Here is a 268,816-nt window from a genome sequence, read left to right as displayed (position 1 = left end):
TAGGCTAGACACCACATTTGTATACCCAACACATCTGTCATCCAAACGTTTAGATTTGTGGGCACCAGTCACACTATATATTGATACTAGTGCTAAATGCTCCACTCTCCCTACACCTCTACAACAAGAAGTTACTAAACTTCCATGACTTCCTTTATGTTATTGTACAGTTCTATTTATACTTCAAGATGTATTATAATTTTCTGTAGTACGTGTATCATTCTATTCTTTCATATCACTGTAACATATGATATGGTTATATTGATTGTATACGAAATACTTGATTGACTGTTTTATATCCCTGATATTTATTTACTCCAACTGATATATTCTACGTAATCTTCTTACTTTCATTGTTCTTATATTTTATACATTATTGCAATTATTTATCCTAATAAACTCATTTTTGAACTTAAAAAAAAGAATAAAAAAGCATTATTCTGAATAAAACGGATGCCTTTTGGACTGAGTAATGCCCTAGATATACTTGTTGTTGTCAACATATATTTGCTTAATAATGTAACAAAATCAAAGAATTTGAACAAAATGAACACCTTGTAAATGAGGGTTTACAAAGATCACTGGACATTGGGCATGGAAGCCCGCTTGAAGAAATAATGAGCACTGCTCTTAAAAGAAAAGCTGCAGGGACCGTAGAAGGCAGTAAGAGCCTCAGCAGTGATGGGTTAAATGCTGCTCAAAGACCTGTATCTTTATTTTTAAATGTCTTTATTGATTTTAGGAAGAAGCAAGAAATAAATCAGCAACATACAAATCTATAACTCCACAAGAGAGGGGCATACGCAGAAATAACCAATATAAAACAACTTCCAAACCCCCCTGCCCCATGGACCCTACCCCCGTCTTCCATCCCCCGGTTGGGAATCTGATAGAGTGAATCAATCACAGCTGCAATATATGATGTTGTCAATGGGGATTTGGTCAGTCGTAGGAGCCGTCTGTACCTGGTAAATGTAAGTTCACAAAATTCTGTGGTAAGAATTGATAACAGCAGTTTCCAAAGGTGGTGAAAGGAAGTCCCTTGGTTGGAAAGTGAGAGAGATATATGTTCCATACCCAGGATGTACCATATGCGATGTATCCTATTTATAGAGTGGGGGGTCACTAGGAGCTGATTACATAGGGAGTCACTGTTCCTTGTAGAGGATGAAAGAGGAAGAAACTTTTTTTATTGTGCTACTCTATCTGTGGGGGACAGTGTGTCCTCATCATATTGCCCTCACACACCCCGAAGGATGCCATGCTTCATCATTTGGGCTTTGCTCCTCGTTAGGCCGGCGCTGCAATGCCCTACGGGTCCCCCGAAGGGTTGCTTTATCGGATATCTTTTGATGAGAAGCGGTTTGGGTGCGTGGGAGTAAGTGGCAGTGAAGTCTAAAGTGGTGTGTTAAAAATGACTGGAGGGAGAGTGGGTACTATTTATTAGGGTGTTCCCTCCGTCATTGTTAAAACAAAATCATTTTAATTATTCACATCAGTGTTATCATACATGCACTTATGCCAACCTATAGCAATAATACTCACGCTAAGGGTAATGCGCACCATGCCCTCAAATGGATGATATGGACAACCTATCATGGCAAAATATTAACCATACTATACTTTTGTCCTACACTTTCTCTCTTTTCAGAAACTCTACTCCCTTCTACAAACTTGGTGGCACTGGTTAGTTCAGGCCGCCACTGATACTAAAATTGACCTTCCTTTGGTCCTGAAGAACTTTGGATCTCCTTCTGAGGCCACATTTAGCGCGAAACATTTTGACCGTTATATATGTCCATTAGAGACATATACCCAGCTATAGAGGGTCATAATACCCTCTAGAGCAGCACTACACACTTTGTTTTAACAATGACAGAGGGATCACCCTAATACAGTTGTTCCCAAACAGTGCGCCGCGGCACCCCGGTGCGCCGTCATGAGTAGCCAGGGGCGCCGCGCTCACGTTAGGAATATGAAGTGTATTGCAGCTGCAGCGCAAAATACGTGCCACCTGCATAATCCGGGAACAATGGTTTTGCTGAATATCGGCCCCTTTGGCTTCGCCATCTCTTTCATGTCGCTCCCATGAATAAAAGATTAGTAGTCTGTGGCAATGTGCAGGCATTTTTCCCTCTTGCTCGTTGTCCATTGCTATGTAATGTCTCTCACCATAGGTGTGATTCCCCCAGCACAGCTGTCTGCAGTGAATGGAGCCCCCGTTTGGACAGGTGATGCGCTGTGTCAGAGGAGCCCTTTGTGGCTGTGTGCTTTTTTTTTTTTTTTTTTAAACCTTTATTTGGAGATAAACAGGTTCAAGGGGAGTGTACATACAAAACAAACAGTCACATATGGCCATTACAGTGGTACGTCAGAGCCAAGGAAAAACAAAATTAAAAAAAAGATACCAGGAGATACAAGGAAGTACAGGGCATGGCACCAGGCAATACAAGGAGCAATAGCGAAATGTACAGTAGAGGTTATAATACTATGATCCAGCATGGGCAGGCGAGCCAATAAGACAATGCAGTATGAACACATTACATTAGCGGAGAGTACATGAGACAGAGGCGACTCAAACATGAGGAACATAGGAAATAAAGGGGTCGCACAGGGATACAGTCTGAATAACCAGTAATACACCAGTCGTGAGGGAGGCTACAACCCCACAATATCTCGCAGAAAATGGAGACAGGCAGCCCCTCCCCCAATATCGGAAGAAAAGCAGTCGTTGTGTAAAATCCCAGCCTGTCATGTTGTTATCAACCTATCCCCTCGCGGTCCCCAGGTTCAGAATCAGAGTCCCGCGCAGCCCTGGCCAGGAGGTACACCTGGAGCGGACTCCAAAAGTCCTTTGGTCTGCATCGAACAGGCATCAAGTCAGAATAGATATTGTATTGATCCTGACAGTATATGAGGTCAGTCACCCAGTCCTGAAAGCGCGGCACCCTACCACGACCCCAGCAACAAGCCACCCTACGCCTAGCCAGCAGCAGGGCCACATCAACAAATCTACGGTGAGAGGCAGGTACGTCCTTAGAGAAGCCAAGCAACATCACTAAGGGGTCAAACGCCACCCCATCCTCCGCCATAACCTGCAGAGCGTCATGAACCTGAGTCCAGTACTCCAATACCCCCGCACAGCTCCAAGCCAAATGCAAAAAGTCAGCGCCTTCCGCCCGACACCTAGCACACCTGTCATCCTCCGCCAAATGGAACCGTAGTTTCCTCGCCGGGGTATAATAGTACCTCTGAACAAACTTATAATGGATGATTTTAAGGCGACAACTAGAAGAAACATTGGCCGTGAGCCCGCAACAGTATGTCCACTGCTCGTCTGTAATAGGAGCACCCAATTCGGCATCCCACTGCTCGCGCACCCGATTGGCCGGGACCGATCGCTGTCGGCGAATAGCCCCGTATAATTTCGACACCAGGTGGCGCCCATCTGAAACCAGCAGCACGTGGAGGGGAAGGGTAACCCCAGGCTCCGAAGGGTAGTCCGGTAGCAGAGCACGCATGCCCTGCCGCAGGCGGACAAAGTAGAACAGGTCTAGAGGGGAGCAAGCAGCCGCACCGAAGAAATGAGCCTGCGTACGGAAGGCACCTTCATGAAACAAGTCGCCCCAAGTGAGGACACCCAGCCGCTTGCACAGTCGCTGAAACGCCGTTTCCAACAACAGCGACAAATCCGGATGATAAGCCAGAGGCAAGGCCGGCGAGTAAAGAAAGGAAACACCCAGCAAGTGAGCCACCCGCTTCCAAGCATCCACCGTGCACGTCACCGTCGTGCGAGGCGTTTCCACATCGGACACCTTGCCCAAAACCATCCCCTCAAGTGGGAGCGGGTGGGCGACCCAATGCTCAGCAGCAATCTGGGGCATGAACGGCGTGGGGCGCATCCAGTGATAAGCATAATGCGCCTGAGCGCTGAGATAATAAAGTTCAAAATCAGGGACGTCGAATCCGCCATCAGCATAGGGCAACGTAAGGGTGGCCCAGGCCACCCGTGGCTGCTTGCCCCCCCAGAACAGCCGCAGGAGCTCGGAGCGGAGTCTACGAAAAAAATAAGCACCAGGATGATATGGGAGGTTTTGAAAGAGATAAAGAAAGCGGGGCAGAACGACCATCTTGATAAGAGACGCCCTACCGGCCATGGAGAGAGGCAAAGACATCCACCTGGTGACATCATCCGCCAGTTTAGTAATGGCCACACCATAGTTAAGCCGAACCGCGTCTTCCCTGTTCAAAGATATGACAATACCGAGATATCGCAACTCCGAGTCGCACCATTCCAGAGGGTAGTCAAGGGGAAACCTAGCCACCGCAGCAGTGAGGGGGAAAAATTGAGATTTCCGCCAGTTAATATGAACCCCGGAGACACCTCCAAAAGCGACCAGCTCCCGCAAGAGCGAATTAAGGTTGTTCACAGGGTCCTTGACATAGAGTGTGACATCATCGGCGTATAAAGAAATGCCTACCTGTCGCTGAAGACAATTAAAGGCGCTCTGCTGATGAAACTGACGAATCCTACAAGCTAGCGGCTCAATGGCGATAGCAAACAAGAGGGGTGAGAGGGGGCAACCCTGTCGGGTCCCTCTCGTGAGAGGGAACGAGGGGGATAGCACCCCATTCACTACTACCCTCGCCATCGGATCAGTATATAAAAGCTTAACCCAAGAGATAAAAATCCTGGGGAAGCCCATCCGACAAAGAACATCAATAAGGTAGCCCCACTCAACAGAGTCAAACGCCTTAGTGGCATCCAGAAAAATAGCGGCAACCGGGACAGCGGGATCAATGGTCGACACAAGCGAAAACAAAGTGCGGAGATTTTGAGAGGTAGCACGGCCGGGCACAAAGCCCGACTGATCAGGCAACACGAGAACGGGCATGAGTTCGGCTAGTCTCACCGCCAAGACCTTCGCGAGAATTTTAACATCGCAGTTGAGCAATGAGAGGGGCCTGTAGGAGCCCACATCCAGCGGATCCTTGCCTGGCTTGAGCAGCGACGTTATGGCGACCTCCCGCATGGAGCCCGGTAGACGTCCCTCCTCCAGAGACTCCTCAAACACCTCACGGAGCACAGGGGCCATGGTGTCCACATAACACTTGTAAAATTCTGCAGGAAGGCCATCTAGCCCGGCGGCCTTCCCATTAGAAAGAGACATGATGGCATTCCTGACCTCCTCCACCTCTAGGGGCCTGCCTAAGAACTCCCGATGACCATCCGATAACCAACAGAGCGCCAACTCATCGAGGAAGCCGCCGTATCGAGTCTCTCCCGTCTGCTGTGTCGTGTAAAGGTGTGCATAGTGATCAATAAAAGTGCGCTGAATCTCCGAAGTGTCTCGACAGCGAGTGCCATCCGGAGTCACCAATTCCAACACGTCCGACCCATGCCTTGGATGCCTAGTAAGCGCAGCAAGGACCTTACCGGGCCGTTCCCCCTCGCAGTAACGCCTCGACGTCCAGTACTTCCCCCTATGCTGAGCCTCTCGAGCAGCCTCCTCCTCATACTCTGAGAGCTTAGTGCGGAACTGTGACAGAAGAGCGGGGTCCGAATCAACCTGCATCCTGCGCTCCAGGTCTCGCAAATCAGCCTCCAATCTCTCGAGGGTCCGAACAATCAGACGGAGTACTCCACAACTTTTAGAAATAGTGGCACCCCGGATCGTAACCTTGAATGCCTCCCAAATGACCTCAATGCTGTCCACAGAGCCCTTGTTCCTAGGGAAGAACGCCTCCACCTCCACACCGAGTTCCTCCTTGAACACAGGGTCAAGTAAAGCAGTCGGAAACAAACGCCAAGGTGGGCGCGGCCTATGCAGCCCGGGGACGGATAAAACAACCTTCACCGGACAGTGATCAGAATACGTCCGAGCCAGATGCGTAGCCTCCCGTAGGCCAGCCATCAACCCTCTAGAGAGAAACACATAGTCCAGTCTCGCCCATGAGCGAGCATGCGTGGTGTAATGAGTGCCCTCCTTGGTGGCAGGGTGGGTGAACCTCCAGCTGTCAACCATCCCAGCCTCCTCCACTATCCCCCGCAACACTTCTCTAGCTTGTACATTGTACTGAGGGCTACCCTCCGATCTATCCAACTGGGCCTGAAGTGCAAGATTAAAGTCACCCCCCCACACAATGTGAGTAGCATCCACAGCAAGGACATGACCCCATAGAGTGACAAAAAAGTTTGGCGTATCAACATTAGGAGCATAGCAATTAACAAACAGTACAGTGTTCTGCCCAAGCCGACCCCACAGCAGCACATAGCGCCCCTCAGGGTCCCCCACAGAACCAAGTTCCTGAAATGCGAGCGATCTTTTTACAAGGATGACAACCCCACGACCATAAGAAGAATAGGAAGCAAACCCCCTGGCCGCAGCCCACCTCCCACCAAAAGTGGGGGAGGGAGCGGGGCGCAGATGCGTCTCCTGGAGAAAAGCAACATGAATAGCATGCCTGTCCAAATACTGGACCACACTACGACACTTCCTGGCATCATTAAGGCCCCGTACATTCCAGGACAAAAATCGAGATCTGGTCCACAACCACAGTCGATATCACCCAGATTCAGGGCCCCACGGGACCCAATCGACAAATATAAGGCATCCAACTACCAGAAACAGCCAGCAATATGTCCACGCCCCAGGGCACGGACAGGCCACCACATGCACTCCACACATTTCCCAGTCATCTCCAAAACATCCAAACAATAACACAACAACTCCCCCCCAACCAACCCATCCATGCAGCAAGCACTCAGGACAGACTGCGCGCAGCACGCCGCCAAGCCATCCCACACGGCCCACACCTCGCACACATGTTACGCTTGCAGAGTGCGCCCCGTCACGTGGCAGCCTAAAATGGCGGCCGCCGCATTCGGGCCCAAAATGGACGGGAACACGGTCCCCAGGACCAGTCCCGCCAGATAGAAAAGTGGAACAGCCTGGAAAGCGGGCGCCACAACATTTCCGTGCACTCAAACAACAGCAGCAGCTCCCATAGCGAACCAGAAGTTCCGGGCAAACAGACATGGACAGCTTCATTCCCACCCCATCCACCCACCTGACACCACCCCAACTATCAGGCCACGCATACCCCCCCCCCCCCCGTTCCCCAACACACATCCAGTCAACCAACAGAGGACTAGAATCCAAACCAACGGTAAACATGGGGCACACCCTCCGGGGAACCTTCCAGAGGTGCACGATGCCACTCCCTCACGCCACGCCAGTGTCCGCGCCAACAAGTATCAGGCGGCCCCAGGCACAGCGCGGGGGGGTGGGTGCCCAGAGCGCGACACCAAGAACACCATCCTGCGGTGCCATACCGACCCCTCAAAAAACGAGTAGCGAAACACACTCATTCAACACAGCACAGACATGACCCACGCATCAGCAAAAAACAACAACGGACGATAGCTAGGCCGCAAAACGGAGAAGGAAGACAGCAGGACTCATTACAAAAGATACACGTCCACAGTACTCCAAAAAATGGGAAGAAGATAGATAAGGTCCAAAGTCACCAGAATCAGGCGACCTCCTCCTCTGCCGCCGAATGTTCACCCTCCGGATCTCGATCGTCACCCCGATCCGCAGCAGCTCGCTCGCGCTGGAGGCGCTTCGCAAAGTCCTCAGCATGCTGTGGGTTGGTGAAGAAATGTTGTTTAGCCTGATGCGTCACTCTAAGTTTAGCCGGATAAAGCAAGGCGTAGTCCACTTGGAGGTCTCGAAGCTTCCTCTTCACCCCCAAGAACTTCCGACGCTGGTCCTGCACCATCGGCGTGAAGTCGGGGTACATGGTGAAAGACACCCCTTCGAAGGAGAGAGCCCTGTTAGTGCGGGCAGCCTGAAGAGCAGCGTCTCGATCACGATAATTCAATAGGCGCGCTATGATGGGACGCGGTGCAGCCCCAGAGGCCGGGCGAGGTCCCAAAGTCCGATGCGCTCTCTCAACAATGAACTGGGACGAGAAAACTTCCGTCCCAATGGCGCCCACCAGTAGCCTCTCCACATAAGTCTCCATTTTGCCCACATTCGTGGACTCCGGGACACCTACAATGCGCACGTTGTTGCGCCTACTCCTCGCTTCCAACTCTTTGTTCTTAGCGGCAATGACACGCAAGATATTGTCCATTCTCGCCAGTTGGGTGGTATGGGTGGCCGCCGTGTCATCGTGGTCCGAAATGCGCTGTTCCGCCGCCGTCAAGCGCTCCTCATGCACGTCCAATTTCTGAACGACCGCATCCATGCGCGACGATATCTTGTCCACTTTGTCCACTATAGTGGCGAACCCCTGCCTCATCTCCTGCATCATTTGGGCAAAGTCCGGTGGTGGTGGGTGCGGGACACTCTCAGCGACAGTCGGGGGGGGGGGACCGCGAAGTTCCAGCTTCCTGGAGCAAACGCGTCCCACGCCTGGCCCCTCCAGAGTCAAAGGACAATTTGGATTGTTTAGTGTCCGGCTTCCCCATATCGGTGGTGCGGTGGGGGATCGAGGCAAATAGGAGTCAGGATAGAGGTCGGACAAGGGACCCGGCCAAGTAGAAAGCAGCTCGAATCGTGGGGGCACGAGCAGGCCAGCACGCCCCGCCACTCCCAACGACGAGAAATGGCCGTCTTCACCTCCAGCCCAAGGGGGCAAACTCTCAGAATCAAAGTAGAAGATCCGTTGCGACTCCGTAAGCAATGGTAGCTGGGCAGGCAGATGGGATAGCCGATAGATAAGTCCGCCAACAAGGAAGAGCCAAGCGTCTCGCCCGACCAGCGAGCAGGCCTGGCGGAGAAGGGCGGAGCTAGGCCTATACCCCACGTGCAGAGCCCCGGACTGGCACGAACAGTGACGCCAGGCAAGAGGGCATCAGACCTCCAGAGCGCGAGTCGGAGAAACTTGGGATCCACATAACTTCAGCCAGCAACCTTCAAACGGCTCAGGAGTTGGACCGTGGGTGGACAGCCGATATCCCAACCGATCTGTGGGGTCAGTTCAGGGCGCAGCGATGGTAATCAGGATACCTGGGCGGATAATAGCTCCGGGCAGCGGGAGCCTCACGACAGTGCGGCCATTCCGCAGTGCGCCCTCTAGCGCCCCCGTGGCTGTGTGCTTTGGAAAAGGAGCCAGCGCGCCTCCATTTTAAATTACACGAAATCTTAAATCTGAAAAATCCTACCACTACTAACACGTGGATTTACTCAGGCAGGCTGGTGTAATACTTCTGCAAGAAGTATATGAGCTCTGAGCGGGCCCCTGCCAGCCCCCGAATCCAGCGAATACAAGGCAATATAAACAAGGGGGAAATACCAGCGCGCCCCACGCTAACCTCGATGTGGCAATAACAGCGCCAAAAATACAGTTATTGACACCTTTTCAAAAATGATGTGAAAAGCTTATTATTGTGTTGTGTTACTAGCGGGGTAGAGTGGTTATAATGCTAGTAAATCCAACACACCTTCGACGCGCTGTCTCAATAGGTTGCCCTGAACATTATTTCCTGCATGTATTCAGCATGTTGTCTTGCTGCGTTGTACTGCACCAAATATTAATAAATCTGGACCCCAGAGGTTCTCACACAAAGTCAGAACTTCTAAAATAGTGTGCCCTGGCTTTGCAAAACTAGGAGGAAATAGTGGACAAACCGATTATAGCGTGATATTCGTACATGTAAATTGTGCAATTAGCGTGAATTAATGATCCTTTTGTCACTACTTAAGGATTTGTGTAACAGGGTGTAATTCGAGTACAAACTTCAGGCTAGGCACCTCTGGCTCTCCCTTACGATACAATGGGTTGATAAACAGGGTGCATACTCAAGCATGGCCAATGACAACACCAGCTTGTGTTTGTTAGTAAATCCAGCACTGCACGTTTTTAAACCTTTATGCAACACAGTGCTGCAGATTTTGATCCACGGCTTGGTTGTGTGATTGTTAGTGAATCTGGGCTCAGGTTTGCCTGAGATCCTACAGTATTAAAGATATAGCCCTTTAAAGATCAGAATACCCTCAGAAGCAGCTGGAATAAAGATGATTTGAGAACTCTAACTTTATTGTTTCTTTGGTGCCACTAGCAGAATTACCAGAGCTGTTGGGACAACCTCTGCTATCGTTTGACACAATGGCACAGCTATGCAATATCACAGCTTGAATCCAGAATGCTTGCCATAGATTCTCTATGCCTGCAGGTGTGCTTGAAGAGGGAAGTAGAAGTCAGCATCCTACTAGAAGGACCAGTGGGATATGTGTTATTCTGAACTGTCTTCATTCACCATCCCGGTAAAGTCACACATGATGGTGCCAGCAAGGCTGCATCTTGTTCAGCGAGATTGAGGGTGTTTGGCTTTGTGATTTATCAACAATCACCATAGTGTGTCCAGCGAAACACAAAGCAATATGCAGAGGATGGGCAGTTTAATGGGTATTGGCAGGTTAGAGAGTTAGGAGATGTTAGGGGTGGCCAAAGGTGAGGATCTGTGTTGGGAACACAAGCTTTTGGAATCTGAAGCTAATCCCCAATCCTCCAACCACAGAGAGGCACCTGATCACAAGCATGGTTTAGTGTTTGCGTGACTGGGGAGACAGAAAAATGTTTATTAATGTGGTCGCTGCCCATGACATTGTCAGCGAATATCTCTTGTTAGACCGGATTCTGTTTTATTTTTCATCTAATCACAGTGTGCAATAAATTCAATGCTGACATTTTTTTCTCTAAGAAGGAACTGGCATGGGAGGGATTCCCGTTCAGTAGAACAGGAGTACAGCAGTGATACACAAGTCAAGAAGCCCGACTGTAAAAAGGCGGGCTCCACTGAGCTCGTTAAAGCTGCCAGAGAGAAGGCCTTGGCTTCTTATGCCTGATTTCTTTAACAAGCTCCGTGGAGCCCGCCTTTTAACACTAAAACTAATGCAGGTGATATGGGTGTAAACGGAGGTTGGCCAGAAGATCGACATGGCATTTATCATTCATTATTAATGAAATGTAGCAAAAACACAGGGGAAACAGGCATTCTCATGGAGTGCTTTTAAATAAATAAATAAAACATCCTCAAAGCAAACACTTGTGGTATGTTAAAAAGAGCCAAAGAGATGGTAAACAGGCTATGTTTGACTGGGACAAAGACTAGATGTGCAGCGCTGTATTTTCAGCATTTGCATGTCTTTATGTGTGAATGGTAGTGTTTCTGTGTGTGCTCTCGTGTGTTTGCTTCGATGACTTGGATGTGCTACACAGCTTGTCTCTGGTCTGCTCTATTTGCAGCATTGGTGCATGCAGGCATGTGTGAGCTCTGTTATGTGTGCTCTATTGGCATGTTTGTGCTCGTTTTAAATTTGCTGCACATGCCCATGGTTTACTTTCATTGCATCACAATTACTTTAAGGAAGCCAACAGGAAGTACTCCAGAGGTTGTGCTTATAGTGCCGGCACACGCACATCGGTAAAAAAATGGTGGGGAGCCACGGCTAACTGCCAGTTAGGTCAAGGGAGCCACGGGCCAAAAAAGTTTGGGAACCACTGCCCTAATAAATAGTACCCACTCTCCCTCCAGTCATTTTTAAACACACCCCTTTAGACTTCACTGCTACTTACTCCCACGCACCCAAACGGCTTCTCATCAAAAGATATCCGATAAAAAGACCCTTCGGGGATCCGTAGGGCATTGCAGCGCTGGCCCAATGAGGAGTAAAGCCCAAATGATGAAGTGTGAAATCCTTCGGTGGTGTGTGAGGGCATTATGATGAGGTTCTGTCCATCATTGCACGTAGACAGGTCGATAGGCGGTATATCTTGGTTCTCCGCCTTAGGTAGATACGTGACAGCATCATCATTGGGTTTCTTTCATGCTTCCTCCACCTGGTGGGATCCACTGGTTAATTCAGTAGTGACAATACTCATTTCCACAATTTTTTCTAGGTCCTGACAAAAGCCCTCCAACCCTTAGGGGCATACGAAGGGGCTGAAACATGTCAACCACCCACCTGGACTAATGAGTGCAGTTGATTTATTGAATGTCCAACCATGAACAACACTGTTTTTATATTTTTCCCATGCTCCGAACTGAATGAAATGATAGCTAAGGTGGGATTAGGACTCTTTTTTAGAAATTCACTCTACAGTCTGATCACTACTGAAATAACCAGTGGTTCCTTCCAGGCGGAAGAAGCATGAAAGAACCCAATGATGATGCGGTCACGTATCTGACTAAGGCGGAGAACCAAGATATACTGCCCATCGACCGGTCTACGTGAATGAGGGTTTTTTAAGCAATGATGGACAGAACCACATGAACACTGGTAGCAGGTATAAGTGATCCATCCCCCATTGATTTTGGATAACTATTAGGAACCTGAATGGACCATGGCTTCTTCTATCTCCCCCCACGATTGATTTTAACACAACAGTAGGCATTATGATGAGGGCACACTGTCCCCCACAGATAGAGTAGCACACGAAAAAAAGTTTTTTCCTCTAACATCCTCTACAAGGAACAGTGACTCCCTTTGTGTGCCATATGCGATGTAGCCACCACTGATGAGTAGGAATGCGTCCCAACCCAGAGTGGGCCATAATATTCTGGAGGGCCGCTCCCAATGCTAGTTAAATTTGGTGGCCCCTACTTGATTTAAGAGGGCATGTGAGGGCATTGGGCAATTCTAAGAGAATGTAGGCTGGGAAGCTTGGAAGCTGTGTGTCGAGATGGGCGTCTATATCATCAAGTATATGCGACCAGTAGGTAGCAATTGTAGGGCATTCCCATAATACGTTTGTCAGTGTACCAAGGCAGCCGCAGACAAGACCTGCATCTTTACCTTTTCTCAGTATTGCAGCCTAAAGTCTGCATCCTGGATATGGAAAAGAGAGGTTGCTTCTGCTTGTTGGTGCTCAGGTGGGATCTACGTTTTCACTTCATTTTCATCCTCATGATTTCATAACGTCTTGTACTGTAACATCTCCCGGGCTCTAACATGCTACGTTTTTTCAGCCCGGTGGGGCTTCACTGCTTTGTATGTGGCGAGGCAGGCCCTGGGAATGATGCAGGCATGGAAGGGGAGGCCAGGGGAAGAGGCGTCAAGGACATGTTCAGTTTCGATTCTCAATTCTCTGCATGACAATCTTAACACAGAAGTGAATTTAAACACAGCGCTCTTTACACTTTTCGACGTTTTGTCACTTCACCTGGAGAAATGTACACTGCCTGCTCGGAATTGCCGCTGATGTCCAGCACTTGTCAAGACGGCTCTGCATCAAGCACGTCACAGAGTGTGCCAAAATGACAGATCAGGATGTACTCTGCCTGCTCGGAATTGCCGCTGATGTCCAGCACTTGTCAAGACGGCTCTGCATCAAGCACGTCACAGAGTGTGCCAAAATGACAGATCAGGATGTCTGAATAGAGGCAGCCCCGGGAAAAACAGAACAGATAGAAAATTCATTACTCCAAACTACATCAATGCGACTTCTGTCAACATCATGTCAGGCGTATGGAAAAAAACAGAACAGTTCATTTATGATATGAAAGAAAGGGGGCGGAGCCGAGCCGGGCGGGGACGCACCTGCGGCTGGCCTCCAACTTCATCTCCCACCTGGGCTTCCACCTTCTCTCCTGGACTTCTTGTCTTTTGTTCTGTCCTGACCGTCACCCTGCTGCTGTTGTCGGACAGTGTCTCTGGACTCTAGCCCTCCTCCCACTCCCCCATCCTTAACCCTTTTCCCCGTGGATGATCCTCAAATGTTTCTTCCCTTTGCTTCATCTCCCACCTGGGCTCCCACCCTTAGAGTGTTTCCAGTCATATCCCTCCTGTGCAGATAGAAGATAACTCTAATGACTAGTATCCTATGTGACTCTTAGATTGTACCCATGTGTATCCCCTCCCTGTGTTTAGAGTTATAGCTGTAACGACTAGTCGCCTGTGTGACTGTTGGAATATAGCCAGATGTATCCCTTCCCCCGTGTGAAGAGATAACCCTACTCACTAGAACAAAAGAAATGCGCTCCTGAAATGTGTAACGTAACTGACTCTATGTAAAGTGCTTTGATAACATGTAACGGAACGGGTGCTATGTAAAGCGCTGTGATAACCTAATCGGTTCAAGTTCCTGAAATGTGTAACGTAACTGATGATATGTAAACTGCTGTGATAACATGTAACGGAACTGATGCTATGTAAAGCGCTCTGATAACCTAATCGGTTCAAGTTCGCGCTATAGAAAACTCTAAAAAATAAAATAAATAAATAAACACTGTAAGTAGCAAATACTATTAGACAGTTTGCAGCTATGTAATGTATCTTTCTCGGAAGGATGAACGGCTCATTGGGGCTTCAAACTCTTGATCTTCTTTTCTGAAATCCTGGGTGATCCCCTCATAAATCTCCATGTCATTGGCCCATCAGCTGTCCCGACTTGGGGTTCTTCCAGCAACCTGAAGCATGAATGTGTTTTTTGGTATCAGGATCCTTGTATTTATCTAGGTTGTTTCATCCTCACTTAATACAGATGGTCACTTTATCAAGACTGCAGTGTACAGAATTCTGATCATTAGTGCTAAGAGTTTTAATGAAGTAGACCTGGCTCCACACAGAGGCTGCTTCAGAGGAATAGCATTAAATCATAACTGTTTGCCGAGCGCCAGAAGCAGCAATCAGGTTTATTTTGGGGTCAGCTTGAAGTTAAGAGTGATTCACTCTAGGGAGTGGTTCCCTTCATGCGGAAGAAGCTTGAAAGAACCCAATGATGATGCGGTCAAGTATCTGACTAAGGCGAAGAACCAAGATATACTGCCCATCAACCGGTCTACGTGAATGAGGGTTTTTTAAGCAATGATGGACAGAACCACATGAACCATGGTAGCAGGTATAAGTGATCCATCCCCCATTGATTTTGGATAACTATTAGGAACCTGAATGGACCATGGCTTCTTCTACCTCCCCCCACCATTGATTTTAACACAACAATAGGAATTATGATGAGGGCACACTGTCCCCCACAGATAGAGTAGCACACGAAAAAAAGTTTTTTCCTCTTTCATCCTCTAAAAGGAACAGTGACTACCTTTGTGTACCATATGCGATGTAGCCACCACTGATGAGTAGGAAGGCGTCCCGACCCAGAGTGGGCCATAATATTCTGGAGGGCCGCTCCCAATGCTAGATACATTTGGTGGCCCCTACTTGATTTAAGAGGGCATGTGAGGGCATTCGGCAATTCTAAGAGAATGTAGGCTGGGAAGCATGGAAGCTGTGTGTCGAGATGGGCGTCTATATCATCAAGTATATGCGACCAGTAGGTAGCAATTGTAGGGCATTCCCATAATACGTTTGCCAGTGTACCAAGGCAGCCGCAGACAAGACCTGCATCTTTACCTTTTCTCAGCATTGCAGCCTAAAGTCTGCATCCTGGATATGGAAAAGAGAGGTTGCTTCTGCTTGTTGGTGCTCAGGTGGGATCTACGTTTTCTTTTCTTTTTTTTAAAAAACCTTTATTGCAGCATTCATAAAGTACAAGTATGGGCCTACAACCGCAGGAGCCAGCCGCTAAACAAAAGTAAAAGCCGATTTATCATGATACAACACAGCTCCTCAGCCGACAACCCTGAGGTCCAGCAGCGATTCAGGATAGATCTTGTATTAGAACGTGTTGATAGATCACAGGAAATAATAAAGGTTTTATTTTATATTATTTAAATGAGCGGATCAGGTGCCATACAATCTAAAAATAGGATACGGGGGACAGGCCAAGAAAGCAGGATATGCATATAGAAACAACCATTCGTGGGACTCTGGCGTTAATGCTTATGAATCAGAATAAACAACAAAACAATATACATTTTCGTGAACGCCAGTTCTCAGGGCCTGCCCACCCAGAAGTTCGACTAACGTAAGAAGCATGGGCACTAAATTCCAAATCACAATGAGATCAGAATAAAGCACAAACTATACTGATCCTAAAGGAATAAAGGGAAGGGAGAGAAAGGCCATAGAAAATAAAAAAGGCAAAATAAGAAACCCCCCCTCCAACCCCCCACCCTGCATCCCTGCCGATGGCTATAGACAACCCCACTAGCAGCGTGCCTGTCACCCCATTAACCTAAACCCTAAAGGAAGGAAGAAGAAGAATGGAGGAGGGCATAGTCGTACGATGTTCCCGGCCCCTTAGCCACCCCCGCCAAAAACAGACACCCCTTGTCGCAAAAGACGGATGTAGAGCTACTCTTTCAAAAGACAATAGGGGGCACTGTGATACACCGCCCAGCCTCTTTAATCAAACAGTTACAGTTCAAGCGTCTATAACAGTAGTTCCAAACCATCCCGATTCAATTGGCTTAACCTTGACCCTTTCGAACCAGCACACGAACCCTCCCCAGCGAGACCCATGAGCACACAAACAAGTCATAGATGAGAGGGAAGTCATCGAAAGTCAATCCATTACCACCTGTAGCTAGTAACTCCACGAGAACTTCAAGCGCAGAAAGTACGACTCTCCTAGCTGAACTGTCCCGATGTTTCTTGCCCCGGGATCGTAAAATCTCCAAAAAAGGAAGAGACGACCACAAGATGAGAGAAGAGTCTACAACACAGGTTTCCGGGGGGGGGGGAACGCCATTCGATACCTCCAATGTCAATGGTGATGAAAGGTACTGTGATACACTCACAGCCTCGGGGACACCATCTTCCAGAGCGCCATACGTTGGTTTCGATATTCGCTTCAATACTCGTTCCCTCACGGGGTCCACACACAAAGTCAAAATGGCCGTGGCTTGAATGGCTGTAGATTGCTGGTTCAACCGTGGGGCAGGGTCCGCTACCTCGAGCAGAATCCCAGTTAGGCATGCATCCATTTTAGTCAATAACACATCCACTTGCGAGTGAAACGCCCAAAGTTCTGCCAATATTGACCTCAGCGTTAGCCCAGACGCCGTTCGATCCATGGTATCAACTTCGGTACCAGTCACAATCAACTCCCCGGGTAAATCTGGCATTTTCGCTGGGAACGAACAGGATCACAAAAGGGCAAGCGTGGACGGCGACCCGTCGTTATCCACAGCCGCGTTAACCCGGCGTAACACCGCAGGCCTGGGTCCCGACCCGCCGAACCCCGGCAGGAATCTATACCGGGTCCGCGGGATGGGGATCCCCACCCACAGTCAGCAACAGCAGGTCACCTCTCTCTCAACGCTGGGCAAAGAAAATAATCGCCACCAAATTCGGGTGTAGACGAAGTCTCCACTACGATTGACCGGACCCCCCAGGGTCCCTCAGCCGATGTTGTTGCACTGCAGCCTGGCCTTGCAGATACTCGGGCCCCGGCTTCACCGCTGGAACAGGCCACGATCTTCAACTCGGTGTAAGTTCGTGAAATCAGCCGATAAAAATTTGAGGATTTCACCATCGGAATGAGGAACACTTCATCCAAGCAGAGGCTGGGCGTAAGATCTGGATATTGTACAGGATCTTGTAGCGGAATACGGAGGTCGGCGGAGCCGGGAACCTAAGCAGCCATCTTGTTTGCCGTCGTAGCTCCTCCTGGGGATCTACGTTTTCACTTCATTTTCAGCCTCTTGATTTCATAACGTCTTGTACTGTAACATCTCTCAGGCTCTAACATGCTAAGTTTATTCAGCCCGGTGGGGCTTCACTGCTTTGTATGTGGCGAGGCAGGCCCTGGGAATGATGCAGGCATGGAGGGGGAGGCCAGGGGAAGAGGCCTGAAGGACATGTTCAGTTTTGATTCTCAGTTCTCTGCATGACAATCTTAACACAGAAGTGAATTTAAACACTGTAAGTAGCAAATACTATTAGGCAGTTTGCAGCTATGTAATGTATCTTTCTCTGAAGGATGAACGGCTGATTGGGGCTTCAAACTCTTGATCTTCTTTTCTGAAATCCTGGGTGATCCCCTCCTAAATCTCCATGTCATTGACCCATCAGCTGTCCGGACTTGGGGCTCTTCCAGCAACCTGCAGCATGAATGTGTTTTTTCCTTCAGAGGAACAGCATTAAATCATAACTGTTTGCCGAGCGCCAGAAGTAGCAATCAGGGATTATTTTGGGGTCAGCTTGAAGTTAGGAGTGATCCACTCTAGGGTTAGTACTTGCCTTCCAGATGAGTTGTAGCTACTGCGTCGTTTCTTTCAGTAATGAAATTGTGTTAAATGAGAAGTCTCTAAATTCCTTGCATTTATCGTATGATTTAACTGGATGAGATTCACAAGAAAGACTAGAAAAGATGTTTGGGTGTATCCAATAAGGCTTTATTGAAGCTAACTTCATATCTGCAAAATCATTTCAAGGAGCCATAAAGCCTTTTTGCTCTAAAGCTCTACAGTTGTTGCAAGGAGTTCCTTAGGCTTCATCCCTGAGACCCACTCGTTTCTGGCTGGACCAAAGCCTAACCTATGATGACCAAATTAATACGCTGTCAGCTATGTGTTTTAGGACATTGAGATATCAGTATAAGGTGTTTTGGCATCTATCCCCGTCAGCTTAGAAAACTGTGGTCTAGGCCATGGTAACCTCTCAACTGGACAACAGTAATGCACTCTACTTCAACCTCTCTCAGACTCCACTTAGACGTTTACAGAGGATTCACAACTCGTCATCACGTCTGTTATTGAAAATTCCCAGGCTCTCGTCCATTAGGATAGGTCTTAGAGAACTTCACTGGCTGACAATTGACAAGCAAATCCAATTCAAAGCAATGTGCTGCACATATAGGGCTTTTGTCAATGCCAGCATGTGCTATCTTCAAACGCGAATAAAACCTAATATCCCTTCAAGATCCCTGTGATCTTTTGACACGGATTCACAAGACAAGAATAGGGGACTGCTCCTTTAAATATGTTGCCTCTAAGATTTGAAACAGCAGGTGGCTTGGTCGGCAGAAAAGTCCTTCTGAAGCAGTCTATAGAAAACCGCTGAAACATGGCTCTTCAACTAATCCGCCTCGTGTAGCAACCAGTGTATCTAGGGAGCACTCGGAACAGAATCCCAGCACTGGGACGTTTCATTGGAAAGCAGCCATGCACTGTACAAATCATAAACAAATATTCAGGGAAATGCGGACCTTAGTGTGTCAATATTTAATTTTGTCATTGATCATGTTCATCTTGTAATCCTTCTTTGCTACTTTTAAGGCTGGGAGAGTCCATGAGTTTTTTCTGATCTCCGCTTAATTTTGTGGTTTAGTAGTTCCTCTGTTCTGGACAACACATCAGAAAACCAGCAGTTATAGTTATTTGACAAAAACTTTCTTAATGTAGTGGGTGCTTTTGTAAACAGCATTATTATTTTTAACAAATGCTGCCTTCACATCACCACTTGCATTGGAGGTCATTTTCTTAAATGCTTGACCATGATTTATTGTTACGGTGACACCAAAATATTCAATCTTGTTATCTTGGAAACTGCGCATTCTAGGATGATGGTTCAAATGGTCTCAATTTCAGCAAGACTGGCCACACACAAGGGAAAACAACCCCAAATATAGAGTTTAAGGGAGAAACCCCTTTGTTCATCATAGACTGATAGACATAAGATACAGATATTCCAGGAAGTCTCAAGTTTCAAATTATGGTTCCAGGCCCTATTCTGCCCCTCCCAGTCCATACCAGCTGTAGGCAAGTGTACCAGGGAGTAGGTTGAGAAGGCTGTGCAGGGTCATCCACAAGCACCACACTTCACTGTCTCCAGTGCATCCAAACCGGTTCTTGATGTGAGGATCCTTAGATAGAGCTGGTTCATCAGAGGTCATGGCTCCAAGGCAGGCTCTCCAGGATGTCCACACTTTTCTCAGTTGTTACTGGAATGAGCTACCTTTTTATTGCACGTTTCCAGCAATGACCAACTCCTCAATACTTGAGCCTCACAGCAGAGCATTTCCAGTGGCCTCAGATCGTTAAGCAGTGCTGAAACTATGCTTCTCGAACCTCTTGCATTTGAAGAGAAAAGCACAATGCTTCTTGGGCACTGCAACCAGAATCTGGAACTTGCCATCCCCAGGTTTATGTTCTACCGCCTGGCTCTCTACATTCAAGACTGACTTGAAAATGTTGCTTTTTCAAAGAGACAACAGCTAGTCCCAAGTTCTCCTCCTCTGAGAACTCCTTCCCCTGTTGTATTCTATATACCTCTCTAGCCAGCCTCCCTTGGCTGTTAACTTTCATCTTTATCTTTCATCTGTTCCAATGCCTCCTACACTACTTTTTCTTCTGTGTTGCGGTCATAAGTACGTCACAAGTCATCTCATGTTCCTTTGTAATCTCTGACATCTTCATCGATTGGGGGCTTCCCGCTATCTTCTTTCATGACATTCTTTGTTTATTGTTGAAAATGTGCACTGTTATCGTATTCATCATCACAGTTCTTTTATTTTGTGTGTCAATGTAATTGCTTAAGTTAGCTCCTTTTTCCATTTTACTATGTCTTTGTATAGTGCTTTAACACCACCAGGCAAAGTCCACGCTATTTGAAATAGCATACATAAATAATTATAGATTTTTTTTAAACCAGATTTTATTGATTTTCAAAGTATTTGCATCACATATCTTACACATTAGTGTCAGTCATATATCCTTGTCTTCATGCAAGTTGGTTCTCTTAACAGTAACTTAAACTATACCATCCCTCTCCAGTCCCCCCATTTGAGTTGCACTCGATGGTCCTCTATTCAGGTAGTATTTGCACGACTCAGGCTTCTTCGTGTTCCCTGCCGCTACGGCTCCTCCTATAGCAGGGTGGGTGCCCACAGCCAGCCCATCCTCTATTCTGTCTGGCCTTGTTCTTTCCCTCTCCTGATAGGCGTGGCGGGATGTGAGGTTTCTACCCTCTCCTCTGAATGTCCATTGCTTAATAGCTCCCCTACTAGTCGTTCCCACGCTCTTGCCTTATCTATGTTACCTGTGCCTCGTCTCGCCTCTATAATTAATCTATGGATGTCACTGTAAGGTGTAAGCCACATGGTAGCATTCACAACATTACCTTCCCTTAAGCCACCCTCCCTTACTGGTAATGCTGCTAAAACACACCCTGTCTATGCATCACATAGAGCACTCTGAAATTATTTTCCATTCCTTCTGTGTCAAAGTCTTTGTTTCTGTGGCCCAAACAACGATACATAAGCACACATTTTTTGTATCTTCTAAATTGCTTTACAATTCCTATAAATCAGTACCAGGGTGCAAGGAAAACAAGCTTTGAAAATGCAGTAGGTCTCGCCTTTGATTAAGTCAAAGCCATTTGCTTTGCTAATGGTATTGTATAGCAAAGCAAATGGCTTTGACTTAATGAAAGGCGAGACCTATTGCATTTTGAATGCTTGTTTATTTTCCTGCTGTGCTGTTATAAGGCTGTTTTAAAGTGCTAAGTGAGGGAGGAGCGAATTAAGGGGGAATGGTGCGTGGTGTTTCAAGCTGCTTGCATAACACTTACTCAAAACTACAGGCAAATCGAAGCGCTGAGGGTAGGGGGGGCATGGAAGATGTCGACATTAATCAGAATTTCCAATTCTGGAGCTTCAAAGCACAGAGTGTGAAAAAACTGGGATGGTTGGTCATTTCTATGGGCGCTTCAAAGCGCCACGATGTCGGAAGGAAGGCGCTGGGGCACCCAAGGGTGTCGAAATTCAGAGGAAGTCGACTAATCAGGCTTCACTCAATGCATTGCCATTACATAGAATGTACGCATTGTTTCATAAAAATCTCAGTACAAAAGTGCATAGACAATATATAAAAACTAATCGCTTGTCTTAAGGAGCTTAAATCGAAGGCAAAGAAGATTTTTTTTTAAAGTTCTTCAATCCTGGCATTCTCCTAGATACTCCCGGATTTTTTTAAGCGCGCCCGCACTTAGTGTATACCGCTCCATCCACTGTTTTACTTGGCCCATGTTTATCCACGATTCTAAGGTCCGGGGATACATTTCCAACCCTTGCAGAAAAAATGACTTAGCAACCAACGATCCAATGAAGAAGTATCGTTGTTGTCTTAATTTTAAATGATGGTGGTCGAAATTCTGAACAAGGCCCCTTGTAGGTCCGGCTCTACCTGGACTTTAAGTTTTGCAGTAATTGTGGTGAAGGTCTTGCCCCAGAAATTACGCCACCTCGTGGAATCCCACATCGAAAGCATAGCGCTGGAAATATTTGATGCAAGCAATAAAATAAAGCCTATTGGGAAAATATAACAAATAAAACATTCTTTTTAAGTTCGCTCATCGGACAGCTTTATAGGCCATTAGATTATAACAACTCCCAGAAGCGAGTCAATTTTTGAGCCATTGCGGCAGCTCTGTGCGAAATAAAAAGTGCAGGTACCAGTGGCCCAATCCTATAAGCTGAAGTCAGCTAAAGTTATCATGTTGCCCGTTTGACGCATTAGCGGTCCTTTCCCTCTTTTTCAATGCGATTCCGGGGGAGGCAGGCAGACTCATGTTCCATCTGCTCACTGCCTCTACCCAAGCAAGAGGTCGATCACACAACACTGGGTTGAAAAGCAAGGCATTGTTCACCTCACTTCACATGCACCTTGTGTATCCTACCTGCCCCAGGCCACACAGCCTTCGAAGCCAAATAGCGATTTGCAAGGAAATTAAATTCAATCAACATACACAAACGTTTCCTGCATAACAAGGAACAGTTGGTCCGTGGAGAGATCGGTTCCCGATCCACCTTAACCCAATTAAGGGTTGTTGTTTTCATTCCCGGTTCCCCCTCCACGCATAAATAAATTGTTTACTCCGCCTCACGCTGGGAGTGTTAAGATTCATGGGCACCGGATTCCGTTTCGTTTCCTAATAGACTGGAGCACCTACAATGTTAAGGAGTGAGTGTTGTTGGCAGGAAAGAGTAAGGGGGACTATGGAATCCGTGGCTGCGAGTTAATGCCACCGCCATGCGGGTGGTCCCTGGGACTCCAAGAGGAAATCTTTTCCGAGAGGCTCGCAGCGGTTTATGCTTTAACGAATTATTAAAAGGTGACGTGCGCTTTTAATGGGAATGATTACCAGAATCACATCATTTCCCGGTAACTGGGGCTGGCTATTAATCCCCGGTAAGACCCACAGAGGACGCAATGCCACAGGATCCTCTGTGGCCATTTTCTTTACAGCAGAAAACGGTGATGGTTGTGCTGGGGTCCGGGGAAGGGTCTAATAGTTCAACATCTGGTTGCAATCTTTGTATGAAGGTAGCGGAGCTAATTACCGACTTTATCACCCCATCCCCCCATGCCTGCCACAATTGGTTCTGGGGTTCCCCGGTACCCCTGATTTAATCGTCCAGACCCACGTGAGTATGCACTGCCCCATTTAAAAAACGATGTGAGGCTGTCATAGAAGACAGCACCCCTCTTCTGTGAGCAAGTGCACACTGCGAGTGAACGCCCCCTACAGTTAATAAAGTTGAGGTGGGAGGCACTTGGTGTTCTTTAAGCATTACAGATTTAGCCAACACCATGAGGGAGCGCTTTCGGTTTCAGGGTGGGGCCCGCGGGTCCCTCGCGGAGCGTGGCCTGCACTGTATGAAAAATGTACAGGGATAAATGTATCACCGCCCCACAACAGAACAAGCGCTCGCCATCTGTTTTCATTCAGCTGCTTGTTTACAGGGCTGAGTGAAAACAGACGGCTGGCCCCCATAAAGATAAGAAATTGCTTTGTGACAGCAACAAAGCATGCGACCCAGTCCGGATTGGAGGTGAAAGGGCGTCAACCAAAAACTCTCATTTCCAATGGCAGACCCCCGTTTAGCATAAACGGTGTCGCAAGCCAATGGAAATGAGGGATGGGGCTTCGAGTCCCTTTCTGAAAACCCCTCATTCACAAAATCTCTCTCCGAGCGAGAAGCGCTTTGTGCTGCAGTGCCAGGCGAGACCAAAAAACAGGATTGGATGAACAACTCAAAGCAATTTCAATTTGTCTGTGTCCTCCATTACAAAAGTAAATTTAATAAGCCAGGCTGAAGATCGCTCAGTGAATTAGATTGTTGCCGCTGACATATTTTGCCAAATGCAGGTTACAGGTAAAAACACACAAGCAAGGCCAACTAAGCTCTTCATCCTTCCAGATCTGAAACTAGGGTGCTGTTTCACTGCATGAAAGTTAAACTTGTTAGCTGCAGTGCATAGAAACAACATGAAAGGCTATATAAAAACAAAAGTATTAGCTATTGTACTACTGTGTTATTGGCATTTATGTAGACTGGGCTTTGGTATAATCATGTAAGCACTTCCAGCAAGGGGGGAGACCTTAATCAACGATTTCAATCGGAGACTGAAGTATGATTTACTAAGTGATGATGAGTTAGGCACACTACATTGTGTTGTACTGCAGCATTTATACAGCATTTGCTAACAATGTTCCCTCTAATTAATTCTTCCTCTATAAGGCAGCGGAATGCTTTTGTGTACACTTTTCCTGGCTGTGAGCGCAACCGAGTATTATAAAGTGCAACTATATCGGTGAACCAGCTACTGCTTAAAAGTAGATTTAGAGGAAGGGGGGGGCCCCCCTTTCGAACCCTCCTTTACCATATACCCTAGTTTACACTTTCCTAAAGTGTGCATTTTATAGCATATTTTCCTAATGATATTGACTTAAATGTGTTAGGTTTAGATACTGTTAAGACTGACTAGTATTCAATCACAGACACTGTACATATCACTCTTATGGAACAAAAACAATCCGAGAAGTCTGGAGTATTCCTCGTTTTTCATATGTAAAGAAATACACTTTGCTTCTAGACAGAAAAAAATGAGAACTATGCCCATGTGAAAAGATGCCACAACAAATATATCAACCAGCCAAAAAATTAAGAATCTTGGAACTAGGAACAGGATATAGACTAGCAGCAAGAAAGACTGGGCTAACCTTATTCTACTTGAGTTTTGTTGTCTAAAGATTTTGCTAAAATATGGTTTCTTCTTCTCTTTGCTTTTTTTTTAGTTTAGTGGTATTTAGTCTTCAGATGCGAGGTTTAGAAGCATGTTTTAGGTCTTGTTTAATTTTTTTATAAACTTTAGAGAATCAGGAAATATCAAAATCATATTTGATATTTTGGCTACGTTTCATTCTTTCACAGATAGGTATAATGGCTGATTTCATAGGAATCTTTCCCAATATGTATCATCTCATTTTCCCACACAGTGAATGGGTAAAAACTCTTGCTACATCAGCCCCCTTTTCTAGTGAGTCAATATTAATAGTAGGTGAACTGCAAAGCACCTCAGGCTTTAAACATTCAATGCAAGGTTTAGTGACAGGGATATGTGAAAAGAGTGTTGTCACCAAGCATCTGGGATAGTGGGGAAAAGTTGACAACAGACTTTTGGAAAACATGGAATGCAGTGTCACTTGGAATTCTGCTTCAAAAAGTTCTAACCAAGTTCAACAAAGATTGGAGCAATATTGTTTGTATTTGCAGTGGTTTAGCTATTTATATAAAAAGGTTGTGTGATGACCTGTTAAAATCGATACCTGAGCTGAAGTGCTTCCCTGTAAGGGATCCTTGCCACTTCTAGATTGTATGTTGAAAGCATCTTTACAATCATCAGAGTTAATGAAGGATGCTATTGACTTTTTAGTCTATTCTGGTGCACTGTTTTGTTATGTACAGGAACTAAAATGCGAATATTTCTAATATTGTACTTTGTGTGGCATCAAAGAAAGTGTCATCCCAACTGTGTGACTTAGCTGGTGATTCTCAGTCCTAGAGGCTGTGAATTCTATATTATCCATGTGGCGACCGTTTACAGAATTTCTGCTGAGTGATGATGTCAAAGGCAAGAAATTAGAGGATCTTTGGTCGCACTTTGATAGTGATGTGAAAAAAAGTACACTCCACTGCATTCATAGATGTTTCAGGAAACCCAGACTGCTGTAGTGGACATAAAAAAACTAGAGTCTAAAAACACCCTTGTCTACCAAGTGTTCAGCAGAATTGGTGTAGATGTGAAGTATCTCTTTGAGAGTAGGCTGGGTGACACTTTTAGTGACTTTGGCACTGCAACATGTTCCATGTTAGAGTGCTAGCCACTTGGTAAGCAAATAAATGTTGAGGAGCTATTCACGAACTTTTATTTTACAATGTATGAGAAATGGCTTGCAATGATGCATTGAAATGTTCCTTCACCAACCATGGCATTTGAAGTGAATGAAGCCTCAATGTGGTACTCTGCACAAGTTCTAGATTCCTCCATAAAGGGGGATTTTCTCAGGAGTTTCAAAAGTGCTGCTTCATTTTTGACCGCTTCAGTAACTCTGAGGGCACATACGCCCAGTTCAATGCATATGTTGCAGAACTTGTCCCAGAGGATCGCAATCTTCAGGTGCACCAGTACTGGCATGGAAAGCTATGTCATTGGCCAGAGTAAGCATATTGTGTAGAGGCTGGTTTGGCGTTGCCCTCAAGTGCCTGTGTTGAGAGGGCCTTTTCACAGATCAAAGTTTACATGGGAAGGAAAGAGCGAGTGCGTATGACCAAAGATAAATTGAAGAAATACTGTAAAGTGTACTACAATGAGTTTGATTTCTAAAATGTATTTGGACCTCATATACACTGTACATACACTATGAATGTACCATGCACTAGCAGTGCAGAAAGCAAGCAATAATAAAAGCAAAACGTTCCATGAACACCAGAAAACCTGTTTCTGTTGTTTTTAATGGCTCAAAAATGTGTAACCGCTGATAACCACTGTTTTTGTAAGGTACTGAAATCACCTAAAACACTGAAAAACCCTACCAGAATTTACAAAGAATAGAAACTGAAAACAGGAAAGCCTACATATATGGTGGGCCTGAAAACTGAGGCCACAGGCAGTGCTTAATTTTAGTTGGCGGTTGCAGGTGGGGCCCACTTGCACTTATTTTTGGACACCATCACTTATAGTTCCTCATCAGAATTTGTCCCAGAACATTAGAGAGAAAAACACATACGGGGGGACGAAGAGAAAGACAGAAAGAACGTGACAAAGGAAGAAAGAAGGGGGGAAAACGTACATGCATGCGCTTGTTTGAGGGGCAGGGAGGGGCAGGTGATGTGTTGAGGATGCCGGGGGAATCGAAACTACCCAGTTTTGGTATTCAACACCACAACCTTCTTCAGCGCTGCAGTTTCTGAGCAAAGGTTTAGGCCCTGGCACTTATTATTTTACCTGTTAATCACGTGGCACGCCTTTGAGGGAGCTAAGAGCAGTGTACATGTTGAGGAGCTGCCAATCCCTGCCTACTTTCGCCTCTCTCTTTTGGGTCACGACTTATTTTCAGGAAAAACAGAAGTGGTCAAAAATTAAAAGCGTTTACTTTTTCTTTATAAATATTGCAAATAGATTTAGATTTAAAAAATGTGAAATTGTTCGGTTCACAAAGGAATGCAGCTGGCACCCTGCGCAACACTGCACTCTCTCGACAGCTGGAGGCCATGGGAGTGAATATTTACAGAAAAGGTGGGACATGCACCAGCCGCTGGCCAATTGCGTGCTTTAATTTTTGAAAGTCACACGCAAAGGCCAATACAATGTGTGGAAAATCTAAAGCCACACACACGAGTTTTCAGAAAGTCTGAAGTGATTCTAAGAGGCCCTCTTCTAGAGCAGCGCATGCACGCTGCGCTAGGATCAACCTAAAAAAACTGTCTTGAAGGCAGCATTTCACAGTTCATTAGCTGTGCTGCAGCATCATCACTGCTTACAAATACAAGCTGTTTTGAGACACTTCTTTTATGCACAGTGACTGGGTAGCAGACACCCACAGGCCCAGTCTCCATGCACAGAAAAACTGCTTGTTAGTTGGTGGTAGAAATAAACATTATCATAGTCCCCTGGACCTAAAAACCTACCGTATCAGTAGATAACATTGTATCGAATTGACTCTGCATGCCTTCTTTACTTCTTAGCAGAGAGCAAGGAGTCGTCATTTCAAAGGTTTCACCTAAGCATATTATGGCAGTCAGAGTTCGCGGAGGTGCACGCTGCATCACACTCACTGCGCAGAGGGAAAACACTTTTTGCGCACCCGCTCAAGCGCATAACTTAGAGGGAACCATGCTTACTACCTATGTATGGGACACTGAAGAGCTTTCCTACATGGGCAGCAAGCTATGCTATGTAGCATGGTTGGAATGATAGTCTTTGATTTGTGATCCCATGGTGGAAGTATTTCCATGTCGTCAATGAAACCCACGGTGGGACAGTTCTTGTGTTTGGTGGCTGATGCAGTGTGAGATAGGCAAGCAGTTAATGGTTTCAGCTTTGAGCATCTCTGCAGGTCCCTTTATAGTATTATAATACCACACTTAGGATCCAAGGGAGACACTTCCACAAGAGAATGTACCACTCCCTATCTTTACATGAAACGCACTGAAGATACGCTTTACTTAGGTCGGGGGTATTGTGTTAGAAATAAGGGAAAGGGATCCTTTATAAGGTTGAGACCCTCATTCACCCAAGGGTGACATGCTTCATCATTGGGCTCCCTCCTCACATTGGGCTGCAAGGTCCCAGATGTGGGCTACAACTCTCCACCTAATGTAGTGGGTGGAGTGGAGCTGAGGTGTTTTGAAAGGGGGATGCCTCAGAGCAGTGTAAGTGAGTGAGGGGCAGAGTGCAAAAACAGAATATGTGAAAGGTTAAAAAGATCTCAAGGGCTCAATTTCTTTATTCAGTAGTGTATTTGGAAAGGGTTAAAAAATGAGAGGACTAAAGCTACAGAACAAATATATTCCCTTGGTGGTCAACATGTCTCTGCCTATGCTGGACTCCAACCGGAGTTCTTAGGCATTCTTCAAGACCAAATTTCAGTACAAGTCACTATGCAAATAACACAAAAATATAAACAAGATGGCTATACTGGCCGTAATCATGTGCAGTCACTAGAATAATGGGTACTTAATACACCATCTCCATCTGTTTGAGGAGATACACTTAACCTCTCTACAGCCACAAGACCCCATTCCTCCAACCTATTGCTGCCTACATTAATCTTCCCCAGTCCACTGTCCCACTCTTTCACCTCGTTCAACTTAAGTACTGAAATCTTAACGGCACAGATCACAGTGGTAAAAAAACTTTATATCACAAAGGCCAGAGGCTACCTTGTTTTCAGGCAGTATTATTACAAGCAGGCTGAGGCACTGATGTGGTCATTTGCAATCATTATGGCATCCAAGATTTGCATTTGTGAAAACAGCTGGAAAGCTGCTGTGATGCTTATATCCTATTCTAAGGACAGTAAGAATATGAGACTAAAAGTGTTTCTACCCCACGTCAACACACCCTCTTTGGCTACCTTAAAGTGTGTATGGGTATCATCCAATAACACATTGGCTCGCTGCACATATTTAACTTTCAAAGCAGAAAATGAAGCAAACACATCAGAGTACCAGATGCCAAGGAAAAGAGGAAGTCAACTGGCTCAGACAATCGTGCAAGCAAGTTCAGAAATATGTTTTATTCAAAGTCTACAATCGTGATACTTGATTAGTAGGTACATTTCTCATCGAATTGGCTCACAAGCAGGAGAGATTACAGCTAACTATGCAGGATGGAATTCCAGCATCAATTGTCCACTCCCTCCAGCTTAGGTTTGGAGAGGTAGGTTTTGGGTGACTCCTTGGTGTGCGCCCATGGCAGTGGGTGAAACCAATATGTTTCTGTGTCTCTTTTCAGCTTTTTGTTGACCTGATCCCTTTGACCTCGGGTTATTGGGATTTCCTTCTCTCGGCCATCTCTGCCAGCTGCCTCTGCCGGGCCTCCTCCACCTCCAGACGCTTCACCTCATACTTCTCACGTGCCTTCATCCGAAGCTCCTCCACATCAGTCAGAAATCGATGTCTGTTGTAAACCAGAAAAAAATAGAAACTCAGACATATTCCACAAAAGCTCGTCCTCCAGTTTCGTACTAAGAGGAATCAATTCCAGCCCTGCAGTAGCTGTTTGTTTAAGGAACTTCCACTACCAACAAACTGCATTTACCATACCTAAAGAAAAAGAGATGGGTGGAAAGCTTTAAATATTCTTGGCTTTTGTTACTTTGGGCACATTCCATTTCACAGATTCTGTGTTTCATTGTACCAATACAGTCAGTGACCATGCAAATGGAATTCAATCTTTGCTTTGCATAAACAGTGACAATCCAGCAGCCACCTGTTTGTACCTGTCAACCCTGTGAAGGCATGCAAGGCTGGTTGTTTATCTTGGCTTGAAAGTATCTCGGCACCAAATGAATTCCAAATGAAATTGAGAGTCAGAGAGTTTGTGCGGCAAGTAATGGAGATAATTATGTGCTCTACAAGTTGAGAACAATATGACAGGCTTTTGTAGACCAGAAGAAACAATGACAAAAGCTGACACTAATTTGAAACTTTGCTACATTTAGGATCTCCCGGGTTAACCGGAGAAAAGGCATTAAAAGAGGCGCATTAATTCTAGAAAATTTTAAGCGAGTACTTATGCAGATAGAGACTTCAAAATACGTATTCACTACTACCTGTAAGCTACCAGTTACAGCTCCAGTGGACTAAACACCTGAAGGATCTATCGTGTATCACTTAAAATATCGGTACTATCACTCTTTGAAAACAGTACATGTTGGTCTTGGAGGGTTTTCTTTATTATACAGTCGGGCTGACTTGAAAAATCAGAACATGATGTCATTAATACATTATTCTGGTGCCTTTGGACACCAACAATGGGTGACACACAATCTAGATATAAAAAAAGCTAAGCAACAACACATTCCATGGTCTTATTACTCAGAGATTTCATGCTGGATCAAAGCGCATGAAGGTGGAAAAGACTAATAGACAGGAAATAAAGGATAATGTTGAATCAATCAATTAATCAGGGCTGGTAAAGCACAACTACTCACCTGTGATGATCTCAAGGTGCTGGAGGGGAGGGTGTGACTCTTTTGAGTGCTGGGGTCACCCGAAAAGTCAGGTCTTGAGCTCCTTCCAGAACTGGGGTAATGTGGGAGACTGCCATAGGCAGAGGAGGAGGGTATTCCAGGCTTTGGCTGCGAGGTAGGAGAATCCTTATCCTCCCATTCTGGTCTTGCGGATCCGTGGGATGGTGGCCAGTGAGAGCTGGGATCATCAGAGGTGTCTTTTGGGTATGTGGAAGGAGAGGCAGCTGTTTAGGTATGCACGTCCGGTGTTGTGAAGGGCCTGGGTGAGGAGTTTGAAGTTTATTCTTCTTTCAACTGGTAGCCAGAGGAGATCGCAGAGGTGTTGGGTGATGTGTCTGTGATGGGGTATGTTGAGGATCAGTCTGGCTGTGGTGTTCTGGACAATCTGGAGTTTGTGAAGGAGTTTTTTGTTGATTCTGGCATAGTGAGTGTTACCTTAATCCAGTCTGCTGCTGATGAGTGTGTGTGTGAGAGTTTTTCTGGATTCAGTTGGGATCCATCTGAATGCCTTTCAAAGCATACGGAGGAGTCGAGGAGACAGCGTTGATCTGGCGGTTTATTGTGAGCAATGAGTCCAGTATGATGCTGAAGTTTCGTGCATGGTCCGTATGGAGTGCAGGGGATTTCCGAGGGTAGAGGGCCACCGGGAGTCATTCCATGCGGAGGGGGTGGAGTCAAGGATGAGGTCTTCCGTCATTTCTGAGTTGAGTTTCAGACAGCTGTTCTTCATCCAGGTGGCGATGGCTTTCATCCCTTCTTGGAAGTTGTGACTGGTGATGTTGGGTTCGTTGGTGAGGATCAGCTGGGTGTCGTCGGCATATGAGAAGATGTTGAGCCCGTGCTTCCAGACGATAGTTGAAAGGGGGGTCATACAGACGTTGTAGATGGTGGGGCTGAGGGAGAAGCCCTGGGGCACTCCACAGTTGGTTTCTGTCAGTTCCAAGACGTAGGGAGGGAGTCTGACCCGCTGAGTTCTGCTGGTGAGGAAGGAGTGGATCCAGTCGAGAGCCTTGCCGCAGATGCCTGAATCATATAGTCTGGTGGCTAGGGTGTGGTGGGAGACTGTGTCAAATGTAGCCGGGAGGTCTAGGAGGGTGAGGGCTGCGGTTTCACCCTGGTCAAGGAGGAAGCAGATGTCATTGTGGCGGTGAGTCGGGACGGTCTTGGTGCTGCGATTGCTTCAGAATCCGGATTAGGAGATGTCCAGGACATTGTTAGCTTTGATGAAGTTTGCTAGCTGGGTGTTGACGGTCTTTTCAATGAAGGATAGGAAATTGCTGATAAAGAGAGACTGCAAGACAGAATATTCCACTTGGATATGCGGCAAGAATTGAATATTGTTATGATTTCTTTATAAGGGTCAAAAGTTAGAGTTACTGGCATTATAAATGCCAATAGATGGCAATGTTTTTTACCTAGCTATGATGTAGGGTGCAGTGCTATATGTGGCCAAAGGAGGTCCCATGGGAGCACTTTTGGCCACATATAGTATAGCACCCTGCAGAAGATTTGGTAAATCCACTACCAGACTTGCCTAGGACCAAGTGTGTCCTGCCTGAAGCCCTTTAAGAAAATAGTGCTCTGATGCTGTAAATAAAACCATGGGAGTAACAACACATGTAACAAAGGGTGTCCACATTAGAGGTTACAGGAAGAGACAAGGCAATACTAAGGAGGGACTACTAAGCCTAATGACCAATTAAAAGCCACCATTTACAAAGCACAGGTACAGGAACAATTAAAAAGATGAGCAGAAAGTGGATGGGACTTCATGCCCATATCCTGAATACAGGATGTCTCGAAGAGACAGGGCAAGCGCTGCCTAGGCGAGACCAATTAAGCATTTGCAATGCAATAGGTCTTACATTAGTTGGAGTTGTTGGCATTATAAATGAATATTTTTACCTAGCCAGGTTGCAGGCTGCAGTATCATATGTGGCCAATAGAGGTTCCATAGCACTGCACCTTGCAAAGTTTGAGCTATTGGCATTATAAATGCCAATTTTTGTACCTCGCCATGTTGAAGGGTGCAGTACCATGTGTGGCCAAAAGAGGTCCCATGGAGCTTCCTTTGGCCACATATGGTACTGCACCCTGCAGAAAATATGGTAAATTCACCCTACCCAAAATACATTGCATGCAAGACAGTACCATGAGTACATTCAAATAGCTACGTCCATATATACAATTAGTAGCTTTGAAATGTAACAACATTATTATTATTATTATATTAATTCCGGATTTGTTTGTACTCTGTGTGGAGCTGATTAAGGGAAATGTATAGAAGGTCTCATATAAATGTGAGATGTGCTAGTGAGTAAAGGAACCCCTGCCAGTCTTGCCTAGGACCAAGCATGTGGCCTGCCTGAAGCCCTCTTGCCTAGTCTTGCCTAGGACCAAGCATGTGGCCTGCCTGAAGCCCTTTAAGAAAATAGTGTCCAGAGGCTGTAATTAAAACCTAGGAAGTAATAACACATGTAACAGGGGGTATCATCATGGGAGGTTACAAGAAAAGACAAGGTGGTACTAAGGTGGGACTACTATGCCTATTCACCAATGAAAAGCCATCATTTCCAAAGGACAGGGACAGGAGCCAATTAAAAAGATAGGCGGAATACATGAATACAACATGTCTCAAAGACACAACGCAAGCGCTGCCAGGCGAGACCTAAAAAAGAGCCGCTCCATCATATAAATGTATAATGTCGAGGAAAATAAAATAAATGATGGGAGCAAAAATATGTCAATGTCAATTTGAATTTACAAGAAGACAAGACTGAACTTAAAATGTTTTTTTTTTACATGTTAAACATAAACCGTGACACAAATGACAGAAGAAGCTAAAAGGATTAGAATAGAATATCTACATGCCACTAAAGTACAAAAAATATTTTCAGAGAGCACGGCCTCCGAAGGCAAAGGTATCAAAAAAGCATTTTATAATTCTTAAGAAATTAGTGCAGAAAGCCACCAGTTGCAAATCAGGAGTGAAATAGCAAAAGACAAGTTTATCCAAAATCACCTGGGTAATAAAGTTGTTCAACTAGCCTGGTTCTTAACATTTTTCCTATATAGGTTTTGGTTTTATACAAGGACTCTTGGAATGAAAAGAACTGGACAGCCAAGACTGTTTGGTCCTGTTACATCTACATATGTACAACCCTAGGAGTGATTTGGCCTTATAGGATCCCATTACTGCCTGTGTCCCTATGGCACCCCTAGCTAAAACATACCTACCAAAGCATGCCTTGCCACTTAGGTCGAGTCACTGAAAAAGACTTGTCAAATCCTGAGCAGGCTCCATGAGTATAGTAGAAGCTCTCAGTAGCCTTCGATGAACAGGCGTATGTCCTCAGTAGGGTAACGGGAGGCCATTCCTATTAATCAATCAATCAGGGTTGGTAAAGCATAGATAATCACCTGCGAGGGTCTCAAGGTGCTAGGGGACAGGGAGGGCGGCTCCTTTTAGTGCTGCGGTCATCCGAAGAGTCAGGTCTTGAGGTCCTTTCTGAACTGAAGCAGTATAGAGACTTGGTGGAGGTGGAGGGGGAATTGTCGTTCCAGGCCTTGGCTGCAAGGTAGGAGAAGGACTTTCCTCCAGTTCTGGTCTTGTAGATGCGTGGAATGTCGGCCAGCGAGAGGTCAGCTGATCGGAGGTGTCTCTTAGGTGCGTGGAAGGAGAGGCGGTTGTTCAAGTATGCTGGTCAGATGCTGTGGCAGGCCTTGTATGTGTGAGTGAGGAGCTCGAAGGTTGTTCTTCTTTTGAAGGGAAGCCAGTGGAGATTGCAGAGTTGTTAAGTGATGTGGTTGTGACGGGGAATGTCTAGGATCAGTCTGGCTGTGGCATTCTGGACTTTGCCAATTAGTTTCTTGTTGACCCGGCATAGAGATCATTGTCGATCACAAGTACGCTCGAAAGTGTTAAGGACATGACATTATTAGACCTCCTGTGAGTGGGTGTATGCTATTGCTTTTATCCTGGGAGCTGGTACATGTTCTCAGAAAACTCTTGAGGGGGTGCACCCTGATAGGAACCACTTTGGGAAGGGCCCTGTGACATTTCAGGTTTAGGCCAGAATTAAGAAACAGCTGTGATACTGAATTTGCATGCACTGAGTCACCTGGAATATTAGCACATGGCACGTAGACAACTAGGTCTTGTACAACAAGACCAGCAGACTCTGCTGGGAGAGGCCAAACAGCCCTGGCAGACTGCCCAGAGCTGCATTTATCAATGGGGTGACAAGTTGAGTAAAATGCCACACAGTTTATGCCAGAGCGCTCCTTATTCTTCCTCCATACTTCTCATTTATGACCCATAAGACACATTGCTCACAGATCCAAGGGAGCTAGCTTGTATTATTGCCACACATTTCGAAGATCTGTACGCTCAGAGGGGGTTTAAGAACAGGTATCGATAGTAGACTTTGTTAATTCCCTTCCCCTTCGAACTAATTCATCCATAGATGGTTACCTGTTGGGAGGGTATGCTCACCGGGGAGGAGCTTTCGACTGCCTTTGCATGGTTGCGACCCGGGAAAGCTCTGGGACGTAATGAGTTCCCTTGTGAATTCTTCAAAGCCTTGATGCCTAAACTCCAGGAACACATGCTGGGTGTGATCCATTCTGCGGCTGCTGGTGCGGTTTTATCGCCTGATTGGTGACACTGTGAGATTGTAGTGCTCCCCCAAGCCTGGCCTTCCTGTGAGTGAACACTACTCATATCTCCCTAATTCCCTCTTAAATTTGGAGGTGAAGATTTTAGTGAAAGCGCTGGTGAATAGACTAGTGCCATTAATCCCCGACACAGTGCATTTAGATCAGGCTGGCTTTATAACTCATTGTGTCACCTTACATAAAATTCAGTTTCTATAGAACGCTTTGGCGCTAGCCAATGATTGGAGGACCAGCGGCAGTCCTCTTTGCTGATACTGACAATGCATTTAATTCCGTGAGCTGGGAGTACTTGTTTCTACTCCTCCGTCACCTAACTTTTGGCACCAAGTTTTTATCCTACCTTAGACTACTTATAAATGACTGGACAACGATTGTGTTGGTGGCCAGTGCCAGATCAAACTAATTTTCAATACAGTGATGGACGAGGCATGGTTAGCCCCGGTCTCCCCTGATGTTTGTTCTGGCTATGGAACCCCTGGCAGTGTGGGTGAGGATGGACGCTCAGGTGCATGGTTTCGAGTGGGGAGGAAGAACTCTCTGGCAGAACAGCCTTATATGCGGACCATGTTCTCTTCTTCTTAACTGTCCCCAAGACATTGGGGCCCCATATCCTGCAAAGCATCCGTTATTTTTGGTGAAACCTCAGGCCAATACAATAATATGTCGAAATCTACAGTGTTCTTGGCAAGTAGCTGCTCAACACACCTCCCCTGGGAGTCGGGACTGCGAACTGCCCCAGGTGGGTTTATTTATTAATTTATTTAATGCCATTTATAGAGCGCGTACAATTACCCTTAGGCGTCTCGGCGCTGAAATTGCACTGAAGTCTCACCCTAGACAGAAAAAAGCGGAAAAGTGGATTACTGATTAAAAAGCCATGTCTTCAGTTTTTTTCTAAACTGAAGAAGAGTAGAACTAGTTCTTATGTGGATGGGTAGGGTGGGGATGGGGTTCAAGTTCCTGGGTGTCTTCATGTCCTCCGATGCGGCACTGGTGTGGTCACGTAACTTGGAGCCTTATTTTGACTCGCTTGAGAGAGGATGTTCGGGTCTGATTATTTTGCCTCGGCCCCCGACTTTTAGGTTGGCAATTTTTAAAATGGTGCAGTTGCTGTGATTTCTGTACCGGTTACAGAAGTTTCCGTATGACTCTCCCTGGCAATGGTTCCGAAAACTGAATTCCATTCGGGTTACTCCTGGAGAAGAGACTCACACTCCCCCTTATATTGCCCTTAGCAAATGCTTTTTATCAACGTATCGCTGCAGCAGATATTGAGTAACATTACCATGCGTTGCATTACTTTATCATTAATGACTGGTGGTAGGACTTCCAGGGCCTGTCTTTGCGTTCAAGAAGTGGGCAATGGGGACATCCCTTTTGTTTCATATCTATACGACGGAGGCAATATCGGTGTCTTCCTCCAGTGTCTAGAGTGGCCCTGAATCAGTGGAGACATTCCTTCATCAGATGGGATTGAGGGGAGGCTGACTGAGTGGACACCGCTCTGGTGGTGCCGACTGCTGCCACAAGTGGCTGCGTTGGAAGGATTTCGGCAGTGGGACTTCACATGTGTGACATCTTGCCTAGGCCGCATCTTGTTCTGGTCGATTCAGATGAACCCGAAACGCATTCTCCTCCATATCACGGACACAAGGGTGGTAATAGACACAAGTTGCCACTGTACTGTTTCTGGGACTGACTGGTGAAACAGGATATAGCAAAGGAGTGGAAGGCTGCGGCCCCACCATCCCTTGTGGTATGGAAGAAAGGGATGGACCACTGTATGGGGCTGGAGCTGGCAGTGTACAAGCAAGAGGTTGTTCACAGAAACACCACGAGATATGGCAGTTGTGGACAGATTATGGAGGCATTGAGTTCAAACCTGTCCATTCTCGGCGACAAGAGGTGAATGATGCAATTCAGTAGGTTCATGGGATGAGAGGGAGTTGGAAAGGTGCAGGACAACTAATCGGATTATTAGACTTGTTTTGTATTTTATTGCTATAATGTGGGTGGGTGGGGAGGGACATGAGCATGTATTTGATTTTGTTTATGCTTTTTTCTCCCTTATATTTCTTTTCTAGGTCAGCACTCTAGGCCATGTTCAGAATTCAAAAATCAATAAAACATGTAAAAGAAAGAGGCCATTTGCTTCACTCTATAAAGCATGGCTTGATGTGTCAGAAATATCGAAGAAATCATAAGCTCTCTGAACGGGCCTGATTACTTGCTAGGAGTTTAGAAAGGGGAGACCTCTCGGTCACCCCGAACGTATGGCTGGGTGCCCCAATCCCCCGGGAAACCTTTGCGGGCGGGGGGGCGTGTCCCGGCCGGTATGCCCATAGTGGCGTGGTTGGAGCACGCCCCTGCCGCCTAAAAGGGGTTGTCCTAACACCCGCCCGGAAGTCCGTGCACCTCTGGGCGAGATGGGGATGCTGCCCCGCCTTCCCGCTGCAAGATAAAAGGCGCGGGAATCCAGGCAAACGTCCTCTTGTTCCTGTGCTCTGGTGGTGGCCGCCACAAAGATCGCAAAAGAGGTTCGCTTGGGGCGGGTTGCAGGACCGTTCGGTGAACCACCAACGGCCAATTTTGTGTGTTCCCCATTAGGGGTAGTTCCCAAGAAGGAGCCGGGAGAATACAGGCTCATTCATAATTTATCGGCACCAAGGGGGCCTTCCGTTAATGAGGCGATCGATGCAGACATTTGCAGTGTGAGGTATGCATCCTTCGATGACGCAGTGGTAATGTTGAATCGCCTAGGCCCCGGTGCATTGTTAGAGAAATCAGATATTGAATCCGCATTTAGGTTGCTTCCGGTACATCCCCAGGATCAGCACTTGTTGGGTTTTGCATTTCAGGGGAAGTACTACATGGATATGTGCATGCCGATGGGTTGTTCAATTTCGTGTGCCTATTTTGAAATGTTTAGCTCATTTCTGGAGTGGGTATTCTCGAAGGCCTCAGGGCACCAACATGTGATGCATTATCTCGGTGATTTCTTGTTTCTCGGCCCAGCGGACTCTCGGGACTGCGCACGGGCATTGCAGGATTTCTGCGTGCTCATGCGGGGTTTCGGGGTACCGTTGGCGCCAGGTAAGACGGTGGGTCCAACTACCTCCCTGTAGTTTCTGGGTATCGAACTAGACTCCGTGGAGGGTTGCTTCCGTTTGCCGGCAGAGAAGATCGCCAAATTCAGGGCCTCCTTGTTGCAATGTCTCCGGAACGACAAAGTGACACTGCACCAACTACAGCAAACAGTGGGACAGCTTAACTTTGCATTGAGGGTTATACCGATGGCTTGCCCTTTCTCCCGATCGATTGCCCAGGCCATGGTTGGCCTAAAGGAAGGACACCATGGTACGAGGCTGTCGGCAGAGGTTCGCCAGGACATGCTCATTTGGCTGGCATTCTTGGCAGATTTCAACGGCCGAGTAGTCTGGAGCAAAGCCCCGGCCTCGTCAGCAGAATTAGGTTTATGGACCGACTCTGCGGGCAGTGTGGGGTTTGGCGCGATCCTCGGTAACCGATGGTCGGCCCAGAAATGGCTAGCATGGTGGGAAACAAGTGGTTTGACGAGCAACATTGGTTTTCTAGAGCTATTCCCCATCTGGGTAGCGTTGTCGGCCTGGCCAGAGGAGTTCCGAAACCACTCGGTGATATTTTGGTCTGATAACATGACCGTAGTTGAGTGCATTAACCAGCAGGCAGCACGCTGCAAGTGGATATTGCGATTGTTGAAAGAAATTGTGTTGAAATGCTTGAGACTAAATGTGCAATTCAGGGCAAAACATGTGCCAGGAGTACTGAATAATGCAGCTGATGCGCTCTCTCGTTTCAAAATGCAGGCTTTCAGGGATTGTTTACCCTCAGCGGAGCTAGTGGCAGCGCCATTTACCGAAGCATTATGGCAAATTGGCGCCCCGGACTACAAAACCTCGTGGCAGCCAGTTTAGTGCCCAGGTCAAGAAAAGCTTATGAAGGGGCGTTCCGCTCGTACTGCGCCTTTTTGGGCCATACATGGGAGCATAGATGGGGTCAGGAGGGGTCCTTTACCCAATTTTTAGTGGCACTTCATGAGGAGGGCCGGTCGGTGGCAACCGCCAGTCGGTATAAGGCCGCCCTATCGTTTATGGCTCAGCTCCAGGGGATTAGGGACCCAACGGATTCCTTTATAGTCAGAAAGGCGCTGCGCGGCTGGCGGTGCCTAGAGGGTCGCAAAAAGGATACCAGGCACCCGATAGGATTTGACAGATTGACCTCCTTCTTGGCTAAACTAGAAGAGACATGCTCCTCACCTAGTGAGGTTGTCCTATTCCGGGCAGCATTTGCATTGGCGTTCTATGGGGCCCTGCGGGTAAGCAAACTAGTGGCTCCCAACAAAAGGGATACCGAGGGGGGTCTGCGCAGGGACCACACGCAAGTGAGGGGGGATTCCCTGCTGATCACCATAGCCAGGTCAAAGACAGACCGGGAGGCCCAGGGGAATAGCATTGTGTTGCAGCGCGCTCCGGGTAGTCCCTGTTGTCCAGTGAGGCATGTTGAGGCCTACCTAAAACAAAGGTTGACGACGTGGGGGGGGGCCTTGCTGCGACATGCTGACGGCACCCCGTTAACAAAGTTTCAGTTCCAGAGGGTGCTGGCAATCACGATTGCAGCTGCAGGCTTGAACCCGAGTGATTTTGGGACTCATTCATTCAGGATAGGGGCCGCTACAGAAGCAACGGCTGGGGGTCTGCGGGCAGACAATGTTAAACAATTAGGCCGCTGGTCTTCGAATTGTTTCAAACGGTACGTGCGGCTGCACATGTTGTAAGTTACTGAAGAAGTGCACTCACGCTTGTTGTCTTTTGTTTGGATTACAGTTTCACGAGCCTGTGACGCAGGGCGGAAATTGGGACCGGTCCAGTATCAGCTAACCACCACTTCAGGATCAAGGAATGGAAGACGAGTGGTCTGGGTCGTGGGCCACTCATACGTGAGGCGTGCTGCGGACATATTCAAGGCAGGTGATGCGATCCACACATCTGAGGAATATGGTTTCAGGGTGTCCTTCCATGGGAAGGGCGGCCTATGCATTGACCGACTGCAAGGTTTTGTGGAAGAATTGTTAGGGCGGCACAGGTCACCGCCATCAGTAGTCATAGTGCACATTGGGGGCAATGACTTGGTAAGGTTGGGCAGACGAGCTTTAATCGAGCACATACTTTCAGCAGTTAGTTGGTTAGTTAGTTGGTTAGCAAAGACGCAAAGACAATAGCTTGATCACACATAATTTCCGAGGAGGGTATGGAGGGGTGGATTGTCCACGACAGCGTTGAACCATTCGGTAAAGAGGGTCAACAATAAAATGGAGAAATTGCTTCGCTCTGCTCATCTTCAAAGCATACCGCATGGGTGCATCTGGGAGGACCACTGTTATTCAGATGATGGGGTACACCTGTCCAGGGTGGGGAATGACTTGTTGATAGGAGACATGATAGCTTGGCTAGTGGGATTGAGGAGACATGACCTATAGGAGGTGTGGGGGGCCAGATAGTCGGTCAACTATCTGGCCTGTGGCGGTAAGGTCATGATCGGTGAGCAGTGATTTCAAGGTCCCTAGTGGGGGCGCCACCCATTATGGATGGGAGCGCCCGGGGGGAGGCGGCCATTGGCCCCTCCCACGGGGGCGGCACCCATTACGGATGGGATCGCCCAGGGGGAGACGGTCATAGGCCCCTCCCAGGGGGAGACGGCTATATGACCCTCCCACGTATTTCCAGGGGGCCGGATATCCACTCCGGCAGAAGAGAGTGCGGGGAAGGTGGGGGGGGGTCCACGCTGTCCTTCTTACCGATACCCCGCACGGGAACTCGGACGACCTTAAGATGGCGCCGAGTGAAAGGGGACACCATGACAAGCGAAGTTACGGTTGGCTACGAGGGTAAAGCCCTCTGCGCATGCGCCACTCACACGTGAGGGCGGAAATTTGGTGATAGGGATCTGACACCGGTTAAGACCTTGCCGTTGGCCCCTAACGATAGGATGTACAAAATTCGTATGCAATGCATTATCTCATGATGTTAGACTCGGTTAGGAAAATCTTTGTATTAGAGATTTGTTAAGGTTAGCCTGGATACCGGTCTTCATCAAGTGTAATGAAAGTTGAATTTTGTACATGATACATGAAACATTTTTAATTTAAAGTTTTAAATTTTGTTTCATATTTTAATAAATACGGCCGAGGGGGGTCGTGAGGCCCCCCTGCCTTCCAAAAGTTCAAACTGTGTCTGTCTCCTACCATTGGGATTGGTGGTGGAAGGGGTGGCGGGCATCCCGGACCATATGGAAAGGGGAGACCTCTCGGTCACCCCGAACGTATGGCTGGGTGCCCCGATCCCCCGGGAAACCTTTGCGGGCGGGGGGCGTGTCCCGGCCGGTATGCCCGTAGTGGCGTGGTTGGAGCACGCCCCGTCCGCCTAAAAGGGGTTGTCCTAACACCCGCCCGGAAGTCCGTGCACCTCTGGGCAGGATGGGGATGCTGCCCCGCCTTCCCGCTGCAAGATAAAAGGCGCGGGAATCCAGGCAAGCGTCCTCTTGTTCCTGAGCTCTGAAGGCTGCACCACTCGTCGCTCGTGAGCCCTCAAGGGAACAAGCTGCAGTTTTTCGACCCACCCACCAGCCCCTGTTGCAGAAGTTTGGGAGTGAACAAAGTTGTAATTCACAATTTGATTGTAATGGATAAACGTCTTGTTGGAACCGTTGCTCTCATCTTAGATTGATGCCAAGAGTGTGCATGCAACTGAATACTTGCCTATAGGCCTTTTTTCCGTTGTAGAAATGTAATGAACTGTATGTAATAAAAATGTTCTCTGTTACAGGACCTTTTCTCCTTTAGTAGCAATGTTTATAGTTCATTGGATATACCTAGCTGTAATTTAAGATTAAGCATAGGTTTTTCCCCCTAGTAAGTAACTAACTGTCGTATTTATTTAGTCTTCGGTCGGGCGGTAAGGTCATGATCGGTGAGCAGTGATTTCAAGGTCCCTAGTGGGGGCGCCACCCATTATGGATGGGAGCGCCCAGGGGGAGACGGCTATATGCCCCTCCCACGAATTTCCCGGGGGCCGGATATCCGCTCCGGCGGAAGAGAGTGCGGGGAAGGGGGGGGGGGGGGGGGGGAGTCCACGCTGTCCTTCTTACGGATACCCCGCACAGGAACTCGGACGACCTTAAGATGGCGCCGAGTGAAAGGGGGCCCCCATGACAAGGGAAGTTACGGTTGGCTACGAGGGTAAAGCCCTCTGCGCATGCGCCACTCACACGTGAGGGCGGAAATTTGGTGATAGGGATCTGACACCGGTTAAGACCTTGCCGTTGGCCCCTAACGATAGGATGTACAAAATTCGTATGCAATGCATTATCTCATGAAGTTAGACTTGGTTAGGAAAATCTTTGTATTAGAGATTTGTTAAGGTTAGCCTGGATACCTGTCTTCATCAAGTGTAATGAAAGTTAAATTTTGTACATGATACATGAAACGTTTTTAATTTAAAGTTTTAAATTTTGTTTCATATTTTAATAAATACGTCCGGGGGGGTCGTGAGGCCCCCCCTGCCTTCTAAAAGTTCAAACTGCGTCTGTCTCCTACCATTGGGATTGGTGGTGGAAGGGGTGGCGGGCATCCCGGACCATAATGTAGTTCTGCCTCAAAGTGTGATCCATTGGAATTTCATTACCACAGGAAGACAACCCTGTTTTTACTTTTTAAGAAACAACATGTCACTCAAAATTGTATGATTCATACAACAATGTTGTTAGTGTGTGTGACTATTTCTCCAGAATGACGCTTCTTTAAATTGATGCTCTTAGTTTAGTTATCTGCAAAGAACGCTAGAGGAAAACAAGGTTGGACATAAATGAAAAGAGTCACCAAAGAACCACGTTGGATAATTAGATTAGTAAAACTCCTCATGGCATTTAAATCTAGGCAGGGAATACATTCAAGTTTCAACTAACAAGAAGCACTTAGTCATCAAGTAAAAAGAAACACTCCTGTTAGCCTAACATTCACAGATTATGTGTATAATATGGCTAAGAAACGACAAAACGGTGATAACAAACACTAGATAAAATGCCAATTAAAACAGCTGTTCGGGCTCTTCCAACATAGGAAAGACACATGCGAACACGCTTCGTAATTGCAAAGCCACCAATGGTATATCCAGTAAGGGTAGTGAACATACAACTGGGTCTAGCTCAGAGGATATCTTTTCTGATGTGGAGAAGTCTAACGATGGCTAATGGAGTCCATGTCTGAATGTGTTGGGGGTCACACAAATGCAGATGCTCTTAATGCTGGTGATATGTCGATAGGCAACATGGCAGAGGCACATTATTGTGATGCATGCATTCTGATGAACTTTAAGGTCATCTCTATTGGTAATTAGAATGCATTTAAGCCATTGTCCCCAGGTAAAGGAGGAGAAGGAACAGGACTAAAAAGGCTTCCATGAAACATTACAGATGATGAGAAGAATGTCTTGGTGCGGGACATTCATTCATCATGCAGTACCATATCTTTAAGCTACAGGAGACATGGTGCACGGACTCATGTTTTATGATAGGACATTCTACGTCCAACTTCAAGACTATAAAATCCATTTGGGGACGTAATTGGGGCTTCATTACTTGGGTAGTCTTGGCTTCACCATGGATGATCACATCTAAGTAACCCTTCTGTAACCCCTTTGGGTGGTCATATTGTCAACTTGATAACTTTTTATAATAACCATGACAATTAGGACTAGGAGCTTACATAATGGTTGCCTTTATTGGACGTGGACACCTACAGTTAGGCCGCCCTGAATGTGTGAATGAAAATCTTGCTTGGACCTCTCCTGGAAATATACACCTGGCGTTTATTTCTTCCACTAAGCCTTTTTCAAAGTGCACACGTTATCTGATCAGGAGACATAGGGGCATGGAGAATATGAATTGACCAAGATCAAACAATTTGATAGAACCGGAAACCCAATTGTAATGCAGTACGGATTGTTCCAGAGCCTATGAATTTACAATCATATTACATATTGGGGAATAGACAATGAGAGCAGTACAGACCACTCATCCTCCACTGAGCTAATATCCAGTCCACGTTTATTTTTCTTCTTATTTTTTTTACCACTAACTAACCACAAATTGATTCAAAATACTCCCAATCTTGGGCAAAAATTGCAAACAGAGAAATAATTTTAAAAGAGATTGGCCATCAGCACTCAATTTAACCAAATGAGGAGAACGGATTCAAAAAGCATGTCTCCTGGTTCCAGGCTGCGATTCTGATGGAAAGGCCAAACTACCTTTCCTGCGAATGTCACTGAATTGTGGCCCTGCCTGGATTTATAATAATAGAAGCGTTATTATATGCATTAGTTCATCATGAAAGTCATAGAAAATGGGACCACATACACACAGAGTGGAGTCCAAGGAAAAGGAGGGTCATAAAACATGAACAAGAGGGCTGCAAGCAGAATGAAAGTATCCACATTTTAGGACCTAGCCCTGGTCCTCGCAAAGAGGAAGATCACACTGAAATGCAAAGCTGCCGCAAGCCCTCAGGTACATAAATGGAGGGAGGTTGTTGCTCATTCTGCATTTCCGGAAGGAGACGACTTCGGCAGGCAGGCGTGTTATGGGTGTGGAGAGACGGAGGCTTGGACATCGCACGGCAGCTTAACGACTACAAGCGGTTAATAATATCCACCCCAGTGAGGACCAGTGAGCCGCGATACTAGGAAAAGAGTCAAGTGCAGTAAAGGTGGAGGCGCAACGACCTTCGAGGTGTAGATGGTGTGCCCCATTGTCCGGTTAAAGAACAGACAGAACGGATGAGTTACCGTTTTAAATATTTTACCGTGCGAATTTCGAAGGAAGTCGCGAGGGTGCTATAGAGTGAACAATAAGACACTCAGACCCATCCAAACTAGGATGCACACATCAATAAATCCAGAGCAGTGTGAAAAAGACATGAAGTAAGGATTCTCATGTATGAGGCAACCACCCAGTGCCGCAAAATAGGAGAGACTCAATTTTCAGTCTTGAGAATATGGCATATTATTGAAAAAAAGCCATCTAAACGCGTTGACGCCCAAAAATTGCATAATCGAGCAATCAAGCTCATCCTGTGAACAACACGAATTAAGCGAGTCTAGGATTGAGTCTTGAATTATGGTCTTGATGTGCAAACTTTCATGACAAATTGTACTGTCTATGTTTGTCTCTCCCTCTTTTTTTAATCATAAAATTCTTTCATGTTATTGTTTTAATTTAGTTGACACTTTGTGCTTGCAATAATAGGTGTGCAAACACAACAGGTGATGGACCGAATGTGGATCAATGTCACACACTCAACCCAGTCCAAAGATCTGGGCCCAAATCCATCGTTTTTTTGCACTCCACACCACCCTGGGTTAGACAATGGCGATATGCAAATCAGCTCTGACCCTGTGCCCCATGGGAACAGTCCAGTCCGAACTACAAAAGCCATGTCCTTCCCAGAACGGAATCAAGCATCCGAGGACCGGACCGGTTTCGAGGTAACACCTCATCAGCCCGGCTAGCTTGACTCCAGTGGTGTGGAGTGCCTGGGACCCATGTCTGGGCATCCCCAGCGCACTTAGGGCGGAATATGCAAACACAACAGGTGATGGACCGAATGTGGATCAATGTCACACACTCACCCCAGTCCAAAGATCTGGGCCCAAATCCATCGTTTTTTTGCACTCCACACCACCCTGGGTTAGACAATGGCGATATGCAAATCAGCTCTGACCCTGTGCCCCATGGGAACAGTCCAGTCCGAACTACAAAAGCCATGTCCTTCCCAGAACGGAATCAAGCATCCGAGGACCGGACCGGTTTCGAGGTAACACCTCTCATCAGCCCGGCTAGCTTGACTCCAGTGGTGTGGAGTGCCTGGGGCCCACGTCTGGGCATCCCCAGCGCACTTAGGGCGGAATATGCAAACACAACAGGTGATGGACCGAATGTGGATCAATGTCACACACTCACCCCAGTCCAAAGATCTGGGCCCAAATCCATCGTTTTTTTGCACTCCACACCACCCTGGGTTAGACAATGGCGATATGCAAATCAGCTCTGACCCTGTGCCCCATGGGAACAGTCCAGTCCGAACTACAAAAGCCATGTCCTTCCCAGAACGGAATCAAGCATCCGAGGACCGGACCGGTTTCGAGGTAACACCTCTCATCAGCCCGGCTAGCTTGACTCCAGTGGTGTGGAGTGCCTGGGACCCACGTCTGGGCATCCCCAGCGCACTTAGGGCGGAATATGCAAACACAACAGGTGATGGACCGAATGTGGATCAATGTCACACACTCACCCCAGTCCAAAGATCTGGGCCCAAATCCATCGTTTTTTTGCACTCCACACCACCCTGGGTTAGACAATGGCGATATGCAAATCAGCTCTGACCCTGTGCCCCATGGGAACAGTCCAGTCCGAACTACAAAAGCCATGTCCTTCCCAGAACGGAATCAAGCATCCGAGGACCGGACCGGTTTCGAGGTAACACCTCTCATCAGCCCGGCTAGCTTGACTCCAGTGGTGTGGAGTGCCTGGGACCCACGTCTGGGCATCCCCAGCGCACTTAGGGCGGAATATGCAAACACAACAGGTGATGGACCGAATGTGGATCAATGTCACACACTCACCCCAGTCCAAAGATCTGGGCCCAAATCCATCCTTTTTTTGCACTCCACACCACCCTGGGTTAGACAATGGCGATATGCAAATCAGCTCTGACCCTGTGCCCCATGCGAACAGTCCAGTCCGAACTACAAAAGCCATGTCCTTCCCAGAACGGAATCAAGCATCCGAGGACCGGACCGGTTTCGAGGTAACACCTCTCATCAGCCCGGCTAGCTTGACTCCAGTGGTGTGGAGTGCCTGGGACCCACGTCTGGGCATCCCCAGCGCACTTAGGGCGGAATATGCAAACACAACAGGTGATGGACCGAATGTGGATCAATGTCACACACTCACCCCAGTCCAAAGATCTGGGCCCAAATCCATCGTTTTTTTGCACTCCACACCACCCTGGGTTAGACAATGACGATATGCAAATCAGCTCTGACTCTGTGCCCCATGGGAACAGTCCAGTCCGAACTACAAAAGCCATGTCCTTCCCAGAACGGAATCAAGCATCCGAGGACCGGACCGGTTTCGAGGTAACACCTCTCATCAGCCCGGCTAGCTTGACTCCAGTGGTGTGGAGTGCCAGGGACGCACGTCTGGGCATCCCCAGCGCACTTAGGGCGGAATATGCAAACACAACAGGTGATGGACCGAATGTGGATCAATGTCACACACTCACCCCAGTCCAAAGATCTGGGCCAAATCCATCGTTTTTCTGCATCCACACCACCCTGGGTTAGACAATGGCGATATGCAAATCAGCTCTGACCCTGTGCCCCATGGGAACAGTCCAGTCCGAACTACAAAAGCCATGTCCTTCCCAGAACGGAATCAAGCATCCGAGGACCGGACCGGTTTCGAGGTAACACCTCTCATCAGCCCGGCTAGCTTGACTCCAGTGGTGTGGAGTGCCTGGGGCCCACGTCTGGGCATCCCCAGCGCACTTAGGGCGGAATATGCAAACACAACAGGTGATGGACCGAATGTGGATCAATGTCACACACTCACCCCAGTCCAAAGATCTGGGCCCAAATCCATCGTTTTTTTGCACTCCACACCACCCTGGGTTAGACAATGGCGATATGCAAATCAGCTCTGACCCTGTGCCCCATGGGAACAGTCCAGTCCGAACTACAAAAGCCATGTCCTTCCCAGAACGGAATCAAGCATCCGAGGACCGGACCGGTTTCGAGGTAACACCTCTCATCAGCCCGGCTAGCTTGACTCCAGTGGTGTGGAGTGCCTGGGGCCCACGTCTGGGCATCCCCAGCGCACTTAGGGCGGAATATGCAAACACAACAGGTGATGGACCGAATGTGGATCAATGTCACACACTCACCCCAGTCCAAAGATCTGGGCCCAAATCCATCGTTTTTTTGCACTCCACACCACCCTGGGTTAGACAATGGCGATATGCAAATCAGCTCTGACCCTGTGCCCCATGGGAACAGTCCAGTCCGAACTACAAAAGCCATGTCCTTCCCAGAACGGAATCAAGCATCCGAGGACCGGACCGGTTTCGAGGTAACACCTCTCATCAGCCCGGCTAGCTTGACTCCAGTGGTGTGGAGTGCCTGGGACCCACGTCTGGGCATCCCCAGCGCACTTAGGGCGGAATATGCAAACACAACAGGTGATGGACCGAATGTGGATCAATGTCACACACTCACCCCAGTCCAAAGATCTGGGCCCAAATCCATCGTTTTTTTGCACTCCACACCACCCTGGGTTAGACAATGGCGATATGCAAATCAGCTCTGACCCTGTGCCCCATGGGAACAGTCCAGTCCGAACTACAAAAGCCATGTCCTTCCCAGAACGGAATCAAGCATCCGAGGACCGGACCGGTTTCGAGGTAACACCTCTCATCAGCCCGGCTAGCTTGACTCCAGTGGTGTGGAGTGCCTGGGACCCACGTCTGGGCATCCCCAGCGCACTTAGGGCGGAATATGCAAACACAACAGGTGATGGACCGAATGTGGATCAATGTCACACACTCACCCCAGTCCAAAGATCTGGGCCCAAATCCATCCTTTTTTTGCACTCCACACCACCCTGGGTTAGACAATGGCGATATGCAAATCAGCTCTGACCCTGTGCCCCATGCGAACAGTCCAGTCCGAACTACAAAAGCCATGTCCTTCCCAGAACGGAATCAAGCATCCGAGGACCGGACCGGTTTCGAGGTAACACCTCTCATCAGCCCGGCTAGCTTGACTCCAGTGGTGTGGAGTGCCTGGGACCCACGTCTGGGCATCCCCAGCGCACTTAGGGCGGAATATGCAAACACAACAGGTGATGGACCGAATGTGGATCAATGTCACACACTCACCCCAGTCCAAAGATCTGGGCCCAAATCCATCGTTTTTTTGCACTCCACACCACCCTGGGTTAGACAATGGCGATATGCAAATCAGCTCTGACCCTGTGCCCCATGGGAACAGCCCAGTCCGAACTAGAAAAGCCATGTCCTTCCCAGAACGGAATCAAGCATCCGAGGACCGGACCGGTTTCGAGGTAACACCTCTCATCAGCCCGGCTAGCTTGACTCCAGTGGTGTGGAGTGCCTGGGACCCACGTCTGGGCATCCCCAGCGCACTTAGGGCGGAATATGCAAACACAACAGGTGATGGACCGAATGTGGATCAATGTCACACACTCACCCCAGTCCAAAGATCTGGGCCCAAATCCATCGTTTTTTTGCACTCCACACCACCCTGGGTTAGACAATGACGATATGCAAATCAGCTCTGACTCTGTGCCCCATGGGAACAGTCCAGTCCGAACTACAAAAGCCATGTCCTTCCCAGAACGGAATCAAGCATCCGAGGACCGGACCGGTTTCGAGGTAACACCTCTCATCAGCCCGGCTAGCTTGACTCCAGTGGTGTGGAGTGCCAGGGACGCACGTCTGGGCATCCCCAGCGCACTTAGGGCGGAATATGCAAACACAACAGGTGATGGACCGAATGTGGATCAATGTCACACACTCACCCCAGTCCAAAGATCTGGGCCAAATCCATCGTTTTTCTGCATCCACACCACCCTGGGTTAGACAATGGCGATATGCAAATCAGCTCTGACCCTGTGCCCCATGGGAACAGTCCAGTCTGAACTACAAAGGCCATGTCCTTCCCAGAACGGAATCAAGCATCCGAGGACCGGACCGGTTTCGAGGTAACACCTCTCATCAGCCCGGCTAGCTTGACTCCAGTGGTGTGGAGTGCCTGGGACCCACGTCTGGGAAGGACAAGGCTTTTGTAGTTCGGACTGGACTGTTCCCATGGGGCACAGGGTCAGAGCTGATTTGCATATCGCCATTGTCTAACCCAGGGTGGTGTGGAGTGCAAAAAAACGATGGATTTGGGCCCAGATCTTTGGACTGGGGTGAGTGTGTGACATTGATCCACATTCGGTCCATCACCTGTTGTGTTTGCATATTCCGCCCTAAGTGCGCTGGGGATGCCCAGGCGTGGGTCCCAGGCACTCCACACCACTTGGAGTCAAGCTAGCCGGGCTGATGAGAGGTGTTACCTCGAAACCGGTCCGGTCCTCGGATGCTTGATTCTGTTCTGGGAAGGACATGGCTTTTGTAGTTCGGACTGGACTGTTCCCATGGGGCACAGGGTCAGAGCTGATTTGCATATCGCCATTGTCTAACCCAGGGTGGTGTGGAGTGCAAAAAAACGATGGATTTGGGCCCAGATCTTTGGACTGGGGTGAGTGTGTGACATTGATCCACATTCGGTCCATCACCTGTTGTGTTTGCATATTCCGCCCTAAGTGCGCTGGGGATGCCCAGACGTGGGTCCCAGGCACTCCACACCACTTGGAGTCAAGCTAGCCGGGCTGATGAGAGGTGTTACCTCGAAACCGGTCCGGTCCTCGGATGCTTGATTCCGTTCTGGGAAGGACATGGCTTTTGTAGTTCGGACTGGACTGTTCCCATGGGGCACAGGGTCAGAGCTGATTTGCATATCGCCATTGTCTAACCCAGGGTGGTGTGGAGTGCAAAAAAACGATGGATTTGGGCCCAGATCTTTGGACTGGGGTAAGTGTGTGACATTGATCCACATTCGGTCCATCACCTGTTGTATTTGCAATAATAGGTGTAGCATGAGAACTTGTGAATTGTAGAACAATTTTAGATGAACTGTGACTCTGATGATATTGTATAAGATGTTTATGGAATGACAATTTGCTTTTTAATGTGTTATTGGCCTTGTTTTTAATGTACAAATACATTTCAAATATTTTATATATAAAAATGTTTGGTTTACGATTGATTAGCAGTAGTGTCCATTACTAACATTTGGGCTTAATTTCTCAGTAATTTCGCCAAGGGAATTTTCTGATTTCACCGTTGCTCAGTCTGCAACATGCGAAGGTCTTCAATCTTGTGAACTGTGCTAAAGTTCTGTTTTTTTTGCTATGGTTTGTAACAAATACTTTCAGGTTAGCGTTGTCTGGTTTGTTTTTGCTTGAGACGGTCAGTGAACAGTTTGCTAATCCACCTACTTCTAAAGCTAAATTGCCACCACTTTGCCACAAACTAACCCCACGCTCGACCATAATCAGCAGATTGGGGAACACGTCTGGCAATAGCGCCTTGGGCAGATTTTGAACATGGGAAAGGCCTGACAGAATAATGGCCGACATTGTTCAGCTTGGGAGCTTAGGGGAAGTGCAAACATCTGTATAGCTCATGAAGCCGTATTCAGGTGAGGTGTATGAACAGCCCAGAAAAGTAAAGACAATGTGAGTGTATGCGTAAAACAAAATCCAAGATATATAGTACTGTTTACAGTGACTTTCACTACTTTGTTAGAGAATATGGTTTCTGTATTGCCAACATTTTTTTGAAATGCATATCATTTGAGGTGGTTTCCTTTCAAGAGTCATTTACAGATGGCTGCTATCCAGACAGCCCTTGAATAAACGTATTTTGCTCTCAGCAGGTACTAATGGGATTGCCTCCAAACATGACTGCCCAAAACATGGGCATAATCTAGAGTTAGGTTCCTGCACCTGGCTATCATCCGCTACTTTGTGGTAGTTATCAAGGACATACAAATCGCAGGCCTGACCTACAAACTACCTCACCTCGCCAATCAAAAAGCTCAGTGTCACCTTCCACCCCTACCATCTACCAAATGGCAGTGCCCAAGATCTCATCAAAAGTTCTATGCTAATAAAGTCTTAGTGGAATTTCTAATCGTAGTACTGTATCAGTCCTCATTTTTAGGACTTTGATCTCCACCCTCCAGCCACAGAAAGCAAGCAATTCACTTCCACTGTCTGAGAAGCTGTCCTCGTCCATCATTATATGCTAAGGTCAACCAGGGGCATCCAAAATGGATTCCATTGGTTTCAGTAATCATGCATCCACCGAGTCCTACTGCTGCACATGTGCTTATATGCATGTGCACACATGCACAAGGACTCTACAAACTCGCAGAATGTTAGTGCACATTCTACATTTTCACACAACAGCAGAACTTTACATTGATAGGAGTCAGTGGGCAACACTTTCACTGAATAGGATAAAAAGGTTTGGTCAAATATGAGATTCTAAAACATGATATGCTGCCATCGCCATCTTATGTTCTAAACCCAAGATAGAGATAGTTGCCCTTTGTTCACTCAGAGGGTAAGCCTTGTGCACGCCTAGGTCACAGGCACGCTTAGGCCTCTCCACACATGCTAGGTTAGCATGAGATAATTAAGCTCAGTTTCCAGCTGAGTGATATCATTAAACGAACAATCCGTTGAGTGAATCCCATAACAGATCACTAAACACCATCTGAAATCAATCATCTAGAGTGCTAACTATTGGTGATTGTAAGAGATACAGGACTAAGTAAAGAGGCTCTGGTCTGTACACTTGAAGCCCTTTTGTAATGCCCTTACATAGAAGCAGGTGTTATGGAATGATACCGCAGAGACGTGCTCCACAACTCATAATCTCCCTCTGCTACCTAACAAATACCTTCTGGTTAGTCTGGAGGGGCTATGTGTCTCTGCGCTGAGGTCGAGGTAGGAGGGGAACCAACATACCCAAGCATTTTAATTTTAACAAAAAAGTTCCCATGCTTTTTATTTTAAAAAATATTCCTTTACGGTTGGGTTGCCTCAGGTTGAATGGAAGGAGGGTCTATGCTAATGTGAAATGAAAGAGGACCCAACTGAAATAAGAAACAAGTAGTCACTTGAGTGTGCGTGCTACCTCAAATAAAAGTAAATATGTGAACTGGTTATTCAGCAAATGTAGCGGTTGGGTGAGATCCAGTACAAGCTTTAATTGATGGAATCATTTGACGCATGAATGACACACAATTCATCCATGTTGTGCAGATTAAAACATGTGCAAAAGAACAACATATGGTGCATAATCTTCCATGTAGTTGGGGCCAAAAATGCAGAAAAATAACAAAATTGCCAGACGTCCCACGCCAGTTCATCCATATGTTCTGGGTTGAAACTTGTACAAAGAAACCAAGCATGGTGTCTAGTGGCAGCTTGTGACATTTGAAAGTGGTGGGCATAAAAGTTAGGGATGACTTAAGTAGCGAGCAAGCACTGCATTTTCTTTTACTTTCGCCTTATTATTTTGAAGACTGTATAACCCTATGATGGGGGTTCCATCACACTCATTTGCACAAAATCACAATTAAAACAGAAATACGTGACCACTGCCGTGCTCTCTGAAGAGAGGCCAAGTATTGTATCCCTGCTGTAGTTCTTACTTGGTTCTCTATTAATAAGAGTTCAAATCAAATGGTTTACCTCTTTTCATCTTTGACTGAAGCACTAATGAGGTGGTGGACAGAGGCCTGCCATTGTGTACGTGATTGAACACATGAGGTAACTGTACCTGTGTGTCTGGTCCTCTATGCCCCTATTTGTATGTGTGCTTTCTCGTTTATGTGTGCGTGATTCTCTGTGCATGCTGCCAGTGTGTCGTGTGTGTATATGAGTTTCTGTTTGTGAATGTGGCTGTCTTTATGAGTCTGCGTCCTTGAGTGTGCTTTTGTGGCAGTGCATGCATATCTCTCTTTGTATCTGCAGCTTTGCGTCTGAGAGAGACTATTCTAGTGTGTGGAATGAATGGATGTGCATTCATCTGCTGGAGTGTATATATGTGTGCGTGTGTAAAAACGTGTACTTGTGTGTGTGCATGCAAGCCATGTTTCGATTGTCATTTCATTTGTACAGCACTATAGGGCCGATCACTTAACTGCATTTCAGTTTGCAGTGTGGTCCATACAACTAGTACATAGTACACAACATTTCCTTAACTTTCACTATATTAACTGGCCATATGTGGTTCCAGTCACCTGGTGCCGAGAACAAAGGGACAAAGAAATGCACGTCCAAGCGCCTTCTGGCACATTCTTTTAGAGTATGGCTAGTAAGTAATGGCTCCTCTGCATCCAATCTTAACAGAGCTGATGGTGTAGGAAGCAAATGCATGGCCCCTTGAACACCCCTGTGATGTATGCAGCTCTTTCTGCAAAGCACGTCACACCAGCTCAAGTTGGAGTCAGAGAGGAGCTGCTCCTTGAAGGCATTTTGCGAGCTTTGGAGAGGGATACCAAAAGTAGCAATTCCCAATGGGAATTGTCCCCCAGCGCACCGCGTTAAGTGATACCAATAGGTATAATAAAGTTCAAACAGACAAAATGTTGTATTTCATTTGTTCATTAGTTGCAATTTTTCATAACTCATTGCAATGTCACTTATGAATCTTTCAACATTTTAAACTGTGTTAGTATGTAGAGAAGTCTTCTCAAAATGTAGTTCGTTTCATTCTTCTGATTTACAGACCCCTCCCCTGACGAAGGGCTACAACAGCCCGAAATGCATAGGGACTGTTGGTATTGATGTTTAAAAAATGCGGATGTACCTTTCTGATGCTTAAGAAACTTTGCATTCAAAGCAAAATGACAGTGGAGCTACCTTATACTGATTGAAAATTATGAAAAATTGCAACTAATGAACAAATGAAATACAACATTTTGTCTGTTTGAACTTTATTATACCTATTGGTATCACTTAACGCGGTGCGCTGGGGGACAATTCCCATTGGGAATTGCTACTTTTGGTATTCATTTCAACGCTGTGTTGTTCAGACAGCGAAGCCCTAGCTTGCACGCAACAACTTTTCATTTTCCCAAAGTGTTACGTTTAAATTACGGTGCGTGCCTTCTACAATACAAGCTTTGAAGAGGGCCCAGTTCTTCTGATGCAAAGTGGTTCACTCCTGTGAAAGAGTGGAGGGAAGTTCTCAGAGAGGCAAATCGCAAGACAATGTAGACTGTGCACGAGGGCAGTGTTTCAGGAGAAAGCACCACCTACCCCTTATATCAAGTGCCTGTCCGTGAGTGTGCCAACTGTTTTTGCTGCTCTCACCCCCACAAACTTGCAGTCTCATAGTCTCCTAACCTCCTCTCAGTCACAGCCACATAATGGGCTTTCCGCCCCACACACCATGAGGAACACACAGCTATTCAAAATGGCCAGCAGAACAATTATCTTGAATGTGCATGAAAATGTGCCTGGACGTCACAGTATGACCACTGTAAAATACTTTGCTGAAATGTTTTTCAAAATGAGCAGTCACAGGAACACATACACATAAACCCCACAGTAATAGGAGTATGTTTTAGGTACCTCAGGTTGCATAATGCCTGGTGTTAACTGATTGAGTCACTTGAAGAGATATTGTAAGGTGACCTGATGAGCTGTGGAATGTATGCGTTTACTAGACAGCTATAATGCATGTTTGCACTAAGTACAGTATGCATATTACTCATATTTATATTTTGGAAAATCTTAATCCTAAATCTTTTGTGATCTTATACTGTGTGTAATGCAAGTTTAAAATAATGACGCACAAATTCACAGTGCTTTCTGTCATAGACTGGGACCTCATAACACTAAAAACATACGAAATGCTATTTCCCCACTGCACTGCACCAACCAGAGTTCAATTCTGTGGCTCTCTGGTTACTCACACAGTAGTCAGCAGTGACAGCATTAACCAATAGGGGTTTCACAACGTAAAATGGTGCATCTCTCACTGATTAGTTTAACTTGCATTCATTTTTCATTTAAGGTGAGTTTTATATGTCGTTACTTAAAAATTAAAAACCAACAAAATAGTTATAGAATATTTTGTTCTTTTTATCAACCCTTTTATCCCGCTCACTGACTTTGCCCCCATTGGGCTCATGATCACAGTTCCTATACTTTTTTCCATGCACTTCGATCACTGGTCTAATCTCTGACCCGGCCCCTGTGACCAAAGACCCCACCCAATTGTACTTGTGAGCAAAGACTCTGTAGCATATTGAAGTTATACGCACTAGACGTTTGTGATTCTGGGCAGTGCCTGAACAGGAACCACGTGTTATGCAGGGAGATTTTAGGGTGTGGCTATGGGAAGTATGGTATAATGTGCAGTGTGCGAGTGAATGCTGGAGAATAAAGTAATGCTTAACCGCAGCTCCAGTGAGGCGTAATCTTTTTGCATGTTCCAGGGCTGGGGAAGACGCTACAACTGGTGACGAGTAGGGGATATGTGCCAGAGAAAAACAAAACAGCTCTCCCTGAGAGTTTGCAATAGTATGGCAAACTGCTTGTGCGTGCTACGTATGCCCAGATTCAATGCAACAAAGTCAGCGACCAGTACAACTGGAGTAAAAGACCTGCTTTAGCCCATACACAGCAGCAGAAGAAATCGAAGTCCCTGCAGATGAGTATATTCAAAAGCCTGTCAAAACCGCAGGTGAGCTGGACGACAGATACTACACTGTGCTCGTCTGAATGTCATGCGCTAACACAATGGTGGCAGAAAGGAGCAAGAAATGCAATGTAGCTCTGTTCCTGAACCGACCACTGCCTTTTGCCAAGAAGTGAAACATTGTTGCCAGGTGGGCTACATGGGTGGAAACATTTGATGACTTCATAGATGCACTAGAAGAAGATGGCAAGAAGATCATCAAATATTTGAAAAACCTTGCAAGTGATGAAGTGAAAGAAGTGTTAAAAAGGTTTCACAGATTGGTGCAACATTGTACCAAAAGTAAAAGAAGGACTCAAAGCCAAGTTCAATCCAATTCCGAATATCAATTAAGAAAAGTACATCTTCAACCAGGCATGACAACAGGTTGGTGAAACAATGGATAATTTTGATGAGACTCGAAGCACTTATTTAATATTACAAGTTCTGTGACTTCACCATTGAAGAAGCCATGCGGCACAGAATCATCGATGGTTGCCTTTCAGATTCTGTTAGAAGGTGCATGTTGAGAGAACACACACACAATCTAGAGAAAATGCTGATGGCTGCGAGAGAAGAAGAACGAGCACACTGACAAGCTGCTGACATGTAAGCAGGTACAGCACACAATAAATCAGCATTGACCGTGAAAAGCAAGATGAAGCATAAACACAATGAATGTAAGTTAACGTCTTTGGAGAAATTAAAGCTATGCTTCTGTTGGGGGTTTTCTTTTCCCCATGAAGATAAATATCCAGGACAAGTCTACGAAGGATGTGGAAATGAGAACCATTTTAGAAATCTGTGCCGGGCCAAGGAAAAATCAAGTGTGTCATGATGGAAAGAAAAGATTGGCCCGAGAACATTCCAGAATCTCTTGCGCCACGCATACCAAACCAAAAAGCATCATCTGTTATGACTAGTAGAAACCAAGCAAAATCAATTGTTGTCAAGTTTGTCATAAAAAGGTACTTCAACGTTACTATTGAGTGTCAGCGAAGATTGGTGTGCGCTGATGAGATCTACTAAAGGGCAGTGTGTACACGTGGGGTTAGCTGCCTGTAAATAAGATCATAGTTCAAAGAAAACTCACCAAACAAAAGTGACAAAGTTTATTTGGACACTATTCCAAAAGCACACTAAAAGTGAACGGTCACCCAATAACCTTCATCATAGACAGTGGGGCGTTGATTAACATCATGCCGGTGGAAATGTTTAACAGCCTGTACCCGCCTCACTCAGTCAGGCACAAAGTTATATACCTGGGATGCCTCTAAACGAATACAGAGCCAAGGGTTGTTCACAAAGACATGGAGACACAAAAAAGACGTCAATGCAGGCCACAATTCATGTTCTGCAAAGGGCCTCATCTACTGCATGCTTGCTCAGTTTTGCCACCGCTGCCGACATGGGGTTGATATCGCTCAACTGCAACCGCTCTGCTCAGTCTGAAATCATGAGCCGATTTCCGTTGCGATTCCGTGGTATGCGAAAACTCATGATAATGAAAGTGCAGCTTCAGATCAATGAAGACATTTGCCCTGTTGCTCAGCAGCACCGTAGAGTTGCTTTTCATCTAGAAGAAACTGTCGAGAAAAAGTTGGAAACACTTTTAAAATATGACATCATTGAACGCTCACCAGGCCCCACGCCACGAGTTTTGCCCATAGTAGTTTGGGCGGGAGGGAGAGGGAGAGACACCCTGAACCACACATAGCGGGTATGTTCATGCAACTGAATTAAGCCATAGTCTTTTCCCGTCTTGACCTGAATAAAGGATAATATCAACTTGAGCTGGAATAGAACTGCAGTTAGATTACTACTTTTTCCAATTGATGTATGTTTCACTCACATGTCCTCAACAGTTGGGGGATATTTCACAATGGTTGTTTTTCTCTGCAAAAATTGAATAAAGAGATATTTATATATTTTTTTAACTACGACTTTTGAGACTCATGTTGGTTTGTTCAGATATGCGTCAGCCCAAAAGTTATATCCCGAAATAAGAGTTAATATAAACCTGGTGGGGCTGAGGACGATTCTTGCTCAAACAACAGCCACTCGAATGTTCATAGACATATTGTGGCCTATACCAGTTGAAGCCTGTTTGAAACTGAAAGTGCCTCCTCTCAGCCAGATAAGGAAAGTCTAGCTGTGGTGTGGGCCTGCAGACATTGTCAGGCATTCATTAATGGAAATGGTTCACCATCATCATGGATCACCAGGCGTTGCTCACCACCTTTGGAAACTCGAAGGCTAAGATGCCTATGCGATAGTACACAAACCTGGGAAAGATCAAAACACAGCAGATTACTTTTCATGAGTGCCGATACATCTTCACAGTTCAACATCAAGGATGATTGAGGAATATCTCAATATTATTGTGAGGTTCAGCACACCAGCTGCTCTGTCTGTGGAACAGATCATTGCTGCCACCAACACAAAGACATGCCCACCATCAAAGAACTCATTACAATGCAATCATGGAGAAAAAGTATCTGGCCCCTTGCCGAGGACGTTGAATTCCAAGAGTTCTAAAATGTACAGGAAGAGTTAGCAGTTATCCAAGATAGCGTAATCTTAAGAGGCTCAAGAATCATCATACCTGAGAGCCTAAGGCAGCGGGTCATCAAGCTGGCCCGTGAAGGACATTGTAGTATTGTAGCCACCAAAAGAGCCCTAAGAGATGGAGTTTGGTTCCATTGACTAGATGAGCAGGTCGAGAAAGAGCTGAAAGCGTGCCACATTTGCAATTGTTTGTCCTCCAAGGTGACACGGCACCCAATGACCATGTCTGACCTTCCTGCCTATGCCTGTGAGAGAGTTGCAGTTTACTGATAAAACAATGTTTGGAAATTGGGTTTCAGCAAAAATATTTAAAATCTGCAGATCACCGGGTAAAGTGATCTGATTTGGTTTGATCCTATAAGAATCTTTTTTACATCACAGAATTACAAAATTGTGCCTTCATAACTAGTGAAATACATATAAAATGTTTGTGAACAGTTCACTTATTAGCTATTTCAGTGTCAAAGCCTGAAATATTACAGCCTTTCATTTGACATGATTTGCACAGAGTGATTGTCACAAAGTTCACTTTACAAAATCCTAAAACTTCAGTCACTGAAAGAAAAGTAAATGTAAGAAGACAAACTGACTTTTAACCTATGTCTCTAAAAGCTGAGCAAATGTGACAAAATAGCAAGATTTAAAGGCATCTTTATTGCTCATTCATTCTTTGTAAGCAGCAGAACACCTGTTGTCAGCTCGCCAGAACGGGCGAATAAGCTCTAAAAACAGCTTGTCCTGATTCAATCCGTTTCAAAATTGCGAGTGGATTTTTCGAGCCTTGCATCTTTGCTACCTGGGGTATCCCGGAGATCCTGAATCTGAAAATGGTCAGGCCTTTAATAGCAAAGAGTTCAAAGAATTTCTTGTCCGACCCAATGTCAAACACCAAAAGAGTACACCCCTCTGGCCCCAAGCCATGGTGTAGTTGAACGATTCATGGGCACCCTCAAAAGGGTCATTCAATGAGCGTCCATGGAGAGAGAATCAAACTGAACCAAGCTGTGAGAGACTGGCTTATTATATGGTGCTCACTTATGTAAGTGTAGCCCCATGCACTAATACAGCAACCCTAATGGTAATTTTGGTGGTCTTAGACAACCTTAGAAAGCTTTCTAAGTGATAGCTGTGGAGAGCAGCCTTCAGGCTAAGTCAAGAAGGAGTGTAAAGCAGCTAGTTTTTCCAGTACTTAATCTTATCGTATAGGTTAAGTGAAAAAGAACCACACAGTGTAGCTGTAAAAATATGTATTTATTATTCACACTCACGAACACAATGCGTTATCTCCTACCCGGAGATACAACACAATACACACAATATTTTGTCAACCAACACAATTCATAAATAGCACAGAATACACAGTGGTCCCAGGAGGAGACCAAACCATATACTAAAATAGTGGCATGGGAACCACAACCTAAGTTGAGAATGGACCCAGACGACAAAGAAGAATGGGGGACCCAAGGAACCACCCAAGGTGAGTATCTAGGAACCCCACGGAGGTTGTGTGCAGAGTGGGAACACTACTGCATGCTCAGTTATTCAATAGATAAGACACAGTTGTAATTTTAAAGAAGGACCCTTACCAGCGACCTCCGAAGACTCACCACGAGCAAGCAGGGGAGCCCACTTGAGCCAAAGCAGAACCTTGGGACCCACGGGCCGAAGGCACAGGAGTCGCAAGACGAAATCGAGCAGCTCACCAAAGGATGAAGGCCCACAGGGGCAAAGGATGCGATGCAGGTGAAGATCTTGGCTGCAGAAGATGCTTTAGGTTGGTGCTTCTTGGAGCCCGAACATCTCTGGAGGAGAGAGTCAACAAGCCTTGTCAACGGCAAGTTGATGCGGTGCACAGGGGTTTAGTTCCAGCAGTTCCGACGAGGGATACTGGCCTCAAACTCTGTGAGAAGACAGTGCAGGCCTCGAGGGAGTTACAGAACCACCACCAGTGTAGCTGAGCCTTTCGGAGTCCGTGGCAGCCCAGAATTAGCAGACAGGTCAGCTGCGTTGCGTTGCAGTGCCTGCAGATGCAGGGGAGTGACTCCTTGACTCCAAGGGAGATTCCTTTGCACTTCTTGGATTTCCCCAGGCCCTGTGAAGAACCTGTATGGAACACAGGCACAGACTTTGAAGCAGACATGCAGGATGACGAGACCAGAAGCAGCATGAATATTTCCAGTTGTAGTCTAGGTTCCCAACGCGAGGTCCAGAGCGCCCAGATGGTCAAAGTTGAAGTGGTATGTGATCTGAATCTTGTTCCACAATGAATCTAGGGTCCCACCCACAAGGTAAGCCCTTAAGTACCCTAAGGAAAGGGTTTGAACGATTCGGGGGTCCCTCCCAGGGGAGGGGCTGGACAGTGGGAAGATTACTCCCATAGCCTATGTCCAGTTTTGCGCCAGAGAGGGAGCCGATGGCTCTCTGAAATGGAGTATGCATGGAGGACACCACATGTGCCCTTCAAGCAGTCTGAGTGGAGCTGGCAAGAACCCCCACCCTGTCCCAGTACACTAAGTCCTGTCTGGGAGGTGGTCACACCTCCCTGTGACAGGATACCCATTTCCTACCTTGCTCTGCTAGAGCTTGACTCAGTAGCAGTGGGGGCAGTATCGTGCTTCAGGTCGCCAGCAGTAATAGTTTGCTGTCCAGGTCTCGAAGACTTGTACCGGAAGCACCGAGTGCTTCCTTGTTGAGCTTTACAGAGCATGGAATCATATGATTCCAACATGTTTGATACCAAACACGAAAGGGTTTGTTACAGCCAGTTTAGAAACGTTATTCTCGTAATGACACATAGCCACTAAGTATCTTAATGGCTGATGTACTTACAACCCGGGAGAATGGACTATGAAGGTTGTAGGGGTGTCCTGGTCATGCAGGGGCACCCTCACACTTAGAACTGAGCACTTTAACCTTTAGGATTGAAAGACCTGCCTTAGAGGTGGCTTATAGATTTTAAGTGCAGTAACCCAGATATAGGGAATCTTATATCTGTTGTAAGTGGTGTTAGCACCAGCTTACACAGGCTACAAGGGCAAGCCTCTATTCAGAATTTGAGTGGTATCTCATGGGTGGCATAATACATGCTTCAGCCTATGGGAGACCTCTGGTGTACCTATGCCCTGGGTACCTTAGTACCATACACTAGGGACTTATCAGGGTACACCTGTAGGCAATCTGGAGTGTACCCAAGTACTCACCATGTTCAATTCAGGGTAGAATCACAGAGACTGGGGTTCTGATTAACAGGATCCCAGTCAGACTAGTCAGTAAAACATAATGACACCAGCAAAAAGTGTTGGTGACCATGAAAGCAGATCCTACTTTCCTATACATGCCATGTGCCAATCCCTCTGGGCCTAGCGATCAACCCCTCACTCCACAACTAGTGAGAGTCCAGCCATCTTGCTATTTGGGCGAGCCATCAGAACAAAACTACATCAATGGGCCCTGGATCGATCAGTGAATACTGACAAAGTTCGAGACACTGACGCAACTCCAAAAAGACAAATTAAAATGTATGCAGATCGGCGCCACCACGCCCAGGAGACAAGACAGTCTTTGACAAAGTAGACTGAGTAACGGTCAAACTGAGACGAAAGCGGAAAACAAACACATGCTTTGCCGCTGACCCTCTGCAGGCCATAGTGTGCAAGGGACACATGGGGACTGCACATTGTCCTGAAAATGTCATCACTCGGGACACATCACACTTTAAATACCTACCTTGACACTTGTGGACTTCTGGAGCCACAATTGAGGCAATCCCGCCCGCAGGTCCAGCTCAAGAGCATCAGCCCGTGACACCATTGCCCGATCAGGGTGGATCTCGATCACATCGGATCACCAAAACCAGCAGACAAGTGAAAGCGCCTCGCCAACTAATTGAAAAGTGCTTTTTAATGTCTGCCATTTTTTATTTAACAAAGGGGGAGATGTATCATATTGATGTTATATGCACTAGACCATTCTGGTACTGGGGCGGACCCTGAACCGGTACTATGAAATATATGGGGAGGAATTGGGGTGTGATTATGGGAAGTATGATGTAACGCACAGTGCAAGTGCGCATAACACCTCCCCCCCCCCCGTCGTGTGTGTCAGCCCGGGCTGACACAGCTTCGCGGGCGAGCATTTAATTGCAGCCGCACCCGAGTACTTAACAGGTCTTTAAAAGGCCCTTTACTTGAAAATGAGTCGTTTGTTGTGTGTTCACCCCTGTAATAATGTGTGCAGTCTAGTTGTTGGTGGGTGGAGTTAGGGGGGACACAGGAAGAGGAGGAGCAGCGACAGGAAAGGGTTAGTTAGAGGAGTAGGGACGGGGAACAGTACAGAGCTATAATAAAGAGCTCGTGAATAATGAAGATTGTGTAGTGTCGTTATTAGCTACAACCCCTTCTTACAGCCTCTCTGTCTGTGGTTGGAAGAATTAGCCCCCCCCCCCCCCCCCCCGAAATATTTGTCAGCCCCGCCCCCCCCCCCCTCCCTCCCCCCCTCCCCCGAAATTTGGCTCTAGTTGCCCGCCTGGCACAGTGTGCCAGTGAATGATGGAAAACGGAGTAATGATTAACCGCAGGCCTAGGGAAGATTCTACTACAGTCTTTTTTTTAAATAAATCTAAAGCAAATTGCTGTTCTGCGCTTGCAATGTGACTCTCGGACCTACCCTACCTATACTTTACTGGAGAGCTCTTTAACTCCGACTACCCGCTCCGTGAATGCCCCCAATATGTCATTCTGCACACTTACTTATCACAAGCTCCCTTCGCTCGCCCTTCAACTAACTTTCACCCACGACCCCACTGACTCCCGCCTCCGCACCTGTTGACAAAGGCTGTCCCCAGCCCGAGCAGAACAGCCCCAAACAGTAGGGGTTTCCCCAGCCGCTTCCCGCGGGACATCCGAGTCAGCGTCATCCCGAGACGCGGAGGTGGTGATGCTAATAATTCAGACACAGCCGAATCATGGCCCGGAGATCACACCAAGGATCAGGAAGGTTGGGCTCCGAAAATGCGAGTCAGACAGCAAGCCCAAGGTCCCAACAAAAGAAACCCGAAACTGAGCACACCCAAAACATGAAATGAACAGACAAAAGCGAAACTACACTTCATTTCTGCCAGACTCTTCTTCAGCGTTATGTGGGTGGGGTTTGCTTTGATCTGTTTTCCAGAGCCAGTCGTGCTATGCTTTCGATTTGGGTCCACTGAGTCAGGATAGTCTCCTGCGATCCATTCCCCGGCAGTTTTCTGTGACATCGGCCCTGTTTATCACTATCAGAAGGACAAGCACAGAAGGTTCGTGTAAGTAAAGTTCAACTTTTTTTTTAGCCTCAAGTGATTCCAGCCGCAGGACTCCTTTTAAGTGTGATGCAGTCTTCGTTCCTCGCATCCACGGGGACCGTAAACACTTGTCGGTGTTACTGAACGAGCACGGGGATTGATCTCACCCCATTTAAAGGACTTTCAGTGGTTATTCCCAGGGCACGAGTCGGGGTACCACGCGGGTGGACGGCATCCCCCCATTTATTTTCCAGGGTTTTCCAGGGTGGACGCCGTCCACCCTGCTCAATCAAAACGCCGTCCCGCTCCAGACTTTCCTTCGTCCCCGGCCTCGCCTGCTGCCTGCCCGCCTCCTGCCTTCCTGCAATCAAAGGCTGCTAGAAGCGCAAGAGCTTCCCCACCCCGCCAATTGTCACTTTGTATGGGGCTGATTGCCACATACAGAATATCAATGGGCCAGTTTGGGGTGTTACAGCATGTGGTGAGCCGCTTCCTGCGAGTAGCGCCGCCGGCAACATTAACAGCTGGTCAAGGGCATTCCCAAAAATCTCACCAGAAGTATGCTGCTTGCCACAGGGTCAGGAGTCTCTCTCTCTCTTCTTTTGGCATATGTTGAAAGCTAACACGATGTGCAACATTTGAAAATGAACGGAGGGTGTAATGTGTTTCAAATAAAAGTTCGATTATTTTAAGACTGTTTTTTCACACAGTATTGTCTAAAATAAAAAAAATCTGAGCAGCGAAGGCTCTTGCAGGGCTGTTAATCGGTGAGTCGAGTTCCCAAGAGGTATGTTAGTCCCTTCTCTCCAGCCTGCTTGCTCAAATCAGAGGTGAACACCCCGCAACTGGCTGTGCATAAAAGGCAAGAACCACTCGCTTAATTACTGGAAAGGTGAGGAAGCATGCACCACTCCACTGTAACTTTTGGGATTCATAGCCCTTGCACAAGAATCCACAGACACCCCGGAAATGTTTCTTTTGTGACTGCTTTTTTAAACATGTTTGTGCACTTCGGTATATTCAACACAATATTCACCATAATATGATGCAATCGTTTTTCAGTGAACGAGTGTAAAAGTGTTGGGTACCCTAATCTCATGCTGCTGTATCAGCCTTCCATCTTCACTAGATCGATAACATTATGATAATTAATTTGTCTAACAATACATATCAGGTATGACACCTGACAAATGTACATTTCTTATTGTCTTACAGGCTGGATGGGTGAAAGGGTAAATGGTTGGATGGATGAGTGAATGGATGGGTGGGTGGAAGAGTGGATGGATGAGTGAAAGGATGCTTGGGTGAAATGGTACACGGTTGGATGGATGAGTGAGTGAATGGATGGATGAAGGGATGGATGACTGAAAGGATGGATGGAAAGATAGACTATGGATAGGTTTTCAAATAGTTGAAAAGGTTTGGATATGGATGGGCACACAGATGGAAGGACAGAATGAATGGTGAAAGACTGCATGATGGATAAAAGAATTAATAGATGACAAAAGGCCTCACCCTGTTTGCCACGCCTGCCCTAGACAATGGAGGTTCAGTTGAATCATACAAAAGTATTAAAAAAAGGCTCCGATACTCAGCACATCGAAGCGGGGTAGGAGCGGGGTAGGCGCAAATTTGCGTGCACAAATTCAAAGCGCAATTCATGAGTTTATTTCAGTCACTTTGAGAAGAGCCAAAAACTGTGGGAGAAACCATGGGGGGGGGAGAAGGCGACGAGGAAAGGGTTAAAAGAGCAGCAGGCAGGGGAGGGAGGTGCAGGCGGAGGGGGTGGATGGTGCAAGCAGAGAAGGAGATGATGCAGGCTGAGAGGGAGACGGTGCAGCCAGAGGGAGAGATGGTGCAGGCAGGGGATGAGATGGTGCAGGCATGGGATGAGATGGTGCAGGCAGGGGGTGAGACGGTGCAGGCAGAGGGCAGATGTTGCAGGCAGAGGGCAGATGTTGCAGGCAGAGGGGAGATGGTGCAGGCAGAGGGGAGATGGTGCGGACAGAGGGAGAGATGGTGCAGACAGAGGGAGAGATGGTGCAGGCAGAGTGGAAATGGTGCAGGCAGAGTGGAAATGGTGCAGGCAGAGGGAGAGATGGTGCAGGCATGGGATGAGATGGTGCAGGCAGGGGGTGAGATGGTGCAGGCAGAGTGGAAATGGTGCAGGCAGAGTGGAAATGGTGTGGACAGAGGAAGAGATGGTGCAGACAGAGGAAGAGATGGTGCAGACAGAGGGAGAGATGGTGCAGGCAGAGTGGAAATGGTGCAGGCAGAGTGGAAATGGTGCAGGCAGAGTGGAAATGGTGCAGGCAGAGGGAGAGATGGTGCAGGCAGAGGGAGAGCTGGTGCAGGCAGAGGGAGAGCTGGTGCAGGCGGAGTGGGAGGGGGAGATGGTGCAGGCAGAGGGAGAGATGGTGCAGGCAGAGGGAGAGATAGTGCAGGCAGAGGGGAGATGGTGCAGGCAGAGGGGAGATGGTGCAGGCAGAGGGAGAGCTGGTGCAGGCAGAGGGAGAGCTGGTGCAGGCAGAGGGAGAGCTGGTGCAGGCGGAGTGGGAGGGGGAGATGGTGCAGGCAGAGGGAGAGATGGTGCAGGCAGAGTGGAAATGGTGCAGGCAGAGTGGAAATGGTGTGGACAGAGGAAGAGATGGTGCAGACAGAGGGAGAGATGGTGCAGGCAGAGTGGAAATGGTGCAGGCAGAGTGGAAATGGTGCAGGCAGAGGGAGAGATGGTGCAGGCAGCGGGAGAGCTGGTGCAGGCAGAGGGAGAGCTGGCGCAGGCAGAGGGAGAGCTGTTGCAGGCGGAGTGGGAGGGGGAGATGGTGCAGGCAGAGGGAGAGATGGTGCAGGCAGAGGGAGAGATGGTGCAGGCAGAGGGGAGATGGTGCAGGCAGAGGGAGAGCTGGTGCAGGCAGAGGGAGAGCTGGTGCAGGCAGAGGGAGAGCTGGTGCAGGCGGAGTGGGAGGGGGAGATGGTGCAGGCAGAGGGAGAGATGGTGCAGGCGGAGGGAGAGATGGTGCAGGCGGAGGGAGAGATGGTGCAGGCGGAGGGAGAGATGATGCGGACAGAGGGAGAGATGGGAGCCATCCTATTCAACAGATCTCCCTGCCTTGCATTTGTCCTGCTCACACCTGTCATGATGTCACTTCCTGTCGTGACGTCACTTCCTGTCGTGATGTCACTTCTTGTCATGATGTCACTTCCTGTTGTGATGTCACTTCCTGTCGTGATGTCACTTCCTGTGACCACGCCTAACTTGGAGAGTCCCCCCACTTCTTTTTTTAGGACTTGTGCCCTGGTTATTCCTAATCATTTTGTGAGAACATGCTCTTGTCAGAACATGCTCTTGTCTTGCAAACAAACAATGACTACAGTTATATGACCATCCCAATGGATGGCATTGTTGAACTTTTTTTATAACCGTTTAGAAACAATGCAGACGCAAAACACTGTGTAGCCGCTGAAGTAAAACCGTTGAAAGTGTAAGTCTTATTCTAGGCCTTAGTATTCCGTTTTTATAAGTATCGTAATAGATATTGATTCAAATGAACCATGATTATTGCTGGTGAAAGTATAGTAGTCACGCAGCCCTGGTCATGTATCTCACTAGAACTGCATTTAGGGGTGGGCGGAATTTGCGTATTCGCGTTACGCAAATCTCCGCAAAACTGTAAAAAATCTCCACAAATGTTTGCAATGCTTTTTTACTGTTCGCAATCGCTTTTTGCGTGCTCGGGGGGAAATATCGTGCGAACACGCATTTCGAGAACACAAACATGCAAAAATTTCTCAAAGTTCCGGAACGCAGAATTTTGGGCAATTTTGCGTTCTCCGCGGAACGTGAAATTACCCAAATTCCGCGAGCGGAACGGAATTTACCGCCCAGGCCTAATTTATTTGTCTGCTCCGGAACGCGACTTATTGTAGAATTCCACAATTATTAACACTCATGTTAATCTTTAAGTTATTTCAGTCAGGCGTGTTTAGCAGTTTTAGTCTTCTCATGCCATAGGAGGACAAATAAATCAATTATACAGTATTCCACCCGTCTGCTGCCCTCACTGCATAATCTTGGGCTCGTCCTTCTGTCTCTTGAAATTACAGTTTAACATGAGTGCAGGCTTTTTGAGTGACTGCTTGAACTTTGGACTGTCCAGAGAAGTGAAGATCTATGAAAATCAGCCGTAGCTTGACCTAGACCCTGGGTGGGGACTAAATCTTTCTTTCTTTCTTAATAAATTTATCTTAATAAAAGAAGCCTGTGCCAATTGTCAAGAGGCGACAAATGCTGCCTACAGGAGTAGGGAAAAATTCGTTAGTGCCTCCCCCGATTGACGGAGTCAGGTTTTGATGTCAGAAGGGACAAATGTTTCCTCTGGGGGTCACCATCCTAGACCATTTCTGTACTGTGAGAAATTATTAACACACACACACACGTAAAACATAAAATAAGGAAAGCAACTCACTGTTCTCTGTGAAATATGGATTTCATCATCATATTGACAGCTGCCAATCCAATCTGCAGAGTCAGTGTAGATCCTTTAATGCAATAGTGATGTATGGGATCAATTTCTTCAACCCCTTGATGAGCTCTCGTGCTCCTCTATGACCAATGTATTTCAGGTAAGCAAGGGTGTCTCTATTTTTATTTTTATTAAGCAGAATGTTGCCTCCATCTAAGTAGGAGAGGGATATGGCTTGAACTGTCAGTCTCAAGTCTTCTCTTGGTGGAAAATATTTCACTCTTAAGGAGAGGGTCAGAACCAGGCTATTTTGGTATTTTTGTTTTATGTGTTCTTTGAGTGTGAGGTTTAAGTCAAAGGTAAATCTGAGGATTTGGCCTGTTATTGACAGTTTGGCTGTGAAGCCTGTTAGGTTTAACTCAGAGATCCGAGACTAAATCAGAGTATGTTTGGCATCGTTGGCAAACAGGAGGAATTCGATCGTCATGGGGTTTACCATTAGGTAATTTGGTGACAACCAGGATTGGATGCATTTGTGCATGCTTTATCCCTATATGATGTTGGCTGTTGTGATGGATACAATGCCCAAAAATGTAATACCATTATGATTTGAGCTGCTTTTTCATCCTCTTTACTTCACAGTCCTTCTCCTGCCTTCTCTCATTTATTTTACCGAGCAGAGCAGATTATCACTGTCTAACCAAAGAAGCGCACACATAGAGGATAAGAGGGACAAGGCAAGTGAAAAGAATAAAAGAGGAAATATTTACATACCCCAATATATTGCAGCAGTGACCATGCCAGTTATTTATAGGTGTGGATTTACTTGTGATTACAGGTAAATCCTTAGGCATCCTGAGGGTTTGAATTAAACTGAAATGGGTAACAAATTCAAAAGTTGTTCCAAAGAAAGGATCCTCCAAATATGCCTTGCCTGAGTATATGAAAGTAGAATCTGCTTCTTTTGGTTACCCCCACTTTTTGCTTGATGTTACACTGTTTTTGATTAGTCTGACTGGGATTCTGCTAATCCGGACCCCAGTCTATCTGCTTTCTCCCTAAAATGTATTAACATGTACTTAGGTACACTCCATATTGGATTCTGTGGTTCCCTTAGAAGTCCCTAGTATATGGTACCCAGGGCATAGGTACCCCAGAGGTCTCCCATCGGCTGAAGCATATATTATGCCACCCATGAAAGGCCATGCAAAATGGAACTACAGGTCTTCCATTGCAGCCTGTGTAAGCTGGTGCATACACCACTTAAGATAGATCTAGGTTTACTATAGCTATAGGTCACTACAGTTAAAAAATATAAGTCACCCCTATAGCAGGCCTTAACAATCCTAAAGGCAGAGGGGTTGGTCTTACGTGAGAGGGTGCCTCTGCATGAGCAGAGCCCTTGTACAGCCTTCGGAGACCATTCTCCCGGGGTGTCTGTGACACAGCCAGACATCTGGGTAGAGGTGCATTATAACCTCGCGGTAAATGCTATCTCGAAAACGGCTGAAACAAAACATGTCGTGTTTGGTATCCAACACCTTGAAATCATACCTCCACACCACCGGTGTGGGAAGTATGATTCCACCCTTCTGAAGCAAGCTTCGTGGGTCCCTCGTCTTTCCGATACCAGCCTCCTCGACCCCGACAGCACAAAATGGTTGCTGCCGACCAGAGACACATGTCTGCCCTCCTGCTGCTGAGCCAAGCTCGAGCAGGGGAAGGCAGCACAATAGGCATCCTGTCACAGGAAGGTGTGACCACCTCCCAGACAGGAGTTCGGGTATTGGAGCTGGGTGGGTGCACTTTCAAAGTCCCTGAAACTCTGCACGAGGGGCACATAGGACCCTAGATTCGATGTGGACAAGATTCTGAACAAGAAACCACTGACTTTTGACCGTCTTGGCACTTTGGACTTCGACTAGGCCCGACTTCTTCTCCCTCTCTTTCCAAAGCATCGTCTGTGACCGTGCACCACACAGACCTGGACCTGCGGAGCATCAAGGACAACTGAAGTATCTCCCTTGGGGGGAAGGAGTCACTCCCCTGCATTTGCAGGCTCCGTAACGCAGCTGACCGGTCTGCTGATCCTGAGCTCCTGCGGACTCCGAAAGCTCCAGCAACACAAGAGGTGGGTTTCTACATTTCTTGAGGTCGAGCTGCCCTCTCACCAAGTTTGAGGCCAGTATCCCTCGTGGGGACCACGTAACCCGAACCCCTGTGCACATTTGCAAGTGCATATGCTTGTTGGCGTTCCCCAACTTCGTGCATTGGGCTGTCGTTGGTCCCAACCTCTGCGCACATAGGACTTCGGCCTCCTCACACTCTGTGCCTGCAAACTCTAGTTTGGTGAAACTGCTAGAGGTCCCCTCGCAACTCCTGTGCCTTCGGCCTGTGGGCCATTTGAGGGACAATCTTGATTTTCTTGGGCTCCCCTGGTTGCTCCAGGTCTGCCCTGACTCCCCTTGATGTGGTGAGTCCTCTGGCCCTTGCTGGGCCAGACTGTAACCTTTCTTGACCGTCTTCGTGGGTTGCCGTAGCCAAGGCTTGTTGGTGCTCCCGCCGGAAACGACCCCTCAGTACTCGACATCCTTCGTGGGAGAGCTCGTATCCAGCTCCTGCTCATCTCCTGGTCCCTGCAGCTGTAAAGTCATGGTCTCCTTCTTCGCACCTGAAACACCCGACATCGGTGGGCATTTGTCTACTGAGCCCCTGGTCACCCCTGAGTGACCCAGACTCTGTCCTCTTTGCTTTAGGTTCTTTACATCAAGAATTCACCTGCAGATTCCGCGGACACTTTTCTTCTTTCCAGCAGTGACTCTTCTTTGAAGACTCCCATTGAAAACAACTGCGGTTTCCGACGCCACTTCAGCCCTATGCACCCAGCTGGGATAGGTAACTCTGGTACTCTACAACCTTCTATGTTCCAAAGGGTTTCCTCATAATCCACTGGGAAGGGTCCTTAAACTTTTAAAATTGCAACAGCAACTCTCCCATTGAATTATATGTAGCACGCGGTTGTGTTCTCACGCTGCACCCGTCCTCCGTGGGGTCCCTACTCACTCACCTTGGGTGGTTCCTTGGTGTCCCAGCGATTCTACACGTTCTAGACATTGTCTTGACTCGAGTTGAGGTTCTTTTACCACTATTTTAGTATATGGTTTGGTTTCCCAGGGGAGCCCACTGTGTATTAGTGCTACTTACGATTGTTTCTGTGCTACAGTATTTTGTGCTTTGTGTTTATCAGCGTGTAGCAGATACTGTGAGGTATTTACAGTGTTATAATAATAAATATATATTCTTATAACTACTGTGTGGTTCTCCTTTCATTTAACCAATACAATAAGATTGCATTCTGGTAAAACAAGCTGCTTAACATTCCTTCAAGACTAAGCCTGAAGGCTGCTCTCCACAGCTACCACTTGATTAGCATTCTAAGGTTATCTTTGACCTCTTAAATCACCATAAGGGTTGTTTGGACTGGTGCAAGGTGCCCACTTTAAGTAGTGATTCAGAAAAGGGGGTGGTGATGAACAGAGTGTCTGAATTAAGCAGACCACTCTTACCCAGTCCAAAGATCAGGGCTTGATCCATCACCGTTTTTTAGCTCACTGCACCATCCCAGCTCAGAACCCGGCTATATGCAAATTAGTCTGACCCTGGCCCAGTGCATCATGGGAACAGGGCAGACCAAACTACCAAGCCAATTCTTATACTGGGAAGGAAACAAGCTTCCGGGGACCGGTTTCTGGCATTTCAGCCGTCTTCGGCCCGGCTTGCTTGAATCCTGATGGTGCAATGAGCAAGGGACTCACATCTGAGTATACCCTTCCTTTAAGTAGTGGACATCATATACCTGGCCAACTTCTCACATTGGTGTGCAGCGGTTGGCATTCAAGCCTGCATTGTTTTACCAGATAAATCTTTGGATTGATTAACTGAAAACCACTAAGTACTTGGTACATATAATACTAGCTTAGAATAAGTAAGTTCTACTGAACTTAGAGTTGGGTAACTCAAGTGTCTAGCAGACCCTTTCTCCAACCTCCAGAGTTTAGTTCGCACTAGGTTAGGTAGATGCAACACCTCACCACACTCAGTATGTCTTCTAAAGGAGATGCCAGTGGCTCTCTGCCTTCTAGATAGTGACTTTTCATTCCTAGAATTGAAAGCCCTGTGTGCCTCTAGAAAGCTGAAGATGGGAAGAACTGCAAACACCCACCACCTCACAGAGGTCTTACTGCTTGATGATCTTAGGAAGACCCCAGGGTCAAATGAACAGGAGAAATTGGGTGGGACGGGGAATGAGGACAGGTCAGGAGGTGATACGTTCTATGACCAAGACTCAAACCCTGGCCAGGAGGAACAAGATGATCCCCACCTGGACAACTCAGATCTTCAGGAAGATGGTGAAGAAGGCCAAAATGGCCCCCTCTTCACTCCTCCTGGAAGTTTGCAGAGTTTACCAAGGAGATCTCAATCTCCCTCTGCAGAGTCACATCACTCAGGACAGTCTGTAGGGACCACTGTATATTGCACGAGGGACCATTCCTTGGACAGGGAGTACCAACTGCTTGAACTTCAGAAAGCTAGGTTTAGGCTCAGGCAAGAGCAGATGACTCTAGACAAGGAATCCCTCGAAGTCCAGAGAGCTAAAAAGAAATTGGGACTAAAGCTCCATAGTGGCAGCAACAGTGTCCCTAGAGTTAAAGAACGTTCTTTTGACAATAGGAAACTGAGCACGATTGTCCCTCCCTACCATGTTGGGGATGACCTCTATAAATGGATAACTGCTTTAGAGACGGCCTGTAAAGTTCAGAGGGTCCCCTCAAGAGCAATGGGCAGCTATCTTGTGGCTCTCCTTTGCTGACAAAGGTAGGGATAAGCTCCTCACTGTTAGAGAAGAGGATGCTGACATCCACTCAGTTCTGAAGAGTGCTCTCATTGATGGGTTTGGCTTAACCACTGAACACAATAGGATTAAGTTCAGAGACACCCAGAAAGCACTGAATCAGGACTGGGTAGACTTCGTGGATAGTGCTATTAAGGCTCTGGAAGGCTGGTCGCTTGGCAGCGAAGTGAATGATTTCAAGGGATTGTACAATTTGATTATGAGGGAGCAGATCGTTAATACTTGCCAAAATCTGTTGTTGCATCAATACCTGGTTCACTCTGATTTGACTTATCCCCAAGAATTGGGAAAGAAGGCAGATAAGTGGGTCAGAACCAGTGTGAAGCAGAAAAAACAGAACTCTGGTAGTGACCAGAAGAAGCAGGATTCTAAAACTCCAGATAAGGGTGGGGACAAGGGTAAAGATCTACTGTCTTCATTAGAGCCCCCAAAAACCTGCATCTGGGTGGGGGGAGTCACAATCTAACAAAGGAAAAGGCAAGAGAAAACCTTGGTGTTACTTTTATAAGGTAAAGACCTATTGAACAAAATATACTGAGTGTCCAAAAGCCAAGGAAAATCCTCCTACTACCACTGTCCATAAGGCAACTTTGCCCCTTAGTACAAGTACAGGAGGTGGTACAGGGAACAAGGGATTAGTAGGGTTAACCTTGGGCTCTGAGGTGGGTTCTGGCCTCGTCAGAACCGCAGCTCAGGCTCTGCTCGTCTGTGATGGAGGCATGGATATTGCCACCTTAATTGTCAGTCCCAGTAACCTGAACAAAAGCAACAGCCTTTGATTAATGATAAGGAGGCCATGGCATACAGGGACACAGGTGCAAGTGTCACTATGGTGACAAAGGATCTTGTGGACCCTGAACAGATCATACTTGGTGAGATGTACCAAGTGGCCATTGCTAACAATTTCATGACTGATCCTTCCTTGGCAGTTGTGGGAGGGGTAACTGGCACAAAGAAAGTTGTGGTTAGCTCAGACCTTCCAGTGGAAGGCTTATTGGGCAATGATTTGGAGACTTCATCCTAGGCTGAAGTGGAATTAAGGAGTGATGCTGCAATGCTGTGCATCTTTGCAGATGTATTTGCTGTAACTAGGTCACAGGCCAAACTGATGTCTACTGAACAGGCCCTGGATTCTGAAAAAATGGACTGGGTGCCTTCCAAGAGTAAGAGCAGGAGCGGTAAGGGTGCTTCTTCCCCCCAGGCACAGAGAGAGGATCCATCTTTTGAGGGAGGTGATTCCAGTCCCTGTGAAGGAACGGTCTCAGATTAACTGGAACCTGAACAGGTTGAGTTCTTGGGGACAGAAGGCCCTTCCAGGGCAGTGCTGAGCTAGGAGCAGCAAACCTGCTCCTCTCTTGGACCCCTCAGAAAGCAAGCTGCTGCTGCGAGTGTCAGTGGGTCCCACAGGATCTTTTGGAATGAGGGACTTCTTTACTCGGAGGGTAGAGACCCCAAGCCTGGTGCCACCGGGAGGTTAGTCATACCTCTGAAGTTTAGGGGCTTCCTACTCAACTTGGCACATGAAATTCCGTTAGCAGGACACTGAAGTCAAAGTAAGACTTAGGACACGCTTGTCCCTCACTTTCACTGGCCTCACATGTCAGAAGACACCAAGGAGTTTTGTCGCTCCTGTACCACCTGCCAAGCCAGTGGTAAGTCAGGTGGTGTCACAAAGGCCCCCCTAATACCACTATCCGTGGTGGGGTTGCCTTTGAGAGGGTTGGCATTGACATAATTGGTCCCATGAACCCTCCAACTGCATCTGGGCAGAGTTATATTATAGTTGTGGTGGACCATGCCACTGGGTATCCAGATGCTATACCCCTTAGAACCACCACAACGCCTGTGGTGGCCAGGGCCCTCCTGAGAATTTTTTCCAAAGTGGGTTTCCCTAAGGAGGTCTTAACTAGGCCTGGGCGTAGTTCACAGAGTTTTGCTACACGGAACTCCGTGAAGTTACAAAAAAATCTAGACGAAGTTCCACGAGTGGCGGAGTGCAGTGCGACCTGCAGTTTGTGCTGGTATTACTGCCACTCTGGTAGAAATTCTACCCGAGCGTCAGCTCGCAAACTTACTGTACTCAATCACGAGAGGGAAAAAAATTCCACTGGACATCGCGAAGCGGAGTTTTCTGCATTCCGCAAGCTCCGCAGAGTGCAGAAAACTCAGCGAACAGATCGAAGTTCACCGCCCAGGCCTACTCTTAACTGACAGAGGTACATACTATATGTCTAGTTATATCACTGCAATGTGGAAGGAGTGTGGAGTGAATTACAAATTCACCACACCCTATCGCCCGCAATGCAATGGGTTAGTTGAAAGGTTCAACAAAACCCTAAAGGGCATGATCCTCCCAGAAAAGCTTAGGGGAAAATGGGATGTCCTCTTGCCCTGCCTTCTCTTTGCCTACAGAGAGATCCCACAGAACGGGGTTGGCTACAGCCCTTTTGAATTTGTGTTTGGGCATCCAGTTAGGGGACCCTTGTGTTTGGTGAAGGAGGGACGGGAGTTACCTCTCAAACAAGACATAGTGGACTATGTACTTGGTCTCCGCTCCAGGAGAAGAAGGCCAGCAAAAACCTTGAGGCAAGTCAAGAATTGCAAAAAGCTTGGCATGACCAAAAGGCTGTACAGGACAGTAGGTTTTCGTGTTGGAGGTTTTCGTGTTGGAGCCTGTGGCCCCAGCAGCTCTCCAGGACAAGTGGAGTGGACCCCATACCATACTTGAGCAGAAGGGAGAGGTCACCTACCTGGGGAACCTTGGAACTCCCAGAAGCCCCCACAGGGTGCTCTATGTAAACAGGCTCAAACCTTTTATGTGGACAGGGCAGACATGGGCTTGCTCATGGCTACTGACAAGGTACAGGAGGAAGAGAGTGATCCACTCCTGACCTCCTACCACGGAACCCCGATGATGGCTCAGTAGATGGTGTAGCCTTGGCATGCAGCCTCACTGAGCAACAGCAGATTGAATGCAGGAAAGCCTTCAATCAATACAGGCATATGTTTTCTTTGACTCCTAGTCAGACCACTTGGTGTACCCATGAAGTGGACACAGGTGAGAGTCTATCTGTAAAAAATAAGATTTACAGGCAGCCTTACCATGTCAGAGATTGCATCAGGACTGAGGTCCAAAACATGCTGGAATTGGGAGTGATTGAACGCTCGGATAGCCCTTGGGCTAGTCCAGTGGTCCTGGGGCAATCCTCATACCCAGGGTGGTAAGAGAGAAATGAGGTTTTGTGTGGACCACAGGGGGTTCAATGTCGTCACTAGGACTGATGGTCACCTATTCCTAGGACAGATGAACTCATTGACACTTCGGCCTCCCCAAGTTCCTGAGCACATTTGACCTAATTGCTGGAGATTGGCAAATCAGACTAGCTGAGGATGCCAACCCAAAAACAGCATTCTCAACTCCTAGTGGGCATTATTAATTTATTGTGATGCCCTTTGGTTTGAAGAATGCACCTGCCACATTCCAAAAGTTGGTGATCAAAGTCCTGAACTCCTATAGTGTAGAATATTTTGATGCTATAGCTGTTTTTATCTCCACCTGGGAGGATCACCTAGTCCACCTAAAGAATGTTTTGGAGGCTCGGCAGAAAGCAGGTCTCCCTATCAAGGCCACCAAGTGCCAGATAGGGCAGAGTAAGGTTGTGTACCTGGGCTGCCGTGTGGGTGGAGGCCAGGTTCAACCATTGCAGAGCAAAATCCAGACCGTCAATAACTGGGTTGCTCCCACTACTCAGACGCAGGTCAGAGCTTTCTTGAGCCTGACTGTGTACTACAGAAGATTTGTAAAAGGATATGGGTCTATAGTGACTCCCTTGAATGATTTTACATCAAAAAGAATGCCCAACAAAGTTAAGTGGACAGTTAGCTGTCAGAGGGAATTTGATGACCTCAAGCAGGCCATGTGCACTGCTCCCATTCTGCAGAGTCCTGACTATTCCAAACAATTAATTGTCCAAACAGATGCACCCGAGTTGGCGGTAGGGGCTGTGTTGTCACAACCTAATGCAGAGGCTCCGGGTCAACCAGTAGCTTTTATTAGCAGAAGGTTGACTTCCAGAGAGAAATGTTGGTCAGCTATCGAGAGGGAACCTTTACTGTGATTTGGGCTCTGAAGAAGCTGAGGCCCTACTTGTTTGGCATTCACTTCATTGTTCAGGCAGACCATAAGCCCCTCTAATGGCTAAAACAGATGAAGGGTGAAACCCAAAACTTTTGAGGTGGTCCACTTCCCTACAGGGTATGTACTATACAGTGGAAGATAGACCTAGGTGTAACCATGCCAATGCAGATGGACTCTCCAGATATTTCCACTCGAAAATGAAGACTCAACTGGGCAAGGTTCGTCTCATCTCATCACGTGGGGGGCGGAGGGGGGTGTAGGAAAGTAGGATCTGCTTCTTGTAGTTACCCCCACTTTTTGCTTTATGTTACACTGTTTTTGACTAGTCTGACTGGGAACCTGCTAATCAGGACCCCAGTCTATCTGCTTTCTCCCTAAACCACAACTTTCCAAACTTTTGATGTTGGTGACACACTTATTGGAGATGCATCATTTTGGGACACAGTAAGGCAGTGTAGCGAGCGAGCACGAACCACCTAAGGGAGGTTCGGAGGGTTCTAACTCACTCTTTCTGTCTCCTCTCTCTCTCTCTCTCTCCCTCTCCCTCTCCCCCTCCCTCTCCCTCTCCCTCTCTTCCTCCCTCTCGCTCCCTCCCTCTCGCTCCCTCGGTCTCCCTCCCTCTGTTGCCCTCCTCCCTCTGTCTGTCTGTCTCCCTCCCTCTCACTCCCTCGGTCTCCCTCCCTCTGTTGCCCTCCTCCCTCTGTCTGTCTGTCTCCCTCCCTCTGTCTGTCTGTCTCCCTCCCTCTGTCTGTCTGTCTCCCTCCCTCTGTCTGTCTGTCTCCCTCCCTCTGTCTGTCTGTCTGTCTGTCTCCCTCTGTCTGTCTGTCTGTCTCCCTCCCTCCCTCCCTCTGTCTGTCTCCCTCCCTCTGTCTGTCTCCCTCCCTCTGTCTGTCTCCCTCCCTCTGTCTGTCTGTCTCCCTCCCTCTGTCTGTCTGTCTCCCTCTGTCTGTCTGTCTCCCTCCCTCTGTCTGTCTGTCTGTCTCCCTCCCTCTGTCTGTCTGTCTCCCTCCCTCTGTCTGTCTGTCTCCCTCCCTCTGTCTGTCTGTCTCCCTCCCTCTGTCTGTCTGTCTCCCTCCCTCTGTCTGTCTGTCTCCCTCCCTCCCTCTGTCTGTCTGTCTCCCTCCCTCTGTCTGTCTGTCTGTCTCCCTCCCTCTGTCTGTCTGTCTCCCTCCCTCTGTCTGTCTGTCTCCCTCCCTCCCTCTGTCTGTCTCCCTCCCTCTGTCTGTCTCCCTCCCTCTGTCTGTCTGTCTGTCTCCCTCCCTCTGTCTGTCTGTCTGCCTCCCTCTGTCTGTCTGTCTCCCTCCCTCTGTCTGTCTGTCTCCCTCCCTCTGTCTGTCTGTCTCCCTCCCTCTGTCTGTCTGTCTCCCTCCCTCTGTCTGTCTGTCTCCCTCCCTCTGTCTGTCTGTCTCCCGCCCTCTGTCTGTCTGTCTCCCGCCCTCTGTCTGTCTGTCTCCCGCCCTCTGTCTGTCTGTCTCCCGCCCTCTGTCTGTCTGTCTCCCGCCCTCTGTCTGTCTGTCTCCCGCCCTCTGTCTGTCTGTCTCCCGCCCTCTGTCTGTCTGTCTCCCGCCCTCTGTCTGTCTGTCTCCCGCCCTCTGTCTGTCTGTCTCCCGCCCTCTGTCTGTCTGTCTCCCGCCCTCTGTCTGTCTGTCTCCCGCCCTCTGTCTGTCTGTCTCCCGCCCTCTGTCTGTCTGTCTCCCGCCCTCTGTCTGTCTGTCTCCCGCCCTCTGTCTGTCTGTCTCCCGCCCTCTGTCTGTCTGTCTCCCGCCCTCTGTCTGTCTGTCTCCCGCCCTCTGTCTGTCTCCCGCCCTCTGTCTGTCTCCCGCCCTCTGTCTGTCTCCCGCCCTCTGTCTGTCTCCCGCCCTCTGTCTGTCTCCCGCCCTCTGTCTGTCTCCCGCCCTCTGTCTGTCTCCCGCCCTCTGTCTGTCTCCCGCCCTCTGTCTGTCTCCCGCCCTCTGTCTGTCTCCCGCCCTCTGTCTGTCTCCCGCCCTCTGTCTGTCTCCCGCCCTCTGTCTGTCTCCCGCCCTCTGTCTGTCCCCCGCCCTCTGTCTGTCCCCCGCCCTCTGTCTGTCTCCCGCCCTCTGTCTGTCTCCCGCCCTCTGTCTGTCTCCCGCCCTCTGTCTGTCTCCCGCCCTCTGTCTGTCTCCCGCCCTCTGTCTGTCTCCCGCCCTCTGTCTGTCTCCCGCCCTCTGTCTGTCTCCCGCCCTCTGTCTGTCTCCCGCCCTCTGTCTGTCTCCCTCTCTCTCTGTCTCCCTCTCTCTCTGTCTCCCTCTCTCTCTGTCTCCCTCTCTCTCTGTCTCCCTCTCTCTCTGTCTCCCTCTCTCTCTGTCTCCCTCTCTCTCTGTCTCCCTCTCTCTCTGTCTCCCTCTCTCTCTGTCTCCCTCTCTCTCCGTCTCCCTCTGTCTCCCTACCTCTGTCTGTCTCCCTCTCCTTCCTTCTGTCTCCCCCTCACTGTCTCCCTCTACCTCCCTCCCTCAGTCTCCCTCCCTCTCCCTCCCTCTCCCTCTGTCACCTTCTGTCTCCCTCTCTCTCTCTCTCTCTCTCGCCCTCTGTCTTCCTCTCTGTCTCCCTCTCTGGCACTCTGTCTCTGTCTGTCTCAGTCTCTGCCTGTTCCTGTTCCAGTCTCTGCCTCTATCTGTCTGTCTGTCCCTGTCTCTGTCTGTCCCTGTCTCCCTCTCCGTCTGTCCCTGCCTGTCTGCCCCTGTCCCTGTCTCTGCCTCTATTTGTCTCTGTCTGTCCCTGTCTCTGTCTGTCCCTGTCTCTGTCTGTCTCTATCTCTGTCTCCCTCCCTCTCTGTCTCCCTCCCTCTCTGTCTCCCTCCCTCTCTGTCTCCCTCCCTCTCTGTCTCTCTCTCTCTCTCTCTCTCTCTCTCTCTCTCTCGCTGTCTCCCTCTGTCTCACTCTGTCCGTCTCACCCTCTCTCTCTGTCTACCTCTCTCTGTCTCCCTCCTCCCCTCTCTCTCTCCCTCTCCCTCCCTCCCTCTCCTTCCATCCCTCTTGTCTGTCTCCCTCTTGTCTGTCTCCCTCTTGTCTGTCTCCCTCCCTCTGTCGCCCTCCTCCCTCTGTCGCCTTCCTCCCTCTGTCGCCTTCCTCCCTCTGTCGCCTTCCTCCCTCTGTCGCCCTCCTCCCTCTGTCGCCCTCCTCCCTCTGTCGCCCTCCTCCCTCTGTCGCCCTCCTCCCTCTGTCGCCCTCCTCCCTCTGTCGCCCTCCTCCCTCTGTCGCCCTCCTCCCTCTGTCGCCCTCCTCCCTCTGTCGCCCTCCTCCCTCTGTCTGTCTCCCCCCTCTGTCTCCCACTGTCTGTCTCCCTCTGTCTGTCTGTCTCCCTCTGTCTGTCTCCCTCTGTCTGTCTGTCTCCCTCTGTCTGTCTCCCTCTGTCTCCCTCTCTCTCTTTGTCTCCCTCCCTCTGTCTCCCTCGCTCTGTCTCCCTCGCTCTGTCTCCCTCGCTCTGTCTCACGTTATCTGTCTCCCTCTCTCTGTCTCACGTTATCTGTCTCCCTCTCTCTGTCTCCCTCTGTCTATCCCGGACTCTCTCCCCATGTCTCCCTCTGTCTGTCTCCCTCCCTCTGTCTGTCTCCCTCCCTCTGTCTGTCTCCCTCCCTCTGTCTGTCTCCCTCCCTCTGTCTGTCTCCCTCCCTCTGTCTGTCTCCCTCCCTCTGTCTGTCTCCCTCCCTCTGTCTGTCTCCCTCTGTCTGTCTCCCTCTGTCTCCCTCCCTCTGTCTCCCTCCCTCTGTCTCCCTCCCTCTGTCTCCCTCCCTCTGTCTCCCTCCCTCTGTCTCCCTCCCTCTGTCTGTCTCCCTCCCTCTGTCTCCCTCTATTTCCATACCTCTGTCACCCTCCTCCCTCTGTCGCACTCCCTCCTCTGTCTGTCTGCCCCCTCTGTCTGTCTGCCCCCTCTGTCTGTCCCCCCCTCTGTTTGTCTCCCTCTCTTTCCCTGTCTCCCTTTCCCTGTCTCCCTTTCCCTGTCTCCCTTTCCCTGTCTCCCTTTCCCTGTCTCCCTTTCCCTGTCTCCCTTTCCCTGTCTCCCTTTCCCTGTCTCCCTTTCCCTGTCTCCCTTTCTCTGTCTCCCTTTCTCTGTCTCCCTTTCTCACTCTGTCTCACTCTCTCTCTGTCTCCCACGGTTTCCCTCTCCCTCTGTCTCCCTCCCTCTGTCTCCCTCCCTCCCTCTGTCTCCCTCGCTCTGTCTCACTTTATCTGTCTCCCTCTCTCTGTCTCCCTCTGTCTATCCCGGACTCCCTCCCCATGTCTCCCTCTGTCTCACTCTCTCTCTGTCTCCCACGGTTTCCCTCCCTCTGTCTCCCTCCCTCTGTCTCCCTCCCTCTGTCTCCCTCCCTCTGTCTCCCTCCCTCTGTCTCCCTCCCTCTGTCTCCCTCCCTCTGTCTCCCTCCCTCTGTCTCCCTCCCTCTGTCTGTCTCCCTCCCTCTGTCTCCCTCTATTTCCATACCTCTGTCGCCCTCCTCCCTCTGTCGCACTCCCTCCTCCGTCTGTCTGCCCCCTCTGTCTGTCTGCCCCCCCCTCTGTCTGTCCCCCCCTCTGTCTGTCCCCCCCTCTGTCTGTCCCCCCCTCTGTCTGTCCCCCTCTCTTTCCCTGTCTCCCTTTCTCTGTCTCCCTTTCTCTGTCTCCCTTTCTCTGTCTCCCTTTCTCTGTCTCCCTTTCTCTGTCTCCCTTTCTCTGTCTCCCTTTCTCTGTCTCCCTCTCTCTGTCTCCCTGTGTCTCCCTCCCTCTCCCTCTGTCACCTTCTGTCTCCCTCTCTCTCTCTCTCGCCCTCTGTCTTCCTCTCTCTCTCCCTCTCTGGCACTCTGTCTCAGTCTCTGCCTGTTCCTGTTCCAGTCTCTGCCTCTATCTGTCTGTCTGTCCCTGTCTCTGTCTGTCCCTGTCTCCCTCTCCGTCTGTCCCTGCCTGTCTGCCCCTGTCCCTGTCTCTGCCTCTATTTGTCTCTGTCTGTCCCTGTCTCTCTCTATCTCTGTATCCGTCCCTCTCTGTCTCCGTCCCTCTCTGTCTCCGTCCCTCTCTGTCTCCCTCCCTCTCTGTCTCCCTCCCTCTCTGTCTCCCTCCCTCTCTGTCTCTCTCTCTCTCTCTCTCTCTCGCTGTCTCCCTCTGTCTCACTCTGTCCGTCTCACCCTCTCTCTCTGTCTACCTCTCTCTGTCTCCCTCCTCCCCTCTCTCTCCCTCTCCCTCCCTCTCCTTCCATCCCTCTTGTCTGTCTCCCTCCCTCTGTCGCCCTCCTCCCTCTGTCGCCCTCCTCCCTCTGTCGCCCTCCTCCCTCTGTCGCCCTCCTCCCTCTGTCTGTCTCCCCCCTCTGTCTGTCTGCCCCCTCTGAGTCCTTCTGTCTGTCTCCCTCTTCTGTCGCCCTCTCTCTCTTTGTCTCCCTCCCTCTGTCTCCCTCGCTCTGTCTCACTTTATCTGTCTCCCTCTCTCTGTCTCCCTCTCTCTATCCCGGACTCCCTCCCCATGTCTCCCTCTGTCTCACTCTCTCTCTGTCTCCCACGGTTTCCCTCCCTCTGTCTCCCTCCCTCGGTCTCCCTCCCTCTGTCTCCCTCCCTCTGTCTGTCTCCCTCCCTCTGTCTCCCTCTATTTCCATACCTCTGTCGCCCTCCTCCCTCTGTCGCCCTCCTCCCTCTGTCGCACTCCCTCCTCTGTCTGTCTGCCCCCTCTGTCTGTCTGCCCCCTCTGTCTGTCCCCCCCTCTGTTTGTCTCCCTCTCTTTCCCTGTCTCTCTTTCCCTGTCTCTCTTTCCCTGTCTCCCTTTCCCTGTCTCCCTGTCTCCCTTTCCCTGTCTCCCTTTCCCTGTCTCCCTTTCCCTGTCTCCCTTTCTCTGTCTCCCTTTCTCTGTCTCCCTCTCTCTGTCTCCCTCTCTCTGTCTTCCTCTGTCTATCCCGGACTCCCTCCCCCTGTCTCACTCTGTCTCACTCTCTCTCTGTCTCCCACGGTTTCCCTCTCCCTCTGTCTCCCTCCCTCTGTCTCCCTCTGTCTGTCTCCATCCCTCTGTCTCCCTCTATCTGTCTCCCTCCCTTCCTCTGTCTGTCTCCCTCTCGGTCCCTCGGTCTCCGTCCCTCTCTCTGTCTCCTCTTTATGTCTCCCTCTCTCTGTCTCCCTCTCTCTGTCTCCCTCTCTCTGTCTCCCTCTCTCTGTCTCCCTCTCTCTGTCTCCCTCTCTCTGTCTCCCTCTCTCTGTCTCCCTCTCTCTCCCTCTCTCTCTGTCTTCCTCTCTCTCTGTCTTCCTCTCTCTGTCTCCCTCTCTCTCTGTCTTCCTCCCTCAATCTCCCTCTGTCTCCCTCCCTCTCTGCCTGTCACCCTCTGTCACCTTACCCCAGATACCCAGGCAAACACACAGCCGCGCCTGAGTACTTCACAGGTCTTTAAAAGACCATTTACTTGTTAATGAGGCTTTGTTGTGAATCGCCCGGCCCCCATACAGCAGAGTGTCCCAGAGTCCGTGCTGCTGCGGCGGACTCCGAGACACTCTTTCAAAGGAATGCCTCTTAATTAGCAGCAGTTATGTGGTAAGTGCCCTTGATACTGGGGTCATCCCGCGACACACCCACCATTTGCAGGCGACACAGTACTGTGTCGAGACGCACAGTTTGGAAAGCTCTGCCCAAAACTGTTATGCCATGTACTTAGGTACATTCCAGATTGGATACTGGGGCACCCTTGTCAGTCCCTAGTATGTGGTACACATGTACCCAGGGCATAGGTACCCCAGAGGCCTCCCATGGGCCGAAGCATGTATTATTCCACCCATGATAGGCCATGCCAAATGGAATTACAGGTCTGCCATTGCAGCCTGTGTAAGCTGGTGCATACACCACTTACGATAGATATAGGTTTACTATAGCTATAGGTCACTACACGTAAAACCTATAAGTCACCCCTATAACTGGCCTTAACAATCCTGAAGGCAGGGTGCTGGGTTTTATGTGAGAGGGTGACTCTGCATGAGCAGAGCCCCTCTGCAGCCTTTGGATACCATTCTCGTGTGTTGTCTGTGACAAAGCCAGACATGTAGGTAGAGGTGCCTTATAACCTAGCGGTAAATGCTATCATGAAAATGGCTGAAACAAAACCTGTCGTGTTTGGGATCAAACAACTTTGAATCATTCCTCCACACCGGTAACCGGTGTGGTAGTTATGTTTCCGCCCTTCTGAAGTAAGCTTCGTGGGTCCCTGGTCTTCCCGGTACTAGCCTTCGCAACCCGGACAACACAAAATAGTTGCTGCCGACCAGAGAGGCATGTCTGCCCTCCAGCTACTGAGCCAAGCTCGAGCAGGGGCAGGCAGCACAATAGGCATCCTGTCACAGGGAGATGTGACCGCCTCCCAGACAGGAGTTAGTGTATTGGAGCTGGTTGGGTGCACTTCCAAAGTGCCTGAAAGTCTGCACGAGGGGCACATTTGGTGTCACTGTGTATAGTCCAGCTCAAACCAGTTCAGGGAGCCGTTGGCTCCTGCTCTGGCGTGAAACTGGACAAAGGGCACGGGTGTAAATACCCCCCCTGTCCTGACCGTCCCCTAGCAGGATCCCCTGAATCTGTCCAACCCTCTCCCGTGGGTACAAAAGGGCTTTCCTCCTGGTAGGACCCTAGATTCGATGTGGACAAGATTCTGAACAAGAAACCAGTGACCTTTGACCGTCTGGACACTCGGGATTTCGACTGGACCCGACTTCGTCTCCCTCTCCCTTCAAAGCATCATCTGTGCCCGTGCACCATAAGGCTCCGTGCAGGACCTGTGGAGCATTAAGGACAACTGAAGTATCTCCCTTGGGGTGAAGGAGTCACTCCCCTGCATTTGAAAGCACAGTAACGCAACTGACCGGTCTGCTGATCCTGAGATTCTGCAGACTCCGAAGGTTCCAGCAACACAGGAGGTGGGTTTCTATGTTCCTTGAGGTCGAGCTGCCCTCTCACCAAGTTTGAGGCCAGGATCCCTCGTGGGGACCACGTAACCCGAACCCCTGTGCACCGTGTACATTTGCAAGTGCATATGCTTGTTGCCGTCCCCCAACTTCATGCATTGGGCTGTCGATAGCCCCAACCTCTGTGCATATTTTGTACCAAGGACTTCGGCCTCCTCGCACTCTGTTCCCTGCAAGCTGTTGTTTGGTGAAACTGCTAGAGGTTCCCTTGCAACCTCTATGCCTTCGACCTATGGGTCCTTTTGAGGGGAAAATCTTGATTTTTCTTGGGCTCCCCAGGTTTCTCCAGGCCTGCCCTGACTCCCCTTGCTGTGGTAAGTCCTCTGGCCCATGCCGGGCCAGAACATAACCTTTCTTGACCGATATCTTGGGTTGCCGTTGCCAAGGCTTGTTGGTGCTCCCGCTGGACAACGACCCTTCAGCATTTGACATCCTTGGTGGGACAGCTCATATTCGGCTCCTGGTCACCTTCAACGGCTCCTGGTCCCTGCAGCTGTAGAGTCAAGGTCTCCTTCTTCGCACCTGAAGCACCCAACATCGGTAGGCATTCGTCTACTGATCCCCTGGGCACTCCTGAGTGACCCAGACTCAGTCCTCTCTGCTTTCAGGTTCTTTGCGTCAAGAATCCACCTGTGGATTCTACCGGACCCTTTTCTTCTTTCCAGCAGTGGCATTTCTTTGTAGACTCCCACTGAGAACGACAGCAGTTTCTGACGCCATTTCAGCCCTATGCACCCGGCTCCTCTGGGATATGTAACTCTGGTACTTCGGTATCCACAGGTGGAGTGGCTCTCCAACCATCTATGTTCCAAAGGGTTCCCTCGTAATCCACTGGGAAGATACTTAAACTTTAACATTGCAACCCCGGCTCTCCCATTGAATTGTAGGTAGCACGCAGTTGTGTTCTCACACTGCACCCGTCCTCTGTGGGGTTCCTACTCTCTCACCTTGGGTGGTTCCTTGGGGTCCCAGCGATTCTAGACATTGTCTTGACTTAGGTCGTGGTTCTTATACCACTATTTTAGTATATGGTTTGGTCTATCCCTGGAGCCCACTGTGTACTAGTGCTACTTATGATTGTTTTTTTGTTACAGTATTGTGTGCTTTATGTTTATCTGCGTGTAGCAGATACTGTGAGGTATTTAAGGTGTTATAATAATACATATATATTCTTAAAACTACTGTGTGGCTCTCCTTTCATTTAACCAATACAATAAGATTGCATTCTGGTAAAACAAGCTGCTTAACATTCCTTCAAGACTAAGCAAGAAAGCTGCTCTGCACAGCTACCACTTGGAGAGCTTTCTGTGGTTATCTTAGACCTCCTAAATCACCATAGGGGTTGTTTGGACTGGTGCAAGGAGCCCGTTTTAACTCCTTCGACGCTCATGACGAGCTCAGCTCGTCATGCAGTACACCTCTCGTACACTCATGACGAGCTGAGCTCGTCATGAAACATGGAGTAAATGAAAAGTCAGCACAGGGGGGGAATTGCCTTAGCAGCCATGGAGTTAATTAGTGGACATCATATACCAGGCCAACTTCTCACACTGAGGCCCAAAAAATCATTAAGACAGCACTGCTTCAACCTCATTGTGTTCATGCCAGTGTTACTTCTTACTTCATTTCCAGGTACCTCTTTTCAGTCCTTGACTGTTAGAAATTGAGTTTCTGGTTTGCTAGGGTATGCATTGAAGCCAGGCAAAACCTACCACTCAAGTTAGGGCAAATAAGCTAAACACCAAAGATAACATACCATGTGATATCTTGGCACAGGGCAGTCCGGCTTATCTTCAGAGGCAGTTTGTAAAACACAATGAACACACCACAAAAGAGACTCCACACAGGATTATTAAAAATCTATAGTATTATACATAAAACAAGACCAAAACGACATAAAAACTAAAAAGAAGTGATGCGGTAATTTTGGAGACAGTTCTTCCACAAGGCAACCCCTTACTACTCGGGGGACTCCCTCAAGGTCTTACACCATCATGCCCCCTGAAGAGAAGATGCCCCCAAAGTTGTCCTCCCAGGTAAGGGGGCACAAACTGTAGGAATTAGCAGGCTGTCCTCGCTGGATCACCTATGTGCAGAGGAGGGGAATGCAGCTGCCCGCTAACGCGCAGGGCAGCTGCCCAAAACCACAGTGCAACCTCTTCTGTAAATATGGGGCTGCCTGCGAAGGAGCGCGTGGCAGCAGTGTAGCAAGCTGTTGGTGCTGGGCTACTTTAGGCAGTGGTCCTTGATGAACACAACACCACCCGCGTAGGAGCATAGGACGGCCTCACACCCCTTCCAGGGATGCTGGCTCTACTGCATGGCCGGGGGCTACTCTCCTCTTAAGGCCCTCCTGGAAAGCAAGGCAGGTGTCGTTGTCAGGCTCACAAGCTCTGCCCACCAAACATTGGCGGAGTACCTCTGCTCTGGTCTAGTCCCTCCCTGGGTTTGCATGCACCTGCAGCAACTCTCTCTCCCACTAGAGAGGGAAGTGCGGGGGCAACGGGAGGAGAACGGGAGAGCCTTTCTCATCAAGAAAGCACTCAACACATGCTTGACAAGGACTCCTTGCTGATGGAGGTGGAAGCTTTCCGTCAAACTGTCTGGGGTAGCGCTCACCATGTGCTGTTCCTTTTGGGAAGGGATGATGGCTGTACTTGGAGTCCTATGGCCAGAACTGGGCGGGATCACAGAATCTCTTCAGTCCCACAAGGACAGGGGTAGAGGGTACCAACCCACAAGCCCCTGGAGAGCACTGAGGCACCAAACAAGGTCAGCAGGCAGGTAGGCCAGATGCAAAGTGGCAGTCCCTCCTGCAGCCCAGTAATACAGCAGGGAGCAGGCCAACACAGCAAAGCACGTTGTCCCAATGGCAGTCTCTTCTGGCAGTACAGCAGTCCCCTGGTAGTGTGCAGCATGTGGAGCCAGTAGCGTCTGTTTACAATTCCCACGCAGTGTCTAAAATCATGGGGTCAGAGCATCTGAACTTATACTCAAAATTGAGTTTGTTCAAAGGGGAACATCAAAGGTAACCTTTGGAAGTGTGCAACAATCCCTTTCAATCAAACCCTGGCTCCAGACATCAGTAGAGGGTAAATTAGCCCTTGTATGAGGGCAAGACACAACCTATACAAACTGAAGTGTGAACGCCCTCTGCCAGCCCACTAAGACTATTGGTATGCAGGTGTAATCCCTGTAACACCCAGCCCTTCCTGTATTGTGGATGTCTGGAAAGTATGCACCAAGTGTAGCTGTCACCCAGATCAGACGTGGATTGGAGTCAGGCTGCAAAACACAAAGACATAAGCACAGAGAAATGCCCACTTTCTAAAAGTAATTCAGGTAAGGGGGTGGTGATGGACAGAGTATCTGAATTAAACAGAACACTCCTACCCAGTCCAAAGATCAGGGCTTGATCCATCACCGTTTTTTAGCTCACTGCACCATCCCAGCTCAGAACCTGGCTACATGCAAATTAGTCTGTCCCTGGCCCAGTGCATCATGGGAACAGGGCAGACCAAACTACCAAGCCAATTCTTATACTGGAAAGGAAACAAGCTTCCGGGGACCGGTTTCTGGCATTACAGCCGTCTTCGGCCCGGCTTGCTTGAATCCTGATGGTGCAGTGAGCAAGGGACTCACATCTGAGTATACCCTTCCACGCTTATGGTGGACAAAACAATTCACTTTCTAAAAGTGGCATTCCTAAAATAGTAATGTAAAATCCAACTACGCCAGTAAGTAGGATTTATCACTACCATTCTAAACATACCAAACATGGCAATGCCTCTCCTTAATAATATGACCCTAGATAGTGGCCACTCCACCATTCTTGTGCTGTTTGACCTCTCCGCAGCATTCGACGCGATGTCGCACCAGATTATGCTTAGGAGACCGAAGGAGATTGAATTTAGTGGAATTGCCTTACAGTGTATGAACAGCTTCCTGTTCTCCCGCACTCAGACCGTCAATGTAGGACCCTACCGCTGTAAGACAACGGAGCTGACCAAGGGTGTCCCCCAGAGCTCTTATTTGAGCCCGATTTTGTTTAACATCTACATTGCACCCTTGGCCAACCTCATTAGGTCCAGTGGTTTCCTGCGCATTTCCTATGCTGTTGACACCCAGCTTCTTTTCTCCTTCAATAAATCTTCCTCATCAGCTCTGTCCATCTTTTCTGAAGGAAGGACGGGTTTTGCAGACTGGATGAAAATCAATTTTCTACAACTTAATGCAGGAAAAACGGAGATAATGCTTTTTGGAGACGCCCCCCACTTCTCTGGTCCCCGATTGGTGGCCGGTAGCCGTCGGCCCTTCCCTTAACCCCAAAACCCTTGTCAAAAACCTGGGCATTCACTTTGATCTGGACTTATCATTAAAGGAGCATGTTGCCCATACTGCTAGCACTTGCTTCTACGTGTTGGGCCTGCTACGACGAATCTTCCCTCTTGCCAGACTATACTCCGAAAACTCTTGCTCAGACCATGATTGAGTCGTCTTGATTATTGCAACGCTCTCCTGGTCTCTGCGAATGAGTGATCACTTAGCAGGTTACAGGTGGTTCAGAACACTGATGCGCAACTCATCACAAACTCTCCGTCCACAACCCCGTCCCTTCCTTTGCTACAAAACTCCACTGGCTTCCAGTTCTCAAGAGTATCAAGTTCAAGGTTTGTTGCACAGTCTATAAAGCCCTGCACAAAATAGGCCCTTCCTATATTTCTAGTAATATCAAGCCTTATACCCCCTCAAGGACCCTCACTTCACTTCTCCAAGTCCCCAGGGTTAGGAAAGCCAGGCTTGGTGGGAAATCTTTCTCCTACCTCGCTCATCCGTACTGGAACCAGCTGCCCATACACATGAGGCAATGCCCTGATTATCTGCGCTTCAGAAAACTTCTCAAGGCCACCCTGTTCTAATTCTTCCTCAGCTCGCCAGCAGCTTCGTCGGAATCACCCCCTTCGGGGGTGATTCGGGGGCTCCACAAAACCAATAAATAAAATAAATATATCAGGCAATTCCCAATGCTAGCTTACGGGAGGGGTTGGACCACACATCAGTGAGTAGAAAATAGGCTGTTGGTCAGTACCAGGACATGCCACACAATAAAGGCACATGGCCAACCTTTTTCTTACACAGCACCCTGTCCATAGGGCTACCTAGGGTTTACCTCAGGGGTGACCTAAGTATAATAAAAAGGGAGTTTTCCTCCCATTCCACCTCCCACCAGTTCAGGGGTGGTATCCTGAGACTGGTCCTCCAGCCCCGGATGTGTACCCGTAGGCTGGACAGGAGTCGGGGGCAAGTCCTTCCTCCCCCTGCCCTTCCTTCTGGGATTCTGTACCCTCCTTTTGGGAGTGGTACCCCCAGAATCCAGAACTCTCAGGGAGCTCGTGGCAGCCATCTTGCACAATTCACTCACCAGTTCAAGGGTTCTATCCTACAAACTTCCAACCTAGGGTCTGTATCCTTAGGCTAACAGGGGTCAGAGATGAGTTCTTCCTTCCCCTCAAACACCTCCATCTGGGCTTCTGCACCCTTCTCTGTGGAGTGGAACTGCCGGATACCAGAACTGGTGGGACACTGGTATCAGTTGTACCCCCAAGTTCTCCTGATACTATGAGGTCTCCCTCAGTAGATTGTCTCCCGATACAGACTAGACTTCCTTACTGGGGTCCGATCGGGGTACTCTCCAAGCTCTGGGGCTAAGAATAGGGCACCCTGAGACTTTGCCCACCCCCACCTCTCCTCTTACTCTGAGAAGGGACATGGGACCCTTTACCCACCCCACCACACTGGACTAATGTGAACTTCCCTCGGTTGGGAAGAACCCAAGCCACTCCCTTTAGGGTCACTCCCAAGTGACTTTCCAGACACATTGATACTCACCTAGTGGTCTTCCTCCTTTGCAAGATCCCTAGGGTCACAGAATTTACACTTCAACAAGTGTTGGTGTAGCCCTGGAAACCAACAACAGATCATGTGCTCTCTGACTATCAGATTGTACAGCTCTTCATAAGTGTTTACTGGGCTACCCCATACCCATCCTTCCAGTGCTCTGTATAAATCCTCCACATGTTCCTCCCAAGCTTCCTGCTGCCCCTGACCCTCAACCTATACTCTTCAGGTGTGAATCCATACTTTGTTGTAGCAGGGCATCTTTCATGGGGGTGTACCTCTACCTGTCACTACCTTCTAGGGCCAGGAGGGCATCCCTCCCATCCTCTGGAATATAAACCCAGGCCAGTTGTCCAATCCTACTCAGGGATCCTGCACACTTTCAGAGCTCTCTCATACTCCTGCAACCACTGACGTATGCCCTCCCCTCCTTGACGCTAGGCTAAGTTTGTGGGTATCTTAGTGGAATTTTTCACACTGGAATCAATATTGCTGCCACCACTGGACTCTACCTGCAGTGCTGGTAAGCCCAGAACTCTTAAACTATGCTCATGGGCATTTCCTCCAGAGCAAGTTTGTTCCTGGCAAAGGCCCTTTCAGCCTCCACCATCCTCTCCTCAGTTAAGGCTCTTTTAGCCTCTTCCCTTCTCTCTTCTACAGTCATCTGAGACAGCTGTAACCTCAGGCCCCTCTCAGCCTGTCTATCCTTGACTTCCTCAGGTGACTGGGTGTGGAAGGAGACACTGCTCCTGGCACTAGACCCAGTAAAGGACTCCCTATCTATGGGGTCCTCTCCTTCTACTGGCTTCCCTTCACAGTCATTCTTTCCCTCTTCCTCAAACTCTTCATGGTCACTGTCTTCTTGGGGTTTGGATTGGGAACTCTGCCGGCGCATATTTGTGGTTAGGGATTAAATGCCTGCCTCCTGCCCTGTCTGGAGGACACTGCTGCAGCTGGACGCTTGTGCTTCCCCATTCGGCAGAGCTCTTACATGATTTGTGCAGTAATGACTGATGGCTTGGAACACAGAAGCTCTTCATTTGGTGATGTTGGGTCCCAGGAGTGGGAGCACTATTGTTATGTTGTTTTTATTCTTGTCTCATACACTTCCTTTGACCGCTCTCTCGTATCTGCTCCTGCTGTAATAAATGCCATCCCTCCGCTCCATTGGGGCATAGGTGGTACCTCGTTTGCCATCCCTAACTGCCGGGGCTCCTAGATCACCCCATACCATGTTCAAAAGTTTTAGCCTTAATGTCCGAGGCCTTATCTCCCAGTTAAGAGTCTGACACTCCTTTCTGTGCTTAAAGAAGCCAAATGCAATATGTGTCTTATCCAAGAGACTCCTCTCATCCGAAAGTATTGGCACCGCCTGCGTTCCTGGTGGTTTGATCGCAAGTTCTTCACCTCGGGGTCCAGACACATGCTGGAGTGGCGGTCCTCCTGGCCACTCACATTCCAGGTCGAGTTATACAGACGCATACCGAGATCACTGGCCGAATGCTGACCCTCCAACTTGCTTTACCAATATACACACAGTAGCCACGTTATATGCCCTTAATGAACATCAAGAGCCATTCCTATTAGATGCTGTTGGTCGGGTACTGATATCCCCTGACACTGACATCCTGATAGGCAGGGATTTTAACTTGGTGCCAGATACCCTTATGGATAGATCAGCCCAACGTATAGGTTAAATAGGAGCCTTTACTGCGGCGGGACATCAGTGGATGCGGGATGTGGGGCTTGAAGATGTGTGGCGAACTAAGCACCCCGCTGATACAGCATATACCTTTTACTCTGCGGCTCATCAAACATACGCCCGCATTGGCCTCTTCTTGACGTTCCCATGTCTGCCTGCAGCTGTAGTGGTTGTAGACTTGGGAACGGCTGCCCTGTCTGACCACTCTTCTATCTTCATAACTTTATGCACCCCATGCCACCCAACACAGTCTGGTGCTTCTTCAGCACGACACAGTCAGCACAGAGATTGCAACAGCGATTCATGCATTCCTAGATGTCAATGATACCCCAGACACTCCCATTGCCTCACTCTGGGATTCCTTTAAGGCGGTAATAAGAGGTACTTTCAATGCCATATCGGCACAACACTGTAGAGAAAGGACAGCAAAGAGACTTGCACTGGAGGGTCAGGTGAGAGATCTAGAGGAGGAACACAAACACGTGGGCGCCCATCTAGCGAGTTGTCTGCTTACATCAGCACGGAAGGAACTTTTCGCTTTCGACATGGACAAAGCTGAGCAAGCCTTACTGCGCTATAAACGAAAGTTCTACTCCAGGGATAACAAAGCAGAGCATTTGCTCGCCCATTAGTTGCGTGCCAAAGCACTCAAGCAAAGTATACTTGAAATTGAGACACAGCCAGGACACATAGTCTACCAGGATTCTCCGACTGCACAAGAATTTGAGCGCTTCTTTGCCACATTATACACAGTGGAGGCGCTTGATGTGGAAGAAGCTGCCCAGTACATTGCCCCACTCCTGGTAAAACAAATCCCTGATAGGGAGGCTGCAAAGATGGACTCCGATATCCAAATGGCAGAGGTACTGCCGACAATAGCCCAGCTACAATCGAGAAAGGCCCCTGCTCAAGATGGCTACCCTGCTTACTTCTATAAAGCATTTGCACCCCCTACTCTCCCCCCTCCCGACCCACTTATACAACTCTTTTAGCTCTGCAGGGACTCTCACTAAAACCATGAGAGACTCCACTATCACAGTGATCCCCAAACCAGGGGAAAACCTGTGCCTCTTACAGCCCAAGATCTTTGCTGAACGTGGATCCCAAAATATTCTCCAGCATACTGGCGGTCCACCTAGTCCCCTACGTGCATATTAAAACACATGCAAGCCACCCACTTGCATCCTTTTAGCAATGGCTCCTCACACGCAACACTGGCAATTGTATCAGACCAGCCGTGGGGGGGGGGGGTGGGGCCCATGGTAAACAGTGCAGCTGCTTTTGTTCACAGGGGCGATATTGCAAAACTGCCCCCTGGGATGTACTACAAAAATAGGGAGTATTTTGAACTCGGGACCAGTGGAAACGAGGGGAGGTCCGTAGTCTCGTGATGTTCCAAGTACCTTGCGGGTTATCTTGAGAGCGGACAATATAGCACAAAACTTGTAAACATTTAAATGCTCCTAGTGAGTCTGAATATATAGATGATGGGGACATGTCTTTGACATGTATATTCTTCTTTGTTCACGCAGCACCTATCAGTGAAGGGTTGTCGATATTTAAGCAGTCTGACATTAAACATTTAGTGAGGGGAGGCGGCAGGCCCCACTCTGGAGGTATGTATACAACTTTCACCTCTTGTGATAGGAAAGGCCATGGTTATTGTAGAAGCCAGTACATGACAATGCGATTATTTATCATATTTCCTTATAGATCTGATAAACATAACGACTCACAGGAGTTTCCCGTTACAGGAGTTTACGAGTATATGAAAAAAACACCATTGCCCTACACTGCGTATATAAAAGGTGAGGACGATGGCATAACAAAATGGGGAATTCAACCTAAACCAGAACACTGATTCCAAAGCTGGTAGTACATCTAATTGAGTTAATTGTTGGGAAATGACATTCCTAGAAACGTCCTCAAACTCGAGTTAGGGTATGCTCGAAGACGACGGAGGCTATAAAACGTACTTAAAATTTCAAGCTACTGAATGAGGACGCCCTTTTTTTCATCATCCTCCCACAATCACCATAAAGTGAGGAGCAGTGTTTAGATTCATTAACAAGCATTGGAAATGCAATAGGTCTCGCATTAGAAAAGTTGGAGCTATTGGTCTTGTAAATGACAATTATTTTATTTATGTGTTGGTTTTTAAAATAGCTAAATTGATAGCTTTGTCGTTTACAATGCTAATAGTTATAACTTTTGCGAATGTGACACCTATAGCATTTGTTACTGGTATTAAACATACTTTGCCCTGGCTTAAGCAGAGCTTCACATGACAAAAAAAATAAAAGGCCTTTTTGCGCGTCCCAGGCATATCATTTTTTTAAATAGTTTCAATACATCTACATGATTCACAGGCAGCGTGTTCCCAGTTGGCAGAAAGGTATATTTTTACTGTGCCAGCTTTGTTGTGGCTGGCCCGGTCCTTCACTCCTAAGCCTGGCAAGAAAGTGGCGAAGGACGTGGTGGGGAGTGGGGGTGGGAGGACAGGGGGTGAGGGAGGGGGGAGGGAGAGGGGGGCAAGTGTGCTACGGTAGAGAGCGAGAGATATGACCATAATGAGAGGGAACATGAAGGGACAGAAAGCGGGAGATATAAGGGGAGGTAGAGCGAGATGAAATGGCAGCTACAAAGTGAGGAAAAAATATATAATTAAATAGGGACAAAATAGATGGGTAGAAAGGGAGCGAGGTGAGCAGACCGCAACAGAGAGAAATAGAGAAGTTAGCATCGAGAGTGAGGGAGCTATCGAGAGAGAGAGAGAGAGAGAGAGAGAGAGAGAGAGAGAGAGAGAGAAAGTGAGAGAAAAGATAGGGAGAGGGATGACCATTGTGCAGAAAAGAGATGGAAATATAGGGATCAGAGACCCAGAGAGAACAAGAATAAGACCAAAAGAGACAAGACGGAGGGAAGGCAGAGAAGGGGAGGGGGGAGGAGAAATGCGACACGGCGGGCAGGGGAGGGGGCGGAGCGGGGAGAGGGTGTGAAAGCAGCAGGGGCCTGGAGTGCGGCTGAGGGAACTGAAGAAATGCGACACGGCAGGCAGGGGAGGGGGCGGAGCGGGGGTGTGGGAGGAGTGCGCCTGAGGGAAAATACGGAGTGAACTTTGAATAGTTTAGAAAACAAACGTGAGTGAAAAACTTCCACGATAAAGAGGTTTTGATGGAAAAATAGATGCTCAAATCTGCGTTCAACAGCTATTCCAACATAAAACTCCATTGAGGAAAAAGTCTTCCAGAGAAAGATTTTTTACATGTCATAATTGCCATATGCGCAAAGTTGTGCTGCATAGAGAAGGCCCTGATTAATGAGGCAAGAAAAGAGCATCTGAAGCAGCCAACAGCACAGGGATTAGAGTTTATTGGGAGTGGTAAACATCACGAACTATGATGCCCGCACAGCTCACAATTGTGATGCGTGCAGCAATGTAGGTATATAACATGGGAAAATATATTTACCGGGACATGAAGATTTTTTTGCAGTGAGCATTAAAATACATGTTATCTGCAAAATGTGCTGTACCCATTGCACCCCATATATGGCTATCACCTGATGGGTTTTACAAAGTGCGTTCATTATGGCAGCCAACAAAGGGTGCTCGCAATGAGGCCTTAGAAGTGGGTGCTCCTCGGTGAATATGCGCACACTGACAGCGCTCACACGCGCCTTCAGTCTGATTTCTGAGGTGATAACCTAAGAGAAAGGGTAAATTTTGTATTCTGCTGTGCAACAGAAAATAAATAAACTGCAGCCAGACCGTCTACCCGCAAACAGCAGGGAATTACTGGCAGAATGGAGTGTTCGAGCAGCCCCTCGTGAACTCAAGAGAGAGAGAGCGCGCGCGAGAGCGAGACAAAGAGAGAGACAAGCTCCGGAGAACGCTGCCTATAAAGAAAGATTGTAAAATTCAGCTTCCATTTTCGACAGAAACCCATTACGTTTTTTTTCCTTTTTCCCTGGATGACAAATATTTGCCGTCTCTTTCCTCCGGCAGATCGTAATACCTGCCAAACACAAGCTCTTAAAAGAAGGCGAGAAAAATCTATGTATTTTAGAAAAAAACGAAATGCTGCTGCGACCTATTTGTATGGCCGGTGCTTATGGCGTACTTCGCGTCTCTAACTCTGGGAGATTATAGTGTTGGTGCCAAGATGAACGGGCCATGGATCGAGAAATGCATCTTTTAGGGCACACACTGGAAGTCAACGTCAGTACTGCCACGAGGGCGCCTTACTGGTATTAAACATACTTTGCCCTGGCTTAGGCAGAGCTTCACATAACAAAAAAATAAAAGGCCTTTTTGCGCGTCCCAGGCATATCATCTTTTTAAATAGTTTCAATACATCTACATGATTCACAGGCAGCGTGTTCCCAGTTGGCAGAAAGGTATATTTTTACTGTGCCAGCTTTGTTGTGGCTGGCCCGGTCCTTCACTCCTAAGCCTGGCAAGAAAATGGCGAAGGACGTGGTGGGGAGTGGGGGTGGGAGGACAGGGGGTGAGGGAGGGGGAGGGAGAGGGGGGCAAGTGTGCTACGGGAGAGAGCGAGAGATATGACCATAATGAGAGGGAACGACACGGCGGGCAGGGGAGGGGGCGGAGCGGGGAGAGGTGCGACACGGCAGGCAGGGGAGGAGAGTAGGAGGAGGAGGGGGGAGGAGAGTAGGGGAGGCACGGCCTAGCGGCCGTGCAACCAAGAAGTGAGGGGCGGAGCTGGGGGAGGCTGTGAGAGAGAGAGTGGGCAAGGCAGGCGGCTGGGGGCATGTGCACGCGCTTTTAAGCTCAATGCGCATGCGCATTGAGCTTAAATTTCACGGGCACTGCAAGGAATCGCCACGATTCCTTGCAAGTTGGTTAAAGAGTGTTTAAGCCCCCATAGTCTCGCAAGCTCGATGCGCATGCGCATCGACAGGCGAGACCTAAAAATGAAATAGTGTGAATAAGATAATAACATCTTTATCCCGATCCCAGGAGTTTGCTTTTTGAATTAGTAGTGTGGTATGTGAGTGTTGGCCATGGTCAGCTTGTACAAATTATAGGCCCGAGCCCTTTTTTTGACGATGTAAAAATAGACAGTAACTGCAACTATGATATCAGTGGCAGTTTAGAAATGTGTGGGCCGCTGTTTACCTATCCTACAATGAATTAATATTATCAAGTGGAATACTGTTTTAGAAATGTATATTAACATTTGTGTCTCATCATACAGGTTGTTTTTAAATGTTCCGGTCCAAATCAGTCTGCTTGAGAGGCATATACACAGTCTTGAGAAAGATGGTTTTCTAAGCTAGTCCATCGAAACGCGTCAACACATCTTCTTTTATCATAATCTGTGAAGAGACTGAAACCATAGATTACGTATCAACACAGCAGTATCAGGTTCCAGCTCAGATTATTGTGATATCACGGATGTGTATAGTTCGGATGACATATTGTGCTGTCTTTTTGTGTACTCTGTTGTATAGTATTATGTGGACGATTTTTTGAATTTATTTTTTAGACTTTGTGTCATGGATGTTTTAAATGACTTTTAACCTATGAAATGATTTATATTGCCTTGTACTGTTTACCTTGGGTATATGTTTATATTTTCCTTAAGCACATGGTTGATGAGTACTGTTAGATCTTGTGTGATTAGGATGAGTATTTGAATGTATGGGTAGCTACGTGAAATGAGTCTTTAAAGTATAATCCAAAGGAAACCTTCTTTGCGATACAATTGTATTAAACCCTATTCCTTTGGTTCTAAGGGGTTCCTCTCCTTTTCTTTTACATTTCCCTAGTTGTGTCCTGAGCCTGATTTATATCACCCCACCCGCCAGTGGCTGTAGGTAATCAGGGCTGTAATATTGACACTCCGTTTACAAAAATCTTAATAAAATAGAGTTAAACCATAAAAGGGGTGTAGTTGATAGACACCTCCTTCCTGCCCTTGAGCTGCCGTAACAGACTGGTGGGGGTGGAGGAGGGAGTCCTGCATCCCTTGGAGTTAGGAGAGGATGACTGACATCTCTCTAGTGTGCAGAGGCACACAAGAGCTCTGCTTTGCTGTGGTGGGTCATAGGAAGGTCTTGTACTGCTGGAAACAGAGGACTCCTTAAACTCTCCAAGGACCCAGACCTGCTGTTTGGTTAGTAGGGAGCTTAGAACTACTTGGTAGGGTGGCATTTAGGAGTATTCCCTCTCCTAACCGGTGGTATTAGTTGAACACCACTAATCTCCACCCATTGGGTTGGTGCTCATTCGTCAGTGGAAGGCAGTAGTTAGCTCAGTCCAGCCATGGGGTTAATCTGGATTCTGTGTTGTGAGCGGGGAATGTGGTCTTCACCCAGACAGATTGGGGGCAGTGCGATAGAGGAGGCTCAGCCCAGCCCTGGGGGAGCAGGTTCCATCCTAGATGGCACTCATTAGTCACAGCACCAAGCCATAGAAGCACCTACAAAAAATCTTCCTTGATTATTTTTGAAGGGAAAATGTATGATCTGTTCTCTGCTCCTTGTGTATTTGTGCTTTACCGCCGGTTAGGTTTGGAGTCCCAGACGTAGCACTCGCTGAAAAAGCTGCCCTTGATATTTTTGCTTGGCTTGCATCTAAATGAGCCCTTTTATGTATTACTTCCTCTTTCAAATACACTATTTCTTTCTGGCACAAGCTAGATTCTGTATCATGGACTACTACCTTCAGTTGGCAGAAAAACGCAGCTGCTCCAGAGCATCCTTTAAACATAGAATTGCAACAATGTCAGTAGCAAGAGGTAGCTAAAACTTAGCCTGACCTAAACATACAAAGAAAATGCAGAGATGGGCTTTTTGAATGGCTATAACTTTTAATAATGGATATAATAAATTAACATGCCTGCTTGTTGGTTTTATATTTCCTAGATGGTGGCTGCTGCTCGACAGTCTCTTCCCTAGCCCACCTGGAGATGGTGCTTGTGGCAGAGTGAACTAAGAACTTTGAAGCTTATATTCGTCTGCGTTCCTTGCCTGCCCGCTTGAGTGAATTCGGGGAGCCTCATTGACTACAGCCTGCCAGGGGAAAACAGCATCTGGTACTAGAAGCTCTGGATGAAAGCGACACCTCGTAAAGACACTGCCCAGTGAAAGCAGCATCTTGTGATCAACGCCTGGTGGGCGCTGCAGATCGCAGGATGCAGGCGAGGAGGGGGGCAGCTGCGGATTCTGATCGCTTTGAATACCTGCAGACCCTGGTCACTGAGTTCCAGGACACCGACAGCCAAGGTGAGTGAGCAGGCGACTCTAGGTGGAAGAGCCATGGGTAGGCCTTAGAGGAGACGAGTGTTCAATACTTTGGTGACACAGCTGCCGCTGCAAAGGTTCCTGATGACATAATGTTCATCCTGTCTGTTGAACAGCCTCTAGGTGCTTAAACATCAGTCTATGCCCACTCTTAATGCTGTACGTTTATCAAGTAGGCCAGGTCTTTTCCTCTGTGGAGGAAGTCGTTGTAAGGCCTGGTCTATAGAAGGCACAGAAAGTGATACATTTCAAGTTTGGAAACCCAGTACACAAATAGTGATATCCCACTAAAGATGAACTATGAATAAGTTACCTTATGATGACTGATAGCCCATCCTGTGGCTCTCCTGAAGCCAGCTTATAGGTACCAGGCCGTCTAGTGGCCTGACATTTTTCAGATAGAAAATCTGCATATTGTCTGTCCCGCAGCAAAAGCGTTGTTGAAAGGGCGTTAAGAATGGAATAGTCTTAGACCAAGAGTTACGTGTCTATATTGTATTGCATGATAGCTTTTATATAGAGCTTCAAACTGCTGGCAAGGCCACCGGGTGCTCCCATGGCGACCTATTGGCCTGGTTGGTGTAGTTTGATCTACATGTGAGGTGTTGGGTGGGGTGCTTGAGGTTCATAAACATGATGGGGCAGATGTTGCAGCGCTGAAGCGTGACGTGCTGTGGAGAGTGTGAAAAATCTATGCAGCCACGTGCGCCTGACATTTTAAAAGTGGTCAGTATCCTAAGGTAGAGACCATCAGACTGCTTAACATGTGGACAGGTGGAGTCAACCAGAAAGTGTGTAATTTAGAGCACACCCAGGAGTGAAAGAGACTCCACCCCTGGACAGATTGGTAACAGTGAGGGTATATACACCATGCATGAGCCCACCTAGAAGTGGAGTCACAACTACTGGAGGCACTGTTGCTTAACAACTAGGGTAGAAGTTTCCGTATTGAAGGGGCGTGGCACTATAACATACAGAATAAAAGATACAGGTAGTTATATAGGACATCAAACAAGTCTGAGAGATAATGGAGCACTGTGTGCAATTGCACCAAAAGAGAGATATCACAGAAGGCTTTGCATTTCATATGTCAATATGCACGATGCAGGGATAGTGCCAAATTAGTAAAATGATAGCTTACATTAAAACAACATTTGGAACAGGAAAGAATGTTGGTGACGTAACCGAGAGCCATACAGCCTTTCAAAGCCAGGCATACTTCTGACTGCTGCACGGATACACCCCAGTGAACAGCAAAGTGGAAGAGCTATTAAAGTTGGCAACATGGGCTAAAACTATATTGCCTTTAACGGCTAAAATGGCACACATTCTTAGTAGGCTGAAGAAGGCCAGGGTCTGAGTAGGGGTTCATGTTCCAAGCCACTCTCACTATCCCTAGGGCTTCCAGAGGTGGACATGCACCAGTGGGATGAGCCCTAGCTGGCTCAAACCAGAGGCAGACTGGCGGCCTGCTCATGCAAGGGCAGGACAGAAAGCGCCTAGTAGGTTGAAGCCTGACAGAACAAGACTGGCTCTTGCACGCGAGGCTATTACTGTTTTTTAGTTACCAAAGAAACTTGTTCTTTCCAGTTCACATGATGAGGTATAAGCATACCCCCTTAGACAGTTTCCACTTTCATTATTAGTACGTTTTGGAAATTCGTGGTAAACAAATAAAAAATGCAGTGAACTCACCCTACTTCCATTGTTTCAGAATGGAAAGCAGAATGACATATATGTGATTGGGCTAATTTTTGCAATCTTTGTCCAGCCTTTTTCTGAACTACGGATCTTATTGGTGGGGAAAGGTTTTTTGTATGTCACCAGAAGTTAATTTTGATTCCTGTGCCTGGTCCTTTCCCACTCCCCTGCACCTCCATTAACTGTGGTCACCTCTAGCATGAGGATTTTGATTTAAAAAAACTGTGACCATACAGGTGTGGTTTCCTATTCTAGACAACTACTGGATCATCTTTTCTGAATGCAAGCAGTGTGTATTGAATAAAACACATGGACACTTCAGCTCACACCAACCACCTGTGGGAGGAGCATTTGTTTGTCTTAATCATTTAAGTGCACCTCGCTTCCACAATTCTGTGGCACTATGTTAGATCCTGCTGACCTTTCATATTGCAGCGATATCCCCGGCAACCTGTTTTTATTCGCATTTTGAAGTTTAACCCTGACAACTATCATACTACTATGTCCAACTCATCTCTACTTCCCAAACAAATGGTACATTTCCCAGCAAGAAGATAGGTGGCTACAGACTTAAATGCAGCCCAGGCAGCCAATGCACATCAAGCACACAATCTCATAAGCCTTCTCTGCCGTATTTTTCATCACTTCATAAGGAAGCATCAAGCATGTAGTGGCAGCACTCTGACTGCAAGTTACCTCCCACAGCTTCCCTACAGATATTTCCAAGTAGTACCTGTCTGAAAATTCAATCAATCAGGTGTTTGTTAAGCGCGACCACTCACCCGTAAGGGTCTCAAGAAGCTGGGAGGGTGGGGGGGTCGCAGGTTCCAGTCCATCAAGGAGGGGATCAGTCGAAGAGCCACGTTTTGAGGTTTCTTGCGAAGCTGGGGAGCGATGATATCTGTCTGAGGTGGAGCGGAAGATCGTTCCAGGCTACGGCTGCGCGGAAGGAGAAGGAGCGGCCTGCCGATCTGGTCTTTCTGGTGCGGGGGACAACAGCGTAGGAGAGCTGGGCTGAACGTAAGGTCCTTTGGGGTGCGTGGAATTTGAGTCCGCTGTTCAGGTATGCTGGCCTGTGTCGTGGAGGGCCTTGTGAATGTGGGTTAGTATCTTGAACGTGACTCTAGCTTCGATGGGGAGCCAGTGGAGTGTGCGCAGTGTCTGGGAGATAGGAGATGGGAGATGTTGCAGTGTCTTGGCAGGTTGAGGACCAGTCTTGCAGAAGCGTTTTGGATGTTCTGTAGCTTGCGGATGAGGATTTTGTTTATTCCGGCATAGAGTGCGTTGTCATAGTCGAGCCTGCTGGTGACCAGGGCGTGAGTAGCAGTCTTTCTGTGTTCAAGGGGGATCCATTTGAAGGTCTTACGTAGGAGGCAGAGGGTGTGGAAGCAGGACGACGAGACGGAGTTGATCTGGTGGTCCATTTTGAGCTCTGAGTCCAGGATGATTCCCAGGTTGCGTGCGTGGTCCGTGGGTGATGGCGGGTTTCCGAGGGTGGTGAGCCACCAGGTGTCGTTCCAGGTTTCGGGGTTTGGGTCCATGATGAGTACTTCCGTTTTGCTGGTGTTTAGTTGTAGGCAGCTGTTTTTCATCCATTTGGCGACGGCTTCCATGCCTTCTCGAAAGTGATGTCTGGCGGTGTTGAGTTCGTTGGATAGGGAGATGATGAGTTGGGTGTGGTCTGCGTAAGACACAATGTTGAGTCCGTAGGTTTTGACGATGGGGGCGAGCGAAGCCATGTAGATGTTGAAGAGCGTAGGGCTAAAAGAGGACCCCTGGGGGACTCCGCAGGTGGTAAGTGTTGGGTCCGAGAGGAAAGGGGGGAGTCTGACCCGCTGCGTTCTGCCGGAGAGGAAGGAGCGGATCCATTTGAGGGCCTTGTCTTGGATCCCTGGGTCGTGGACTCTGCGTATTAGGGTGCAGTGGGAGACTATGTCGAGCTCCGCTGAGAGGTCAAGGAGAATGAGGGCTGCTGTTTCTCCTTTGTCCAGTAAGGTATGGATGTTGTCTGTTGCGGCGAGGAGGGCGGTTTCCGTACTGTGTTCTTTTTATGAAGCCGGATTAAGAGGAGTCAAGGATGTTGTGCTCTTAGATGAATGTGGCGAGGTGGCTGTTGATGGCTTTCTCGATGACTTGAGCAGGGAGATGGGTCTGTAGTTTTTGAGGTCCGTGGGGTCCTCCGACGGTTTCTTCAGGTGTGGGTGATCTCAGTCTGTTTCCAGTCATCGGGGAACGAGGCGGTTGCCAGGGAACAGTTGATGGTGTGGCAGAGCACGGGTGCGATGGTGTTGGCGGCTCTGTTGAAAATGTGGTGAGGCAGGGGTCCGTGGGGCCCCGAAGTGGATTGACTTCATCATTTTAAGTGTGTCTTTGGTGGTGAGGGCTGTCTAGTTGTCGATCGCTGGCTTCAGGGTGTCTGGGGTGGTTGGTGAGGGTTCAGTGTGTTGGTTGTCTTCGTCAAAGTTGTCATAGATGCTCTTGATTTTGTGGTGGAAAAAGGTGCATAGTTTGTCGCAGAGGTCTTGTGAGGGCGGGATGTCGTTGGGCTCACTGGTGGGTTGGGCGAACTCCTTGATGATGTTGAAGAGTTCTTTGCTGTTGTGTGCATGAGTGGAGATTCTGTCGTCAATCACTTTTTTCCTTGCTTTTCTGATGAGTTGGTGGTGGGCATTGGTGGCGGCTCTGAAGTTGTTGTGGGCTTCTGTGGATTTGGTGTTCCTCCAGGCCTTTTCGAGACTGCGGCAAGTTTGTCTGGACTCTCAAATTTCGGTGGTGAACCCTCTAGCTTTTTTGGCATGGGTTTTGTTGTTTTTCCTGAGGGGGGCTATGGTGTTGACGCTGTCGGAGATCCATCTGTGCAGGGTTTGGGCTGCGGTGTTGGGGTCGTCGTTTTCTGCTATGGTTGGGGTAGATTTGCTGAGTGATGAGGTTAGCTGGTCGTCAGTGATTCTGGTCCAGTTTCTTCGTGGGAGCAGGTGCTGGTGTCTGTAGATGGTGGAAGTTCTGAAGGTGAAGTGGACGCATCGATGGTCAGTCCATGGGAGTTCGGTGGTCTGGCTGAAGGTGATGGAGTTTCCTGTTGTGAAGAGGGGGTTGAGGGTGTGTCCTGCTGAGTGTGTGGGTTCGGTCACGATCTGACAGAGTCCAATGTTGTGGAGGTTGTCCAAGAGGGATGTGGTGCTGTGGTCCAGTTGGTTGTCGAGGTGGAAGTTGAGGTATTCCAGTAAGGTGTAGTTGGTGGACGCGATGGCATGCGGGGAGATGATGTCTGTGATGGAGTTGGCGAAAAGTCAGCGGGGTCCAGAGGGTCGGTAGATGAGGGTTCCTTGGAGTGTGGAGGTAGGGCTGGCCAGTATCTTAAAATGAAGGTGTTCCATCAGGTCTGTGGGCTCGTCTGGGAGTGTGCTCAAGGAGAGGGTTGATTTGTGGACGATGGCGATTCCTCCTCCGGGCGGGTGCAGCAGTCCTTCCTGGAGATCTTGTATCCTTGGGGAATGGTGATGGCGAGTCCCGAGGTGGTGTTTGTCCAGGTTTCGGTAAAAATGCTATGTCTGGGGTGGTGCTGTCGAGGAGGTCCCAGATTTCGGTGGCGTGTTTGTGGAGGGATCGGACGATTAGGGAGGATGCTTTGCAGGGTCTTCGGTTGGGTTGTGTTCCTGCGGGCGGGTTGCGCTGGGTCCGTGGTCTTGGCAGTGCTCAGGTGTGCCGGCAGCGGTGACAGCTGAAGGGTCCGTGGGTGTCGGCTGGTGAGGATAGCTTGCAGTTGTTGTTGCAACCTGGGTTGAGAGCGTGGAGTACAGCTGGGTCGTAGCGGTGGCGGTGTAGAGATCCAGGGTTCCTGGCGCTGGTCGCAGGCGGGCTTGCCTTTGGCGCACCGGCAGCGCGGCTGCTATGCGGCGCCATTAAGTAGGGGTCGGGTTGGGCTGGGCAGCTGGGAGACGGGAGCTGGCAGGGGAGCTGGATTGGGTCGGTCGCACTGGTCGTGCTGGGGGGGGGGGCACTGGGGCAGCAGTGGCAGGGAAAAGGGCCTGAAAAAGGAAAAAGTCAAAAAGAGAGAGAAAAGAGCAAATAAGGCAGCAAAAGTGCAAGAAAGAGTGGAGGAAATACACAGAAGGAGAGTGAAGGGGAGATAGAAGTGAGGGGAAAAAACGAGTGAAAAAGGAGAGAAAAAGCGGAGCGAGAGAATGGAGACAGAGGTCCACTGGACCACCAGGGATGAGGACCAGGTGAAATCTGCGGGTGGAGGAGGGCCTCGAACACCAACACTCGAGAGTGCAGGGGCTCGGCAAAGAACTCACTTAATGGTGGAGCTGCGAGGGATGGAGAGCAATTTCACTGACAATGAGTCAGTGGTCTTGCTCCAAAACTGAGTGGAAACCACCTGATGTCTGCTAGAGAGACCATAGATACTGCCAAAAGCCAGCAGTGTGTGTAAATTTGAATGCAACAAAACTGTATTACAATGGTGACTCTTTTCATACCGCTTTCGGTAGAGTAAAGTTTGTCTTGATTAAGCTTCTCTTTGGACTCTGAAGAGAGTTTGTCCAGCCCACAGTACTTTCTGGGAGGGTGATGCCAGTTCAAGATTTTCACGAACCCTTACAAGGCCCTACACAACCATGGACCATCCTACATCAACCAACGACTGAACTTCCCTCTATCTGCAAGACACATGCGATCCACCTCACTCACATTTGCACCCCCCGCATCCTTTACAGCAACCGGGGACGCTCCTTCTCCTAAAATGCTGCCAAGACCTGGAACACCCTGCCCCTCCATCTCTGCACAGTACCCCCCTGGCGGACTTCAGAATGAAGCTCAAGACCAGGCTCTTCGAAAGAGACAAAGCACCCTAAGTGACCAGATCCCCCCTTAGGGTGACAGTGTTGCACTATACACATGCTGATTGATTGACACTGGATTCAGCAAGAATAGGGCTGGGACCTCCAGTAAAATATAGTGATTACAACTGTAGCCTTCATGGTTACTATCACTATCTGCATATATCAGAGTCACTAACCATAACGTAGTAGAAGTAAAGACCCTGAAAGCTGCCTTGAAACTACCCTAGATTAAAGAATCCTTTATTATACTTGGTTGTTAAGTGTCTAAACTTAACACTGGACTTTTCTCATCAAAAATGCAGTTTTACTTCCCCATTGGATAGATCCACCTGGTTGCTGCATAAGTGACCAGGGATTATTCAGAGACTATTTACATTGCCTGTTCCTATGAAAAATGCAGTGCGTGTGTTCTCTACAGCAAGATACTAATAGCACAACCAATGTTTTTAAACTAGAACAGTGTATAGGATTCTTGAGGTTATGCAAAGTAGAGAGGAAGTTCTGACTGTGACAAGCAGAATACCCATTTCTTCAAAAAGGAAAGAGCTAGAACCCAAAACTTCCCCTCCTGTAACCCCAATATTCAGAAAGTCTTTGAGGTTTTATTTGATTGTTAAAATGTCAGTTTTACTGCCTGCCACTGCATAGGGGACTGAGGGAGCCTCAATGGAGCATCAGTAGCCCAGAGGTCCAGGAAAGGGTATGGCTGGCATGAGAGCATGAAGAGGCCCGAATGTAGGCAAACAATGAGGCTTGGTCCTTGAACATCATTTATATAGAGCATGGTCACTGCACAAACCCATCTTACATGCAAGTAGTCCTGGAACTGGGGCTTTGGGGTGGCATGACACTATATTTGGGCTCAAAGGTTGGATGGGGCTGGCCTTCAACCTGGCTAACTGGGTCCCTGGTCAGAACATTGTTTTGCACAAATCCTGAGTGAGTCTGGGTTCCAGGCATGATCAGAATTGGCCTGGTATGTGAGTGTACGTGGGTCCAGGCCAAGGCTCTGTGGGCCTGATCCATAGCAGGACACAACTGGCATGCAAGCTAAGTAGTCTTGGGGTTTGTAGAAGAGCAAGACTCCTTCTGCACATTGTATCATGTTTTACCAATACCATGTCAATTTCTGATTTACGCTTCTTTGTAATTTAGAGGCTAAAGAGCAAGTCCTGGCAAATTTGGCAAACTTTGCTTATGATCCTCAAAACTATGGACATCTGCGGCAGCTGCAGGTTATCGACCTTTTCTTGGACATGCTTACAGAGGACAGTGAGACACTGGTGGAGTTCGGCATTGGTAAGATCTGTCATGTTATCCTTCCCTTCTAATTGAATGGTGCTCTGCGCAAGAGAAGGCCCATGCTTTTAAGGGAAGCATCCTGCTTACCACTGACATTTCTAGACCTTGCCACACAGCTTTTAGGAGAAAATCTCTTGAGGAAAATATAAAAAATGTAGAGTTGGCTTAGACATCGGCCAATGCTTAGCACTGGTTGGGTTTCTTGTCACTGATTTGCTTTCTTCTTACTCAGTGGTTTTCCTTCATCTTCTTTTGTTTGTCCCTCCCCTGAAGCATAGGCTGGCTGCTATCCCTTTGATAGGCTGACTTCTATCCTTGCACTGCTCCCATTCAGGGGAATGCTTTTTGATGTTGTAGCCTACCGGACAGTGGAGCTGTTTGGTTGCGAAAGACTTCTTGGGGACCTGCTGAAAGCTGACCTAGGAATGCAGTCCACCCACTGCTTATCATTATTGTTTTATTTTGTTATTCTCTGTTTATTGCTTTCTATTTGCTGTCTATTTGTTTTAGCATGTCCAGCTAAGGTTTGGTCCTCCTATGGATCATTGCTTGTTTACCACCTATCTGGCTGGCGGCTTCTATGCCTCTACCAGTGTCTAGTTTTCTGAATGTTTTTCTTCTTTTTTATAAAGCACTCAATGGGAGTGCGTGTGTATTCCAACCGTCTCCCTCATGTTCTTCCCCACCTCCGCTGTGCTCATGTTGCTACATCTGATCTAGTGTGCTTCTCCACCCCCCTGCTTTTTTGGCCTGTGTACGTCTGTGAACTGGGGTGACGAAGTGAACTAAAGAACGATGATGGATTCAACCCAGGTCTGTGACTGGGGGTGAGTGTCTGGAAAATGTCAGCGCTCTGCCATCCTCCTTGTGTTTGCTTTGTTCGCCCTAAATTAGCAGGGAATGCCCAGACGTGGGTCCTTTGCTCACTTTGCCACTGGATTCAAGCTAGCCTGGCTAATGAGGGGTGTTGCCCCAGACCGGTGTCAGGATGCTTGGTTCCGGTACAGGGAAGACCTGGCTTGGCAGTTTGGGCTGGACTGTACCCATGAGAAACAAAGTCAAGACAGATTTGCATTTGGCTTGGTCTGAGCTGGTGTGACGAAGTGAGCTAAAGAACGATGATGGATTCAACCCATATCTGTGACTGGGGTGAGTGTCTGAAAGTTTCAACGCTCTGTCCATCATCTCCTTGTGTTTGCTTTGTTCACCCTAAGTGGGCAGGGTATTCCCTGACGTGGGTCCCTTGTTCACTTTGCCACTGGTTCGAATCTAGCCTGCTGATGAGGGGTGTTCTACCGAAACCGGTCCCAGGATGCTTGTTTCCGGTCCCGGATGGCAGTTCCGACAGGACTGTTTGCATGAGGAACAGGGCCAAGACTGATTGGCGGGGGCGTGGTTTAGCGCAGCAGCGTAATGGCCGCGTTTTGAGAGAGCTCCGCTCTCCCTAGCCGACAACCTCACCATTCGTTGAAATAATCCGGCTCCCGAAGTGGGAAGCTACTGCGACCCTCCCACAGCGTTTCCGAGCTCCGCCGAGCTTGAACAGAGGAAAGCAGGCCGGGAATGATCCTGAGGCCCTCCCGCGACACAAGCATCGGGTTGAAGTGACCGCAGGGGCCTACGCGCTCACACCTGAGGGCAGGCATGCGCGGTTTAATCAACCTTGCGGCCCGGTCTGCGAGCCGCTGGAGATCCTTCCCTCCCGGTGGGGCACGGAGTGACTGCCTCGCTACGGGAACAGTGTCGCACATGGATGAGCCCCTGCTGAGAAACCACTGTATCCTACATGCCACAGCCTGCGGACCATATCCCCCAGGAAGGAGGAGAGAGTAGGTGACGGTGCCAACCACCGCAGGGGGGTCAGACTCTCGCAGCAGACCACTGGGGTGAGTCAGACGCCAAGAGATACCTGCATGTAATGAAACTCGGAGGCAGAAATGCTTCAACAGCTTTAATTCAACTGCAGGGAAATACACAGAAAAGCACAGGCAAGCGCCAGGCAGCACAGCGCCTCAACCTGAGCACAACTCTAACTGAATACCTTGGGCTGGAGACCTACTGACTCCAAACTGCATTCTAAACCTTGCACTGCCCACAAGCCTTTAGAGAAATAATATATACATCAGCATAGTGATAACAATACGGGAGTACGATACAACACAGCACCTGACGCCCGGTGGTGGTGGACCCGTGTGGCAATATTAGAGACTTGAAGTTCGCCAACAACTCACCGGGGAGCATATCCTGAGAGGGACTTGGTGGGGGACCTCGAGGTTGGGCGGCTGCAAACCCTGGAACTGGCGGCAGTGGCAAGTGGCAGGGGGCCAAAAGCGACGCAGCAAAGCAAACTAATAAGTACACCTGCCCCAAGGGCCCGGTGCTGGAGCAGGCAGACCGGACGGATCACACTGGCGGACTGGGGAGCGAAGCCGCTGAGATCTCGCTCAAGAACGTAATGGAGGCAAATGCCGGGGTGCACACATCCATGGAGCAGCGCACGGATGCCATCACAGTGGAGGTGACTTTGATTTGGGCGGACCTTGCCAAAACCCACGAGAAGGTCAAGCAACTCTAAATCATCTCCAATAGTCTAGTGGAGGACGTCGCACAGCTTCAGAACGAGGTTTGGGGTCTCCACGCCTTCAGAAGGTTCGCTGAAGAGAAGCTGGATGATTATGAGGGGCGCTCCAGGAGGAATAATGTGCGCATTATTGGCGTTTCGGAAAGAGTGGAAGGGGATGCGCTGGACCTATTTGTTGAAAACCTAATACTCAATCATCTCAAACCGAGGGGCCTCTCGAAGTTCTTTGTTGTTGAAAGGGCGCACCAAGTCCTGGGGGGCGCCCAAAGCCGGGAGCCCCCCCCACGTCCCATATTGGCGAGACTATTGATCTTTAGAGATTGGGACGTGATACTGCAGAATGCCAGGAATTTGCTGCCTCTTAGGTATGAAAACTCAACGGTGACCTTCTTCCCAGACTTCATGCAGGCAGTGCAGAAGCAACGGAGATCGTTCTTGGCCGTAAAAAAGACCTTGCGAGACCAAGGGATAAAATATGCTTTGCTTTTCCCTGCCAAATTGATAATAGAAGCAAACGGAAAGACGTGATTCTTCGATCGTCAGAAGGCGGTAGCGGATTGGCTGGAGAGATGCCAGGGAGCACAACTCACGTTGAACTGGTAGGAATGTTGCCACTTCTCTCTGCGTTGGACTGGAGGTTTTCTGAACAGCCTTTGGGGCCCTTGTAGACTATATCATTCATGAGTCGGTCAAGGTGGGTGGGGCCGCACTATTGAAATGTACTGGTAGCCACTGACGACTCCGTACCGGTTTTCTGAGACACTGGCGGCCTCCTACTTCGGGACTAGTAAATCATTTTCCTTCCTTTTTTCTCGCTTATCGGGGGGGGTTTGGTTGGGGAGGGTGGGCCTTTTATCCCCACCTTTAATTTGTATTTGTATTTTTTGGGGCGACAGGCACTCTGCGCAGTTAGTTCAATGGGCTGGTTCTCGCCCGAGATGCAGGGAGAGGGTAGTTGGGGAAGGGGTTGGAGGGGTGGGATTGTTCTTTGTTGTGATGTCGGCCTCGCTGATTTCGGTTGACCAGGGTGTATTATCACCTTTTGATTTGGCACTTAGGCATGGATCCACTTCTGTTATTCTACTCTGGGGACAAACTGGGGCAAAGCTTTTACGTTAATAAGCTGGAACGTGAATGGATTGGGAGACCGGGTGAAGTGCACCATAGTCTTGCAGTATATAAAGAGACATTCCCCAGAGCTGGTCCTATTGCAGGAAACGCACCTAGTCGGAAACATGTGTAAATCCCTAAACAGTTGGGGATAAAGGCTCCTGGCACACTCGGGCTTCAGTAGCGGGTCTAGGGGAGTCGGGATTTTGGCCAAACATTCTTTCCCCTTTTCCGTTCAGTCTACACATACAGATAGCTGCGGGAGGTATGTGGCACTCACTTAGCGATAGGAGGGTAGGACATTGACCTTGGTGTCGGTATATGTCCCACCGGGGCTGCAGGCACAAACCTTCACTGACATTGGCACGCTACTCCTCTCCTCCCGAAGGGCTTACTCCTAGTGGGCGAGGACTTTAATGCGGTCTCCTCAGGGGCACTTGACCACGAGCCACCTGTGCCTCAAGGCGTTCTGATAGTTGGCTTCCCGACTTCATTGAGGCTTTTGGCCTTTCAGACGCATGGAGGGCATTCCATACTGAGGAAATGCAGTACACCTTTTTCTCTGGCGCCCACCGTAGCTCCTCTCAAATCGATTATCTACTCCTGCCGGCCTCCCACCTACTCCACCTGCAAGAGGTCTGCCACCTGGCTTGCGGTATCTCTGACCACTCTCCCCTATGGACCAGAATAGTGCTGGGGGATCAACGGATCGACATGGTGGCACCCATCAATCCCTGGTATTTACGACGACCCTCGGTCCGAGCAGACTTGCAAACAGCGATGGACTGTTACTTTCTGGAGAACCTCGGCTCCGTCGACTCTCCTCAGACTCTCTGGGAATCGTTTAAAGCTGTTGTTAGAGGGATGGCTTTCTCACTCATATCTGGAGTCGGGAAAGAAAACACCCAGAAATTCGAGGAAGTAGAGAGGGAGGTTCTGAGCCTAGAGGTGGAAGTTGGGAGGGGGGTTCCCTGGAATCGGCACACCTCCTACGCCTAAAAACAGATGAGTACAAAGCCATTGACACAGAAGGCGCCAAGTCCTGGGGAAGTGAAAGGGACGGTAGGGTATATAAATGGGGAGACAAGGCTGGGAAACTTATTGCCTGGCTGGATAAAAAGGAAAAAGCTAACCGCCTGGTGCCGCAGCTTACCTCCGACTCAGGTGCAATGATTACAGACCCAATCCACATTTCAAGTGAGTTTGCTGCGCACTACTCCAAGGTGTATCGGACATGCACGTTGCTGTCGGAGGCAGACTCGTCCAAACTCCTCCGGGATACCAACCTCCTGGCCCTATCCGAGGATGACCGAAGCTACTTAGAGAGTGATATAACCAATGACGAGGTTGCGCAAGCGATCAGGGCCCTCAAACCGGGGAAGGTGATGGGCCCAACGGATTGTCCATTGAGCTCTAAAAGCTGCGGCCAGACAAACTGGCCCGCACCTGAAAGCCATGTTCAAAGATAGTAGAGAGGCGGGAGAGCTGCCGCCTGACCAGAGGCTGGCGTCTATGGTAGGACAGCAAACCAAAAGACAGTTGTGCCTCTCATAGACCTATCTCTTTATTCAATGCTGAGCCTAAAATACTCGCCAAACTCCTGGCCACCCGACTATCACGAGTTATTAGTTCCCTGGTACACTCAGATCAATCGGGCGTCATGCCGAACCGTAACACGGCGCTGAACTTACGGCGAGTTCATGGAGTGATTGAGCGGGCCACAACAATCCAGGAAAGTGCGGTAATCCTGTCCTTAGATGCATCTATGGCATTCGATACTCTTGAATGGCTTTATCTATTTGCTGTACTTCTCAAGTTGGGATTTGGCCCACAATTTATACCTTTGGTTCGGCTCCTCTACTCTGCTCCTCTCGCGCAAGTGGTGGTTAACAACAAAAGATGTGAACCATTTGCACTCGGTCGAGGCACCAGACAGGGGTGTCCGCTATCGCCCCTTCTTTTCGCCCTGTCTTTGGAGCCCTTGGCGGCTTAGATCCGCAGCGACCTGGCCATACGTGTTATGCGATGATCGGCAGAGTGGGAGGATCGTATCTCACTCTACGCTGACGACATCCTCCTCTATTTGACCTCGCCTGCAAAGTCCCTCCGATGTGTTTTTAGATATCTTCACATCCTTTGGTAGGTACTCGGGCTATTCTATAAATTGGAATAAATCTCTTTTATACACCCTATCGGGCGTGACCCCGTCTCTCCCCAGTGAGTGTCTGATACAGGTAGTGTTGGATGGATTCCGCTATTTAGGGAGTTTTATAACCACAGACCCAGGGCTACGCTATGAATAGAACTTGCTCCACCCGCTGCAGCATCTGCGATGCGACGCCGCACACTGGAGAGAGCTCCCTCTCTCGCTGCTTGGCCGAGCAGCGCTTTTTAAGATGATGTCCCTGCCCCGCTTCCTCTATGCACTGCAAAACTACCCTGTTCCGGTCCCAGCGCGATATTTCAAACAGATCGAAGAGCTCCAGAGACAACTACTTTGGGACGGCAGACCAAGAATAGCGCTTTCCAAACTAACCCTCAACTGGTATGATGGAGGCATCAGCCTCCCAGACATTAAGAAATATTACTGGGCGGCCCATCTCGCGGCCATCAACCAGGGTACGTATCGTGCTCCAGGTGACCCAGGTTATGCCATGGACAGATGGCTGCTACCGGGTGGGACGTACAATAGAGCCTTGTATGCTAATCCCAGGAAACTTCTCCTTACTGGGCCCACGTCCCATTCGGTCCAAGTGTGGCACGCAGTCAACAAAAGCCTGGGTTGGAATCGGAGACTTTTCCTAGCAACACCCCTGTGGGACTCAGAGCTACTTGGCAATCTGCATGGCACCAAGGGATTTGATAAATGGGACCTCATAAGTATATCCCGGGGTGGGCGACCTCTGGAGAAAGGGTAAAATGCTCAGTTTCAGCCAGTTAAAACGGCAATACGAACTAGCAGACTCTGAATTTTTCCGATACTTAAATCCGCATGCGTTAACCACCGCAATCACTGGGGACTCCCCCCTCCCTGACTCCTCCCCCCGGAGGATAGGATATTGGATGGGCTGTCGCCACAGAAGGCAATCTCATTGACCTACAAAAAATCGGTGAACAACGTGTCGGATCCTCTGGCCAAGCTGCGGGCTTCGTGGAAGGCGGATGGTCTCCTGTTGGATGATGAGGAGTGGAGGGAAGCAGTGGCCTCCCCCGAGAAGTCGCGATCTCTGTGCGACTCCATTTGGTACAGTTGAAAATCCTTTCCAGTGTATACATCACAAGACCGCAGATGGTCTGCATGGGGCGGGGCGACGGCACACACTGCAGCCGAGGCTGTGGACAAGTGTCCACATTTATGCACATCCTTTGGGAGTGCAAGAAAATTCAACGGTATTGGAGGGGGATACATGGGATCATGAGTGAGGTTTTGCACAAGTCTCTTAAATGTCTGGGAACCCACTGATCTGGGAGGGGCGGAGAGGCTGTGGGTCACACTGGGAGCTGCGGTGGCCCAAAGAGACATAGCTCAATTATGGGGAGGACTGGTACCCCCTACTGTTGTAACATAGAAGCAAAACATCGACTGGTGCATGTTCCGTGAGAAAACGGTCTATGTCGCAAGATGGTGCCCCCAAAAATGGTCCAGAGTCTGGGCTAAATGGAACGCCTATGGAGGAGAGATTTGTGTTGCGCCAACTGGTCCCCTTGACAATGTAACCCTGTCACCTTGAATATCTGATCCATCACAAATATTGCTTACTGTATTTGTTCTGTATCCCCTGTGTAAAAATGTACATAATCATGCCAAATCTTAACTATTGATGATTTGCCGACTGTTTGTCTGTTTATTAAAATCAATAAAAAGATGGCAAAAAAAAGACTGATTTGCATATGTCTGGGTCTGAACTGGGGTGGTGAAGTCAGCTCAAGAATGATGATGGATTCATCCCAGATCTGTGACTGTAGAGAGCGTCTACAGAATGTTTCAGCGCTCTGTCCATCTTCTCCTTGTGTTTACTTCTCCCACCGTTCTCCTAGCCCCATGTTGCACTCGCTCCCCTCCTTTTGCTTCCCTCCCTGCTCTCCTCTCTCCTTTTGCTTTCCCAGCCCTCCACAGATATAGATATGAGTGCATGTTGCCCTTGTGCTACAGCACAGAAGTGTGTTACAAACATGCTTTGTGTAGGCTAATGGAAATAGAAGACTATGTGTTCTAAAAGGAAACAGAAGAAATGAGACAATTACATCTGAAGTTAGAGAGCTTGCTATCCACGGGTCATATCTTCCAAGCAGTGGCACAATCGCAGTTTGATTTGGCTATTTCATTGGAACCGTGTGCAGGAGCCCCAGCATAGCATTTGTGTCACCACCAAAAGCTCCTGTCCTGCATCTGTCACAATCAGAAACACAGATACCAAGAATGCCTGCAGGTAAGGAATACCCTGTCCCAGAATTTATAAGCCTGGTATATGTCACAGTTAAAAGTGTACACAATTTATTTAAAAGTAGGCTTAATGTATACCAAATCCTGGGATTTCTGCAAAGTATAAATAATGAACTCGTGTCTATGAGTTCATGTTTCTGGTACTCTCAAATGAGTTTTGTTTTTATTTTGTCGGACTCCAAAAGAGTGGTACAAAAATTGTATTCTCCGCAATTTAAGGGCCACGCCATCACATACTGCGCCCTGGGGAGGCATTAGGGAAGGGTTCTTGCAGAGGAGACTGGGATGGGTGACATGGAGGGGACACCTAAATACTTCAATAATAATTATCTCTGCTGAAGAAGACTTACAGACTGGAAATGCCAGAAATAAAAGATGCAACCATTTTCATACTGTGAGTTTCTACTGTAAACGAAAGAGCCACAAAACTAACATGTGTACACGACTGCTACGACTTGTAAGTTGACAGGAGGGCTCATTGATGTTTGGTAAACTTAGTTTACCACGCATGCGATACAATGCATGCCATTACAACATTCCCAGCACTTGTGGGACGCCAGCTTTAGCAATGGAGACCACTTTTTTGTTTGTATTTACAGTGCCCAATGCAAGCTTTCACTTCCAAAATGCATTGTTTTGTCGTGTCTTTTATTTCCTGGGGGATATCAATGGAAGGCTGTGGGGGATGCAGCAGAGGGTATGGCTTTCTGCACACAACTGCCATCTCGCAAATGAAGTTAAGTTGCAGTATCCACGTCCAGGTGCAATTTTAGCTATGGCGGACGCTTTTTTGTTTGTTTGTATTTGCCGCGCGCTATGCGCGCTTTCATAGTGCCAATATCGGCAAACACTCACCCTCCCCCATACAGCATTCTCCTAGAGCAATAACCAGGCAAAACACCTTTTTTTTGTGGAGAAAATTGCTGCAGGTTATAAATATGCCAACATTGGTGGGTCATCTTGCGGGCGATCCCAAGGCAGGCAGCCCCTCGCCTCCTGCCACCTGATGAGCCAAATTACACTGTGTTGAGAAACAGGGAGGTCCCACTGGTTAACCACAAAGGTGGTTAGAGTTATTCTGTAGGTGCCCAGAATCTTGTTTTTTAGCAATACCAATCACACAAAAATATGTTACAAAACGTTTTACACAACTTATTCAGCTAGACATAGGCCAACCATTGTAGAGAAGCTATCAAATACCATTTATACCTATAAGGCACACATATTACTAATCTTTGGTCAAAGTTAGAAAAAAACAGGAAAAATGTTTTTAGAAAAATATATCATTTGTGTGTTTATTCAAGATAACAAAATTATCGCAATGGTAACAATTAGTTAAAAAAATCATACATTTACAAAAACAATTCCTGTTTTTGTAAATGTGTTTGGTCTGCAAAACAAAAATATCTGTAAACACAAAAAAGTAATTGTGTGTTTCTTTTTAGAACTTGGTCCTGAAGAAGGTTTTAACTGTTTCTTCAAAACCGAAACGCCGCGTCGACCCCCGTTCTTGCGAATATTTTTTACTTCATATTGTATAAATTGTTTTTGTCTATAGCTATGATCCTATATGTTTTTAATTGATATACTGTATGATTTTTTTTAACTAATTGTTACCATTGCGATAATTTTGTAATCTTGAATAAACACACAAATGATATATTTTTCTAAAAACATTTTTCCTGTTTTTTTCTAACTTTGACCAAAGATTAGTAATATGTGTGCCTTATAGGTATAAATGGTATTTGATAGCTTCTCTACAATGGTTGGCCTATGTCTAGCTGAATAAGTTGCGTAAAACGTTTTGTAAGATATTTGTGTGTGATTGGTATTGCTAAAAAACAAGATTCTAGGCACCTACAGAATAACTCTAACCACCTTTGTGGTTAACCAGTGGGACCTCCCTGTTTCTCAACATTACTCCCCTGTCCCAGATCTGACAGATAAGGGGGCCTCCTTTACTTTTTACAATCCAAATTACACTGTGGCCTTCCCCAACGGTGTGTGCCATAATATGGGGGAGGGGAAGACCCCTCCCACCGGTGGGCCACCAGCCCACCCCTTTGCTTACGCCCCATAAGGGAGCGGAGCCTGCCAGGCAACCCTGGTTGCTCAGGTCCACAACCGCCCATAGGACTAACAAGGTGCCGTTGCTCCTCAAGGTCCCACGCAAGGACCTCCCTATGGATATTTGGCCTTTGCACCCTTGTTGTGCTTCTGCAGATGGTACCCGTATGTACCTTACAGCCTCTGGATCGCCCTGCAACTCCGCCTGCAACACTAAAGAATACATTAGACAAACCCCCTCGCCCCTACACACACCCTGCTTGAATGCCAGGTATGCGGTAGGGAGGGAAAACGGTGTCGGGTTTGTGGGCAAAGAGGGTGCCCAGAGGGCGGGGAGAGGTATATGTACCTCATCCCCCGCTGCCACTCTCCCCAGAAGTGACGCGGCACACCTGGACCCCTGAGGGTCCTAAACACTGGGAGGATGTCTCCTGTGCCTCTTGTGGCACTAAATAGGCTGCCCTTTTAGTGAGTCTCCTTCGTGGACCCCGGGCAGCCTACATAGTGCCAATATCGGCAAACACTCCCCCTCCACCCCCCATACAGCATTCTCCTAGAGCAATAACCAGACAAGACACCTTTTTTGTGGAGAAAATTGCTGCAGGTTTGATAGAATTACAAATATGCCAACATTGGTGGGTTATTTTACAGGCGATCCCAAGGCAGGCAGCTCCTCGACGCCTGCCACCTGATGAGCCAAATTACACTGTGGCCTTCCCCAACGGTGTGTGCCATATTTTGGGGAGGTGAAGACCCCTCCCACCGGTGGGCCACCTGCACACCCCTTTGCTCATGCCCCATAATTAGGCGGAGCCTACCAGGCAACCCCGGGTTGCTCAGGTCCACAACCGCCCGTAGGACTAACGGGGCGCCCTCGCTCCCCCAGGGTCCCACATGAGAACCTCCCTGTGGATATTTGGCCTTTGCTCCCTTGTTGTGCTTCTGCAGATGATACCCGTACGTACCTTACAGCCTCTGGATCGCCCTGTAACTCAGCCACAGCTCTTCACTTGATTGTGCACCCTGCCATACACGCTGGGGCGTTCTCAGACCACCATATCTCACAGGTCCCCAGCTGGTTGCTAAACTTACACTTGGTGACCGTCAATGCTTGAAGCAGTGACCTTCTCCCCAGAGATGCCATATTATTCCCTGTGCTGGTGTATGACCAGCACATTAGGAGGAGGAATACCCCCCTCCTTCCGTCATTACCCCCTCCCCCTCCCCCCTCCCATGACTGCTGCAGCTTCTACAGCAAGCAGGTCCAAGGCATGCCTTGGTATCCTAGCCAAAATGTCTACTGTGTTCAGAGAATTTACGCATGGCGCAAAGCTTCCTGGCCTCCCTTGACCGGGCTCCTTGCTTCACTAAGCAAGGGGTTGTCCTTGACCCCTATCTCACATGTCTCTCAATAGTTGCTATCTTATGCATGGAGGACTTCATTTCTTTCAGCAGTGCCTTACTACCCAAGGAAGACAACTCCTTGCTTCTTAAATGTATGTCCCACTGTTAGAAGTGGAGACAACCCCCCAACCCATACCCCCCCCCCCCTCCGACCCCCCCCACCGGTCTGTGCCACAGCTATCTTCAGCAAGCTGCTCCAGCGCTAGCCCAGGCCCCCAAACCGAATTAACTCAGTGGTGGAAACAACACCTGTCTCCGATTCCTGCATTCCGCCCCTTGTGCCACCCTGAAGACGCACGAAAGGCCATATACCCAACCATAGATCCTGGCAAAATAAAGAAATGCTGGGCTGCTTAACACCCTTAATTGAGCACTGCACACCTCTCTATACACTTCAGATTGCCCTAAGCCTATTTACCTACATCCTGTTTGCTCGAGCCTCTCTCCAGATCCAGCAAACTGTCCATGCCACCTCTGGACAAGGGTAGGCCTCTTTACCTACATTCAGCTGATACCCGAGCCTCTCCCCGGTCCAGCAAACAAGTCCAAACCCACTTCTAGCAATATTTATATTTGTAAATTCCTGCCCTTTGGGAATGCCAAATGTTCTTTAATACTTGTGGCCCATTTGTGCTTTAACCCGTAGTTTCCCCAATCTTTGGACCATAGTACACGTGTTGGTTGACAACTTCCACCCTGCATGGCTGCTTGCAAAGGCTATAAGGCGGGAGAATTTACACATGTTTTTTATTGTTACTCCACCCAATGTTACTCGATATATCGACCTCAGAAGGATGAAATGCTAAGTGTACCTACCAGGATCTGAACCTGTGACCAAGAGGTCGAACACAAGCCCCTTTCAGTTCTGCCGCTTCACAAGTCTGTGAACTTGTATCCCACGGCCGATTTCTGGCACCTTAGCGCCTACTTTGACATACCGGAGTTAGACACCCACATCTAACAGGCCTGCCAACCGGCTACCCTCCAAATTGCAGTCCCAATGCTAGCTGACAACTCCCAAGGAAAATGTGCTTAACTGAAGCAACTGGTAACATGCAATCCAATTTGATCAGGGGACATAGAGTAAACCTAGGAGTAAAGTACCCTCACCCTCTTAACTATGACTGCCAAATGTGCTCTGGTAGTTGTCCATATTAGTGCTCCATCCCCTCCATTTCAGCACTATCAAGGCAATCTGCAACCATTTGGGAACGGCACACTCACGCCCCAGCTGACAGAAAGTGCCTATTCGTGTGTAGCCCCTAACCTTATGTTTTTTACTGACGCCCTATAAGCCCGCCAGGCTATTTCTATAGTGCGCCCCCAGGTACCCCTACCTGCTGCCCTACTGTGCCCCTTGGGTTCAAACCAGTAAACTGGTATCATGGCTCAGGGGGACCTGTGCTTGCTGCTGCCCTTGATGCTACTCGACTTGGCGACCATGTGAGGAAGAGGGGTTTGAGAGGACCTACTTGGCTGGGAGGCAGCTGCAGGCTTAGACTCTGGCAGTCCCTCACTGTGCGCTCCTATTCCCACCCACAGTAAGTCTCAACTGGGAAGCCTCTGCCTATTTGCAAACTTAGAGAAAACCCGTTAATCCACCCCATTCCGTTACCTCTCCAGTTATCATGCAGAGTGTGTGCGCGTCTCTCGAAACCAAAAGACCATATATATGCTGGTGGCTGTCCCCACTAGCTACGTGCCTGCCCCTTTCTGATGCAATTCGGGGCATGGGCCCCGAGCCATGGATGTCTTGATCATGAAAACCTAATAAGGCACACAATGAACCATAGACATACCTAATGTCTCTGAGGTGAAGCCATCAGCTGACCCCAGACCGGCCAGACGCCAGAAACGTAGGATGCCAGAAGCAGCCCACTGGGTTACAAAGGACCATCAGTTCTCCAAAAACAGCCCATTGGAGGTAAACCAAGCAGACTAAAATCTGCTTCCACCTGGCCTTCCTGAAACCTCTGCATCCCACTTCCGGATTATGATCGATGAGCTTCATAATTGCCGGCTTTTCCTGCTAAGTGTGCCCAGTTCGTACCCTGCATTTCTTTTACTTTCTGTTCTCTCTCTGACTGTCAACTGAAAGTATATTTGTAAGCACCCCTCCGAATGCTAAAACAACTAAAATGCAAGCATAACTTGTCGGGAGACATTCAACCTCTGGCTTGAAGCGCAGCAAGCGTCGCAAGTCAAATACTGAGTTGAGAAACCCTTTATTTAACTTGAACCGAGATGCCCCGGTACCTACTACAAGGAAAGTGTGGTGCCTCCCACAGCTGGTAACTTTTTGTATAACCTGAGACCCACTCTGTTTAAGCAGTTCACCCCTGTAAAACCCAGTCACGATACTCCTGCGAGTGTCCTATCTGTGTCTCTTCAAACTCGTTCCGAATAGCCCTGGCTCCTTCTGATAATTAATGGCCATCTGTTTCTCAGAACCTAAACCTCCCTATTCTGCCAATTCACGTCTCAAATTGAATTCAATTCAACTCACGCGTCCCGCGAGCCTACGTTCACCTGGCACCTTTCCCTTCCCATTCTATCCTTCTTGCGTGAATATGGGGGTAATTGTTTGTATTTTTTTCTGTTGCGATAACACTTGTATTTACTACCATACTATGCGCTGCTACATGTTTCCACTGGTCTCTTTACTGTGCCTACTGTGCCTTATGTACTCCGAAGTCTAAGTGAGAGTACACAGACCTCCTGTAAATCGCGTGCACCAGCAGCGCCATGGGTTGCCCTCTCTACTTGGAAGGGGGTGAGCAATGCATCCGGAGCATGCAACCCTTCCCACAATATGGCGCAGCCAAGCTGAAATATAGATGACTCTGACCACACTAGATCATTAATCATATGTTGATCAGGTTACTGATACCTGCCTCCAACGTCCTTCTTATAGCTTAGGGAGACCGAACCAGGCCAAATCTCTGTGCAAATTGCAGCTGTATCACCATAATGATTCAGAAAAGGGGGTGGTGATGGACAGAGCATCTGAATTAAACAGAATACTCATACCCAGTCAACAGATCAGGGCTTGATCCATCACCGTTTTTTAGCTCACTGCACCATCCCAGCTCAGAACCTGGCTACATGCAAATTAGTCTGTCCCTGGCCCAGTGCATCATGGGAACAGGGCAGACCAAACTACCAAGCCAATTCTTATACTGGAAAGGAAACAAGCTTCCGGGGACCGGTTTCTGGCATTACAGCCGTCTTCGGCCCGGCTTGCTTGAATCCTGATGGTGCAGTGAGCAAGGGACTCACATCTGAGCATACCCTTCCACGCTTATGGTGGACAAAACGATTCAGAAAGGGGGGTGGTGATGGACAGAGCATCTGAATTAAACAGAATACTCGTACCCAGTCAACAGATCAGGGCTTGATCCATCACCGTTTTTTAGCTCACTGCACCATCCCAGCTCAGAACCTGGCTACATGCAAATTAGTCTATCCCTGGCCCAGTGCATTGTGGGAACAGGGCAGACCAAACTACCAAGCCAATACTTTTACTGGAAAGGAAACAAGCTTCCGGGGACCGGTTTCTGGCATTACAGCCGTCTTCGGCCCGGCTTGCTTGAATCCTGATGGTGCAGTGAGCAAGGGACGCACATCTGAGCATACCTTTCCACGCTTATGGTGGACAAAACGATTCAGAGAAGGGGGTGGTGATGGACAGAGCATCTGAATTAAACAGAATACTCTTACCCAGTCAACAGATCAGGGCTTGATCCATCACCGTTTTTTAGCTCACTGCACCATCCCAGCTCAGAACCTGGCTACATGCAAATTAGTCTGTCCCTGGCCCAGTGCATCATGGGAACAGGGCAGACCAAACTGCCAAGCCAATTCTTATACTGGAAAGGAAACAAGCTTCCGGGGACCGGTTTCTGGCATTTCAGCCGTCTTCGGCCCGGCTTGCTTGAATCCTGATGGTGCAGTGAGCAAGGGACTCACATCTGAGCATACCCTTCCACGCTTATGGTGGAAAAACGATTCAGAAAAAGGGGTGGTGATTGACAGAGCATCTGAATTAAACAGAATACTCGTACCCAGTCAACAGATCAGGGCTTGATCCATCACCGTTTTTTAGCTCACTGCACCATCCCAGCTCAGAACCTGGCTACATGCAAATTAGTCTGTCCCTGGCCCAGTGCATCATGGGAACAGGGCAGACCAAACTACCAAGCCAATTCTTATACTGGAAAGGAAACAAGCTTCCGGGGACCGGTTTCTGGCATTACAGCCGTCTTCGGCCCGGCTTGCTTGAATCCTGATGGTGCAGTGAGCAAGGGACTCGCATCTGAGCATACCCTTCCACGCTTATGGTGGACAAAACGATTCAGAAAAGGGGGTGGTGATGGACAGAGCATCTGAATTAAACAGAATACTCGTACCCAGTCAACAGATCAGGGCTTGATCCATCACCGTTTTTTAGCTCACTGCACCATCCCAGCTCAGAACCTGGCTACATGCAAATTAGTCTGTCCCTGGCCCAGTGCATCATGGGAACAGGGCAGACCAAACTACCAAGCCAATTCCTATACTGGAAAGAAAACAAGCTTCCGGGGACCGGTTTCTGGCATTACAGCCGTCTTCGGCCCGGCTTGCTTGAATCCTGATGGTGCAGTGAGCAAGGGACTCACATCTGAGCATACCCTTCCACGCTTATGGTGGACAAAACGATTCAGAAAAGGGGGTGGTGATGGACGGAAGCTTGTTTTCTTTCCAGTAAAAGAATTGGCTTGGTAGTTTGGTCTGCCCTGTTCCCATGATGCACTGGGCCAGGGACAGACTAATTTGCATGTAGCCAGGTTCTTAGCTGGGATGGTGCAGTGAGCTAAAAAACGGTGATGGATCAAGCCCTGATCTGTTGACTGGGTACGAGTGTTCTGCTTAATTCAGATGCTCTGTCCATCACCACCCCCTTTTTCTGAATGGTATCACCATAATGCCAATGGCCCTGAGCATAAGAAACTGGTGATGCTGTGATACAACTTATGTAAATGTGGGCAGTGTTACACCCGTCAGTTCATATTTCAAGCACATGTGTTCTTACAGATCGAAGCAAAGTATCAATAACAATAACTGGCCACACAGGATCCATGGACAGACCCTAGCTGTCTCTGCGGTGGGGAGTTTGGGAACAACAGACAGTCCTTAGCAAGAGACTAGGATGCCGTTAAACATCAATCCAGGGATAGTGACTTGTGTTTTCAACAATGTAACACTGCAGCTAAGGTCCGCCCAACCTATCCCTCCAGCAAGCCTGGAGGTAGTGGGTAATTCTGCAGGACTCATGCTATGTTTATGTTCTCCCTAAGTATGCCCCTAATTCAAATGCTGAGTACTGCAGAGGCCCTGCCAATGAAAGGCTTCGCACACTTAAACATTGGTGGCAGACTCCCCCAGCTGTCTGCTACTACTATGCCAATTCCCTACCAGGAAAGATGGCTGCCAATTGACAGCCTTTCCTAATATCAATGACGCACTTGCGCATCAGCCAAGGACTAATTTGTCTATAGAGACAGCGTTCTTACACCCTGATTCATTCTAGCAAAGGCAGTTCCCTAGAGTGCCACAGTGTGCTAGACAAAGTGTGCCACTACATCCTAACATTAACTTCGCTTGAAAGCCATGCTTTAAAACAGATCCCACTAATAATATTGATGAGGATACCGCAGTTCACCCCCCCAAAACATTTACATAAGCTATGACACAACAAGCAAAGCGAAGTCTACGGGTTGATTGATAGTGCTAGACGTATAAGGTTTGCAGCTGCAACTTCTTCGTGTCATTGGTCTATGTTCCCGCAGACCTTAATATTATTCCTGCATATATTACTTTTATCAGCCCTGTGCAACACAAACCTTCTATAAAGTTATGCTGAAATACTGTAAACTGAATTGAGAGGCATGGGCAAAATGAATAATGCGGCAGTGCCACCCGGTGGCCAACAGCAGGAGTCCGGAGAGAAGAGTTAGCTTTCCAACAACACGCGTTATGAGGCAACACATCCATTTCAACTGCGAACCGCAACTTGAAGCGCAGCCAAGGCTTGACTTGACCTCCATGTGACGGCAGGGGCCTAGCTATGTAAAGACCAGTTTGGAAATAGCACAAAAGCGTGAAAAAATGACAAGGCTGCTTCAAATTAGAAAACAAATCAGGATTTCATGTGAAAGACTGCTTGTTGTTCTACCTGTAGGCGTTGACAAATCTGGATTTTACAGCCAAGGAGTTATAGTGATTCAAAGACGTTTGCCCAAGATCACACCAGTAGTGTATGCTAGGCCTCAGCCCAGGATTCTGGTCAATCACCCTGCCATTCACACAGAAGTTGCCTTCTGTCTCTACATGTACAATAAAGTTGAGAAAGCAGGTGGGGGGGCACCTCGCGTGAAGCAGGTCCTCGGCATACAAACTGCACACCACAGGCGTTCCACACGCCCCACTGCCGTGCCTTGCACCCCCACACCAGGAGACCTGGCGACCATATAACGTGCAGCATTCACAATCATGCATATTGACACCTCTGAGATGCAAAGGGACACACCTAACTACACCTATGTTGGTGGGCCCCAATTCCCACCCTCCTGGTCCTATGTGCAGCTCCCGAGGTACAGCGCTAGGCACAGCCCCAGTCCTCTAGTGCTGAGGGCTAAGTTTGGATCAGTCAGATGGACTTAAACAGGGCTCGTGGTGGCTGTGCTGATGTCACCGCACTGATAAACGCGTGCTAGATAACATCAGATCATTTTGTCCCTCCCCACGCGCTACAAGTCATTCCAGCAGCGGTCGGCAGCTGCTACACGTTACACAATACTTACTGCTCCTACCTCAAGATGAGCACTTGTCCTTGAAAACATGCTACTCCATTCATTAGCTCCCGTGATACATCCAAATAAGCGCCCAAAGCAATAAGCGCTGCGGACAGCCTCGCGACCAGCTGCCAGAACGCCAGCTTATATCTTTGCTCAACACATGAGAACAATTCAGCCTACAGGCACCAGTGGATAACCCGCCTGCCTAACAGATCGTATAAAGCATCACAATAGCCCGGGCAACAAGCACGCGGCTCTCACTGCTCCCCGCCCCAACGCTGACTGCAGACACCACTCATGTAATTGCCCCAGAGAGCCCCGGGCTCCCCATCTACTCCCACCTGTGTGCAACGCGGGCCGGTTGTGCAAGTTTCCACCTCGTGCCAGTCAGTACACGCGCAGGTTCTACATTGCAACATCTCACGGCCAGTGTGCACTCACACCATGGTACCCTAATCCAGTTGTAACCACCACTGCCCTGGAAACAAGCACTGCAGCTCCGACACATTAAATGGTCACACCCAGGCCCAAGTCACGGAGACGAGGCCCTTGCAGTGGAGATCTTAGCGGCGCCCGTTGCCCCCGATGCGACTGACCGCCTTAACAATGCCGACGAGGGGCACGCTGCCCTCGCCTCTTGCTCGCTAGCAACAAGAAAAGCTGGCTCACTCCATGGGACCCGATTCTAATGCCTTTGGTTTGGAGTACCGCTGATGGGCAACAGCGAGGGCTCAAAGCTTACCCGCTCACGGGCCAGGTATATACCAGTCTCCCCATGTTGGCAGCCCGCGCTCGACCCATTGGGCCCCGCTAAGCCATCGCACACCCATCTCCTAACTGGCAGACAGGATTAACATGATGTACGGTTGATACCATTATCGCGGCGAGGGAGTAGCTGGGAATAAATTTAACACCCATTCGAAAGACAGCCTAAATGAGCACAGTGAAATTGACTCATTCTTTCCATGAGACGTGCCAGCCGATCAGAACACGTGAGCCGCAACTGCCTAACAACAAGCATTTACAATGTAATGGTTTTGCCTTTGTTAAAGTTAGAGCTATTGGCATTGCTCTTGACATTATTTTTATTTGTGTTTTTTTAAAAACATAAATAAATGGCATTGTCATTTACAATGCAACTAGCTTTATCTCTCGCAAATGACACACACAAACACCCACAGAGAGCCCCCCCACACACACACACACAGAGCCCCCCACACACACAGAGCCCCCCACACACACACCCACACAGAGCTCCCCCCCACACACACCCACACAGAGCCCTCCACACACACCCACACAGAGCCCCCCCACACACTACGACCCCCCCACACACTGCAAGCCCTACACACTGCGACCCCCATTTCAATAGATGTGTGATGCTTACCTGGTACTAAATTGGTCCCTGCATGGCTGAAAGGTTGAAATGGTGTAGGAGGCAAGGGGACAAATGTGAGCATGGAGAGAAAGGAGTATAAGTTTGAGATTAGTGACTAGGTGAAAATAAAATCAGGAAGGACACAGGGTGGTCTTTCCAAATTAGATGGTCTATTTCAGGTAGAAAATGTCAGTAGGTTATTTGTGTTCTTGAGGGGGGATAGGTCCAACCGGCACCATAATCGGACTTTTATTGTTTATACCCATTCACAACAGGCAACTAGACAGGATGGCCGTCTCAGAGCCCAATCAGCAGTGAAGCAACAAGGTCCCTAAACCTCCGTAAAAGCATGTCTAACACTGAGGGGCCCTCCTCAACACACACAGGGCTTGATAGAACTTAATTAGTTCCATACTGACAATTATTGCCAGACCAAAAATGTGTTTAAAACCGTAACATACACACTTGATATCTAGGAGAGCTGACTGTGTAGCACTGCAGACCCCAATTTTACCCCCATTTTTGCCTGCACACCCTAAAAACGACCACATACAACATGTATACACTTTACGCGTTTAATAGCAGTTGACTAGGAAGTTCAGAAAGCTTTTTACAAGCGAGTAGTCCGCCTGCTCACGTTTTTTCTGGGTTTTCCGCTGCTCGAGTTCGCATTTTTAACATGAAAAGCAAAAGGAAAAACACAAACAGACTCGATGGGCTACTCAACATATCTAATAATATACAACCGGATATTTGCGTGTCTAAAGTTCAAAAATGGGTTTTGGCAACTTCCAACTGAGCGTTGAAGGGACTGACTGAGAAATGTGTGTCTCCGAGGCAGGGTGACAGTGTAAACAAGTATTTACAATGCAATGGTCTCGGCAATATTAAAGGTAGAGCTATTGGCATTGGTCATGACATTTTTTTTGGGGTGTTTTTTTAAAAAAATCATAAATAAATGGCATTGTCATTTACATTGCCAATAGCGTAATCGTTAAATAAATGGCCTTGTCATTTACATTGCCAATAGCGTAATCGTTAAATAAATGGCCTTGTCATTTACAATGCCAATAGCTTAATCGCTCGCAAATGCATGACCTATTGCATTTTACACCCACACAGAGCCACACACACATAGAGTCACACTCTGAATCTGCACTCTGAATCTGCACTCTGAATCTGCACTCTGAATCTGCCTCTGCAGTCTGAATCTGCCTCTGCAGTCTGAATCTGCCTCTGCAGTCTGAATCTGCACTCTGAATCTTCTTCGTTACTAAAGTCAACAACGTATAGATGAGTTTAGAAAATACTGGTTATATTTAAACAAACACATCCCAATAAGTGCGCACGTCGCAGTTTATGAAATTAGAATTTCAATATTCAGTCAAATAAATGCACCAACCTCCATAAGGCGCTATGTGGAGCCATGTTTTCTGGTCTCTAGTAAACAAAGGCATCGTGTTGTGGTCCAACCCTCGGCTTATGTCGATTATTTTATAATTGACCTATTTTTTTATAATGTTACACTCCCGACCTCCATACGGTGCTGTATTAAAAGCCATGTTTTTGGGTTCAGACGAGACGCTCCGGCTCTGGTGTGAAATTATAATTATAAATATTCAGTAATGTCAATTTTCGGTAAAATATAAGCACACCAATCTCGTAAGGCGCTTTAAAAGTATGTGTTTGCTCCTGTATACACACGCATCAGACAGTTACAAAGGGGCTGATGGGTATTCTAGGAGTAGGTTATCCTTGTCTTTTGGAATCCCATTGCTCAGCCATTTTGGATTGCCACTCCTCATTAAATAGCCACGCTGCATCCACAGCACACCACTAACCGGCCATTCTGTATCTCTCAACGCTCCATTAAATGACCAGCCTGTGTCAACCACATCAACCGGTCATTCGGAATGCACTGTACACATTACAATCCCCTTACCTCCTCCTCTGTGCACCCCATTCTGCAATGCCTTACCCAGCATCTAGTTCACCTGCCCTTACACCTCACCCTGCAGCCCTTCCGTTGTCCATCTGTAATGCACCCCTTCCAGCACCTCATGAGGTGCAGGCCTTTCTGCCCGTAACCTGGAAGCCTGCCCCTTTGCGTGAGTCTTCTTAGCCGGAAGTCCCTCTCCTCTGTGAATGCTGCCTCTCTTTTTGTCAGCACAGAGGATACTACGCCCAGCACAGCCTCTGCCCGGCATGCCGCTCTCTTCCTAAGCACAGAGAACACCATGCTGATGATCTGCATGCTGCCGCTCTCTTCCTAAGCGCAGAAGATACTATGACCAGCATCCCACATGCCTCTGCAGGCTGCCGCTTCCTTCCTAAGCGCAGAGGAGACTCTGCCCAGCATCTCATGTGACTCTGCATGGTGCAGCTCTCTTCCTAAGCGCAGATGATACTATGCCCAGCGTCCTACATCCCTCTGCATGGAACAGCTCTGTTTCTAAGCACAGAAGATAGTACACCCAGCAACCCACATGCCTCTGCAGGCTACCGCTCTCTTCCTAAGCACAGAAAACACCATGCCTAGCATCCAGAGTGCAGCACAGACACCCCTCACCGTTGCAGAGTCTCCGGAGTTCTACCGGAACGCATGTGATCCTCTCCAGGTGCTGCCAAGACGCCCCCTCCCCATACGATACTCCTACCCCAGAGAAGAGAAGTATTTTTGTATTTTAGACATGCCCCACCCCCCCCTCTCTGTGGCCCCCATTTGCCTCGCGGACCCCGGGCCCGCGCCGGCTCAGCCCAGGCTCCTGTCGTGTTTACGCAGCTTGGCCATAAATTCCTGCCCCGTTTAGGTTCATTGACTGGGATGTGTGAGAAGCTACTCCAAGGGTCCTGGAGGGGAGAGGGGGGGTTCAATTTAAGAGTAAGCGAGGGAGAAGGGGGGAAATGAAGAGAAGGGAACTGGGAGGAGGGGACAAATTAAAGAAACTAACCTGGAAGGAGAAGAGAACACAGGAGAAATTAAAGCAAGATAGGCGTATGGAAGAGAAGCGGGGCTCGGCAGGGGGCAGGGGGGGGCCTTGTGCAAACAATTGGCAGGAGAGGTTTCTTGCACCTCTGTGTAAATTCTTGAGTCTGTAGTGTACAAGGGATAGTGTTTCCCTTGTGCTGTGTGCGACTTTAGGGGGCACCCAAAAGCACTGCCTTTTTAAATCCCCCGAGGACTGAAGTTCCTGAATAGTGTTCCCTTCCGACTGACGGGCATCTAGGCGCTTAGGGGTCATTAGGGGACAGGTGAAAACTGCAGGGTTAAAAGCACCAAAGACTTGTTCAGTGCGGCGAAAGTGCGGGCTACTCAAACTGCCCACCTGTGGGCGCTCCGCTGACTGGGTTATAATAATGCAGACGCCGTGCACATTCAATCATTGTCCTCTCTGCCAGCAGAACTCAGAAGTGCCAAATATATGTACATTCTATAATATTCTGACAATTTGGACGAGAACATTCATTAACAATAAAATGGTAGTCTACGAATCAAATCTTAAGCTTAAGCAATTCTGTTTGTAATTAGGTCGCTTTTAGCTTTGCTTTAAGTAGTGTGTTTTTTAAATGTGTATGTATATACCATGCATATGAATATGAATTTGGAGTAAAATATTACATATATATTCCACACGTATATATCCTCTATCATCGTTCTAAGGTGTGTTTTCAAACCTTATGTGGGACGGTTTTAGGACCGCCGAGTGGATACTAATTTGTATAAACTGTTAAAAATGGCCACTGGTAAACCACACTAAACAGGATCTATCCAATGTTCGCCTTAATTGGGAGCTTGGGCCCTTCCTGTGTCAGCACACAGCCTGCTGTTTGCAAACACTTTGTATTGTGCAGGCGATAGATAGTCCGGGCCAAGGATCAAAGCAGGTTTCCCAAATTCAGCCGGAATGTGCTGCAGTTGCAGTTTCCCTTCTGTGTGCCCAGAGAGGTGAGTCACACAACTGAACAACATCTGAGAGCTGCTATCATGCGCGCGGGGAAAGGGAGGCGGTGGGACGCGCGCGGCATCTCCCAAACTCCCACTGACAATGTAGCTTGAACATGTTTACATTTGTCTTTATTATAAAAGTGGGTAAATCGCTGTTTGGAGAAATGTTGCGAACTAGCAGAACACCACTCACCTAGAGACAATTGCTATTTCAGTCAGCAATATGAAGGTTCTCTGACCATTTTTCAAGCCATATATATTACGTGTGAAACAGGATAATAGAAGCTGGGGGTTAGGAGCATGCAGGCAAGAAATGACGAGGGAGGTACAGCGTTAGGAGCATGTAGGCAAGAAATTACGAGTGAGGTACGGTCGTTAGGAGCATGCAGGCAAGAAATTACGAGGGAGGTACGGGCGTTAGGAGCATGCAGGCAAGAAATGACGAGGGAGGTAGGGGGGCGGGAACGGGGCCGGGGAGACATAGAGAGCGAGGCAGCGGTAGGGGGGCGGGAACGGGAGCCGAGGCAGCGGTAGGGGGGCGGGAACGGGTCCGGTGACACGGAGAGCGGGAGAGGGGGTGGGAACGGGCAAAAAAAAAAACACAAAAAAAAAGCAAGCACTCACCTGGACTTCTTCCGGGTGCCTTCAATGCCGGAGCAGATTCGGGGGCGTTCCCGAGAAGAGGCTTTCGGCTGACGTAGCCAAAAGCCAAAAATTCTCGGGAACGCCCCCGAATCTGGTCCGAGATTGACGGACGGAGCCCTCTCCCAATGGCTAGCCTCCATTTATGGAGCTAGCCAATGGGAGGAGGGGGTGTATTCCCGACCCCACACACACACACATCAAAAGGTTTTTTGGCGCATGCGTACAAAGTACGCATCGCCAGTCAAAACCTAAAAAGTGTGCCCTGCCCCGGCCACTGCAGACGAAAGAGTCGACCTGCACAGCTGGACATGCACAGAAGTGATCGCGTCAGACGCGCGATCCGTGGGGCCCGCCGCCCACTCTGACCGAACCCACTGGTCTCTCCCCAGACGGGATCCACGAGAATGCGGTGCCTATGAGGGCCGCATACCACAAATTGCAGCATCCCCTCAGAGAAAAGCCCCGCCAGAGACCCGAACTCAGGACACGAAACCAAAGCTTTGTCCTCTGTGCCAAGCAGGCTGCACCGCATTGACTGTCCTCAATTGCTCAGGGGCCTGACTTAACTAAAAAACTAAACCATACTCCCCGGTTACCGCGCGGGCAAAACGCCCCCGTGACCAACAGCAGAGGTGACCCTGGGGTCAGAGTTTGGCCTCCCACTTGCCCTGGGCTTGAGTTAAATAAACAACCCCAGAGCGCTCACCCGAGCCATCGCAATTATGCCTGTGGGGAAATCTCCTTAACAGCGGATCCGTTCCCTCAAGCGGACCACCCTCCTGCCCCGGTCTCTCTCCCAAGCCCCCTACGACCAAAAGGCGCGCACCTAACAAGGGGCCCGGGCGGACACCCGTACTTGGGACGGGGTCCCCCCCAGGCAAGGCTCAAATGGTGGGACACTTGTAACAGTTCTAAGCCAGTGATTAGAAGAGTAAGTGAAACACCCTCAAAAACTCAATGTTATTCGGAAAAAGCGGTATATATGTTTTGTCCGCCCCACATTGATGTTGTGGCAGTTATCATTGGATGTTCCAATAGGTGCTCAGTGCCAGCCTCATCCAGAGGCACCTCTGGTATAGAATGCAGTGTCCAGAGAATGGGGGTTACCCCCACATAGAATGTGAACAAAACAATACAAGAATTCTTGAAAAAGCAAAATGTTAAAAAAGAGAAAGTCACCCTTGTGTTTTAATGTAAGGTGAGGATCAAATGTTATCAAATCAATTGATACTACAAAAAGATCGAGTTACTGGATCTCTCTAGTATTCTAATAGGCTTGTCGACATGTTTCAGCTCCTTTTGGCCCGACGGGGGTCTATGGAGCTTTCGTCAGGACTCGCACACATAAAGATTTTTTACTCACACAATTCGTGTAGTGTGTTTTGAGTGTACCCTTTCTGGCACTCAGTTACAGAAATTCACTCTCCACAATCTGTTACAGAGAGGTCTCAAACTCCATCAGGGGGTGTCGCTTCGTGGAGCGCAGAGCCGCGTGGTTCGTAGTTCAATGACTTCTGCTGACTCTGCCCCCGGAGTCAGCACAACACAAGACACAAGACACTGGGAGGCTGCCTCCTGTGCCTCTTGTGGCACTAAATAGGCTGCCCTTTTAGTGGGTCTCCTTCGTGGACCCTGGCAGCCTGCATTTTCACAATGCAAACATTGCTGCGTGACACTGCTGCTACTGTGGTAAAGCTCACCCAGACACTGGATGCAGGCCGCCTCCTCCCCAGGTTTCGCTTCTATTGCTCCGAGCTCTGCGGCTGCCACCAGTGCCTGGACACAGTGGTACTTCACAAGGCCTTTTAAAAACAAACATTTTATACAGGAGGAGTTGATTCGCAGCTACTTTTACTGCAGATGGGGATATATATCACTGGAAGACTGGGAGAGGTGGCAGAGAGAGGTCTGGCGATCAACTGCTAGGCAACGTCTCCTCTAAAGTTCTTGTTAGGTTTGTGTGTTTCCCGGGTCAATCATCAATCAATCAATCATAGAATTTGTATAGCGCGCTACTCACCCGAGAGGGTCTCAAGGCGCTTAGGGGGGGGGACGCTACTGCTCGAACAGCAAGGTCTTGAGTTGTTTCCCGAATGAGAGATGGTCCAGGGTGTTCCGTAGGTGAGTGGGGAGGGAGTTCCATGTCTTGGCCGCCAGGTAGGAGAAGGATCTTCCTCCGATGGTGGACTTCCGAACTCGAGGGACGGATGCGAGGGCGAGGCTGGCGGAACGGAGCTGGCGGGTGGGTGTGTAGAAGGTGAGGCGGCTGTTGAGGTATTTCGGGCCCGCGTTCTGGAGAGCCTTGTGTGCGTGGGTGAGGAGTCGGAACGTGATCCTCTTGTTAACTGGGAGCCAGTGGAGGTCTCTTAGGTGGGTAGAGATGTGGCTACGGCGAGGGATGTTCAGGATGAGTCGTGCTGAGGCATTCTGGATGTGTTGCAGTCTCTTGGCTGTGGTTCCCGCGTAGAGGGTGTTTCCGTAGTCCAGACGGCTGGTGACGAGGGCCTGGGTGACTGTCTTCCTGGTTTCGGTGGGGATCCACCGGAATATCTTTCGAAGCATGCGCAGGGTGTTGAAGCAGGAAGATGAGACGGCGTTTACTTGCTTGGTCATTGTGAGGGAGGAGTCCAGGATGAAGCCCAGGTTGCGTGCGTGGTCTGTTGGTTTGGGTGCGGTGCCCAGGGCAGGGGGCCACCAGGAGTCGTCCCAGGCGGAGGGAGATGGTCCTAGGATGAGGACTTCCGTTTTGTCTGAGTTCAGTTTCAGGCGGCTGGTCTTCATCCATTCTGCAACGTCTTTCATTCCCTCCTGGATGTTGGCTTTGGCGGTGGTGGGGTTGTTGGTGAGGGAGAGGATCAGCTGGGTGTCGTCGGCGTAGGAGATGATGTTGAGGTTGTGCTGGCGAGCGATGGCTGCGAGAGGGCTCATGTAGTCGTTGAAGAGGGTGGGGCTGAGCGAGGAACCTTGCGGTACGCTGCAGATGATTTCCGAGGCCGTGGAGCGGAACGGGGGGAGGCGGACTCTCTGAGTTCTTCCGGTGAGGAATGAGATGATCCATTTCAGGGCCGCTCCTTGGATTCCGGTGTTGCTGAGGCGCTGTATCAGGGTGCGGTGGCATACGGTGTCGAAGGCCACTGAGAGGTCCAGGAGGATGAGGGCAGCGGTTTCCCCGTTGTCGAGCAGGGACCCGATGTCGTCGGTGGCTGCGATGAGGGCGGTCTTGGTGCTGTGGTTTGCTCGGAAGCCGGACTGTGAGGAGTCGAGGGATCCATTGATCTCGAGGAAGGCGGAGAGTTGTCTGTTGACGGTCTTCTCTATGACTTTGGCTGGAAAGGGGAGGAGGGAGATGGGGCGGAAGTTCTTGAGGTCCGTGGGGTCCGCGGTGGGTTTCTTCAGGAGGGCGTTCAGTTCAGCCTGTTTCCAGCTCTCCGGGAAGGTGGCGGATTCGAAGGAGCTGTTGATGACCAGTCGGAGTTGGGGTGCGATGATGGAGGCAGCTTTGTTGTAGACGTGGTGCGGGCAGGGGTCGGTGGGTGAGCGAGCCGGAGTGGATGGTGTTCATCAGGCCGGTGGTGTCTTCGGTGCTGACAGGGGTCCAGGTGCAGAGGGTGGTGGTAGTGGGTGTCGGTTCGGTGGTAGGGTGCGTGGTCATTGCGGTCGGAGTGCCGAAGCTGTTGTGTATGTCGGCGATCTTGCAGTGGAAGAACGAGACGAGAGAGTCGCAGAGGTCTTGCGAGGGTGGGATGTCATTGTTGCAGGCGCTGGGGTTGGAGAGCTCTTTAACGATGTTGAAGAGTTCCTTGCTGTTGTGGGTGTTGTTGTCCAGTTGTTCTTTGAATGCTGTCTTCTTGGTGGTGCGGATCAGCTGGTGGTGTTTGCGGGTGGCGTTCTTGAGGGCTGTCATGTTTTCCGTTATCTGGTTGTGGCGCCAGGCTTTCTCGAGGGTGCGGCAGGTTTCCTTGGAGTTATTGAGGTCGTTGGTAAACCACGAGGCTTTCCGGCTGCCGGGTCTGCTGGGAGGATTCTACAGAGGTGCGAGTTTGTTGGCGCAGTCAGTGAGCCACTGTGTGAGGTTGCAGGCTGCTTCGTCTGGGTCCGTAGTGCTGGTGGGCGGGTTCTGTCTGAGGGTGGTGGTGAGCTGGTCGGCGGTGATCTTGCTCCACTTTCTGCGGGGAGCCTGTTGCAGGTGCTGGTGGGTCGTGGTTCTCCTGAAGTTGAAGTGGACGCAGCTGTGGTCTGTCCAGTGTAGTCCGGTGGAGTGGCTGAAGGCGATGTGCTTGCTGGAAGAGAAGATCGGGTCAAGCGTGTGGCCGGCGTAGTGGGTCGGGGTATTAACCAGTTGCTTGAGTCTGAAGTTGGCGAGGTTGTCCAGTAGGGCGGCGGTGTTGCAATCCTTGTTGTTCTCCAAGTGGAAGTTGAGGTCCCCTAGGAGGAGGTAGTCTGTGGAGGTGAGGGTGTGCTGACTGACCAGGTTTGCGATGACTTCGCTGAATTGTGTGCGTGGTCCCGGGGCCTGTAGATGAGAGTGGTCCTGGGGTCAATGTGTATCTGGAAGTGGAGGTGTTCGGCGGCGGTGAGGGTGTCGTCTGAGTTGGTCGTGATGCGGATGGTGTTTCTGTGGACGATGGCGAGGCCTCCTCCAGTCTGGTTGACGCGGTCCCTCCAGATTATATTGTAGCCCTCTGGGATGGCTATGGCGATGTTAGGGGCTGAGGAGGCGTTCATCCAGGTTTCTGTGAGGAAGGCGAAGTCTGGTGTGGTTGTGTCCAGGAGGTTCCAGAGTTCGACGGCGTGCCTGTGGATGGAGCGGGTGTTGAGCAGGATGCACTTGAGGTGGCTGTTACTGGTGCTCGGCTTGGCGGGTGCGATGTTGGTTCGGAGGCAGGAGAATTTGCAGGCTTGGCAGGTGAAGGGTCCGTCTCGGGGTGGCGCGGTGGCAGGCGGGGTTTCGGTCGGCGTTGAGTCCGTGGAGGGTGGCGGCGTCGTAAGTCCGTCGGACGGGCTGGCGTCGTTGAGGTCCAGGGTTCTGGCGCTGGGCGCGGTCCAGGCGCGGATGGGCGCATACGGGCTTGCCTTTGGCACGCCTTCGGCATGCTCGCGGCGCGCCCGCTGCGCAGCCTCCATATGAGGACAGAGGGAGGGAGGAGCAGCTGGGAGGTGGGAGCGGGGTGGCCAATGGAAAGAGAGGGGGCGGGGCCACAGGGATGAAGCGGCGGGAAGGGAAAGCGGCGGGAACCGGGGCAGAAACAGCAGGGTCAACAGCGGAGCAAACAACAATGGGGGGCCAAGAGCGAGCGGGGGAACAGACAGAGTGGCACAGGGGTACAGGAAGAAAAGGCACAAGGGTTAAGGCAAATCGGACACCAGTAGCACAGGGGTACAGAAAATAAAAGGCACAAGGTTTAAGGCAAATCGAACAACAGTAGCGGCGAGGATACACACAGGCGCAGGGGCTGCGTGGCGGTGAGGGGAGCGACCTCCCTGCCTGGTGACAGGGTCAAGGAAACCGCATGCAAAATGGTTCGATCTACCTGCAAACTTGTAACTTTGTGGGTGTTAACTGTTTTGCACGGGCACCCTCCCTCCCCGAATTCTCACTTTTAGCTCAGAATATTTCCGTATGCAACAAAACTGCCAGTCTGCTATCCTCTCTGAATTTATAAGTGCCACATACAAAAGCTAAATTTGCAGCGTTTCCCATTTTGTAAATCTCACCATGTGAAATACCGACGCCCGTAACGCACCATGGATAGACTTTGAGTGCCTACAGCACAACCAGGTTTTTGCTCCACGTTTGCCCTTAGCATAAATAGTTGTGTAATATGCATTGGTGCAAGTATCATAAAATGTGGGAAGTGTTTTTCTCTATTTTGCACCTGTACAGTTTTCCCTACTGACACCCCTTTATGTCTCTGTGTTACGATTTTAATTCGTTCTATTTATGTTACTCATTCCAGCCTGGAATAATGGGTTACTTCAGAGAATAGGAAAACAGTCCAATTGAAATAAAATCCTAAAACATGTAGCTGCTTTTTATGTGTTTGCGATATGCATGTTTGGTTTGCAATTGCTGTAATGAGAGACAAGTCTAAGCATTCAATGTATGAACCCATCACATGGGAAATGTATTGCAGTTGCCCAAGTTTCTTGACATTTACTACAGAGAGCATCCTTATTGTGCTTTCTCTTCACAACAACACGCAGATTAGGACCGCGGTTTAAACTACTGGATGGGTTCTTTGCAGACTGCTGACCGGATGTGTTTGATGAATCACAAACCATCTGCCTGATTTTAATGTCCGCTTCAGAGACCCAGAAAGTAGCTTTGATAACAATTGCCTCTCTGGCTGGATTTAGATGTGTCAGCGATATATGATGGCACACAGTGGAGAAGTGTGGCTCACTGGTTAGAGGAGGCAGACCTGGAAGTAGAGGTCAGCCCAGGACCAGGGTTCAATTCCCGGCTCGGCGGGGTCTCGAGTCCTAAAATGTCCATGGACTCGACAATTCTCGCTCCGGTGCCTACTCGATTCACGGGTTCACACTCTGCGACTCTGGGCAATAGCTTGCTTAATCTCCACAACGGCCCCTCGCGGCGGGATGCCTGGCTTTCACCTTGCGGATACCCTGCCGGGGTTATCTCACAGGGGAATACCAGGACGGGTTCCCTAAGCAAGCGCTTAGAAACCGCTCGGTGATTTGCGCTATATAAATTCCTGTACATTTACATTTACATTTACCTAAGGTGAACAGCTGAGTCACCAACACTGCGGGAGGCAAAATGTCTCTTCTCTGATTATTTGGGAGGGAAATTACTTTGTAAAACATGAGGGAACATTATCACTTTATGCTATTCCGGTCTATCACATGTATGTAGACAATAGCAACATCCTATGCGTGGGAGCGAAAGAATGGGCAACCTCATCCCTTGGTGTGATTGTAGTTTTAAATCATCTTTCTCCTGGCAATATCTTTTTCCAGTCCCTGTGCCTAAAAGCAGTTAGTTTTCGTTTAATTATTTGAGCACAAATATATATATATATATATATATATATATATATATATATATATATATATATATATATATATATATATATATATATACATTTTTTAAGAATCCTTTGATATGCTTCACATGTAATTTCATGCAGAACCTCCACACACATTCAGACTTCTATCTAGGCTCAGAGCTGCATGTGTTTGTAGTATTTTTAGGCTACACATTTAATTTTGCAATCTTGGCAGCATCCCTGTAGCAGTTTGGAAGAAAACCAATTACATTTATTTTAAGTCTGCCCCTGTGGCTTTGGCTTCAATCAGCCATGTATCTATCATCTGCTTTTAATTACAGTTCAATTATATCTTTGCGAAGAATGACTCTGGCCAACACGTTCAACATTTAGATGCAGTGTGTTCTTTGGTGGGGTAGAGCAAAATAACTTTATTAGTGGTGTAATTCTTATTAAACCCAAACAGCAAATCTTGATAGGAATATCCGCTAGTTGTCGAGTCTTTTCAAGAGTAAATAACAAGCATTTCCAATGCAACAGGTCTCACATTTGCAGAAGATTGAGCTATTGGAATAGTAAACGACAATGCCTTTTATATGTTTTGAAAACCTGCAAATGGTGCTAAACATGCACTTAGTACTTCTAGTCCTTGCTTACAAGAAGGAAGGCTGGCAGTAAAAGAGGCCAATAAAAGAGGCACAGTTACAGGCACCTTTGCTTCTCACAAGCAGCAACTAGAAGTATAAAATGCGTGTTTAAGCCCCACTTGCAAGTTTTCAAAACATAAATAAAAGGCATTGTCATATACAATGCTATTAGCTCAAACTCTTGCAAATACGAGACCTATTGCATTGTAAATGCTTGTTCCTTTTTCCTTCAGTCTGTGAATAGTGTTCTGTTGGCTACAACCCGCTGCATCCACTTCTGAAACAATTGTAATTGTGTCTCTAGCCCATATGGTCCAAGGAGAAATCTATAGTTTGTCACCATTTGACTCCAACACTTAATCCCAGTTCTCCAGTCCCAGGTGACTGACATCTGGGTTTATTGGGTTCCCTTGTTCCTAAAGGTGCCTCCTCCACCAGAAAATTTGGACTTCAAAAAGCCAGTAGCAAGATACCGGGGCTGAAGTTCATAGGAGACATACTTGTGCATGTTGAGTGTATTTTAGCATCAGGTACTCCCCTGTTTAACTTTAAATCCCTACTCTCTCCACTGTCTTAAGGATCTCATATAGCTTTATTAACCCCTTCCACGCGGGGCTGATTCCCCCGCAGAGCGGGGGGAGGGGGGCTGCGCGCGGCGCCACGGTGTTCGTGACGAGCTCAAGTCGTCATGCTGCACAGTGGAGCTGTGCTCATGACGAGCTGTGCTTGTCATGACTTCGCCCACTCCCGTAGAACGCCCGCACAGTAGGGGAATTAGCCCGCGTGGGCGTTCCGCAGCAGTCATGACGAGCTGAGCTCGTCATGAGCGTAGAAGGGGTTAACTGGACACACAGCCTTGTGAACTGCATTTTGACAATGTAAATTTCTTTTCGAACATTTTATAGGGCCACATAACAGGTTCTTCCTCTATTTCTGCTCAAACTTCAGCCACAGGTGCTCACCCAACCATCCAGTATTTCCACCAGTTCCACTAAGGAACCCGGGCAGAATATCCTGTACAGCTTGATATAATTGCAGCTTTCTTCCCGGCATATCAGCCCCATTGACTGACTGTTGTACACAGACACTACTGTTACCCCAGGGGTTTACGAAGGCTGTGGGTGACACCCCTAGTTAGGTTGTATTCTGAATAAGGCGGACGCAACATCTGCCGTTTTAGCAGCTGTCCCACATCTGCCAAAATCTAAAGGCCACAAGATCTGTAATAAAATGTGGGATCTAGGATGCTTAGGATTTTAACTTGGTCCTTATTTACACTGCCATACCTTTCAATGGCCTATTCTATTTCAGTGACGTGGGTGCAAACCGACGTTGAATTTTTGTGGCATACAACAATAATTCTATCACCTTTTGGAGAAAGCATTGATTGTCTGCAATCAATACCTTTTGCAATTCAACTGGACAAACGGAGGAACATCGTTATCCAGTTATGGTACAATAGCATTCACTGCCCTAAATACCAGGACAGAAGGCCTCTCATTGAGGGGGGAAGAAGTATGGATTGGTTTCCAGATATATGGAAATGCACAACAAGCTGCAATAAAGTCCTGTGCATTTACAGGAGACCACTTAGAAGACAGGTAAAACCAGGTAGTTTAAAGAATCTATACAGGTTGCCATATCCATGCATAAGCTCAAGAGCTGTGGTTTGGCAGTCACATTGGAAGGGCTGTTCTGAGTGGACCACAACTTGGTGTCCAAAAATTGCCAACCTCCTCTTCCACGTGGAAGAGGGCATGCCAGCGTCCCTGTGAAAATAGAAATGTCATCTATGGACATATGAGGGTCAGACACTGAGTTTCTATTGCAGCTGCTTCCGTTGCACTCCTCCACATAACCTTTATGGACGGTCAGAGGACTGCTACTTTCCAGGATTCCAGAGTATATACAACCATGTTAATCCACAAGTTTGTAGTCAAAAAGATGCAGGCTCTGGGTTTATGTGCATATGATAAACTAGAGATGAGGCCAATATTTCACTATCCAATTGTCGAGGTTTACTTGAAGATAACAGACTGGACTGAAATAAATCAGATGGGTGCGAGGACAATGACCAGTTTGGATTGCCTAATCGAGTTAGGATGGTGGCTGCGGTTCTGACTTGTTCTTAGACTGCCCATGTAAAAAACTCGATGGATGGAGATGGCTAAAGTGTTGCCCAGCCTATCTCGGCAGAAAGTCAAGGGGGCAGATGATGGCTCTCCATGTATCACTACTGATGGTTGAAGTGGTCTTTAGATGCTTGAAATCAGCGCTATTGTTCCCTTGCTCCTCCAGTAACATCTGGGAAACAGGCTTAAACATAATAATATGGATCATGCAAGAAAGTACCACAAGGCTTTTACTTTGGGAGGCACTACCACCACCTTAACGGATGTGGAATTCTTTCATGTCTACCTACTGGAATGATTCAGAAAAGGGGGGTGGTGATGGACAGAGTATCTGAATTAAGCAGAACACTCCTACCCAGTCCAAAGATCAGGGCTTGATCCATCACCGGTTTTTGGCTCACTGCACCATCCCAGCTCAGAACCTGGCTACATGCAAATTAGTCTGTCCCTGGCCCAGTGCATCATGGGAACAGGGCAGACCAAACTACCAAGCCAATTCTTATACTGGGAAGGAAACAAGCTTCCGGGGACCGGTTATTGGCATTTCAGCCGTCTTGCTTGAATCCTGATGGTGCAGTGAGCAAGGGATGTGGAAAAAGGTAGGGGCAATGACCTTTTTCAGAGTTAACCGCCTCTATTACCACTCAAATTACCAAACAAGAGGCAGGCGCTGGAGACTGGAAGGCAGGAAACAGAAGTTTTATTCCGACGGAGCAGAACACATCAAATCAGACAACAGGGTATCTTCTCGAGGTGCTCTAACCGCATCTCTGAGGCCTGGCCTCTTATACACAGGTTTATGATCTTTATTACAGTTTATTGCATGTGGCACATTCTTGCAAATGCTTTGAAGTATGAAAGGACATCCTCGGAATCCCCGCTTCAGGCCCGTTCCCACACACATTTCCAGTTGAAGTCCCCACCCCGGTCACAACAGGTGACGATTGTTGCACAGCTGGGCATTCCGCCGATTCACGGAATGTATGCGGTTGATCGGATCTCATGGGGTGGGGGCTTTGATCAACTCGGGGATCCTTTGATGGGAGAAGCTTCCTACTGTATGGGGAGCAATAAACAGCATCCGCAGGGCCAGGTGGCGGCCTGGGAACGGGTAAGACAAACGGGCACAGAGGAAAGGGGGGTTTTATCAAAGGACCCGGGATCATGAAAGGAATGGAGGGAGGTGTCGAGCTGGGAACAGGATGGGGTTCCGAGGCAGAGTTGTGCTGAAGAGGGGTTTATGGCCCATGGCATGTGAGAGCGGGGACTGTCAGCGCGCGGGGGATGCTTGCGGGGTCAGGAGAGAGAGAGAGAGACGCGCTGGCTGTCGGCGATGGGCAGAGAGGCCATGGCATTTAAAATGGCTGCCGCGTACGCGCACGAATGGGCTCGAAAAGGGGGGCAAGATGGCGCCGATAATGTTGACACTGCAGTCTAGGTTTTAACAGTCCTCCCTTTTCAACATATCTAGCCAGTTTGCCTACTCAAGGTCTATCTGCATTAAATTCCTAACCTCGACATCATACAGTGCTCCCATGCGTTCTTTTCCAAGGTCCACAGTCTTAGGGCAGATACAATTCGCACATAATGAACACAGAGGCGGCAGGCATTGAATTCCTAAGCAGAACCCACATATTACAACCACAGGAATCAGGATAATGGTAAACAGTCTCCAGCCCCAGTTCTTAACAGTACTCCAGAACAATCCACCAAGCGACCATTCTTCCTGCTCCTGGTGAACTTCTGAGGAGAGTCTGTGGAGATGTTCGATGGCTTTGTACACTGAGGGTGAATTGTCCGGTATATATGTACAGCAGCTGGACCCAATAATGCGGCATGCTCCACCACGATCCGCTAGAACCACATCTAGAACAAGGCGGGTCTGGAGAGCCATCAGGCGGACCGCTTGAAGCTCGGCTGTGTTGTTTGCAAGGATACCAGCTGTGATGTTCATTGTTGTCTCGACTGCCTGAGTCAAATGTCGGATGGCACGGCTGTTTGCCATCGGGCCCCAGAGTGGAACAAGTCCTTTCATTGCATCGAGGAACTGTGCTCCTGTAGAGTTGGCTTGTTCAATGTCCTTGGCTCGTTTTTGTCTATGGTGATTCGCCGGAGCCACATAGTTCGGAGGAAGGATGAAGGAGATAAAACAAGTGCCCCCCCAGCCTTTGGGGAGCCAGGTGTAAGCTTTTGTGCCGCAAACAAAGTACATGTTTGGAGAGGATACAAAGGAAGGTGGATCGGCGGAGTCCAAAGTTCTGGTGATGCGGCAAGCACTGCGGCCCACCAGCTGTGTCCCAAGCCCTTCTATGCACATAAGGCCTGTGACGTTGATGACAGATTGGGCCACAGTCAGGGTGGCGGCTGTTCGCGTAGTTGGAGTTGCGGAGGTACTGTCCACCGACGGTGTGGATGTGATCTGACTGATCCTTGCCTTAACCCAGGCTGACGGTGAGCCAACGGCTGCGGACATCACCCAAACGCTGTCTGTAATTTTTTCGGCGGCGGCTTTTCAGATAAAGATTGACTTCTATTGGGTGTGTTACTAAGGCAGTGCCACTCACGCTGCCTGAAATTTATCGGCTGCCGACAGACCTTTTCTGGCTTTTGCGGCTCGAATTGAATATACCTTTTGAAAATTGTACTACTACCTTTCATCTAAATACAGCATTCGTGAATAAATTCGCGTCGTGATCGACATGTGATCCACGCACAGTCCATCACTTCTCCACGTCCTGAGCCCAGTTGGGCCACGACCCCATGGATTGTCCCCTACTCTCCCTTGTCTTTGTCCTGATGAAGACCCCACTCAAGGACTGAATCTAGCCTACATACAGGGGTCGAAACGTCGACGGTTTTCACTTGAAACTTCCGGCACTATCCCTTCACAGCTGATATTTGACTGTGTGCCCGTTGAAAGTTTTTGTTCAGTTAATCATAATTCTGTGCCCTGATTCTCGGGCATTTGTATCTGTAAAAATCTGATTTTGTTGAAATTATTGTACTTGTCACTGCTATTCTTAACTGTGTTCATTCTTCCTTTACACTCCCTAAAGCACTCCCCTTCCCCTTCTCCCTTCCACTTTTGGGGCTTTTCTTAAAATCATTTGACTATGTTACTACCGAGGTATTGCTAAATAAATTTCAGTACCTAGATTTATTTTCTCATTAGTTCTTTGATAAAATTGTTTAAATCATACTTGTTGGTTATTTGACACAACACGTTCTTACTTGCGGGGATCCCTTTCACATGTACCTTCTATGCACATAAGGCCTGTGACGTTGATGACAGATTGGGCCACAGTCAGGGTGGCGGCTGTTCGCTTCCGAAGGTAGGAGAAGGTGGGTCTGGTCGGATTGTTGAACACCTGCATTTCAATTCGTTCTTTGGCAGGGATGTCCATGTGGATGGAGTCGTTGGAGGTCTGCGGGCAAAAATGTGTCTTTGTTTTGTTTCGCCAGACCTCATGAAAGAAATGCGTCATGGTTTTGCTGGAGGTGGCATTGTCCCTATAGCTCTCTTGCAGGAGGATCAGCCAAGTAAGGCAGGAGCCGTGGATTGAGAAGGGTGAAGGGATGAAGGGTATCGAATGTCCAGTGGCGTGGGGTAGCAACCCACAGATCCAGCAGTTGGTGGCATTAGTGGCAAGATTGTGCTGGTGCAGCAGCTGCACAAAGGAGTTGTTCCAAAACTCCTTTCGCCTTTCTCTGAGTTGGGGAGAGAGAGAAATCAAATAATGTTCCTTCATGGTGGTAGGCTGTGCAGTGGTCAGGAATGTCTCATGAGCGGGTGCGTTTTCTTCCACAATCCAGAGAGTGGTCATGAAGAGAAGGCAGAAGAGGATCGTGATAAAAAGTGCAATCGTCTTTGAACTGTGGATTCTGTCTGTCTTTGGGTTTCTCTAGCGAATTTTCGGATGTCCGGTTGCTTCCATCACCTTCTTATCGGGCGCTTCCATCACCTTCTTATCGGGCGCTTCCATCATCTTCAAGGGAGCTCGGTAGTGGGCAGAACCAAAAACCTCGTCTGGCTTTCTCTCCTGACAGCCTTTGTAGTGTTAGGCCACCGATCTGAGAATTATGACTTAGTCAATGGTCTGCTTAGCCGAAACTCTCTCCTTTCGTCGCAGGTTATACCCTTCTTTGGATGGCACGGTGGGGTCAGGAATCTTTGCAAGTTCAAGTGTCTCTGTGTCTGGGTAGCAATTCAGCGATGGTCGGTTTTTGTTCAGGAGCTCTTCCTGGGTGGTCACGTCTTCGGTCGTCGTCAGAGTCGAGGGAATCCGCTTACAATGGTGCGCATGCACCCAGGTCCGCTTTCCTTCCACTCGAAGCGCTGTTCGGGTGGTGAGTGGGACTTGCCAGGGGCCCGTCCACCGGGGTTCCAGACTCTTGGCGCGCTGGAAGTTCTTTATCAAGATGAAATCCCCGGGTTGCAGGTTGTGTCCGGGACCCCTGGAAGCGTCAGGGATGGCATGCAGCACCTGTTAGTGAATGACAGACAGAGTTTCAGTCAATTTATACAAGTAATCAGACATTAGGACGTCCGGGACGTCATGAATGGAAGTCGGTTTTGGTGCAGACCAGATGCTCATGGGTCGGCCGAAAACGACCTCGTAAGGTGTCAAGTGGTGTTTGGTGGGGGTGGAACGCATCGATAGCAATGCCAGTGGGAGAGCGTCTGGCCATTTCAGTCCTGTGGTGGCCACTATCTTGGCTAGTTTCAATTTTAGGGTGGCATTGTGTCGCTCAACAAGTCCAGCAGACTGGGGATGGAAGACTGCGTGGAATTTCTGTTTTACACCCAGCCCCTTCAAGATGAGCTGGATAACTTCAGCTACGAAGTGGGGGCCATTGTCGCTCCATAAAATTCGACAAAGGCCGTAGCGAGGGAAAAATTCCTTTAACAGTACTTTTGCAGTGGCCATAGCAGTGTTATCACGGGTTGGGTATGCTTCCACCCATTTGCTGAATGCACACACCACAACAAGTGCGTATTTCAGGCCTTGGCATCTGTCTAGTTGGATGTAGTCCATTTGTAGGACTTCAAATGGGTGATTGGGAACCCCAAACCCTCCCCGGGGTACCACAGTTCCTTTTCCGGGGTTATGTTGCAAGCATATTAAGCATTGTTGGACCAGACGTTTGGCGGAGTCTGTGATTTTGTCGTTGTGCCAAACTCTGGAGACAAGTTCAATCATGGGGGCTGATCCTATGTGTGCGGGGGAGTGTGCCATAGTCAATATGGGAATCAGGTATGAGTCAGGTAGCAACCATTTGTTTGTGTCTTTTGTCCGCCAGCAGCCTTCATCGTCTTTCAGTCCCACCCGTGCCTATTGAGACAATTCGTGTTGTGTGCTAGCCATTTGAATGTCCTTAATAGTGTCCCTAGCGTCAGTCCATCTCTCTGCTTGGGACCTGGTTACGTACATGCGTGTTGTAGTCCTATTTTCAGCTGTGGTTCGAGCAGCGATGTCGGCAAGTGCATTTCCCTGTCCAATAATGTCTGTCACTTTCTTGTGTGCCTGGCATTTGATGACCGCAAGTCTTTTGGGGAGAAGGACGGCTTCGATCAGGGCGGAGACTAGATCTCCATGTAAGATGGGGGTGCCGTGAGAGGTCAAGAATCCCCTTTCCTTCCAAAGGAGCCCAAAATGGTGAACCACCCCGAAGGCATACTGGCTGTCGGTGTAAATGTTCGCTGTGGTTCCTGCTGCTAGGATGCATGCTCATGTCAGGGCAATCAGTTCCGCTGCCTGTGCAGATCGTTGTGTGATGCGGGCTGTCTCTACTACAGTTCGGGCCGTGGTGACTGCATCGGCAGCTGAAGTGGTGCCATCGGGGAGTTTGATGCAAGAGCCGTCCACCCACAGCTCTCCGTCAGGGTCAGGAAAAGCTGTGTCTCTGAGGTCAACCCTACTTCTAGTCTGTTCGTCCGTGAGGGTCACACAGTCATGTACAGGGGGCACATTTGGATCGTTCTCCGGTAGGGGCAACAAAGTTGCCGGGTTCAGTGTGGTGCATCTTTTCAGGGTGATGTGGGGTGCGAGCAGAGTCAGTTCGTATCCTGTCAGTCGTGCACTCGTCAGGTGTTGTGTCTTAGTTTGGTTCAGGAGGGTGTCAACTGCATGGGGTACTAATACCGTGAGGGAATTCGAGAGCACGATCCCCTCACTCTGTCGGATAGAGATAGCAGCGGCAGCTACAGCTCGAAGGCAGGCAGGCAAGGCTCTGGCTACGGGGTCAAGAGTGGCAGAGAAGTAAGCGCATGGTCGTTGCTTTGGGCCGATGGACTGGGTCAAGACAGATAAAGCACACCCCTCCCTTTCGTGAGTGTAGAGGGAGAAGGGCTTTGTGTAATCGGGGGTACCTAGGACAGGGGCCGAACAAAGGGCATCTCGCAGTTCTATGAAGGAGGATCGGCATTCAGGGGTCCAAGGGAGTGGGAAGGGGACATCTTTAGCTAGCAGAGAAAGCAGCGGTTTCACAATGAGACTGAAGTTTGGTAACCACTGCCGACAGAAGGAGGTGAGGCCTAGTAGAGAGCTGACCTGTTTCTGAGTATTTGGGACAGGGGTTTCAAGAATGGTTTGGATCCGGTCGGGAGTAAGTTTCCTTCCGTCTTTGGACAAAAGGTGGCCTAAGTAAGTGACCTGGGGTTGGCAGAATTGCAACTTCTTCTTGGAGACCTTGTGGCCATTTTCCGCAAGGAAGTGCAGTAGTTGAATGGTGGCGGTGACAGCTAGTGGAGTGGTGTCGGCCGCCAAGAGGATGTCATCGACGTATTGTATCAACACCACTCCGCCGGGTAACTGGACCTCATCCAGTTGTCTCTTGAGGGCCTGACTGTAGATGCTGGGGCTTTCTGTGTAGCCTTGGGGTGCTCGACAGAATCTATATGAGCGGGCTTTTAGGGTGAAGCCAAAGAGATATCGGCTGTCTGGGTGGATGGGGATAGAGAAAAATGCGTTTTTGAGGTCAATGACAGTGAAGGTGGTGGCAGTAGAAGGAATCAGAGTCAGGATAGTGGTGATGTCTGAGACCACGGGGTACTGGGGTACAACTACTTTGTTGATCTCTCGAAGGTCGATGATGAAGCGGTATGCTTTCTCATCTCCCTCTCCTTGTTTCTTGATGATGGGCAAGATAGGGCTGTTGCAAACGTTGCTAACCACTTCCTCTACCACTCCTGCGTCTATCAGTGACTGAATAATCTTTACCAATGCCTTCTCGCCCTCGGGCAATATCCGATATTGTGGAAGTTTTGGGAGTATTGCGTCCGGTCGAACAGTGATGTGTACTGGGTCAATCATCATGCGTCCTACGTCCGAATCTGTCTTGGCCCACAGATACGGAGGCAGAGTGTCAAGTAGGGACGAGTCAGTGTCAGTGATAGAAAACATGCGTCGGGAAGGGCAATGTCTGAGCAGAATGGGGTTGTCGTACAGAAAAACTCGAACTCCGTCTTGGGAACATCTAATAGTCGCTCGGAAATGCTTCAGCAAGTCAAGTCCCATAATGGCGTCAGGAGTATTGGCGGAAAGCAAAAACGTTGTGTCAGTTGTGTTGTTCTCTAAGTCAAAGGGGATCGGTGTGGACAAAGGGTTAGTGGAGGGCGTTCCATCGAAACCTATCGATGTTACAAGTGAGCCAGACAAGGGTGCCCTTGGAATCAGTCGTTTAGATAACGCACTACGTGTCGTGCCAGTGTCTACCAGAAATGGAGACCTTGTACCCAGGACCTTAGCGGTGACATAAGGACCTTGCTGGTCAACATAGAGCTCGACTGGATCCCTCCCTTGCCCTTGGCAGTCCTATGCGAAGTTGTGGGCATCGTCGCAGTCAGACTGCTGGTACTGGTTCTGTCGGGGTCGGTCAAATGTATTCGGTCTGTTTCATCTATCGTTAGTCGTTTCATTTGCGGACCCCCGTTGCTGTCCTCTATTTCTCGGTCCACCCGCTACGTCCTTGGGGTCCCTATTTCTGTTCATCTCCAACAGAACCGGGCACTGGGATTTCCAATGGCCGAATCCTTTGCAGAAGGCACACTGGTCCTCGCTAATGTCTCTACGTCCAATGTGGGGTGTTGGGTTACGGTCTTTAGGAGGTGCGTTCCTAGGGACATTTGTCTGAAAGTTACCTTTGTATTGCTCTCGTCCTACAGTCACCCCTTGCAACTGTGCAATCATTACCCTCTCTTTTAAGTCTTTCTTCTTTTTCTCTGTTGCTCTATCATGTTCATTCTTCTGGTGCTCGTTATATTGGGCCATCTGAAGGATAGCCGCAGGTTTGGAGGCCGCCCAACTACTCTCACTGGCCTGCAGTTTCTGAGAGACCTCCGGCGACAAACCCTTTACATAATTCTGGACAAACAGATGGTGTCCGGTTGCAGTGGTCATGTCCTGGCCGCTGTAATCGGAGAACACCGTTTCAAACCGGGAGAAGTATTCCGATACGTCTTCCTGGGGTTTCTGACGACAAGCCGTTACTATCGACCAGTCCACTTTCTTTTCTGGGATCAGGGTTTTCAATTTCTGTACAATTTTGTCTGGGAGGTCTAGAATGTATTTCAAAGGCTTCTGTCCAGGTTCTCGTTGCCTATCTATGCCATCGAGTTGTGACCAGGTATGTCCGAACAGCTCAAGGTGGTCGACTTTCCGGATTTGCTTCCACACATCAGCTGGCAGACATAACCCGAAAAACAAGTCGATGTCAGCCAGGGTCATAATAGTTGAACCTAGGGCTGTACCTAATTCAGTGTAGAAGGCAGTGGGGTTTTTACGTAAATCGGGCAGAGATTTCCGGAACGTCAGAATATCTTGCCGATCCCATGGCTGGTAGACCCAGTTGTACACTACCCTCCCTCTTGCATCTTGGTGGTTGACGTCATCGTGTGTTCCTAGACCTCGTGGAGGAACCCAGTAGGGGGCAGCCTCTCTTATTGGCATCATGGTGCTAGCTCGCTCAGTTCGTGGTTCGGTTGCTACGGGTGTCGTGGGTTTAGCTTCCGATTCCTGTTCAGTGAGGTGGCGGAAAACCTCAAGCGTACGCGTAAGGAGGTCCGTCACATCACACTCGCCCTCATCCCCGATATCGACCTTTCTATACAGAGTCGTTAGGCTCTCGGGACCTTTGTCTCGATATCGGTCCTCATACGCATTCAGGGCATGATAACACAGTCGTACGGCAAAATGCCGTCTGTGGCTCCCTGCATATGAGTTGAACATATCCGTGATGTGTTCTTCACTTTCCTTTCTTTCTACCAGTGTCCTCACTATCTTGTCAATCCCTGCTCGCTCATCCTTGCTTAATCTGTTCGTTCTTGCGGAATCAGCCTTTCGGGTCTCTGGGTCATCTAACACTTTCGCTTGTGCTGTATCTAGTACAAGGGGTTCGGCCGGCGTGGAGGCCATGGGGACCGAAGCTCTGGTACCACTCTCGTCTGTGCTTGGGGGCAGCGAATGCTGTGCTAAGGGTTGGGAAGGGGCATATGGAGGGAGCATGTAGATGATCGGAGGACCTAACAAAAGATCATCGTTGGCTCGCTGTTTCGAGGGCAATTCCGGATAGAGCGTAGAGGGCGTTCTAACCGGACACTGGCTTGATGTTTCTACCTCTAGTTTCTGTTTGGCTTCTTCTCTTTCCTTAATCTCTTCTTCTAATTTCTTGGCAGCTAGGTGGGCTGCCTTTCGCAGCTCTTTTCCCAACCTACTTTCATTTCTCTTTTTACACTGTTCGGTTTCTTTGCGCCACATGCCAAGACTATCAAGCATAGTGGGCGTTGTCTTGTGTTTCCCAAGGGCTGTTTCTAGCACGCTTATTTTATCTTCGTCGAAGGATCCTATCAGTGGCCACTGACTTTTCTGATCCTTCTTCGTATATTTATGCCACAGCTTGCTATAATCTATAGCGATCAATCCATGCTTCATGAACATGTCCTTATTAGGGGTGCCTTCCAGTGGAGCTGGATGGTTCATCCCTAATAAGCGGTCCGGGCTAAACAGGCTACCAATCAGTGGGGAGAAGATAGGCATGACGGATTACAACGGGGACAAAAGTCTGCACTACCTATCTTATCACTGCGTGCAAAGACTAGACAGAATATTTCTATTCTTCGTTGTTTGCAGGCGGTGAATACCTCAAAAGAACCAATATCGAACAGTCAATGTTCGGTCAATCAAACAATCAATGGGGAGAATAAGTAGGCACGACGGGTTACAACGGGGACAAAAGTCTGCGTTACCTACCCTTTCACTACCTGCAAAGAGAGAACCTGTTCTTCCCTGTTTGCAGACAGAGAATCTCCAGAAAACAATCCGCGAACAACAGTTCGGGCCAAACAATCAATCAGTGGGGGAGGAAGATAGGCACGACGGATTGCAACGGGGACAAAAGTCTGCGTTACCTATCCTTCACTGCTTGCAAAGAGAGAGCCTGTTGTTTCTCCGTTTGCAGACAGTGAATCTCCAAAAGAACCAACAAAAGAGTAATACTAGTATTATCCAAATCAAACAATCATTTCGCAATTTGTCGCGTTTACACGACCTTACCCAGACCGCATGGACAGTTTCTTGTCTTCCGAATCCAGCGCCCGATCGTCCTCTATTCGTCGTGATCTTCGCGGCACTCCTGATGGTTCCCAGTCAGGACCGTAGATCACTCGAGAGAGGTCTGTTCGGAACCAGTGAAGTTCAGATGATCGGCTGTCAGACGAGGGTCTATCGGACAGGAGCTCTCCCGATCGTTGCAGTCGTTCACTCTGTCGTCAGGACCTCTCCCACTGGATCCACGAGTCACTGATGGGCCCCACGTTTGGGACGCCAATTGTGGAAAAAGGTAGGGCAATTACCTTTTTCAGAGTTGCCCGGCGTTAACCGCCTCTATTACCACTCAAATTACCAAACAAAGAGGCAGGCGCTGGAGACTGGAAGGCAGGAAACAGAAGTTTTATTCCGACGGAGCAGAACACATCAAATCAGACAACAGGGTATCTTCTCGAGGTGCTCTAACCGCATCTCTGAGGCCTGGCCTCTTATACACAGGTTTATGATCTTTATTACAGTTTATTGCATGTGGCACATTCTTGCAAATGCTTTGAAGTATGAAAGGACATCCTCTGAATCCCCGCTTCAGGCCCGTTCCCACACACATTTACAGTTGAAGTCCCCACCCCGGTCACAACAGGTGACGATTGTTGCACAGCTGGGCATTCTGCCGATTCACGGAATGTATGCGGTTGATTGGATCTCATGGGGTGGGGGCTTTGATCAACTTGGGGATCCTTTGATGGGAGAAGCTTCCTACTGTATGGGGGGCAATAAACAGCATCCGCAGGGCCAGGTGGCGGCCTGGGAACGGGTAAGACAAACGGGCACAGAGGAAAGGGGGGTTTTATCAAAGGACCCGGGATCATGAAAGGAATGGAGGGAGGTGTCGAGCTGGGAACAGGATGGGGTTCCGAGGCAGAGTTGTGCTGAAGAGGGGTTTATGGCCCATGGCATGTGAGAGCGGGGACTGTCAGCGCGCGGGGGATGCTTGCGAGGTCAGGAGAGAGAGAGAGAGAGAGACGCGCTGGCTGTCTGCGATGGGCAGAGAGGCCATGGCATTTAAAATGGCTGCCGCGTACGCGCACGAATGGGCTCGAAAAGGGGGGCAAGATGGCGCCGATAATGTTGACACTGCAGTCTAGGTTTTAACAGGGACTCACATCCGAGTATACCCTTCCACGCTTATGGTGGACAAAACGATTCAGAAAAGTGGGGTGGTGATGGACAGAGTATCTGAATTAAGCAGAACACTCCTACCCAGTCCAAAGATCAGGGCTTGATCCATCACCGTTTTTTAGCTCACTGCACCATCCCAGCTCAGAACCTGGCTACATGCAAATTAGTCTGTCCCTGGCCCAGTGCATCATGGGAACAGGGCAGACCAAACTACCAAGCCAATTCTTATACTGGGAAGGAAACAAGCTTCCGGGGACCGGTTTCTGGCATTTCAGCCGTCTTCGGCCCGGCTTGCTTGAATCCTGATGGTGCAGTGAGCAAGGGACTCACATCTGAGTATCCATCAGTGATGGATCAAGCCCTGATCTTTGGACTGGGTAGGAGTGTTCTGCTTAATTCAGATACTCTGTCCATCACCACCCCCCTTTTCTGAATCGTTTTGTCCACCATAAGCGTGGAAGGGTATACTCAGATGTGAGTCCCTGGGATTTTTTATTTTAAATGCAGCCTGTTTTCCTGAAAATTCAAAATGTAATACATTTCATGGTGTGTGGTTTTCATATATGAAGGAATTGAGATATGTTAAATAAAAATGATTTTCAATTTTTAAGTGCTGAATTACGCAATCTATTTAAATCTTCTGAATTCATTTGGTGTTTACATTTAGTTTGCATCCTGAGTACATTAGGCAGATAAAAAAATGAGTTGGCCCACGTGGGCACAATTTTAGTATGGCATAAGAATCAATTGTGCACCTTTCCAGAGATGTACTTGAAGCCCAAGGACAAGAGCGACTTTGCACCGACAACAAAACGGATAAACTCATATTTAGAAGCAGTAGTCATAACACTCCTTGACACACATTCGCACAGTACAGCTGACTCGATAATTGTATCTAGCAATCGATTTGCTCCTCTGCAATGCCCCAATGAATTAGACAATAGTTGTGACGCCGATTTTCCCTTATATCAAACTAATAACATTCCAGTGATTACCCCTAGTGTCCATGACTCTGTAAGTGCCTTAAAAAAAGAGGTAAATGCCCTGAAATCTATGATTGACGACCTAATGGGGATGATGAAGGAGTTATTGGCTTTAAACAAGCTGGGCCCCCCACACCCAATGGTCCAGACCAACCTGTTCAATCTACCCGCTGCTAGGAAAGAGCATGATCCAATCCTGGGTGCCACGAAGGAACACCAGTTTACACAACAAGTTCAAAGTTAGCACAGGAGGTAAAGGGTTTAAGAATTAGGGCTAGAAATGAATGGGGCTTGCTTGTCTAACTGGAACAATCCAGCTGAGTTGGGTGGGAGTGTGGGTCATTACAGTAGGCTCTAGAGGTTGTAGTTTGCTGAAGTTTCGATGGTTGAATCTTTCACTAGCAATAATGTGGAGTGAGGACCCCTCTCAGATTTGTATCCAGATCCCAATTTCTGCAAAGAGTTTATGACCAATGTTCCAAAATTTGTCCCACAAAAAGGCTTTGAGGGTGAGGATTCTCTGAAGAATAAGGTGACTCAATGGATATGGCATGTGAGAGGGTGTAGGTCTTTAATCAAAGAGGACATAGTCTTCCCCTACTGATCACATAAAGCTGACACTGGTTAATGAAAAGCTGGCCAATAATGTGATAGCCTTGGAGTTTAGAACCCTCCCTCCAGCACCTTCTGATATACAATTCAGTCGCAGCCCAACACCTGAATCCCAGTCCCAGGTGGCTAGCAGTCACACGAAAGGAGTGACAACTAAGTCATCTTTGGGGGAAATTGATTGACTCGTGGCGCAAAGCAGCCAGCCTACTGGTCACTCCCACAGTACTAAACAGAAAAAAATCAACCATCCAGGAAATGGTTCCCCCTGGGTAAAAGGAACAAGCAGGTGTACCTAGGTTTGGTCAGGACTACTCCAACGCAAAGCCCCAATTACTCAATCTAAGAGGAAACAATGTCACAACGCTTGTTGATCTCATGGAATGTGGCAGGGTTTAAGAGCAAATTATCTCTCCCACACTGGAAAGAGTGTATTGACAAGTTTGACATATGTCTATTCCAAGAGACCTGGAGCACTGTTCCAACACACAAAGCAGGCTATGTCAGTTTTTTCGCCACAGCAACCCAAAATAAAATGGAACGTCCAGCGGGGGACTTACTTAAATGAGCGAAGCTTAGCCTTTGTGGCAGAATATTGCATCTACGCTCGAACAATCCGGATATCTTGGGATTCCGCCTTAAGGGCTTTACAGGTAGTACCACGATATCCATAATGTTTACATGAGAGGTAGCGGGGGGTTTGACCCTCAGTGACTATCAAAAAACTGAAGGAGCTTCTGGGCAAGAGGAACCCCATTTCCTCCCTAATAATAGTAGGGGATTTCAATGTTACATTTGACCCGCTTGATTGGGCATAAACTGTTGAAGTGCAAGAGGATGTGAAGCAGTGGATGATCCCCTTATTGGACCTTAAACTGGTAAAGAATGGTCTCCAATAGTACTCTAGGTCAAAGCTATGACTATAGAGTTTAGTGACTCTCCACTTTGCAGATGACACATTGCTGGTGTCTAAAACACCGGGTGGGTTATAGCTGCTTCTCAATCGTTTTTGAGAATTCTGTGACGTCAAGGGTATTAGTAATTAACTCAACTAAAACCAAGTTTATGGCCCTGAACCCACATAAATCTTACCAGTGCTTTCCTTACCATGGAGGAACACAGCTTGGGGGAGATAGTGACTTTGATTATCTCGGTCTAAAGCTGTTGGACAATCTGTCATGGAAACCCCATATCTCAAAGATGGTTTTGGGGGGGTGTGGCCAACCGCCAAGAGCATTGGCTGCTTTGTAAGGCTCCGTCCAAACGCGCCCGTCTATGAGTAAATCCGTATTTAACTCATCCGAAAAACTGGCACAATTCAGCACCGGAAGACACCGGAGCACTCCGTGAGTTTAGAGGGCTGGGTCCCTGATGCCTCCGATCGACGGATCCAGAGATCGGCCGCCTAACGCACTTCACGGGCGTGTGGAGAGGCCGCTCACCATGCAGAGCAGATTAATCTTAGCCGCGACCCTTGGTCCCGGCTCAGCGGACAGTGACGTCTTTGTCCCCCTGCAGCGCAGCATAGATTCGGCAGTGGACCGGGGACCCTGAGAAGCTGCCTGAGACACAGGGCTTATCGCTGGGTGCTGGACGCGATAGAGCCCGGAGACGTCACGCACTGCCTGCCTAGCCTCGGCTGCTGGGGAGTCCTTGACTGCACTGGGCGGCAGGGATTATGAGCGGGGACCACGGACTGCTCTGCGGCACCGGAGTAGGAGTCCGGACGCCGCCTGTTGTGCCCCGAGGCGAGAAGGTGGCCTCATTTGACCTGAGGTGAGCGGACTTGGATCTGGGCGCCGCCTGACACCGTTGGGAAGGGAAGGCCGGGGTGACTCGCCCCCTCCCCCGAGTCCCTCAACCTCCACACATAAGCTTTCCCCACCGGCCCTGGCCAGTGGCTGTACTGTATGATGCCGGGGTAGCCACGCCCATAAGCAGTGAACAGCAGGGACTTTGGCAACCCTGGAGTGAGTGGGACAAGAGTCTGTCTGCGTCACCGCCATTTTGGGCTCAGGGCAGACTGCAACGTGACGCTGAGAGGAGGTGCTGGGCCCTGGCGCCTGCCTAGACCTGGGGAATTGCTGACCACTTCAGAAGATCGCCCTGGTTGGCCTGCGGGCCGGCGAAGGACTTGAAATCCTGATCCTGGAGAGGCATTTCCCTGGCCTGCCACTGGTGCCCACACAACAGTGCCTTCTGGCCCGTAGTGGCTAACCAGGCCCTCGCTGATGCAGCCCAGTTGACAACTTGATTGGGCCCCCACTGCCAAGACTGTCTACACCATGGTCCGGGGTCGCAGCTCCAAAGCGGCAGTTCAAGCCAAGTAATACAAATTCGCGTGGTACGGGGGCCCTGGGGTGAGCCCGAAGCGGGGTCCTGCCGCCCAGGAGAAGCAGCAGTCTGGTGAGAAGAAGAAGGACCCAATGCTGCAAGACATCCTCGAGGCCATTATCATTGGAATTGTGCATCGACTCTGTGTCCACGGAGGTATCCCTTATCCGGGCGGACATGCACTCGATGAACTCGCGCTTAAAGGATGCAGAGGTCAAAGCAAGTTCCCTGGTCGAAAATACCTCCGAAATGCAGCGCAAGGTGGACGATATGCAGGCCCACAATGCCAAACTAGAAGCGCAATCGGACAATGAGGGACGCTCTCGGCGCAACAATGTCCACATACCAGGGGTGCCGGAACGGGCGGAGGGGCCGTCGGCGGACCTGTTCGAGGAGGATCTGATCACGACCCATCTCAAGCCAAAAGGGCTCTCCAACTTTTTTTTCTGTTAAAAGGGCGCATCGAGTGCCGGGACATCGGCCAGGGCCCGTGGCCCCCCACTGCCCTTGTTGGCTAGAATCTTTAACTTCCGTGACAGAGATGTCATGTTGCAATCTGCTCGGTCGGGGACCCCCGGGTCAATACCAGAACAGCCGTATCACCTTTTCCCCAGACTTCACTCTCAAGGCGCAGCGACAAAGACGCGGCTTCCTAGATGGGAAAAAGGAACTTCGTGAAAAAGAGTTGAAATATGCCATGCTCTTGCCAGCCAAGCTGAGGGTGGAGTCTGAGGGGAAAGTCTGGTTCTTGACCACCCCAGAGGAGGCTTGGGACTGGTTGGACGGATGGCGCATGGCTGGCTGCAAAAACAATCCCGCTCGGAGAGCGAGAGTGGAGGAGAACACCGGGGGCTCCGGCAGAGGCACCCCGCGAATGAGCAAGAAACAGCGACGGGAGGGTCCTAATAACTAGTCTGTATGTTTCTTTTTTCATGGGTGGTGGACTTGTTCACTTACTGAGAGTCTGGCTTGGGTATCGGCCCCCTCCCCCTCCGTGGTCTACAGGAGTGTCGCCTCGGGGACCTTTCTGGGCAGTTCACTCCGCGACTGCATGCATCCCTAGGTAGGAGTGATGGGCACGAATATTAGGCAGGAGCTCAAGTTGCTGTAGTGGAATGTCAACGGGCTGGGAGATAAGATTATGCAGGGTGTAATTCTTCAATTTTTAAAACGTCATTCCCCAGATGTTGTGCTCCTACAGGAGACTCACATGCTCGGGAACACCTGCAAGGCTTTGTCGCACTGGGGTTTCCAGTTGCTGGCCCACTCGGCTTTTGGTTCTGGTTCCCGGGGTGTGGGTATATTGGGTTGTAAATCGTTCCCCATAACTGTTGACTTGGTCCTCACTGACATCCTGGGTAGATTTGTCGCGGTATCTGGGACTTGGGAGGGGCGCACACTCAATCTTTTCTCTGTCTATATACCACCAGGCTTGCACACTCAGGCCTTCTCTGACTTTGGTGATCTCCTTCTGGACTTACCAGATGGTAGATTGTTAATCGGGTGAGCTTTTAAATCTGTTGTCTCTTACTCCCTCGACCGTTGGCCCCAGAGGGCCTTAGCGCCCTCCCGCAGGCGGATCTATAGCTTTCTGGGGCACGATGGGCCTGGCGGATGTCTGGAGGAGCATGCATCCGACTGAACTCCAATACACCTTCCTTTCTGGGCCTCACGTAGTATGTCCCGTATTGATTACGTGTTGACGCTAGAGCACAACCTTCACACCGTCCGAGACATACAACACCTGGCCAGGGGGATCTCTGATCATTCACCCATGCTGTGTCGTCTAGAGGTGGGCGTACCCACAGTAGGCCATGTGGCACTGATTAAAGCCTGGTACCTCACGACTCTTCCCATCAGGGACAAGGTCTTGAGTGAGTCGGATCTGTACTTTCAGGAAAACGAGGGGGCGGTTGACTCGGTAAATACTCTTTGGGAGTCCTATAAGGTCGTTATACGGGGGCGGTCTTGTCCCAGATTGTCAGACAACGCAGGAAAGGGGAGCTGCGATGGCGTTTTTGGAGGGGGAAATCTTGGCTTTGGAGACCGCAGTCCGATTACAGAACTCTGAGGAGGTGCGTCAGAAGCTGTGCATAAAAGTTAAGGAGTTCTCCGACCTAGCTACGGAAGCTGCCAAGACTCACTACAGGGTGACGCTCAGCAGAATCACCGACGTAGGCGATAAGGCGGGTAAGTTACTGGTTTGGCTAGATCGCAGGGATAGGGCTCGGCGCGGATGTATGGCGTTACCACGCATACTTTAACAACGCATACCATTACAACGCGATTTTTACAACGCAGGATCCTTTACAACGAATGCCTTTACAACGCATGACATTACATTGCAGATACTATTACAACACATGCCATTACAACGTAAGTATAGGTAAGTATATAATTTTAATTAAAAATGTAATTAATAAATATTAAATTAATTTTTTTTATTAATGACACTTTTTTTTATGTATTTGTAAATATATATATATATATATTTTTTTTTAATAGTGTAGGTGATTAAAAATAATATTCTAACTCCAGGGGGGAGTAATAGTAGAGTAAGTGCTGGATAAAGTAGGGGTAAAAATTACTATTCTAACTCCAGGGGGGTGTAATAGTAGGGTAAGTGCTGGATAGTGTAGGGGTAAAAATTACTATTCTAACTCCAGGGGGGTGTAATAGTAGGGTAAGTGCTGGATAGTGTAGGGGTAAAAATTACTATTCTAACTCCAGGGGGGTGTAATAGTAGGGTAAGTGCTGGATAGTGTAGGGGTAAAAATTTCTATTCTAACTCCAGGGGGGTGTAATAGTAGGGTAAGTGCTGGATAGTGTAGGGGTAACATTTACTATTCTAACTCCAGGGGGGTGTAATAGTAGGGTAAGTGCTGGATAGTGTAGGGGTAAAAATTACTATTCTAACTCCAGGGGGTGTAATAGTAGGGTAAGAGCTGGATAGTGTATGGGTTAAAATTACTTATATTTTTTAATTTTAAGTACTTTTTTTAATAAATATTAAAATTACTTAAATTAATTTATTTAATTTATTTAAAGTACTTTTTAAATAATAATTCTTTTTATTTTTAATATTTATTTATTTATTAATATTTAATTAATTACATATTTTTTTTACATTAAATAAGTTTTAATAAAATGATGTACTTACCTATACGTTGTAATGGCATGCGTTGTAATAGCATCTGTGATGTAATGTCATGCGTTGTAAAGGCATTCGTTGTAAAGGATCCTGCGTTGTAGTGGTTGCGTTGTAAAAGTAGTCCGTTGTAATAGTTGCGTTGTAACGGATGTTTCCCGCTCAGCGCGTCGTGATTGAGATAGAAACAGACTTACAGTCTCACCTCACTGCACCACAAGACATAGCAGTCGAATTTGGCCAGTACTACCAGTCGCTTTACACATCCCACACGACGGATATGGAGGCAGAGGCTTCCTCTCTTTTGCGTGATATCTCTATGCCCTTACTTACCGAGGATGAGGACTCCGATCTCGAACTCGACATCACAGTCGCGGAGGTTGAAAAAGCCATTCACTGCCTGTAGGGAGGGAAAGCGTCAGGTCCCAGTGGTCTGCCCGTTGAATTGTTTAAGCCCACGGCGAGCAAAACGGCGCTTATCCCACCGAAATGTATATCGAAAGTAAAAAAGGAGGTATCCTTCCTGAAGATCAGAGACTTGCCAACATTATAGTCATTCATAAAGAGGGTAAGTCAGTCAATAAGTGTTCATCCTATAGGCCCATTTCCTTGCTTAATTGTGAAGCGAAAATACTGGCGAAGCTTCTTGCCATTCGCTTGCTCAGGGTCCTAACCCGCCTGGTCCATCTGGACCAGTCGGGATTTATGCCCGCTAGGAATACCTCCCTCAACCTGCGTAGACTCCATGGAGTGCTGTGCCTGGTTGACATGATCAGGGAAGATGCTGTTGTGGTATCCCTGGATGCTGCATCCGCATTCAACACCATCGAATGGCCCTACATGTTCGCAGTGCTCCACAAACTGGGTTTTGGGCCCGAATTTATCAACTGGTTGTGGCTTTTATACCATCGACCTCTTGCTCAAGTAGTCCTCAACAATAGGAAATCTCCTGCTTTTGTTCTCGGCAGGGGCACCAGACAGGGCTGCCCCTTGTCACCGCTTCTCTTCGCCTTGGCCCTAGAGCCTTTGGCGACATGGATCCGGCAAGACCCCGTCATCAGGGGCCTCAAATGGACTGGGAGGACTGCATATCGCTATATGCAGATGATATCTTGCTATATTTAGCCTCCCCGGTGGCATCCCTCAATGTAGTCCTGGACGTATTTCGTGTGTTTGGTAGGTTTGCGGGTATACGATAAACTGGTCTGAGTCGATGCTCTATGTCCTTTACGGCGCACGGCCTCGGCTCCCTTGGGGCTGCCAACTAGGGGAGGCAGCTGATGGCTTTAAATACTTGGGGATCTGCGTCTCTAAAGATTTGTCTAGCTTTCACAATAATAACCTCCTGCTGCCTCTAGCGCGTCTTAAATCAGATATCCAACACTGGAAATCGCTTCCATTGACCCTTTTGGGGCACGCTGCCCTATTCAAGATGATGTCCTTACCCAGATATTTATATGCACTGCAGAACACCCCACTCCCTGTCGCCACCTCGTATTTCAAGGAACTAGACTGTATTGTTTGAGACCACCTGTGGAAGGGTAAACCACCCTGTATCATGACACACAAACTCACGCTAGGATGGTTTGACAGGGGCATCGGGCTTCCGGATATCAAGCGGTACTATTGGGCTTCGCAACTCGCAGCCATTAATCAATGCATGTATAGACTGCAGGGCAACCCAGCCTTTCAGATTGACAGGTGGCTCCTTCCAGGGGACGACTTCGAGGGTGCTTTATACGTATGATCCTTGAGGCCTACATTGACCGGCCTGACCGGACATGCGGTCCACGTGTGGAGGGTGGCTAGCAGGAGTCTGGGCTGAGAGGGCAAACTCACACAGGCCACACCGCTCTGGCACTGCGAGCAATTGGGCAGACTGATCCGTTAGAAGGGCTTCGATAGACGGGACCTTATATGTATCTCCAAGGTTGGTGATTTATGGAAGTCAGGGGAGATGGTTCCTTTTCCCCAGTTGCAGCGGGACTACAAATTAGCCCAGTCGGAATATTTTAGATATCTCCAAATTAGGCATGCCCTGCTGGCAGTACTTCCCAGGGGCAGTGTACTCCCTGAATCCTCCCCACTCGAAGACAGGTCCTTAGACAGCGATCAACCGGAGAAGGCCATGTCCCTCATCTATACAAAAGCTCATCAATAACATGGCGGATCCCCTGACCCGCTTGAGAGCCAAATGGGACCACGATGTGGCGGGTCTTGAGGATGAGAAGTGGCGGGTGGCGGTGGCTTCCCCTCTGGAGGTGGCCTTCTCCTCCCGACTCCGCCTGGTGCAGTTAAAGCTTCTTCACAGATCCTACTTGTCAGGGCCCCTCATGGTTAGTATGGGTTACACCGTGGATGGTGGTTCTGTGCAGCAATGTGGACAGGAAGGAACCTTTATCCATACTCTCTGGGGGTGTGCAGTGATCCAGACTTATTGGGAGAGGGTGGCACGCCGGATGGAGGAGGTGCTGGGGCAACAGATTCACTGTAACATTAAGTTGGCCTTGTTGAACATTTGGGACCCTACTGATTTGAACTCCAGGGAACGAACGTGCGTCACATTGGGACCGATGGCCACTAAGAAGAATACAGCCCGGCTTTGGAGGGCTCAGAACCTGCTGCGAATAGCAGACTGGGTCAAAGATATGGACTGGTGCATGGTGACAGAAACATCCATCTACGAAGCCCGAACAAATGGACGCAAATTTGGGAGCAGTGGAATGTATATCGGGGAGAAATTTGTAAACCTCCGAGAGCCAGAATAGATATCACAAGTGGAACATAACTCTGTACAGTTAGAACTGTTAATTTTCCTTGATTTAATGGATGTGTAATGGAATCATTTGTTGTGTAGCATACATGGCCAGATCGCACGCAATTGCTTTACCTACGTACCATGCCTTATTATTCCAATAAAAAGAGTTTTTAAAAAATGGTTTTGAAACACAAGCAGCTGATTAGGGTCTTGGGGAAAGAAGTTTATCCCAAACTAAGCCGATTGGGCTGGCCTTGCAAGTTTATGATGCCCAAGTGGTGAGTTCTGTAATGTACGGAACAGAACTGAGGGGTTTGGAGTATATAGAGGAGCTTAGTGGCTCAGACAACAAATTCCTTATGCGCTTAGGAATGTTACCCCAGATTACTCCTATGCATCCCTCATGTTAGACATGGTTAGATATTCTTTTATCTCCAAATCAAGACTGCGCCCCTTGCTGTTCTGGTTAAGGAATAAGTCAACCCCTGAACTATTGAGATATGCCTGTGCCCTGGAGGATGTAAAATCCAGGGACACCACTAATAAAATCAGCTGGCTAAGATGCATCAAGAACTTGCTCATAGCCATTGGGTTGGGTGATATTTGGGAAGCCTATGATCCCTCTTTGCTCCCCTGGAAAGTGAAGTTAAGGATGCCTCCTGGGAGTGGATAATCCAGGGGGAAATTAGCAGTAGGGCAAGGGGAAATTTACCCTAGATTTAATAGCCCATAAATTGGATCGTTCCCTAGAATGCTATTTAGATCTTATAGAACACCCTAGGGACAAGAAATTATATATACAGCTTAGGTTTGGCACCTTGCCCCTGCATGACTTCACTGGAAAATGGGACAGCGGCTCTGAGCCGACATGCAGTTGCCCTGGTCGTAAATACCATCAAGAGACTCTAGCCTATGTAATGTTTGCTTGTCCACTGTATGCTTCGCCAAGGAAGACCTGGCTGATGCCGATTTGTAACCAGTTAGGAACTGACAACCACAGGACTACATTGAGGATCCTGAAGTCCGATGCAAGGCCATTGTTTGCGTGTGCGGTGGTAAAGTTCCTGGGCTAAATGTGGCCAATTAGAAATAGGGCCCAGAGGGTGAATGTTAATTGAATTAATATAATGATTTTAATTGGTCTAAAGGCCTTTTGCATCAAAGGTAGGTTACTCGCACAGCTTTATTGAACGCATTTTTCCGTCACACTTTTTGTTTAAAATATTAATTCTCACCAACAAGAAACACTGCTGGGTGGCAATCAGGAGTGGAGGTTGATAATAGTAAAAGCCAATGTATTTATTGTAAATATTTTATTGTATGAATGTATATTTTATTGTATAGCCACTACCGCAACTAACATTATTGGCCACCTTTTACTGATTTTATTAGGCTTGCGATTAATGCATGTATTTTATTGTAATATTTAATGTCGTAAATTGTATATCGTAGCAGAACTTTCAGGACACGATATCGAAATAAAGTATACAACAAAGAAAATCAATTGTAACATGTCATTTCCCAAGACAATCTGCATTTTTTAATAGCACTTAATCACAGGCATATTTGAATTTGAAAACATAATGTTTTATTTGTTCACATTTGCGTTATATATTTTTATTATATCAAGTAATTAAGCAGTGAATTTGCACACAAGTGAAAGCATTGAAAAAAGGTCACATTAATCACTGAAGTGATATTGGACTTTAAAAGTTCATAACAAGAGAGTATTGATGTGCAGAGTATTTTGTTTATGTCTATACAGGAAGTTGTATGCATGGCTCTCTATAATGTGGCCAAGACCGTAAGAGCCGCCAAAACTCGTTATGATGGCGATTGCAATATAAATGAATTGTGCTCAGCACCGGCACTCATTTCACTGGCTGGGTCAATTACCATTTTCTCTTCCAGCAGATGGCCCGGTAATAAGTAATAAATTCCTGCTCATCCTTTGTTGCCGACTGATATGTCCTAATAGGAAGTCCCACCCTGGTCCAGGCATATTGAAAGAGCAACATCATCACGTTAGTGATGTCACATCAACAGATCGAGCCTGGCTTCCACAAGGAACTTTGTTTCATTTCCGTTGGAGAATGGCTGAGTGCGGGCTTTTAGGTGAACTGGGGCAAAGCATGCTGGAAGTGTGCAGAACTGAAGGTCAAATGTTTAACAATACCTACAAAGACCAGCAGATGTGAATTTAAATGAGCGCCCGTGCTCAATACAGGTATACATATCCGGCATTAAGGCACATTGTATTAATCTCATGTCTTGTCGCGCTGAGGCCCTGTGCTTCAGATTTTGTACCTTGTAAAATCCGACTGATGGTTGCCAGAGGCTGTGCTTTATTTAGTCCTATAGTTTGGGTATGATAGCAGGATGCTATGAAATCCTCCGTAGATTTATTTTCCTGCCATGCGTTTCTAAAATTAAAAAAGAGTGTGTACTCGTAGCATGCATTTTCATCAGCACTGCCCTGGAGCTGTCTGTAATTCTGCTTCCGAGGTGCTCGTGGCCTACCACTAACTACGGTGTGCATGTGCTGCTTTGAGCTTAATTGCAAGGCACAGACCATTTCAGCATTACGGGACACAACACAATGTGACTAGCCGATCACCCCTCAAAGATCAGGTAAGCGGAGCAAATCATTTTCGGTGCTGGGAGGCCCCTTGCTGATTTTGTCATGTGTGTGTTTGCCATTTTTGTAGTGTTTTCTTTGTGACAGATAGTTTGCTCTGGCTCAGCTGTAGGATATAAGAAGTCTACATTTGTTAGAAGAAATAGCCGAAAGAAATAGCAGATACCTGAAAAGAAGGCAGTTTCTAATCTACAAGTTGCTTTTGACTTTACCAAACTAAAAAGACTGGCTAACGAGAACACTAAACAAAGCTTTTAAAAACTATACCCTCATCCAGAATCACAAGTGTATGCGCTTCGTGATTTAAAATGTGGTTGTCGGTGGGCTGAAGCAGGTTATTTAATAACAGGAAAGTATTTGTGTGTTTGAATGTCATATACTTGCTGCATTGTCTCTGCAAATGTATTGAGATACAGGTTATACTCAGCAAGTTGCACAACCCTGGAATTGGGGGTTAAAGCAGGGAAGGCCCCTTTTAGATGTACTAATTGTTCACAGGCCTTGCCAAGAATATGTTAGGATCCGATTGCGCCCCCCAGGGACAACAAGGAAAAACCGGCCAGGAAAAGTCCTCCTTTGGCTAAGTGTCTTCTCCTTAACGCCAGATCCCTGGTCAAACACAGTACAGAAATAGCGGAGCTGATTCAGGACGCTGGAGTGATAGCCTTTATCACAGAGTCCTGGATCGACGCCGCCTCAGGCCCTGACATAGTAAACGCTACCCCGCCGAATTATGTCTGCTATACCCAAAATAGAGAGAAGAAGAAAGGTGGTGGTTTAGCTATCATTTACCACTGCTCTTTCAGAGGGTCTTTCCAACCGGGGCCCACAGGTCCAGATGAGACTCTTCTTTTCGACTTCACCCTATCAGACCATCAAACCCTCAGAGGCTGTCTCGTCTATAGGCCTCCTGGAACAAAAGCCCCTTTCTTTGTAGTCTTGGGTAAGATAGTAGAGGCTGCTGCCAGCGCCCAAGCCTTCACCTTATTAGGCGATTTTAATTTCCATCTAGAATGCGAGTCGGACCCAGACACTCACGATCTAACCGACCTATTACAGGGGGTGGATTTGAAGCAACTGGTCAGCGGTCCGACCCACAAGGCAGGGCATACTCTGGACGGAATTTTTTCAAACCACCCGAGCCTTAATGTTTTATCACTCCAGCCCATTCCATGGTCAGACCATTTTGCAGTCTATTTTAACGTTAATTTAGCCACCCCTGGGAGACCATATAGAGCCAGACTCGCTCCAAGGCAGATCAGGAAATGGAATAACATAAAACGAGAGGAGCTGGAAGGTGTACTTAAGTCAACCCTGGAACCCCTTTCAGGAAATACGGAAGATGCGACCCAGGCCTATACTACATGGCTAGAGGCAGAATGTCTTCAACTGGCTCCCCCTAAAACCTCTTTCTCCACACGCTCAAACCCTTCCGCCCCTTGGTTCTCCGATGAGATTAGGGACCACAAAATCGTGTGTAAAAAAGGGAGAAAATCTGGCGGACAACCTTCAGTGAGTCAGACAAAAAATGTCTTAACTCTGAGCAAAGAGCCTACAAAGAGAGGATACAGCAGGCAAAACGAGTCTTCTTTACGAAGAAGATTAAAGAAGCCAGCAATGCCCCGAAGGAGCTCTTTCGAACAGTGTCTTCCTTGGCTGTCCCCAAAACCATAGAAGTACCCCCCAGTCCCCTACTTTGTGAGAACCTGGCCACATTTTTTCGTGAAAAAGTTGAAAAAATCTTTTCTCCCCTAGACAGTCAAATAAAAATTTCTCCGGAACCCCCCACTCTTAACTCGGAGCTAGACAGCGGACCAGATAAACTCCTACAGTTCACTCAAATCAGTGAGAAAGAGGTAGTGAGCCGGCTTCAAAAGATAAAATCGGGCTCCCCTCACGATCCCTGCCCTGCTGCCATCGCTAAACTAGCTCCGGTTACCATCGCAGCCGGACTCACTCCCCTCTTCAACCTCATGTTGGACAGGGGGGAATTTCCCGCAAAATGGAAAAAGGCCTCCATTTTACCCCTCCTAAAAAAAAACAATCTGGACACAGCCGAGCTGAACAACTACCGGCCTATTGCCAGATTGCCCCTTCCAGCCAAAATTATGGAAGGTTCTTTAAACACGCAGCTAAGCACTTTCTTGAGTATAGGAGAACATCTAGACCCATGCCAACATGGATTCCGTGCAGAACACAGCACGGAATCCGCCCTAATCAAGTCTGTGGAAGACATTAGAAGAGTGTTGGACGGAGGAGAAAGAGCCGCCCTGATCCTGTTGGATCTCTCCGCGGCCTTCGACACGGTCCATCACAAGTTGTTGGTGGACCGGTTGAGGGCCTGCGGAGTTCAAGGAAAAGCTTTGAAGATCCTGCACGCCTTCCTCTCCAACAGGACTCAGACGGTGGCACTGGGGGACTTTGAATCACACCCTTTCGAGCTCCCATGTGGAGTGCCCCAGGGCTCCTCCTTAAGCCCGACCTTTTTGAATGTCTACGTCTCTACTCTAGCCCTGATAATTCGATCCTTTGGTTTTAACCTCACAGCATACGCTGATGATACACAGATAGTGGTGTCACTGTTGCCGGGTGAAATAGATAGCACAGCGGACAGGTTTAAAGGCTGCATGCGAGAAGTGGGCAATTGGATGGCACAAAACTGTCTGAAGCTAAACTCGTCAAAGACAGAAGTACTACTCTTTGGCTCCAAAGACAACTTCTGGTCCCCAAGATGGTGGCCTGAAGAAATGGGAACTGTCCCCTCCCCTGTGACTAAGGTAAAAAATCTGGGCATCCTGTTTGATGATTCACTATCCTTTAAACCTCAGATCAATGCACTTGCCTCTTCCACGCACTTTATCCTCAAAACCATTAGGAAAGTACTACCATTTTTAGAGGCAGAGCATAGAAAAACAGTGGTCACTGGTCTAGTGCTATCTCAGGGCGTACTAAATAAGCTCCAGATCCTACAGAACGCAGCCGCACGCCTGATAACAGACACCCCCAAGTTCGTATCGGTGGCCCAGGACTTGGCGAAACTGCACTGGTTGCCAGTGCGGAAACGAATAACCTTTAAGGCACTTTGTGTGGTTTTTAAAGCATTACACGACCTCGGCCCTAGATGTATGAAGCTATTATTCCACTGGTATAAGCCGGCAAGAACCCTAAGATCAGGGCAGCAGGCACTGGTCTTAGTCCCCAGAGTTAAGAAAGCAAGATGGGGGGGTAGGAGCTTTTCCTTAGGCGCAGCAGTAGCCTGGAACAAACTTCCCCTCAACATTAGACAGCTGCCACACCTGTTATCCTTTAGAAGAGCACTGAAGACCTGGCTCTTCGCCCATTAAAGCTCCTCACTCACGCACACCAGTTCAACCATGTTAGCGCCAGGACACCTCCGGGTAACAGTGCGCTCTAGAAATGTTAAAAATAAATAAATATTCTTTCATTTAATTTCCACTAAATTCAATTACTAGATGAATGAACACAACAGCTGAAACTGATTGATCCAAATATACATGCCGGTTGATTAAAGTGTCCAAAAGCAAAATGAGCAATAGTAAGTATGCTGCGGAAAGCATTGTCGATCTAAATTAAATCCACTTATGGTAAAATGCCACCCTTGACCTACTACACTGTATGTAATTGGCTTATGAGATGGAAAGGGTTAACTGTTTTGAAAAAATTATTATTTAGGAGCTAAATTGAAAGAGTCATATGACTTTTTCATTTTTCCACCACTGTTGCATCTTGAGGACTAGAGAGTCATTCATGTTGTGCAAATAATTCATAGCACACTTGTAGAAATGTAGAATGTTTAGGACACACTACAGACAGACATGTGAAAACAAGCCTGAAGTGGACAAATTGTAAAAGGAAGCCGTGATTTAAAAGTATGACATTGTTTCTATCTTCACATGGAGTTAATTTGTGATGTATTTTTCAATGCTCAAGTCAATGTGAGTGGACAAATTAATGAGTTTCTAAGTGAACATGTTGACTGCGGTGACTTTAGCGCTCCTGACTCCCGATTGAGGAGGTGGGGGGAGCACCATAAACTCTGAAAGAACAAGTCCTTAAAACTAACAATGACACGTGCTTTGACATTGTATGCGCAAATGGTGTGCCCCCAAGCTTGAATGCAAAAGTAGACTGTGGAATGCCCACAGTCAAGGTAGTGCACAACTATAAGACAGATATGTCTCAAGAAAACTTTCAATGCAATTTAAACACAAGTAATCCAAATGCTCAAGGGCAAAAAAGGTTTTATCAGATTTGATGCATTTCGGGTTCGAGGTCAGAACCCTTCAATTAATTCTGTCCACAGTGATGTCTTCCAAATGTTGATGTACTCCACAGTAATCTATAACACAACAAACGCAGTAAGTCTACTGCATTCAATGATATAGGATTTACACTCTGAGAACTAGAGAGGTGCTCATGAAAAAGTTTCGTGAAGAGGAAAAGGTCATACTCGTAGTGCACCTTAAAGTTCTAAAGAAATGCTGAAGTTAAAAGAACTCTTCGTGCTCATGTGATTAAGTGCGTAGAAAACAATGTAATGAAAATTCACCCCACGGTGTGTTACGTGTATTCGAAATGCTGAGTGAAAGTGACACTGCACCGTTAAACTAACGTAAACTTATAAAGAGAAACATGAAGTTTCAGCTTGCCTGAAATTGTTCACAGTGAATCGTGGCACTACCAACGGGGGTGAAGGCAGTCAGAATCCAGTAGTATTGAGGTTCAAAGAATGTTCTGTGGGACGTGAATATAAAGACTATCAGTAATTTAAAAAATTCAAGTGTCTGGTTTAGAAGATAAGCCGAAAAACAGCTCTCACCTGAATGTATGGCGTGCTGTCCGCCCGTCTATGCTCCATGCGTGAGCTTCGTGAAACCTGAGAAGACGTAATAGTTCGATAAGTCACCGAACTCGTGACCGGAGCATAAGAATACCAAACGTATTACACTAAGTACATACCCAAAGTTGTAGAGGTATGTTTTCTGCTTGGCTGTGATGCCGCCGATTGTTATGGAGCGCCGATAGTTCATCGGGTAGGGCGTATCCCATAATGCTTCATGGATTTAAAGGGGCCAGGTAAAAATTCTATACTACTTCAAAGTGAAAACTTTATTCATCCATGCTGTGTGAACAAAGGGCTTTCCTGTCAGTTAAGTGAATGTGCCGTGCGTACCGCGGTACTGAATGTGTCACTGAATAAATATTGGTAATGTCAATGTGGTGTGAAAAAGAGAAATGATGTGGGTAAATGATGTTTATAAGGAAAAGGACGTGAAGGATGAAGTAAAAGAAACGGAAGATAAGAGAGTGCGAATCCTTTACATATTCCGGAAGATCATGCAATTATTCTCTTGTTCCTGTGTTACAAAAAGCATAACATTTCATAGTGGTCATTAAGCCCATCAGGGGCTACCGTTCCTAAGGTTTTTATCCAGTGGGTTTCTCTACGTGCTATAGCTGTGTTAATGTCAATGCCTGAACTACTGCTAATGCTTTCCAAAAATTGTGTAGCGTAACTGAGGTATAGTATGTCCTGCTGCTCCCCAGTGTAAGGCCAGGGGAGAAGTAGTGTTTTTGTTTCTGATTCGACTTTTGTGTTCTATGATTTGTGTTTTTATTTTCCTACTGGTTCTTCCTACGTAAACTAGGCTACAAGGGCATTTGATAGCGTATATTACTTTCCCTGAGTTGCAGTCTGACGTGTGTCTTAGTTTTATGGGGTTACCCGTGTGAGGGTGCATAAATTTGTCACCCAGAATCACGTTGCTGCATTGGCCACAGTTGTGGCATTTTTTCATCCCCTTGAATGGTTTGACTGGTTCTTCCGTATTTGATTTTAGTAGTTCTCGTAAGTTCTTGGATCGATTGTGTGCAAACAGAGGAGGATTAGAAAAAAGATGCAAAAGTCTGGTTCATTTTCAATTATTTCCCAACGTCTTCGAATTATAGTTTTCACCTGTGCCGCTTGATTGGAATATTTAAGCACAAAAACGTCTCGTTGAGATGTGGTTTTATTGGAGGCTTTTAATAAGTCCTTCCTGTTTTTTTGTGCTGTTTTTTGTTCAGCTTGAGTGAGTATCTCCGGTGGATAACCTCTGGCTTGGTATTTGAGTTTTTGATCCTCAATGTGTAGTTTGCATTGCTGTTCATTTGACGTGATCCTTTTTATTCTCGTGAACTGGGAAGTTGGTAAGTGGTTTTTTTCAGTGAAAAAGGGTGAGCACTTGTAAAGTTCAATGCACTGTTTACATCAGTAGGTCTCCTGTATACTGAAGTGATTAAACCTTCCGTGTTTTTTTTGAACTTCTGTGTCCAGCAAATGTATTTTTTCTTCTTGAATGTCGTATGTGAATTGAATTCTAGAGTTGTGGGTGTTCAGTATCTTGATGAAATCTTCTAGCAGAGTCTTGTTGCCCTTCCATATGACCAAAATGTCATCAATGTAACGGAAAATTGCAACGGCATTGGTTTTCCAGATTTGATTGGTTAAGATGTGTTGATGTTCGAAATGCGGCATGAAGGTATTAGCATACGAAGGGGCTCCGGGAAAGCCCATTGATGTACCCGTCTTCTGTAAAGAAAATTTCTTTTGCCAAATAAAATAACTGTGGTAAAGCGAGAAATGTAACAGTTCCAAGAGAAAAATAGCTTGTTCAGATGGTATGGTTAAGGCCAGCAATCTCCATTCCACTGCCTCTAAGCCTTCATTGTGCCCTATGGAAGTATATAAGGCCACAACGTCTATAGTGCACAAAAGAATGTCATTGTTAAATACTTCTTGAATAGCATCCAGTTTGACCAAACAATCAGTGGTGTCTTTTATGTAGGTTTCCCAAGTTTGTACAAGCGGTTGAAGGTGATGATCCACAAAGTGTCCTATGGCTTCATGTATAGAGTTACATCCAGCTACCATGGGCCTGAATGGTGGTTTTAAACTGTCCTTATGCATCTTGGGAAGCATATATATATGTGGAACCTTTGGAGTCTGATTGATGAGAAATTTTCCACTTTTATCATCAATGATACCATCATCGACTGCTTTAGATACGATGGCTGTTAACAAAATGATAAGTTCCTCTGTTGGGTCTTTGTCCAGTTGCATACAAGTGTCTTCATCTCCTACATGTGTATCCACACTCGAGTTGTAAAATGCTGTATCAAGAACCACAAGGGCACCACCCTTATCTGCCGGTTAAAATGTTATAGATTTGTCCTGTCTCAGCGTATTCAAGATTTGTCGTTCTTTGAGTGTCAAATTTGGTCTCGTGCCCTTTCACTATAGTTGATTTGCTTTAAATCTTTTTTCACAAGGTGTTCAAAAGTGTCTAGAGATTTGTGAGTTAAAGGTGACATGAATTTGGTTTTAGGGCAAAAATTTTTGATGTCTTGGTTGAGTTTCTTTTACTTTATCCTTCACGTCGTTTTCCTTATAAACATCATTTACCCACATCATCTCTCTTTTTCACACCACATTGACATTACCAATATTTATATAGTGACACATTCAGTACCGCGGTACGCACGGCACGTTCACTTAACTGACAGGAAAGCCCTTTGTTCACACAGCATGGATGAATAAAGTTTTCACTTTGAAGTAGTATAGAATTTTAACCTGGCCCCTCTAAATCCATGAAGCATTGTGGGATACACCCTACCCGATGAACTATCGGCGCTCCTTAACAATCGGCGGCATCACAGCGAAGCAGAAAACATACCTCTACAACTTTGGGTATGTACTTAGTGTAATACGTTTGGTATTCTTATGCTCCGGCCACGAGTTCGGTGACTTATCGAACTATTACGTCTTCTCAGGTTTCACGAAGCTCACGCATGGAGCATAGACGGGCGGACAGCACGCCATACATTCAGGTGAGAGCCGTTTTTCGGCTTATCTTCTAAACCCGACACTTGAATTTTTTTAAATACTGATAGTCTTTATATTCACGTCCCACAGAACATTCTTTGAACCGTAATACTATTGGATTCTGACTGCCTTCACCCCCGTTGGTAGTGCCACGATTCACTGTGAACAATTCCAGGCAAGCTGAAACTTCATGTTTCTCTTTATAAGTTTACGTTAGTTCAACGGTGCGGTGTCACTTTCACTTAGCATTTCGAATGCACGTAACACATCGTGGGATTGTTTTCTACGCACTTATAGGCAAGCTGAAACTTCATGTTTCTTTTTATCTGTTTACGTTAGTTTAACGGTGCAGTGTCACTTTCACTCAGCAATTCGAATACACGTAACACACCGTGGGGTGGATTTTCATTACATTGTTTTCCACGCACTTAATCACATGAGCATGAAGTGTTCTTTTAACTTCAGCATTTCTTTAGAACTTTAAGGTGCACTACGAGTATGACCTTTTCCTCTTCACGAAACTTTTTCATGAGCACCTCTCTAGTTCTCAGAGTGTAAATCCTATATCATTGAATGCAGTAGACTTACTGCGTTTGTTGTGTTATAGATTACTGTGGAGTACATCAACATTTGAAAGACATCACTGTGGACAGAATTAATTTTCCCCTGAAGAAGGGTTCTGACCTCGAACCCGAAATGCATTGGGATTTTTAAAAAGACAAGGATGTCATTACAAATCTATTCTTTTATGTATAATGTTATGCTTTTGTTTAGACTCAATGATGAATCAATTGTATGATTGATACACGTTCACCAGCATGAATACAATGTGAACAGACATGGGTTTATGTTCTGTTTTATAATGATGATTCATATCTGATAAAACCCTTTTTGCCCTTGAGCATTTGGATTACTTGTGTTTAAATTGCATTGAAAGTTTTCTTGAGACATATCTCTCTTATAGCTGTGCACTACCTTGACTGTGGGCATTCCACAGTCTACTTTTGCATTCATACTTCTTGAGAAACAACAGGGACTTTTCTCATGAACAGGAAGTTGCACGTAACCTTTTCTTAAAAATTTCTATAGTCTTGTAAATCAACAGATTTAAATTGTTTACTCATGTGTGCAGACATACTACTACATTAGTGCCCCCAAGCTTGCCACTCAGTGATATGGTGCCCTAAAGTGATATTGTGTGTCTTGGACAGCACAGCTATGCATTGATGAGACAGGCAAAGAATGATACAGCCCTTCCACCTCTCAACTTTACATAATTAATTACTGTATATTTAATAAAGAAAAAAGTATACTCTTTTCTTGCTCTTCCTCAGTGTTTGCTTTTCTTCCTCGCCTTCACACCTTACTCCTCTCCATTCTTCTTTCACTTTCTGCCCTACATCCACATTTCTTCTTGATCTCCACCTCCCCTCATTAACTGCTTTTCATTTTTCACCTTCTCGTCTTTCACTCTTTCGACGTGCTGTCTACTCTTCTGCCCTTTCTCCTTTCCTTTTTTATTCTTATCATGTTCCACTCCAATCTTTCACTCCCCATCACTGCTTTCCTCACTTCTCTTCGAGTTCTTTGTCTACTGTATCTCTTTGCCTTCAGACCACTCCTCCTTCCTCCCTCTCCTTTTTTTATGTTTTTCCTTCTTGCACATTTTTTTATATCCACTCCAGGAATCCGTGTTTGTTCTCAGGGTCATTAATTTAAATCTTGGTGCAGCAAATCAGTCTTTCATCTTTCTGAGGGCTATAAAATGTGTGTTGTTGAGCTGGATAACAACATTTTAAATTTGTTGTCAAGGCTTCCTTTGGTGAATATGAGCTTTACAAACATACGTGGTATATTAAGGACACAAATGTATTTTATTCTTTTTTTTTCCAATTTCTTTGCAATATTACACTGTCATTATTCTCTCTGTCCCTTCTAGACCCAGTACATCTCATACTCCTATTCATTCTCTGGCCTCCTTTCTTTCCTTCGTCCCATCTTTTTCTTTTCCGTTTTTCTCTCTCTCAGCACCTCCAGCCATGCTTCCTTTACCCTCTTGCTTCTTGCTTCCTCACACCCTCATTCCATTCTTGCTTCCTTACACTCTCATTCATTCCCCATCCTTCCTTCCTTGGTGCATGTAATCCTTCTTCCTCCATTCTTTCCTTACTTTCTTTTATCCAGCTCCTTTCTTCAACTCTTATTTAATTTCTTTCTTTCTTATCAACATTCCTTATGCTTATCTTGCTCCTTTCCTTTCATCCATCACACATAATTCAGTTTCTTTCTCTCGATTCCTTAGTTTCTTACTTTCAAATTATTTTCTTATTCCCTCCTTCTTCCATCCATTACCCATATATTTCCTCACTCCAGTAATCCCCTTCCTGCCTGCATTTGTTGCTCCCTTCTTTAATGTATTCCTTCCTTCACCCCTTCCTTTTTTTAAACAGCACAGTACAAGCACATTTTCTTGAGTTTGCAAAGCTGTCTCAAGTCCTCTAATGCCCTTTCCTAAAGCTACATTTTGAGATTTGCACACATTCTGTAATTTGAGTTCACTTTTAAGGTGTTGTCATATGCTTCCCGAAATATGTTACATTGTGTTATGTTATATTGTATAGATTTGTATAGCACACTAATCATCAAACTGGCTATCCAGGCACTTGGGCAGATGTGTAGGTGGGAGGTCCCCGAGGTGCTTATGTTAAGAGCCTGGTCTTCAGCTTCATGCAGAACTCAAAATGTTAGGAGGTGGCTATGGTGTGTTGAGGCTTGTGGCTGTGGGAAGACCCCGTAAAGAAAGTGGGTGGAGATTCTGAAGGAAGTGGGGAAACGGGACCAGTGGGTGTGGCCTCCTACCTGCACGCTTCATATTTTACAAATTAAGCACTGTATATAAGTATACACACACACGCGCAACACGCTTGATGCGCCTGTTCAGCAGAGGTTTTTGTTAATTCATGACGGAAACCCAAATCTAAATGTGGAGTTTGCTATTGGAAAAACAAATAGCTGTGTTTTGGGACGTGAATGTTCTATGATGGTAAATGGGCATGTTCTTCTGCCCTGGCTGTCCCACTGAATATAAAAATGGTATTGTAAGTTTGCGCAGAGGCCTAGGCCTGTCCTTGGTAATGTGGGATCCAGAATCTTGTAAATGTAAATGTAAATGTGGGTGTACTTGTAAAGCGCACTGCGACTCCATGGAGTATCCTGGCGCTGGAGACCGCTGGGGAACCCGTCCTGGTTTTCCCTGTGAGATTGTCCCTTTCTGGGTATCTCCAAGGTGAAACCAGGCATCCCCGGCGTCTGTGGGGGGCCGTTGTAGAGCTGAGGCAAGCTTAATGCCCAGAGTTGCCGAGTGTGTTCCCTGGTTAGAGTAGGCACAGAGGCGGGAATTATCGAGTCCGCTGACCCAGGTCCACGACCCTGCCGCGTCGGGAATTGAACCCTGGTCCCGGGCCGTTCTCTGCTTACGGGTCTGCCGCCTCTAACCAGTGAGCCACACCACTCCACTTTCCTGTGACACGAGTTGAAGTCAAGTCAAGGAAAGCTTTATTCGGCTGTGTTTCAATACAGACATAAAAGCACATAAAACACAATAATAAAAAGAGCAGCATTTCATTTCTTATTATTTACAACATTATAGACACCTCATTTTCCATCATTGCCTAATATCATAATTATAGACCCATGCTAAAACATTTCCTAATTTGAAGGACCTTTTTTTAAAAACGTTGTTATTCTCCATGCTACATGCTCGTTTTCCAGCAGCTGGAGTAAAAACATGGCCTGGCGACACTGCCTAAGTCCTAAATTCTTTAAAAATAGAATAATCCATACTTTCGTTGGCTCTATATAGAGCTTACAAAACAAGACTAGATGCATGGTCGACTGGTCTGAAATATTGTCGCAAGGGCACAGAATCAGCTTGCGCGACCATTCATTCATTTCGGCCAAGAGATTAATCTATGGACATTTCCCAGCCTGAACCTAGTCAGGAGAAATCTATCAAAAGTGCTAGGTGCGAATAATAAGTAAGGCTCCATCCCACGAGTTGTACGTTTCAACTGGTGCTGCCTCACAGTGACCTTATTTGAGATTTTCCCAGTCATTATGGATGTAGGAGTACTGTCCATGACCTGGGAGAATCACTTAAAGCAATGGTGGAATCAGTAATATGACCAGACCATTTCCCCTGTGTCAGGGAGAGGGCAGTCTACTGACCCCTCTCATGTAAATTTCTGCTGTTAGGTGAAGCTAAGAACCTTTTGCTGACATTCTATGTGCATGTATGTGTATCGAGTGTATAGCACATTTATAGTTGTAGGGCTCTGTGTGTGGTTTGAGTCTGAGTTTTGGCACTAGTGGGATCCATTTTGGATGGCTCCTTGTTTAGTGTGGCACATGATGGAGACTGACAGCTGGACAGTCTAGATCTATAAACTTAAGTGAGGGAGGATAGAGATATTTGATTTTTATTTTATTTTATATGCTTATAAAGCGCCAGACTAGACCCCCGAAGGGGTATCTCCGCGCTATAGCTGCAGATGAAGGTGAGAGTAAAATTGTGTCCAAAGATAAAATGACATTAATAGCTGGGGAACAGGTAGGTTTTTAAATTTTTCCTAAACATCATATGGTTGGTGATTGACCTCAGTTCAAGCGGCAGTGAGTTCCATAGTGTAGGTCCTGTGTGGGCCAGTGCACGGCCACCTTGTCTGGTTTTCTTAATTCTGGGTATTTTAAGTAATTGCTGGTTACTGGAACGCAAAGAGCGTCCTGGGATGTAGGGCTGAAAGATGTCTATGAAATACTTAGGGCTCATCCCCATTAGGCTCTTGTGTATAATACACAGGATCTTGAACTGAACTCGCTTCTTCACTGGAAGCCAGTGAAGCTGAGACAGTAGGGGGTAGGATGGTGTCCTGGGTGGAACATTCATGATAGGGCTGCCTTTAGAGGTTCACAGATGTCCTTGTTAGCAAAAAGGCTGCTGATTGGTACCTCCCAAGCACTATCATTATATAGATGGTAGGAGTGAGGGTTTGGGACTGCAGTTGCCTTTGCTTAAAATGAGGAAGTTTTTAGACAGAGCCTACCCAATTTGTTGTCCCCGATTATTGCTTCAGGAAGGCTGATGACAACCAGGTGCATGGATCTCATCCTTCATTTCCCCCTGTTTTGAATACTCCTGCTTGGAGCCATCCTCGTTGCTAAATTCTATAAGAGGAATTACCTTGCACAAAGGCTGTCTCTGAGCAAAAGCCAGAAAATTACATTTGAAAGAGAACCACGCAAACTGTTACTAAAACCTTAGACGGTGGATCCACATCCCTTTCTGGGACAGTTGTATAAAAATAGGATCTAATCCACCTAATTTTTTTCCAGTTTGAAGTTCTTCATGACCAAGGAAAAGAGTGCTCTGCAAAGTACTCAAAGGACTGCTGTGTGACATGCGGCTTGTGTCTGCACGACAGCCAGTCTCCCAGAAGTGAAGGAACATCACCTGAAATTTGCAAACCATGCTGAAGAAGCTGAAAGTCTCCATAGCCCCTAGAAACCTGCCTGCTCAGAGAAGGAAGGAGAGGGCCTTCTTTTGTAAGAGAAGAGATCAAACGGGAAGAAAAGCCAGCTGTGTTCCTGGCATGCAGAAGACCCAAATGTGTTGATTACTTTGGGAGCAAACCAGAGCCGACCCCCTTCACTAGGGGTCTCCCAATGAGGGCCCCCTCAGTAGACCACTTATGGAAATCATGTTTGAGAAGTAACCACGTGCTATTGGTTACCTCTGTAATGTCCAAGTGATGCTGCGGCCCAACTCTAAAATAATCTAGTGGAGACGCTGCCAAAGCGGAAGCCCGGCCTCAGCCCATAGACTATACCTGCCACATGCGTGCACCCTCTTTGATACTGGCCCAGAGGCCCCAAGTGCCTGCAATGACCACCTATTGGGTGCCAGTCTACAGGCCACTTCTGCCAGGAGGGGCGCCTACTGATCAAGCCTGCCATGCTGCTCACTCACACGGCCTTAATCTTGCGTGAAGCCACCATCACTGTCCTCTTATCAGCCAGGAGAATACCTGTCAGTACTGCAGGGCCACAACAATGTAAGCAAGTACATAGCCTCACACGCTAAAGACTGATTAAGACACACAGGCCGTGTTCTGTAATGGAAACATTGATTACTACTTAAACAATCTCAGTCTGGGTATGAACACTTGAGCTGAACTGTGAAACGCTCCACAGTAGAAACAAAACTGCAAATGTGCCTAATATCTGCCTATGCCTCTGTGGGGGTAGAAATCCTGTAGACACTAAAGAAGCTCCCATAATGGGGAGAGGGTGCCATCAAGAGTGTAAACGCTTACTTGCAAATGTTAGTTGGAATCACAAAGTCAGAGCTGAGTCCCATTGAATTGGGTAGTATTACATTTTGCTGTGTTATTAAAGTATTTTCATTTTACTAAGATAAGTACTGGTCTAAACTGTGCATTTTTATGTCTGCTTGACCATTGAACTCTGAGCTCTGGCCCCCACACTACTTCCCTGAGAAGCCTTTACCTTCTTATCCTAAGTTGCATACAGAATGGGTGTACTTGGGCCAGTTTGCAGATCCAAAGTTGCACAGACCCAGGACACCAGTGGCAAAGTACATCAACCACAATGGTTGGGACAACGTAGCCCCTTGGGGACCAATTCGAACACCATCTGACACTCTGACAACCTTGGAGTTTTCTCCCAATGCTTAGGGGGAGGTAATTTCTTCGGTTTCCTGTTCATATCCATCAAGCTATCACCTTCTATTCCCAAAGAGGAAAAAAATTGTACATTGGAATGCCCAACCTGAATAAGGCTAACATTCTGATGTGCATTGACCAACAACCCTTTAGCAGACAGGTTGCTGGTCAAATGTTTACATCTGAGACTTCATCAATATAAATGTGGTGCTTTGCTCACTTTTAACACCTTAGCTGCTTCGAACGTTCAGCGCCCAGTGCTGAACGTTCGAAGAACGAATGCTGGCCCGTCGGCCAACGGTCGTGCGCAACACTGGGGAGGTAGCGCTCGTGACGACCGCTGGCTGACGGCAGCGCTTAAGGTGTTAAGTGGGTAGGGTAGACTGCTAGTTTGGCAGGCAAGACATCCACCATGCCAGTGGGGAGTTAAGAAATAATGGCCTTTACCACACTAATCATGGACATTAGATGATACACATCTGTAAGTCTGGTGGTAAATGAGGTTCGGATGGCCCAGCACTAACATTAGAAACTTTGAAAATTGGCAAGCATCATTCCGCCTGTGGAACGAGATAATTGTGGTGAAAATGCAGAAGCATGGTGATGAAAATATGGATTACATTGTAATAACATGATTAATTGGTTTAAAAGAATGACAGCCTATCGGGTGATCGCTAATGTGCATTAGGCTGGGACGTTCTTTCGCTCCCATAGTTATTTCAATATTTGGTGCAGCTGGGGCATGGCACCTTGCCTAATAGCACGCATTTTGGAACATAGAAAAATGAACAAAGCGAACATTACAGGTGTGCATCCTTACCCTTGTCATATTCACTGTGTTGACATGGTAGCCCAGGAGAAGGAGGATTTATATGTTCCTACATTTAAAGGCAGAGGTTGCTCCTCAACGATTGACTACATAATCATCTCTTCTTTTGCTTTGTCAAAAGTTAAGAAGGTAATAACAAAATGGAGCCCCTTTAGTGATCACAATCCACTAATCATAGATCTAAACCACGGGGGCCGTAGAATTAATAGCATCAAAAGGGAGGGCAGGTTGCACCCTGTAGCTCAAGGAAGGCGCCTTAAGTGGACCAAAATAAACCCGCAGCAATTCTATAAAACACTAATAGTGGAAGGCGGGAAATATGTGGAGGAGTGTTTAGATCTCCAAGTAAAAGGCCCAGACCTAGTAGCCTCTTTTGAATCCCTAACAAAATTAGCGAATAAATTGCTGGAAATAAAAGGCCCCATTAAGAAACCAACTCATACACGTTGGTTTGATACAAATTGTTCCAAAGCACTAAGGAACCTAAAAAAAGCCCTCAAATGTAAGCCAAGGGATACGGCATTAGTGGCCAATTGTAGACAAATTTACAAAGCTAAAACAAAGGAGAGGAAGCAGGTACTACAGGCAGAGGTATGGGCAGACCTGAGAGAGGCAGGTGAAAACAGGGACTATTCTGAATTTTGGAGAATTGTGAATAGGCCCTGTTTTCAGGATAACACTGCCCCAGTTATTAGTGCAAACATCCTCCCTGACCAGTGGGTTAGACACTTTGAGGGCCTGTATAATAACATCAAGGGGCCCACACAAGAGGGATTGTGGGAAGGTGACAGGAGTGTAGACCTAGCCTTTACACTTGAAGAACTCAAACTAGCGATACAAGGACTCACACCCAATAAAGCACCAGGCCCAGATGGAACACCGCCGGATCTGTATAGAAGCAACATAGACCTATGGGCACCTATCCTAACAAGGGTCCTAAATGCGGCGGTTAGGTCTGGCCTTCCACGTTCCTGGTCCACCGCACTGATAGTACCCATTTTCAAGAAAGGGAGCCGAGAAGATCCTAAATGTTACAGGCCGATCTCCCTAATTGATGTTTCAGCAAAAATCCTAGGGAGGGTGATATTAAATCGGCTAACGGAGTGGACCGAGGAACACCACACCCTAGTGGATACTCAGTATGGTTTTAGATGTGGTAGATCAACTAGCGACCAGTGTTTGAACTTATATTTGCTAACTGCCAAATATACCAAAGCCAGTAAGGGCACTGTTTATATGGGGTTTATGGACCTGGCAGCCGCATTCGACAATGACAACAGAACTAAACTATGGGCGATGATGGTCACGATGGGCATAGAAGTGGAGCTCATTAACATCCTAAAAGAGCTCCATTGGAACACTACGGCGAAAGTGAGATTTAGCCCAGAGGGGGGATGTACGGAAGCTTTCCCTTGCTTAGGAGGAGTAAGGCAAGGTTGCATCCTTGCTCCGTTTCTTTTTTCCTTATATATCAATGGCCTAGAAAGCTTCCTCATTTCCCTTGCCCAGGATTGCCCAAGAGTAGGATCGCGGCAAATCCCAGTACTTTTATACGCGGACGACGCAGTGCTGCTGGCCCGTACACCGAGGAGTCTACAACACCTGGTAAACGGTTTTGTGGAGTTCATGGCCAACCTGGATCTTGCAGTAAATCTAAAAAAGTCTTTTGTCATGGTGGCCGGCAAAAAAACAGCCAAGAAGCCAGTGTTCAAGATAGGGACACATACTCTTGAAACGGTTAACACCTTTCCCTACCTGGGCCTTTTGTTGGATAGCGACATGCACTTTAAAGCGCTACTGGAAGAACATTGCTCAAAGCTTATATCCTCCAATGGGGCAATTTTAAGTTTTGCAAATAGACTTGGTCGGTGGTGTCCTGAACAAATAATGACGCTCTATGCCTCGATCACCACGTCAAAAGCAGTATATGGAGCTGAGGTGTGGGGATTCAAGGACCCGACAAAATTACAAATTGAAGAAGACAAGTTCTTCCGTAGAATCCTCAAAATTCCAAAAACCACCTCCTCACTCATTGCACACCAAGAATTGGGGATGGGATACATCTCGGACGAGGTGAAGATTAGGCCTATCACCGCTTGGATTAGAATATGGACTAACCCAGAGGCTGAATTATCCAGGGAAATTGCAAAAGACTGTCTGCTAAGGGACAATGCACTAGAAATCCCCTGGTTGAAATATGTTAATGTTACTCTGACAACTATTCACCAGTCTCATTTGTTTCTTGATCACGCTTTGATTACAAACAATTGTAAAATGACAGTGAAGAAACTGTTACTAGAAAGCTTTGCAGCCGCCAGACTAAAAACAGGGACACTTAAGAGATCAGTAACAGCGCACAATCTAGTAGACAACGGGGTGGGCATGGAACCCTATCTGTTTTTAATGTATAATCAACAGGACAGATTTTTAATGTGTCGTTTTAGGCTCAATCTTTTACCTAACATTTTAGCCTATCCTTCGGGGTTTACTGTTACGATTGAGCAGAAGGGTGCCTGCGGCTGCGACAATAGGTCTCCGCAGGACACCCTTCATTTTGTACTTTTATGTCCATTTTATCAATGGCCTAGGCGTCGATTTCTGGTCCACATACTTAAAAGCCAGAAAATACGACATGCGAAAGCAGCCCTGTTGTTTCTACAAAAAGCAAATGATATGTATACCCTGTGCGCGATTTCAAGTTTTCTAAAAATAGCTGCTAGATTAAGAAACACAAGAAATTAACCTTAGCATGAACTTTATTGTTGAATTATGATCCATGTACAATATGCCCAGGCAATGTTTTTATCTAATCTTTTTTAAATAGGAGTAATGTTCAGAAATGTAATTTAATAATATTTTAAGTACTGTTTATCATGTATTTTTATGATGATTTTTAATTATCGAAATAAAAACTGAACTGATCTGAACTGAACACTGTGTAGACCAGCCATATGATGTGGTTTGATGAGATCTTTTGCCCAGATCTCTTGTTTTTGCAGCCAGCAACGGGCGGTAAAAGTACAGTTCTGGTACCTTCAACACCGAGGATAGGTACAGATGCTTTGCATGATGGCCCGATTCTTTCTTGTCTACAATCTTTTCCCTGACCAGATTACAGATCTTTGGAATCCAATCTGGAGCTGCTGGTGCGTCTTTCACTTCACCAGAGGGGGTAATTTCTGCTGGACTTTGCTCTGAGCGTCTCAGAAGTTGTTCAGTTCCTGTAAAACATCCAAACGTTCATTGATGTCAAATTGTGTTTCTGCTGCCACTGTACTGGGACTGTCAAGGTCTGGAACCCATACCTTACCCCAAATAGGATTTCATAGGGAGTCTGACCAGCTGGGTTTTTTCTAGGCAGATTGAGGGCTCTCTGTGCCCCACACAGGTGGTGAACCCGACTGCCACCTGAACCTAATAGTCTAGCTGTTAAAGACTGCTTTAAGTCACAGTTCTTCTTCTCCACTACCGCATTTCCCTCGGGGTTGATAGGGTAAGGGATACTGGACAGTCACCCCTAATTTCCCGAAGGTAAGCCTTAGAAGCAATCACCAGGCCCTAGTCCTAATGAAATGTGGCTACCGCCTAAGTCCCGATAAAAGACTTTTATAACAGTTCGGTCACAGCCGATCACTTTGGTCAAACCCATTGGAATTGAGAGCAGAAATCCACTGCTACCCTGATGTATTTGTTATTATTATTATTAGGGAAGTTTATAGAGCGCCTGGTTACGTGCCCCGGCGTGTCCCCGCGCTATGGTAAGTGGAATAGACAGTCCAAGCAGCCAACACAGTCGCCTACCCTGAGTATACGTGCGTCTTAAGTTTCCTTCTAAAAATGGACTCTGAGGGCTCCAAACGTAGCTCTGCAGGCAGGGCATTCCACTGCTTGGCTACCAGATATCTAAAGGACCTGCCCCCCATTCGAGCCTTCTTTATTTTTGGAACTTTCAAAAGCCCTATACGGGAGGAGTGCAGGTCCCGCAAAGGCTCATACCGAGTGACCAGACTCTGTAGCGGAACAGGGGCTTTGCCGCTCAAAATACGGTGACACATAGATAGAGCCTTAAACTCCACCCTTCTCCCGACAGGGAGCCAGTGTAGGGCCTGGAGCGCTGCTTTAGAAGCCTCGGCGAGCAGCTGCATTTTGCAGCACTTGCAGGCGATTAATGACCTTCCCCGTGGCCCCCAAATACAGCAAGTTGCCGTAATCTAGACGTGAGGTGACGAGGGCATGCACAAGTGTCCGACGTGCTGTAATGGGTAGGAGGTCCAAGACCTTCCTCAAGGTCTTCAGAACTCCGAAGCATACACCCACCACCCGGCCAATCTGCGGGCCAAAGGCAAGGCCAGCATCAAGCCACATTCCAAGATTCCTTGCTTCCTGGCAGGGGACAGGGGTATCTCCCAGACAGGGTGGCCACCATGCAGACGACCAAACAGATGGACCTCCCCCCACCACGAGTACCTCGGTCTTGCTACCATTAAGCTTCAGACAGTTGGCGGACATCCAGGTTGCCAGTTCTTGCATGCAAACTCTGAAACTGTCCGCCGCAAGACCAGGCATGCGTGAGAGGGAGATGACCAACTGCGTGTCGTCGGCATAGGACACCAGGCGCAGGCCATGACTCTCAACTATCGCCACCAGCGGGGAGACATAGAGATTGAACAAAGTTGGGCTCAGGGACGAGCCCTGAGGGACGCCCTGGCCCAAAATGATCTCCATAGAATAACATTCTCCTAGGCGGACTTGATAGCACCTGCTTGTCAAAAAAGACTGGATCCATCTAAGCGCTGCTCCCGATACCCCACCATCATTCAGACACTGTAGCAAGATGGAATGTGCTACAGTGTCGAATGTGGCGCTTAGGTCCAAGAGAATCATGGCCATGGTCTGGCCCTCATCCACACCCTGCCGTAAAGCCTCTACTGCCATAAGAATTGCTGACTCCGTCGAGTGTCGAGGACGGAAGCCAAACTGAGAATTGTGAAGCAGAGAGGCCTCTTCCACAAAATTCATCAGTTTAAGATTTACAGTCTTCGCCGCAACCTTCGCCATATATGGCAGGAGAGAGATGGGACGGAGATTTTCTAATTTAGCATAACTGATGTTAGGTTTTTTTTGCAGAGGGAGAACTACCGCCCGTTTCCAGGCAATAGGTACAGTATGGGTCTCAAAAGAGGTGTCAAGGAGATGACGGATATAAGGCTCCAACACATGCAAACTACCCACCAAGCGTTTGGGAGTGGTGGGGTCCCTAGGAGAGCCTGACTTGATAGATCCACAGATTTGGATGAGTGCCTCAGTAGGCGAGGTAGTGAATGTGGTCAGCATCCGTTGATCCCCCCTCATCCTAGTTTCCTCCTTGAACTCAGGGCCTTTGCTAGCTTGACCCGGAAAAGCAGAGTAAATCTTTGCTACTTTATTAGCAAAAAATTCTGCTATTCGATTACAGCTGTCCACCGAGCAGAGTTCTTCTGGAAGTGCCGCAGGCTTCCCAGCCGAAAGTGATTTATAAATTAAAAACAGTTCCTTCATGGAGTTTTCTGCTTCCTTGATCCTGATGCCATAGTACGTCGTCTTAGCCTTCCTAATAAGGCTGTGATAGGTGCGTCTGCTAGTTATATAGTCCGCTTTAGCTTGAGTGGCAAAGGCTGTCCTCCACTGTCTTTCTGCGCGTTTACACGCGACCTTGGCCGCTCGCACCTCCTCGCTAAACCATGGCGCCGTTCTCTGAACGCGGCCCCCTGATCTAGCCGGGGCGAGCGGGGCAACACGGTCCAGGGCCTCAGTGATGCGTTGATCGAAATTCGCGTTGGCTTCCACCACATCCCCTCCCCCTGGATTGCCACCCACAACAAGTGCCTCATTGAACCTAGCTTGGGAGAAGGCAGCCCACCTGCGTCTTGGATGTTTTGGTGCAGACTGCTCCGATAGCCTGGCTCCCGAGATGTGAATAAGAAAGGGAACCAGGTGATGGTCCGACCAAGGGATAGGAACAGGGGTCAGGGCCTCCACCTGTCTCCAGTTGGCGAAGGTAGGGTCCAATAGATGGCCCCGTTGGTGGGTGGGATCGTTAACTTTCTGCTCAAGCTGAAGTGCATTCATCTCTTGGCAGAAGTCTCCGGCCGTCTTGTCCGCAGGGTCATCTAGATGTAGGTTGAGATCCCCCAACACTAGAAACTTGTCTGCGCGCAATGCGGCCTCTGTGATGCTTTCTATCATACTTTCGCAAAATCTTGCTGCCGGGCCAGGCGGCCTATATATCAAGAGGCCCTTCACTGTGCAGCCTCCGTGCACCAGAATGGAAAAAGTACCCGCTTCACTATCCTTGATCATAATCTGCTCCATCTAGCAGCGAAGCCCCTGTTTAGCTACAATAGCTATCCCACCACCTCTCCCTAATGATCTGTCTTGCCTCAGCAGGGAGGAGCCTTCCGGAATGGCTTCAATGACCTCTGGGGTAGAATCTGAGTCAAGCCATGTCTCCGTAAGGAAGACTAGATCCCATTGTTTCTCGCTGAGGAGATCGTATATATCTAGTTTGTGTTTGTGTAGGGACCGAACATTCAGCAAACCACAGACCAGATCGTAAGACTCATTAGTTTCTACATTGGCCCGATTATAGGAAAACTGGCAGTGCCTGCAGCCAGTGTTTTCCTCAACCCTCAAGCCATGTAAACACGCGCTACTGCGGCATGAATTCCGGAGGGACAGCAAGTCTTTTCTGCTCCAGCAAAGATGACCCATCGGAGGGGCAGGGGGCATGGCCCTGGCCCGAGCCCAGCCGCGCACAGGCGCAGACGGGCTTAACTTAGGCGCAACGTCGGTGCGCATTCGTCGCGCCCGCTGCGCTCGTCCGCTGCGCTGCCGATAGCACATCCGCCTTATATCCCCCCAGCGTCCAACCAACTAGAGCGCTGCACGTAGCTACCGGAAGTAGCTGGCTCGGACCTTCCACGCCCTCTGCTCGAACGGTGCTAGTCACCGGCATCAGAACGAGGCGGGAAGGAGGGACGAGTCCAGCGCTGCTTCGCACCGTTGCTGCAACTGCCTGCCTTCAGGTAAGAACCTCAGCAGTGCAGAATGCAGAATGCCCCCAAAAACAGTAAAACCACAGTGAAGTACAAATAAAGCAGCACACGGGGGAGTGTACACGCTCTTGCTCACAAAAGCCCCAGACCGGTTTCAAATGAGCTCACATGCTCTCGCAGTTTAAAATGGTAGTAAAATCACCAATGCACCGGTAATCGCGCCGTAAAAGCGGCAGGGACACTGCCACTGTCCACTTACCACTTACTTACTTGTTAGACCCATCAGATTGTAGGGGAACGCAGTGATACAGATAAACATGAGCCAGAGGGTGCTCTGAGATCAATAGAGGTGCCTTTGTTGGGTGCGACATGGTGGAAACCTTCATCTCTTGACAGATGTTGCATTTAGGACAAAGTCATTGTCCTATTTGTATAAACCCGGCCCTCATTTGCTGCTAGGTTTAATCCTAACCTGCCATCTGAGTTAGGTATTACTCTATCCCCCACTCTGGGAATATGAGAAAATTGATTGTTTTGCCCACTTAACTGGTTGGAGTATTTCGTTGGAAAGCCTTTCAGTAAGTGCGGGCCATCACACGCAGTGTTAACAGCCGAAATATTGTCTACATCTATCCTCGTACTAGAACGAGTAATTGCAGCGACTGCAGCAGTTTGCTCTGTTGCTTTCGAGCCTTCATAAGCCATGGAATTCCCTACAACATGTATCCCCACACGCTGATGACTTAGTGTGTGAATCACATGAGTCCGTGGCAAACACAGTTTTAGTTTGGCCTGATGTCCACAAAGAATCTAGTGCTTTATCGTGCACCCTGTGGAATCCATACTGGCTCCAGTAAAACTAGACAGAATAATACAAAATAACACACAATGATTATGAGGAATCTGGGGGTGTATTCTCAAGTGCCAGAATTAAAGCTCTTTGTTCAGTTAGCTGCACTGTGCAATCACCAAGTGACTGCATGTAGGTTTTATGAGGGTGGAATTCTTCATTCTGAATACGACCCTTAACTGCTGCGATCCTTGCAGAATATTGGTGCTTTGTCCCTTTGGCAGGCTGAGGAGAACCATCAGTATAGATGATGTAATCATACTGATCTAGAGTTTTTACTTCATCAAGCAGAGGATATTTGCGTTCAGATTACAGACATGGCTGTGTTTGCAGTGTGTAATCTGCATCTGTTACTTTTAATGAGTTGGCCCATTGCATCCAACGTGCATGTAAAGTTTTCACATTAGAAATGCTGGCCTTTGTAGCAGCTTCTAAGGCTGGAACGGGAGTCATTTCAATTATTAGTTTCCCCTGAACCAATGATCTTTCTCTCAGAATCTTTTCGGTCTGTGCAAAACGCATGTCTGCATTTGTTTATAAATCTGATTTATATGCCTGCATTGAATGTGACATATGTGTATCCTTTTTTTTTTTTTTTTATTTATTTATTTATGCATTCACAGCAAATAACATACACAGATTAAAAATCAAAGTTCATGTACATTTTCAAATTCATTACAGCAAAAACAGTTCAGTAGTAATCGAACATCTCATCCTGCCCGTAGTACATAGACCCCTATCTTTCAAAATTCCATAAATTTTCCTATACATTTCGTCGTCCGTTGTCAATCCTCATAATAATCACGAAACGCGCACCAAATTTTTATACCCATTTTTTTCTTCCTGAAACCCCTATTAGAAAAAAGACCCCACTCCAAATTGAATAAACTATACATTCTAGCGCGCCATTGATGAAAGTCAGGTGGTTTTTCCTGAAGCCACTCAGTAGCTATACATAGCCGTGCAGCAGTCATAGCAAAGAAAACAAAAGGCCTATATTGATATAATGGCTCCACTGACCTATCCTTCGATATTTTCCCCAGCAACATCATAGCTGGTGTTATTTCTACAGGCATTTTTATGACAAGAGAGAGAAACTTTTCAATTCCTGTTACAAAACATTGAAGTTTCACACAACTGAAAAAAATATGTGTGCTATCTGCATCATCAGCCCTACAGAGAAAGCATTTGCCTTCGTTCCCACCTCCCCATTTTGCCATTCGGATCGGAGTGTAATATAAGTCAAACAAAGTCTTAAAAAATAGGGCTTTTAAATTTGCAGACATTAACGCCTCCTTGGATAACAAAAGCAAATCTTCTACAACTATTTCTGGGTCCTCTAATGCGCTCACCCATTTCAACCTAACTTTTTCTAGATCATCGCTTCTCCCAGTGAGCTATAATTGATATAACGTTACTATTTTTACCAATCTCCTAATTGCTTCCACTGCTGTATTTTCCTGAAACACCACCTTTCGTCGAAGTAAGTAATCTCCTATTTGCAGAAATTCAAAAAAATAATTATAGGATTTTTTTAAATCTTTTAGCTCCTCAAATGATTTGCAAGTCCCATCATCCTTATACATATCCCCTAACCATCTCACCCCCTTCCTCTGCCACTCTGTTGCCATATCGTCAGAGAATATCCCAGGAAGAAGCCTGTAGGCATTAAAAGGCGTTTAGTAAGATATTTTCCCTATAGCCATTGTATTAACAAACCATTTCCAAACCTTAAATGCACCAGCCACTACCTTAAAAAGAGTCCGTTTATAGTAACTCCCGTCTGGCTCAATAAATAATGATTGTTTCGCGATTGGACCTAACTGCATTTCAAAAATAGAGGGGGCAAAAGAAACATCCACCACTGACTCCCCCGTAATCAGTACCCTCATCTTCAATAAAAAAACAAGTTACATAATATAAAAAGAAATCAGGCACCCCCATCCCTCCCCTAGTGAGTGGTAGAATCATATATTTCATTGCACGTCTAGGTTTCCCTGGACTCCAAATAAATCGACTGCAAAGCCTGTATCCTATCTTTGGTAATTTCTAGAGGTATTGACCTAAATAGATATAGAACCTTTGGTGGCACATTCATCTTTATAATGTTTGACCGTCCAATAATAGTAAGATATAGTCGTTCCCACCTATCCAAAGCGTTCTTAATATTAGCCATCAACGTGTTCCAATTACCATCCACTAATTCAGTCATATTTGCCTTTAGCTGAATACCTAAGTACGTAACATCTTTCACCATTCTCTCATCCTGCCATACTAATGAATCTGAGCACAAAATCTGAGTCTTCGACTCATTTAATTTGTATCCCGCTACTCTACCAAAGTCCTTCGCCAACTGCTCAATTTCTTTAATAGTGGTACCTGGATTAACTGTTGTGACAGCAATATCGTCCGCATACGCGAAAACAGAAAAAATATGCTCAGATACTCGATAGGGTGGAATCAGGGTACTTCGAGTCAGTTGCTCAATAAAAGGATTAATATATAACGCGAACAAAAGAGGAGAACACAGGCATCCTTGACGGGTACCCCGTGTAATATTCAAAGAATCAGAGAGTAAACCATATGTGTATCCTAATGAACCAGCAATTATATGAATTACCAGGTTTGGGGTGTTAACGTGTGTGTAAATGTTTTGAAGCTAACATGTCAGCTTGCACTGAATGTAGAATTTGTATGTTCAGTTGTCCAATATAAGCTTGAAAAGTCTGAGCTAATCAAGTCGTGGAACAGTTTTACCCGCTCTGTATAGTCTAGAATGTATGGTCTGCCAACATTTAGGAAACCCAATATGAATTGGAGTTTTTTCAATGTCTTTGGAGGTTTTAAAAGGGCACACTTTTCTAACAAATGTGCCACAAGGCTTCTGCCTTCATCTGACTGTAATTCGTATCGCAAAACTCGGACACTGAGGCAAGTTTTCGATTTTTTTAAATTTAATTTGTAGACCATATGAGCAAATCACAAAACTATGCTATCTACTCTACCCAAATAAGTTGACCAGGTCATCATCCATTGAGTATATGTCATCAACATAGGACAATGGCCAGTCATCTTGTAAAGGTTCTGTAACCGAGGGTTAAAACTACCCTGGGCTGTTGTTATACCCTTGTTGCAATCAACAGAATGTTTTTGAGAACCTACACTGCAGAATGCAGTCAGGTACCTGCTTTCAGGGGCTACAATGTAGCAGATATGTCCTTTTGAGTTATCTAATGTTGTTCTGTATTTCTTCCATACTGTGTTGTTCATTAATGCCACACTGTCTGTGTTGTGCACAGCGAATGTACATGTAGCAGTATTCAAGCTTCTGTAATCTAACACTAAACAATATAAATGGTCTGGTTTCATTATGGGAAGCAAAGAATTATTCATAGGTGAGGTGCAGCAGTCTATTACACCTTGGTATTCAAGTCGTGATTTTTTAGCCTAATTTGTAATGGGGTATTGCCATTGTGAATGTGGGGTTGACATCACAGGTGTGATGTGATATGGGGAACCATCATCCCATCTCACATTGTTGCAGTATAACACCAGAGCTTGCGCTAGACCCCATTCCTTGGTATATGGATGTTTAACAGCATATGGGACGAGAAGGCAGGTAAAATAACCTTTTCTCATCTGGGGCAATCCATAACAAACTCCGATGCCAATCCCTTTCAGCCAAGAGAATCTCCTAGCAGAATGGCAAAATTCTGCCAAAACAGAAAATGTATGGTATGTTGCATATCCCCTCCATTTGGAGTTGCAATTTATATAATGAATGCAGGAGACACAATCTCCTAGACGATGTTTCCACCTGGATATAGTCGCTTGTTGCTACTGCTGCCAGACACTCCATTAGATTCTTACAAACTATTGTGAGTTCTGCTGCGCTGTCCAGCATGGTCTGATCCCACTCCCTGCTCAGAAGCAGTGTCCTCGATATCAGTGGTAGGCTTGACTTTATTGCCAGCTACCTCCTTTTTGAATTGATGCTTGGACTGTTTAGATTTGTCTTCTTGTTTTATTATATAGTTAGAAGAGTGTTGTGAGTCGTTCTTGGGTTACACATACTTCTCTTCTCTAATCTGCACTCAGATCGTCCCCCTCTCTCCGAGTGTTTTTCTAATTAACCCTGAAAGGTACATATATCAGTATCCTGATAGCCATCAGGCATTTTAATATTATTACAGTTATGCAAATGATAGCGTTTTTCAGTGGAGTCCTGTTGAGCAGAGCCATGGCGTGCGTGCTTTAGTCTGTTCTTTATATTTCTTATTATCCCATTTCTTCTTAGTCGAAGACTCCAATGTCTGCTTTGAGTTATCCTTTTCAGAATTACCCTTAATTTGTGGTTTGCTAGGTCTAGCTCCGAAAATATCTTTACCTATGGATGCTTAAGTTTCCTCAATAATTTATGGTAACTTGCTCTCCTGGTCTCCTGGAGCTAAATTTGTGAGCTGCTGCTTCCCCCATAATGTTACTAAACATTGTGTTGGATACTGTGGCAATGTTGGCCATCAATTTAATTCCCAAATCCAGGGCAGGGGCTACCCCATACTTATTTTGTTCCTTTTTAAGCACTTCTGGCAAAACAGCTAATGAGGGTGTACTATGTGATCTGGTATATACTGCAGCAAAGTCTGAACCTCAAGCGATGCAGTATTCCAGTGGGGGAGCCATCCCCATTTGCAGGTTTATTGTGAGAATTCTATGTTTTTTGTTTGTGGTCCCGTATGGGTAAACACTGCTTCAAGCTGATTTGTTTTTTTGTGCAATCCAGAACGGAATCTTCTCCTGTCTGACAGGAACCTTGCCCAGGATTGCACGGATAGTAGCTGGACTAATTCATAAGTGTGGTTGTGCAACTTGGAGCAACCTTTGGAGGATTTATTGTCATTGTTCGCATGAAAAATTGTGTCAAACATCTTTATATTCCGACTAGACATGTGTGCCGTGTACGTAGTCAATCAATCAATCAATCACAGCATTTATATAGCGCGCTACTCACCAGGAGGGTCTCAAGGCGCTTGGGGAGGGGGGGTCCGCTACTGCTCGAACAGCCAGGTCTTGAGCTGCTTCCTAGTTGTGCTGCTGTCAGATTTTTTATGTCTGGATATGGTGTATAATTGGAAAAGACTGGCCAGGTATCTCCCTTATTGCTGAAAGGACCTAGTCTAACATCCTTTCTTTGTTATGTGTGTTAGGGCGCCTTCAAAACAATTTTGGTGTTCTTGGTATGTTAAAGGTATTTGTAGTGCTATGTAAGCTGTGTAGTTGTTGGGAACTGCTGCTACTGTGTGAGCATGAAAAAGCCTTGAATTTACATTTACTGCTGAGAATGTGACCCATGAAAAGAATACCTATATCATGTATGCATCGTGAGTCTCAACCACGAAGGTCACGTCTACACCTGCAAGGGGCAGTGCGTGTTGCTGTAACATTCATGCAACTGCAGGTCTACAGTTCACTGTTATGTTAATAGGTTCTTAGTCAATCTTTTGATTATGAGAAACCTCTGTGGGGTAATCCTTTTAAAATGTTCAAACTTAAACAACCTACAGCCAATACATAGAGGTTATCTACTCTGCTGAGGAGGATTTTTCCTTAACACCACAGCATCTCCTGTGAGTTTGGTGAATAAAGGTCTTTGGGTTTAATAAGGAAACTACTGTGGCGATCTATTAAATAAGAGCCTAAGCTAGAATGTTGGCGGCGCCATGTTGTAATCCTTTTACTTTCTCTTTAAAACTGTGCGTTTGTGGAACAACCAGAATGTCAAAGCTGTGCAAGACTGATTCTGCGCACACCATCATATATATTGGTCTTAGTCCTGCTAGCTTACAGTGCAACATCTGTACCCCAAACCGGACAAGGTAACAGATTAAATGTGCAACCTCAGAACATGCTAACCCTGAATCCTAAAGGAAATGGTGGTAACAGATTCAGAACATTTTTGTTTGGTTACTCATGCATATCCAAAAAGACACACTAGAAATGCACAACATGGCATTTCAATATATATTGAAGCATTGTGATTCTTGAGTAAAGTATGTGCGCTGCAATAATCAATAGAAGGAAACAGAATAACGTGATTAGCATTATGAGAATAATGAAGAAGATAAAGAGTTCAACCATTTTACTGTTACAGAGAATATATGCTTACATATATGTCCTGCAATATTGTACTCCTACCTAGTGCTACGCATCCTAGTGTGCCCAGGGTGGGTGAATCTGTCAGATACCTTTAGGGTGATCTAACTCCCCCATTACCTATTGATACGTGTCATCAAGGTGTCCATCTTGGTGGAGAGTTGGGAATTATCCCGGGAATCTGCTGAGCTGGAATTCTGGCAACAGTACCTTTTGCATATGCTGCACAATAAAAACTGGTTGCCTCATGACCCAGAAAAAAAGACCTTGAACTAACCTTGCTTATTCGTTCCCAAAGGTATCATTTCTGTGTCCTCATCATCATCACTAACCAGGCCCCTAATAATGCAAAACACAAATGTAATCCTTTCTTCTTCTCCTTTGTTGTTTTAGGTGGTCTTTGCAACTTATGTCTGGACAAAGCCAACAAAGACAGCATTGTGCAAGCTGGTGGTATTGCCCAGGTAATACAGTGTTTGTCCAGTGCCAATGAGGAGACTGTGCTTTCAGCGATCACCACACTTATGTACTTGTGCACAGCTAGCACCCGTCAGCAGATCAGTGCCTTGCCTGTGGTGGAATGCATGCTGCGTTTCTCGCTCTCAGCCAATCGAAGGATCAGTAATCTGGCTCACATCTTCCTGGAAGATTACTGCACCCCAGAGCAAGTAGATGAAGCCAAAACCCTGGGTGCACACAGTGCCCTAGGGATTCCACTACCGAAGGACAACTGAAGATACCCCCCCCCTTCTGGAGGGAAGGTGATATGGTGAAGGGATACAGAGGTCCTCTTACACAACAAGTGAACATAAGAGGGCGGCTGATCTTGGTATGCCCCTTAAAGACTAGTGTTATAAGGGACTGATCTGGGATATCAGGCTGTAGACTGCAGCTAGAAGGCACTGTTCTGCACAAACCTCCAATCTGCAGACCAAGCATCCTTTTAGTGCCCAAGAACCAGTGACTGAAGATCTTGATCACCAAGCCTAGGGCTAGCAAAAGAGGACAGTGCTCTTGGGTCAATGTATCATGTACTGAATCTATGTTGAAATGAGAGCAGTTCTTTGGGGTTCCTCAGCTCAAATCTGAAAAGTTCACACTACATTAAACCTATAATATGGGTGACAAACTTGGGGCCTTTCCTCTCAAAGTTATTGTGATCCAACTCCAAGGACTGGAGCAGGTAAGGGTGGGAGCACAGTTCTTGGATGTACCTACCCCTGCCCAAAGACTGGACCTAGGGAATATTGCTTCTGGTATACCCTGCCCAAAGATCACAGCCACAGGCACTGCTCTGGGATCTCTTGCAGATACAGGGAGAGCTACATTTAACTGGATAATATCTAAACGCATACACCCCTCAGCTTCCTTCACTTGACACTGGGCCCTTCCGATCATCTAGCGGTATATGGCCTTATACTCTGGCGCAGGAAAGAGCTCTGTTCCCCTTTCTCTTGACCATCCTCCACCAAAGGCTGATCTAGTGTAAAGGGGAAAAATAGTAACATCTTATGTTGCCTATCATACCAGCCTAGTAGGACTACAGACCCTGATTGCCGTTCGTACAGTCAGTGAATGCTGACTTATAACTCAGTAGTCTGTCATAAGGTATGTGAAATTGATTTCTTGTGAGTCAGAGGTAATTAGGCCTCTCTCCAAGTACTAAAAAGCAGCAGTATTTATGTGAATCAGGTTATTTGTTCAAACTACTTCAGTTCAAGATTATAGCAAACTATTTATATTGTTTTTATAAAGAACTGACGTTGCCAAGTTCTGCTTGTAGGCACTGAGATGGGCTCATGCATTGCTGCAAACAACTTTTTGAAAGCTACAAATAGCCAGACCTTGAGGCCCTTGTGGAATGAGATGACTGTTTGAAGATCTAAGACTCAGTGAAACAGAATTTTTATGAGAATATGACCTATACATTTCAGTTGCTGGACTCGAGGAACAGCAAAAAAGTGACCTTATGACCACGGGGCAAAATGTGGGCGATAAAGTGAAAGCCTTCTGTTTAGTCAGACATACAGTTAATCACAGAGGTACGTGTCCTGGAGTCGAAGTGGATTGAGAGGCCAGTTTCCCAGAGTAGTAAGACGGCCATATGGTGTTTGTACTATCAGGATTTGGGGAAAGAAATAGGTGGTAGTGACGTGATGCAGTTTTGCAGCGTGAATCTTTCTGGATTCACTATGCTGTGCATATTCCGCCATCTTGTGGTTGGAGTCGGAAAGTGCTTTGTATTTTTTTTTTTTTTTTTTGCTGTGGGAGGTTGCGAAACCTGATCCCTCTGGTGAGGCTACAACCCCCATCGTGTGTGTGCAGGTCCTCAGATTATTTTTTCCGCCATGGAGATCGGAGGTGCCCCGAAGATTTCGGTGAAAAGACAGCAACAGACGCAGCAGGCAGAAGAGGCCCACCAGAAACTCCAAGGAGATAGGTGGTAATGACAGAGTTGCATGAGGGAGAAATCTTGAGCAAAGCAGCTTGTTTGGCGCTGCTCACATTATTCCTCATGCAGCAAGGCAAGTACACTTGGTTGCCTTTACAAAACTGTCCCCAGACGGTATGGGGATTTTCTGCACTGAGCGAATACTTCATCCACAAAGGAGGTAAGATTTTCATCTTGAATGTATGATAGCATCATGACGGATAAAATGCTCCACGCACAAGCGCAGGGCTTTAAAATGTAAGCCGGATTTATTTAAACAAATTCGGAATATATACTAGTCTGTGTAACCTGCCGGTATTTACAGCACCGTGCGGGTACGCATGCAGGATTTTGGTACTGCAGTTCAAAAGCACAAATATTCAAAAGGCGTCCTGGGAAGGGATTATATCCCAGCCTTTATTTCATTTTCAGACATATAGGGTAAGGGGTGTAGTTCTGCATTAAAAGACAGTTTAACCTCTTAACAGTGGCCAGCAAGCAGGGTGCTTAATTCCCGACTATCTACCTAGTGGGCATAACAAATATTTATAAAAAGCACCCAGGGCCCCAGTTTAACTAGCGGCAAAGCCAAACCTTTTGGTTTTGCACGTAGCCCAATTCTCGACTCGGCCCCTGCCCCCTCCCTGATACACATAGCATCAAGGAGGCTTCCAGCATTCCACTGTAAGGGCCATAAAACTCGCCCGTTCCTGGAGACGCCATGAGGCCTTCATCGACCTCCAAGGCCTCATAAATCAGGGCCTTATCTCTGGAAAAGCGCATTCCTGAACAGCCTGGCAGAACTGGGCCTCGAAGGGGGTTTTTTAGGTTCTCAGTAAGAGTCTAAATGAATTAAAGCGCTTCATTTCCTTCCAAAAGGGGAAATTGGCGGTAAAGGTGTTTTTCTCTGCAAAGCCCAAGAGCATGCTATATCTCATACCATAGGGCAACATTTAGCAGTTACTAAAGCACTTGGCTATAATAATGCACTGCAAAGCTTTCACAAGAAATACACGACAAAGCATTTTGTGCAGGCAGTACAAAGCAAGGGTTCACAGCTATGCTGTGCACAAGCCTCAAAGATTGCACTGCCAAACAGTCGCTGATAACATAACACAGCGACCAGGAAACAATTATTTACGATAAAGCATAGGGCATACATTAAATGGAAGCCTCATTCTTGCGCAAACAGGCAGGCGCTGGCAAAATAGCACTAAGTACTAATATGCCCGCAGTGGCTAAGTTCCCTACTGGGCCACTACATTAACAAAGCTAAATTAGTAGGGGGCCTTGTACTTTAAGCCTCATATACATAGACAAAGGGCCCAATAAGCCAAAGCAATATGTGTTCACAAATACAGGAAACGATCTTGCGGCACAACGTTTGCAACATAGAAGTGCAATACTTAGGTGTTCACAAATGCAGAAAACTATCTTTGCGGCACAATGTGCGCAACATATAAGTACAGTATGTATGCACAGTTTTCTAAATTAGATCGCAAAATAGTGATTGATAGCTAATGCTCTATGGACGCTATCCACAGCAATATGTGTTCACAAATGCAAAATAAATTATATTTGCGGCACAATGTGTGCAACATATAAGTACAATATTTATGCACAGGTTTTAAAATTAGATCGCAAAATAGTGATTGATAGCTAATGCTCTATTACGCTATCATATACGGTATGGCCCCTCCATTGCTGGTAATTTAAACTTTTACTTGTTACCTAAAACTTTTACTGGTTACTGCAGTACCTTCACAAGGTTTATACACTACATGTATAACAGGGAAAGAGGCAGGATCACAGATCATGCTTCGTCAGTTACTGCGCCAAATCCAAACAATGTTTATCAGCTGGCTACATAGCATTGTAACAGGCGATGCAAGGGAGGGACCCCTTACTACGAGATATACACGCAGTTGGGTAACTTGGCCTACTAGGCCTCCTAAGACTCTTAGGTGGCAGATAGGAGGCTGAAAGGAGATAAATTCTTCCTATACCAACATGACCAGGTACATTATATCAAAACAGATACAATTGGGTGCATACTGCTATATTGGTAGGTATGGGTGTATGCATATGCGTGCATAGAATACGTAGCTACATGTTATATTGTGGGGTGCATACATGTAGATATAAAGCCAATCAAGAGGAAGATTCACCAAGTACTAAGGTACAGGTGAAGTTCTATGTATGCAATTTTCAGACATGTGTATATATAGATATTTATGTCTGTGTGTGTATGTATATATATATATATATATATATATATATATATATATATATGTGTGTATAGATATATAAATACACGTATTAAGCAAAACACAGTATTACATATGCAAACAGTCCATGTATGTGTTTTAATATACACATATATGCCCCCCTTTTTACCGGTAACATGCACCGCATGGCACAGGGGAAAAATATAAATACACAAATACAAATACGCTGGAAGATAGAAACACTTTTTTCTATGGGGAGCCCATACAATGTCTTTTGGAACACTGTCACACAAGACATTTGAAACACATACCTACTCCCTCCTCTATTCACCACTACGGGACGGCACAACCATGTTTTAAAACTGGCGTGTGTCACATAAACACTATGCACAGTCTCTAAGCACAACAGGCATAGTTATAATGGGGAATTGAGTCTCACACAACAGGACTACAAACCCCAGAAGACAAGTACATCGTTTTTCAAACGCTAGACAGCATTACCCCACCACAACATGTACTTGCAACACAACATTAAGTTGGCTACAATATCAATGGCGAATCACCTTCACTAAGGGGACTGATCGCCTCAAGATGCTGGGGCATACCACAACTACAATCCTCTCATACATACACATTATGGGTGGTTTACTGAGGCCGGTGTAAAATGTACAACATACATAAGGCCCATAACAGACGGTGCTGCAGATATGACACTATGCATACTATAAACGCACTGTCACTTCTAATCCTCTCATACACATTATGGGTGGTTCACTGAGGCCATTGTAAAATATACAACATACATAAGGCCTATAACAGACAGTGCTGCAGATATGATACTATGCATACTCTAAACGCACTGTCTCTTCTAAGGGGCAATTGAGTCTCACTCAGCAAGACTACAAACCCCAACATACAAGTACATATCTACGCACGCTACACAGCATTCATTTCACCAAGGCAATATGTACTTGCAGCACAACATGGTTTTGCTTCTATAACAAAGACCGATTCAGCGTCACTAAATGGGCTGATCACCATGAGATGGGTGGGCTTACCACAACCACACTCACCTCACACACACTATGGGTGTGGCGAGCCCTAAAAAGGTGGAAGTCTTCTCCTACCACAGAGACTGATCTTCACACCATAAGGATGCCGGCAGCTCTTCAAGGGGAGTTAGCCACCGATTCCAATCAGAAAGCCGGCAACTGAGGTTCACTGCGGCCTTTCTGAACACCATAAAGAAGCCGGGGGCTCTTCAATGGAGTTCACCGAGACTTCCAAAGGTATCCCATATGGCCGGCCAACTGCGGTTAGCCGCGACCATAAAATTTGCCAACTACAGTGGGGGGTGCACACCCTTCCACCACGTGCTGCACATACACACAGTAACACAAACGCATTCAAAGCAATACCTCGAACATTGCATATGCCTACCCTATAGCAAAGTAGTTTGACTGGGATTATGTAGGAACACGTACCCCACATGTGGCCCACTGGAGGGGAGCTCCTACTCACCACAAGGTATAAGGGCAAACGTAACACACACCTACCACGGCGTGTTCCCGTTACAACTACCATTACCATCCATAAGGGCAGAATGAACACAAGCAGGGTGCAGTTCTTCAGGCTTCCTGCCTACATGATAAAAACTACACATGGTCTGCACACAGCACAGTGAAAGGTTACGGTGTTCTCCCTTGCACGGAATTACAAGGCAGCTCAATATCAAATAACACCAGGCAATAGCCTAATTAAAATTACGAGACCATTGGCAAGTAGTTAGCCAAAAGGCCCACTGTGCGCGATACACTCAAAGGGCCGTCACCTTCCTTGAACCCAGTGGCCAAACTAAGTCCAGGACAACTTCTCCTGTACAAGTCAATATTTGGATAGACCACATGGGTGGAGTATACTTCGTAAGGAAAGGATAAGAGCACACATATGTGGGCCTCTGCATCAAATACGTATATTAGATATATAGCTGATATAGCATCAGGTACGTTTATATGTACAAGCGAAGGCAGATAATAGGGTAAGGCCTTTACTTCATCTACCCTCTTTTCTCTCCTAAGAACATTAACAGGACGCATAAGCAGGTATTAGCGCCCATGTTCTAAAATACCATAACCATGGCAGGGTGGTAACAAATTTCAACAGGGCATCAGCATACCCCTGCAGTGGTCTGGGCTACCAAGGTGAGCATCAGACAAGAAATACGTACTCCCGTAAATCAGCCAGGCACCCCAAAAAACCATTAGGCCTTATCTACTTATGGTAGTAAAACCGCCCATTGCATCAAAAAAAAAAAAAGAAAGAAAAAGAGCTTGTGGTTGGTAAGGACCATTTTAAAAATAGCACGCACAGAATATAACAAGGAAATCAGGTGTTAGCCTTCACAAGGATGAATGGGCCTAGGACGTTTAACCATTTGAATAAAACATTCAAGGGGGTGGTTCCTGGTCACATGTAACATTATTAAAACAAATACAGATTAATACGCAAAGTAGTGCGTATATGGGTACTTTTCCTCAAAGGAAAGCCGTATGGATACCTACTAGGTAAACTGATAGGCCGATAACTAGCAGGAGGGGCACAGGCCCACTCTACCAGGAAGAAGGGTGCAACAATAGCCTTCCTGGCTAACACACCCTTTCAAGACATATGCCTGGCGGCAACATGGGCTTCAGTGCACACGTTCACGAAGCACTACGGTGTGGATATACAAATAAAGAAGGAAGCACAAGTCGAACAGAAGGTGCTTCAACATATATTCAACAACCAACGCTCATCTTCCACCCAGCCGCCGCAAACTTAACTAAACCGCTACAAAGTCTATGCACAGCATAGTGAATCCAGAAAGATTCACGCTGCAAAACGAATAGTTTCTTACCTGTCGGTGTAGTTTTGCAGCTTGAAGATCTTTCTGGATTCACTAGCGAACCCACCCACCTCCGCCAGAAAGATGAGGCTGGAGAAGCAGGTGGTAATACAAGGATATATATCTATATAGATGTTTGCATACGTAGGTAGACACGTACATGCAAAAGAAAAAAAAGAAAACAGGTGTGTACATGTCAATATCTATATAATATTTATTTAAAAAGTCACCCTTTTAAAATCTACAAGTGTCCCTACACTCTCAGCCCCTTAGGCAATATATATAGTAGACTTACTAAGCAATAAGACAAAATCGCAAGGCAGAAGGGGAAAAAATAATCTGAGGGCCTGCACACACACGATGGGGGTTGTAGCCTCACCAGAGGGATCAGGTTTCGCAACCTCCCACAGCAAAAAAAAAAAAAAAAATACAAAGCACTTTCCGACTCCAACCACAAGATGGCGGAATATGCACAGCATAGTGAATCCAGAAAGATCTTCAAGCTGCAAAACTACACCGACAGGTAAGAAACTATTCGTTAATTGATACAGAGTGCATCAGTCTCTACAGTAGTTTGAACACAGACCGCATACTGTCTATGGTTAATGATGCAGGAGGTGAAATGTTGCACAGGTGGCCTTCAAAATGGCCATTATCGACTGGGAATGACTGTAATATCACTTTTTCTTTGAATGACCCAAGAGGGTCAGTACTGACTTGAAGAAATCATTCCCCATGACCCTTTCCTTGTGTAGGGGACAGAGGTAAGGTGTTCCTCTCTCTTCTCTGAAGGCCCAGCTTTGCCTTCTGTTCAGCTAACTCACTGACCTTAAATCGCCAGAGGTAAATGAAGGAAGAGATTCCGCTGTCCATAATTCAGCCCATGTGATCAACAGCAAATAGAATGAACTGCCTGTACCACTAGTCAAAGGAAAGCCTGCTTGTAGAGAATATAGATAGTTTTGTACTTGTCCATCAGTTCGGCAGAACCGAGAGTAAAGAAACGGGGTAAACTTTGGCAGAGTTTAGGTAGTCAGTGCATGGTGTCTTAAGGAGTAACATCTGCTCTTTGAATACACCAAGCCAGCTGCCACTGACTCGTTAAGAACTGGGCCTAACATGGAGGCAATGACAAATAAGCAAGTTTCAGAATCCACATAGGCTGGGTTTACTGCTTGGCTGATTTCAGTGCATAAGACTATAGATAAAGGAGTGTAAAAACCTTGACAGAAGGAGGGCTGGGGAAGGGAAAAAAAGAATTAGCTTCGTGTTGAATATCTTTTAATAGATAAATTTTTACTTCTGGTGAAAGGACAGAAGTTGAGACGCAAGTACAGTTGCTTGACCATTAATAGAATTGAACAGCAAATCAACGTTACACATGAATTCCAGAAGATTTTTTTCATTAAAGAAAGCTTTGAAGGCAGCTTAAAATGCCTAGTTTGATAAGTGTTTCCTCCAACTTATTTCTGGCGACTTTATTTTGAACAAAGGGTAGGTTAGGAGTGATCTAGAAGAAGAAGAATGACTGCTTTAGGCTTCTTTAAGTTTACTGCTTTGTAGCATTTAAAGTACCTTTGATAGTTTATTATTATGTGTGTTAAATTTGTCTGCAATGTTGATTATTATGTCATTTCATCTGATTGTCTTTTTTTACACCGCATTTTGGGTGTTTATTGCCGTTCTGCAAGAAGAGACACCTCTCTCCACATCATCACCATCTTTATTCTGCCTTTCCCTTCAGCCCTTTTTACCTCACTTTTATTTTCCCACTTGATGCATGCAATTCATTGTTTTTAATAAATGTATTACCTCCTCCCTTTAAATTCTCTTGTGTTTTCTCTGTTCCATTCTTTTTTTGCTGGATTCCCATGGCATGAAATGTTTTTCCCCTCTTCCCTCACACGTATAAGTGTTTCCGGTCACTCTTCCTCATCATGCTGCTGTCATCTTTTTCCAAAAGTTCTCTGTTCATATCCACATCTCTGCTGCGTCTGAGAAGAAATGCAACGGTTTAGTGCAAAGCTGTTGTTTTATATTGCTTCACAAAGATATATAAATAAAACTAATTTTGGTTTGAAAGTGCTTTTGTTGAAGATTGCATTTTTTTCAAAAGCTTACTTAAAATATTTGTCACCTACCAGAGATGGAACACCATGTACACAGTATGATATGTAAACTATCTGGGTGTTTTCTGGGCTTTAAGGCTGGCTCTGAAGCATGTGCTAGTGCATTTAAAAGAGCCCTCTGGTAAGAGTGATCATGTGGATAGCCCGTGTACTCGTTGGAAAAGCTTTTAGAATATGTGTTAGGCTAAACTTGGAGCTTCTTTTTCCATTGGTTGCCTATTTGTCTTAGACCAATGTCAAGTTGCTGCGATTTATTGAGGTATACAATATATTTCCTATAAAAGGCCTCTGCTTTAAACCAGTAAACATTGAATGTAAACAGAGGAACAAGTTATATTGGTTATATTTATATCAGGAGCTTATGTCAGTTTTGGACATCAGACGTGATATTCAAATTTATGTCAGATCATCTTCCGCCAGTAATCTAGCTTTCCTCTATGTCTATCCATAAATAGGGTAAGCAATATGCTAGAGACCACCAAGTAGGAGTCTCTAACCCTACTATACTTCGTTATTTTTTTTCTGTTAAAAGCCCTCTATCGACAGCCATACAAACTTACATTACAAAAATAAAATAAAGCAACTAAAATATTACAATTCCATCATCTGCTGAAAAATTAGAAACACTTTTCAACCAAGGTGCCCTTGTACCAAAGCATTGTTACACCTTAAAAATTCTCTAGCTTACATTTTCAAAATAATTAATGTATAACGTTTAAAAATTCCTATAACCCAAGGCATACAAATATAACATGTTGCATATATTGGATTTTAGAGAGCCACGAATTACACATTCTAGCCTCATGTTTACATTTTGAAATGTCAGCAGGTATTCTAAGGAGCTGTAAAGTTCTGGTTTTAGAGCTCAAGAAAAGTGTTACATCTCTGTATTGCTGAATGCGTGAGGTACACTAGCATTAAACTCCAGTTGGCAGTCCTAATTACTGATTCTAATTTGTCATCGTTAGTGTAGTGTGCCATGTCTTATGAAAAGTTTGAATCTCTTACTGTTTTCTGTATCTGAAATAATTTTTTACGACACTAACTCAGTAATACATTCTACAGATCCAAACCCATAATAACAGTTGCAGCTTTCACACTCCTTTCAAATGCTGGGGAGTCTTCTAGGAGATCCTAATATATACCTTTTCCTAGTTTATTGCCTCCAACAGATTGCAATTAGTATTTTGTATTTGTTGAGCACGTATATCACCCATAGGTCTCATAGCGCTAGCTGATACAAAAAAAAACCAGAAGGACAGGGGCGACAGAGCTAAAATAGCCAGATTTTGAGGGATCTGCAGAATTTTTGGTGATCGGTTTCCAATCGGAGATGTAAAGGCAATGTGTTCCATATTTTAAGAACAATTCTGGAAAAGGATTTACCACTGTTTCTTACTGTGTGGACCCTAGGTACAGTTAGGAGTTGTTCACTGGTGGACTGAAGGGTTCTAACTGGTTGGTGTTTTATCAGTTTCTTAGCTAGATATTGCGGTTATTTACTGTTAAGGGGTTTGTGTACCAGGCAGCAGAGTTTGACATTGATCCGTTTTCTGATGGGGAGCCAGTGTAGGGTCTTCAGACTGGGAGCCGAGGGTGAGCGGGGGGAGGTTTAGGACCAGCCTGCCTCCAGTGTTCTGCAGGACCTGAAACTTTGTTAGATGCTCTTCATTTATGGATGCTAGAAATGCTTTTCTATAGTCCAAGCGGCTAATAATTAGTCCCTGTACGAGGGGCATGCGAAAGGAAAGTGGAATCCATTTGAAGATTTTTCTAAGATTTCTCATTAGACCATAGCTGGTGCAAACTACATTATTAATGTGGTCCGACATGGAGAGTTTGTTGTCTATTACCACTCCAAGATTGCGGGCTGCCATCTTGGGTGGGGGCAAGGTCCCAGAGAGGGCGGCCACCAGTCGTTGGTCCTTATTTTCTGTGCATCACCAAAGAGCATGATCTCTGTTTTACTAGTGTTAAGTAAAAGGTGGTTATTTGTCATCCAGTCTATTATGGCAGTCATGCAACGTTTGAATCTTTGTTTAGTGTCGGTGGGATCTGGTCCAAGGTTGATTAGTAATTGAGTGTCATCAGCGTATGACACTGTTTTAAAGCCATAGCCATATCTTGGCTAAAGGAGACATATACAAGTTAAAGAGTGTTGGGCTTAGGATGGATCCCTGATGGACTCCCTTGTCGATTAACCGGTTTTTGGAGGAAAAGTCTCCTATTTGGACCTTGGATGACTGATCCGTCTGGAAGCTCTTGAGCCAGTTCAGTGCTGAGCCCTCAACACCAAACTCCGACAGGTCAAGTAAGATTAGGATGGCAGATTGGCGTCAAGAGAGAGCCTGATGTTATCGGCCATCTCTAATAAGGCAGTTTCGGTGCTGTGGAAGGTCCGAAATCCTGATTGAGATGGGTCCAGCAGGTTATTGCTTTCTAGGTGTTTAGATAGTTGGCTGTTGACCAATGATTCCATGAATTTCCCAAACAGGGGTCGGAGAGAGATTGGTCGATAATTAGAAAGCTGTTCAGGGTCGGCTGTCTGCTTTTTTAGGATGGGCGTGACTATGGCTTTTTTCCAGAGTGAAGGTACGGTGGATTACGATAGCGAGAGATTGAAAATTCTGGTCAGATTGGGGAGAAAGGCAGGTCCAATTTTAGATAGAATCTGGGAAGAGGCAGGGTCGGTCGGTGAGCCGGATTTAATCCTTCTTAGAGTGGAAGATACTTCTTCCTCTGTGACTGCGTGAAATTCTCTAAGAGAGTTTGCATGCGAGGGAGGGTCCTCAATGTGTCTCTGTTATGGTGGTGTATCGGTTGGTTGGGGAAAGAGTTTGTGAATGTCATTTATCTTATTTACAAAAAAGAAAGGAGGGAGTGGACCCACTCCTGGGAAGTGTTATGCATTAGTTGGCAGGAGGGGGGTTGGTGAATTCCTTCACGATCTTGTATAGCTCATTGTGAGAGTTGGAGGCCTGATTTATTCTATTTCCTAAATAAACTTTTTTAGCTGTGGCTATATGATCCATATAATGCTGGTGTGTTGTTTTGTAGTGCTGTCTGTCTGGCGGTGGGGGGCGGTCCGCCCCAGGCGGCACTATTTGGGGTTGGCCGCGCTGCACTCGAGGTCCGTTGCGGCGGCAACTATAATTTATTTGGGGACACTCACAGACACTACTGTCAGTCACAGTAGTGTCAGTGTCCCCAAATAAATTATAAAGGCCGTCGCAACCAGTGTTGCCAGATTGGGATATTTCCCGCACAAATAGGCAAGATTATTCCCATTTGTGCGGGGGAAAAACCCCAAATTGCTGGCAGCTACTCTTTGGCGTTTATTGGCCCGTTGTGCGCATTTTTTCTAGCTGGGGCGGCACCTCAGCAGTGGCGTAATCATCACAACACTAAATCATCCTTGGCAGCCAGCCCTGATTAGTGATTGGACACGAAGTGCGCTGCGCAGCATAACTATGCCTTGATTGGCCAGTGTGTGTAAATGCTACTGCATTGCATGCACCACCTGAGCTTATTTTAAAAGTGTACTGTACCTTCATGTTTGGTTGGACCTCGGGCGTCTGGCTGGGGGCAGGTCGTGTGAGGGTAATTCTTTTACTTTCGATTCCCCTTGTGGTGCGTGCAGATAGTTAGAAGATTCAAGCAACAGCAAGTACGTTTTCCCCCTAGTTTATACACAGTTTTTTGGAGGTGGCACTTCTAAAAAGATAAAATGCGTGTCACTCTGGGTGTGAGGTTAGGGAAAGGAGGACTCCGCATCGAAGAGAAGTGCTTTTTGTGTTATGTGTAGAGAGAGAGTGTTTTGCAGGGACACTGGGACAAACCTTCACAGTAACAGGGGAAGTGTTTTAATTGGGCCTGCACATGTAAATATTAATCTCTTCGGCAATGGAACATTATTTTGCAGTTTTGTCGAAGGGTAGTTCGCCACTCAGCCGGTTCTTGGATTCCATGTGAACAGATTGTGAGCACACCACAGACTCCATGCGAGGCAGACCCGAGGCGGGCTGTAGACAGTTGGTTAGTGTAAAGTGCCCCTGGGTGTATGGGCGCCCTTCCATAATAGGCCACAGGCGCAGGAGCATGGACAGACACTGGATACCGTACACGGTTATGTGATGTCGACCACGAGCCTGGGGTGCACCATTATTACCTCCGGACAAAGCCTGGCCCAGAGGCAGTAACATGCAGCAAAGTGTTCTAGTGGCGGACGGCTCACTACAGTGAGAGTGTCAGGGCCAGCGAGGGACGTCTTGAGGACTGCGTCCAGCACGTCCGGAGTGGTTGAGAATGTCGACTGTGGCTATGTTCAGGCGAGTGCTCATGTCTGCTGCAGATGTACTGGATTCTAAAGAGGGGTGGGAAGGACCGGTTCACAATCAGCTGGCTGACAAGTCATGCCTTATTTATCTAAACTGCACAAGCAGTGCGATATGCAAAACTGAATCATTTTAAACAAGCACTTTTGCCACCATTTCCAGCATCCCCTTCACAGCACCCTCTTCACAGCACCCCCTTCACAGCACCCCCTTCACAGCACCCCCTTCACAGCCCACCCTTCACAGCTCACCCTTCACAGCTCACCCTTCACAGACAACCTTCACAGCACAACCTTAGTTGTGTGTAAAGCAGTAGAAAGTTCCTTGTATATTGAGCAGTTTTGGGCAACAAACAAAGTGTCAAGTTAACTCTGGTAAATAATTTACCTGCTGGAGAGAGATGGGAGTTTCGTCTAGTGGCAGTTTTCACTTGTGTAAGGTAACCCAGAGGGTTAATATCGTAGCTGCCTCGTATTCGCATTGCTGATGTGACATTCCATGTTTGCAGTGACTTATGAGTGACATTCCACAGGGTACGTAACACTTCAAAAACACTTTATACTGTGTTAAAATAATGAGTTGTATATTCATTGTGCTTTAAGTCATAAGCTTGGACATTTACCTCCCTGCCAGCCAAAAATCTGTTCCTTTACGGTCTGGTTACATTCATCTGCAGTGACGGAATTAATCTATAAGATTTCATAATGCAGACAAATGCATTTCCTTCTGATTACTTTAACTTAGATTTATCTTTAAACATACAGTGTGCCTTTATTTTGAATGCTGTTACCTGAAGGTGAAGACAATCCAAACTAGTGACTGAATAAACCTATTTTGTCCTCCAACCCTCTTCGTCCGGCCTGGTACTGCCCCAGCTGCAGCACTCAAGTTAATTTAGTGATCAGGTGCACTGGACTCACCTGTAGTATCCTGAAGGTACTGCCGGGCAAAGCCTGCAGAGTGCTTGGTGAAACCCAGTGTGGTGGACCGGTCAGCAGACATTGCTGAGGTTACCTACAGGCCCAAGGCCTGCCAGGCAAGGCTACTCTTTGACCTTCTTAGTCACTGTCTCTTGCTGTTACACTAGGTGCTCCTAAGTACTAGTTAGCAGTGCCCCCTTTAAACTGCACCCGCCACCGCCCAATGGACGGTCTACAGGGACCCCTTTGTGATCGAAGTCCAGGTGCTGGTGATGGCTAAGTTGCTTGCTATCTTTAGGCAAACTGGCCATAGGGCAGAATCTGGGCTGTTCACAGCAGCAAAAAACCCCCACACTGTTCCAGTGCCAGCTGCCTGCCAGCAGCACAATCAGAAAGAGCAAGACTGTGAGAGTCTCCCAATGCTGTTTGCGTGGTGAGCATGGTAACAGGAAAACAAACCAAAATTCAGCCACTGGCTGAGATTATCGTTGCAGGCTTTCTGTTGATGGTACAGAAGTGCCGGATCCTGGCTGTGTTTATGTTCTGCAGTGACACCAGACGACCAGGTGGAGGACCGGGCCTGGTGCAAATGTATTTAAGCTGCAGGGCAGAAGTATATGTGTGTATTTAGAGAAGTTTTGACACAGGTCACAACGCTACTCCCTAACAGCCAAAGTGTAGTCGGTTATAAGCTCCTAATTGCAGCACTGGACAACCAGTAGCGCAGCAGGTGCTGGCAGTGGGTGCTTTTATCAGAATATGAAGCGACGTGTTGTGATTCTTCCAGGACCTATAGTATGCGTGACTAACTCATTTTAGTGCGGTGATGCGGACATCAGTACTAAAATGCCTTAGTCCAATCCCTGATGAGTGGTACTTGGCTAAACTGTAATACGCCTGCTGCAAAGGACCTGTGCCATGCATATCAAAGAATAATATTTTATGGGCACAGCTCAGTGGGTTACTGCTTTTGTCACAGAGATTCTGTTGTCACTGTGTAGTTCATAAGTTACATTCGTAATCCAGAACAGTGAGCTATGAACTGCTATCCAAGAGCTGCATGGTACATGTTAGTAAGTGATGTGTTTTTTTTCCAGTCTTTCTATTTTGATGTTGCTAAGAAAGGTTTTTTTGGGTAGAAATACATTTTTATTAAAGTCTATCCTAAACACTGTGTTCTGTTCTGAGTCTGTCCTTCTCCAAACCAAACACTCTTAACAAGTGCCTACCAGCATGGGTGGCATATGAATCTTACACCTTTTGGTCTTCTTTGCATTATGTAACATTTTCTATGCACTAATTCACAAATGTATGATTCATTGTGTCTGGATGTGTGATTTTGAAAATGTGGAAAGGTTTTGCTTTAGGAACAGGGATTAATGGAGTCCTTTTAAAATGCGGACTGTAACATCTGCAGTTGTAAAGCAAGTATACAAGCCTTTGGGCATTCTGGCTGTTAGATAAGATGTTTGTTACAGATAAGGTATGTTTCACACAAGATTCCCTATTAGGCACACTATGTCATACCGCCTTCAATTCTCACCTGCTTTCGAGGCACCATGTTTGTTGAGACTAAGGGCCAGATGTAGGTAAATCCTTTTTTCCAACTCTTAAATACCGACCAATACCGAATCGGTATTATAGAATCGGAAAACGGGATGTAGGTAAAAAATCGGTAACATTTACCGAATCGGTATCACTCGGAATTCAAAATCGGTATTTACCGATTCGGTATTTACCGAATCGGTAAATACCGATTCGGAAATACCCATTCATTCCTATGGTCCTCCTGGCCCATAAGAATGAATAGGATTTACCGAATCGTTATTTAATACCGAATCAGGAATTTGAAAAAAAAGACATGTGAGCCTGTAAACCAATCAGGAACACCCACCACACCCCACAACAAAGGTACAGAGGAACCAACCAATCAGATTCAAGCACCCCTCCCCAGTACCTGGGAGTGGCCACACCCATGCAGGTGCAGAGCAACTGAACAGTTTGGAGAGCAGGAGGAAAGGCAGAGGAGCTGGCTTACCTGAGCATACCTGAGCAGCAGAATGGAGACCCAGGATGGCCAGAAGGATGCAGCAGAGCGCAGGAGGAAGATCAAATTCAGCCCAGCAGAACTACAGGTGCTAGTTGAGGAGGTGGTTAAACACCACACTCAAATTTCTGGAAAACAGTCTCTGCATGTTACAGAGTCTGTGAAACGTACTACCTGGCTTGACATCCAAGCCAAGGTCAGTGCCATTGGGGTCACCCACAGGGACATAGATGACCTCAAAAAAAGATCACTAGGAAAAAAATTGCTGCACACAGAAAAGAAGCTGCAGCCACAGGTGGAGGAAAAAACAGAGCACCACGACTGACAGACCTTGAGGAGCTGGTTGAATCCACCCTGGAGCCGGAGAGTATCCATGGCATTGGGGATGCTGACAGCTCTGCCAGAGCTGCAAGGAAACAAGTTAAGAAACATGGACAGTAATCCCATCTCATTCCCTGTTCCCCTTCCCCACTGTGTGTGCCTGCATCACACTCCAGAACAGGTTTTACTTATGTCCAGCAATGCATCATGGGAGACGTAGTCATAGGTAGATACATCAATGCAGTCACCATAGAATTCAGCAAGGCATGCCACACACTACTTCCAGACGCTGATGTAGACCAGGCTAATGTGTGATAGAAATGTGATTTAATCATGACACACAGGTGAACAACACCACTGACCCAATGTCCATATCTGTCCACAGGAGAGTCATCGCGCAAGACAGCACAGGAGAGGGAGCAGAGGGCACCGACAACAGAGAGGAGGGAGAAGACAAGAGAAAGAGCAGGTCACAGCGCTCATCAGCAAGGGAAAACCACAGCGCAGGCAGCCACTACACCTGAGTGAGCCACCACACCACAGCCCCAGTCACCTCGGTTGTTTGTGACTCAAGACTCGGAACCAGCAGCACTTTCCCCCACACCAACATCACAGTCACCTGTGCAGGGAAGGGCAAGGAGGCTTGATGTGCCCCCTCTCTGGATTCTTCAAACATCATAGGAGAAAGAAGAGGAGTGTGACATGCCAAACAATCCAACTGTGTCAGACAACGCTGGGCAGCAGACTACTCCAAGAGCTGTGCGGTCCAGTGTCCGAGGCTGAAGGTTTACGGGTGAGAGATGAAGGCCAGGAAGGTGAGGGGGTCTTCTGCGGTCTTGAGGCCAACATGGTGAAGGTACAGTTCCTGCAAGCAAAGGCAATGTTGGCAGTTCACAGGCAGGTGCGCAGTATGAATTGCAAGATGGCAAACATCGACCAGGGCACAGGCAACATGACAGTGAGCATGCAGGCGATGGCAAAGGGGATGACAGACATGACCCAGTGCAGGAGTGCTCTATGTGACAAATTAGATAGGGACCACTCAGAGAGGCACAGAGATCGTCTGTGTAAGCGGCAACAGACAAAAGCATTGAACCGCTTTGCCACTGCAACCTCCCTGCTTTGCCGCCGTTCTGTTGCTATGCAGGATGCAATTGTGCACTGTTGCACCGATTTGTCAAGGGGCATGAGTAGAGTCACCTCTGCCATGGAGCTGGTGCTCACGCAACAGGCCGCCACTGCTGGAGACACAGGTGTGGGGGAAACGGATGAATCTACCAGCAGGAGTGGCTTGAGCACTCCTGTCCTTGAAATGCGTAGGAGTAGCAGGCGACAATCTGCTGACCACCGAAAGCCATGAGAACCAGCCTTGTGCATCCCGCACTGTACTGCGTGGACGCAAACATTGAAAATGCCCTCAACCCACAGGACGGGTCACAGTGAGGTTAACTGTGACCACCCAGTCATGATAATAGACATTGTAATACCATGGTGTGGTATAATTTCAATGCCGTAGTGACAATTAAACAACGTACTCCATATACTAAGCCTGTCTGAGTCTCATTACTTACTTAGAAATATTGGCGTGTGATCTCTGCCCGTCTCAGTCTCCCATCTGTTGCTGGTGCTGCTCCTGTTGCATAGGGCTCTGCCTGTTCTGTGTCGTCATCAATGTCCTCATGATGAGTAATCTCCACCTCTGTGCCTTCCTTGGTGGCAAGATTGTGCTACATGGCACAGGTCGCTATTATTTTGCAGCACAGGATTGGAGTATACTGGCATGCACCTCCGCTCTTGTGAAGGCAGCGGAACCTGCTCTTGAGGAGTCCAAATGTACGTTCCACAACGTTGCGAGTAGATCTGTTAGCCACATTGTAACTCCTCTCACTCCTGGTAGATGGATTGAGGTAGGGAGTGAGCACAAAGGACCGGAGGGCATATGCGCTATCGCCTAGGTGGAAAAGAAAATGCCATTAGTTACATACTCATGATACATTCATCTGCTATGACTGTTAGGGTGTGTCAAAGTCATTTACCTAGCAGGTATCCGTCCCCAAAATCTCCAGCAACTAGGCGTGTGTAAATCCCACTGTTCTGGAATATGTATGAGTCATGGGTACTCCCTGGGAATTTAGCCACAATGTCTGTAATGATGTTGCCAGCGTTGCATATCACCTGCACATTGATGGAGTGCGTTGACTTCCGGTTCCTGTAAATGTGTTCTGTTGCTGCAGGTGGGCAGAGTGGGATGTGGGGGCCATCTATGCAGCCTATCACGTGTGGGAAGTGTGCCAGTTGATATAAATCTGTCTTGGTCTTTGCAAGTTCCGCAGGTGTGTCAGGGAAACAAATATAATGATGCATCCTCTGCATCATGGCCTCAAGGAACTTCCTAAAGAAACGGGACAGGCACCTCTGGGACGCACCACCTACTACAGCAATCACACTTTGGTAACTCCCAGAGGCAAGCAGGTGTAGGCTACACGGCACCTGCACATGGGGTGGGATGGCGTGCGCCCAGGGTGTTGGGTGCTCCAGGAGTGGATGCAGGTCCCTGATCAGGTCCAGGATGGTTTGGGGTGTAGCCTGTACCTTTGCAGTATCTCTGGCTCAGTCAGTTGGAAAAGTGCCTGTACACTTGCTCCTCCCTTCTCCATTCCCTCTCTCCTGCTGCCTGTAGCCGCCTTGCTATGACGTAGAAAGCCACCATTCTGGTTACGCTGTTGCATTTTGGGGCCTTATTTTATAGCCTGCACCTGGTTACCACCTGCTTTCAATCCATGGTAAATACCGACTCTTAAATACAGAATTTCATTGAATTCGGTATTTTTTTGGTTTCCTACATCTCCATTGGCATTTTTTACCATTTCTTATTTACCGATTCAGTAAATAAGAATTCGGTAACTGAGGATTCGGTATATTCTGATTCGGGAAAATACTGACTCATATTTTCCGAATCGGTAAAATTTTGACTCCTACATCTCATTTTCTACATACCGGTCGGTAACGGTCGAAATTACCGATTTTCGGCCGTTACCGACCGGTATTGGGCTACCTACATTTGGCCCCAAGTGTGGTGCGGCAGCACATGCAAAGAAGGTGGGACTGTGTCTGACAAAGGGTGGGGTGTTGAAAATGCACTCGAGAAAGTTAATTAGCATGCATTTCCAATGAATGCATGATGATGCATAAAGCACAATAATGTATGAGATTCCATACTTACGAGATGGTACCTCTGCTGTGAGAGAACTCATGTAGAGGCATGCATGATATGCTGTACACACACACGCATGACTCCCCTATGATGTCCCATTCTTTTTCCATCTTCTTTGTCTCAGGGTAGTAATAGTTAGGGATGTCTCTCAGCCTTGCATTATCATTATCCCATACAAACTAGATGTTACCTCTACCTCTTAAATAGCCTCTAGGCTATTTAAGAGGCATTCCGAGGCGCTCTTGCTGCGGACGCGGCGATTTTGGCCGTAAGATGTGTGCATAGCGCTCTGCTGATCTTTAGCTTAAACAATACTTCCTAAAAGTTATTTGCCACTTTTACTGTGTGTTTTTTTTTTTACTGGCCTGGCAAACTTCCTGTTTCATTGCTCCTGACCCTGTTCCGACGCGGCAAGTGCCCATTGATTGGAGGGTCTCCCAGTGAGCATCACAACTTCCTGCCTGCTCCCTCACTTCCGGCGAGGTTAGTGGGCTAGTCGTCATCATTACTGGGACTACTTAAATGGAGACCAGACGGCGGCGCAGCGGACGAGCGCAGCGGGCGCACCAAAGGCAAGCCCGTCAGCGCCCAGCAGGGACCAGGGGCCAGTCATAATGTCCAACTGATCACCTATACCTCTTCTGACCTCCACAATCTACAGCATAACGGGCCTATCAATGCTAGTGCCAGGATGGCTGAAACAAAATCAGGTATTTTGGTTTCTAGAACTACCCCTCCTGACTCTCACACCCAATGTGTTCCCCTCTTGCTTCACAAGGTTTCCCAGATGCCCTCTAGCCCCAACCCCCCCGGTTGCAGGTACCCTTGCTATCACTTATCTAAACACGCGCTCAATGGTGAAGCATCAGCTTGAGATCTTTCAATTGCTTGATGCCGACAACATTGATATCCTAATCCTGTCGGAAACCTGGCTTACGGTGATTCCTCCCCGACATCATTGCAGCAATACCCGCTGGGTACTACATACTCCAAACTAATAGGGTGCAGGGTAAACCTGGTGGTGGAGTAGCAGCCATTATTCGCCAAAAACATAAGTTCACCATCCTAGAAATTGATAGTCTTCCCCGTGTTGACAGTCTTATTCTGAAATTTGTCTCCCTTAAGTTCTCCTTTATTTGTGCCCTTTTCTACCGACCCCCTGATCATATGCCCTTGTTCCCCCAGCTTTTTGGTGAATTAGTCTCCCAGCTAGTTATTAATCATGCCAGGATTATTATCCTTGGCGATTTCAATTACTGGCCCTCAGATACTCGTGAAATCACTTCCTCGGTGGAGTTCTCGGACCTTCTCCTTGGTATGAATTTCTTCCAACACGCCCACAAAGCTCCTCACGTTAAGGGGCACATTATGGACCAAGTCTGGACCTCTGATATTGATATCACTCTCCCCCTAATTTCTCCCTGTTCTTGGTCTGACCACTCTCTTATCTCTTTCACCATGGCTTATAACCCTCCATCTTACTATCTCCAGCCGGCAACCTTTCGGCTCGAAACTGGAAACCGGCTAACATGGAAGGATTTCACATGCTACTGGCAGCTTCCGCTCCCAATGAACAGGTCTCCATCTCCTGCCAGGCCTCTAGCCTCGAAAGTTGGCTAGAATCAGCCAGTGATAAGGTTGCCCCTCTGAAAAAAATAAAAATCAAACGCCCCCACGATGCACAACGCTGGTTCTCTGAGGAACTAAAAAAGGAAAAGCTGGCCCTCAGGCAGGCAGAGCGCCGTTGGCGGCGAGCTTATGCCCCTGATGAGAAAACGGCATACGTAGCCTTGTTAAGACACAACAAAAACTCTATTCTTCAGACTAAATCAGCCTATTTCTCACAAAAAATCACCAACTCATCTACAAAGGCCAAAGACATCTTCTCTATTGTCAATGAACTCACACAACCTGACCGGGTGACCGCCAAATCGGTCCCCTCGCAAACACTATGTGACTCACTAAACTCTCTTCATCAATGAAATCATTTCCATTAAAAATAATATTCCTACCCCTACCTCTCCCACTTTCCCTATCACATCTTGTAAGAACCCATTCACGCTGGATCACATTCCTCTGATCTCTAAAGCTGAGTTTTTGACTCTTCTGAATAAAGTGGGATCTGGCTCTCCCAATGACTGTTGCCCTCCCCACATTCTGGAGGAAGCCTTTCTTGCCTGTCCTGATCCTCCGCTTTCACTCCTCAACAACTCTTTGAAAACAGGCATTGTCCCGGATACCTTTAAATGCGCCGCAGTTGTTCCTATCTTGAAAAAGCCCATCTCTTTGCTCCCCAACCTTAGCAAAATATTAGAGGCCCACGTCACAAACTGCCTAAGCTCATTTATTGAGCATTCCCAGTTTCTTGACCCCCGGCAGGTGGGTTTCAGGCCAGCACACTCCACTGAATCTGTCATCTTGGCTGTAATGGACGAGCTCAGGAGCAGAGCCGATAAAAACATCGCCCAGGCACTGGTGCTCCTGGACCTATCGGCGGCTTTTGACACGGTCGATCATGAACTTCTGATCGACCGTGTCAACAATGCTGGCATCCAGGGGTTGGCCCTTAAATGGATCAGATCCTTTTTACATCATCGCTTCCAGGTGGTCCGTTTGTCCACCTTCTCAGCTGAGAAAACAAAACTGACCTGCGGGGTCCCTCAGGGCTCTGCTTTATCGCCCCTTCTATTCAATTTATATATGCAACCCCTGATTGTCTCTCTACGTAACAGCCCGGTCACAATCTTCAATTATGCCGATGACCTTCAGTTGGTATTCAATCTTGATTCCACCAATGCATCCATTACGAATTTCCAATCCACCATGCTCTCCATTAGTAAATGGATGTACTCCAGTCAATTGAAACTCAACCCGACAAGACAGAGCTTGTCTTGACTGGAGGGCCCACTAACTCCTGGAACTCTAGTTTCTAGCCACAATCCCTGGGCATCCCTCCTCACCCTGCTGACTCTGTTAAAAGTCTTGGTGTCATCATCTGTAAGGACCTGTCCCTGAAACCACAAATCAATGCTGTAGTCTCCTCGTTTGTTTTCCATCTCTGCAGAATTCGGAAAATCTGCAGGTTTCTGACCACAGAAGTCCTCACACTGGTTATCATGGCCCTGGTCACCTCTCGCATTGACTAGGCAAACGCTCTCTATGTTGGCATTCCAGCCTACCAGCTTCACCGCCTACAACTTGTAAGAAATCAAGCAGCTAGGCTCATCTTTCGCCAACCTAAGCACCAACATATTTCCCCCCTGTTGAAGAACCTCCACTGGCTCCTGGTAGCCAAACGCTGTGTCTTTAAACTTGGCTGTATCACCTTTAAGGCACTCGCTGGTCAGGGCCCTGTTTTCATTTCTTCCAGGATTCATCGGTATGTCCCTTCCCATGATCTTCGCTCCTCCCATCACAACCTGCTCATCATCCCCGCCTTCAAACGAAAAAAATATGGTGGCCTTAGGTTCTCCTTTTTGGCACCCCGCCTCTGGAACTCCCTTCCGAATGAGCTCAGACTTATACCCAGCTACACCTTATTCAGAACTCTTCTTAAAACCTATCTGTTTCTGCAAGCCTATGAGTAAGACTACACAAATCTTCTCGCCATTGTCCTTCCGCTCCTAGCGCCATGAAACCGCTTGGTGTTCGTGCGCTGTACAAATAATTTTACCGTAAATCACAAAAAAGTGCCTACACCCGACAATCTTAACCAAAAATATTTATATGGATGGGACAAGCGCAGTGTATGAGTTTGGCCTGGTATTTTTATTTATACCTATTTATTTTATCACATTTTTTATACCTTTTTCAAAATTTCACCAAAAAGGAAAATACATTCATAATATTTACATTACAGTACATGATTATTTACAACCACATATACCACAATAATTTCATTAAATCGAATCAATTGATTGGTTCGATTTAATGAAAATATTAATTTTTCATGTGTATTTGAAAAAAGTTTTGTTTGTGGAATGTATGAAATTTGTAAATATGTGGTTGTAATTAGTCATGTACTGTAATGTAAATATTATGAATGTACTTTCCTTTTTGGTGAAATTTTGAAAAAGGTATAAAAAAATTTGAGAAAGTAAATAGGTATAAATAAAAATACCAGGTCAAACTCTTGTCCCATCCATATAAATATTTTTGGTTAAGAATGTCGGGTGTAGGCACTTGTGATTTACGGTTTAATAGGGTCCAGCCCACCCCGTACCCCACCAGGACCTAACTCCTTAGTCTTATAAAGTACAAATAATTTTAACATAACATAACATAACCTTGACACTCTTATTTAGAGGCTTACTCCCATTCTGTGTGAACCTTCTTTTTCCAAGGGCAGCAGCAGACAGGAGTGTCTCAGAGCTCAGCCAGTAGCATTTTTCCATACACACTAAATGGTACCCTTGTTTTGAGAGATCTCATGTAGAACATGCTCCATAAGTAGCAGGCACACACAGTACTCCCTAGTGCTGACCCCAGTCTGTTTGCCCTATCTTTCACCCAGTACAGTAGCAGGCAGGGGTGTCTCTGAGCGTATCCAGTAGTATTCTTCCACATATACACAATGATAGAGATCTCATGTAAAACATGCACCATAAGCAGTATGCAACTTTACACTCCCCAGAGCTGCCCCTATTCTATTTCCATGTGAACAGGGCATGGAGAACCATATATGCCAACGAGAAGCAGGGTAATTGTATTATATTCCATCAATAGTCCTGTGGGATTTATTTATGTTCCACTTCAATCTTATTTTAAAACAAATGTGTGTAGACTCAATTCTATTAGTCAGAAGAAACGTACAGGATGCCTTCTCATTTGAAAAGAAGTTAATTTGTTGTCTAAGAACGATATAGCTCATAAATCGAAAAATAGAAAATACTCTCATGTAATGAAAGATGTAATGAAGATGAACTGTAAACATCTGCGTTGTTGACTCGGTGTTCTGTGCTGTAAACAGGAACTGCATTGCTGACATGGATTATCTTTAGGGTTTTTTTTATGGCCATTATTGAGAAAGGGGTATATATTTTTGTTCACACTTTGAGTATTATTGAGATATTGATCCATGCTTTTGCCTTGAAATTTAAGGAGCTGATTATAGTGCCCATTAGTGATCCATTTCAAAGTCAGTTTTAGGAGCTGTTCTGCTTAAAGCCATGAGTGGTGATAGGTTTAAAGGCGTTGCACAGCCTGAGATTTCACTGATCAATGGTGCCATGAGAGCCCAACGGTGCGTATGATGTAGAACTATTAGTGGCGATACTACGTGTCTGTCGGACCTCTTTCAAGTGCTCGCCATCCTTTTTCCCCAGCACCCCTCCACCCCAGGGGCAAGCAAACTGAGGGATAGCCCCGGGTGCCACAAGCTCTAGGTACGCCTCTGCTTGCTGGTGCTCTCTATTGTGAAGATACAGATTTCGCCCCATTCTGCCTGAAAGGACTCTACGGTGTGTATTTTAGTGTTTGCTGTGAAGGCACAGCTATCCTGCCACCCCTTTTATACTTTCTATACAGCCTAGTCAGCTGGTAATTGTGCAGGAGGGCTACGCAGAGGTCAGGTTGTGAAGATTCGTGGAGCCATGTCTCTGCAATGAAGAAGTCTGGTTTCTCTGAGTCCAGTAGGGACCAAATTTCTAAGGCGTGCTTTGGAAGGGAAAGTGCATTGCAGTATAGGCCTGTCAGGTGCTTATTATGTTTTGGTGTTGCGGGATTTATTTGGGAGTGTTTAGTGCTACAGCTTACTATTGTGGGTTGCCTGCTGAGTGGAGATTTCTCATGGGTCGTGAGACCCGTGGTCGGTTGGAAAGGGATGTTACCTTCATCATGGGGGATACTTTATTGAACAAGTGGAGCTCCTGAATGGTATACTGAAGGATAGCCATCATGGGCTTGAGAAGAGAGATCGGCGGGTGAAACGGGCAGAGTGACTGGCGGTGGTCAGACGCAGACGGGCTTGCGTTTGGCGTGCCGCCGGTGTGTCAGCACGCCGCTGCGCGTCCGCTCTGTGCACCTCCTTTTGATAGACAGGAAGTGGGCGCAACTGCAGCAGCGTGTAGAGCACTGACCTCGGCGTCAAAGTGAATGTGGGCTAAAATGGTGGTGCTTGTCACCCACAAAACTACAGAGTAGAGTAGGGCCCAAGGGGAATTATTATTATAGACCTACATACACCTTGTCCCCCAACTATACATATTCAATACACGGAAGGTGTTATAGGTCTTTCATGCAGTCCAGACACAATAGGGAAATCTCAGAGGTATTCCACACCAAGGCCGGAGTGACAGGACAAATGAAGAGATACAAAAGATGTGAAAAAGTACCCATCAGCCCACTCAGTAGTGGAGACTCGTCATTTGGGATTTTCAAATGTAAAGAGTTGGTGTCCAACCAGCACTACCTTCAGTGAATACTGAGGCTAGCATAGGACCCAAAGGTTGAACCTTCAACCTGAACAGATGACAGTACGAGTGGCTGAAAAAGGCTTAGTTGCAGTGCTCAAAGATGTGAAAAAGGAAGATGATCCAAGTGATTATAAAAATACCTAGCTTGACGTCAACAAGAAAACTTTATTGAATGTGCCCGTCAAGATGGTATGATTAAAAACAGAGTGACAATAGCAAGAAAGATGATTAGCTATTTACCCAAGATGTTATCTGGTCAACATGTTTCAGCCTGTAAAGGCTTTCGTCAGGACCTACGTATCACTACTGCAACACTTACTTTGTAACATGTGAAAAAAGAAGAAGAAGAAAGAATAGTTCTTTCATGGGTGGTGTATCCCTTCCCAGCTTTGTGGGATAAGGAGCCTCACCTCACCTGGCGACAGCTCAGGCTAAAGGAGGCCACACACTCTCCGTCGTTGCCTCTGGCTTGAGCTGAGCCGAGGGGGAGGTGACCTCCAAAGTAAGTGTTGCAGTAGTGATACGTAGGTCCTGACGAAAGCCTTTACAGGCTGAAACATGTTGACCAGATAACATCTTGGGTAAATAGCTAATCATCTTTCTTGCTATTGTCACTCTGTTTTTAATCATACCATCTTGACGGGCACATTCAATAAAGTTTTCTTGTTGACGTCAAGCTAGGTATTTTTATAATCACTTGGATCATCTTCCTTTTTCACATCTTTGAGCACTGCAACTAAGCCTTTTTCAGCCACTCGTACTGTCATCTGTTCAGGTTGAAGGTTCAACCTTTGGGTCCTATGCTAGCCTCAGTATTCACTGAAGGTAGTGCTGGTTGGACACCAACTCTTTACATTTGAAAATCCCAAATGACGAGTCTCCACTACTGAGTGGGCTGATGGGTACTTTTTCACATCTTTTGTATCTCTTCATTTGTCCTGTCACTCCGGCCTTGGTGTGGAATACCTCTGAGATTTCCCTATTGTGTCTGGACTGCATGAAAGACCTATAACACCTTCCGTGTATTGAAGGTGCTTGTCACCCTCCACGCAATCGTCACAAGCCGCGGCGGACATGGGGAGCACAGAGTGAGCAGGTGAGTGGCGCAATTAAAAGAATTAAAATTCTGGCAGGAGACAATCTGCTCTGCCTAACCTGTCGTTGTTGTGGCTTAGGTGTTTTGGGTACGCTGCATGTCCGCTCTGCGCACCTCCTTTTGAGAGACAGGAAGTGGGTGGGACTGCAGCAACGTATAGAGTGCTGACCTCGGCCTCAAATTGAATGTTGGCTAAAATGATGGTGCTTGCTTGTCCCCTCTGCGCAATCGGCACAAGCCGCGGAGGACCAGGGGAGCACAGAGTGAGCAGGTGAGCTGCGCAATTAAAAGAATAAAAATTCTGGCAGGAGACAATCTGCTCTGCCTAACTTGTCGTTGTTGTGGCTTCGGTGTTTTGGGTACCCTGCGCGTCCACTCTGCGCACCTCCTTTTGAGAGACAGGAAGTGGGCAGGACTGCAGCAGCATGTAGAGTGCTGACCTTGGCGTCAAAGGGAATGTGGGCTAAAATGGTGGTGCTTGTCCCCTCCGCGCAGTCGGCACAAGCTGCGGCGGACCAGGGGAGCACAGAGGGAGCAGGTGAGCGGCGCTATTAAAATAATTTAAGTTCTGGCAGGAGACAATCTATTCTGCCTAACCTGTTGTTGTTGTGGCTTAGTTGTTTTGGAATATTATGTCTCCAGAGAGACGGCAGCTTGAGATATACACACCAGGGCCTTCAAGTTCACCAGCCCCCTGCACACGTCCCTCGGCCACCTGCGTTGTTGAAATCAGCGGGAGGAGGGGTGATGAGTGCGTCACCAATCTCCGCAGGCCTCCGGGATCGGTTACAAAACATACAGCAGGTTCTGTAGGCTAAGGATAGTGCACTGTTAGTGGCAGAGAGGATCTCCAGGGCAGTTCCGGAGCAGGCGGGCCGGACCTCGAGGTCTCGGGAGCGGGATCCTCCACCCAAAGCAGGGGAGAAAAGACGTGGGAGCCCCTCACCTAGTCTCTGGGTGTCTCACCCGGCATCGGCAGTGCAGACTCTTCTTCATCAGGTGTGGTGAGCCAAGGTAGGGAATCTTTCCACTACCCGCCAAGCAGGGATACGTCGCCCAGTGTTCCCCCACCATCAGGAATCTCCGCTTGTCTCAGGAAGCGTATACCACTCCCTGTCGCAGTTCTTATAGCTTAAAAGGGGGGCTCCACTGATCTCTGAGTCCCAGTCAGCAGTTAAGTATCCCGTCAGCGTACTCCGCTCTCGATCTTCAGCTTGAGGGTGCGGCGGGCTCTGTGTCTCGTTGCTAGTTGCTCCGGCAGGGCGCCATTTTGAGGAGACTTGGAGCGATCTTGTCAGAAGAAAGGCTCTAAGTACGCCTTCAATCCTCTATGTGCTGGTATTACAGCCCAACTCCGTCGCAGCACTCGTTCCGCTCGTCACTGAAGTTATTATATGGCATTGAGGGTCAGGATTTATTCAGGGCCGGCGAAGCTCACGGAGAACGCAGCTAGCCAGCCATGTTGTTGGCCACGCCCCCCAAAATTCTTCACATTTAAGCAAAGATGGGTGGGAAATGTAATTTCTCCAAGGCATATGATAAGAAAGTCGCATTTCTGCTTATTTCCCTAAAACCTTAAATCCAACATCATCAAATCCAGAGCACAAACTCATTGTAGATGGGTGGGAGTGACATTTCACCTCAATAAATATGCATGCACCAGTATCTAAAGGCCACCAATACTGGAAGCAAACACAAAAGACATTAAAAAACCAGATATTACTTATCTTATCCTAGAATGGTACACATTCACTGATATAATACCAGACTGAAAGTCAATGCTTCAGTACTGAATGACTGACTTTAAACCCTGAATCAAGGACTTCACCAGGAATTATTTGAATTAAATTACTCCACCAACATTCCTCTTTAAGGGAACCCATGCCAGAACTTTTCTGCACAAATTAGAAACTGAAGGTCAACTTCCTAAACTTCCTAGATTAAAAGTCTACTATTAAACTATCAGGCACCCCAATGGCAAAGTGATGCAGCTGATGCTACAAATCCACGCAAGTTATTCCAACAATATATAAGTACATAGCTTCTCTAAGTATTAAAACAGATGTTCCGTACAATTTAGAAAAGACCACTGACTGGTTATAATCTGCCTCATTCATCCAAACCAATTGTTTTGACCTTAACAGGGTCTATGGTCCCCAAAAACATATGCCAGGCAGGTCCACAAGAAGGCAATACTTGCTGGGGGTGCCAAGACAAAAGAGCGACCTTAAGCTTATGCTTTTCTTATGCTTCAAAATTACAACAGCAGTGGTTCAGCATTGCTGAGAAAATACCAGACATCAACCATTAAAATACGATTACTAATCTCCTTTTCTCAGCACTGGAAACGCAACATCAATAAACAGACCTAAAGTAAAAGTCCACGACACCTTACTGATGCATTGCAGAAAATTAAAACACATTTGGAAATCATTCTCACTACCACACACAAATCAATGGTAGAATGCAATACTCTTAGACTAGAATTAAAAATACCACTCAAAATCTAGGTAAAAGCAATCCCTAGTCAATACTCAGACTTCATCAACAAGAAACAATTGAGACCAACCACCTTGAAAGTGAGTTTTATTGAACAAGTGGAGCTCCTGAATGGTATACTGAAGGATAGCCATCATGGGCTTGAGAAGGGAGATTCATGAATTATAAAACAAATAGACATTTGTGTCCTAATCATTTCACCACCCATCATCTCTTCATTTTCCCCACCCTTGCCCTCTTGTTCCACAAACAAGGACTTAACCTAGTAGATCCCAAACTTTTTCAACCCTCAGCTCCCTTGAGCCATTGGCCATTGCCCGTGGCTCCCCCCTTTTATTTTTTGGGGAGGGATGGGGGATGTAAGCCCAGCCTCGGGCATTGTCCTTGAAAATAATAGGGATAAAGTTGATGAAAGTATTGTAATCATATTACGCAGGGTGTTTCGTGTTACTAAGGCGGTGCCTCTAATAAAATATTCCTAGTTACACTTCTTTGCCCATGCCTTTTTTTAGAGTACCCTCTCAAACTTTTTTATCCCACTTACAGTGCTAGACAGCACCTCTACGCATGTAGACCCCATTGCCAAAGTGTTTCTGCGCTTGAAGAATATTTGCATGCACTTCCATTTCTACCCATGTCATACCTGCCAACACACCTGTCTCAGCAGGGTGACTCATGATTTTTTAAACCACATGCAGCTTTACTTTTGCTGTCTCCTCCCTAAAATTGCCCTCAAATCAATGCAAGCCAAATTTCTCAGATTTAATTTTTTTAAACGTCCCTCTTTCTTGCTTCCAATTGTTGTCCTTATGCAAAATATGGTGTTTTACTTTCTTGAACTCAAGGAGAAAGCAGGCCTTTCTGGAAATGTGTGTGTACTTAATGGAATAAGGACTAGAAACCCCTATGGTTCAAGTACAAGTGTCAATACTTAATGTATTTGATAGACAGGACAACTGCACTTTCCTTATTAACAAGTCTAACAAAATAAATCAGGCATCTTCCTCTTACTTCAGGAGTGTTGGAACGTGTGAATCCAGTGAAATATAGAGGTCATCCCCTCGTCATGCCATCAATTAAGCACTACGTTTACAGCTTTAGGCATGTCACTTACAAATCATCGACATCATGCGTTTAAGTCTAATTAGTTTAACTGAAGACAACAGACGCTTCAAAATTAAGTGCATTAAAGTGCTTGGCGCGCGGCTCCCCTGACTAGGTTTAGCGGCTCCCCTGGGAGCCACGGTGCACAGTTTGGGAACCACAGGAACCTATACCATCCCAATCCACTATTATTATTGCCATATCGTACCATTTGCTTCCATAGTTCCTGCTAACTTGAAATGTCAATGTATGGTGTACAGTTTGTTATATACTGCCTTATAAGCAATAGAATTATTAAATTGAAAATTAAAGTTAACATTGCACAACTATATGAAGGTGCATCTAATAGCTGAAAATGTAAAAATGGCAGGAAGTATTTTTTTTAGCAAACCAAAATTGATAAAGACATCAAACAACAACGAAGAGGCTTGGTCGTGGATTGAGGAATGGCCACAGCTCAGGCGTAGATCACTCCAAGCTCCAGACCGGTTTGCAGAGAATAGACTGGGCTCAAGCTAGGGGCGACCCAAAGAAAAGCGTTAGAGGCGAGTGTTGAAAATCCGTGCAGCAGCCGAAGTAACACTAGGGAGGTCCTTGCGGCCTCGAGAAAGTAAGTCACAAATATCGACTCAGATGACGATGCCGTGCAGGACCACGTGACACACACCTTGCTGCGATCGAGCGACCACATCCACATTGAACTGTCGGAAAGAGAAGATTCGGCGGATGCCAATCGTGAACACCAGCTACTGGAGAGCATTCAACGATTGGAAGCCCCAGACCCGATTCTGCTCGACACAAGCACGCAACAACACCATCTGCCCAGTAATGGCGAAGAGAACTGAGAAGAGGCCCGGACGTCCGCCAACAGACAGTATGACAACCCTAGAGCCTGGCAGGCATTGCAGAACATTGGCCTGAGACAGGGAAGTACACTGTGTGCTGTTATTATATTACTAAGTAGTTAATTGAACCGGGGGAGGGAGGGCTACAGACCTCTTAGTGGATTACCCGTGCCAGAGTTGTCATGTTGACGAATTGGGGGAGGGATGGGTACCTGAAGAGTGTAGGGCATGTTAGACATTGTCAAATGTTGTGTATTGAGATTGTCGCAAGAGGGGGGACTGTTTTTTCCAGTTGAATCAAATGAATACCGAGGTTGAATTGGGATTTGAGGATGTGGCAATCCTCAGGGAGGGGACTGGACATGGGGTGAATCTAGAACTGTATTGCAATGTTTGAGGACAGATTTACAGCATTAACATGTAATTTCAATAGGCTAGGGAACAAAATCAAGCGGGCCTCATATCTTATTATCTCAAACGTCTTAAACCCTTTTTGTAGGAGACACGTCTGATGGGTTTGAGTTCTTTCCCGTGAAGAGGTCACTATACTACACTGGCAAATGCAGGTTTCACTAAGGGCTCAAGAAGAGTGGCATATCTCATTAAAAGGTCGCCTCCCTTTCGTATTACTCAGCAATGTGTGGACTCTCATGGCACTTATGTTGCAGTGCAGGGAATTTGGAATCGGAAGGCGTTCTTACTTATCAGTGTCTATGCTCCCCCTGACTGCAGCAACGTAGACTGGATAGGCTGAGAGAGATCTTTCTACACGCCAGACCCGCCATACATAGGAGGGGACTTAAATAAAGTGGTCGAGCCTAGATCGATCCTAACTGAGACCTGGGCCCCAGGGACCCATAATGTTGGCAAAATTCCATGATGCCCTCGGACTGACTGACTTGTGGAGGCGACACCACCCAACTATGCGTACCTATTCCTACTTTTCGGGGGCTCATAAAGGATTTTGAGACTAGATTATCTCTTTGCTCCTGCGGGGGAGGTCGGACTGGTGCAGAGGGTGGAATATCTAGCTAGGGTCATCTCAGACCATTCACTGTTCCTATTAACGGTGGGAGGGACGGATGACCGTTGGGTAGCAAACTGGAGACTGAGCCCTTGGGCCTTGAAAGACAAAAGGGTCGCAAAGGAGCTCAGGGAAAACTCAGAGCTCTAAGGAGAATGTAGATTCAGTACAGTAGGCAGTCACTTTATGGGAATCATTCAAGGTGGTGCTGAGAGATAGAGCACAAAATATAATTGACCATAAAAAAAGACGAGAAACCCAGGAAATGGAGGCCTTAGAATGCAAGCCTTTGAGTTTGGAGGTCAGAGATGCCCACACTGAATGTTCATACCCTTCACCAAATCGAAATAACCAAAAGGGAATATCAGGCACTGGCAACCAGGGAGGTAAGGGCTTGGCAATTGGCAGTCCAACATCGACTCTACGAGACAGGTGACAAGGCAGGGAAAGTGCTAACGTGGTTGGGCAGGAAGGAAATGGAGTTGAGATGGTTAACGGCCATTACAGACCAAAGCTCCACATAGACTACACCCATGGATATTGAAGGAGCCATTGCACGGTACTACACAAATTTGTATGCAGCTAAATCACAAACGGACGTGGCGCAAATAACCCAATACCTAGATGCAATAAAGCTTCACTCGCAGAGGAGGACCTCACTCTCGAGGAAGTGACAGAGGCCATTTGGCAGTCAAAAATCAGGAAAAACCCCGGGCCCAAATGGACTACCGGGAGAATTTTTTTAATTAAATAGTAGCTTGCTTGCACCACACTTACTAAACATGTTCCTGAAGGCAAAAGACCAAGGGATTCTCCCCTTAAGATCTTCCAATGGCTATTGTAGTGGTAATTCACAAGACAGGGAAACCTCCGGAGGACTGTGGGTCGTATCGGCCCATATCTCTGCTCAACATTGAGACCAGAATTCTGGGCACTATTCTTACTATGCGGCTCCTGACTGTTATTACCCCCTTGATACATAGAAACTGCTCCTGTTTTATGCCTTGCGAGCCACGCTTGGCCAACTGGATGACCACGGTTCAGAATCGAAAAGACCCTCATCTGCTCCTTTCGTTAGACGCCGAGAAGGCGTTCGATACCATTCATTGGCCCTTCATGAGAGCCACCTTGGAAAAGTTTGGCTACTGGCCAATATTTACAGACTGGTTGGAACTACTGTACAATGCTCCTGAGGCCAAATTCTGAGTTAACGGGGTTGTCTCGACAAGTTTGGTCAATTCAAAGAGGCACTAGGCAGGGTTTCCCCCTGTCTCCCTTACTGTTTGCTCTTATACTGGAACCGTTGGCCTGTGTAGTTCAAACTCATCATGACTAGGTGGCTTCATAGGCGAGACTTGATTTTTAGAGTAAGAACGCATATCGATGTATGCAGATGATATTTTATTATACGTCACTGACCTGGCTGAAACACTCCCCAAACTGCTACAACTCTTTGAAGAATATAGCCGACATGCCGGATACAGGATTAATTGGGGTAAGTCTACCCTGTACCCCATAGCTGGATTAGTGGAGCCCCAGATTTTTCTGGCCTGCCTACCCCTATCCACAGAGGGGTTCACTTACCTAGGACTCTATATTACCACTGAGGTAGCGATCAACTTAGAGTACAATATCAGACAAATTCTCTTGAACTTCCAAGAAGATGTCAAGAGGTGGAGGAAACTCCCTCTGATGATCATGGGGGGAGGGGGTGGGGGGGCGCTATGTATAAGATGGTAACACTCCCGCAGTTGCTGTACATCCTACAAAATACTTATTGTAAAATCCCAGAGACCGTGTTCACAACCCTCAATAGCGAGCTTTGCTTTCTATTATGGGATGGGGCTCATCCGCAATAGCATTGCAAACACTGCAGCGAAATCCATATAATGGAGGTCTAGCCCTGCCAGATATCAGAGCCTACTACAGAGTGGCCCATCTCATTGCAATCAATGAATGGAACCACGCTCCGGGAGACCACCCCACATACAGGTTGGAAAGGTTACAATTTAGAGAGCGTACACAATTACACTTTATATACGGTGGCAAAGGTTGTACTCCACTCCTACCAGCTACCCAACGCATGCTGAAGGCATGGAAAAAAGCTGAGAAACAGATGAAGTTGGACAAGAAGCCAACAAGGGAGATTCTGTTATGGGAGGGAACTAGATTGACTGAAATTAGAAAATGAAGAAGCTTTAAGCAGTGGGATTTAATAGGGATCTCAAAAATCTGGGATGTACTACAGGCAGGCACACTGGCTCCATTCGCCTCGTTTCATGCAACATATCAGTTGCACGAAACTCAAGCTTACGCCTATCTCAGATTAAAACATGCCTGGCAGGCGGAGGGACTGGACACAGAGACACTGCCAGATTATGCCCAGTTACAAGGCAGACTTTTACAGGAAGAGATTCTGACTCAGGCCATCTTGTTAACGTACAAAACATTGATTAATAATATGCCTAATAAACTAGGCCCTCTTCGAACTAAATGGGAACTTACTACGGCCCACTAGAGGATATTGACTCGGAAGCCGACCTTATGCATCCACGTGAAGTATCGATCAAACTACGATTATGGCTCATTCAATATAAAATACTCCATAAAACTACTTTGACAGAGCACAACTTCACTCCATGGGGAGAGCTGATAACCCAGATTGCCTATGATGCCACACACAACGCGCAACATTCATACACACCCCCTTGGGAGTGCAGTAGGATTCAAACCTATTGGAGCAATATAATGCAGGAACTAAACAACATACTCGAGGCCCAACTTGAGTTTGACGCAAAATTCCTTATACTGGGAATCCCCACAGATGTGGACCTGACAAGGCATAAACTCATGTTGGCTAATTTGGGAATGGTGGTAGCTAAGAGAAAAATAGCTAGGTATTGGGGTGATCACCGACTCCCTACACTCAAGGAATGGAGAGCAAGTTTGGATCTCTATATGGTCGCGGAGAAAGTGACATATAAGGCGAGGGGTTGCCCCTGAAAGTTTCGAAAGATATGGGCGCCAATGAAAAAATATTATGGTTTAGAACTGGGAGAGGAAGAGGAGAGATTGCGCTTGCCACTAGGAGGATCGGGGAAGGAGACTTGATGATTGTGAGACTAGACCCATCATTGATAGGTGGGTTAAGATGTATCTGACCCTTAATGTATGTTCATGTATTGTTCCACCCTAACCGTATGCTCTCTTCCAGAGGTACTGTCGCTATACTTTTCGTCCTATGCCAACTGTGATTGCCCAGCTTCCAATCTATATCGTGTATTCATGATTTCCTTGGTTGTAAATTCAAATTGCCAAAAATAAATAATTTTTTTTTTATGTGGTGAATTTTATTACATCTAAATGGGTCTCTCATAGAAAGGCAAAAAGGGCTTTCAGTTTACTGTGAATGGAGAGAATCCTCTGTCTCTGCAGTTTCTGATGGATTCCCTTCGCATTCCATGAGACAAAATTGATTAAATCCATTGATATTACTCCTTTGTGCTTGTTGAAGATAGTTTTGTTCTGTAAACCTCAGATTTTTCTTAATTGCAGTATTGTCTTCCTTTTTATTTAACCCTTCCTCTCACCTCCTTGGTGGGCATTATTGACTGGATAGAGTTTTTCCCTGCAATACCAGCTGTTTCCTTGTCAAACTCACAAATTTAAGAATATGTTGATGTGCAAGGAACCGAGAATAGCCAACAGGGCTAATACTGTAATAGATAAAGAGCTAGCACAGAGGCCACATCAGTCAATCAAGTGACCACATATCCGGCTTGATATACTCATTGCTGTATATTCTGGTTATGTAGGTGACCTGTTCATTTGTTTACTTTGATTATCAATGATCATCCTGCCTTATATTTTACTGCTGTTTGTGAGTTATATGTGGAACTCTGGCACAAGGTCTTCTGTTTGGGTTTGATTGGTCTGCAAGGCGGTCCAAGATTTGTTTTTAAGTCTCATATTCTTCAAAAAATGTCTTTCTCTTGGGATGTGACTGCACATCCCAGGTTAAATGATTCCATAGTTAATGTTGCATTGTCGACTCAGAGGGTTTAGATTTAGGATTTCTTTCCATAGCAGCTGTTGCTTTTGCTATTTCCTGGGCAATATATACCACCACTAGGTTTGCTTTTCCATAGAAAGAGCATTTCTTGGTTTGGTTATAACTTTGGACCCATTTGCCGAATCTTCACAAAACTTTCCAAAACAATAGTTCATCCACCTCAGCTCTTTCCTTGAACATTTTGCGGTGAATGTAAAATACCCAAGCATTTTCAATAGACTTGTGATTCGGTGTAAATCCTTTCAGTAGTCAAGAATTTTATAGTAAAAAATATTTGTAAATTTAGGTAGTTGGGTCTGCGAGAGTCTCAAGATACTCTCGCAGGAGTGCTAGTTTAAAAATAGAGCATTTTGATTGGCCACAATCGCTCTGATTGGCTGCCAGCATCATGAGAAACTCAGGGACTTAGGTAAAAAAAATAATATAAGGGGGCATGGTAGAGATACTCTGACCCCATATGCCCCATGAGGGACCCCCACCCCCGGGCCGAAAGGTTAAAGAAAAAGGAAATCTTATATGACCGAGCCGCATATAATAATTATAAGCCCCGGGGAGCCCACCCCTGGGCTGTGTTCATAAAGAGGAGCTGAGGGCTGCAGGGACCTCCTCCTCAAGCGTGCATAGGTTCCGGGAAGCCCACCACAGGAGCTGAAAATAGTTTATGTAGGGAGGGGGAGAAGCACGCTCTCCCTCCCCAAGCCTCCAAGGAACCTGGTGAGCCCACCCCCGGGCCAAAATTTCTTCATATTGGGAAAGGACTGCACAGCCTCCTCCCTGACCCTCTAAGGTCCCTGGGCAGCCCACCCAAGGGCCAAAATGTAACAAAAAGGGGGAGTTGGCCACACTCCCCTCCCCCCCCACCCCAACCCCTCACACGCCTCAAAAGGCCTCAGGAAACCCATAATTGGGGCTGAAACGTTATAAAATGGGGAATGGTGCTACACTATCCCTCCTTCCTGAGCCTGAAAAGACCCCAGGGAGCCAACCACAGGGGATCAAAATTTTACAAAAAGGAGGGTGCACCATGTAGCCTGTTCCCCAAACATTAAAAGGACCCTGGAAGCCCACCCCTTAGGCTGATGACTTTAAGAGAGGGGGGCCATGTAGCCCACCCTCCTTAACCCATTAAAGCTCCCGGGACCCCATCACCCGGGCCAGCTCACAAGCTGTGTCCCAGTGAGCCCACCCCAGGGACATAGCATTTTCCCTCCTCGCATTGGTTGAGGCAAGCAAACCTGTGTTTGCTGTCCCTTGGCAGGAACATTTTCAAAACTCTTGCCAAGCAGGAGCAAATACCAATTCCGGTCCCAGCTGACGAGAGCTTCAAAACTGCTCACGCTGGCTGGGAGCAGACTTTTGATCTATTTCCCTGCCCAAACAGATCGAAATATTGCCCGATACAGGAAACAGCATTAGGAGCTGCTCCCCGCGGGCAGGAGTAATGCCTGCTCCTTCTGAATGTGGGGACCCAGCTGAGGTTGCGGGGCTCCCCCCACAACAATCCCAATGAGACTATAGTGGGTGCCCTGGGTGAGCCCCAGGGCACCTACCTTTTACTGTACAGGGTTCCCGGGAATGGGGTCACCGTGGCTGAAATTAGCATGAAGAGGTGGGCTGTGGGCCCCCTTCCCCTGCAAAATGTTGCCGAGCACCAGGTGATGGGGTTCCTAGGAGCCAGGTGTACCCCCACCCACTCAAAAGAATTCCAGGCCCTGAGGGATGAGATCCCCAGAGCTGAAATCAGCCCAGGGAGGGATCGCGTGCCACCCTCTCCTTTAAAATAACCCAGGCCCTTGGGGATGCGCCTCCTCCCTTTTATTTTAATTTTACAAAGTGGCCTTGGGGGATGGTATCAAGCTTGGAGAGGGGACCATGCGGCCCACCTCCCCTTTATTTAAATAAGTGGCCACAGGGAATAGAGTCCCCAGGCTGATAACAGCTCAGGGAGGGGGGCTAGGGGGTTCCCATGACTTGAAACAATACACGGCGGTGAGTGATGGGGTCACCTGGGCCTAACAAGGTTCGGGGAGGGGCGAATAGCCTCCCTCCCCTTTATTCAAAAATCCAATGGCCCTGGAGGATGGGGTACCCAGGGCTAGGCCCTACGCCAACCCACATGCACAGTGTGGGGTTGGTTGTATGGAGGGAGGATTGGCTGCAGGGCCTAGCCACAGCTCAGACCCTATCAATAACAAAAGGGGGAGAGAGAGAAATAGATTGAAATGGATTCGTTCTCCCTAGACAAATGTAAATAAACAAAAGGAATCCACTCCTTGAGTGTAGGGCGTGTCCTCCAAAGTTGGGGAACACCCTTGTTGTTTTTGGTCCCCTCACACACCAACAGGCCCCTTGGTGTTATGCTTCATCATAGGGGTCCTCGTACCCCTCTACGAGGTACGGCGTGCTGCGACCTACTGATACGCGGGAGCACTTGAAATGACTATGTGTGGTGTGGATGGGTTATTTAAATGTGAGTGTATGGTGGGGTTTAGATCTAAGTGAGTGAAGTTTAAAAAGTACCTGGCTCGTGGGGTGACAAAAAATTTTTTAATGGGCCCCCGGGCTAGTGCTATTAAAATAGAGTGTGGGAGGTTAATAACGCAAACAATGTGCATTACCTCCTCTCTGTGTGCGTCGACATGTTTCGGTGTAAAAACACCTTCTTCAGGACGGGGTACACAAATCCCCACCTTACTCACGTTTCTCTAACTTGTATCAGAATTTCTAATAAAAGTGAGAACTATAGTGCAGGTAAAACAATGTACCTAACAAAACGCTGCTTAATAGTCGACCTGTTAAGAGAAGAAGACAACATTTTTTTTGTGGTGGTCTACTTTTCAAAAACCATAGGTAAGGTGACCAGTGGTTACAGGTGACAGAAATTGCGGTAGAATCTCTTACTATAGGTGTCAATTGTGCCTACAGTGGGATTAAAACAAGGTGACGAACTAGACTCACTGACATATAACATAAAACACACACTTTTTGTAGAATTGGTCTATAGCGTTATTCAGAACATAATACCCTTGGTGGTCAAAGGATGTTACACATATTGTTTAGTGCCCCTGTAAGGAAAAGAGACACTACATGCCCCTATAAAATGATAAGAAATGCTTCATGAGCCAACCAAACGTCAGGGTCCCTTCTGCTAATTAGCACCTGTCGAAAAAACGGAATTCAGGGTCCCATTTTTACTTACATTAGCGTAGTGGAGACAGTGGTGCTCTCTGCCATGTGTACTCACGATTTCAGCGAGGAAATTCCTCCCGACCGACCCCTCCGTGGCTCCGATGATTATGCCAAAGAGAGTCCAAGGTACGGGTATTTGTACCTTTTCCCGGGGCTACGATAATTGTTAGATTGAATAATTAGCGTTTCCTGCCTGCACTTCTAAGGGCTTCTTGTCGGTTCTGCTCGCGGCTCAATGCGTTTGTGTTGCGATGCCACGCATGCATGTAGCTACTCCTCACGCGTGCCTCCTGCGCCCTGTGACACTGATACAGTCGTCGTTCTCAATGCGCATGCATGTAGTCGAGCGCATGCGTACGATTCTGTTTAGGCACTGTTCCTCGCGTGCTCGATGCCGCTATTAATGCCTCATTAGGGAGGATCGTGTTGCCACAGTAGAAATGATCGTACTCAAGCTAGAAGGGAAATTAATACCGGAAATTGTTATTATTTATTATTTACTCTAAGCGAACCATGATGAGTGCTCTTGGGTCCTGTATGTGACCCAGAACACAGGTGAGGACTTATGAAAACTCATGTTGGGTAAGGTGGTTACCTTATGGTACACAAGATGGTGTATGGCGGCTAATCAGATAGATTGGGTAGCGTCTACCTAAACTGGTTTGTAGTAATGATGTCAGCTTCGCAGCGTATATGCGCAAGTATTCAGCTAGTTTCTCATAACATTAAAGTAGACTCAGTTAGTTTTCAAAAAAAGGGGGTGTTCAGGAAGACAATCCCTATGTTAATTGTCCCCAGGGAATGTTATTGTTCAGGCCTTGGGTGCTAGTCCCCAGGCGGAATACCCACCTTTGCTCTTTTTCAAAGAGTCCTTGTTCTGACGGCAGCTGTTCTACTACTGTCCACTTTATGTCTTTGACACAGTGTTCGTTTTCCAGGAAATGAGTTGCCATCTTCGTCGTGATCTTCTTACAAAGTATGTTGCTCTTGTGCTCACCAATTCGCACCTTCACTGGTCTTGTGGTCATGCCTATGTATTCAAATTTACATGGGCAGGTAATCATGTAAATGACATTTCTGCTATTACAATTAGCCAGTTTCCGTTGCTCCCACTTAGTTCCGTTGGCAAAGATCAAATGTTTACTTTTCTGTGTGAGGTGGCAGCTTGCACAATTTCCACATGGGTAATGGCCTCCCAGGCCATGTTGTGAGACCTGTAGTTGTTGTTGTGGTTTTGGGCGCGTGTGAACCAGCATGTATCTGAGGTTTTTACCTTGTTTGTGGGCAAACATTGGTTTCTCAATGCTCAAAGTCCCACTCGTTAGAATGCGCCAATGTTTGTTCAGCAATTTGGACACTTTGTTGGTGTGGGAGCTGTAAGTAGTCACACATATAGGTCTGGTGGCTACCTGAGCTGTTGGGATTTTGTTTTCTAACAATGCTTCCCTGTTGGTATTTCTGGCCCTTTTCATGGCGATGTCAATAATCCTCTCTGGATATTGTCTTTTCTGCAATTTGTTTTTCAAATCTTGTGCTTGTGCCTTGTAATCCTTGATCTGGGTACAATTCCGCCGTAGTTGCAGAAATTGTCCGTAAGGTAAATTTGTCTGTAAATGGCGCGGATGAAAGCTGTCATATCTGAGGAGGCAGTTCCTTGCGGTTGGTTTAAAGTGTGTGGTGGTGTGTAATTTGCCATCCTCATGGAAAATATTTAGATGAAGGAACACCAGTGCCTCGTTAGAAACTGTGTGAGTGAATTTCAAAAAACGATTCTGCAAGTTCAGCCATTCCATGAACTGTATTACCGTTTGATGGTCACCCTGCCAAATTACGACCACATCGTCGATGTATCTCCTCCAGGTGACGATGTGTTGTTTGTATGGGTTGCTGGTGTGTAAAATCTTTGTGCTTTCCAAGTGGTGGACATATAGTCCTGCCAGACTCTGTGCGAATGTACTGCCCATACTGGTGCCATGGCTCTGGAGGTAGAGGGTCCCATTGAACTCAAAAAAGTTTTTTGTTAGTGCCAGCGTGTTGCACTCCATTACGACACCACGTGGGGTCTGGTACTTCCAGTTGGCACTGTACAAAACCTCCTCAATTATAGATATGGTTTCATCATGAGGGAGGCTTGTGTACAGGCTTTCCACATCCAAACTCAGCAAGAGTTGGCTGTTTGGGTCAAAATTGAGGTTTTGTCAAAGTTGCAGTACAGATTTGGTGTCATTCAGATAAGTATTGGTCCCTTGTACCAAGGGGAGCAGAAAAGCATCAGAGAATTTTGAGAGTGGTTCCAGGATGGAGCCTATACCCGAGACAATCGGTCTACCGGGTGGATTTTCCAGACTCTTGTGTATTTTGGGAATACAGTAGAAGTAGGGTGTTTTTGGTGTTTTCTGGACTAGAAATTCAGCTTCCTTTTTTGAGAGCCACTTATGCGCCAGGGCTTCCTCTGCCCTACCCCCTATGGTGATCCTGATTGATTCCGTTGGGTCTAGGGGTAGGATGGTGTAATTGCGTCGGTCTGACAGCAACCTCAGGCACTCTTTTATATAGGCTTCTGTTGTCTGTACCACTATTGCTCCCCCTTTGTCAGCGGGCTTAATGGTCATGTCACGATTGTTAGCCAGTTCGCGGATAGCCTCCTGTTCTCGGCGGCTGGTGTTGTGAAAGACTTGGCGATTTCCTCCGTCCATTTCTTTTAGTTCGCCCATTACAGCATTTTCAAAAGCCAGAACCTCAATGGGTAGAGTGTTGTCTGGTGGTGTAAAAGTCAACTTGGGTCTCAAGCCTGTTTCCGTTTCGGTGATCCTTTCTTTCCCTTTGAAAAAGACCTGTAGTTTGATTTTACGAATGAACTCCTGTACTTCGGTATGCAGTTTGAATAGATCCAGTTTGTTGATGGGGACAAAACCAAGTCCTTTGTTCAGAACCTCTTTTTGAGTGGCGGTTAGTTCCCATGGGGTGATATTTATCACTAAGCCCCCTTCCGGTTGGTTGATGGGTTGTCCGGTAGGGCACCTGTCATGCTCCTTGTGTTCATTCGTGGATCCGCTTGAATCGGGTTCTGCCACATCACTGTGTTTCCTTTTCTGTTTCGGCCGCGGCGCGGTCCAGGGCTTGATGCTACTAAAAAAGGCTGGTTCTGATAAAACCCGGTATCGAACTCGTTTCCCCGTTAACCGACACTCGAAGTAGTGGGCTCCACCCCGCCTGAGATTAAATCAGGTTAATGCCGAGTATCGTAGAGACTCGGTGGCTGTCAAGTAGTGGCCTCTATGTTGGCGAGATGAAGATGTTTGATACTACTTGGTAGTCCTTTGACTCTAGTCTAAATGCCCCCAAGGAGAACATACAGACTACAATGAAGCTGCAACAGATTTTTCATTATGATGCTTTCTCTGAACAGTCATCGTAAGAACTTCGGACCTAATTCATTTTGTGTTTCTCACATATTCTTTTGAAACAGAAATCCCGCATCAAATATTTCTCAGAGTACTGGTGGTGTGTGTTATTTTCAGCAGACAGGAAGCGCTTACATATCTTTGCTCTTGCTTCCTTTTTAATAGAGCGGTGCTTCCCTTGTTTCCTGAGCCGTTGCCAGGCGGGGTGGAGCCCACTACTTCGACTACAAGGGTAAGACGAAGTACACTATGTTACATGCAAGCATTTCATTTAAGTGTCTTCATGTTGAAAAATTACAGAACCAATGTGTTGCTCTACCAAAACAACTAGGTTATAGTAAAATGAGGATTAATTACACGTTATTATGTCTATGTGTATGTGGTCATTTCACTGTTTTTTGTCTGTGTCTCTCTTTCTCCCTAATAGTGACATACAATACACCTGCAAGCAAAGACCACACCTAGGATTTCAGGTGATCTTTTTTCATGTTGCAGTCTGTAAAATATGTAGTCACTTTTTAATATTTCACTATATTTTTGCAGTAGCATTATTTAATATATAGGTCCTGATGAAAGCAATGGACTCTTTAGTCCTTTTATATTGCTGAAACATGTTGACCATCTTTACATCCAGGTAGAGATTTGTTAAATCTACCTTTGCTGCTCTTTTAATATTGGTGGAGCAAGCAAATAAAACAGAATAAAAAAATTTCATTCTTGCTCCCTCACCCAATTTTATTTTCACTAAGCACACTTTTCTTCACAAGCACTGCAAATCAGTCACCACCATATTTACCTATGAGTATCTTGTGACACTCTAACCATATTGGTCACTACCAGGTTCACAAGAGGTTACAAGATCAGACCTTCCATCTTGACCGGTAGTGGACCTACTGTATGGTTAACAGGAATCCCAAATGATGAAGGGTGGTTCCGAGTGGTGACTGATGGGTATCCTTTTAGGGATCACAGGACATTTATTTATGTTTTTTCATAGACTTCAAATGGTTTGACACAGACTTCTTTAGTTTAATGTACCACACATAGACTTTGTACATAGACCCTTTGACACTTTTGTGTTTTATATGTTCAGTTAGGGAATGTGTCTCTGCATGGTCTTTAAACTCCCTTAGGCCCTCCTTCACCTTATTGTTCTTTCTCTCCACAACCATTCTACACCCATCACAAGGGACCACCATCAAATTGAGAGTTAATGCTACATATGACTCCACCAATCTGGTATACTTGATGAAATGCCCATGTGGTCTCCCATACGTGGGCAAAACAGAACGAAAAATAAAAACCAGACTTACAGAACATCGGAGTAATAGCCGTAATAAGAACCTCAAATCCTGCGTAACAGCACACTACGTCAATCAATGTCATAAACCCAGCCAAATCCGGTTCTTGGTGTTGGAAGTTATGAATAAGACTGAAGGTCGAGACAACAAAAAATTCTTGCTTCAACGAGAACTCTACTGGATGCATAAGTTAAATGCCCTACACCTGAAAGGGCTTAATGAGAGACTAGAATACAGTTGTTTTCTCTGAACTTTCTAGACTGTTTAGAATTTCTCAGATTTTTCCTCTCTGTCCTGTGATCTTATTTTGCCCGGAACTTATGGTTCTTGAATATTATTTCCTTGCTACGACACCTTTTCTTGTTTGACCTTATTTCTATCACTATTCACCTCATTTAATTCGGCCTCTCTGGAACCTTCATTTTCTATCTAGTTCTTATTTCATCAGTCTATTTGAACTTTACACACTTGGACGTTCTTCTCCTTTACTTTTCGCTTTATTTCCCCTCTACATCCTTCCATACTTTCTCTTTCACCTTCTTGGTTTACACCTTTACTCCACCTTTACCATTCTTTGTTTATTTTATATTTTTTTAAATGTCCATGTAATGTGGTTGATTTTCTCTTTTCAACAATTCTTGTTTTAAATTCATTGTATGATTCCTTTACAGTGCCCACTTACTCCACTTGGAGTTTACAGCGCCTACCCATTCTTTAATTTAGATTCACCCAGTATTTCCCTAATATCTATTTCGTTTTATAGAAGAGTTTTGTTTTGTTCTATATTCTTGAGTTCGATTTACACTTCTATTATTTCAAGTTTTCGTGAGGACGCTTAGAGCACACACTCTGCAGTCCTCTTTCTATGATCACGCCGCTTCTCGCGGTTTATACAACCACTGCATCTTCCGGGTTTAGTCCCAAGAAGACGCTGACTCAGCCACACAGCACGCTTAGACGTTAACCCAGCGGCATTGAGGTGAGCGTTCACCCGCTTTAATATGTATGTTTACATAGCACTATGTTTAGGGGGGAAGATGGCGACTGGCTAAGAAGTCCGGTTGGGAGCTCCATGCTCGCCGCTGATTTAATCACGAAATACATGCTTACACGACTGAAAACGCTGCAAATACCTCTAGTTTGAAAGCAGGAAGAAGCATCCAAATAACCGCATTTGAAAAACAAAACGGAATGCAAACACTGGTACCTGGGATTCCAGTAGGGGAAACCACGAGCGGAGCCACGGTGAGAGGCGCTCTGCGTGGCGCTCTGAGAACATACTCTGGGCTGTGGGCGGCGGCTTTTATGAGGCACGGAGAGGCTGCAGGAGGGCCGCCGGCAGGATCCCTTTCCTGTTCCGGGGGGAAAGAATGTAGCGCGGCCCCTGTGAGCAACGCGTGCACTTCCACAACAGCCGATCCAGGAGACGAAGCGGCAAGGAAAATGGGAATGCGATCAAGGCTGAGACAGAGGATACCGCCCCCAGGACGCCGAAGACCCACAAAGCAATCAAAACAAAGCTGCACTGGAGGAAGGCACCACATATGAACAAGGTATCTGGAAAGGGGGGTGGAGAAGGGGGAATCACTCGAGTGGTCCAGAGGTTATAACTACAGGGCGGAAGGAAGCAAAATTAAGGCTGTAGCTCCGTGTACATTTAGGGAGGCGCGGGGGGAAATCTTGCCTGCTCGACCCCATCTGATCTAACAAAAAAAGCAGCAGAAGCTGGGCAGAGTAAAACCACACGATCAATCTACTGCCTCAGGAACAGACAGTTCCTTAAGCATAGTCAACTCCCTGTTCTAAAGCAGAGTGTGCCCCCTAGCACTACAAAAAGGAAACCCAAAGGAAAACCTAACTCAGAGGCTCAAACTCCCAGAATAAAAAGTAAATTAATAAAGGGGAAGGAGGGGAAGAAAGGACAGACAGAGACAAAAATCAGAGTGACCCCCTCTTTAAGGTCCTTTTTCAAGGTACAACTGCAGGTTCAGGGGACTCAAGGGACACAGGAAAATCACAACACACTGCAACAAAACAGAAAATCTTCACCCCTACAGCAGTTAACGCTGCCCCTGCCCAAAACCCCTGCCCTGAAGCAGAGCATATCACTGATAATAAAAAACAACAGCTCAGGTATGAACAGCAAGACAGATTCATCTACAGAATTACAGGTTGACCTAGCTGGGGGCTCCACAATGGTATGACCTACCGAATCTGCAGGAGCACAAACAACAAGCAATACAATGGAAGATACCGCAGAAAACACCGCAAAAGATCCACAAGTCCCATCAGCTCTAAATCAAACAGAGAAAATCCTAGAACAAATGCTGTGAGAAATGAGAGAGAAATTTGCAGTGTCAGAAGCCAACCAGAGCAAGATCCAGGAGGTCTGCAAGATGTTGGACTCCAAATAGAATGCACTGGGGGAGAGAGTGACTGCAGTAGAAGCAGAAGTAGGAGCTCTTAGCAAAAAGGTGGAAACTAACCAAAAGGAGATCAGAGCTGTTAGAACTGGGGGTCTCTAGTTGGCAGAGGTAAGTACCTTAGACCAAGTAGGGACCCTTGCTTCTAGTCAGAGTGAAGGAATAACCCTCTGAGATAACCCCCGCTCACCCTCAAGGTAGCATGGCGCGAGCAGTCTAGGCTAAACAGAGGCATGCTACCTTGAGGGTGAGCGGGGGTTATCTCAGAGGGTTATTCCTTCACTCTGACTAGAAGCAAGGGTCCCTACTTGGTCTAAGGTACTTACCTCTGCCAACTAGAGACCCCCAGTTCTAACATTAGTGGCAGCGGTGGGATTGGCTGCCTTCGCTGAGGCAGCCGAAGAAGCCGAGGAATCAGCGCGATCACCGCCGGGCCCGGGAAGAGTGACCTGACCTCGCCGAGGGATCTCCGCAGGTGCTCCAGCCCCTGGCCTGCCGTCTCTGCTCCCCGCTGCTCTTTGAAGGATCCAGAGCGGGCGGAGAGCGTCCGGAGACCGGCCGGGCGGGAGCAACACTGAGCCTTCCCCCGCGAGGTGCCCCTGGGGGACCCGCGTCACCGCGAGCACGGGGAAAGAAGTCCCCCCTCCCTCAGGATACCGGGTGAGACGCGCTAGGAGCGCTTGTGGTCCCTGAAGCCTGGGGACCATGGGGGCATAGTTTAATAACGCTGGCATTGTTTCTTTGCTCATTTGGAGAGCATTGTCAACCCAATAACACTGGCATATCTTTTAAACGCTGGCATTGTTTGGACTGCTCGTTTTTAGAGCGTAGCCCTTATAAATCAGTGGCATTACTTTTAATATTGATTTGAAGAGACTTGAGACATTTGTTTTTACATGACAACTTCCTGAAACTACGTACCACCATTAAGATTAAGTGCATCATCTTAATAATGAAGTGATTATCGTGCAACTGCTTGATTTACCTTGCTGAAACTAGATAAAGCTATATATTTTTATAAAATATACTTACCTGTGTGGTCTCAGTTTGTGGTGGATTGGGGATTATTGTTGTGTTAAGTGCAAATATTATCCACGTTGCCTCTGTTTAGCCTAGACTGCTCGCGCCATGCTACCTTGAGGGTGAGCGGGGGTTATCTCAGAGGGTTATTCCTTCACTCTGACTAGAAGCAAGGGTCCCTACTTGGTCTAAGGTACTTACCTCTGCCAACTAGAGACCCCCAGTTCTAACATTGTTGGACAGCGGTGCGGATTTTGAACTAATAATTGCACTTGACCTGCAGTGATTTCTTGTACATCACTAGTCTAGTTTAGCAGCACAGGTTGCGCAAGACTTTTTTTTTTTCTCTTTTTGGTGAAACCTTTTGTTGAAAAGGGAAGGAAGCATCATGTCTCGGAAAGCGCCAAGCGTGACTGTAGAAGTGGTAGGGGAATTTGAAATCCAGGAGTTGTTCATCTATAACAAGGATCAACTGAAAGCATTCTGCAAACAGCTTGGATGCCCAGCGAAGGGCAGCGCAAACAAGGAAGAGCTACAGAAAGCTCTGAGGGCCTGGTGGGAGGCCAAACATGGTGATCTAGCGGAAGCTACTGAAGTGGACGGCACACAGGAGAATGTTGTTTTGCTCAGTGATCTGCCAGTGCGGTCAGCATCTAAGGCTGGCAGCAACCACTCCAGTAGGAATATTTCTCCAGAGGAAGTGGAGGAGAATCAGAGAGCTAGGGCCCATGAGATTGAGCTTTTGAAACTCCGAGCGGACGCCGATGAGAAGAAACTGCGCCTGGAAGTTGAGAGAGAGGCGCAGGAGAGAGCGGCGCAGGAGAGAAGGCATGCTCTCGCTTTGGAGGAGAAGAAGCTCGAATTGGCTCATGAGAGGGGCATGAAGGAATTGGCCATCAAATATAAGGAGAGGGTGTCCAGTTCTAATGGTGGCAGCGCACAACCAGTACAGGCGGGTAAGGTATACATACCAAAGGATCTGGTACAGAATTATCAGAGGGGTGAGGATATTTATGCGTGGTTCAGAGCGTATGAACTTGCCTTAAAGATGAATGAAGTGCCTGAGAGGAATTGGGGAGCAGGATTGTGGAAGCATTTTGAGGCCTCTGGGAGGGATGTTTTGGCACCCTTGGAAGCAGAGGATGCTTTATCCTACTCCGCCATGAAGGAGGCTTTGTGCCTCAGGTATGGGCTCACTGCTGAACAGTACCGCCTGAAGTTTAGGAACTTCAAGAAGCTTGATTCAAGTACTTGGGTGGAGTGTGTGAGTATGTACACGCGTGCACTGGAAGGTTGGATGAAGGGCAGCAAAGTTACTGATTATGTGGGGTTGTGTCACTTGATTAGTAGGGAGCACTTAAGTAGTTTATGTGTCCCAGAGCTGCGCCAGCATCTTTTGGATAGCAAGTTAACTGATCCCAGTGAGCTTGCTAAAGAGGCGGACCGGTGGACTAGCACCAGGGTCCACAAGGGGGTGGTAAGTACCCCAGCCAAGGGTGGACAGGGTCCCCAGCAGAAGAGTGGGGGGGACACGGGTAATCAAAAGGAGTCTTCTAAAGGGCCCCAAACTGGTTCCCAGGAGAAGGTGTCTCAACCCCCCAAGTCTAAGAAGTCCTGGCCCCGTAAGGGCAAGCAGGACAACAGGACCCCGCCTACCTGCTTTACATGTGGGGAGGTGGGGCACATTGCCCCCAAATGTCCAAAGAAACCTCCAGCACCCATTGGTGCTCCAGCACCGGCGTTAGCCAGTGTAGCTTTGGGAGGGGATTTGATTTCTAGTGGGGAGGAGGGGTTAGCAGTGATGACCCTTGTCTCTTTAGGAGACCAAGAGATGGCCCAGGAAGCCTTGCTGCCCTTAAACACTAAGAAATATGGGCAGAAGGTGACCATCAATGGAAAAGAGATAGAAGCTCTGAGAGACACAGGGGCCAGTGTGACATCTGTCAGGTGTCAATGGGTGTCTGAAGAGCAGATCATTCCCAATGTACTCCGTCCTGTGGTGGCAGCTGACAGTTCAGTGCGCTACTGCAAGTTGGCACGTGTTCCATTTGAGTGGGGAGGAGTCTCCGGTACATTGGAAGTTGTTGTAAGTGATGCCTTGCCTGTAGATTGTCTATTAGGTAATGATCTGGAGAGCTCTCCATGGAAAGATGTAGAGTACAGGACTCACTTGGAGATGTTGGGTTTGCCTGCGTGGATCTGTGTGTCCACCCGGGCCATGACAGCCAGAGAGGGCGGTCTAGCAGAGCTGGAGCCTGGAACAAAGGCCCAGGAACCTACCAAGAGAAGAAGGGGTAGAGGGCGCGGGAAACCGGCCCCCACTGTTCCCACGGTCCAGGAGGAGGCAGACCCAGAGGGGGATGCCCTGGAACCTACAGGGGAGCAGGTGGCCGAACTAGGAGAATTGCCTGAGCTGTCCCAGTGGCAGCAGGAAGGTGGTCCCTCCAGGGAGGAATTCTGCCAGGCTCAGAAGGAGTGCCCTTCTCTCGTTGGTGTGCGGCAGCAGGCTGCCGACCAGGCCACAGGCCTGGGGTCCAAGGAGCATTTGATCTACTGGGAGGATGACTTACTTTATAGTGAGCCTAAGTTCGCTGAGCCCGGCGCAGCACGAGTGCTGGTAGTGCCCGAGCGCTTCAGGAACTTCCTACTGGGTCTGGCTCATGACGTGCCTCTCGCAGGACATCTGGGGCAAGACAAGACCTATCACAGGCTTGTCACCCATTTCTACTGGCCCCAGATGAAGAAGCACGTCGCTGCCTTTTGTAAGTCTTGTCAGACTTGTCAGGCCAGTGGCAAGAGTGGAGGGAAGTGCGTGGCACCCCTCCAACCCTTTCCCGTGGTGAACACCCCTTTTGAGCGGGTGGGCATTGACATCGTGGGGCCCCTGGACCCCAAGACAGCCCTAGGCAACAGGTTTATCCTGGTCTTGGTGGACCATGCCACTCGGTACCCGGAAGCCATCCCGCTCAGGACGGTCACAGCCCCAGTGGTGGGCCGTGCCCTGATGGGAATCTTTTCCCGGGTGGGATTTCCCAGGGAGGTGGTCTCAGACAGGGGGACAAACTTCATTTCTAGGTATATGAAGTCCCTGTGGGCGGAGTGTGGGGTGACATACAAATTCACCACTCCTTACCACCCTCAAGGAAATGGTTTGGTTGAGAGATTCAACCGCACATTGAAGGGCATGATCATGGGCCTGGAAGAGCCCATGAGGCGGAAATGGGATGTCTTGTTGCCATGCCTGTTGTTTGCCTACAGGGAGGTGCCTCAGAAATCCTTAGGGTTCAGTCCCTTTGAGTTGCTGTATGGCCACCCTGTCAGAGGGCCTCTTACTCTGGTGAAGGAGGGGTGGGAGAAATCCCGTGGGAAAACCCCTCAGGATGTGTTCAGTTATGTGCTGGCCATTCGCAACCAGACCAAGCGCTTCAGGAAGCTCGCTCAAGAGAACCTGGAGGCTAGCCAGGAGGAAATGAAGAGGTGGTATGACCAGAACACCTCTCTAGTGGAGTTCCAACCTGGACAGAAAGTGTGGGTGATGGCGCCTGTGGAGCCTTGTGCGCTCCGTGACAAGTGGTCTGGGCCATACGAGGTGGTGGAGCGCAAGAGCGAGGTTACCTATTTGGTTAACCTGAAGACTCCCAGGCAACCCCTGAGAGTGCTACATGTGAACCGCCTCAAACCTCACTTTGAGAGGACTGAAGTGACTATGCTCATGGCTACAGATGCTGGAGGGGAGGAGGATAGTGATCCTCTCCCTGACCTCCTGGCAGTCAAGGAGCAGGATGGGTCAGTGGATGGTGTGATACTCTCACCCACCCTGACCCCAGAGCAGCAGAAGGACTGTCGCCAAGTCTTGGGTCAGTTCGCCCCCCTGTTCTCCCTGACCCCAGGTGTCACCAAGTGGTGCGTCCACGATGTGGACACCGGTGACAACCTGCCTGTGAAACAGAAGTTTTACAGAGTGGCTGACAAGGTCAGGGCTAGCATCAAAGAAGAGGTTTCTAAGATGTTAGCGCTAGGGGTAATTGAGCCCTCCAGCAGCCCCTGGGCTAGCCCAGTAGTCTTAGTGCCTAAGAAAGCTGCTACACCTGGTGGCCCCCCAGAACTCCGTTTCTGTGTGGACTACCGCGGGCTCAATGCGGTCACCAAGACTGACGCGCACCCCATCCCCAGAGCTGATGGATCGGTTGGGAGCTGCCCGGTACCTGAGCACTTTTGATTTGACTTCAGGTTACTGGCAGATTGCCTTAACTGAGGGGGCCAAGGAAAGATCAGCATTTTCAACGCCCGAGGGGCACTTCCAGTTTCGTGTCATGCCCTTTGGGATGAAAAATGCCCCGGCCACATTCCAGAGACTGGTCAACCAGGTATTAGCAGGGCTGGAGGAATTCAGCGCAGCATACCTGGATGACATTGCTGTGTTCAGCTCCACTTGGGAGGAACACTTGCAACACCTCTGCGCAGTGTTGAAGGCTCTGCAGAAGGCAGGCCTCACTATCAAGGCCAGTAAGTGCCAGATAGGGCAGGGATCTGTGGTGTACTTGGGACACCAGGTGGGGAGCGGCCAGGTGGCGCCCCTACAGGCGAAGATTGAGACCATTCTGGCTTGGGAACCCCCCAAGACCCAGACTGAGGTGAGGGCCTTTTTGGGTCTCACCGGGTATTACAGACGGTTTGTAAAAGGTTATGGCACCATTGTGGCCCCTTTGACAGAGCTGACATCTAGAAATCAGCCCAGAAAAGTGAATTGGACTGAGGCCTGTCAAACTGCTTTTGACACCCTCAAAACTGCCATGTGCACGGCACCGGTGCTTAAGGCACCTGACTTTTCAAGTGAGTTCATTGTGCAAACTGACGCTTCAGAGCAAGGCGTGGGAGCAGTACTCTCACAGATCAATGAGGAGGGCGAAGACCAACCAGTGGCTTTCATTAGTAGGAGGCTACTCCCCAGGGAACAGAGATGGAGTGCAATCGAAAGGGAAGCTTTCGCTGTGGTCTGGGCTCTGAAGAAGCTGAGGCCCTACCTGTTTGGGACTCACTTCCGTGTTCAGACCGACCACAGGCCCCTCAGATGGTTAATGCATATGAGGGGCGAGAATCCAAAACTGTTGAGGTGGTCCATTTCCCTACAGGGGATGGACTTCACGGTGGAGCACCGCCCTGGTACAGAACACGCCAATGCTGACGGTCTGTCCAGATTCTTCCGCCTTAGTGATGAGGACTCCCAAGAGGTTGGGTAGTTCTCCCCACTTTCAGCTGGAGGGGACACGTGTTAGACCTGACATCCTTGGCGTGGTTATTCCCCCATCTTTTTGCCTCTGACTCATGTATTTTTGATGCTGTGCTGGATTTCGTTTTTGCTGGTTTAGATGCTTTGGACCCTCTGCCACTGCTGAACAGTGTCAGAGGGTAAGTGCTCCCTCTGTAAATTGTCATATTGATTGAGTATACCTGATTGGCATATTTGTATCACCATGAAGTCCCTAGTAAAGTGCACTGTGTGTGCCAGGGCTGGTGATGACAGATGCTACTAGTGGGCCTGCAGCGCAGATTGCGCCACCCACATGAGTAGCTCTAAAATGGTGTCTCAGGCCTGCCAGCGCAGGGCCTGTGTGCAGTCAGTGGACTGCCATGTCCGCCTGGCCAGTGTCCCCACTGGCTGGGCTTAACCCTCCCCTGTCTGTGCACATCAGCCACCCCTATGGAAGGCTCCAGGTACCCCCCTGGGCAGGGTGCAGTGTATGGATAGGGGAGAGCATGTACTAGTGCAGGTAACATGCACTGGTGGAGAGCAGCAGCCACTTTGTGTGCTCACTGCTGTAGGGCTGTAAGGCTCCCTAGGGTAACATGGGGAGGCTGGTCCCATTGGACCCCAGCCTATCTCCCTATAGGAACAAGATGGAACATCAATGAAAGATATCCCTGAACTCAGAATTAAATGACACATCTTTTAGTGAAGGTTGTTTTTGGATCCTGGGGTTGAGAATAGCACTTTTAGAAAGTGGCTGTTCTTTTGTATAAACCTTTCTGTGTGCTTGGGCCTGTGTGTGTGGAATGCCTGCGTGACAGGAGCTGCAGGGCCCCGGAGGGGGTTGGAATCAGCCCAGGGGTGAAAGGCGACATCTGTTGCCCGGGGAAGGGGAGAGAGGAGCGCCTGATAGTGCTGGGCTGTGCCTGCCTGACCACCGTGCTGGCTAACTCCCCTGCCGGCCCACTGTCACCCCTGGCCCTGAAGCTGTCAGGAAGAAGAACACCAGAAACATTCCAGAGCCAAGGACCCCCTTGCACAAAGAACTTCAAAGGCGTTCAGGGGTATAAGGGAAGGACCCCTTACTACAGAAGATTAGATTCTAAGATTCTACAAGCAAGAAGGAACCTCTGCTGGAGGAAGGACAGCTGAAGAACTAAAGGAAGATTGCCTTGCTGTGTGCTCTAAGGGCTGACCTGTTCTGCTGTGGCCACTGAAAGCTGAAGAGGAGAAAGGGACTTTGCTGAGTGCTGTGACCCTGCCTGCTTGAACCTACCAAGACTTTGCTGTGTGCTGTGTCTTTACTGAATCTCCAAGGGCCTGAGAAGAGCTGGCCTCCTGTTGGGAACCCAGGGCTAAAGGTTCCTAAAGCTTTGCCAGAAAACAGCTGCAAAATCGTGCTGTTGTGACCCGAGGCGCGTGGCACTCGACTGCGGAGCGTGAGGAAGGGATCGGTGTGCTCATCGGCACATTTCCAGTGAGGGTTGGAGGCTTGTGGCGCCTCCCCTCGTGAAACCCGCTCCCACGTGGTGGGGAGGTCGAGAGGGGGGTCTAATCGTGACCAGCGCCCTCGAAAACCCTTTGCCGCCAAATCACCATCGCGGCCCGGGGCCAGGAACCCCCCCCGTAACTTGGTTGGGAGTCCAGGAGCTGCCTCGGCAAAGAACGAAGCCGCCGCGCTCCCATTGGTGGAGGGAGCCGAGCCCCCTCACTAACGCCGCGACGGGATTGGCCCGTGCGGCGCAGCGTCATCAGCAGTGCTGGGCCGTGACTGGCCTAGGGAGCGGAGCGTCATCGTTTGCCTGTCCCGGAAGCCGCACTGCCATTGGCTGACTCCCGGGTGCTGTGGAGGCTCGCCTGAGGAGCCGCGAGGGGATTGGCTGCCTTCGCTGAGGCAGCCGAAGAAGCCGAGGAATCAGCGCGATCACCGCCGGGCCCGGGAAGAGTGACCTGACCTCGCCGAGGGATCTCCGCAGGTGCTCCAGCCCCTGGCCTGCCGTCTCTGCTCCCCGCTGCTCTTTGAAGGATCCAGAGCGGGCGGAGAGCGTCCGGAGACCGGCCGGGCGGGAGCAACACTGAGCCTTCCCCCGCGAGGTGCCCCTGGGGGACCCGCGTCACCGCGAGCACGGGGAAAGAAGTCCCCCCTCCCTCAGGATACCGGGTGAGACGCGCTAGGAGCGCTTGTGGTCCCTGAAGCCTGGGGACCATGGGGGCATAGTTTAATAACGCTGGCATTGTTTCTTTGCTCATTTGGAGAGCATTGTCAACCCAATAACACTGGCATATCTTTTAAACGCTGGCATTGTTTGGACTGCTCGTTTTTAGAGCGTAGCCCTTATAAATCAGTGGCATTACTTTTAATATTGATTTGAAGAGACTTGAGACATTTGTTTTTACATGACAACTTCCTGAAACTACGTACCACCATTAAGATTAAGTGCATCATCTTAATAATGAAGTGATTATCGTGCAACTGCTTGATTTACCTTGCTGAAACTAGATAAAGCTATATATTTTTATAAAATATACTTACCTGTGTGGTCTCAGTTTGTGGTGGATTGGGGATTATTGTTGTGTTAAGTGCAAATATTATCCACGTTGCCTCTGTTTAGCCTAGACTGCTCGCGCCATGCTACCTTGAGGGTGAGCGGGGGTTATCTCAGAGGGTTATTCCTTCACTCTGACTAGAAGCAAGGGTCCCTACTTGGTCTAAGGTACTTACCTCTGCCAACTAGAGACCCCCAGTTCTAACAAGAGCACTAAAAGAAAGTGACAAAAATATCAAAGAGAAACTCGAATCTCTAGAAAATCAGGCAAGAAGAAATAACCTGAGAATTCTAAATATTCCAGAAAATCATGATTAAACAATTCACTGTGTCACTCCTCGAAGAGCACTTCCCCTGGGTGAAAGCAGCACATTTGGAAGAAGACATACAAAGGGTGCATCACAATCCTTTTGGCAAAAAAAAAGAAAGGAAAACCCCCAGAAAAATTTTAATACAATCCAAAACATACACCCTGAAAGAAAGAATTTTAAGCGAGGCCTTAAAAAAAGGCACTTTCACTAAGGGCGAATGGTCGTTTAAGATCCGCTCAGACATGTCTAAGGCAACTCAGGACAGACAGTGGGAGCTGGGACAGCAGATGCAGGAACTAAGATCTCTCGCAGCTACAGTGCAAATGAAGTTCCCTGCTGCCCTCGGGATCATGTGGAGAAAAAAAATGCACAACATCAGGGATCCTAAGGAGGTCGAAAACTTCCTGGAGCAAATGAAAGATCAAATGTGGGAACAACAATAGACAACATAAACATGAAAGGTGAAGCTCTTGAAGTAGGCGAAGTATGGAGCTCATAGAGGGTGAAGAATACAGCCCAAAAAGAAGAAGGGAGGCTTCCCCAGGGAGGGTAATTGTAATGTGCACAAAATAGCAAAAAAACAAAAAGAGCACACGGGTGGGGTGCAAATTAGGAGAAAAAAAAAACATGTCCTCATTCGTAAAAAAGAAGGAGTCTATGGGGCCTACAAATATGAACAGGAGAGCCCTAAAGGAAATAAAGGAAGATGAAGGTAAACTCTAAAGAATTCAGTATATTCTCTTGGAACGTGAACGGTCTCAGAACTAAAAGTAGAAGAAGGAGGATCCTTGAATAGCTGAAGACAATAGATAGCCAGGTCATTATACTACAGGAGACACACCTTACAAAAGCAAAAAGGGATCAAATTATGAAAAATCTGAGCTGGGTTGACGCCTATGTATGCACCAATCAGGAATGTAATATCAAGGGCGTAGCTATAATGTTTAAGAAATCACTCAAAGCCAAGATAGAATGCACAGAAGTAGACAACAAGGGTAGATGGGCAGTAACCATGGTAAGAATATACAATAATCTGTAACCATGGTAAGAATATACAATAATCTGTATAATATGTTATTACGGTCCTAATACAGACGACCCAGCTCCCCTTCAAAAGCTTTATACAGGACTATTATCAGCAACCTCCCCAGTAGTAATAGGGGGTGATTATAACATAATCATAGATCCTAAAGTAGATAGATTCCCCCCGAGGAGGCAAGCAAACTTACTAAAAATGAGGGATTGGCTGGGCCACTGCATAAAAGATCTGGGACTGGTGGATATGTGGAAAGAGAAAGGTGATAAAAGGCAAGCTTTCATATTCCACAACAAAAAATTAGGACAAAAATCTAGAATCGACTATTTTTTAATAGATAGAAGGTTACAAGAAAATATAATGAGAATAGAACACTTACCAGCCCACCTGTCTGACCCCTCAGCAGCCCAGCTCACAATACAAACGACAAAAAACAACTCTGAAGTTAGATGGACTGTCGATCGCTCTATTTTTTAGACCCACAAATAATACAAGAACTTAGGACAGAAACAGATATTTTCTTTGAGAATAATAAAACTGGGACCTCAAAACAAATTATGTGGGATACTTATAAAGCAGTAATCAGAGGTAAATTACTAAGCATGGCAGCATACAGACTAAAAACCTCAAAGCAAGAGATAAGGAACTTAGAAAATACCATAAAACAACTTGATATACAAATAGCAGCAGAACATATAACAACTGATAAGGAGAAACTAGAGTGGGAAAGGCAAAAACAAAAAGAACTACTCACAGACATCTTGGAGAAAAAAGTGAGTGAGAAATGGGAGGCAAAAAAAAACTATCTCACCACGAATACGGAGAAGGGTGTGGTAAAATGTTGGCATGGAAAATAAAAACTGACCAAACTAGAAACAAAGTATCCAGCATCCAGCAACAGAATCAGACAGAACCAAGCTCAGAAGACACTGTAATAATGCAGATCTGTACACTGAGGATACAAACCCAACCAAGGAACAATTGAAAGAATACCTAGACGACCAGCCCCTCCCATCATTATTGGAAGAAGAAAAAGAAGAACTAAATGCAAAAATCACGAACAAAGAGGTAGAAGAAGCAATAAGAGACCTAAAAAGAGGGAAAGCAGCCGGTCCGGATGCCTTACCAAATGAGTTCTACATCAATCTAAAGGAAACACTGGTACCACCAATAACGGAATTATTAAATACAATCTATCGGGGAAACGATAAAGTCCCGGACTCCTGGAACGATGCAACAATTAGCATTATATTAAAACCAGGGAAAAACCCGGTGAACTGTGAATCATACCGACCCATCTCCCTACTCAATTGTGATTACAAAATATTTACACAAATAATGGCAAAAGGGATAGGAAGAGTAATGGCAAATCTGAATAACGCAGACCAGAAGGGCTTTGTGAAAGGCAGACAGTTACAAGATTTAACACACAGACTTTTTGGAGCAATAGATATAGCCATCAGTGAAAAAACACCATTAACCATAATCACTTTCGATGCTGCCAAAGCTTTTGACAGAGTAAACTGGACATTCCTGAGCAGGGTCATTAATATGGGGGAGAATTTTCTACGCATGGTGGAGGAATTGTACAAAAAACCGAGAGCTAAGATTTTAATTAATGGGAACCTCACCAAAAATATAGAGATTAAAAGAGGAACAAGACAAGGGTGCCCTCTATCACCATTACTTTTTAATCTTTACATTGAACCTCTGGCAAATAATCTCAGGAATCATAGCTCAATATCACCCTTCAGGCACCTTGGATGGGGTAAAAAAGTAGCACTGTATGCAGATGATTTGATGGTGTTTACAGACGATTTTCTAGGGTCTATTGGATCAATAGAAGAAACCCTAATCAACTTTGGGAAGGTGTTGGGGTACCAGACCAACCATGCAAAAACTGAGATTATGTCCTGGAATACACAATTTAACAACCCCTATGTTAAAGACAAGATAAAATACCTAGGAATCAACCTGGTTAAGGATCTAGATAAAGTGACTCAAATGAATCTTAACAGAATCGCCTCAGAAGTTAGAAAACTACTCAAAGTTTGGGGAGGACTGCCACTAAGCTTCCTGGGAAGATCCAACATAATAAAAATGTCAATTTTGCCTAAATTCACCTATCTTTTCAACACTATACCTTTAGAATTCAAGAGAGAATCCTTAAAGAAACTCCAGGGGGAACTAACAAGTTTCATCTGGTCATCCAAAGAAACGAGAATAGCTTGGAGTAAATTAAGGAGGAAAAAAGAACAAGGAGAGATAGCAAGTCTTGACCTATTCGAGTATTACAGAGCATTCCAATTCAAAAACATCAGACCTTTATGGAAAAGCTGTGAACAGTACCCTGAATATCTACAAACAACGGCAGGAAGAATAGACCATTTCTTATAAAAATTCGGCCACCCGAAATGTTTTAAAAAGGTAAAACTAAAGATTCTTAGCGCTGCAGCAAAACTACGGTATCAAATAAGAAATACACTGAACATACCATACTACAGTACCTTATCCCCCATATGGGAATCCCCGGGCACTCCAGATTGCCTCAAGGACCGCATGGCCACCCCACCGAAAGTAGCAGGTATTAAAGAATGGGGCCAACTGATGACGGAGAATATCATAAACACCTGGGATCAATTGACCACAATCACAAACGCTTCCCTATCTAAATTCAAATATTATCAGCTTAATAGCTGGGCAAAATCGCTTACAGAAAAGAAAAAGGGAAGCGAGGAACTGGAGACAGAAATGACAAAGGATTCGCCCATAAAAAAAGAGATATCCCAATGGTATTGGGCCCTAATAACAGCAGGGGAAGAAGATTTCCTGATTCCACAAACGATCTGGGGAAAGATATGCCGGCGCTGGATATCCAGAACATATATAGCGACTATCTATGGATAAATGCTGGTCCATTATAAAATGGCGGCCTCAAAAAGAAACCATCTATTTACTACCCACAGGGCTTACTGGACTCCAAAAAGGTTATCCAAGTTCAATGGGGCCAGAATCAAGAACTGCCCTAAATGTGGAATAGAGAAGGCAAATGATTTACATATGTTCCGGCAGTGCCCCCACCTTGACATCTTCTGGCAGGAAGTGGGTAAGACTCTAAGCACAGTATTGAGAAAACAGCTGGACGTAAGTACAAATCTTGTCATCTTTGGGGTTGATAGCTCAAATGGTATGGGTAAACTAACCAAAAAACAAGAGAACTTGCTGTTGTATTGATTTTTTTGGCAAGGAGAGAGATATGTATAAAATGGGTGAGTCCTACACCACCTACCCATGGGGAATGGCTGAACTCGATACTTAAAACAAATAAACCTGACAGGAAAGGAAAGTCTAGCAAAAAATAAAATTTTGGGAAAATATGGGAAGACCACCACTAAACTAACACCTAATTGTTACTCAATTCAAAATCACACAAAGTCCAATGAATATGCGATGGCAATAATAAAGCAGGTATATACCTGTTGAGTAGCCAGGATGGCTATCTCCCCCCACGAAGAGACAGAATTATTGAATATGGTAATAAAAATAAGGGGACCCCACCTGAAACAACCATCATCGGGAAACTCCCCACACAAGACCACTTTAAGGGGCAGTGAAGGTTCAGAAGTTACAGAGACGGGTACCCGACAACTCCTTACACATACTATTGCAGAATGAGGACCCAAAAAAAAATTTGCACTATGTTTAGATTGAACTTTATTATTAACCGAAACTAATGCTCACTTGTTACACCTTTTCTTCATAGACGGTCTAGCATGACTGCTCACTACACGCTAACCCGGTTTACATGTAAGAGCGCACAGCTTGCATTACGCTGACTAGCTCCTTTTACACAGACACGGTTGCCCACCGTTAAGACGGTTGGTAATTTATATACTCGCCACATTGCCTGATTAACTTTTCCACTGCAAGTCTAACATTCCCTTGTGCCCTACAAGTCCCTTACCGTTTATTGGTGATGTCTGCGATCTCAGAGCATGCTATTGGATAGTTTTTCTCCTTTGTTTTCTTGGGTTTTTTCCTGCTTTTAACAATACACCCCGTTTAAAACCTTCGATATACGGTGACTTCACACACACCCACCGATTTTGTTCCGGGCTCACCATATGGATTTCCCACTTCGCTCATTTTTTATATTAAGAATAGTTAGCACCTATATGTCTGGCCCATGGACAAGTACCTTACTGTGTTTTTACATGTTTCTTTTTAGAACAATCCCCCTGAAGTAGAGCCACCCGGCTCGAAATGCATCGGGGATAGTTGCCTCATTGTATGGCTGCTTTGATATATATTTGAAGAATTTGGACATCCCATACTGTATTCATCAACAAACTTGCTATCATATGATGTAATATGATATGATCAAATAAAGATGACTCAGAATTAAAACTCCGGCTAGATCTGGATTACTACAAGCTGATTTACCCATTGGCGATACTCGCACCAGAGAAGTGCTGTAGAATTTATCCTTACACGGTGTAAGGCTTTTTCTGACATAACCTTGAGAGAACCTCTCCCAAAAGAGTGCTCTTATTTTTCTAGGTATGTCCCCCTCCATCCGGAGTGTTACTTTATATAACTCATGTGGGACACTAACCCTGGTATCAGCAGTTTCAACTTGGAGGTACTCATTCAAGTCCACTGTCTCCAGATGATCCTTAAAGTTCTTGCGAGCTATGGTGACTTCTGCTGCGCTGTCCAACATCGTTTGAGCACATTCCCCGTTCTTGAGTTGTATCCTCAAGATCCTCGGCATGTCTGATTTTTAGACCTGCTACCTTCTTTTTGGTGAATTGAGTTTTCTTATTTTTCTGAACGTGTTGGTCGTCTTTGGACTTCACGCGTTCTTCCTTTTGTTCTGACCGTCCTCTTCTTTCAGATTTCTGTGATGAAGTCTGAAAGGTACGAGAGGAACGTGTATCAGTATCTTGATACCTATCAGGTTTTCTCAAATTATCCCTATTCCTGAGGTTATACCTCCTTTCAGAGGGCTCCTTGTGAGGAGACCTACCTTTGGATTGAGAACGCGTCTCTGTAGAAGTTTGTTTAGTGTTCTCCCACTTATTTTTAGAAGGAGTAGGAGTATTTTTAGTAAAGACCTTTTCAGGACTTTCTGACAGTTGAGGTTTAACTGGTTTCCCACCCAAGCTGTCTCTGCCTAATTCTTCATAGGATTTTTCAATTATTCTGGCCAGTTCTTGTGGTTGCTCAGTTATATCAAATTCTCTTAGATTTTGGCATTCGCCACGGATACTGCTTCACCTTTAATATTAGCTAATATTATTGTTGATACCTGTTTGAAATCTTTTAGTAGTTTCATACCTAGATTTAGAGCAGGCTCTGCCCCGTATTCATTTTGAATCTGTTTCAGGACGTCTGGTATTACCGCCATAGATGGAACAACATGTGTTTTGGTGTAGTTTGCAGCAAAGACTGTACACCAAGTGTTGCAGTCCTCCAGATGTGGTGCGATCCCCATAGGCAAACAGATTGTTAGAATTCTGTGTTGATCATGAGGGGTAGTACCAGAAAATACTGCCTCTATTTGAGTAATTTTTTTAGCTATCCAGAATGGAATTTGCTCCAGTTTTGCGGGTATTTTACCAACGACTGAATGTAAAGTGTGTGTTGTAATTTTATTTATGTTCCCCTGGTAAGGGGTTTGTTGTGGAATCCTTATTGCCGTTTGGACAGTAAAAGTCTGCATGGCATATTGAACCAATTGTCTATAAATTGTTATCAGCTCTTTTAGTTGAACTAATAGTTTCTCATCCAATATTTCTTCAATGGCAGGATGTGGTATATAGCTGGCTAATACCGGCCATGTTGCTCCTGGTAATGTAATTTATATGTTTTAGGGCGCCTTTAAACCAGAGCGCATGCTCTTGGTAAGTTAGTGGAATTTCAATATCCTCGATAGGAATGTATTCCTCTGGTGGTTCATCTTCTTTGTAGAAGTGAAACACTTTTGTTCTTGGATTTGCTTCAGGAAAGACTATCCATGAATAGAATACCTCTGACTGGTGATATTCATGTGCCTCTATCACAAAAACTACCCGACCACCTCGTGCTAATAGGCCATTTCATCTGAGTTTTATAGTGATGGCTTTCCTTAAATTTTCTGGAATGCTTATAGCATCCTCGTTGGTCTCTTGGAGACCTGTAAAGTTTAAAGTTTGTACGGTGTTCTCGCCTGTAGCTCCACTGGCCCCGGGATTATCTTCGTCTGCCATTTTGTTGACTGAAAGTTTGCAAAGCAAGTTTCAAGGAAACAAAGATAAGGTGTACAATATTTTAGAACACAGTGTCCTTCAACGTTGAAAAACCAAAAACTAATACATAGGATTTTCCATTCTACTCAGCTATGGCGGATATTATGCCTTTACCCACTCCAGAAGTCTACTGGGGTATTACGGAAAAAGGGGTCTCTGAGAAAAGCCCGACTGAGTTACTTTAGTATCTAGCGTTAAATTAGTGCCTTACCAAACGTTGGGTGCCATGTAGTGTAGTTCCTATATTCCCAGTAGGCTCTGCGCATTGGAATAATATATCCTATAGATTAGACGTAGGACTGAGGTCAACTAGGTCTCTATCGAATATACTAAACTTAACTGTGTGCGTGCCAGTTAACTCAGAGGTCACTAGAAACTTTCTTGAATACACAAGAAAGGATTCGTTTCTGACAACTGCATAAACATGACAACTTTGTTTCCCAAGAATAAGAATATATCTCTGAGTCGTGGAAACAATAGATAAGTATGTCACTCAATCAATCGTGCATGGTTCATTTCTACAGAGTTGCAGAGAAATAGTGAGACAGGCATTTTCAATAAAAGGGTTTATTGTAGAGTCTTATTTCTCATGCAAGAGAAGTGAACTGCTACAATCGTTATGCAGACTGCAAGGTATAATGCGTACAGCGTAAACAGTAATATGAAATAATACTGTAAGAGCATTGTATGGTTTCTAAGCCATATCAAAATACATACATAAATAACATTGACTAAAATACTCAACTGGTGCTTCTAAAATACGCCTACCCCAATGTACCTAACCTAAGTCTAGTACGCGGGAAGAAGTAAGTATTGTGTAGCATAGGTTTAGTTTTTGCCAAGAATCTACCAAAGGTTTCTCTAGGTTCTAATCAGCTACATACCTTGGTTAGAATAAAGGAGGTCTGGTATCCCTGTCTCGGGACTCGATTTCCCAACACCACGCAAGGGGAGCCGGAAACACTGGAGCTGGATTCTTGGCAGGAGAAGGGCAGCTTCCTGATCAGTGTGTCAGCTGGAGAGTCGGTTTCGTTCTGCGCTTGCTGTTGTGGTACTGAAAATTCTGGACCCGTGTTATAAACATTGTCGTATCATGACGATTTTGGTATCAGCAGACCGAGAATGGTTAGAATACTATGCACAAGCATTTTCGTCATATTCGGGTGACGAAATCACCCTGAAATGAGAGTTTCCGTCCTGAACCCTCGGGTTCCCTTTTGTGAACGGCAGCCATTTTGTGATTGCCCTCACACAGGCCAAATGACTTAGGCCGAAAACGAGTCTAAAGGACACGTACACCTTTGCTGACTCCTCTGTGACCTGGGCAAGCTGACTCCACTGCCTGAAGTCAAACCTGTTCGGCCCGTTCCTTTCCCAGTGGCCGAATGAGATTAGTATCAAGGCACAACATATCATAAGCGTGTAACAAGAGGGAGAGAGAGGACTAGTTAGCTAGTCCGAGTCCCCGAGGGTTTATATATGATTAAACAAAGAGGACTAGCTTAAGTTGACCAAAGTGTTACAGTACTCAAATTAGTTCTGTCACGGGCACCTTGTTGGTGTATTCATGAAGCCCTCACCCACCAACCTAGTTGGTGGCATGCTTCATCATCTGGCCCACCCAGTGACACCTAGTATGTCCCGGGTGTGCTACGACGCCTGATTACAGCGGAGCTGGTATATTGCTGAGAGTGCAGTGAGGTTGGGTGAGTTGTGATTTAAAACGGCTTGGTGGTGGTCCCAGTACCCGAGGGTAAATTAAATTTTATTAACTGGGCCGTCACCAGCGGTTAAAAGTAAGGCTACAGGACGCGTGAGGGTGGCAAGTTACTGCCCCCTGCGTCCTTCATATGGTCAACATGTTTCAGCCAGTGCCTTAGAGTATTCTTGCTTTCCTCATGACTGTTTTTTAAAAAGGTGTGGTGTGATAAAACAGACTTAGTGTTGTGGTACAGACTATGTGATACACTCACTAAGGCGTTTTTCTATATGTGAGAGGGGGATTCCCTTCTCATGCATACGCTTTGGGTTATTAGCCAAGGCTTCCTGGAGGGAAGCGGTAAGGGGATGACCAGTCTTTCTGGTCAGTGCCTGCCTTGTACCTGTTGTCCCGCCGTCGTCCTCCGGTACAAGGCAGGTACGGACAACATATCATAAACCTTTCATTGCACACAAACCATGCCTAATCTTACACACACCAGTCCCTGTTTCTTTCTTTATGACTTGCTTTACGAGGAGGAGGTGCCCGTTTTTATTGGGGGTCCATCGATATCTGATGAAAATACCGGGCCTTGCCGAGTAATTGATTGTGGGCTGGACAAACTAAAATATGGGTTTGTCATCATGACTCTGCTTTTTCTTTGTAGTGAAAATATGTGAATGGTCAACTGTAAAATAAGGAATGTTTGCCTAAAGCATAATATTTTGTATAAAAAGAGAAGGCTGGCTTTGTAAGATTGAGCAGTCTCCTGAGAACATACACCGTGTTGTACTTCTAGGATACCTGTTACTGGCTGCAGCCAATAAATACGATCTTTGACTTCACCAAGAAGACTCTGTGTTTCTGTAGTCTGAAACAGGAAGAACTCGAAGTCTTCGGGTGTGTTCCCTGGCACCGCTGGGTTCTTAAAATCCAGGTACTTCACTGTAGCAAGCTGTGTCGGGCAAGTAGGTCTTCGAACTGCTCCGAACCACAGTATCTTGCTATAGCAAGTGAAGGTATATTTATATCCTGAAGGTGTTTTAGGAATGCCATAGTTTGACGTAAAGTCGGGCATATGAACGTCAGGAAAGAACCTCTAGGGAATAGCTGTTTTTTGTAAAGTAAATGAGTTCTTGGACAAATCAATATTCAAGCAAGGGGACGTTCCCTAACAGCTTAAGCTGGTTTTTCAAGAAATCGTTGTGACGTTTTGTACGGGTGGAAGTAGCCATGCCTGTATTTGGGTACCATAGGCTTGTATTTGGGTACCATAGGCTTGATTTCTACGCCTATATAAGGGCAATGTGAATTATACCTGTTTAAGGGCATGAATCGGGAAAATTTACTCTGAGCTTAAAACGCCAGACAACAATACCTAAGGCACAGATATCCTTTGGAGGGGCAATGTACGAAGAGGAGTTTAGAGCATGCATGCCATGGGACTCCAAAGCAAAATAGTGGAGCTGAATACGGGGTTATGGCAGCAAACGATGGGCTCAGCCAAATTTGGGAAGATTATATATACGGCAAGTGGTTTGCCCATTGTTTATCGCTTCTTTTAAGCCCATCTCACCTGGGGAGTGGTGGGTAATCCCAGCCAGTGCCAGGGGGTACACAAGAGGCATGTTGGAATTTCAGCAAGGGCTTATACATGAAAAAGTTTTATAAATTCACGTACGAATGATCAAAGTGCTCGGGAAGACACTACCTTGTCAATTGTTATGGGAATGCCAGAGGCTCACCAGGGTCTCAATAAGGAGGCTCACAGTGGCAACAGAACGCAGGGGGGGGGGTCAGACCAGTCCAATGTGGGTACCTACAGGGGGAGAGGACCACAGGGCTGACATTTTGGCTGGGATTTGTCCTGAACAGGGAAGATACCCGTCCTTTGCTAGAAAGTTTTACATTGGGTTTCAAGTTGGGGTACGCGGGATTAAGGTTGCGGTAGTGGGCAGAGAATTTGAAGTCAGTGAATGCACATCCAAAAGTAGTGCGGACAAGTTAACGAAGGATGTCCGGGAAGGGAGATGACCGGGCAGTTTGATGCTTGGCCAATTGAAAACTTGATTGTTTCCCTGAGTAAGGAGAGGTTCCATGGATTTGCCGTGGAGGCGGACAGGGACAAAACTCTGATGCCACCAGAATTATGGACAGTGGGAGACAAAGGATGTGTCAACTGGTAGTGGGGTCCTTGGCAGCATCTAAGCGGAAGGCATATTACCAGTCTTGGGGCAAATTTTTGATTTCAGGAGCCTGGAGTCGCCAGAGGTATTGGGAGAGAGTGGAGGGCATAGTGCAGTGCATATTGCAGCTTACAGAAAGAGGTTTATCCAGGGTTCCGATCTCAGGGAGACTAGCAGGCATCTCCTTGATGGGGAAGTTGTTGTGGGATTATGCACCATTGGCAGAGGAGTTGGGTAAGAGAGTGTTAGAGGGGTGGGCTAGGGAGCAGGGTAAGTTGAGGTGGAAGAGGAATCTTCTTTCTTGGCAGGGTTTCTATTGAGTGATTCATAGTCTGCCAGAGATTTGTTATTCTCAAGTTGAAGTTGTTTTCCACATTAATGTCATTGAGGTTTTTGGGGCCTTTGGGGTATCTGAACTGTTGGGGGGCCAGGGGATCACGGTTTGAAATGGGAGGATGTTGGCTTTAAACGGGTGGTGTGGAAATCTCCTTGCTGAGGTCTAAGACTGACCAACTGTCGAGAGGAGTTACTGTGCTAATACAGGTTCAGGAGAAGGGGGATATGCCTAGTAACATAGGGCAGAAACTCAGAGCGCTGGCAGGGGGACAGAAAGGTGTAGTTTTCTCTCACCCACAAGGACATTTAGTGACTTTGTTCTACCTATTGGCAGCCTTGAGGAAAGCAGTAACGAGGTTGGGATTGGTGGCTTCAGATTTTGATCTTTTGGTCTGTGAGCAAATCATAGGGCTAGGCAGATGGTCATCAGAATGTTACTGGAGATATGTCAGGGCTGATTAAGGGGCAGGCGATGAAAGTTTGTTCCAATGATAAGTTTACACTATTTCCTCTTTCAGGTTTTGTTCCAGGCCCTATGGCTGCTGGTTGTTGGTGTGGATTGTTGGATATTCTTTCATAATGTGGGCTGATCGGTTGGCTGAGAAGAGTTCATGGGGTAGGAATTTGGGTTTTCTAAATAGCTCTTGTCCACAAGTGATTTAGGAAAGGTGGCATGATGTGGAAGGAGCTTTTGCCAAGGCTCAACATGTTGATGAGGAACTATAGTTGCCTGGATATTCTTATAATACATTTAGGAGAGAACGACATGGTAGTCGAAAAGGGCCTGGCGCTTTTACAATTCATGAAACAGAATTTGAGGGAGATAAAAATCGCAATGGTCAGTGTGTTTTGTAGCGTGTCTTGAGTTTATTCCCAGGAGGTTTTAGAGAGGTGCAGTCAAGCCATCAGCCATAGACAAAGCTAGGAGGAAAGTGAACCGGGAGATGTGACTTTTTTTAAGGAGAAAGGTTTAGGAAGACTGCAGCATGTTAACTTACGGTACGAGAAGGTGGAGTTTTTCAAAGATGATGGAGTGGATCTTTTCAGAGTCTGGTATGATGTTATACCTGTTGGAGTTGAGGGAGTTTCTGGTTAGAACCTTGATGAAGCAGGAGTGAGTTGGCAGGGATGTATGGCGGTACAACGCCTACCGTTTCAACGCGTGCCTTTACAACGTGTCATTACAACGACTTGCGTTGTTGGGCGCGGATAGTAAATAGTATAATTTACTATTCTAACACCAGTCCCCGTGGATAGTAAGGAAGGTGTTGGAATAGTAAATATACTATTCTTTATCCTTTAGCGCCCTCCAGCGCAAGTCGTGGTTACGACTTGCGTTGTAAAGGATGCGTCGTAAAAGCACTCTGGGGTAACATCCGCGTTGAAAAGGATGTTCCCCAGTTGGCAGCATTGGGGGCAGAAAAAGTCAGGAGGTGCCTTTTTCTGGTGGTGGTTGGCCCCCAAGTTTTCTGGACTTTACTTAAGGTTATTTTGGTTAATATAGACCAAGCAGTGGGAAAGGGAGGGGCATTAGCAAAACGACACCGGAAGTCCTAGAGCTGAAACGTTACATAATATGAATTTTCCAGTTGAGCACATGATGTCAAAGTTTGAAGGGTATGTGTACACTGCTGTAGTGTTAGAGGAGGGGGTTAAGGTATGTAGGTTATTAAATGTAGGTTACTGAATGTACAGTGAGGATTTAGTTCTGTAATCCCTTAGGCAGAGGATGCATTTGTGATACACAGCTGTTTCAATAAAACTGCCTTTTCCACACTAATTATCAGTCCGTGGTCTGAATGTGCCTAATTTCACCCAAATGGGCTTTCTAAGCAACAAGTATTAGCACAGATGAGTTACCATCGCAGAACAAATTGACTTTTAAGCCTTTCGTACTGTTTGGCTCTTAGCCTCCAGTGCAGAACTGTTTCCAATCATACATACTAAACTCCAGTTCACCCTTTGAACTGGTGGAGGGTTGAGGACACAAGGGAGGATGGTGGGCAACACGGGTAGAGCGCAGGAGATGGCTGAAAAGGGTGTTGAGTAAACAAAGGAGGGGGAGGAGGAGGAAGTGGCTGGTTAAAAACAGCGGGTGAGGGGTGGTGGGTTAACACAAATAATGCGAAACAGTACAAGCTCCACAGAACGGACAAAGACTCCAAGTCCAGTAGGAAGCCAGAAACGAGAAAGAGGTGCTGACCACTAGGAAGCAAGGAAACGAAAGTGACGTGGGATCCAACTAATGGTAAGGAAAGATGAGTCCCTTTTAAGAGTTTTATTTTTACACGAGATTTTGCAAGCGCTGTGCTGGCGAAACCTAAAAGAAAGCTTGTCTGACACCATCAGTGCATCGTAAGTCATTTGTCCTGGCACTGACAAAGAGCAGAACTGGTAGCCACCTGCACATGCAGCCTGAGAGCTGCGAAGCAGTGCTCTCCCACTGCACTACCGGTGCACAGTATCCCTACCTATAACAGTAGCCAAAGAAGAAGAGCTGGAGTAAAGAGGGCAGCAAATGTACATTTTTGCTGGCTCTGTGTTGTCCCTTGATTCATTCGTGGGCTATTTGTTCTTTAAATGCAGTCCAATGGTGTAATTCAACAGACACTCATCGAATGTAGAGCAGTGTCATTTAAGTGTTTCTGGTTTTGATTTGTTTGTGACTGCTTTGGGTAGGTGTTATTTACTCAGTTTCTACATTAGGTATCAAAACGAGCCAGGAATGTTGCACCATTTTTTTCCTTGTGTTGGTGGACGAACATGGAGTTGTGCGCAAGTTTGCAATCTCTGTTTTTTTATTCTTTGGGTGTGTAAATGCTACAGCTGGAATGACTTTGTAAATTGTTTGTGGTTGGATTATGTTGGCAGATTTGCGCGTGTGTGTGTGTGTGCGCGCGTTCGTGCGTGTGTGTGTGTTAGAGCTGCACAGTGTGTGCATGTACTTGTAATACTTGTATGTTCTGGTGTGTTTGCATCCTGATCATCAAGCGCCAATTGCAGGGGCGTAGGAGACACTAAATTTCTGGGGGGGACAAAGACAATTTTTTGGGACTTCCCAGTGACCCTATACAAATCGCTCATTGTCTAGGAGCCATACGCTCGGTTAAACCAATACAATCGCATGGTTTTGTAGTGAAACATTGATAAAGGCAGGCATGTAGTCACAGTTTGCAAGTATGCTTTAATTATTATTTACATTCACAAAGTAATTAGACCAAATGTGAAAACCTGTTTTTGAACCTTACATTTGAATGCACCTAGCAACAAAGATGGGACGAAAAAAAGGAAGAATAAACTAAATCCTCTTTGTGATATTCCTAAACCTCAAAATGCAATTGGAT

General features: G+C 47.1%; 2 protein-coding genes and 1 long non-coding RNA gene across 4 annotated transcripts in view; 2 read left to right on the top strand and 1 right to left on the bottom strand.

Annotated features, from left to right (window-relative positions):
* Window positions 1–29,415: 29,415 nt before the first annotated feature.
* LOC147702139 (uncharacterized) lies at window positions 29,416–64,635 on the bottom strand. The gene is made up of 2 exons (XR_015297507.1): window positions 64,443–64,635; window positions 29,416–29,821 (listed from the first exon to the last, which is right to left on the bottom strand). It is a non-coding gene; the product is annotated as an uncharacterized LOC147702139 (long non-coding RNA).
* A 50-nt stretch (window positions 64,636–64,685) lies between these two features.
* Window positions 64,686–206,547, top strand: ARMC7 (armadillo repeat containing 7). 2 transcript variants are annotated; one of them, XM_086930786.1, is made up of 5 exons: window positions 64,686–64,921; window positions 100,814–101,173; window positions 108,892–109,035; window positions 197,316–199,093; window positions 205,017–206,547. In XM_086930786.1, exons 2-4 carry the CDS (start codon window positions 101,083–101,085, stop codon window positions 197,654–197,656), a joined length of 576 nt encoding a protein of 191 aa, XP_086786912.1. In that variant the 5' UTR covers window positions 64,686–64,921; window positions 100,814–101,082; the 3' UTR covers window positions 197,657–199,093; window positions 205,017–206,547. The 2 variants fall into 2 exon arrangements, with proteins under 2 accessions (XP_086786912.1, XP_086786913.1); XM_086930787.1 differs by lacking the exon at window positions 64,686–64,921 and adding an exon at window positions 99,716–99,763.
* A 61,061-nt stretch (window positions 206,548–267,608) lies between these two features.
* The window catches only part of LOC147702137 (monocarboxylate transporter 6-like), a 450,160-nt gene continuing 448,952 nt past the window's right edge, over window positions 267,609–268,816 (top strand). The window contains exon 1 of the mRNA XM_086930782.1: window positions 267,609–267,720. Within this exon, the coding sequence (XP_086786908.1) occupies window positions 267,718–267,720 (3 nt within the window). The 5' untranslated portion in view covers window positions 267,609–267,717. The remainder of the gene's footprint in view (window positions 267,721–268,816) is intronic.

This window comes from Lissotriton vulgaris, chromosome 7 (assembly GCF_964263255.1).
Source record: "Lissotriton vulgaris chromosome 7, aLisVul1.2, whole genome shotgun sequence".
Classification (NCBI taxonomy): Eukaryota; Metazoa; Chordata; class Amphibia; order Caudata; family Salamandridae; genus Lissotriton; species Lissotriton vulgaris.
This window is presented reverse-complemented; position numbering and strand designations above follow the sequence as displayed.

Bases quoted from the DNA above. Each gene is read 5' to 3' on its own strand.
- ARMC7 (XM_086930786.1), top strand. From the start codon at position 101,083: ATGCAGGCGAGGAGGGGGGCAGCTGCGGATTCTGATCGCTTTGAATAC. The intron at 101,174-108,891 runs GTGAGTGAGCAG...TTTGTAATTTAG, and splicing joins CCAGGACACCGACAGCCAAG to AGGCTAAAGAGCAAGTCCTG. The intron at 109,036-197,315 runs GTAAGATCTGTC...TTGTTGTTTTAG, and splicing joins ACTGGTGGAGTTCGGCATTG to GTGGTCTTTGCAACTTATGT.